Below are 254,373 nucleotides of genomic sequence, written 5' to 3'. Positions count from 1 at the left end.
TCACTGCGTTTCTCTCCATCCCCGACCTAGTAATGTCACTGGAAACCGTCTCCCACTTCCTTCTGCACACTGCTCCAGCAGACTTCTGGGAATCTTCCCGGTTTCTCCTTCTCTCTCGATAATCCATCCATCCCAGTCCTTCTAACTCCCACATCTCCCAGACCGGTCCTCCTCTGTTCTGTCTTCACCGGTTTACAAGTAGGATCCTTCCTGGTCCTTCTGTTTTCCTTGTTCTTAGAAGCCCAATTTCCCAACTGGCTGACAGGATAGTGTTTGTTTGTTTGACAGTTTATTTGTTTTGTTGTTGTTTAGACCGTCTTACTATAACACTAGTGGGCCTGGAACTCACAGAGATCCTCCTGTCCCCACCTGCTGAGTGCTGAAATTAAAGGTGTGTGTCACCACACCCAGCAACTGTGATCTTTTAAATTAAGGAAATCATGTCATTTCTCTGCTCAAAAGCCTTCGGTAGCTTCCCACCATGCTTGGAAATTATTAAAGGTTCCTCCGTGAGTGCTACCAAGACCCTGGATGATCTTGTCCCTGTATACCTTCCTTGTTCTTAGCACCAGCCAAACTACTGGGTATCCTCACAAGATACCTTCTTTGGGGGTCACTGTTACAGACTCCCTTTGTCTACCGGGCCTTGGCTTCCCTCACTTACACTCATCTCTAGAGATCTGATTTAAATGTTTCTGCTCTGAGAATAATCCTAAGGTATCCAGCATGAAGTCCTAGCTACACGCATAAAATATGTATACTGTTCTCTGAAACCACACACCAAAAATAGAACCTGTTAACTGGCCACGAGCCTGCTGGAGATGGCTCTCTCCTTTCCTGAACTGTAAGCCAGGTAGGAGCAGAGCCTGGGGCTGTCTCCTCACAGCTGTCCATACCATTGTTTGCTCGGAATCATAACAAACATTCTGATTCCCACACAATTTCAGTCTTACCATAGGCCACGGGGTGCATTGTTTTACTAAACTCACTTCACATAGCTTGAATCCAAAGCACCGAGGCCAGATATTGTCCACAGTCACACAGGTAGCAGAGAGGGGGGCCAGCCTAGCCTCACCATTCACATGGTAATCCTGTGACTGAGGAGAGAAGGGCCCTGGATTAATGGACCTGGAATACTGAGAGTAGAAGTAACCAGAGCATGCCCTGTTCCACTCAACAGTCTACCACAGTGTTCCCGAGAAAGACTGTGGCCCCACAGCTCTGCCTAACAGCACCTACCTTAGAAAAGTATCGCCCAAGAACATACTCTAAGACATGGCTAAAGTCAGCAATTTTTCCCTTTGTATTCTTTGCCCTCTCTACCTAGCTTCTACCTCACCCATGTCCTTCCTCCAACTTAAGGACAAGCAATAAATTAATGCTAATAGGAATATACGGAGATAACCACATCTTTTACACACTGTGCCAATCACCAGCTCAAGAGAGTTTGTGGTCTTACAGTTGATCCTAGAATTCATCTCAATGCATCTCTGTTTTTTGGAGACAGGTTTTCACTCGGTCCTGTGCTAGCCTAGAACTCACTGTGTAGATCAACCTGCCCTCAGAGGCATAGCAGTCCCCTGACTAGGCCTTCTGGGGGCTCATAGTACAGGTATGCATTCATCACAGTTTTTGAAGGTGTTTCCTATGGTTGCTATGACAAAAAGCAAGTACAACTCCCCAAATCAATGTGAAATAGAAGGCAAAGTGGCAGTGTCCAACATTTGAGAAGTTGCACAGTACCCAACAGGTATACCCACCCCATTGGTAAGTATGATAATTCAGGAAAGAAATACAAATGCTTTATCTTTACGTTTATAGCTGTGAATGGTCTCTAACTTACTAGTTCAGTAATAGTTACAGAATTGCTTGGCCAGAGTTCCTGTGTCAATGTGTGGCATATATATGTATGTGTATGTGTTCTTATGTGTGCACATACATGTCTGTGTGCATTTGTGTGGAGGCTAGTAATTTGGGACAAGGTTTGCCCATTAACCTGGGATTCATCTATTTGCCTACACTAGCTAGCCAGCGAACCCCAGAGACCCGGCCCTCTCACCTCTCTCTCTATCTCCACAGCACTGGGAGTAGAGACATGTACCACCACAGTAGCAGGGAAGGGAAGGGAAGGGAAGGGAAGGGAAGGGAAGGGAAGGAAAGGGAACAAGGCAAGAAACTGCTAAGTCTTTGAGCCTCTCTTGGCAATAGGCTTCCAGCACAAAAGTGCGTATCTAGCTTGTGCCATCATGGATGGCTGACAGCACCAGGCTCACTGAGCCCCAAGGTTTGAAGGACAGGTCTGTAATTGACAGTATCTCTGTTGCCCTCCTAGTGCAGTGCCTTGAGCCAGAGGTCTCTCCAAAACAGCAAAGCAAAGCCTCTTAGCTCCCTGATTCGCACGAGGTCGTGTGTTATCAGCCACAGATGTGAGCCTCGCAGCCTTCCACTCTTGAGCGCCGTGGAAATGGGTTTGGCAGATGGACAAAATGCATAAGACGACAAGCACTGTGAAGTTAGCCCACGGGTTGCTGGGACACGGGCTGTGGGCCCTGCTCCTTTAGAGCTGCCCCAGGCGTCTAGAGCAGGCTGTGAAGCAAGATGTCTTAGGATGCCAACCCTATCAGACAGTGCTGCCCAGGTGTCTCACCCCTCCCAAGGCCTCTGCAGAAGCAGACTTATTGTACGCTCTCCTAAACTGTCTTTTGTCCTCCCACAGAGACTGGGAGAGGCTTTGGGTCCACTGCAGACGTGTGCATCTCCCTCCACTCACTGTCTCCCGTGTGTGTGTGTGTGTGTGTGTGTGTGTGTGTGTGTGTGCGTGTGTGTGTGTGTGGCATGCCAGACATAGTCAGCTTTCTCACCGGTAACCAAGCTGTCAGAGGCTCAGTGGGGTATACTCAGGCTAGCCTACACATCCTCACAGGTAACAAGTGAAATGAGGGGTGTGTTCTCTGGCCTCCTGAAGGTGCAGAGAGCCACTGTACAGGTCAACCAGAGTAAAGTCTTTCTTACAGAAATTATCCCATCTAGAACATTCTCTGGCTCATTTTCCCATCCTTCCTTCTCTCCTCACCCCCTTTTGAAGCCTTCCAGTCTGTCTAGCAGATGAAGGCCTGTGCTGCCCGAGAGTCTACTGATTGGATCTGTGCCTTCCTTGGGGTACATCTCAGGAGAAGGGGAGGAAAAGGTGCCAGAGGCAGGCACCTCTCTACTAGGTGTACAACACCGCCCCCCTCCCCCCCCCCCCCCCCGCAGCCCTGCGCCATGTTAGGGAGGCTTGCAGCTTGGCAACCTCCTAGAGCAGACTTTACCTTGTACTCTCATCCAAGCCACAGATGTCTGCCACATCCTCATCCCCAGCTGTAGGACTTATAATTTCATATAGTTATGTAGGCAGATATTGAAAAGGCATCTGGGAAAATTGATAGCGTATCAAGGCAAAGATTTCAAAAAAGTCATTTTTTTTTTTAACAGTCCAGCCATTGGTACCTGCTCACAATCCTCTCAGATACACACTAGTTCCCCAAGGCCCTTTTCCTGATCTTAGAGCGCCCCCTGTGGAAAGGAGTCTCCTACTGCATCTGGGAGTGCCTACTTTTCTCTGGGCCTTTGAGGAGGAAAGCAGAGACAAGGAATGGAGAAAAAGGGAGACCTGAGAAGAATAAAAAGAGGAGAGAGGGCTGAACTTCAGGCAGCATCTGAGGCAATGTGTGAGGGGAGCTATACTTCACGTTCACACCTGTCCTCCCACTAAATCTTCACAAACCTTGGGCCCCAGTGCAAACACAGGGAGGAACCACTGTGCCCACAAAGATCTGGGGGTTCTGACTGGACACTTGTCACAATAATACTGAGGCATCTCTTAAGAGTCCCCCCCTCTCTGCATTTTCATCGGGCTTTGCTTCTTTTCTGTTTTGGTGACTGTGGCACCAGATGGCAGGACCAGAAAAGAAGCTACCTGGCAAGCAGAAGCATGAAGAGTTTGGCCTCAGTGGGGTCTCACCAGTGAAGGAAGAAACGGATGGGCGTCTGAGGCAGGGGCTTGGTGTAATAGAGTATTCCAAAGACATGGGACCCGTAAGGAACATTATATAGTAAGGACTCAGCTCACGCGGTAATGGATGCTGGGAATATGCACAGTAATGGATGCTGAGTTCTAAGCTGGAGTCCCAGGGAAGCTGGTGTTATAGTTCAACCTTAATCCCAAGGTCTAAGAACCATGGAGCCAAGGCTGTAAGTCTCATGCCCAGCAGGAGAAAACCCAAAGATCACCTGGAACAAGTTTTCCCTTCCTCTAACTTGCTTCATTCAGACTCTGATTAGATTAGATGACACTTTGATGAAGACAATTTATTCAGATGCTAATCTTACCCATAAATCTGGCCACAGGCATGCTCCAGAACTTTCTCAGGTAAACATCTGGGCACCCAATATGCCAGGCAAGCAGACCCACACAATGAGGTATCATCCTGGAGATTTCAATTTGAGTGGATAACTCAGTTTAAGGTGCTAAGGAAAACCTAGGATCCTGGGGAAAGAGCCCAATGGAGAGCCGGGAGGTGCACAGGTGTTGGAGATGAGACCACAGGAAGTAATTAGGACCACTCTGTAGAGGGGCCCTCGAAGGACATCTGTGTTGAGTCAAGGGCAAAGAGGAGCTCTTGACTGGACATATCTTCAAGACACAGCTGTGGGAGTGGGTCTGTGGCTGCAGAAACCTAGCAGAAGGGCTTTGGGTGCTCAGGATAGACCTAGGGTATACACAGTGTAAGCTTGACCAGGGAATCCAAGCCACTCTACAAGGAAATCGTTAATGGTGAAGGGAACAAGAACTGAAGCCATCCTGCGCTCAGGGAATTTTCTCAAGAAGCATGCTTATGGGGGGGGGGGGGCTATGTCCAGTGGAAACCTGGGCTCCCTTTCTTCTCTGGGATTAGGAATCTGAGGCTACCTCTCTACTTTCTCTGCACCCTCATTCCCTGCTATCTCCACCTATTCCTAATGGTATATTTTACTATGGAAGGTCTAGGAGAATGTGTCCATGCAGAGCCATCCAAATAAGACCCTACAGTGTCAGCTGAAGAGGGATTAAAAGCAAGCTCTAAGTGGATACAGCTGTGAGGAGGGGACGAGATTACACCGAGTTGATTCCTGAGTGTGTGCTGGGGCCATATCCATGCTCCTCAAAGGGCCAGGCCCTATGTCTAATGAGTGATGTTAGAGCCAACCACATCGGTAGACAGGCCAGAACAGGCCAGTGAGCGCCTATGGGAACCAAGTTTGTCCAGTCTGTGGCTTTCCTCTCCTTCCAGCTTGACCTCGATGAGCTAAGTTAGCCTGAGCACTGTCCTAATAAAGCTGTGGTCTCTCTTGAATCCCTGTATAGGCAAAGTAATCCTTCAAAAGTAGAAATATTAGCCGGGCAGTGGTGGCGCACACCTGTAATCCCAGCACTCTGGGAGGCAGAGGCAGGCGGATTTCTAATAGAAATAGTCTTCTCGTGCCCCAGATATCCAACATCTGGCCTATTATCTGAAGGCATATCACTGTATCACTGCCTATCACTGTAAGGCCTATCACTGTGTCACTGTCTAACACTGTAAGGCCTGTCACTGTATCACTGCCTCTCACTGTATCACTGCCTCTCACTGTATCACTGCCTCTCACTGTATCACTGCCTCTCACAGTAAGGCCTGTCACTGTAAAGCAGTGAGCCCAGTCAATCCTGTTGAAAACACTGCCCATCATGGAAGGTCTCTGATGCGAGCACCACTGGAGGGATTCCTTTCAGAATTTAGAGCCTGGATGTTCTTCCATCCCTTAAGTAAGAAAGTGAATTTTGGCCTTTTGAAATGATGACCGTGATGGTGACATGCTAGATTGCTCTTCTTGCCTTAACTACTGGGAAGCTCCAATCAGATTTTATGCAAATTAGAATAAATGTTTTCAACAGTATTTTTGTTATTAAGGTATCTGTTACCCTCTCTCTTTTTGCTGGACTTCTACTTTCCTTTGTATTACTCCTCATAAACATCCTGTGTTTAAGCTCTTTGGGTCACCTTTGGAAACAGATATTTCTAGAACAGACAGCCGACTACTTACTGTACGTTGTGGTCACAGCTGCGAAAGCCACATGAAGGGTACATTTTCCTGGCAGGGGCCCGCATGACGTCACCACTGCTTTTGGAGATAAAGGACAGTGTTCCTTGTTCCTCCTCAGCCTCTTCCCAAGCCACCACCCTCACAAGGACAAAGTGTCAGGGGCATTCTTTAATCTCCTCTGTTTTAATTGGTGAGAGAAAGTGGTGCCACTCGTCGGTGCTCTAAGTTGGATGGATTTAATTAGATCTAATGACCAGATAAATGGAGACTTCCGAGTGAGGACCTTTGGGGACTGAGTGGTGTGAAGAGGATTATGTTGTTATATTTCCCTGCATTTGTCCCCGTGGTGGGAAGAGAGGCAGAGCACTACCTAGAGCCAGACATGGATGCTGCTGCATGGGAGGGGTTGAAGAGAAGACCTGGGGTTATCCAGGAACAGAGGAGGAAGTAGACACTTGCTAGAACCTCGGGTTTGGAGTCAGTTGACCGAGTGACCCTTACTTCTGGTCAATCTTCCCTCCCGGTTCACTGGTTTTCCTGGCATTTATCTCCCTATGACCCTGGTCCCTTTGTCACATTTAAGGAGAGCCACAGGCTACTCCTAGAATGAGTAAAGAGTTGGCTCACTTGTCAGGCTTCCCTGGAGCTGATGCTGAAGACAGTCTGTCCCCCTTTGACAAGTCACCTTCATCGAGTATGAGCAAGATCGTTTTGAATATCCTTGGGCTGTCACTTTGGGCCAGGAGTGTCACGGAGTTCTCTCCCCTCAAAGATCGACTGTCAGAATTAGTGGGGTGTTCTCGTCCCAAAAGCCCTGAGGGAAAAGTGATATGGGCGGGGCGGAGGTTATGGGTAGAGAGGAATACAGGCAGTAAAGTCAGTTAGCAAGTTCTCCAGCTTCAACTCATTCCTAAAGTGAGCAAGGCAGAGTCAACCCTGGAGAAAGGTCAGTCAAAGGTTTAAGTCCTGGGAGGAGAAAGGAACCCGTAGTGGGCATCTACACCCGTCTAGTATACTTAGTAAGCATTAAGATACTGCTTAATTCTTCTAGTCTTAGATTTTGGTGCATGCTGGGTCTTCAGTGTGCATTTTTTAAAAAAATTGAATTATTCTGAGAAGTATCATGCTGCTCGTTGCACAGGAAAGAAACCAAGATTTAGGGAAAATAAACATTGTGCCAAAAGGAGCTTTGAACCAACTTAAAACAACCAACAACAACAGCTGTAAAACAATTGGATGTGATTCTTATCTCTGTAACCTTGAGCAAGTTGAAATGCTTTGTGCTGTATTGTTTGGGGCAGCAAAACAATATCTATCGGATGGTGTGACCAACCTTGAAAGACCTGCACAAGGGATTAAATGAGTTAACACAAGCAAACACATTATTATTCATCACCAAAATGGCAAAGCTGAAAAATACAGAAAAGCCAAGTGTGTAGCGGCAGAAAAGCAATGCAAATATTTCTATGATATGGGATTATGTAGGAGTCTAATAATATAGATGTGGCTGCTACAGGAAATGGGATGTCTTGGGACTTTGAAATCACCAGCTATGCTTCCAGGGAACAAATCTCTCCATATGGTTTAGAGGAGAAGGAAAAAAATATTTTCCAGCAACTTTCAGATATAATTCCTCCATGGATAGGAGAATAAAAAAAAAAATAAAACTTCTATCAGATCTCAGGGAAATCGGTCAGCTCACATGTGCCCATCACTGTGGTGTTTCTGCAGAACTTCACATGAGGCAACAGGGAAAAGAAAGAACCAAGTACACTGAATAGCTAACAGCTTAATGGTTTGTGCCTCCCTCGCCATGAGGATCCAAGGAAAAAGTCCCTGTGAGCCTGAGCAAGAAAGATGCCTTCAAGGGGGGGGGGTGGCACTACCTTAAAAGAAGGCTGAGGATGAGGAAGATGAGTGAAGGGGAAAGGGGGAGCAGATGGGGGAAAGGAAGATAACGAAAGGGAGAAAGAAGGGAGATGAGGAATCACACGCAGATTCAGAGAGAAGGACCCAATAGGCCCTTGCCTGGAAGGCTAGGAAGCTAAACGTCTGGATGAAGTCAAAGTAGGATCTCAGCTGAAGCACCTGGGTCTGATGCTTGTGTTAGTGGGTCAATAATAGGGCTGTGTCATGAAAGAAGGAAAACAATCTGACTGTTAATTGGAAGGAACTATGGGCAGGAAATGGTTTCGATCAGACCATACATCTAACTAACCTAAAGAAGGCATGGACACCAAGAACAACAGGAATATCGTTGAGAAAACTGTAAGACTTAGATATCAGGCATGAAGATTGAGGTCAGGAAGGGAAGAGGCCCATACAGGTCTCTACTAGGCTCAGAACATAGACATAAAAGGAGGCCTCAAAGGGGGAAGAGTTGAATATCAGAGAAGAGGAAGTTGTCTCTGTTGGAGGCAATGACAATTCCCTCAAATGGCAATGTCAGAGAAACAGCTGTTAGAGGGACAACGGAGGTGAATGCTGAAAGGCCCTGGAGGATTCTCACAAGTATGAGAGAAATGATACCTTGGAGATGAGGCAGTCTCAGAGGATAGTAGGAGAACCCCAAAAATTAGACACAGGAAGCTCAGAACTGGAGAGAATTCAAGGAGTGTTGGGCATGGCCCTCAGCGCCTCCCTGCAGAGATCAGGAACTACGAAATGGAGAACTAAAATGGCTACTCGTTTTTTCAAGAAGACACATCAGTATAATTGGGGAGCAAATGTCAGCTCCTGTGAAAACTGAGATGGGCATGTCGGGAAATGGAGACAAGACATCAGCAAAATGAAAGACGAAAAACAGGAACTTAGAAGGCTTAACAGAATCAAACACAGGATCTTTCTGAGACATGGAAACTAAAATACGTGGAGAGAAGAGGGCCAGAGACAGAGAAGAAGGAACTAGACACACATTGTGGGAACAAAATCCCAGAGGAGATAGGGGTCCAGAGTTCATGCGAAGCAGTTATCTTTAAATAAGAGGAAAGAAACCTCTTCCTTTGAAAATAAAGGCGGGGAATCCACTTCATAGGCATGGCACCTTAAGAGGTGAGAATGAGGGTACTTGAGATGCTCACAAAGATGGCTTTTATCTCCTACTGATCTGAAATGGACACATAGCACTAGTGGAGAGAAGCCTTTGATGGTTTAAGTTCCTGGGATTTTCAGATTGTCCCTGAAGCATAACCTAGCCCGTCCTGATGGAATACGAGGAGAAAGCCGCCTCCTGGCATTTGGACAGCAGGGATGGATCAGAGTTGAAGGAAAGAAAAGGACTGAAATAATAATACAGTATCCAAGCGGTTCAAAAGGCTTTATCCCAAGGCATATTTTGAAAGTTTGAAAGCTGCAGAAATACTGGAAGCCAGCATAATGACCACCAAGAGATGCTTCACACAGATTCATCACTTGCTGGCTTTTTATCACATTATCTCTCTATGTAATGTAGCAGGATGTGTGTGTGTGTGTGTGTGTGTGTGTGTGTGTGCAACACACTCCTGAAGCATACCTTTCTTCCTTTCCTGATTTTCTTCTTTTATTCAAAAGTACTTAAAAGCAAGTTGTAGAAAACACTCACTTCATAAACATGAACTGTCTCTTATAGAATTATAACCATGTTATTATAGACAGACAAATTAATAGTTTGGGTCATTTAAGATTGTACTGATCTAAGATATATGACACCGGTGTTTCCACACGTAGTGAAGTAACTACTACAGCCAAGCAAATTAACATAGCTGTGATCTCACATACCTTTTTGTGGAAAAAAATACTGAAATTTTGTTCATTAAATTCCCGGTATACAACACAATATTTTTAACTTGAGTTTCCATGATGTACATTAGATCTCTAGGCATATTCATCCTATGTACATGTAAACTTCCTACCCTGTAGGCTTAGATTGTCTCAAAACCTTCTTTATATAGGGTTCTTAAGCTCTTCAGCCGTCCTTCTAACACACCAGCCAGAGGTGAGAGAAAATGATGGTTAACAGGAAAAGGGTTTTGTGGACCTGTTTAGAAGTAGTTTCTTGGGGGCAATCCCACTCTTCAATGTCATGAGAATCCACCCAGTTCAATAGCAAACACCAAACATGAATCAGAGGAGGTTGCACCATCCAACAGAAACAGCAAAACTCCGCTGGATGGGCATGAGCGGGTGGGAGCGGCTAGAATCAGCCAGAGGACCACGAGAAGTTCGTTGGTCTGTTTCTCTCTATGAAGTGAAGACCTACAAAGATCACTGAAGACGAGCAAAGACCAGCGAAGTGTTGCATGCCATAGCAATGCAAAAGCATCCTCTCACTGTTTGCAGAGACCTATTTAGATTCTCTCTAAACATCATGCACTCTCTCACTTGTCTGTTTTCATCAAACCACCACATGCCCTCTCACAGACAGCATCCAGAAAAACATCCGGTGACACAACTGAGTTGTTAAAAAAAACCAGAAATGTCCACTCTAATACCCAAATTTAATATTAATGTTAACATTAATATCTAACACAAAGTCTACATGGTTCAATTTTTCCCAGTCATTCTTAAATTTACTTCATACTGTTCCCCTCCCCCTGCCCCACCCCCTCTGCTTATGAGACCAATTAAGAACTGAATACTGAGTTTTGAAGAAAAGCAGGAAGAAAAGGACAGGGAAGAAGAAAGGGAGGAGACAGAGAAAAGAGAGCAATTGATGTTAATTGATTAACTGGGAAGAAGTCGTATCCTCATTCTTTAATAAGCCAGACTTGCAATGTGGAGAAAGAGAATGATCATGTGGAACGTGACTGCTTGCTTCAAGAACATAGATAGACCTTTACCTGAGAGGAATGATAAGCTCTTCAGTAAAGGAGGAAGAGAAAGACAAAGAACAGAACAGAACATCAAAAGAAAATGGCAGTGTTCAGATAACTAGTGGCCCAAAAAAGAGAAATCGGAATTAGAATTTGGCAATGTAAAAATTAATACTAATTAGACTCTCTATACCCTCCCCCAAACATTTAATTAGCATGCATTAAGTAATCAATCATTAAATCTATGTGAAATTAATTTGTTCTGAGATCTTTACACATATATGCTCAATTTGCAAGTGGCATGGTGAACTCCTCCCAATTTTAATTAATTAGAGCTGGCATTGGAGATGGAATATTTATTTATGGACCAGGTGCAATTAAGGAAGAAGGGCTATGCTCACTTAGAGAATGCCAAGAACACCGCGGCATTCGTGCGAGTGCGGCTGACACTTAGAGTCTCGGAGCAGCTGTAAGCCCAAGAGTCTCTTCCTTCAGACTATCACAGGCGATCCAGAATAGCCACAACATTAAGAAGCTGTGTGCTTCTCTCAATATTTTTGAACAGCTAACAGAAACGCTAGATTTTGTCTTGATAAGACTGCACTGTCTAGATAAACTATCAGACTGTGGTTCTGCCTTCGGCTGGGATTATGTTCATTCTTTATGATAATGTTGGTTATCTTCTCCTGACCAGACGCCCCAATTATCAGTCAGCTCTGTCTTTCATGAAAAGCAGGAAATAATTTTATTTTAATCATCGAGTTTATTTGGTCCCAGAGATTTCTCTCGAAACAAAGGGAAAGGGTGGGGCACTGAGGGAATTGATAATGGGAATCCTTAAAGAGAAAAGATAGAAAAGCACTGTTCTTGCCCCAACCCTAACAAGGAGGAGATTGCCCAAGTGATAGCACTAAGTTCACAGCATGACTTATTAAAAGTAATTAACAGTAGTCTTTCTGGTTCATCAAAGGTTACTTGAGGAATAAATTTTGTGAGTTAAAAAAATGGAAGATCCCTGGAGACACTAAGTCTCAGTCAAGAAAGTCGCTCAGAGGCTGATGTGTGCTATCCAGGGAGGGTGATGGTGGGTGGCTAGGGTCTATCCCGGATGGACGCAGAGAGTCATAGGAGGCACACCATCACCAAGCCTCAGCGGTGGAGGGGTACTGGCTCGCTCACCCCTATGGTAGGCAAGGGAAGATCAGAAATGACCTTCAGGGGTTTGAGTGGCAATTGAAAGGTGCTGTTTGCTGAGGGAGAGAGCCAGAGAAGAGAAATAATGCCGACGCAAATATTAGGAAATTGCCTCAGGAGACCTTGGAAGACAGAGATTCGAAGATTTACTTCTGTCCCAAGGGTCTCTGGGATGTTTGTAATGCCAAGGACAGAAAAGGACAAGGGAGTTCTCCTCGCAGCCTGCCGCCGGGTACCAACCAGGCTTTGTGCCTGCGGTGGGAGGACTCTGCTCAAGGCAGACGCCAGGGGTCAGTGCAGGCCCAGCTTCCCCAGCTGGAGCGACGCCGAGGTCTCCCGCCTTCAGAGCGTGTTCATTACGGAAAGAATTTAAGAGAACTCTAAACGGCAGATTCGTTTATGATAGCGGCATTTACAGGCAGTTGTAATTATAGCGTATGGAAAACAATTATTCCCTCCTAAAATTGCTCTTTTAATTTTCTCTTATTTGTCCCACAGTGAATGTTAAATAAGCCTCATTGCTTTGCAGACTGTCTGGGATATGTTCACAGAGAGAAGCTCCGAAGGATCTGCTATGAATCACACACCACGCTAACCTGCCCAGGTGTGCACACACACGCGCACACGCGTCCCTTGTACACATGACAGGCAAGCTCTGAGGAGCACACTGGTCCTGCGGCTTCCCACCATAGCCCCATCCCTTGGGCAGTTCAGGGACGCCACGTGGAAAGCTCCTCCCCACCCATTAGACCAACCACTGGGCGGTCCTCAGGAGCCACCGCTCTCTGGACCATTCCTCTCCCTCCAGCGTCCCTGGACACGCCTGGCAACTCCAAACTGTATTGCACCGTGCTCCTGGGACAGACATTTTTGACCCGCAAACTTTCATCTACTCTGTTGTTTAAGATCCTTAGTTGCAAAGTCCTTTTGTAACTACCAGTCTCCAAAGCTTGGCCAGTGAGAAAGCAATTCCTGGTCCCTCTCTCTAGTTATGGCCCAGGATAGTGCTTTCCCAAGGATAATCGCAAATGGAATACCTTCCCCCCAAAAATGCTAGTTTGCAAAGGGCTGTGTTTCCATATTCCAACCCCTACCAAAGAAAGTGGAAAAATCCGGTCCCAGAGCCAAATGTATCTTTCTGGAGTCTTCTGCTACATTCTAGCAACTTGGCTGAAATGTGTTGCATTTCAAAGTGCCTTTGGACTTTAGTGGGGTTTCAAAGACAAGGGGCTCAATAGAGGTCTTCAACTGTCCTTGATGAGAGAATAAATGTCTCTAGACTCAGACTGTGGGACAGATAGCTGGGGATGGGAAACAGAACACATCTTCACAGTCAAGAACCAATGACCTTTAATAAAAAGATTAGGCGGTGATATTACATAGGTTCTCGGGCCATCTTGGAGTGATTAATGTTGGTGAATGGAGGCCAAGCTCTATTAGGAAGGGCCGTGGAAGGCTGTCACCCTGATTAACGTTTGTGTTAGAGAGGGGACTGTTTGCAGTTTTAGGGAAGTGTTACTTTTAATTGGTTGTCTTGGCCTGGAAATGGTCTTGATTGTTAAATAGCTCTCTCTGTTCACAGGAGGAAGGGATTTCATATGAGGGACAGGAAAAATGAAAATGGAAAGGATGCCGGTGCCAAGTGAGCCTTCTGTTGGTGCTGGATGTTGGCACACTGGACTCTTCTCTATTCGTCCATATTCTCTCTGCCTTGGCTTGAATGCTTACGGGACTTCTGGATCTCTTTCTTTCCTGTTTGTACCACAAATGTATGAAATAGTCTTGAGAATGCCTGCCACTTCTTATCGAAGTAGGTTTTTTTTTTTTTCTTTAACCTGTTAGGGCTGCTATAACAAGGCACCAGAGTCTGGGTAGCTTATACACAATAATAATAAGTTTATTTCTCACAGTTCTGGAGCCTGAGACATCTGAGATCAAGATGCTGCCACATTAATTGTCTAGCTCCTTATAGTCAGAGCTTTCTCTGTGTGTCCTCACAGGACAGGGAGACCAGCAAGCTTCCTGGCAGTCCCAGGCACAACGCCATTCTTTCCTGAGGGCACTAATCCCATTCTCAGGACACAGTCACCTCCAGATACTGTCAAATTGGTCTTCATGTTTCGACACAGGAGTGTGTAGACATGTAGCTGAGGGAAGCAGAATCATCCCCACTATAGTTCCCAGGGCTCTCGAGATTTGTAGAAGAGACAGCGGAGTTTTCCTTCTCCATGTGTCTTAAAAGATCTCCTGAAGAAAACCAATGGTGCTGCTAGAAAGTAGCTATAATGCTCTTAAAGCGTAGATCCCAAGACTTCCAAAAGCAGTGATTCCTAGAAAAAACATGCATGTTCATAAAATCTGAGAATTGAAAAAGAACTAAAATGTATAGAAAAATAGAAAATGTAGTCTAGTATATTCTTAAATCACTTATACACAACTATATAAACGACGCGTGTAAATCACTGTATGCCGTTTACATTTTACTAAATTATTTGATTATTTAGTGATTTGCATTACTTAGTAATTATTTAGGACCCCCTGCCATGACTTTAGAATGAACTATTCAAAGAAAGGCTCCAACCTGAGTTCTCTCTTCTAAATTTTGCTCAGATCCCTTTGGTCTCCTAATCCTATTGTTAAAGGAGAAGCAGAAGGACATCTGGGTGAAATCTGAGGCTGGGGTTCATTCTTCAAGTAGGAAGCTGAGCCAAACAATCCCAGTTTGTTCCGCAGCGTCGCTGCACTCACCTCTTGGTATGGTATGAATGTGGTTCACCCTCTCCAAAGCTCATGGAGAGACTCAGCAGCTGTTCTGGCCATCCCAGAGAGTGGGCCCTTTAATAGCTAAGGTCTATAAAATGGATTCAGGCATTCTCACCAGAGTGAGTTCACTATCACAAGAATAGGTTATCACAGAGCGAGTGTGTTGTGCTAATTTCCTTTTACTGTTGTGAGACAGCATGAAACACTCACGGACAACCAAGTGGATAGAGCAGCCATGCTCTTGTTGGAGTAGGCATGGCTTTGTTGGAGGAGGTGCATCACAGCAGGTGGAGGGTAGTCTTGGAGATCTCAGAAGCTCAAACCACACCTTGTGGCTCACATTTCTTTTCTCACTGCCTGCCAATCAAGATGTAGAACTCTTCTCAGCTCTTTCTCCTCCAGCACCAGGCCTGCCTTCAAACCACTAAGCATCCCACCATGATGACAATGGCCTAAACCTCTGAACCTGTAAGCCAGCCCCAATGGAATATTTTCCTGTTTAAGAGTTGCTGTAGTGTGTCTCATGGTGTCTCTTCACAACAGTACAACCTCACCAAGATACTTCTCTAGAATCTAGAAGGGTTGCCGAAACAGGACTTATTTATCTGACTCATTCAGCTGTAAATTCTGCAAGGGTCAGATTCATTGAGCTAGTTTCTGTCACATACCTAAAATGATTGTGCCTGACCAAGCATGGATCTTGGTAAGTTCAGTACATGCCTTACATGTGATGGCTGGTGGGAGCCCAGAGGCAGAGCCAGGGAGGCTGATTCCACAGAGCTACTCTCCCTAAGGGTAGTGGTAAAGATGCTAGTAAGCATCACAAGTGCTGTCTTACAGGCTTTAACAGTTTTGGATTGCTGAGCTCTTGGCACACACTACCACACTGAATTCCCCCATTACCCTGGAGTAGGTGCTTAGCCACTGTGCTGCTGGGAGACAGTGCTACTCTAGTGAAAGCCAACTAGGAAACAGGAGAAATGATGTAAAATAACTAAGACTGCCTCCAAACAATTCCAGTGACACTCAGAATCTGCTCATGAATAGTGCCATGTTTTCAGAGGTGAAAGGGACTTTCTACTCCAATGGGGAGTTTTTGTTGTTTGAGACCAGGTCTTACCCTAAAGTACAGACTGGGCTCAAAGTTACTTAGCTGAGGCTGACCTTGAACTTGTGATTCTCCTGCCTCAGCCTCCTGGAGGAAAAAACTTTTTAATAAGCAACGTTGTTTACCACTCAGGACAATCAAACAAAACTGCCCTCTGAGAATTTTACCACCATCATTGCTGGTGATTTTTAATCAAGAAAAACATCCTCATATCATTCCCCGAGTGAGTCCTGGCCTCCACCCACCCACATTAATCACTTTAAAACCGCCTGAGAATTCATTTAATGTCACTGCTTAATCACTTTATTAAATGTCACTGCTCCTCCGTGCGAATGTTTGTCTTAGCTCATCTCTGACATTCATTGGTACCCAAGAACTCCAGCCCCCTTTTAAAAGACTGCGAGTTTCCTGCCTTGCCTGCCCCTGGTATCTATTGCTAAGGAAACCAGCCAGCATAGTGTGAGAAGAGAAAGCCACCCTCTCCTACGACTTGAAATCCTCCGAGAGAAAGCCATTGCTGCAGTTCAGGGTAGCCTGCTCCTAGTACACCAGACTATGTTATTCTGTACACTTTCATTTTTAATTATTATTCTCAAGAGAAAGTGGTGTAAACATTTTAGAAACTTCAGGAGTGAGAGGTAATTGAGAGGGGAAGAAAGTTAACAAAGTGGGAAAAACTCTTGTCACCGACAGGAGGATTCCAAAAATGCATTTCGTTCCATTGACTAAAGCCAAGAGTTCAGCTGGGGAGGTTGGCACGTGCCTGCCATTTCAGCACTCCGGAGGGTGAGGCAGGGGAATCACAAGGTCAGGGCAGCCTGGGATAGATGCACAGTAAAATCTATCAAAAAGAAGAAAGTGCGGGAGAGGTAGCAAAAAAAAAAAAAAATAGACCAAGTTATTGTGACACTAATAAGGGGAAGAGCTGTCTTGCTTGTCCTTACCTGGAGAAGGTGTGGTAAGCGAGAACTGCAATGCAGTGATTGACAAGAAGAATCTTCTCTTGAGGGAGACCGTTTGCACATCAGCTGGTAGCATCTAGAACAATAAAAGTAAATCTAAGAGACATGGAGAGTTTCCTGCATGCTGTGAATAAATCCTCTAGGATGGATCTTCTTAATTATTTATTTTTATTATTTTTAATCATGTGTTTGTGTGTGATTCTGTGTATGAGTGTCTCTGCATGTGTGTGTGTCTCTGTGTGTCTGTGTATGTGTGTATGTGTGTCTATGTATGTGTGTGTGTATGAGTGTCTCTGCATGTGTGTCTCTATGTCTGTGTATGTGTGTGTGTATGAGTGTCTCTGCATGTGTGTGTGTCTGTGTCTGTGTATGTGTGTCTGTGTATGTGTGTGTGTATATGAGTGTCTCTGCATGTGTGTGTCTCTGTGTGTCTGTGTATGTGTGTGTGTGTATGTCTGTGTATGTGTGAGTATGTACTCTTGATTGCTGGGCCATCCCTTCAGCCCCAAGAGGAAATGTTCTTACCATAGTGATAAAAAGTAGGTTGTATTCACATGAAATCACAGAAGACCCATCATGGTTAGCCATAGCATGGGCTTAAGAATAATCCTGAGCCTTACCTGGAAGGCAAGCTGTGGGGAATTCAAGAAGTCTATTGTGGACAGAAAATGAGTTAGACATGAATGCTGTGTTAGTCACCATTCACTGCTGTGAAGAGACAGGATGAGCATGACAACTCCTATAAGAGAAAGCATTCAATTGGAAACTCTCTTACGGTTGCAGGCTTTAGTTCATTACCATTATGGCAGGGAGATTGCCACAGGCAAGCAGGCAGGACTAGAGCAATAGCTGAAAGGTATATCCTGCTCCATAGGCAGGTGGGTGGGGCAGGAGGGAGTCACACCTATTCCAACAAGACCACATCCCCTATCTTTCTCAAACAGTTCCACTCCCTGATGACTGAGCATTAAAATATATGAGCCTATAGAAGCCATTCTTATCAAACCACCACAGGTCCCCAACCTACTAACTCTGCACTGGCATCCTGGTTGGTCTACCAAAGGCTGCCACTGAGAACTGGAGAACAGGTCTTGTTTCCACATCATTTAAACCTTCAAAGTTCCTTCCTTGCAATAATTTGGAACTCATGTTATTGGTTGCATATGTTTAAAGGTGATCTTTATGCTCCCTGAACCCAACACTGTGGTTCACAGAGAAGGAAACTAAAAATAACAGGAGTGATTGACTTCTCCTTCATTTAAGGTCTAGAGTTTCAAAGGCACATTTCTGCAAATGGAGTTATAGCACCTCCTGTAGCAGGGCATACATCTGGGAAGGTCACAAGAAAATACAAATTTCAGGTTGTTATGATTTCCTGTGGCATTCATTACACTGTTAAAGATGGCTTTCCATTTGGGAAAAAAAAGTACTGGCTGATACCCCTGCGTATCAGTGTTTAGAAATATGGGGAGGTCACATTTTAGAGAGCCAAAACAATGACGCTTGGAATGAGGCAGAAACCTTTTGTTATGGGATGTCAATAAGACCTTTTAAAGACGAAGAATTTCAGTTTTTCTCTTAATTTGATTCCCCATAGCAACACTAATAAGATATATATGTAGGTTTGTCCCCATTTTAGAGCAATCCTGTCTCACTGAAGTTATCAGTTGTCAGGCCAGGCTCTATATCCAGGTCACCATGACAGAAGCGTGGACTCCTTTCAGAAAAACAGACAGGCTTATAGATAGAGATATAGGTAAACAAACATGGATAGGTAGGTAGGTAGGAAGGTAGGTAGGTAGATATGTTATTTAGGTGATAGATGAACAAATGGAAAATAGATGATAGACATATTGATTACAGATGACAAATTGTTAAATGATAGATGATAGGCAATAGATAAATAGATAATTGATAGATGGAATATTGATAGATGATAGAAAACATGACAGAGAAATGATAGACCAATAGGTAGATAACAAATAATAAATGATGATTGAGATAAATAGACATACAGACAGACAGAGAGATAGCAACAAAAGCATTTGGTTTTCCAGGCCATGGCTTAAGATACTAAAATGTTGGTCTTTTGGCAGAGAAAGGCACAGATATCCAGGATATATAGGCTACATGGTACTTAGTGATTTATCAAACAGAGTTTATACTAAAAATAGAGGAGGAAGAAGAGATATCCAGAAATGAATCAAGACATACCTATAGCAAGAGAAGAAAAATAATATTGTAAGGAATGTCTAGCAGATGACAGAGAGAGCAATGAGAGAAAATCTGGAAATATTGGGTCCTTATAGATCCTCACACAAGGCCGGGCTAAGGTGCAGGGCAGGCTCTCTGTAGGAGCTCTCTCACCTACAGGCGAAGTGCTGTTATCTCTCTTATTAAAAAATCCTCTTGGTCCCTATCTCTGTCCCCATGTTATCTCCCTGTCCTTCTGTTGATTAAAACCATTTGAGAAGCTCACAAGTTCTCCTCGAGGTTGCTCAGGGATCCATTCAGGAGCGCTCGCAGCACCATCGGCTCACCAGGACACCGACAGCCTCCATGCCACAAGGGTCTAAGCGTCAGATCTCAATGTGCTTGAATTTGGTATGGAGCAAGTATCCAGACACAAGCAATGCTACAGCCCCACTGCTTGTTTAAAAATTAAAATGTTTCTAAATGACTACATTTCTGAATCCTCTGAGAGCCCTCTCCCACCGTAGCCATTCCTTGACATCTGTTTCTTACCTCCACAGAATGTATAAATTAGAGGTGACCATGACCACTATAGGGTAGGGGGCAAGCACATTTCCTCTCAGAGGTAGGCCAGTTTTCATTCAGTGAGGTATGTGCCTGCCAATCCCCCATAAAGACACACTGGAATCCAGGCACCGTGTGTAATGATCCTTGGTGTATCTACTCTGGAGGCTCCTCTGGTGTCCTCAATGTTCTCAGAATGTCACCAGACCCTTTGTGGTTCCCTCGAGGCAGTCTTAGATTCTAGTTCTAGTAGACCTGTGTAGCCCATGTCCCTGTAGGTGCTGTTAGTCAAGTGAGCAACTCTCTCAAGTTCATTTGCCCTCCAAAGCTCTAACCTGGTGCTCCTTGGGCTGACCACAATGTCCATTTCAATGACCACTTCAGACTGTAGCTTCCTTGAGCTTCGCCTCTGGGAGGCAGAGAAATTGAATGGGCAACAGAACTCATGATGGGACCTTTAGAGGCAGTTTGAGATCAGAGATCATTTTGAGATCAGAGATTCATAGCATGCTGATGGCTGTCAAATGTCACTTCCATTTAACTGCATAGACTCATTAAAAGCCTCAAATATCCTCTTTTCACAAGAATGAAAGGACTTTTAATAATATGCATTTTGCGCCCTGTTTGATAAACACAGATTCATTCAAATAGTCTCCTCATCCTTACAGATATGACAATGGGGTCACAGTGATGAAAGTTAAGACTTGAGTGTCAGAAATGAGGCTAAAATTCAGCTGGGCTGGCACACAGCGGGTACTCCCGACTACCATGGTACCCCGCCCCTTGCTTGCCCTGAAGGTTTATATCTACCCATTAAACATGACATTCCGAACTGACTTTCCTGATTTAGCTGATAATAAAGATTTTTAATATACAAAATCTCAGTACTATCAGAGCTAAGAGATTGGGAACGATAGAACATTTTTAATGTAATTACTTTTCAAGGGAAGCTGAGAGACTTTGGCACCTTGATAAGTATTACTGATGTCAACTTGACACCCTGAGTCATCAAGCATTGGGAAGTTAGTGGGGAAGTTTGCACATTGGATTCTGCTCTCTTCATCATCATTGCTTAGCTTGGGTAGGGCCATCATTTGCACAAGGGGAAGCCCCTCAGATAAGCAATGTCTAAAGGTTAGCGAGTGATTTGACGATTACTCCAAAGATTTAAGGAATCATATGCACTAAAATGTCATATGACAGATTGATAGTATAGCCCGTTGAGTTTAATTAGAAGTTAAGAAGGAGCTTGGAGTGTAGCTCTGAGGTAGAGCATGTGCTTAGCATGCATGAGGCCCTAGTTTCAATCTTCATGGTGAGAGGGGGGAATCCCCTTATGTTATAGATTTTCCATTAATATTAATTAGCATTAATTAACATTAATATTTTACTATACTGATGGTTAGTATTTTGAATATCTCTTCACCTCTTTTTAAGGATTTATCTATTATTATATGTAAGTACACTGTAGCTGTCTTCAGATACCTCAGATCTCATTACAGATGGTTGTGAGCCACCATGTGGTTGCTGGGATTTGAACTCAGGACCTTCGGAAGAGCAGTCAGTGCTCTTAACCACTGAGCCATCTCACCAGCCCCCATCTCTTCACCTTTTACTAGCATTTGTCTCCACCTTAAAAATCTTTTCAGTTAATGGCAGCGTACCAGTCTCTTGTGCCCTTCCCTCTTCCTAGTTCACCTTCTCTTTTCCTTTGGTAATTATTCATCTTTTCCCTGGTCTCCAAAGCATGATGGGTACTGGGCTAAATGCTGGGACATCTTCTTTCCTTTATCTGATCTCCCTCGATCATCTCACCCAATGCCATGGCTTTACAGAACATGCACACATTGGATACTTGGAAATGTGTGTCTTTGGACTTATTTCTTTCTAGATACCAAACTAGTCTGTGTGAATGGTTCCTAACAGTCTCTATTTACTTACCTCAAACCTAATATTTAAAATTCAACTTTTTAAATTATGTGTGTGCCCAAGTCTATGTGCACCAGGTGAGTGCATGGGGCCTTTGAAGACTAGAAGAGGTGGCAGATGCCCTGGAACTGAAGCTATAGTGGTGGGCTATGGAACACGGGTTCTTGGAACAAGACCTATGTTCTCTGCAGGACCGATATGTTCTTTTAACTACCAAGCCATCTCGCTAGATTCTGGAACTAAATTTTTGCTCTTCTCCAACTCATACTGTCTTTCTCACCTTGGCAAAGGGTGTCCATCCGTCTGGCTACTACAGCTGCAAACCTTTGATCATTCTATATTCCTCTGACACACCGTGTGTACAATCTCTGAATGAATCTCGTGCAGTCTGTTTTCAGAACAGAGCCCAACCCCAGCCGCGTCTCACCATCTCATCACTTGCGGTGTCTGCTTCCTGTTCTGTTCTGCACCACTGGTTCTTAGCAGTAGCCACTTTAGAATATAAAGCACACCAAAATAACCTGCAAGGCTAGACACTGCAACGTCCACCATCAAACTCAGTAAAAGCCATCAGAGCGCCCTCAGGCCCCACACCTCCTGGCTTCGTCGCTCCTAGAAGGCTCTTCCTCCTTCCCTTGGCTTCAGCCATGCTGACAGCCTTTTGTCCCTTGTGTGTGGCAGACACACTGCTGTCTTGGGAGCTTTCATTGTATTTCATCTGACCAAATGATCCTCCTTCAGCTCAAATCTTTTTTTTTTTTAAATCAGATTCTACACTAATTACTGTTTCTGAGTTTGACTCTTGTTATCTAATGCCGCTACACAGGGCTCACCTGAATGACAGCTAATCCCTCCATCCCACAGACTTTACTCTGGTCACATGTTCAAAGGCTAGTTTTCTGTGTAAGGTAACGTAGTCACAGATTCTAGGCATAAAGCCGTGGACATTTTAGGGCATTAGCATTCACATACCACAGTGAACTTGTTAATAGGCTTTTCCAACTGAAATATTTACATTTATGAATCCCATTCTCTTGCTAGAATGTGTTGCTGCTTCTTTAATTTTCTCCTATGGCATTTATTACTATTTTACACATTATACATCTAGAATGTATCTGTTTAAGGTAAGGGGGCTTTTAAAACTTTACTACCCTATATAATCTGTAGCTTTTAGAAGACTGGCTAGAACATGATAGGTCCTCAATGAATGTCTGCTGGATAAATAGGGGAGATACTTTATAAATAACAATATATGGTAGATTGAGAGCCACAGCTGGAATCTGCTAATGAAATGTACATGCTACTTGCTAGAGCTTCCCCAAATCTTATCTCCGTTGTGGTACATGAAAGACTTCACAGTTAGGATCACAAAAGTGTTTCTGACCACTGTATTATGAGTTAAAAAAGGATTTATGTTAAGTATAATCTGAAGCAATAAAAAGACTTTTCTCTCTCATCCAGTCTCTGTCATATGCTGAAGCAATCAGGGATGGATAATTTCAGGTGACATGATTAGATTTATTTATTTTATTTTATGTGTGAGTGTTTTGCCTGAGTGTGTGTGTGTGTGTGTGTGTGTGTGTGTGTGTGCTTGGTGTCTATGGAAGCCAAAAGAGAATATCAGATCCCCTGGGACTAGAGTTATAGATGGCTAGAAGCTACCATATGGGTCCTGGGAATCAAACCCAGGTCATTACAAGAGCAAGAGCACTTAACTTAAGCACTGAGCCATCTCTCCAGGCAACATCTTTGATAGCCCAAGCCATTCAGAGCAGTGTCTGTACAAAGCAGAGCCTTCACTCCTTCCCTAGTACCAGGGCAAGACACAAAATGCAACCAACAAACCAACTTTTGTTGCAGTAAGATGCTGAAATTGGGATGGGGATGTAGCTCAGCCAGTAGAGTGCTTGCCTAAAGAACACAGTGCCCTGGACTGTCTCCAGACACTCAGGAGACAGAGTCAGGACAATGATGAATACAAGGTTGTCTTCAGTTACAGAGTACATTCGAGGCCAGAATAAACTACATGAGGCACTGTCTCAGAAACAAAACAAAACAAGCCAACAAACTGGCCAAATGAGAGTTGACAGGTCCTAGGCTGGACTCAAATGACCACATTTACAAGCTTCACCTTGGAAACTAAAAAGAAAATTAAAAGATAATTTAAAACAAACTCTGGATTGTTTGTTATCAGAATATAATTAGTCTATTCTGATTATGCAACTTCTGTTACTAAAAATTGGGTGCCCTTGCAAAAACACAACCTGAAATACAAGCTTGTCACTTTGCAGATGGCCATTGGCAAGGAAACATCTCAGACGCTAGAAAGTGATCCACGTGTCACCGCAACCCCATATTTAGTAAAACTGTCAGTCATGTAACTTAGGAAGTAGATTGTTGTGTGAGTGAAACAAAAGCTCAAGGGGAAAAACATAATGTTAGAGGATTTGCCTTGTGATATTTGTCATGTTTGCCTAGGTCTTGGAAGAAATACGCCCAGGGAAGAATCTCCCAATTTGAAAGCAGAAATAAAAGAAAGTAGAGAAAAGGACGGACTCTTTGCAGGACTGGAAAAAGCCAATTGCTTCTCTACCCCCCAAATAGTAAAATTTAAGACTGAAAGCAATTTTAAGGCAGATGCCAATAAAATCTCTCAGAAGATTATATCACCTAAGGGCAAGGATCAAATTAAGGATATATTGCACAGTAAATCTTTTTCAATTGTATGAAATTACTCATGGCAGATATTAAGGGCAAAAATTTGTCTGCAGAACTGTGGTATCCTAGAGAAAGAAACTGTGGAGTGAGATGCAAGGAAGCGTGCCAAACAGGGGGAACGGACCTCAGAAGGAACCGTCTCTCTTACTGTTCTTCCTTCCCCTTCCTGGAGAAGCTGCCCTTGTGCCATGAGGTAGGCAGAAGAAGGGGGACCTCCATACCTAGAACAGGAGTTGGGGATCCTCAGTCCTCATCTCCCACAGGAGGGAGATGGAATCTGACCAGCGTCAAGAGGGCTTCTCCATTAGACAACTGACTGCATCCATGTGGTAATGTGGTCAGGAGGAGGCCCACAGAAAGGATGCTGAGGAATCCCTGGGCAACTGATGTTAGATCCTGAGGACAGTGAGGAGAGAATCCTTATTGAGTGGATGCGCTGGTGGGTTGTCAGAGAAAATGCAGGTGGGGAGTATAACCCAGGATGGAGCCCATGAGTCAGCCCATGCTCTGAGAAGAGCATTTACGGTGAAGCGGGATAGGAGCGGGATAGGCACAGGGTGACAAGGGCTGAGCAGGCGGAGGAAGCTAGCTATGTACAGAGTACCTTATAGTGGAGCCTAAGAGTCTAAGCAGAGCAGAAAAAAAAGTGTTTCTGCAGAGGAGATGGGCTGCAGAGGAGGTAGAGACGTGGCAAGTTTTAGAATGGGGGATTGTGAGTGTGAAGAGAAGTTAAGCAACACAAGTGTAGACTGCATAGTTGTGTTAAAAATAGTGGGGAGGAGCTGGGAAGATGGCGCTGTTAGTAAAGTGCTTGCCTTGCAAGCGTGAGAACCTAAATTCAATCTCTCAGGAGCAAAAGCTAGGATGGTAGAGCACACCTATAATCCCAGAGGTAGGGAGGCAGAGGCCAGCCAATCGCTGGGGCTTCTGTTCCAGCCAGCTTAGCCTAATGGGCAGCCTCCTGGCCTTTGAGAGACTCTGTCTCAGAACTAACAAACAAAAATCAGGGTGGATTCCTGGGGAAGTATACCTAAGATTGACTTCTGGCCTCCACATGCACGCCCACTTATGAGTGCCTGCCCACAGATGCATGCACACACACACACACACACACACACACACACACACACAGTGCTGAGCAGGGTGTTCATGTAGGGTAGGCACAGCAGCACTGGAAGGAGGTTGATACATGCTACATCCATGTGAACCTTTATCATCTTGACATATGTACACTGCATATACGAACACACAGACACACACATACACATTGTTCTATGAGAGAGCCTGGGAACAGCAATATTCAAATAGTAGTTGACATACCAGGCACCTAGATCATAGCCCCTAAATACATAATGCTATTTATAGTATTTATATTACATATGTGCATCAGTATGTCGAGACTAGAGACCCACCTCAGGTATTATTCTTGGGTTGTTGGTTTGGTTTGGTTTTGGGTGTTTGTTTTTGTATGTTTTAAATTTTTTATTATTTTACTTTATGCGTATGAGTTTTTGCCTGCATTTATGGCTGTGCACTGCTGTGTGCCTGGTACCCCCAGATGCTATTAGAGGGTGTCAGATCACCTGGAACTGGAGTTACAGACAATCATGAGCTGCCCTGTAGGTCCTGAGAATTGAGTCCAGATCCTCTGGAAAAGCAGCCAGTACTCTTAACTGCTGAGCCATCTCTCCAGCCCCTGTTTGTTTTAATCAAAGGCTCTGGGCATCAAGCTCAGGCCTTGCTAACTGTACAGCAAGCACTTCATCAACAGAGCCATCTCTCCAGCCCTATCACCAACTTTTCATATCTAACTTGAGAGTTGTTCCTTTTCATAAAATCTAGAGATCAGAATTGACAGTCTTAGCTCATACTTAGGAAATGTAAAGACCTCCACACAGAGCTGTACAGGAAAAGAAGCCTGTCTTACATGGAGCTGCAGAATTAAAACTTAAAGACATTCTTAAACTTTACTTAATTTAATATACATAGAATAAATCTATAAATAATGCTGGTGATATTTTATTATTCTGCTTTAAATTCTTAGGAATATTTATTTATATAGAAAGGTTAGCTTTCTAAAATCTTCTAACACAATTTCTTTTCTTTTTATTAAAACTGCTCATTTTACTCATTTATTTTGCTATTTTAAACTTTTAAATTAATTTATGCATCAAATGAATAGCCTTCATAGTGATTGCTGTTCCCTTTTTTAATTACAATAATAAATATTCATTTGCATTTTCCCAGACTGAGGATATACATACATATATATTTATATTGTATATACATTTATATAATATTGCATATATTGTATATAATTATACATATATGTATATATACATATATTAATGCTTGTGTACACATATATATTGTACACATATAATGCATGTAGCAAGGTTTTGGAGCACATGAGTTTTAATCCTAACATTCAGGCTATGGCAGAAAGATCATAAGTTTGAGGCAGCTCGAGCTCTGTAGTGAGTTCTAAACCACCCTAAACTATACTGTGAGACTTTGTCTCAAAAGCAAAGCAAAGATACCAGAAAAAACAATCAAATATGCATATGCAGAGGGATCCAGGGACAAAGAGGAAGGTAGAACACAGACATAGAAATGGAGAGAGGGACCTCTTATCCTTGTTTTGGTAAACAAGATTCATACTTGTTGAATTGAAACTTTGTCTAAAATATTTGCCCACACAGCATACCTTTAAAACTAATGGACTAACTAACTAGATGAAGGGTTGGCATGGAGAACCTTCCTACCACTGGGACTTACCGATTTCCTCTGCCTCAATCAAGACACGCAATCTACCTGCCACTCAGCCATGAAAGTCAGCAACACTGTCTACATAAATAAATGTATAGAAGTTCATGGACATTTTGTAAAGTCTTCTGGGCTAACCTCTTCATTCCAAGACCTCAGGCTACTCTGATCATTTCCCTCCCCCCCCCCCCACCATTTGTCTGATGCTATCTTGACTACAATGAAACACAATATGATAACAATGAGTGTTAACAGGAACTGTTACAATCCCTGCTTCACCAGTCAGTACACCAGTACAAATACGCTGCTAAGAAAGGACTGGGCTTAGTTTCTATATCTAAATTAGCAGAATACACCTACTAATAAGATCCAATTAAAGGTTCTACAAAAGCGGTCAGATTAGAGGTCCTCTAGCCGTCCTTCCCTCTCCCTCAGAAATCATAGCATGCCCCACCCCACCCCACCCCACCCCTGCTTCCTGGGACAGAACACTGATAAACTAAGCAAGCTGAAGAGCAAGTAGGGTCTTCCTCCTCCCTGTCGAAGCTTCAGTCCAGCTTCCAAACCAAAGGTAGCCTTGGCTTAGCAATAGGCCACATGGTGCAGAACTGTCCCTCCCCCCTGGAAACAAGAAACTCCCATTTCCCCAGAATAAAAGGAACTGAAGAACTTCCTCTCCCTTCAGGGCACAACCATAGTCACCTACAGCTGTGATGCTGAATCCTCCTAGTAAATACATCACGGGACCAACAGGAAGAATATCTGTGTGTGGGATCTGCCCTACTGTAACACAAGACTGTAGAATGAGACCTTTTTACTGTCATCTTGACAGAGCAGCATCCAATAGATGGTTCCCTGCAGACAAAAGCATCTTTGCAGGAATTGGGGAAGGCCAGGCAAGACTTCCAGGACACTGTGCAAAGAATCTGGGAACCGACGCACTGAAGAAACCAAATGTGATTTTATGTCACCTGTCAGCTTTTCCCAAGACAGCACAGGCAGCTGGGTGAACATTTGGGACCCAGCTAGGGCCAAGAGGTCCACTTCCTCCTTACCTCGCTTTGAGTACTGAGGCGGAACAAGTATTTGAGAGTGAGTGGGAGCAAGGAGGACGGGATCGCTGAGATGGAAATCCACCTCTGTGGCAGCACCACATCACGTTCCCCAGATGATAATCTCTGCCCCAGGAAAAGGTGGTTTTGATCATGCGTTACTGAGTTAATTGACTATATCTACTTCTTTTTTTCCTCCCTCATCCAGAGAATGAGAGTAAGGGTGAAAACTGCTCGCCGGATTGTTTAGCGTTAAGACAGGAACCATGCACAGAAAAGTGTTCAGTAGAATGACTTGCCCTAACAAGGCTTTCTCTGTGGCCCTATGTATAGAAAAAGAACCCAGCTCTGGGAGCATCTTGGCAGAGTAGCAACCCTGAGGCCAGGGCCTTGGGAATATTTCCCTGAGGCACTGATAGAGAAGGAACACAGCTCCTTCTCAAAACCAGGTATATGCTTGGCAGAGCCAGGAGTGGCCTGGTGCCAGGGCCTTGAAGCATGGCTTCAGCGTCTGGGAATCTAACCCTTCTCACTATGGGGTTACGGTTATCAGTCCCAAGGCTACTGTGTGCTCAGTCTGTGTTCCCTCTGTACAACACTGTTTCATTAGCTTCCCCATGGTCTTGCCCCATCCTATGGTACTTCCAGGATATATGATGCTGTGCTTCTTAGTAAGCTTGCTTGGCATACGAGATGACTTATGCAAGATACCCATCCAAACTTACCAGTCTCCTTATCCTCTATCTCCTGGTCCCCTTTCACTCAGGACCTTGTCACTGAAAAACCACCCACTGATCCAGGCCATCCAAGAAATGTTGCCTAGAATATTTTCATTTTTTTTTCATTTTTTCTAGACAAGGTTTCTCTGTATAGCCCTGGATGTCCTGGGACTCACTCTGTAGACCAGGCTGGCCTCAAACTCAGAAATTCGCTTGCCTCTGCCTCCCAAGTGCTGGGATTAAAGGTGTGTGCCACCACTGACCAGCTATAAGTTGTATTCTTAAACTAACCTTAATGTCTTATGAAAGCCATTTGCCACAGAAATGTGTTGCCATATTTCCCTTCAGCTAATCCTTTCCTCATTAGTTCTGGTTAATGTCCCAAAGACATCTCTGCCCCACTCCCTATGAAGGGGATTTGAAGCATTAGTCAGTACTGAGGAGCATCGGAAGACGCCAGTGAAGGCTGAGGTGAGTTCAGGGTATTAGTGGATATTAGTGCTGAAGGAACTGGCTTGGAAGGAAAACAGTGCTAAAATTCAAGGGCAAAGATCGAAATTGGACTATTGTCAGAACATTGAAAATAAGAGAAATCCAATTGTATACAGGAAGAAACAAGTTTTACAACGTGTGTGTGTGTGTGTGGTGTGTGTGTGTATGTTCTAGAAAGAAGTGCAAAAGTCAGAGAAATCAATACCTTGCAAATTGCTAGCACTCAGAGGTTGGCAGGTTATCGCTGCCAGAGAAAAGAGGCTGTAAGCAGGTTTTTGAGCCTATCCAGCAGCACCACAGATTGGCCAGTGGTGTCCATGCAGGCTTGCTCAGCTAAAGTTCCAGCAGACAGAAACAGACGTGTTCCTAACACTCACCTAAGTTCCTCTTCTAGATGCCTTCCTCATATGTCTGCCACATCTTTTTCACTATGTTAGGCAAAGTCTTTGGCACATACATAACAGTGATGGTGAAAATGAGGATGGTGATAGTGGTGGTAGTGATAATGAAGAGGATGAAAATGGTGATGATGATGATGACTATGACTGACATCACTTACTATCTACTGATCTCTGTGCCAACCCAAACCCTGTGCAATTGTTACCTCATTCAGACTTGTGTTACCTCATTCAGCTATGGAGTGGATATAAGCTGAGCCTCAATACTTTGCCACAGAGGAACCCCTGCTCAGAGAGATGACGGCTTCATCTGCCCACATTCATATAGCAACTAAGTAGGGACTAGATATGTGAACTTAACTCACAGGAGAGGAGAAAAAGTGAATTGATAAGATATCAGAAAGTTTTCTGTAAAACCCCATTGGAAGGTGGAAAGCATTACTAAGGTGTGAGTTTGAGAAGGTCCCAGCCATGGAGAATAAAAAGACAAATCTTTGTGCTCTCAGAAATGCAGGTAGGATTTGAAGCACTTTCATAGAAGAATATTTTGAATGTGTTGAAAAAAACTAAAAACCCTACCCTGCATTCAGAAATGCTAAGCAAAGGTCCCAACAGCTACAAGAGGAGAGAGAGATCCAGGGTTACTAACAGCACCCTGTTAGGGACAGTTGTTTATCTGTCAAAGAGACACCACAGAGGTCACCAAACTTAGGGAATCTGCCAAATCATAAGGATGGACACAACACGGGACAGACATAAACAACTCCCTAAAAAAATTAGATGTTGAAATGAGTTCTCATTTTCAGCCACTGAACAGTTAAAAACACTTAAATTTTAATAGGCAAACAGTGTATGGGGAAAGTGAATTATTACCCACACCTAATATCAGCAAAAATCTCTGCTTCTCTGAACCATGAATGGCATTACCGCCCCCCAGCAGTATCTGAAAGGACCTTTGGAAGAGATTTAATATCCAAATCTTGAAACTTTGGTACTTGGAAATAAAATTTCAGAACATCGGTGTTGTGGATTCAGTTTCCAAGGTAGCACAAGATCTGCAAATAGAGGTTTATTCTGGAGTTTATTCTGGGATCTTCATGTGTAAAGGGTTGGAGGAGGAAGATGGGGCAGGAGGAGAGGCTAGCAGAGAGGGGATTGCATGGTGGCTTCTGGTGACTTTACGTAAAGCTCTGAAGCTGGTATAAGGCCCCTCAAAGACAGAATCACCGTTTACGAAAATTCTAAAGCACACAACTATGATATCAGAAAGCCTATTTTTATTGCTAGGCCAGAAACGGATTGATTGCCACTGGGATGAAGGTGCACAGATTATGGGAGTTGTCTCACATGAAGATTGGTAATGCATTTGTCAACATGCATTAAATCATGTAATTTCAAAGTTATTAGTATATATAAAATTGCATATAAAGAAAATTAGCATAAAAGAGGAACCCTGAAAAATACTAAAAGAAAAAACATTGAAGAATCAGTCTAAGAGACTCGGCCAGCTAACGAGTGTGTCCCAGAGTGAACGCATTTAGATGTGGCTGGCATAGAGCCATCCATGATTCCACATACTATTACAGTAAATAATACAAAGAGACACCATCATCTCCATATCCAGCTAGGGCTCTATATTTCACACACAGGATCCTGACAGTGAGACGATGTACCAATCTTAACTCCATATTTGTCCAATTTTACTTGTGCATGGTTATGTGTGTGCGTACGTGTATATTTTCAATTTCAAATAATTCTATGTGATTGTTTTTATATCTACTAAAACAATCTCTTGTCTGTTCTCCATTTTAATAAATTTGCCATCTTCGGAGTGAGTGTTACATAAATAAAACTATATCATAATGTAAGTTTTTAGATTGTCTCGGTTTTATTTTTTTCAATCTGTATGAGTCTCTGGAGTTTTCCATAAGTCTCTGTGAGTGGTGGCTTGTCTATTTTCATTACCGAGTTGCAGCCTCTGGTATGGAAGTATAACAGTGTTCTTATCTCTTCACCCACAGAGTAACAGCTACAATTCTTCTAGTTTGCGATTACTACCAATAAAGCCGATATGAGCTTTCATACGTAGGGTTCCGTGTGAATATAGTTTCACTTTTCTGAGATGAATACCCTACCATACAATTGCCAGTTCATGTGCTTAAATGAATATTTGGCTTTATAAGAGACCTCAAGGGGCTAGAGAGATACCTTAGTCAGCAGAGTGCTTGCCCCACAAACATTGAGGACCTGAATTTGGATTTCAAGAACCTCCACAAAAAAATAGGGCAGGCTGGTGTACCACTATAATGTCAGCACTAAGGAGGGCAAGGGGACACAAAGATAGATGGATTCTTGAAGCTCACTGACCAGCCTGTCTAGCCAACGAATGAGCTTCTTATTCAATGAGAGACTCTGTCTCAAAATAGATGGAGAGTGTCCAAGAGACGTAGCGGATAAATACAACACGCGGATTCTCTCTCTCTCTCTCTCTCTCTCTCTCTCTCTCTCTCTGTGTGTGTGTGTGTGTGTGTGTGTGTGTTTCAGGGCTGACCACTTTGTATCGAACAACCAGTCAGGGGGCTCTCATCCCTGGGAGAAGCTAATTTTCCCTCCCTCAGCAGTCAACAGTCATTAGTTGCCTGTAGTTCTTTTTCTAGGTGTGAGACTCCATGAGATTTTTCCACTTTAATATGTTTGCTGATGTTGCCCTTTTCTTATCTTGGTTTTGCAGCATTCCTAGGAGAGACTGTCTCACAGCAGACTTGCCAGTCCACTGGTTCTTACTATCTTTCTGCTTCCTCATTCTCAGTGTTCCCTGAGCCATGGATGCAGGGACTGTGGTGTAGATGTCTCTACTGGGGTTGAGCTCCCTGAGGTCTGTTGATCTCTGAGCTTCGTCCAGTTGTGCTTTTCTGTAATGGCTTCCATTTGTGGTAAAGAGAAGCTTTTGGTGTGGTAGCCATGGTTATCTGTGCCTAGGAGGATGAGATTCAGAATTTAGTTTGGGAATTTTCCTGAGAGTACCAGATTCTCTCCTAAGACCCATGACCTCGCCATCCCAAAAAGCTGGTTAAGATTCTAATAACCAGGTATAATAACCAGCCCTACTGTTCAGTGGGCTTTAAGTGCAATGGCAGAATAGAGATGATACAGACTTTTTTATTACAGAGATAAACTGATAAAAATCAATGAAACTGGTAAAAAGAGATCCAGATGAGGAATAGAGAGGAAAAGAGAGATGAAGGAAAATCATAAAGAACAGAGCCTACTAGGATGGCTGAGTGGTTAAGGGTGTGCGTTGCTCCCGCAGAGGACCACAGTCCAGGTCCTAACCCTCACGCCAGACATCTACTCAGCAACTTCCTGGAACCCCTGCTCCAGACGACCTGACACCCTGTGGTGGTGTCTGTGGGCCTATGTGGGCACCCCATGCACACACACCAACCCCCACACAGACACACATGCAGGCAGGCAGCTAAAAATAAAATAAAAGAACAAATATCCTAAAGCCGAGAAAGTCCTGTGTGTATAGAGTTTGGAGATTTTACAGCGCCTGGGGAAGGACACATTTTAAACAAAATGCCAGGGGAGGGGGGAGTGTGTTGGGTGGAGGGGCATGTACGTGGAGGCAGGGGCAGGGAGGAGGGGTTGGGGGTCTTTGGGGAGAGGGGAAAGGTTTTACCATGGCAATGTAAATGAAGATGATATTCAATAAAACACACACACACACACACACAAACAAAACATAAAAAACAAAGAAACAAAGTGCCGTTGCCGGTGATAACCCCACTGAAAAGGGAAATGCTGCTGGAGGCCGACAGAAAAGACAGATAAAGGATGTAGCAAGTGGGAAATGATGTAAACGCTGGCAGACTTCTGTACAGGAATGTGTGTGTGTGTGTGTGTGTGTGTGTGTGTGTGTGTGTGTGTGTGTGTGTGTGTGTGAGAGAGAGAGAGAGAGAGAGAGAGAGAGAGAGAGAGAGAGAGAGAGAGATGAGACATGGAAGAGCAATATCTGAGGATCTTTCAAAATGTTCTTTAAAAAATATCTATTTCTTTCCAAAGCTATCTGTGAACACAGTTCTATCCACAGCTAAAATGTCTGTCAATGAAGGTAAGGCGTTTTCAGATAAAATCAGGTAGAGACTTGCTGTCAGTGGGCCCACCTTGCTAGAAACACTTGGCTGTAATTTTTAGTGTTAGCTTCCTTCTGATCTGATTTTGAGGTCCCTCTATCCAGAGTGACCTTAACCCAAGATAGGAACTCATTTCTAAACCCTGTTTGGAGCTGGGCGGTGGTGGCACACGCCTGTAATCCCAGCACTCTGGGAGGCAGAGGCAGGCTGATTTCTGAGTTCGAGGCCAGCCTGGTCTACAGAATGAGTTCCAGAACAGTCAGGGCTATACAGAGAAACCCTGTCTTGAAAAAAATCAAATGTAAATCCTGTTTGGGCAGGAAGAGGTGCCTGTCAGTATTGGGTGAGACCCAAGGAGAAGTTGAATGAAGAATTCAAGCAGTTGACTTACAGGTCACAAAGGGGTCTCTGTGCTGGCAAGCGACTGTCAAAAAGCCAGAGGCAACAGGCACTCCACCAGACAGTGGTGGATGACAGACGAAGAAGGGAAGATTATGCCTGGGGTTATGGACTCACTTGGTTTGGGATTAGTAAGATAAGATACAAATGGGGAGATCATAACCCTGCTGAAGGTGATGGGGTAGGACTGAGGTTTACAACGTATGTCATGTCTGAAGATTGATTCTGGGTGGAAACTATATGACTTGTTAGCAAGCTCTTTATGTGATTATACAGCATGCTAAAGTTTAAAAGTCATGGTTTCCAATGGGAACTTAGTACCATAATCAAGGCTGATATAGACGATCTTTGCTGCTCATCCTTACTAAGTTTTGTGATTGCATGACTCATGCAGTAGGAAATCTGGCCAGATCTGAAAGACAGTTAGTGCACACCATATACTTCTGTGAGTCATGGGCTCAAGAAGCGTGCTGCTGAGTGAATATATTAATTAAAACAAAAAAATAGCAGAGAGCTGCAGAGGACCTCATACTCCTAGCATAAATTGAGCACCGTCATGGCATCCTGAGGGTCATTAGGTGTGAGAGCACCAGGAGGGATGGATTTCGGAATTACTCCAAGGTTGCCATAAAGCCGTGGAAGCCACCGCGGTCCTCCTCCCAACTGCTCTGCAACTACCACTTGTCAGTAGTCATTAACTAAAGGACAAGGGAGGAGACGCAGGGACATATGGCAAACAGCTGCCTTCACGGGCCTCCACTGGGGACAATCATAGGCAACTTTTGGTTAAGAGCAGGTGCAATGGAAGATGGGAAGTCCCTGTGTAACGCACTCAAGGCTGCTTAAAATATGGCAAAGGGAGGGGAAGAAAATATGTCTTCATTTGGTTTAGTCCACAGAGAGTAGGGTCTCTCTGTATGGCAAAGGATTGCTCACACGCTGGAGCCAAGAGGTAGTGAAAAGGTCATGAGAATGCAACAGTGTTGTGTTTGAAAACAGATATAGATAGCATGGGCCAGGGGCATGGCTTAGTGGGTACAGGGGCTTGCCCCTAAGCTGAAGAACCCAAGTTCAATCCCGGTCCCTGCATGGTGGAAAGAGAGCTGACTCCCATAAATGATACTCTGGCATCCATACATGTTCTATTGTGGCTATGAGCATTCGCAGAGGCACAAAATAAACACCTCATTTAAAATAAAATTTAAAAAGGACACTATCTTCAGTCTCTGTTCCACACCTTGTCTCCATATTTCTTCCTATGATATTCTGGTCCCCTTTCTAAGAAGCCCTGAAGCATCCACACTTTGGTCTTCCTTGTTCTTGAGTTTCATATGGTCTGTGAATTATATCTTGGGTATTCCAAACTTTTGGGCTAATATTCTCTTATCAGTGAGTGCATACCATGTGTGTTCTTTTGTAACTGGGTTGTCTCACTCAGGATGGTATTTTCAAGTTCCATCCATTTGCCTGCAAATTTCATGAAGTCATTATTTTTAATAGCTGAGTAGTATTCTATTGTGAAAACATACCACATTTTCTGTATCCATTCCTCTGTTGAGGGACATCTGGGTTGTTTCCAGCTGGGATCCATCCCATTTACAATCGCCAAACCCAGACACTATTGCGGATGCCCGGAAGTGCTTGCTGACAGGAGCCTGGTATGGCTGTCTCCTGAGAGGCCCTGTCTTTTCCTCCTTGCCCCTTCCCTCTGCCCTTTGCCTCCTCTCATTCCTTCCATTACCCCCTTCTCCACACCCCTTCCTTCTTTCTCTCTGCGATTTTTCAAGAAATGGCAAACTTTCATCAAGGCTGAGGGAAAGATCAGTCAAAAGCCCATGGACTGACACTCTAAGCAGGGACTTTTACTAAGAAAAAATAGCATCTCTCCCAAATTTAGCACCCAGTGGCACCCCTTGATTTGGGCTCTAATTGTGACTTATCTCCTGTCAAAGCAGGAAACCCAGGGATAAAAGAAGTGGAAAGGAATGGGGTTGGACAACAGTCGGATGCTGCAGGCAGCTTGACCACGTTTTCAATGTATTCATGAAGGCAACAGAGGAGGCAGTGATGGGGGTGGGGTTAACATGTTCAGAAAACAGTTCAGAAAACCAGGGGAATAAATTTCAATAAGCACATACTACATATTAGCAGAATAGCCTTCCCCAGAGCTCTCCAGGATAAGCTCAACCAAAATTGCCTGGCATGTACTACACATTACATTCCAAGGAAGCAGAAAAAAAAGGCATATCCCCATTCAGGACACACAGAGGAGAAATTCTGTTTTGGGCACAGAGAGGACAGATTCTTGGGTCTGTGTTCTCAGAGTCTTCCTTCATGAGACTTGGCGTATCCTTTCACCAGAATGGGCTCTGTACTATCTAATGACATCTAATCATTACTACGAATAGCACTAGAACATCAGCACACATGTACGTAAATACACATATATGTGAGATGACATTCTTTTGTCAGTTTTGAAACGGTATCTGCACCTTTCTATAGAGTATCTTGTAACTTTTCCCTCGCTTGCCATGCCCACCTGCACATTTTCTTTCTTTCTTTTTTTTTTCATTTTTCCATGACCATTTTAATCAGAATCTAAACAGAAAAGTTTTGTCAAAGAACTTCTAGTAGGTTCTCAAATTTGCCCTTGGTTTATCCATCTTTATGAAACTACAGATAATGTACAATATTCCCCACAATTTACATTGGTAGAAATCGACAGAACCAAGCATGGACTGTTTCTCTTTCCTTGGTAATTAAAGAAGACCTATTATTATTATAATTTAATCTAAGTCTGTTTGCTTCTTTTTTTAATTTATTGATATATTTATTTACATTTCAAATGATTTCCCCTTTTCTGGACCCCCACTCCCCGAAAGTCCCATCAGCCCGCTTTCCTCCCCCTGTTTTCCCACCCAACCCTTCCCACTTCCCTGTTCTGTTTTTGCCCTATACTGCTTCACCGAGTCTTTCCAGAACAAGGGGCCACTCCTCCATTCTTCTTGTACCTCGTTTGATGTGTGGATTATGTTTTGGGTATTCCAGTTTTCTAGGTTAACACCCACTTATTAGTGAGTGCATACCATGATTCAGCTTTTGAGTCTGGGTTACCTCACTTAGTATGATGTTCTCCAGCTCCGTCCATTTGCCTAAGAATTTCATGAATTCATTGTTTCTAATGGCTGAATAGTACTCCATTGTGTATATATACCACATTTTTTGCATCCACTCTTCTGTTGAGGGATACCTGGGTTCTTTCCAGCTTCTGGCAATTATAAATAGGGCTGCTATGAACATAGTGGAACATGTATCCTTATTACATGCTGGGGAATCTTCTGGGTATATGCCCAGGAGTGGTATAGCAGGATCTTCTGGAAGTGAGGTGCCCAGTTTTCAGAGGAACCGCCAGACTGATTTCCAGAGTGGTTGTACCAATTTGCAACCCCACCAGCAGTGGAGGAGTGTTCCTCTTTCTCCACATCCTCGCCAACATCTGCTGTCTCCTGAATTTTTAATCTTAGCCATTCTGACTGGTGTAAGGTGAAATCTCAGGGTTGTTTTGATTTGCATTTCCCTAATGACTAATGAAGTTGAGCATTTTTTAAGATGTTTCTCCGCCATCCGAAGTTCTTCAGGTGAAAATTCTTTGTTTAACTCTGTACTCCATTTTTTCATAGGGTTATTTGGTTTTCTGGAGTCTAACTTCTTGAGTTCTTTATATATATTGGATATTAGCCCTCTATCTGATGTCGGATTGGTGAAGATCTTTTCCCAATTTGTTGGTTGCCAATTTGCCCTTTTGATGGTGTCCTTTGCTTTTCTTAAGGCAGAGTTTTCAAGTTTTTTTTATCAAATAATGAATTTTTAAAAATCAGCATGTATTTTTCTATCACAAATAAAAGGACACCTCAGTGCCCTCAAAAACATCAGTAAGCTCGAGATGATAAAAACCAGTCTTTTGGGGATGGAGAGGTGACTCAGTGGTTAGGAGCACTGACTGCTCTTCTGGAGGTCCTGAGTTCAAATCCCAGCAACCACATGGTGGCTCAAAACCATTTGTAATGAGATCTGACACCCTCTTCTGATGTGTCTAAAGACAGCTACAGTGTACTTACATATAATAATAAATAAATCTTTTTAAAAATAGTCTTTTGCTAGATGGTCTTCACTTCCTCATCTTTCTGGAGATGCAGTGCATCACTCTGTCTTTCAAGCTGGGTGTGTACAGTATAGCAACCTGCCCTCAAACCTGCCACACTTACACTCCAAGACTCTCTGTGGCCTGTGCTTTCAATACCCTGAGACTTATTGTCACCTCTGACTCATATAATGTTGTCCTTGTTGGCTCTTAGTGAGACTCAAAGGTGGCCATAACCATCAGAGGTACAAAGGGCAGAGGAAGAGTTCAAAACAGGGCTCAGTGACGCCTCTGCCTCCCGGGACAAAGTGGAGAAAAAAAGACAAGTAGGCCGCGCTTCCCTGACTCCCAGAGATTCCTGGATGTTCTCCCCCACTGTTAGTACTCTTCCTCATCTCTTAGAAATTATATTAATTTATTCCTTGAGTATACTACTATTTCTCTCAGGCCATGAGGATAGTTCAGCAGATGAAGGCACTTCCTGCCAAGCCTGATGACCTGACTTCAAGCCCCAGAACTCACAAGTGGAGTTCCTGTAAGCTACCTGTTGACTCCTACAAGTGCACTGTGGCATATGACTGTCCTCGACATGTATGCAAATATAATAGAAATGCCATGTTTTGAGGCTGACAAGATGGCTCTGCAGTGAAGAACATCTATTGCTCTTCTAGAGAACCCAAATTGTATTCCCATCGTCCATGTCAAGTGGCCCACAACTCCCTGTAAATGCATCTCCAGGGGATCTGACACAATTTTCTGGACTCTATGGGAACCTGCACTCACTTTTGCACACACACACACACACACACACACACACACACATACTTTAAAACTACTACTCTTCTCAGGTTGGGTTAGGAAGGAGGTGGGAGAATGGAGTAGTGTTGGTGGCCATCATTTATCTTATACATTGGCTGTATATAAATATGTGATGATCCAACATGAAATGAAAGATCATGTCATCTAAAAATCATAAAAATAACAGAGGTCCAAAGGTGAAAATATAAGGGTGGATGTGACCATAAAAGAACAAAGTCGTATGACAGAGATTATTCATCCTTCCCAACAGTGACTGACTCCCTCCGGAGTCAGTATGATCAGTGAGAAGTTGGAGATATGGACTTGAATTTTTAATGGACTTAAACAGACATGAAATCTGGTGTGGTAGCTCAAGCCTATAATCCCAGCACCCAGGAGATGGAGGCAGGGGAATCATAACAAGTTCAAAGCCAGCCTGGGCCAGTGAGTTCAAGGCTGTCTCAGATTCCACAGTGAGACCCTGTCTCAAAAACACCAAAAATAAAAAGAAAACAGAAGTGGTTAATTCTTCAGAGGGAGTATACAGAAAAACATATTTTCTGCACACCATTGATGTATTTGACCTTATTTTCATTATGAGTAGATGTTGCTTATTTTATTTTAAAATAGAAATTAATATTTGTAACTTTCTAGTCAGATTCATGAAGCCTGAATGCAGTCAATCACCCTGCTAATTATACTTTCTTGTTATTGAGGTTCCATTGGGACTCTGCATCTGTTCACATCATTGGCTGGATGACGTCTCTCTGGTCTCTGATGGTAATTCTGTCAGGCTCTGCTCCCAGCACACTCTACAGGCAGGGCAAACTGTAGGTTTTATGGCTGGGTTGGTGTCCCATTCCCCCCACTTGAGGCCTTGCCTGGTTATAGAAGATGGTGGGTACAGGCTCCATGCACCCCCATTACAAGAAGTCTTTGCTGGGGTTGTTCTAGTAGATTCCATGGAGTTTCCATTGCACTAGGTTTCCACATCACTGTCCCCCAATTTCCAGTCATTTCTCCCAGTACTTTCTCTTTCCTCACACAGGTGTGACCCCCTCCTGCGCCCAACCCCAGTGCACATGTGAAATCTTTTCTATTTCCTTTTCCCAGGGAGATGCTTGAGTCCCCCACCCCGTAAGGTTTCTATGTTACTTAGCTTTTCTGGGTCTGTGGACTGTAGCATGATTTCTTTTACTTTATATCTAATACATACTTATAAGTGACATGTTTGTCTTTCTGGGTCTGGGTTACCTCACTCAGGATAATTTTTTTCTCATTCCATCCATTTGCCTGCAAATGTCATAATTTCCTTGTTTTTTAACAGCTGAGTAATACTCCATTGTGTAAATAAACCATTTTTTTTTATCTATTCATAGATTGAGGGGCATCTTGGTTGTTTCCAGTTTCTGGTTATTGTGAATAAAATTGCTATGACCATAGTTAGTGAGATTCCTTGTGGTATATATGTCCAGGAGTGGTATAGTTGAGTCTTGAGGTAGATCAATTTCCAATTTTCTGGAAAACTACCATATTGATTTTTGAAGTGGCTGTGCAAGTTTTCATACCTATTAGCAGTAGAGAAGTGCTCCCTTTGCACTCACCAGTGTGAGCTGTCACTTAAGTTTTTGATCTTAGCTGTTCTGGCAGGAGAAAGATGGAATCTTAAAGTCACTTTGATTGGCATTTCCCTAATGACTAAAGACGTTGAACATGCATATGTATCTATGTATGTATGCATGTAAGTACGTATGTAAGAACACATACATGCATGTTAGAGATGCAACCCAGTAGATTGTATGTGCCAGCTAGTTAATTACATAGAACTGATCTACACTTGCCACCCTGATTTGATAACTCATTTATAAAAGATGTATTTTTTAAATGGGTGGGTAGATGGATGATGGCATGCCCTGTTTTTGAGCAGCTCAATGTTGATTCTGGACACTAAAATCAAGCCCTGTGGAACCACAGTAAACATTCTTAACCATATCTCTCCAGCTCCAATGCTTTTTTGTAATTAACCTATTCTTAGATAATGTCCTACATGTATACAGTACATTCTGGCCCCACTCACTTCTCCACCTCTACTCATCCTGTTCCCACCTCCACTAATCCCTTCCCTCTTCCCCTCCCCTCCCCATCCACTTTCATGACCATTTTGCTTTATGACCCACTGGGTTTACCCAGGGCCACTCCCATGGGTGTGGGTGTGCATCTGCCCACTGGAGCATTAGTACTCACCAGTGGCTTCATCACTGAAGGTGATGACTTCCTCTTACACAGCAGCCTTAGCTGGCCGTCAGCTCCCCTAACTGGAATAGAGCCTCATGGGCTCCTCTGTATCCATGACTAAATGTTTATTGGCTTAATCTTGTGCAGCTGCCATGACAGAAACAACATCTGTTGTGAGTTCCTGAGTGCCCCAGACACATCACAGCCAAGACAACTCTCTCCTCCTTCACTCACCCCTTTTGTCTTCATGATGTTCTCAATGTCTTGGTGAGAGTGATATGGGTGTCCCAGCTACTGGTGAACAATTAATACTCACTCTCAGTACCTTAACCAGCCTGACCCTGTGCATCAACCACCATTTACTGCTGTTCTTAAGATTCGCAGGGAAGCTTCTTCTTGAAGTAGATGAGAATTAACACAAAAGGCCACAACTCAAGACTATGCAGGGAGTGAGAGACTTTGGGGCACTGAGTCCTAAGTGGGATATTTTCATCAATCCCCTCCCCTCAAGGATCCAGGATCTATGCAGAAGAGTAGACAGAAAGTTCATAGGAGCTTTGGAGGACACCAAAAAAACCAGTATCTTCCAGATACTGCAAGACTGACACACATATTGCATATATGAACTCAGAGACTGTGTGAAGCAGCACACACAAAACTCCATAGATTCAAGCAGACAGGGCTCCTGTAGCACAGAACCTTTGACTATGTGACTCACAAGCAAGGCAAATGTTCTGCTCACATGTCTCGAAGCTGAGCACTCCAGAGTCAAGGTCAGGTTCAGTGCCTGCTGAAAGCCTTCTTTCAGACTCATCCATGGCTCTCTTCCCATGAAGTTAAGTCTGCAGGCTATCAGATTCTGCTTCAAAGTTTTGGATGAAGGTGCACAGTGTAGAGATGGACCTGAGGACTACTCCTTTCATAAGGTTACAGATCTCATTCATGAGCCCTGATGTCATGACCAACCGTGTTTCCAAAGGAACCACTTCATAATAGTGTCACCTTCGGGTTAGGGTTCAACTGGCCAAGCTTGGAGGGGGGATTGCAAACACTCAGACCATGACATGCCATTCCTAGCTGCCTACAGTGATGAGTAACTTCATGGTGAAGGGGGGGGGGGGGGCTGCTGTTGCCCAGTGGCTTTCAGGACTCTCAATTTTACGGGAGTCTCTTGGGTCTTAACCCATAGTTTCCCTTCATAAAAGAGAATTAAGCATCACTCATAAAAGCACCCATAGCCTACTAGAAGCCTGAAAACAATCAGAACAGGGGCTAACTAAGTGCTGCCTTGCAGGGAGAAAAAGAAACGTTTATGATATTATGAGCAGGGCAAGAGAGAAAGACTGCAATAAATGTCAGCTAGACTCTGCAGGGTAGGGAGAGGATAAGCAAATCAAAAAGCAAGCCTAAAACAGCCTCAGGACCATTTTTACAGTGTGCACACAACTTAGGAGGGGTGGTTTATGCTGCATTTTGACATTTACAACTACTCTGTATACTCTTTAAAAGAAAAGGAAGAAAAAATGGACAAACTGAGGGTGAGACTGGAAGGATGGGAAGAGGATGAAGGAAAGAGAGAGGGGGGAGGAAGGAAGAAGAAAAGGAAGGAAGAAGGGAAGTAATAAAGGAAGGAAGGAAGGAAGAAAGGAAGGAAGGAAGGAAGGAAGGAAGGAAGGAAGGAAGGAAGGAAGGAAGGAAGGAAGGAAGGAAGGAAAGAAAGAAGGAAGGAAGGAAAGAAGGAAAGAAGGAAGGGAAGGGAGAAAGGAAGAAAGAAGGAAGAAGGAAGGGAAGAGAGGGGACAGGTTAAAAAAAGAAAAGGAGGACAGTGTCTGTGGTTCTTGTAAAACTCCCATATCTGATCACAGTTGCTATGACATCGCTGCATCCACTGCTGCTGTTTACCTCTGAGCCCCGGCTCAGAGATTCTTTGCCCATTTCCTAATTTCACGTTGACTCTAAATTCACTGGTTTTATGAAACGGCAGCCTTAGGTTTTATTTGTAATTTTTATTGATTCTTTCAAAAAGGGTTATGTGAGGAAACTACTAATTAAGGTTGAAGTCTACCATTGCTCAGATAGCCTGTGGGTCTCTGCAATATGGGAGGGCTCTCTTCATTGCAAGGGCTTCTTCTTCTCTTACCTTGTCTGGGGAATTCAAAACCCTCTACCTGCAGAATATCACAAAGCCTTAGTTACATTACAGGTTCAACTTCCTTTCTCCCTCCCTGTAAGAGCCCATTCAGCTAGTACCTGAAATTCCTGAAATGCTTCCCCATGCTAATGAGGCATTATTGGTACCCTAAGCCTTCAGCCAATGCCCATCCTGGGTGTTTCTACCCTGTCCCCATGCCCTGAAATTATATAAGCCTTGAATCACTCCAAGTAAAGTTCATCTGCCTCCCTGCAGCTGGTCCTGGTTGCAGACAGATATTGGCCAATGATCCCCAAGGGCAGGGAGAGCTAAAGGATTATTCTAGCAAAAATTTATATTCTCCAATGTTTTTCTAATAGAAAAAACAATTCTGTTGTGGACTGTTGTCCTCCAGCAATGATGTGGCTAAACCATCCTAAAGGTTATCTGTGGTTACAGGATGAGGCCTTCACAAGTTCATTCCTGTAGATAGTCTCTTTATAAAAAAATGTGGTGGGGGGGCGGGAAATAGGAAGAGCCATTAGACCCTCACCTGAGATCCCAACTACTCCCTCCCCCTTGCAACTTCTTCCAAGCTCAGTAGGTGTTTGAATATAAAACCTGTGAAAGTTAACTGAAGGAGGAATTGCACCAGCTGAAAGTGGTTATGAGGTAGAGGACACTCCAGGGGCAGGTCACTGGGATTTAGAATCTTCGTTTGCCACTATAATTCAGGTTGTGTTTGACTTCATTTCAGCCTTTGTTCCTTTAATATGCTGAGCACGAAAATGCAAATAAATAAATAAATAAAAATGTTTAACTCACTCTGAGTCTGATGATGGACTAGAGGCCAGGCTAGCCCAAACAGAGAGCTTTGGGCTCAGTGAGAGACTGTCTCCAAAAGTAAAGTGGAGAGAAACAGAATGATAAATGAAGTCAAAATGAAGTCAACCTTTGCCCTCCACACATTCACATTAACACACACACACACACACACACACACTGAGCTCCCCTAGGGACATGAGATCAGGGAAAGGCTACAGGCTAGGAAGCCTCAGTTTGTTCTGACACAGCCCTTGGTTGAGGAAAGGCCTGGAGAGGCTGTTGTGAAAATAGAAGATTAGACATAGATGGTCCAAAGAGGCACACAGTAGGATGCTCTGCTCAAGCTTGGTGTGTCCAGGGGAAGAAGTAGGAGCAGACCTCATCGGTGGAGAAACCCACTAGAATCTGATAGCTCTGAATCTGAGACAAACAAGTGGGTTAGCATCTGGGGCCACCTGTCTCCCTTTCACTATCTTAGAGCTTGAGAAAAGTTCAGGGATGAACCTGACCCCATGGCTGCACCCTTCTAGCAGGGTGATTAATTCTCAGGGGCTCTTGAAAGTACAAAATACACCTGTACTGAACCAAGATAATTCTATTCAGCAAAGCTATCTTTTGAATTTGATGGAAACACAAGGGCATTTTCAGACAAGCACAAACTCATGTAGCTCATATCATTTGATACCATAACTGTTTTCTCAGCATTAATTCTGCCGATTCATAAGCATGGGAGGCCTTCAGTCTTCTAGTATCTTCTTTAGAATTCTTCTTCCAGCATTCTAAAGCTTTCATTGTGAAAGTCTTTTTGCCTGCTTGGTTAGAGTTAATCCAAGGTATTATTTTTGCTATTGTGAACAGGATTCCCCCAACATATAGCAATTTCTTTCTCAGCAAGTTTGTTATTGGCATGGAGAAAAGGTGACACTTGTGTTAAGTGAAATAGGCCAGAATCACAAATATAGTCTGTTTTCTCCACCCCCCCCCCCAGAATAACTACATATAATTATACATGTTTCTGTTTACTTATTATTTGGAGTCGTGAAATTAGAAAAGAGGTCATGGGAGAGAAGAAACTATTAAGTGTGGGGAAGGAAAATGTAATGGAGCACATGATAAGAAAGCAGAAGTCTGGTACATCCTGGGGAAGTCAGAGAGTAAGCCAGAAGTAGCTGTGGGACCTGGGATAGCAATGGGGAAGAGTCATTAGAATGACCAACATTTATGAAAATGCAGTAATGAGTCTGTTACCCTGTATATTTGTCTTGGTTACTTTTCTATTGCTATGTCAAAACACCATGACCAAGGCAACTTATAGAAGAAACCACTTAACTTAAGAGCTTACAGTTCTAGAGGATTAGAGCCCATGATTATCACAGTGGAGAGAGAGGAAATGAAGTAGGAGAGAGCTTGCAACTGATCCGCAAGCATGTGACAAATACTAGAAGGCTAAATGGAAAAGGCCTGGGTCTTTGAAACCTCAAAGCCCAGTGATAATGTATCACCCCAGTAATACATCTTCTCCAGCAAGGTCACACCCCCTAATCCTTCCCAAACAGTTCCGTCATCTGGGCACCAAATATTCAAATAGATGCATCTTTGTAGGCATTCTCATCTAAACCACCACAATGTTCATCTACTAATTAACTAAAGAATAGAAAGAGTTCACTGTGCTACATCTGATGTTAAAGCAAGGCATCCCTTTGATATTACAACAGTACTTTTATGATGTTCCAAGATTCCTTGAAGTGATGATTATGTTAATGGACTACACTAAGACTGGGATACATGCTAGACATAATAGAACTTGGTATTAATGTTGACTTTAGTGATAAGAACAATGATAGCATGTATTGAAAAGTACTTGTCTCTGCCAGCTTATTTAACTAGGCAGTTAACTTTATCCTAGAGGAAGATGCTATCCATTTTTGCAGATCATGTAGAAGTTATAAAATTTTCTCAAGGATACTAAGTAGTTAAGAAACAAAGCTGGGATTCATCCCAGGATGTTCAAAGTCCATTTTCTCAATATTGTATTAACATAATGACAGATAAATATATGTGGTCCATTCATCCATTACTTACCAAATGGTTCTGATCAAAACAATTGAGCCTGGCATTTTACCAATTTTTTAAAGGTCACATTTATTTACTTTGTGTGTACGGATAGATGTCAGAGGATAATTTGGGGGAAATCAGTTCTCTCCTTTCTACCACGTGGGTTCTAAAGAATCAAACTGAGTTTGTCAGGCTTAGTGATAGGCTCATTTAACCACTGTACTATCTCACTGACCCTGAGCCAGGATTTTATATACAGAGAAAAAAAACCACAAAATGTATCCCTGAGAGTCTAATCTAATGAACCCTTGGTTCTCAATGGACAGACTTATCTTCAGAACAACCTATCTAATTTCTTCTTCTCCCAACCTTGCCTTGCCTGCAAATCCCTAGTCAACTTGCTCAGATCTGAAATTACTCCTGAGAGCAAATGCTTTTGTTGACTTTTACTCTGCACAACAGATCCAGGAGACAGTCTACTGAATATACCTGCAGTCCCAACTAATGCAAAGCAAGCTGTCCAGAAGACAGAGGAAGAGAATAAGAAGTCTCTTATCCAGACACTGACGTGTAATCAGTGAATAGAGTTCTAATCCAGCATGCATTAGACCTGGGTTTGTTCCCCAGAACCCTATAAACTAGATGTGGTAGCACACATCTGTAATGTGCTCAGGAGATAGAAGTGGGTGGAGGGGCAGATTTTTTTTTAATTTTAAGAACATCATCCACATAGTTGACATAGTAAGTTAAAGCCTAGCCTATGACACATGAAATAGATGATGATGATGATGATGATGAAGAGGTGATGAGGCAGGAAATATGGCACAGTGTTAAGCACTATTTTCTGCAGTAGACTCAAATTTAATTCCAAGCACCTAAATGGTGGTTTTACAACTGTCCGATACCCTCTTATGGGTTGGGGGAGGTACCAGGCAAGCATGTGGCTCATTGATATACATGCAAGCAAAACATGCATACACATTTAATCAATTAAAAGAAAAATAAAACTTTAAAAGAAAGTTTTCTCAGCAAGCACTGGGAGAATGCCAGGGCAGAGAAAGCAGGAACTCGCCTTTCCAGGGCCTACATGGTAAACAGACTTGTGCCTAGGTTTATTGTTTCCAAACCTTTTTATCTCAAAGGCAATGGCAAGTCACAAATGAGGAAGTAAATGTGTGGCTGCCGAGAGACTGGCTCCCAAGCTCACTGAGCAACAGATACTGGATTTCAGTTGAGGAAGGGTTAAGCAGCTGTGATAACACCATGCCAGATGCCTGAGAACTACTAACCAGAGGAAAGCTGTGCAGGAGCCGGCCGGCCTCAGATCTGATCAGATGCCATCTCTTCCTAAGTCCACAGCCATGATTTCACATTCAAATCAGCCACAAAGAGAGTTTCTGCAGAAATCAGCAGAAGCCAAAATAGGGGGGTTTGATGTCTCTAAAATTGGCCATGTAACATTTCCCAGGGAGATGAGGGCATCTGTGGCTGATCATAGTGAAGCCAAAAGGAGACAGAGAAGAGTCAGCCTCTGAAAGGGGAGAGCCAACCTGGTAGTAGCCAGATTCACCGGCCTCAAAGAATCCTAAACCAATACTCAGAAAGAGGGAACATCTTTTAGGTCTTACCAGTAACATCTTTTTCTTTGTTTCATTTTTTATGAAACTTTAAACAGGGTTTTAAAAAACTATTTTTGTCTCTGTCTTTGTAAGGGCACCTTGGCAGCCTAGATTTGACCTGTAGCCCTTAGTTATCTGACCCCTGGTATAAGCTAGCAAGCACCAAGGGCTGAGGAATGACAAGAGAAACTGTTGCTTCCACATTCTATTAGTGAAGGCACTCTGTTCTTTAATGGGTGAAACACTTCAGTCTCGTGCCTTAGCATATGCGAGATGGTGAATTATGATGTTGACTCGATTGGATTAAAATGCCCAGGGTGTAAATGAAAGTGTGTCGTGTGTGTGTGTGTGTGTGTGTGTGTGTGTGTGTGTGTGTGTGTGTTGTGTGTAAATGCTTTCAGGGCCTACAAGATGGCTCAGTAGATAAAGGCACTTGCTTATAAACTTAGAGAGCAGAGCACAAACCTCAGAATTAATGGAGTGGAAGGAGAGAGGAGGGAACAGAGACAACCCCTGCCCCAATTGTTAGGGAACCCGAGTGAAGACCAAGCTGCACATCTGCTGCAAATGTGGGGGGACCTAGATCCAGCCCTTGCATGTTCTTTGGTTGTTGGTTCAGCCTCTGTGAGTCCCCATGATCTCAAGTTAGTTGACTCTTCTTGTGGTGTCGTTAACCCCTCAAGCTCCCTCAATTCTATCCCCGACTCTTCCACAAGACTCCCTGAACTCACCTGATGTTTAGCTGTGGGTCTGTGCATCTGCCTCTATCTGCTGCTGGATGTAGCCTCTCAGAAGGCAGATATGCTAGGTTCCTGTCTGCACACATAGCAGAGCATCATTAATAGTGTCAGGGTTCGCTCTCTCTCTCATGGGGTGGGTCTCATGTTGAGCCAGTCAGTCACTGGTTGGCAGTTCTCTCAGTCTCTGGTCCACCTTTATCCCAGGCACATCTTATGGGTGGAACAAATTTGGGGGTGAAGGTTTTGTGGTGGATTGATGCCTCCCTCCGTCCTCTGGAAATCCTGCCTAGTTACAGGAGGGGGCCTCTACAGTCTCTATACCACCCCCACTGGTAGGAATCTCAGCTAGGATCACCCACATAGATTCCCCATGGCTTCTCCCTCTCCAGGTCTCCAACTAGTCCCAGAGATGCCCACCCCCATGGGCTTCCATTCTCACTCCCAGGCCTCTCCAGCCCTGTTCCCTCACACCTGATCCCCATCCCCCTACCCTTCCTCACCCCCTCTCCCACTCAATTCCCTCTCTTCATTCACCTCTGATGATTATTTTGTTTCCCCTTCTGAGTAAGATTCATACATCCTCCCTTGGGCCCTTCTAATTAACCAGTTTCTTTGGGCCTGAGGTAATCCTGTACTTTATGGCTAATGTCCAATTATAAGTGAGTATATACCATATGTGCCTTTCTGGGTTATATATATATATATATATATATATATATATATATATCCCACAATGTATAGTTCAATATAGTGCCAGATTTTCATTCCACTAAAACTTGGTAATGATATAAATTCATTCAAAAACTATGCTTTACACAGATACGTGTTTCTCAGTTAAAGATGGAACCTAAGCTATAGAATGACACAAAGCATGTTAAGACTATCCACCTTACAGAAACGTTGTAATTTTATGAGGTCCCATTTGTCAATTCTTGATCTTAGAGCATACACTATTGGTGTTCTGTTCAGAAACTTTCTCCCTGTACCGATGTCCTCAAGGGTCTTCCCCAGTTTCTTTTCTATTAGCTTCAGAGTGTCTGACTTTAAGTGGAGGTCCTTGATCCATTTGGATTTGAGCTTAGTACAAGGAGACAAGGATGTATCAATTCCCATTCTTCTGCATGCTGACCTCCAGTTGAACCAGCATCATTTGTTGAAAAGGCTATCTTTTTTCCATTGGATGTTTTCAGCCCCTTTGTCGAGGATCAAGTGGCCATAGGTGTGTGGGTTCATTTCTGGATCTTCAATCCTGTTCCATTGATCCTCCTGCCTGTCACTGTACCAATACCATGCAGTTTTTAACACTATTGCTCTGTAGTATTGCTTGAGGTCAGGGATACTAATTCCCCCAGACTTTCTTTTGTTGCTGAGAATAGTTTTAGCTATCCTGGGTTTTTTTTTTTTTTTTTGTTCCCGATGAATTTGATAATTGCTCTTTCTAACTCTGTGAAGAATTGAGTTGGGATTTTGATGGGTATTGCATTGAATCTGTATATTGCTTTTGGCAAAATGGCCATTTTAACTATATTGATTCTACCAATCCATGAGCATGGGAGGTTTTCCCATTTTTTGAGGTCTTCTTCCATTTCCTTCTTCAGAGTCTTGAAGTTCTTGTCATACAGATCTTTCACATGTTTGGTAAGAGTCACCCCAAGATACTTTATACTGTTTGTGGCTATTGTGAAAGGGGGCCTTTTCCCTAATTTCTTTCTCAGCCTGCTTATCCTTTGAGTATAGGAAGGCCACTGATTTGCTTGAGTTGATTTTATAACCTGCCACTTTGCTGAAGTTGTTTATCAGCTGTAGGAGCTCTCTAGTGGAGTTTTTTGGGTCACTTAGGTAGACTATCATGTCGTCTGCAAATAATGATAGTTTGACTTCTTCCTTTCCAATTTGTATCCCTTTGACCTCCTTATGTTGTCGAATTGCCCAAGCTAGTACCTCAAGTACAATATTGAAAAGATAAGGAGAAAGGGGGCAGCCTTGTCTGGTCCCTGATTTCAGTGGGATTGCTTCAAGTTTCTCTCCATTTAGTTTGATGCTGGCTACTGGTTTGCTGTATATTGCCTTTACTATGTTTAGGTATGGGCCTTGAATTCCTGTTCTCTCCAAGACTTTAAGCATGAAAGGATGCTGAATTTTGTCAAATGCTTTTTCAGCATCCAATGAAATGACCATGTGGTTTTTTTCTTTGAGTTTGTTTATGTAGTGGATTGCATTGATGGATTTCCGTATATTGAACCAACCCTGCACTCCCAGGATAAGGACACCATCAAGAGGACAAATCGGCAACCAACAAACTGGGAAAAGATCTTCACCAATCCTACATCAGATAGAAGGCTAATATCCAATATATATAAAGAACTCAAGAAGTTAGACTCCAGAAAACCAAACAACCCTATTAAAAAATGGAGTACAGAGTTAAACAAAGAATTCTCACCTGAAGTACTTCGGATGGCGGAGAAGCATCTTAAAAAATGCTCAACTTCATTAGTCATTAGGGAAATGCAAATCAAAACAACCCTGAGATTTCACCTTACACCAGTCAGAATGGCTAAGATTAAAAATTCAGGAGACAGCAGGTGTTGGAGAGGGTGTGGAGAAAGAGGAACACTCCTCTACTGCTGGTGGGGTTGCAAATTGGTACAACCACTCTGGAAATCAGTCTGGCGGTTCCTCCGAAAACTGGGCACCTCACTTCCAGAAGATCCTGCTATACCACTCCTGGGCATATACCCAGAGGATACCCCACCATGTAATAAGGATACATGCTCTGCTATGTTCATAGCAGCCCTATTTATAATTGCCAGATGCTGGAAAGAACCCAGGTATCCCTCAACAGAAGAGTGGATGCAAAAAATGTGGTATATCTACACAATGGAGTACTATTCAGCCATTAGAAACAATGAATTCATGAAATTCTTAGGCAAATGGATGGAGCTAGAGAACATCATACTAAGTGAGGTAACCCAGACTCAAAAGGTGAATCATGGTATGCACTCACTAATAAGTGGATATTAACCTAGAAAACTGGAATACCCAAAACATAATCCACACATCAAATGAGGTACAAGAAGAAAGGAGGAGTGGCCCCTGGTTCTGGAAAGACTCAGTGAAACAGTATTCGGCAAAACCAGAACGGGGAAGTGGGAAGGGGTGGGTGGGAGGACAGGGGAAGAGAAGGGGGCTTATGGGACTTTCAGGGAGTGGGGGGGGGGTAGAAAAGGGGAAATCATTTGAAATGTAAATAAATTATATCGAATAAAAAAACTAAAAAAAAAAAAAGACTATCCACCTGAATTTTCAATTTTTTTAAAGTTAGTTCTTAGTTTCCCAAATATAATCACCTGACACCTTTTTATAGATACAAATCAAGTACCCATTACTTTTTAAAAAGAATTGCAGGTTAAGAGCTATCTAATCAAGATGCTGTGCATATCAAACTTACAGCAAGCCCCGTTAAGAATTATTACTGAACATGTGGACGAGATGGACACTCGTCCTCACAGTAAACATTTTCTGATTGCCAGCTGATAAGTGTTGAAAATGTCATTCTCTTCTTTCTAATCTGTCAAACTGTGAACAAGCAGTTGCCTGCTGCCACAGAGGACAGAAGCTGGTCCTCCTGCCACACCCCCTCACCCACCACCACCACCACCACCACCACCATCACCACCACAATGGACTATATTCTCTGAATTATGAAACAAAGTAAGCATTTCCTCCCCACAGTTGCTTCTTGTTAGGTGTTTGGTCAAAACAATATCATAAAGTAGCTAACACACTGTGGAATAGTGAGACACCATCAGCATATACCTTAGGGCACATGGTCAAGAGGCAGGAAGGCCTGGCAGCAAACTGCCTTCTGATCAGGCAGGTGTTTTTTGACCACAGTGGCCCAGTGGGGGATGAATCCTGTAGAGAATCTTGTGAGTGTAATAAGAATGACACCATGCTGTGCTTACCTAGATTTCTTTGCATATTTCCAGCAAATACTTTCAAAGTGATACAAATGTTTCTTTACCCAGATGTCACCTTGCAAGAGTGCATGACAGGTCTTATTCCTAGGGTCTGGGTAATTAAGACAGAGATGAGGTAAGGATTCAGAAAACACACCTGCATGCCACCGTCATCACATCGCCCCTCTTCCTCAAGTAGCTTTTTCTATGAAATGTGATAGAAAGGATATGAAAACCTAGTTTAGATCCAAATTAGGGAGGGTGCAGACAGTGTAGTGGGTAGTCAGGCTGTTGACGAAGCTTCTGCAAAGGTTTTGAGCTCTCCATCTTGACTGGCACTTCTGTGCTCTTTCTGCAGCATGAGATGGTAAAGACTCAGGCAAGCAGGAGATTAAGATGAGTATAGAAACAATGAATTCATGAAATTCTTAGGCAAATGGATGGAGCTAGAAAACATCATACTAAGTGAGGTAACCCAGACTCAAAAGATGAATCATGGTATGCACTCACTAATAAGTGGATATTAAACTAGAAAACTGGAATACCCAAAACATAATCCACACATCAAATGAGGTACACAAAGAAAGGAGGAGTGGCCCCTTGTTCTGGAAAGACTCAGTGAAGAAGTATAGGGCAAAACCAGAATGGGGAAGTGGGAAGGGGTGGGTGGGAGGACAGGGGGAGAAAAGGGGGCTTATGGGACTTTCGGGGAGTGGGGGGCTAGAAAAGGGGAAATCATTTGAAATGTAAATAAAAAATATATCGAATAAAAAAAAAGATGAGTACGTGGAGGGGGGGAGGGGTTGGGTGGCTGGGGACAGAAGGGTGGGGCGAGTGGGCCTGAACAAGTTCACTATCGATCCTGAAGTTAAGAAGAAGGAAGATGTTTTAGATTGTGATTTCCAAATTGTTCTCATTGCAAATACAAGAGTGAAAAGTACAGATTCCTATGTACCATCCAGAAAAGCTAACTCGTTGCAAGTTTGGTCTAGGTATTTGTATGCCTATGTCTACGTCTACGCCTATGCCTACACCTACGCCTAGGTCTATGCCTATGTCTAGTTTATGTCTACATCTATGTGTATGTCTAGATCTAAATCTATCCTAACATCTTCTTGGCCAATTAACCATACATACTTAGAAAGACAAATATAATGTATTTTGTCATCTGCAGGATCATGTGTGCATGTGTGTGTGTGCTCATGAAAGTAGAGGGAATACACGTAGAGGTCCCTGGGGAAAGGAGGGATGAGAGTGGGGAGACCAAGAGTAGGGTACTATGCTATATATGTGTGAAAATGTCATAGTGAAATCCATTATGACTGCAAAATTAATTAAGATAATACTAGCTAATCAGATCTTTGAGCACTCTGGCACAAGAAGGAAGACAACCCTAGCAATGCCCTTCTGGGAAAAAGATAGAATTTGTCAAGTATGGCCTATGGTGGCTGAGCAGCTACTAGAGTTATTTGATAGTTCTCAAACAAGAACACTTAAACATTTTCTGTATGTTTAACCTGGACTTTAGTTATAATATTCCCTGGTTTTTCTATAGTCTCCATAAAATCATAAAATGTCTCCATAAACATTTTTATATGTTATGGTTTTTTTCCTGTGTAATGGTGATTATATAATTTTATAACTTCACCAATAAGCAAATAAAAAACTTAAGGGAAAGCTGTTGAATGTGAAAGCAGCTGGCAACACTAACTCAACCCTAACTTTTAAACGTAAAGACCCTCTTTATGAATCAATTGGAAGAGGAAGGTTTTGTGCAGCTAAGTAAAATGAAAGCCAACCACAAACCCCTGACAAATGGATCTTCTTGGGCACTTAATCTACCTGCCCCTTGGGTATTCTTTTGTAAAACTTCATCCAGTAGTTGTATCTAAGAAGGGAAATATTTCACATCTACATTCCTCCCTTTTCTCTGGAAATTAAATTAAATTTGGCCATAGGGTGTGTGTGCGGTCTAGGCTTGATAATCAAATTAATACAAACACACACACACACACACACACACACACACACAGCCAGTGGTCATTGGTTCCAACATGGACATGTGACCTGAACTGGGAAAATCAGTCTTCTTTCCCTGTGGATTTTTATCTATATTTAAGCACGACAAGAGAGTTCTGTCACTCTGGAATATCAAGCCACATAGTTCATGTAACCCTTCTTCTGCCACAAGCAATGAATCTTCTTGAAAAGAGAAAGCCAAGAGAAAACTCTGGCGCTAAGACACATGGCAGGAAGGAAGCCTGGCAATGACCATTGGCCATCGATACACAGCCTCCCTTAACTTCTCTGTGCCCTCACCAATGCACTAATGCAGGGCTTGCCAGCCCTTTTCGGCTGGTGGGAGGCAGATCTCTATTACTGTACAAGGTTCTTATCGCTCTTTACTGAGGCTCACCAACATAGTCTGCATTTGCACCAAGACTGTGAAGAAGGCAGCCCGGGTCATCATCGAGAAGTACCACATGTGCCTAGGTAATGACTTCCACACAACAAGCGTGTGTGTAAGGAGATCACCAGTAACCCTAGCAAGAGACTTTGGAGCAAGATAACTGGCTGTGTCACGCATCTGATGAAGTGGATTCAGAGAGGTCCTGTAAGAGGTATCTCTATCAAGTTGTAGGAAGAAGAAGAAGGAGGAGGAGGAGGAGGAGAAGAAGAAGGAGGAGGAGGAGAAGGAGGAGGAGGAGGAGGAGGAAAGAGGAAGAGAAGGAGGAGGAAGAAGAAGAAGAGGGAGAGAGAGGGGGGAGAGAGAGAGAGAGGGGGGGGAGAGAGAGAGAGAGAAAGAGAGAGAGAGAGAGGAAAACAGAGAGGGAGAGAGAGAGAGAGAGAATTATGTAATTATGTTCCTGAGGTCTCAGCCTACATCAGGAGCTCATTGAGATAGATCCTAACACCAAAGAAATGCTGAAGCTTCTGGACTTCGGCAGTATCTCTAACCTTCAGGTCACTTAGCCTGCAGTTGGGATGAAATTCAGAACACTACGTGGAGCTGTTTAATCTGTTATGCCATATTTTTAATAAACCTGAAAACAAACAAACAAAAAAATTCTTTTAATCTACAGAGGACTAAAACTATCAACAGTTGTTTTTTTTTACCATTGTTAGACAAAGCACAACATCTACTCCGCTAAAGCCTTTGCCCTTCTCCAGAGCAAGGACAAGATTTTGTGTCTTCCTGTACAAACAATGACTTTTACATATCAAGTAAAATTTTAAAAGCCTACAATTTCCCAAGTATCATTTGACCTTGAGTTTATGACAACGGAGAAAGATACAACTCAAACCACCAGCCCACAGAAAGCCAATGACACATGCCGTTAAAGGTACATCAAAGGAACTCCCATAAAATCCTGACACCAAGTGATACTGTTATACAAATATAACATCCATGGCATATAAAGTGAATGAAAGTGTGTGGACTATAACATATTCACTTCAATGCTGGGAATGATTGATATTCGATGCATGAAGGAATTCCTGACTCCTGCCCAGCCGTACAAGAGGTTGAAGTGCTTGGTAGATTTTTGTATTCAGCTGTCATTGAAAACTTCTACTGTACAAGAATTGTCATGTAAGTCGTTTGTGATCCATGGGATAGACTGAAAAGGGACACTGGGACTGCTTCTACTACTACAACAGCTACATGTCCAGCAAGGATCTGCACCTGAATGCCAATGCCTGCCTTCCTGTATCATCCGGGAGCTCCTCAGGTTAAATTACCCAAAACTAATGGGAATAAAAGTGTCAGGTTCACGAGTGGTCACTAAGCAATTAAAGCCACTTCATGTTAGTGGGTCAGAGAAAAAAACAACACACTTGATTTCCACATTTAGGTTCATGTACTACAAAGCATAGGGCATGTTTGAGACTAGTTCTTTATCATAATAAGAAATGCCTTAAGTGTTCCACGTTAACCATTGCTAACTGCAGTTCAGCAACATTAAGTATGTTCATGTTGTTGTAACAGTCTCTAGAACTTTCTCCTCTTATAGTGCTGAAGCTCTACACCCAGAGAATATTAATCTCCACTCACCCAGTAAAACATTCTTCCTACTTCCCGTGCCTATGATTTCGAATCCTATAGCTAGTTCATATGTGTGAAATCATACAATATGTATTCTTGTGTGTATTTGCTGAGCTGTGTACCCTCAGTGTTTATCCGTGTACATGTGGTCCGTTTTAGAGACTGTGTTGATATATAGATACAGAATAGACAGAACTCGTGGGTGGGCAAGGAGCTCCTCAAGTACTATTCTTAGTAGCTATCACCTTCTTCGTGTTTGGCAGCAGTGAACAGCAATGCTAGGCAGATGGGAGCAGTGTCACCCCCTTGTGTTTCCAGGACTGAGTAACAGGGCCCTAAGAGCTAATGGTGTAAAAGCTTCCATGTAGGTATAGGAAGTTAAGATTCTTTAGCCAGCATCACAGTATCCCAGTAACTCTAGGTAGCAGGGCTCCTCTCTCCTTGATGGTAGCCAAGGTTTTGGTCTTTGGCAAGTCTAGAACACAGGGATTCCTTAGCCCTTAACACTGGCCAGTGCCTGGGGGGTGGGGCAGGAGAGGGGTGAGAGAAGAATGAAGCCAAGACAAGGTTGTGATCAAGGCTCCAAGTTTAATATTTAGCACTGCATTTATACAGGGAAAGCCCACAGACCCATCCTTTGTTTCAGCTGGATTATGTTGCAAAGCAAGGTCAGGGGGCAGTCTATTCTTCTAAATCCCTGTAGGAAGTTGCATGTGCAACCTAGGCAGATGACTCCACCTAGTAGGTCATTACGATCCATTGTGGCAAGCACTCAAGGTCTGTTCAGCCTGCTCAAGACTGGAACAAACCTGCTCAAGGCTGGGAAGGGCACAGCTTTAGCTCAAAGTCTAAAACCCTTGGCCCTAAAGACTTGATGGCTTTCTAACACCTTCAAGTGGCCATGGCCCACTACTTCATCCCTCTGGCTACTTGCAGCTTCTTACTCATGGTCAGTCTCAGCTTTACGAGCACTCTCTACAGCCCTTCTTCCTGCTCTGGCCACTCCTGGATGACTCAACTGCTTCCTCTTCAGCTATCCAGCAGAGCTAACATCCTTGTTCCATCCACCACGAGTCTCTCTGCTAGCCTCTGGCGCTCAGCTGTCTCTGCCACTTCTTTCTGTCCACACTTACACTACGAAACTGAGCTAGGAAATATCGCTTGAGACAGCCATTTATTGAACCTAATGCAACACTAGCCAGGAAGGCAACACTGACTCCTTTAGAGCCCAAGCAGCCTGCTTATATCACAGACAAACCCCAATCACTTATATTAGACCAATCACAACTTTGTCTCTTAGAATCAGCCACAGTCATTGAGATTAATATTTCGACCAATCGCCACTTAGATCCACTCCCCTTTTAGGCAACCAGGGAAAGTGTTCCTCTCTGACCTAGTTGGAAATGGCTATAGATCATCAAGAGTTCAAGGGTCAGTGATATTAAAAACCTTTCTAACAGCCCTGGTTGAAAGTGTGCCTTCAGGAGCTGTGATTGTTAACTAGTTTTCTCAAGGCATCCTTAGTATTTCAGGTATCTGGTGCTGTCATGGTGGTAGTCCCACTATTTGACAATTCATTTGTTCAAGGCATCAAAGACAAGAAAAGAAAATCTAATTGCCTATCCTCCGATGTTCTTGTTATTACAGGAAAATAAGCATCAAAGGAGAGCTTGCAATAGAACTTATATAAGCCGGGCAGTGGTGGCACATGCCTTTAATCCCAGCACTTGGGAGGCAGAAGCAGGCAAATTTCTGAGGTCGAGGCCAGCCTGGTCTACAGAGCGAGTTCCAGAAAAGCCAGGGCTACCCAGAGAAATCCTGTCTTGAAAAAACAAAAAACAAAAAACAAAAACAAAACAAAACAAAAAGAACTTAAATAATTTATCATTAACACTAACAATGCATTCAATACCTTCCCAGTCAATCCCAGGGAAAAGTCAGTTCTCTATATCCATCTCACAAGCACCTCTTTAAGACCTTGCACTGAATTCTTCTGAATAGAAATGCAGAGTAAGATTACTAGATCATAAATTTTACTTTTAATTTTTAAGGGATCTCCATTTTCCATAATGGCTGCACTATTTTCCATTCCTACCAACAATGCCAAAGGACCCCAACATCACACCTCACCATCATCTGCTCTTTTCATAGTGATCATCTTGATGGGTGAGAGGGGACCACATCTCATTGTGGTGTTGACTTATGTTTCCCTGGTGATGGGCAATTTTAAGCATCTTTTCATGTGTTTATAGTCCATTGGTATGTCTTCTTTGGGCAGCAATCTATTCAATTCCCTTGGACATTATTTAAATCCAGTTGCTAGAGTTTGTGTCTAGAATATCCCCTAAAAGCCTGTTAAGTTCCATCTTGAAAATGTAGCCCCCAGCCTTAGCACTCCTGGGAGGTGGTAGAACTTCTTTCAAGAGTTGGGGCCTAATAAGAAGAAATTGAGTGATGGTGATGCTTTTGGGGATCTTGGGATCCCTTTTGCTCTCTGCGTCTCAGGCCCCAGGAGGGTTGCAGCTTTTTCTTCCTCCATCACGACTCCTTCTCACTAAAGGCCCAGAGAAAAGTGAATTCAAGCAACCACTGAATGAAACCTCTCAGGATCTCTATTCTGGCATCAAAGAAAGCCAGCACAATCACCCTATGTTAGAAACTCCACAAGAGCAGACAGGATGTCCTCACCATTCAAAAGCAAATGGGTGGCAAACCCGTCAATCTGGGAGAATTCGGAGATATCTGACAAGTCTTAGGTGAGACAAGCAAGCATGCAGTACCCAGCCCAAGCGGAGACATCTACAACTGAGCTCCTACACCTAAGATCAGGGACCTTGGGAGGAGGAGGAGGGCAGAGAAATCATAAGAGCCAGAGGACCTGGAAGTCTAATGGGACATTGTGTCTCCTAGACATGACAGAGAAGCTGCACTCATGACACTCAAACAATATATCCACCTAGCAAAGGCCTGAACAATGACAATGTTAGTAGGCATGCTAATAGGAAAGGGGGCAGTTTCACAGCTAATTCCTGTGGAACCACCCTTAAAAATAACTTTAATTTTATCAGTTCTGGTTGGTGTTTTTCAGAATGTTCAGGGTATATAAAACAAGGTCTTCTCTGACCAGTGGTAGTTTTGTTCTTTCCTTTTCCTGCCATCTTATCTTTCTTTTTTCCTTTCTTTTTTTCCTTTTTTTCTTGCTAAAATGTATAGCACTGTGTTGATACAAGAGTGTCTGTGAAACTGGACAAGTTCTGTCCTGTTCCTGCTTTTAGAGCCTTATGCTTTGAGTTGTCTCCAACTGAGCATGATGTTTGCTGTGACATTTTTAAACATGCCTCTTTGAGGTAGCTTCCCACTACTGAGAGCTGGGGTGTTTTTCTTGCAAAGGGGGTGTTGCCTTGTCAGATGCTTGCTTCCATCAATTGAAATGCATCCTGTTGATTTGTTCTCTATTCTGTCCCCATGGTGCCCCATGCCGACTGGTTTTTATATGGTGAGTCATCTTCCTCCCCAAGTATAATCCTCTCCCCATCTCCTGTATATAGTGTTGTCCTTCTTAATGTGTTGCTAAATTCAGTTTGCTAGGAAACACCTGAAGATATTTTAATAAATGTGCATTAGGGAAATGGCTGGAGTCCGCGTCTGGCATTGTATCTGGGTAAAGCTGACGTCCCATAGTGAGTTTGGGGTCGCATCCTCTTCTTGTTTAGAATTTGAGAAAGATCAATGTTCACTTTTTCAGTGCTTGGTGGCAATTCCTGTGGAACCAGCTACTCCTAACCTTTTATTTATTGGACAATCTCCCTGTCCTTCCAGTTACAAGGATGTGCTGGAAGTTTTCGTTTTTATTTCTTCATGATTTAACCTTAACAGGTTGTATATTTTCAGAAATTTCTCAACTTTTTCAGTTACAGAATTTGCTAGAATGTAATTTATTTTAAATAATCATTTTAAAAAATTTTTTATTTATTTATTTATTTTGTGTGAGTGTTTACCTATGTGTATGTATGTATATATGTATGTATGTATATTCATATATATGTATATCCATGTACCATGGATGTGTCTGATGCCTACAGAGGCCAGAAGAGAGCTTCAGATCTCCTGACCTGGAATTAAAGATAGTTGGGAACCACCATGTGGGTGCTTGGAATCAAACCTGGGTCCTCTGTGTGAGCTGCCAGTGCTCTTAACCACTGAGCCATCTCTCAACCTCAGAGCATAACTGTTTGTGATCATCCGTCATGTCCTTATTTCTGTGACATCAGTTCTAATGTATTCTTTAACACTTGTAATTTTAGCATTCTCTCTCTGTCTCACTCTGTCTCTGTCTCTCTGTCTCTCTCTCTATCTCTCTCTCTCCCTCCTCTCTCTCCTTTAAAATGTTTGTGTTTGTTTGTTTGTTTTACATTTTCAACAAAAGCAACTTAATTTTTTGAGTTGTCTGCTGTTTATTCCATACGTTTATTCTCACTGGTCTCTGTTCTAAACAATTTTCCCTTCCTTCTGCCAACTTGGGCTGAGTTTTCTCTTTGCCTCACTCTTTGGGGGCATGGAGTCACATGGCTGGCTGCCACATCTCCTGCCAGGAACCTCCCTTTCACAATCACTTTCATTCTGCTCCATACACTTTGAGATGCTGTGGCTGCATCTTCATCTGTCTCCAGATAGTTTTAAATCTTCCTCCTTGACCTGTTGGTTGTTTAAGAGAGCACTGTTTAACTTCTGCATATCATAGGATGTGTTTTCCTTCTGCTATTGATTTCTAGTTTTGTTTCACTCCATTGTGCAGAAATGGGTTTGCGGAAAAACACTTGATAATAACAGTAAAGAATGTCTCTATGAATTCAAATGGCTTGTGCAAGTCATTATGTGTTAACAGCATAGTCAATATCTACTATAACCTAAAGCTATCGCTTCAAGGGTAGAATACTAGGAACTATTTAGATCTCAGAATTTCTTTTAAAAGCTTAAAAAAGAAGTAAATTACTTAAAAGTCAGGAATAGTCCACCAACATCTGATAGAGTATTTTTTTATTCAGCATAAAAATGTTAAACTATTACTACATTGATTGATTGATTGATTGATTGATTGATTGATTGATTATGGGGTTTCTTATAGCCTAATCTGACCTCAAACTTGCTTTATAGCCCAGGACGACCTTAAACACCTGACCTTCCTGACCTTATCTCCTGAAAGCTGGGATTACATGTATGTGCCACCATGGCCAGCTTATGCGCTTGTATTAAACCAGGACCTCATGCCTGCTGGTCAAGCAACCTCCCAAATGACCCATTTCCCTGGGCCACACTAGAGTTGTTTTTGAAAAACACCCAAATATTCTAACAAAACATGAAAAGCACTGTCTAAAGAAAAATCTAAGCAAACGGTGCTATGGTACAGGGCCCCTTTGCATCTGTGGCTATTGATCCCTTGGAATGTGACCAGTCCACTGAAGAATAATAGAATTTTTAGTTATAACAAAGACATGTTGTATCTATCATGGGATACAGCTCAACTCTAGAGAAAGAGTAATAGCTATTCTGGGCTGACTTAAATTAGAGCATGCAGATTGTTAAGGTGAGAAATGGTATCTGTAGAAGATGCTGTGGGTGATTTAAGGATGTACCAGTGCATTTGAAGAAACAGTGTAAGGAGACTAGAAATCACCACACACCAAAATTCTAATGAAGGAAATTAAGGAGACCTTGCCATGAAGATTAAAACTCATTAACCAATCAATGGTGCAGTGTTTGGAAGCTAGGGTTTATACCGAACCCTACTATTGGAAGAATGAGAACCAATGAGGAGCTCAGACCAAGAGCAGATTTTGAGGGCCTGGGGAGAGCCTTTGTTAGTAAAGTGTTTGTGTGAAGGTCCAAGTTAGGCTCCCCAGAACGCCTTTGTCCCAATGGCATAGTGGTACATGCTTACAATTCAAATAATGAGGACATGGTAAAGTAGAGATCCGAAGCCCAACCATAGAGCAAACAAAAAAATGGAAGGTACCTGATGAATACCCAAGGTGCCCTTTGACCTAGACACACACACACAGAGAGAGAGAGAGAGAGAGAGAGAGAGAGAGAGAGAGAGAGAGAGAGAGACAGAGAGACAGAGAGACAGAGAGAGAGAGAGAAGGAGGAGGGAGGGAGGGAGGGAAGAGAGGGGAGGAGGAGGAGAGGAAAGGAGAAAGGAAAGGAAAGGAAAGGAAAGGAAAGGAAAGGAAAGGAAAGGAAAGGAAAGGAAAGGAAAAAGGACCCAGAGGATCTGAGTCCTAGCAGCTCACACCTGCCTGCAATTCCAGCTCCAGGGGATCTAACTAGCGCCCTCTTCTGATTTCCTTGGCACTTGTGTTCATATGTACACACCCACACCCACACCCACACCCATTCTCCCACACACACCCAATTAAACATAAAATAAATTTGAAGGAAAGAAAATTTGATTTTTATATTTTTATTGTGGGTTGTTTAGAGTCTAATCCAAATCTGTATGGCCTGACCATTGCGTTAATGTCATAACATAATTTTACTTTGTTTCACTCACAAACATGATCCAAACATGGGAACTATCGTTGATAAAAGTATATCAAATCTTGAGACATAGAAAATTATATTTTCTATCAAGAGAAAGATTCTAGAAAACTTATAAAGTTACCTGAGGCCGTTGGAGAGACTCCTGCATCACACTTCTTGGTTCTCCTAGAATCAGAACCTTAAAGTCTATATAGTCTCAAAATGTGAAGTTGATTGTACACAATGAGTTTGTGGACTTTGGACTGTGGCCCTAAATCATGGTGGAATCCATGCAACAATTGGTTATCAAATCTTAAGGAATTTTTCTAAGCAGGAACACTGCTATTGTGTCCTGTGAAGTTTTCTTCTAAGCATTAACTTTTGTCTGAGCAGATCATCAAAGCTATGTGTTTCTGGACTGCCTTTAAAGTAAGGACAGCAGTGGCTTGAGGGATGGCTGGATGGGTAAGAGCACTTGCCACACACTTCCAGAGGACCCAAGTTCAGTTCCCAGCAACCACATCATGCAAATCACAACCACCCATAACTCCAACTACAGAGGATCTGAAGCCCTCTTCTAGTCTCTGTGGACATCTTCAAACACACCTGACATTCACTGATAGACACTCACACATTTAAATTATTTATAATTTAAATAATTAATAATATTTAAAAAATAAGAAATGCATAATGATAATTTACTATTTAAACAGCAAGCTTAGAAGAGGAAACAAGCCTTTGAATGTCCAACCCTCTGAATCCACAGCCCTGTGATATACAATGCCCAAAAGGCAAAAACAAACTAAATGTTCATCAACAAATAAACCAAAAATCAAAGTACAGTACATACAGAGAAAGAAATTATATTCCCTCTTTGAAAAGGAAGACATTCTCACACATTTGACAAGGGTGAACCTTAAAGACAGTGTGCTAAGTGAAACAAGCCAGGCATGAGTTCAATGACTTTTATTATTTCATTTATATGAGGTGTTTAAAACAGTCAGATTTGTAGAGGTAGAAAGAATAGCTGTAGATGCTAAAGTCTGAGGTTCAGAGGAAGTGGTGAGTGGGTGTTTAATGGGTTTGATATTTCTATTTAGGATGAGTAAAACTGTTCAAAAAGTGGATTGTAATGATGGTAGTATGACATAGGACTTCACTTAGCACTGCTGAGTTGCAGGATCAAAAGTGATTTGAATGGCAAATGTTATGTTATGTACATTTAACTACAATTCTCAATATTCGCTCCTTCATGAGTTAGATTGTGTTGTGTATGCAAATACCTATGAGATCAGAGAGAACAGAAATGGGGGCGGGGCTAGAGTAGTTTTCTGCACCTTAAGATCCTCTAGCAAATGTAATTTAAGAACATGCCAATCTGACTTTCAATCACACTGTCAGGTGGATGGACATCCTCACTGCGATATGCAATTGTCATGTCCCAAGCATCAATGATACCCACATTGAGGTCCCTGAAAATGTCCCTTATAATAAGGTTCTGAATGCTTCCGTGGAAGTCACTGAATATCTCTACATTTTCATTTATTTCTCTGATGTTTTCCGTTTTAATTATCACCTTGGTCTCAGGGCTCCGTAAGAAGAGTCTCTCTATGGCCTTTTTCACGTTGATGGCCCTACGGATGAAAACATTGATGGGAAAGGGTCTGAAGTGTTGGCCAAAACTAATGACAATTGCTGTACCACTGTCTCCTGCCACCTGGTCAATTTCCCGAGGGATATAGTTGTCATCTTTCATGGAAAACAGCTTTTTAGTAACAAAGGGATGGCTGTGTTTTTTCCACTGAACCAAAATATGTCGTTCAGTATCCAGAAGAACGTGAGTTTTAAAGAGCCCGGCTCCATGATGATCAAAAAATGTTAAGGCTGATGGGAAACAAATCAATAAAACTTTTAACAAAAAGAAATAGCATCATTTTAAAGTACACACAATCTGTAAAACTCTCACCATGATGACTTCTAACTAAAGAACTGATACTTACACAAGACAGCAAATTTATATCAGCTGCCTTAGAACCTTTACAACTTTTTGAAAATTGTCTTAGAATACGTGAATAGGAAAGATAGTGCTAGTGCCTATGATTAAACACCTAAAATATAGCTTTTATTAAAACTTAAAGCCTAGGGCTAGAGAGATGGTTCAGCAGTTAAGAGCAGTGATTGGAACCAGAGGATCCAAGTTAGATTCCCAGCAACCACATGGTTATTTGGAACAAGGAATTTTAATTCCAGTTGAAAGGGATCTGATAACCTCTTCTGGCTTCTATGGGCACTGCATGCACATGGCACATACAGGCAAAACATCCATACACATAAAGAGAAAAAAACAATAAAATAAAGATAAGATGAGAGCAATTATTATTATTATATTATTAAAAACTCCTCAACACGAGTATAAATTCAAACTAAATCTGAAACATACTTTTTACAACTTTGTGTAAGTAGTAAATCCACTGGCGCAGTGTTGAATCACCCATGAGGTAGATCAGTTTTCTTGACAAGCAATTATTTATATCTTTTATCTCCCTGAACTCGTTCTGTTCACAATGTGCTGTAATCCACCTTCCTTTAAAAGTGTAGCCACCAGGGAAAGGAGTCTCCATTCCAATCTGACATTTCTTTTTCTTATTCTCGGTCTCTGACAACAACAACAACAAAAAATAAAAATAAAAATCCCAGAATCAGTAATTTTTTATGATCACAAAGTATCTTAAATACTTAAGCTAGTTCCCTCATCCTCTTCTTCTCCCTCTTTTATCATCCCTGTTTTCTTCTCTATGTCTGCCTCCCTTACTTCTACAAATATTTATTTAATTAATATTAATTGTGTTCAAGGGATGAATAAAATGTTACCTGCTAGCTCTTCTTAGAGCAGGGATCTGTTCTCTCTTGAGGCTTTGCAGTGTTTCCCTGGAATCTACCTTGTCCCCAGAGCCACTCAGGGGTGGAACAGTTAACTACATGGGGAAGAAACTGCAAACAGGACTCAGTGGTCCAGACGAATATTCCAACAGTTACATTGGCCTTAGTAAAATTTCAGCTCTCCTCATTCTCAAGATGTTAACTCATGGAAGAGCTTAAATGCACTTGGGAAGTGAGAGTCCTATAATCTTTGTGCTAAAATTGTGTTCCCTGGTTAATAATAATAATAATAATAATAATAAAACACTTTAAATGTTTTATTGTGTCTAAGACTGAACATGACATTCTCACTGTGTTCTGCCATCTACAGAAAAACAATGGGATTGTGATCTCCTTTCTTAACACTCCACTGTTCTATATCTCAAACTGTCTTCATCAACCCATACTGAGTGTTCCATCCAGGAAGGTGTCAACTTGACACAGAGTAAAGTCACCTGAGGAGGGCAGTCTCAACCGAGGAGCATCAGAGTCGTATTAGTCTGTGGGCATGTCCCTTGATTTTCAAGTGATGTAAGAGGAACCGGCCCACAGTGGGTGGTTCCATTCCCTTGAAATATGGGTTGTATAGGAAAGCTAGCTGAGCAGGAGCCTGTGAGCAAAGTAATGAGAAGATTTCTCCCTAGCTCCTGCTTTGGCTGAGAAATGAGTTCTTTGGCTGAGAAATGAGTTCTTTGGCTGAGAAATGAGTTCTTTGGCCAGAGGCAATTCTTTGTAGAATATTAAGCAGGCCTCATTCCAGGTTCCTACTTGAATTTCTGCCCTGGCTTCCCACTGTAATGGAACCTAGACGTATAAGCCAAATAAACCTTCCTCTCCTAAGTTGCTTTTTCTCGTGGTGTTTGTCAGAGCAACAAAGGAAACTAGGGTTGGCAGCATTATATATGTTACTTTAGAAAACACAATTTCATCTTTGGGGTTGAGGGAATTACGTTAATCCGTATTGAATTGCATATATATCAGATATGTTAGTGACTCTAATAATTATTACTGCAATGACAATGAGAATAGCAACAACAGCCTGGCATTATCTTATTAAAAACTTCCTGACTTTAATAGAAATCGGCAAGAGACGGTACTGTGATGACAACTCAAGTTGCTGCAAGAGATGATGGACTGTCTTTCTTATAAATATTGGCCATGGCTAGAGGTTTCCCAAGTGGAGAAGGGTCTGCTTTTCTTAGAGACTGTGAACTGCAAGACCCATGGCTTATTTCCACCTATGCCCTCCGCTCGGCTTAGCAGAATAGTTTTTATACAGTAAGTCTTCCCTTTATGAATTTGATGAATGCATAAAAAGAAAGGGTGATGAGTCCATGTGTACCTGTTGGCTGGCATAATAGTAGTGAACTTTTCTGAAATTCACTTGGATTCCAGGGCAGCAAAACCACTTTACAAACAGGCTAACTTTGTACTAGCCACTACAGTCCATGCGTTAAAAAGCTGAGCCACAGAATTGCCAGCTCATAGAATCTTAAGGTGTATAGTTTAGCTAAAAGGGAAATTATAATACAATGGAAAATTGTACATTTTTTTCTCAGCACTTTGGAGATATTTTAGCATAGTACCAGCACCCAACTGTTGATTTTGAAGAATAGCCCTAAAATGTTAATATATATAGCCTGAACATTTTGAGTAGGGGCAGCTGTAATTCCCTAGAATTTTGTTATCTTATTCATGATGAAAATTACTGTGAAAATACTTTCTGAGACTGCTTCTCCTGCAGAAGATCAGAGTTCAACTCCAGCAACCACACAATAGCTCACAACCATCTTCTAGTTCCAAGAGATCTGTTGCCCTCTTCTGATTTCTTCCAGCATTGCACACACATGATACACATACATATAGGCAGGCAAAACACACATAGAATAAAATAAATATATTTTTAAATTTTTTAAATATTTTCCAAGCAGAAAATCCCTTTAAAAAAAAAACCCAGGGTATCTCATTTGTCCCAGAAAATAAGAACTCAAAATGTTTAAAGTAGAATATATATGTCTCAAAGTAAGGCTCTTATCTCCATTAATAAGTTGGTAAGAACACACTGGACTTACTGTTGTTACACGGTGAAACCATGATGGACAAATTCTTCACCACTTCAACTGCTATGTTGAACCTTCAAGAAATGGGAAGATAAGTTATCCTAACATCTGTCCAGATCTTTAAGAATGAGTCTCTGGTTAAGATGAATTGAAGCACTCTGTGAATGTTGTTGTTATTATTATATTTGACACATGTTAGGCATTCTGATAAGAGAAATGGGTCACTATTTTAGAAAATGGTTTCCCTACTAATGGTGGGGAAATCTGGAAATCCGGGGTGTCATGTATCCTCTGTATGCAATCACCCAAATCTCTGTGTGCATCTATGTCTCTAGCTGGCTACCCATCCTTTCATTTTTAGCTCTCAGGCATATCCAACCTGACGCTTCATGAATCTCGAGTGAGAGACGTGGCCCAGCATATTTGTAGAGCACAGTTGTCATGTCAGTGTCCCAAGGTTGGACACTCCTGTGTGATTGTTGTATGCCTGCTAATCCCTTTACCTTTGCCACCTGCAGTAAATCAGGCCCTCACCAAGCTCTTTCTGGGAGAATGCTTCTCCTACTGAAGAGCCTCACTCTCAGAGTTTCTGATTCTGTGTTCCACCTCAAATTCAAAAACTTGGTTTTTTTCACTTCTTGGGTGAAGCTGAAGCTACAGGGACATTCATTACTCTGACAACACTAACCTAGGTTATTATTATATTACCTTTCTGGTCCTTTGCTTGAGCCCAACCTATTTCATTATCCCTCATATGACTTCTCGTCAATGGCCTACAGAATAAATACCAGGCCACACACCACCTCCTATGCATATCCACCTCTCCAGCTTCATCCTCACCAGTTTTTCCCAAGTCCTTTGGAAGTCTGCTTTCCATAGTTGAATATCTCCTTGAGAGTAGGAATGAAGTCACTCTTATGTGCTATTATATTTCCAAATGTCTAGCCTCGTAAGTACCACCTCCAGGCATCAGTTCTAAAAAATTCAATGGTGACTATATCATGTGAGATCAGACTTAATTTGCTTAAGAGTGAATTCTGGCTGGAGGAAGGTGGGACTCTGCAGAATTAGAGCTGAGGGAGAGGTAGGAACTGCAAAACCAGCTCTGCAGAGACATCTGACAAAGAAAAAGGAGATATATTGTCTAACACCGAAGAGGATTGGGGATCCCAAGAAAGGGGCTTTCAGGCTAAGTGAGAATAGTGTGTATTACAGTCTAAGATTTATTCTCTTTCATCCAACCCAGGTAAGCTGAATATTGTAAGCTATCAAGACCTGGCCATGTTGTCAATTTGGTTCCAAAAGCCAAATTTGACACTGTCTTACAATTAGGATTAAAGTATGTGCTGGTGGTTGTATAAGTGTACTTATTTTAATGTGTCTTTTTAATAATTATATGTGCATGCATTATTATAGAAAAGTACTGTAATATTAAATATAGAGTTTCCAGGCACTTGGGAACTTTGGATTTCCTGACACATAACCAGGGGACTATATCAGGATGGGTCTTCCAATCCAGGCTTGATGAAGTCTACCTTAAGAGAAAGGTTGAGATGTGGCCAGTGAGAAGGACAGAAATTAAACATAGATGACCCATTCTCTGAGGATAAGAGGTGGTTCTGAGATAGTCACTGAAAAAAAAATTCTTTCTATATCTCTAAGATCATCTTTTCTTTTTTAAATTTCTGTTTGTAACTTTAATTTTTATTTTATTTTATATGTGTGGGTGTTTTGTCTACATATATATCTGTGCCCATGGAGGCCAGAAAATATCATTGAATCCCATGGATCTACAATTCTAGATTACTGTAAGCTGCCATGTGGGTTCTGAGAATTGAACCCACGTCCTCTGAAGAGCACTAAATGCTCTTAACCACTGAGCCATCTCTCCAGCGGTCCCATTATCATCATTTTTCAAATTAAAAATAAACATTTGAAAAGGCCAGTGGCCTCTTTTAGCCAATCCCTAGGACAAAACTATAGATCTCTTCATGAGTTTTGGGAGGAAATCAAGAGAAGGGGGTTATGGGGGGAAGAACTGGAGTCTGATAGAGAAGGAGAGTCAGTTGTACCCTACTCTCTTATGTCTCCATGTTTGGACTGGAGTTGAACTTGAATTTCCAGGGTGATGTTCTGTCCAGTTGCTCTCCTGGACACATCATAAAAACAAGTCCTCCCAACAGCAGTAGTTCTTGGGATGTAGAGCCGAAGGCTCTTCAAAAGAGTGATCAGGAAACAACCCAAGGGATTGGAAAGGCAACTCGTGAAATAGGTGTTCAGCTTGATTGACAGAGAGGAGGACAAAACGGACATGAGACAAGAAGCCTGTAGACAGGTTAGAGTCTGAGTTCCACCCTCAGAACTGCGCAGCCATAGTAAGGGTTTTAAACAAAGAAAAGTTAATATATTATTAACAAACTTGCATTTTAGAGACATAAGCTTTGGTGTGGAGTAAAGATCAAGAGAACCATGGGTGAGGACAGAGTGAAGCATCTCAGATCACTGGTACCATCCAACTGAAGCCAGATGATAGCTCATCTATGAGAGACACCAGTGACAGACAGAAGTGAGTGAGTTCGGAAGGCCATAAAGAGGCACAATTTCTAAGAGTTGATGTTTAGTTGGATTGAATCACAGAGTAAACCGAGGAATGATCCTGCTTATTTAGTTACTAGTACATGGTACAGTATTTCATGAATACATTATAGGCAATACTAGCTCATAAAAAAAGAAGTATTGAATCTGGAATCACCATACATGGGGGGAAACTAGACATCTGTACTGTGTAGGGCATGTCACTGTGGCACACCCTTCAGCCAGCAGTCCCAGTGGTGACCCTGAATGCCAGATGAGCTACCTCTGGAGGATGGACCTAACTATAATTGACCTACCTAACAGCTTGATGAGTCAGTATTAATGGATTCAACAGCTCGGTGAGATTCAGTCTACCTTCCTGTAGTCCTTAATGAATTTGAAGCCATGTTTACCTCTGCAAAAGGAGCTTCTCCTTAAGGCTGAGGTAGGAGACATCACTATTCTTGCTTGTCATGTGGGTGAGGGCCTCACAGGGGACACCTGGAAGCTTCAAGCAGTAGAAGGCTTCGTGATCTCGGTCATCCAGATATTGACACAGTTCTGCACTTGTGTTTAAGGTAAGGCCACATTCGGTGAGGACAGGGGAGGTGCCATTAAGGAACTGGCCAGTGAAGATAATTCTGCCATAGCCTTGGTTTCTTGCTCTCCAGAGAGCTGACACCCCTTCACTGGGGTGCATGAGCAGGATAGACAGGGAGACTGGGCCCTCCCAGAACAGAGTGAAGCTGACGAGGTAGGTGCCATTGTTGAAGTCCGTCACCTTTCCAGAAGCGCCTGCCTTCAGGGCTGGGGAGGACATCCTGGCCCTCAGGAAATCCCCACCATATTCCTTCCTGTGACCCAAATAGTCCTTGGCCACCAGCAAGATGTCCAGCTTGTCTCCTATGCAGTATGTGTGCTGAGGGTTGTGGATGGTGGCCGTGCTCTGTTTGGCACTGGTGGTGCTGCTCTGGTTGAGGAAAGGTCTGGGTGGGATCTGCTGGTTTAGCTTCTCCAGTATTTCTGTGACTTCCAGCTCTGCCTCTACTGAGGCTGGTGTGTTCTGAAGCTCTTCCAAGTCTAAGAACTCCTTGAAGATGCGCCATCGTCTCAGAATGATGGGGTTGTTTACGTGAAACATAAACTGAGGTATTGAAAAGGACACATTTACTAACAGCAGTTAAGAGAGCATGCTTTCAATATAAGCTAGTATGGCCCATTTTATGCCTTTTAGTGGGATGAAATTACATTAGACACTAGTTCTCATTAGTTTTCTGTTAGGGAATGAGGAATTGATTTCCACATAGTGTGCCTACTACTGCTAGCAGATACTTTCTTTTGAAATCATTGCCTTAAAATTGTGTGTGTGTGTGTGTGTGTGTGTGTGTGTGTGTGTATCTGTGCCTGTGCATGTGCATGTGTATGTGTATATTATTTTATTATTGAATCTAAGTTTGTTCATCTTCCAATCCTTTCATCTATCTTCCTTTTTAAATGAAAATCATGTAAAGATATCATACAAAATCTGGAAAACAAAGCAAATATTTAAAATTATGATCTCACCTAAGTTCTGTTTTATAGTACTATATATTTTATGTTCCCTATTTTGCCTCTCATTTGTATTTTTTACTACATTGTAATTATAGCAACTATACTGTAGACTATAACTACTTAAAGCTTGATAAATAATTTTTGTGATCTTTATCTTAATTGAATTTGGCATATTCCATCAGACAAACACCATGGACCATGAGTCCTATGATTTAGACAGCCAGTTGATTGTATATACTAGTTATTTAATATAACACTTGGATATTTCTCAATTTTTTGTATATAGAATTACCTCTTTATGGTAGAGTCATGGTGATGAAATTACCCAATCATACATATTCATATTCATATTTCTTCCTCTGAAAATGATCTATTCCAGCCCTCTATGCATTTTCCTGTAGTGTGGTTCACTTTCTTGCGACTGAATTTTGAGTTCCTTTCACATATGGACCCTTTATCTAATGTACAGCTTGCAAATGTCTTCCCATGTGGTATGCTGCTGCTTTACTCTGTAGATTGTTTTCTTGGCCACATGGGTTTAGGATGCAGTCCCATTTGTCTTAGCTTTTCATATCCCTTTGGAGTTCTATTCAAAAAAATCTTTGCCAATAACAATGTCAAGAAACTACCCTTGTTTGCTTCTAGTGTTGTATAATTTCAAACCTTGCCTCTTTGCTTCCTCCTGCATGATGTTCTTAGGCTTAGATTTTCGATTTTCCCAATACAATTTCTTAGACTGTCCTTCTTCCACTGTACATCATTGGCATTTTTGTCACAAAACAACTGGCAATAAATGCATGGATTTGTTTCTGGGCTCTTTATGCTGTTTTGATGACTATATTTTATGGTAGATATGGAGAGCAGATGTGTAAATGCTTCCAGCTTTGTTATTTTGGAAGGTTCAGAGATTTTAATGATACTTTACAAATTTTATAATTTTTTTATATTTCTATTAAAAATAGCTTTGGAGTTCTGATCAATACTTCATTGACTCTGTCCATAGTTTGGGCTCATATGGAAGCTTTAACATTCATGGTTATTCATGAACACACTCTAGCTTTCTATTCAGTGTACCTTCTTCAGTTTCTTCCATTAATGTTTTACAATGTTCAGTGTACTGGTCTTTTATCTATGTGGTTTAATATATCCTTAAATATTGTTTCTCATGCATACATGAGTTTCTTGTCTTAAGTTCTTTACTGAGTAGTTTGTGGCTCATATACAGTCATGCTTCTGGTTGTTATATGTTGATTTGTATACCATTTGTTTCCAAAGATCGTAAGATGTATCTTTTTTTCATGCTCACCAATACATCTGACTCAATGTGACCAATCACTCTGTACATTTCCTTTACTGTTTGGTATTTCCTTCTATTATATCATTACCATATGATTTTAAATCTGTTCAACTATCTCTATTACATTTGTTTATTTTGGAGGGAGCATGTGCCACAGCACAGCACATACTTGGAGGTCAAAGAACAACTTCGGGAAATCAGTTCTCTCCTTCTACCATGTGGGTCTTGGGAGTAAGCTCACATCATCAGGTTTGGACCTTTCCTGACTGAGATGTCCCACTGGCCCTCGAGTGTCTTTAATGCTAAAGGAGGCAAGCCATTTGAATGCCTTCTTCTCCTTTAACTGTGATCCTGTTCTTTGGCCCATCCCACACTCCCACAAGTCAAGCATCTTGAGAGTTTGTCCCATTCCTGTTGGCATTCTCTCTGCCCCCACTCATGCATTATTTGACTTAGTGTTTACTTTTTTACCTCATTATTAATGATACTTTCTTCTCACTCGACAGCTCACTCATGGCAATGTCTCAGATTCCCAACTGTCTAATGCTTAATAAATCTATTATTTTAAAACTGAACATTTCTCAACAGCAGATTTCTATATTCAATCATGTGTCTAAGGAAGACCTCCACTTAAATGACCTTAAAAGGCCCTAAAGGTAAACACTCACATCTGAATGTATCCTTTGTGATTCAGTATTATTCCTCCTACTTTACTTCAATAGGTGGTACAAACCTCATACACAGCACCTGGTTAGCTCCAAGTCTTCACCTCCCACAGTCAGTCAGACTTGCCTTCAATTTGTTAATTACTAAATGAGCCGGCCTCTTTGAAGCTATGTCCCATTAAAAGATAATGGATGTCTATCTCTTCAAAGCCATCCTTCCTTTTCCTTATTCAATTAAACTGTAATGAAAAAACTTACAATGCACCAGCTAAAGTCACCAAGTCACTCTAATTCCTGATACCTGTGTGTGTGTATGTGCAAATATTCTGTACATATTCATGTATGCATACATATGTATGTGCAGATACATGTGAAGGCCAGAAGTTAATATCAGTTGTCTTCTTCAATTGCTCTTCGCCTTGTTTTTTGAAACAGGCTCTCTCTCTGAATCTGAAAAACACAGATTAAGCTAGTCTGTCTGGCCAGCAAGCCCCAGGCCTCATCCTGTCCTCTGTAGTTCTGGGATTACAAACGGATGCTACCACACCTTGCTTTGCCTTTTTCTTTAGATGAATGTTGAGGAACCAAATTCAGGTCTTTATGTTTACATAGCAAACACTTTACCAACTGAATCATCTCCCCAGCCCTCTGGCCTTTCGAGGAAGCCTTGAGCTAAGCATACCAATACATGTTTCTTCCTAGACTCGGTCTATGAGCGTACCCTGAACATACTCAGAAAAGTGTCCAGCCTTACCTGCCACTTTCCTATAAGAATGTGTTTACGGCTCCCATATAAAATCCTCATGCTTGCTTTATTTAGAGAGAACATTGCTTTGCAAACAGCTTGGTACTTTCCTTATCTGCTGCAAATAACTCTTCATTTGCTCTCTTTCTTTATGGCTTTGTACTCACAAACATGCAAATCCACTGCCTTTGACTACAAAATTGGTGGCCCAGCTAGGATCATTTGGTTGAAGGCCCCTGGGCTTTCACTACTCAGTTCCTGTTAGGAGAGGTCAGTGAACAATGGCACTTTATCCTAGGCAACCATTCCTCCTTGCTGGAAGCAGATCCTGAGCCTATAAGGAAGGAAAAACCCCTTCAGGAAGACTAAATCACCATCTTGGCAACTGCTACCAGGAAAATTCTTTAACCACTCTGACTCTTTTGTTCAGACGTTTCCTTGAATCAGAACGTAGTGTTGGAGCCATTAATGTACTCATGGAGAAGGACTGAGTGAATCAAAGTATGTGTGAGGGTTATTGGCAAATTTAGCAGATTGCATCCGACATTTAGGGATCTGTGGGAACTGGAGGAAAATGTCCTGACTGGTCTGCTCAGAGATGATACAAGAAACGTCAGAGCAGACCTGGAAAATCAAAAGGAATCTGTCTTTGTCACTGATGGTTTCAGTCTAGGGAGACTTTCCACCTTGAAGACCTAAACCGAAGTCAAGGAGATTATTGTGCTTTTGTTCTGTTTGAGTTTCAAATCTAAGGACAAGGGAGGCATAATACTACAGTTTACATAGTCTGAAATCCTTTGACAATGGATCAAATTCAAACTTCACACCCAGGTAAAGAAGTGTAAAACTTACATTCTGGGAGCGGCGGCGGCAGTGGTGGCAGTGCAGCAGTGGCTGGTCCAGCCGAAGGGCCATCAGCAGTGGAACCAAGGCGACACAGGGTCCAGTTAGGCCCTGCACCCACGACCACCGACCTTCGCTGGCCAGCCGGGCTGCAAGCACCTGCAGATTTACGGTGCCTTTCACCGCAGAGAAGCCACATCAGAACTCTGCCTCCCGCCAGTCACGAGAGACTCGCCTCCATCTTGGTTTCAGACTCCAGAGAGATCGGACAGACTGAGGTACACAAACATAACCCGAGGCCAACATTGCGGGGGTCTAAGCCCGACAGGCGTTGGCCTGCACCCAGGCCCTGGGCTGTTCGGGGGGCCATCGGGGTGCCAACCCAGCCAGGAGGTTTTTTTTTGCCTGCGTGCGCCACCATTTTGCCAACAGGACTCCAGAGAGCTCTAGCAGGCAAAGCCGGCTAACAGGCATAGCCGGAGGCTAACAAAGCAGGGGTCTAGGCCCCAACAGGCCCTGGACTGACCCCAAGAACTGGGTGGCTTGGTGGGCCATCTGTGTGTCAACCCGCCCAGGAGGTAGTTAGACCAGCAGACTCTCCCAGCACTTTCAGGGAGCGCGAGCGCACACGCCCGCCATCCTGGCCACTTGACAGACCTAATTAACAGTCATAGCCTGAGGGGAACTTTGCTCGGACCTTGGCCTCCCAGGCTTTTACCAGGGCCTGAGCAGCCAGGCTAGCCTTGTGTGCACCAACCCAGTTGGGAGATCGGCTGCCCAGCAGAGTGATTAGCAGGCAGAAAAAGTCCCGGCAGCATACACCATCAGCACTCCCTGAAGGTGCAAACGGGCTCCATCTGGTTCACAGACACAATCTGGGGCAAAGCACACTAGAGCTGCAAGGGAACCCAAGAGGAAGACAGCACATCAGCAATCAGCTACAGGGGAAACCCAGCCATATAGGGTTGCAGTAATAGCCCCAGAACCACTCAGGAGGCCCAAAAACCAGCCAGGGACAAGACCAACTAACTCCAGAGAACAAGATGGCAAAGGGCAAACGCAGGAACGCTACTAACAGAAATCTAGGCAATATGGCAGCATCTGAACCAAACTCTCCAACATCAGCAAGTCCTGGTTATGCCAACACACCAGAGAAACAAGATTTGGATTTAAAATCACTGATCATGATGCTGCTAGAAGAACACAAACAGGACATAAATGAATCTCTTAAAGAAATACAGGGGAACATGAATAAGCTAGAAACCCGTATAATGGAAACACAAAAATCACTTAAAGAAATGCAGGAGAATAAGGCTCAAGAGATAGAAGCCAATAAAGAAGAAACGCAAAAAAAAAAAAAAAAAAAAAAAAAAAAAACTTAAAGAAATGCAGGAGAACTTGAGTCAAGAGGCAGAAGTCATGAAAGAGGAAACACAAAAATCTCTTAAAGAATTATAGGAAAACACAAACAAACAAATGATGGAACTGAGCAAAACCATCCTGGATCTAAAAACAGAAGTAGAAACAACTAAGAAATCACAAAGGGAGACAACTTTGGAGATAGAGAACCTTGAGAAGAAATCAGGGGCCATAGATGCAAATATAAACAACAGAATACAAGAGATGGAAGAAAGAATTTCAGATGCCGAAGATACCATAGAAACCATTGACTCAACAGTCAAAGAAAATGTAAAATACAAAAAGCTTGTATCCCAGAATATCCAGGAAATCCAGGATACAATGAGAAGACCAAACCTAAGGATTATAGGTATAGATGAGAGTGAAGAGTTACAACTGAAAGCAAATATCTTTAACAAAATTATGGAAGAAAACTTTCCCAACTTAAAGAGAGAGATACTTATGAATATACAAGAAGCCTACAGAACTCCAAACAGACTGGATCTGAGCAGAAATACCTCTCGCCACATAATAATTAAAACCCCAAATGCACTAAACAAAGAAAGAATATTAAAGGCAGTAAGATAAAAAGGCCAAGTAACATATAAAGGAAGACCTATCAGAATCACACCAGACTTCTCACCAGAGACCATGAAAGCTAGAAGATCCTGGGAAGATCTCATGCAGACTCTAAGAGAACACAAATGTCAGCCAAGACTACGATACCCAGCAAAACTCTCAATCACAATAGATGGAGAAACCAAGACATCCATGACAAAACCAAATTTACACAATATCTTTCCACAAACCCAGCTCTACAAAGAATAATAGGAGGAAAACTCCAATACAAGGAGGGAAACTACACCCTGGAAAAAGTAAGATAGTAACCTTCCTTCATCAAACCCAAAAGAAGATAATCACTCAAATATAAAAATAACATCAAAAATGACATGAAGTAATAATCTCTATTCCTTAATATCTCTTAACATCAATGGACTCAATTCCCCAATAAAAAGACATAGACTAACAGACTGGATAAGGAAACAGGACCCTACATTTTGCTGCAGACAGGAAACACACCTAAATGTCAAAGGCAAAACAGAATAAAAGGCTGGAAGACAATTTTACAAGCCAATGGTCTCGGGAAACGAGCCGGAGTAGCCATTCTAATATCAGATAAAATTGACTTTCAACCTAAAGTCATCAAAAGAGACACTGAGGGACACTTCTTGCTGGTCAAAGGAAAAGTCCACCAAGAAGAACTTTCAATTCTGAACATCTATGCTCCAAATACAAGGGCACCCTCATTCGTAAAAGAAACTTTACTAAAGCTCAAAGCACACATTGCACCTAACACAATAATTGTGGGGGACTTCAACACTCCACTCTCCTCAATGGACTGATCAAGAAAACAGAAACTAAACAGGGACACAGTAAAACTAATTGAAGCTTTGGACCAATTGGATTTGACTGATATTTATAGAACATTTCACCCTAAAGCAAAAGAATATACCTTTTTCTCAGCACCTCATGGAACCTTCTCCAAAATCGACCATATAATTGGTCACAAGACCAACCTCAACAAATACAAGAAGATCGAACTAATCCCATGCCTCATATCAGATCACTATGGTGTAAGAGTGGTTTTCAATAGCAACAAAAACAACAGAAAGCCCACATACACATGGAGGCTGAACAATACTCTACTCAATGACACCTTGGCCAAAGAAGAAATAAAGAAAGAAATCAGAGACTTTTTAGAATTTAATGAAAATGAAGGCACAACATACCCAAATTTTTGGGACACAATGAAAGCAGTGCTAAGAGGAAAACTCATAGCCCTGAGTGCTTCCAAAAAGAAAATGGAGAGAGCATATACTAGCAGCTTAATGACACACCTGAAAGCCCTGGAACAAAAAGAAGCTATTTCACCCAGGAGGAGTAGAAGACAGGAAATCATCAAACTCAGGGCTGAAATCAATCAATTGGAAACAACGAGAACCATACAAAGAATCAACGAGTCCAGGAGCTGGTTCTTTGAGAAAATCAACAAGATAGATAAACCCTTAGCCAGACTGACCAAAGGGCAAAGAGAAAGTATCCAAATTAACAAAATTAGAAATGAAAGGGGAGGTTTTACAACAGAAACTGAGGAAATCCAAAAAATCACCAGATCCTACTACAAAAGCCTATACTCAACACAACTGGAGGATCTGGAGGAAATGGACAATTTCCTAGACAGATACCAAATACCAAAATTAAATCAGGACCAAATAGATGATCTAAACAGTCCCAGAACCCCTAAAGAAATAGAAGGGGTCATAGAAAGTCTTCCAACCAAAAAAAGCACAGGACCAGATGGTTTCAGTGCAGAATTCTATCAGACCTTCATAGAAGACCTAACACCAATACTCTTCAAACTATTCCACAAAATAGAAACAGAAGGAACCCTACCCAATTCCTTCTACGAAGCCACAATGACGCTGATACCAAAACCACACAAAGATCCAACAAAGAAAGAAAACTTCAGACCAATCTCCCTTATGAACATCGATGCAAAAATACTTAATAAAATTCTTGCCAACCAAATCCAAGAACACATCAAAACGATCATCCACCATGATCAAGTAGGCTTTATCCCAGGGATGCAGGGTTGGTTCAATATACAGAAATCCATCAATGCAATCCACTACATAAACAAACTCAAAGAAAAAAACCACATGGTCATTTCATTGGATGCTGAAAAAGCATTTGACAAAATTCAGCATCCTTTCATGCTTAAAGTCTTGGAAAGAACAGGAATTCAAGGCCCATACCTAAACATCGTTAAAGCAATATACAGCAAACTGGTAGCCAACATCAAACTAAATGGAGAGAAACTTGAAGCAATCCCACTAAAATCAGGGACTAGACAGGGCTGCCCCCTTTCTCCTTATCTTTTCAATATTGTAACATAAGGAGGTCAAAGGGATACAAATCGGAAAGGAAGAAGTCAAACTATCATTATTTGCAGATGACATGATAGTCTACCTAAGTGACCCAAAAAAAACTCCACTAGAGAACTCCTACAGCTGATAAACAACTTCAGCAAAGTGGCAAGTTATAAAATCAACTCAAGCAAATCAGTGGCCTTCCTATACTCAAAGGATAAGCAGGCTGAGAAAGAAATTAGGGAAATGACCCCCTTCACAATAGCCACAAACAGTATAAAGTATCTTGGGGTGACTCTTACCAAGCATGTGAAAGATCTGTATGACAAGAACTTCAAGATCCTGAAGAAGGAAATGGAAGACCTCAAAAAAGGGGAAAACCTCCCATGCTCATGGATCGGCAGGATCAATATAGTTAAAATGGCCATTTTGCCAAAAGCAATATACAGATTCAATGCAATACCCATCAAAATCCCAACTCAATTCTTCACAGAGTTAGAAAGAGCAATTATCAAATTCATCTGGAATAACAAAAAGCCCAGGATAGCTAAAACTATTCTCAGCAACAAAAGAAATTCTGGGGGAATCAGTATCCCTGACCTCAAGCAATACTACAGAGCAATAGTGTTAAAAACTGCATGGTATTGGTACAGTGACAGGCAGGCAGATCAATGGAGCAGGATTGAAGATCCAGAAATGAACGCATACACCTATGGCCATTTGATCCTCCACAAAGGGGCTGAAAACATCCAATGGAAAAAATATAGCCTTTTCAACAAATGGTGCTGGTTCAACTGGAGGTCAGCATGCAGAAGAATGCGAATTGATCCATCCTTGTCTCCTTGTACTAATCTCAAATCCAAATGGATCAAGGACCTCCACATAAAGCCAGACACTCTGAAGCTAATAGAAAAGAAACTGGGGAAGACCCTTGAGGACATCGGTACAGGGAGAAAGTTTCTGAACAGAACACCAATAGCGTATGCTCTAAGATCAAGAATTGACAAATGGGACCTCATAAAATTACAAAGTTTCTGTAAGGAAAATGACACCATCAAAAGGACAAATCGGCAACCAACAAATTGGGAAAAGATCTTCACCAATCCTACATCAGATAGAGGGCTAATATCCAATATATATAAAGAACTCAAGAAGTTAGACTCCAGAAAACCAAACAACCCTATTAAAAATGGGGTACAGAGTTAAACAAAGAATTCTTACCTGAAGAATTTCGGATGGCGGAGAAACATCTTTAAAAATGCTCAACTTCATTAGTCATTAGGGAAATGCAAATCAAAACAACCCTGAGATTTCACCTTACACCAATCAGAATGGCTAAGATTAAAAATTCAGGAGACAGCAGATGTTGGCAAGGATGTGGAGAAAGAGGAACACTCCTCCACTGCTGGTGGGGTTGCAAATTGGTACAAGCACTCTGGAAATCAGTCTGGCGGTTCCTCCGAAAACTGGGCACCTCACTTCCAGAAGATCCTGCTATACCACTCCTGGGCATATACCCAAAAGATTCCCCAGCATGTAATAAGGATACATGTTCTACTATGTTCATAGCAGCCCTATTTATAATTGCCAGAAGTTGGAAAGAACCCAGATATCCCTCAACAGAAGAGTGGATGCAAAAATGTGGTATATATACACAATGGAGTACTATTCAGCCATTAGAAACAATGAATTCATGAAATTCTTAGGCAAATGGATGGAGCTGGAGAACATCATACTAAGTGAGGTAACCCAGACTCAAAAGGTGAATCATGGTATGCACTCACTAATAAGTGGATATTAACCTAGAAAACTAGAATACTCAAAACATAATCCACACATCAAATGAGGTACAAGAAGAACGGAGGAGTGGCCCCTTGTTCTGGAAAGACTCAGTGAAGCAGTATAGAACAAAATCAGAACAGGGAAATGGGAAGGGTTGGGTGGGAAAACAGGGGGAGGGAAGGGGACTGATGGGACTTTCGGGGGGGGGGGGGGGTCCAGAAAAGGGGAAATCATTTGAAATGTAAATAAATATATCAATAAATTTTAAAAAAACTTACATTCTAACAAACTCATTTCAACCTTAATTTTGGGAGAACTCCCTCTTGAGAAGCTGATGCCCACACTTGGACATCTCCCCCCACCCCTCTCTCTCTAGTAGTTCCTGAAACTCCATTCTGCCTCATAATGACTCATTCCAAAATTCTTTTCTGCTGCAAAGTCAAGAATCCTGGCTTTTTTTCTGAATAGAGGTCTCTAAAAAGAATTCAGCCTGTAAGAGGCAGCAGGATGAGGATCCTGCTCAGGCCCCCGCCCCTGCCCCTGCCCCTGTACCCCCCCCCACCCCTGCCCCTCCACCCGCCACCCCCTACCCCGCTCTGCCCCTGCCCCTGCCCCTGCCATCACCACACACACACACACACACACACACACACATATACACACGTGCACGCGCGTGCGCGCGAGCCATCCCCCGACCCTGCTCCTGCTCCCAGTGTCTTTACAAGTTTACACTCCACACAAGCACCAACCCTAACACATGACTGTGATGTGCTTTGACCCCCTCTTAGCCACTCTGCCCTGCCCTACTCTGCTCTGCTGGGTTTGTATTTTATCTTGCTTACTTTGCTTTGCTTTTCTGAAGCTAGGACTCCTGTGAGCTCTGCTTGAGATCCTGTAGGGAACAGAGGAGGTGTGTATTGTGAGTGAAGTGTGTATTTTGACACAGGGTCAGCCTGGTCTGTAGAGGACTCTCAAACTGATTGACCTGTGCTAATTAGTAAAGCCATTACCTACATAGGCCAGGCTCAAGAGAGATGGCAAAGATTTCCTGGGGAGTTCAAGAATGAGTGTTCATGAAGGATTAGTGTACACAAAGACTAGCAACCACAGCTTCCTCCTCCTGGATGTTTGAAAGTTGAGAACTGGCCTACAGAGACATCCTTAGAAAGCCTAACCTACCCAGCTCCCTGCTGTACTTAGCAAGCATACTGAGCTTCCAGGTTGTGGTGGTAGGATTAGCTGTAGAAGCAGTAGTAATAGACGCAGTTAGAGAAACCCACCCGATCCCAGATTCATTGTTTGGTGTCTACATGTCTGTCCTTTCTTCATTTCCCATTGCCCCAGCCAGGACCTTGGGGTGTGGCAAGACCCACTCCTAACATCATAAACAACTCTGTTGCATGCATGATAGCTTCCAAGACTTTGTCAGAGTGACCAGCTCTGGAATGATACCCAGGTGAGTGGACCTCATTGGGCAGTTCATTCTAGAATTCAAAACACACTAGGAATGGCTGCTTTGTGTGCAGCACTCTTGACCCTCTCTCTTGACCTTGAGAGCTTCCTCTGTGTGCTCCTTGCTGGTCCTATCCTGTCTTCTTCCTGGAGACCAGGTTGTTTCCTCTCTACTTTTGGTGACATTGTGGCCACAAGTGAAGGGTCAATGCCCTTTTGTCAAGGCAGTTTCTAAGTGCTTGTTTTAGATGGGCTGCATTTCTTAACAAATAGGTCATCAAAATCTGTTCTCAAGAGAGAACAGAGCTTTCTCCAAGCCAGTACAGTGCTTTACTAGCCCTTAGCTATTTAAGATACAATGTTCCTGCCTTCTGCTTTAGCTTCCTGTGTTTTCATCAGAAAATAAAGTTATTTTATTAAAAAGTTTTCTCAGTTCTGGAACAAAAAAACAATGGTAAGAAGGACTAAAAGGAACCATAGAACTTAAAAAGATATATAAAAAAATTTATGAGCATAAAACACATTTTTGTTTAAAAATGGATTTAGATGAAAGAAGCGTTCAAGTGGTAAACTAGAATTGTCCTTAAGTAAAGGCTTACTTCAAAAGGAAACAGAAGAAATTAAGAACAAAACCAGAAATTCCAAGCATACTTCATAAAGTCCAAAACAGCAAAAAAGAAAAAAAAAGAAAAAAGAAAGCTAAAATATAAATTATAATTGTGTGTATGTGATTGAGTTGCTGTCAATAAATGTTATCTAAAACTTGCCAAGCTGGGTTTTACCCATACTTCTTGTTACATTTCATCAGTCAGTCCACCCCAAATTGAGAAAAAGATACAAAAGCACACAGTGAGATACACCACCCCACCCTAACTCCTCCCCTTCTCCCTCCGCACCCCAACCGCACACACACACACACAGAGAGAGAGGTAATCAACTTTTTATTTTGTCTTTTGGCATTTTCAACCTGCAGATTAAAATAATAACAGTCCAAAGGCCTGCAGCAAATGATTACAGGCAAGAAAAGGATCCCAGTTGACAGACTTAACCCTGGGGAAGAGCTAATGCCAGTAAGAACTTGTCTGGACAAAGAAAGCCTTCCAAAGCAGGAAAGGATTCTAAAAGGATTGATGTTTGCCACAGCTATGGGGAAAACAGAGATCTGGAAAGTAACTGTCCTCGGCCATGTCAGGGTGGAGGGTAGGAATGCCTTGAACCCTCGGTAGGGTGGAGGATGGGGGTGGAGGGAGCCTTGACCCCTCGGTGGGGTGGGGGTTGGGGTGGAGGGAGCCTGACCCCTCTGAAGGTGCAATGATGTAAACCAGTGTGAGGGAGGATGTCTCACCCTCCAAACACCAGCTCCCATTAAAGCCCAAAGTTTCCCAAGCTCTCCTAAGAAAAGCTCACTCAAGCAACTGGAGACCACCATGGAGGTTCCTCCAGTAACTCTTGATGTGGCAAATGAAAATGCTAATTTTCTTCTCACTAATGAATCTTTAGGATGATAAATATAGTTGTCTATAAGTCAAAACCAAAGGGAGTTATTATTGTTAGAATTGCTATGCATGGGATGGAAATCCCGGATGGACTTTAAAGCTAAGATGCTGATGGTGAGACAGTATTAGCTACAGGAGTGCTCTGTGGCCTCCAAAACAGTTTCAATAATAATACTTCCCCTAAATTCATTGTAAGCTCATCTTGCACATAAACCAAAGGAACAGATGACCCAGCAAGGATGTAGACTGACCCTGGAAGACACATGTCAACACGAGCTGTTTGGACCTTATGATTCATGGCACCCCAAATCACAGGTGTTTGCTGTTCTAGTCACTTGCATTTTAGGGAATTAAAATGAGCACAAAGTTCATAATCTACAAACTCATAGGACTTGTCCATTCTGTCACTCTAATAAGCCAGGAGGAAGAAGCAAGCCACTGCCTTTCCTTAACCTAGGACACCATGGGACAGGTTCATCCTGAGGAACAGAGAGACAATTAGAATTTACACTAACAATCACCATGGGATATATAAATACTGTCTGATGTTTGCTGATACTGTCTCAGGATGGATGGGGAGACTTGACAAGGCCATATTCTTATCTTTCTGGATTTGGGTTTGTTTTGGTTTTGGTTTTAGTTTGCTTGTTTTTTATCTTCTCTTTTTGTTAGGGGGGAGGCGTCATTTTGTTTTTAACACAAGGGATCTCATTCTTAAATTCAAAAACCAATGGCCACTTGGTATTCTGACAGTCTTATGAGGTAGATCTGAGTCATAATGAAAGTAGAAATGCTATGTATATAGACCTGACCCTAAACGTGACTAGTGTACACTACATAGTGCATCATACGGGAAGAGGGAGATGTTCTAATAACAGAGCTATCCACAAAGCCTCCTTCCTGCCTGACTCTCCAGTTTCTCAGGATCTCTTCTCCCACCCCCTGTGGCTCTGTTCTGCTTGGAGCAAACAGAAGAGAGAAGCTTGAGTGTTTCCTGGCTGAGGAAGATTGACAAACAGGTAAAAGTTCACTTTGCTAAAAGTGTTCCTGAGCAATTACTAAACATTCCCATAGTTCAATTCATTATGAAAAAAAGAAGCCCTATCGAAGCAGCTCTGGTTTAAAGAAGACCACACAGCTAACCTAACTGAGCACGTTGCTGATGACAGAACATTCTGATGGGGCCAACATCACTGCCCTTCACAGAGCAGAATTAGACAGAAGCTTGCTGTCTGGGGACATGGACTTCATAGTCATGCCACCAGCTTAGGCTGCATGAAAGATCCTTATATTCTGAGGTAAAGATTGAGCTCACAATAAAATACATAAGCAATCAAGAGCAGGTTACATCTTCTCAAAATAGTCTCCTGCAGAGGCAAGTCTCTACCCAGTGAGCTAAGAGGTTGGGTGTATGTTCAAATCTGAAGGGAGGAAGGTCCCGTCAGATTAATACAATTTGACAGTACCCTATTTGATTTTACTAATTACTTAATCCTAGAGTCAAAATGGAACAGAAACAAAAGGATTCAAGTGAGCCCACAAACATCTGCTTCTTTGGACTGGGGTCATGGCTCACATAGAAGTCATTAAGAAGTCATCCAGTGGAAAAAAAGATAGCCTTTTCAACAAATGGTGCTGGTTCAACTGGAGGTCAGCATGCAGAAGAATGCGAATTGATCCATCCTTATCTCCTTGTACTAAGCTCAACTCCAAATGGATCAAGGACCTCCACATAAAGCCAGACACACTGAAGCTAATAGAAAAGAAACTGGGGAAGACCCTTGAAGACATTGGTACAGGGGGAAAGTTCCTGAACAGAACACCAATAGTTTATGCTCTAAGATCAAGAATTGACAAATAGGACCTCATAAAATTACAAAGTTTCTGTAAGGCAAACGACATCATCAGAAGGACAAATCGGCAACCAACAAATTGGGAAAAGATCTTCACCAACCCTACATCAGATAGAGGGCTAATATCCAATATATACAAAGAACTCAAGAAGTTAGACCCCAGAAAACCAAATAACCCTATTAAAAATGGGACACAGAGCTAAACAAAGAATTTTCACCCGAAGAACTTCGGATGACTGAGAAGCATCTTAAAAAATGCTCAACATCATTAGTCATTAGGGAAATGCAAATCAAAACAACCCTGAGATTTCACCTTATACCAGTCAGAATGGCTAAGATCAAAAACTCAGGAAACTGCAGGTGTTAGCAAGGATGTGAAGAAAGAGGAACACTCCTCCACTGCTGGTGGGGTTGCAAATTGGTACAACCACTCTGGAAATCAGTCTGGCGGTTCCTCAGAAAATTGAGCACGTCACTTCCAGAGGACCCTGCTATACCACTCCTGGGCATATACCCAGAGGATTCCCCAGCATGTAATAAAGGATACATGCTCCACTATGTTCATAGCAGCCCTGTTTATAATAGCAAGAAGCTGGAAAGAACCAAGGTGTCCCTCAACGGAGGAATGGATACAAAAAAATGAGGTATATATACATAATGGAGTACTAGTCAGCCATTAGAAACAATGAATTCATGAAATTCTTAGACAAATGAATGGAGCTGGAGAACATCATACTAAGTGAGGTAACCCAGTCTCAAAAGATCAATCATGGTATATACTCACTGATAAGTGGATATTAGCCTAGAAACTTGGAATACCCAAGACAAAATCCATACATCAAAGGAGGTACAAGAAGAACGGAGGAGTGGCCCCTGGTTCTGGAAAGGCTCAGTGCAGCAGTATAGGGGAATACCAGAACAGGGAAGTAGGAAGGGGTGGATGGAGGAACAGGGGGAGGGAAGAGGGCTTATGTGACTTTCGGGGAGTGGGGAACCAGGAAAGGGGAAATCATTTGAAATGTAAATAAAAATATATTGAATAAAAAAATTTAAAAAAACAAAAAAACAACAAAAAAAGAAGTCATGTGGGTACAGCAGAGAAGACTTCCTCTGACCACATCATTGCTCTGCTTCCCCCCTTTGTGTGTGTGTGTGTGTGTCTGTGTGTACATATGCACACACATGTGACACATGTGGACATCACATTCAGCATGTGTACAGAGATAAAAAATCAATCTTGCCTGTCAGTTCTCCCTACACCTTGTTTTGAGACAGGGTCTCTTTTATTGTTCACCGCTCCGTACACTAGACTAACTGGACCGTGGGCTGCTAGGGTTCTCCTGTCTCTGTCTCCATCTCCCTGTAGGAGTGCTGGGATTGCAGACATGCACGACTACAATGCCAGCTTTATGTGGGTCCTGAATACTAGAACTCAGGTTCTCATGCTTACACAGCAAGCACTTCACCCACCGAACCATCGTCTCCTCAGCCCCTGTTAACATAGTTTTAACTTCCTACCTACTTATGTTCTTCCATGTCTTACTAGAAACATGACATATTCGGTGCAGTTGTGCTCTAACTAATAAGATTAACATGCTACTGTAAAGAAGATAAAACAGCAAACAGTTCTTTTGGTCTTGTTCGTTTCATTGGCGGTCTATGTCTTATCCCATTTATGATGGCTATTCTTGGTTGTCAACTCAGCTACATCTGAAATTGACTAAAACCCAATGGCTAGATACACCCGTGAAGGATTCTTTTCTTCTTAATTAAATCATTTGAAGTGGGAGGATCTCTTTCTAACACGGACCTTTGACCTTTTGACATGGGAAGAAACTCTTTTAATCTGGATATTTTGATCTGAGCCATACCTTCTGGTGGCAACTTACATTAAAGAAATGGAAGAAGGACGTTTGTTCCCTCCTTGCTTGCTCTTGCTCTGAATAGCAAATCTGTTCTTTCACTGGCATTAGAGACTATTTCTTTGTGATTCCAGTATATACTGAAGACCAGCTGAGACATGCAGCCTCATAGACTGAACAACTGGATTCTTGAACCATCCATTGGTAGATAGCCATTGTTGAACTGGCTGGACCATAGCCTATAAGCCATTATAGTGAATCCTCTTGATAGATGATAGATAGATAGATAGATAGATAGATAGATAGATAGATAGATAGATAGATAGATGATAAATTGATTCTATAAGTTCTGTTTTTCTATAGAACCCTAATACACCAGGTTACTATTTTTTATTTTGTTTTGAGATAGATTTGTCATGTACACCAATCTAGTATCAAATTCACTATGTAGCCAAGGCTGGTCAGATTTATTAAGTAGCCCAGACCTAGTCTTGAGTGCATGGTTTTCTTGCCTCAGCCTCCAGAGGGCTGGAATTACGGGTGTTTTCCACATCACTCAGTTACTACAAGGCAACACTAGGGGCAAACTCCTCTGTTCACAGAAGAGAGAGCTCCCATCTGCTCTAAAAGAGAACAGGCACCTTCAGAGTTGTTTGTTTCCTCAAAGACGATTCTGAGAAATCAGCTGGGGTCACCAACTCAGTCTGACTCTTTCTTCAAGGTAGTGTGGAGTAGACATGACCTATTACAATGTTAAACTGCACAAGCCCAGAGGTGGTCATGTCCACCATCTTTCCTTTTTGGGCACCTGACCTAGGACCTACATTGGGAATGCTCAGAAATGTTCATCTTAAACTGGGGAACTCCAAGACTGTGCTGGGTCTGCACAGACTTTTCTGTCTAAATACGGATAGGCTCCTCAAATAAGATCCTCGCATGCCCATGGTTCTGAGAGAGCAGTGCCTTGCAAGCAATGCCAGCATCTCCTTACTTGCAACAGGTATTTCTTTCTCCACTCTTTTATGACTTGATTGTACTTTTTGTCTCTGTAATTGCCAAGATGTAAGCCTGTGGCATTTGGTTACAAATCCTGCCTTAAATTGGTTGACTTTTCTACCTTCCTAAAGGAAGTTACTTGTCTAGCATCTGTTATGGGTCTGACCCAGGCTTATGGCACCAAGTAAGCACACAGCAAAATCCTTTGATGTCCTAGAGGTTGCCATAAGTTAGCAGACATAGACCAGCAATCAATGGTTGTAATGAGTTGTTAACTCCTACAGTACAGTAGTAGCAAGCAAAAGGTATTTAGGAAAAGAAGTCAAGTAAGAAAGAGAAATCCAGAGGTGGAGAGGGAGCTGCCACATCGGTGTCAAGAAGATAACATCTGAGCAATCAGGTGTCTGGGGAGAGGAGAAATGGAGAGTCCAGTCAAATCAGACTGCAGGAAGGAAAAAATCCAAGCAACACTAAGCAATACAAAGACTAACAAAACCTCCATGAAGGAGGAAGGGAACTGGAACAGATAGGGATGATTTATAGCCTTTGAGGCTATAGGAGGAGATAAGGTTGAGGCAGGTGGCAGTGCCAAGCAGTAAGGAGAGACACAAACCCACCGGCCACTAAAGAAATAAGAACTTCTGGGCAGACCTCATACAGACCCTAGGAGAACACAAATGCCAGCCCAGGCTACTATACCCAGCAAAACTCTCAATCATCATAGATGGAGAAACCAAGATATTCCATGATAAAACCAAATTTACACAATATCTGTCCACAAATTTATCCCTACAAAGGATAATTGATAGAAAATGCCAACACAAGGAGGGAAACTACACCTTAGAAAAAGCAAGAAAAGCTGGGCAGTGATGGCACATGCCTGTAATCCCAGCACTCTGGGAGGCAGAAGCAGGTGGATTTCAGAGTTCGAGGCCAGCCTGGTCTACAGAGTGAGCTCCAGGACAGACAGGGCTATATAGAAAAACCCTGTCTCGGAAAAAACCAAATCCAAAAAACCAAAAAAAAAAAAAAACCAAAAAAAAAAAAAAAGAAGAAGAAGAAGAAGAAAAGAAAAAGAAAAAGAAAAAAACAAGAAGGTAATCTTCTTCCAACAAACCCAAGATACCCACACAAACATAAAAATAATATCAAAAATAACAGGAAGTAACAATCACTATTCCTTAATATCTCTTAACAACAATGGACTCAACTCCCCAATAAAAAGACATAGACTAAGAAAATATTTCTCATGTAAATCTTCAATTTTATCAAAAAATGTTTGTAATTCCCTTTTAAATTAATTTAGTAATTTTTTTATGTCTACCATTTTATCTGCATTATTTTTCATGATAATCTTCAATTTCAATCTCTCTATATATACTTCCTCTACTTTATCTGAAATATTTTCCATGTAAATCTTTAATTTTATCACAAAGTGTTTTTACTTCCCGTTCCAATAAATAAGAAAAAAAGAAAAAAGAAAGGAGAACTGCATATGTATACTGTGCAAGGGAGCGGTGTCAAATAGAGACCCTTCTTACAGTGCCTCGCTAAGATGATCAAGCTGTTAAGATTTACTTTGTGAGTTTACAAAGAGTATCATTCTAGTGAAGCCTCTCTGACCCTCCTAGGGAGATTATGGAATAGGAGACAATTCTTACCTCTGTGTGGTCTTTTGAAGCCATGAAGATTACGAAGAAAACAAAGATAACTAACACCATCAGGAATAGCTTCCGAGCTGAGGCATTTGGAAGCGAAGAGAGCAGTATCCTAGGGGTGAAGATAGGAAACTTCATTGCAGGTTAAAGAAAAACAGCCTGGCTCCTCCTAGAGCCTCTTTCTCCTCTCTAATTTCAGAGTGGGATCCCTTGGGATTTTGCCAAGTCACTATTGAAAATCAGATAGAGAGCTTTTCCTTAAGGCAGGGAGCAAAACAGGTTGAGAGACTGAAGGTTTCTGACTCAGGAGAGATTTCCGGGCTCAGCCAGAACAGATCTAAGGGTTTCCTCATATTGAGGACTTTGTGTGGACAGTCAGATAAGTCAGCAATCATTTGCACGGAGGCCTCCCCTGAGCCTCTCCCATGGTCCTGCTCATCGGATGGGTGTCTCCCTGGCGCAGCAAGCAATCTCTGGGTTATTTATTTCATTTAAGAAGCAGCTTCCTCCCACCTCAGGCTATATCTTTTAATGTCACAATAGCTGATCAACAATTTCTCCCAAAAGAACAGCAGTTTCAGAAAAACTCAGCGTTGAGTAGCCAAAATTTGCATCTTACATTTTCTTTTTAAAATTCAGAATCTCAAAAACAAAACAAAACAAAACAAAAAGCAAAGAACTAAATTCCAACAGTGGTCCCCAAAAGTTTTTTTTCTTTTTTACTAGAGTCACAGTGGATGGAGGACCTCCATTCAACACGTCTCCACATACATACATACATGCATACATACATAGATTATTCTTATAGAGTTGGCATAAATCAACACTTATCCTCACTATACATGAAGCAGTAATTTTTCCCAGCTATTCTACATGGTCCCACACCATTCTTTACAACTTTCAAGTATTTTCAAGCCCATATCACATAACTTTGCAGTCCCCTTCAGCAAAGCCCCAGCTAGTCCGTAGTCCTCCCGCTGGCCCCCTGTAGCGAAGCTGATAGGGAAGATTAGAAAATACATACCTGTGGCTAAGCATCCTCCTCATGGTCTCATGCTCTCCTAGCAGATAGAGCTACCTAGAGAGGCTCCTCAGTGCACGGGCTCTTTACATTTCTTTCTGAGTTGGAGTTTCTATATAAAGCTTCAAAGATCAAAAGCTGACCTTCGATTTGTAGGCACAGTGCCACCTCAGAGATCGCCAACCTTACTAGCCTGTCCCCGTTCACCACGAATCGGGAGGAAGCTCTGGAGTTTGCTTTTAGAGAGGTCCTGATGGCACGGTATGGGGAGCCAGCTTTTCGTCACTTCAAGGCAGACTTAACATGCTCAAGATTGATAGTGCTCCTCCCACTCCCCCCTAAGCCACCGCTGCTTATGATAGGGCTCCCCCTACTCCACCCTTCCACTCTCTCCTCAGGTTTTGCCCAGCTGTCCAGTCAGTCTGTAGTTCCTACCTCAAGACAGTAAACGTATCTGAACCATTGGGAAGAAGACAAAGCAAGCCCCGGACCACAGGACTGCCTCAGAGTTGTGAGCCTCATTCCTGGCAGTATTTCAAGAACTTTCTTTGTAAAGTTCTTCGTTCTAAACTTTTATAGATGCCTCAAACGTCCCAACAATGTCAATAAAATCTGAGGTCACATGCAGAGCACTCACAGATCCCAATCCCACTGTAACTTGTGTGATGTGAGGACTGCAGACAGAGGTGACAGGACCCCGGGAATGCTAAGCACAGAGAGCTACCTGTCAGGGGACATCATACCACCACAGGACATGGGACCAAATGTGGATACACTCTCTGCTCCTCAAGAGGATGGTCCATATCTAAACCTCTTTGTATAAAGATATACATTTAGATACAGTTATGTACCTGCATGCCTGTATGGATATACACATATAGATATAAATGCATATAGCATCTGTTCACTTACAACTACGCCAGTTCTTCTAGACATGTGACCAGGTGACTGTATATTCATCAGTGGCTATGGTCACAGCACACTGAAACCATGCATAGAGCTTCAGAAGATAATTTGGGGAAATGAAGGAAAGCTGTCGATCCTGTCAGCCCTCCCCACCCATGTTCTCATCCACCGTCATGTGTGTGCTATATGAAGTATGAGAACCACGGCCATACACCACATTATGCCACCATTCCAGCCAACAATGGCTAGCTTCCAATGGTGGTATCCTAAGACTATATCATCTGGTGCGGTCGTACCCACCTTACTGTGTATAAGTACATACTATGATGTTCACACAGTCACCTATGTGATTTTCATAACTTACCTCTCTTGACTGCAGTGAACACGAGAAGACGAACATCTCCTAGGTGTAACACCTGTAATGTCTTTGCATATATATCAAGCAGCTGAATCGCTGGGTCATAAGGTAGTCGCTTCTCATTTTTTTGAGGAACTGCCACACTGCATTCCTATGAACTTTGTCCATTTCTTAACAACATCAGACGTGCTGACATACACCTATTCACAATAATATCTCCTATTGTGTTTCATTTTATCTGTTGAAATGTCTTTTTCTTTTAAGATTAAGTGAATAGAAGTCTCCTTCCTTCCTGTCCTTCTTACAAAAACCTTTGTGACACAGGGATAATCTTTAGCCATATCTCTTCATCAGTTGTTTGATATTATTTCTTTCCTAATCTTTGGCAGAATTCATCAATGAAGCAATTTAGTCCTAGGCTTATGTTGGCTGAGATTTTTTTTTAAGATGTTTTCTATGGGTATGAGTGTTTGCATATTATGTCTGTACTCCACATGTCTACAATGCCCACGGAGGACAGAAAAAGGGATCCGGTCCCTCGAACCAGAGTTACAAATGAATGAGTCATTGTGTGGGTCCTGGGAATCAAACCAGTCTCTGGAGGAGCATCAAGTCCTACTGACCCCTGAGCCATCTTTCCTGCCCTGCTGGGAGGCTTTTCTTTGCTATGTATGCTATGTAAACTCCTCACCTAGTAAGGCTCTAGTCAGACGTTCTGATTCATGATTTGATCTGGGTATTTTGTGTGTTTCTAGAACTTTGTCCATTTCTTAACAACATCAAATGTGCTGACATACTATTCACAATAATCTCTCCTATTGTGTTTCATTTTATCTGTTGAAATGTCTTTTTCTTTTACAATTAATTAGTTAATTTACAATTGTTGAATACACCTCCTTTCCTAACATCTCACTCTCACCTCTCTCTGTAACTGGTCTGTTGGGGATGGGTGGCCAAACTTAAGCTGTTAGAACTACCTGGGATTGGACCCTGAGGTCTTCAGTGGCATTAGTACGCTGACTCTCACAAGCAGGAGCATGAAACAGACTGACAAGAGAAATTCATTCCACCCCTTCAGTCTGAAGTCTCACTGTAATGCTCATAGGGGACAGATCCTAATGAAAAAAACAGATGAAGTCCATACAGTTCCTGCTCCAGAATCACAAAAGCAGATGGTAGCTTGGAGTGAAAGGGCAACAGCTTAATAACAGGCATGCTTCGACCTGGTTAGATTTACTCAGACTTATTTATTTATTTATTTATTTATTTATTTATTTATTTATTTATTTATTTATTATATGTGAAGTTCTGTGGGTTACACTTAGACCCTTGTGTGTACTGGGAAAGATTTTTATCACTAAGGTAGACCCCTCCCATACATTCTCATTTCTTCGAGGAAGAGGGTTGCATATGTAGGTAATGTGCATGCATGTGTATATGCATGTTTGAATGTATATGTGCATGAGTGTGTGTGCATGTGTGTGTGCTCATGCACATGGAGACCTGAGGTTGGCATTGCGTGTATTTCTCAGTTGTTCTCTACATTATTTATTGAGGGAGAATCTCTGAGTATAAATAGGAGCTTACCAATTTGTCTAGTCTATCTACCTAGCCTGTTCCATGAGTGCCAGGATTATAAGCAGTGGTCATACCTACCAGCTCTACATGGGTTTTGGGGATCAAATTTCAGTCCTCATGCTGTGTGGCAAGTGCTTTACCCTTCAGACTCTCTCCCCAGCCCTCATTGGTCATTTCTGAGAAAATTTCCATAGCTTGGCAGTGGTGGTGTACACCTTTAATCTCAGTCAGTACACAGGATAGGCAGGTGGATCTTTGTGAGTTGCAGGTCAGCCTGGTCTACAGAGCAAGTTCCAGGACAGCCAGAGCGGATACACAGAGAAACCCTGTCTCAAAAAACTTCAAAGTACAAACCACAACCAAAAACCAAACCAAACCAAAATAAAGCAAAAACCAACCAAAGGAAAAAGAGAAATTGTCCCAAATCCACCTACTGTCTGGTTCAGTCTGGGACTCTTTCGTTGCTTGCCCAGAGAACCTTTCTTATTTTCATCACATCTCCACAGGTTTTGCATCCATCAACTCATGTATATGTATTTCTAAAGCAATATCTGCATCTTTTAATTTTTATACCCTTTGTGTATCTAAGCTTGTGTAGTTCAGTAGTTTAGAACATTGTCTCGCAGTATGTGTGGTTGAGAATTAAGGATTGTCTTAACTGAATGCCTACCTATACCTCCCTCTCTTTCATGAGGTTCCTGTCAAGATGGGGGCTGCAAGGGGCTCCTCCCCTCAGCCCTCGGCTAGTGCAGGGTACCTGCTTTCAAGATGACACTCTCCTATGGCTGTCACAAGTCGGGCTTCTTGGCTGTATGTTAGTAAGAGGTGTCAGTCCCTCTTGATGATACAGACATCACCACAGGCTGCATGAACATCTTTACAATGGCACAACAGGCTTCTTCCAAAGCAAACAATCAAGGACAAAGTGAGGGGAAACTGTAATTCTTTTTAGGACTGACCCACACACATCAGCCCCATTAAACTGCCCTGGTTAGAAGCCGTACTCAAAAGAAGAGAGATTCAACTATAGAGATGTTCAAAGAATTTATGAACAGCTCTTTGTAGCATATTTTAATTAAGAATGGCTTCTAACTGAAAGGCTATTTGGAAGTATACTAAATCATAACTAAGCCTCAAATCATTGTTTTAGGATAAATGTATCCAGTTATTAATTATGACTACATTATAAAACTTTGTTTTATAGGTACTATGTTATTCTTGTTTGCTTTTTAACTTTTAAACTAAGGATATATTAGAAAAGTTCATAAAGACTTCTTTAGGCTCCTAAAAAACAAAAAACAAAGACAAAAACAAACAAAAATACCAGCAGGTGTTGGAGAGGGTGTGGAGAAAGAGGAACACTCCTCCACTGCTGGTGGGGTTGCAAATTGGTACAACCACTCTGGAAAGCAGTCTGGCGGTTCCTCCGAAAACTGGGCACCTCACTTCCAGAAGATCCTGCTATACCACTCCTGGGCATATACCCAGAAGACTCCCCACCATGTAATAAGGATACATGCTCTACTATGTTCATAGCAGCCCTATTTATAATTGCCAGATGCTGGAAAGAACCCAGGTATCCCTCAACAGAAGAGTGGATGCAAAAAATGTGGTATATCTACACAATGGAGTACTATTCAGCCATTAGAAACAATGAATTCATGAAATTCTTAGGCAAATGGATGGAGCTAGAGAATATCATACTAAGTGAGGTAACCCAGACTCAAAAGGTGAATCATGGTATGCACTCACTAATAAGTGGATATTAACCTAGAAAACTGGAATACCCAAAATATAATCCACACATCAAATGAGGTACAAGAAGAAAGGAGGGGTGGCCCCTGGTTCTGGAAAGACTCAGTGAAACAGTATTCGGCAAAACCAGAACGGGGAAGTGGGAAGGGGTGGGTGGGAGGACAGGGGAAGAGAAGGGGGCTTACGGGACTTTTGGGGAGTGGAGGGGGCTAGAAAAGGGAAATCATTTGAAATGTAAATAAATTATATCGAATAAAAAAAATAAAATTAAAAGTCATACCATGGGCGTGCAGGTGCGTCGCATAGGCAAATGTCTTAATACAAGCCAAGGTCAAATTGCATAGTGAGGGCTCAGTAAAGGGTAGTTTGGATCAGTTCCGGGCCCTGTGTTACAGAAAGTGCCCTTTCCAGGAAGAAACTTCTATCCTCCACAGTCCAACTCTTGGTCTGAGTTCCTGGAATCTGGCCTTTACTTCATCTCTGGACATTTGCCACCTACACAGTGTGTTTAAGTGACTCCAATTATAATTTCTTCTAATCTACCACCCCGTCTCCCACCTACGCTAACTCTCATACTCTGTCCTGGCTGGCTCTTCATGTCCTGTCCTCCTGATACTTGATGTCACCTACGTGGGCTTCAGAGAAGCTGCAGAAATCGTTCTTAAAGTCCAGGTCCCTCTCATGCATTCAGATCCTCAGTTTTTTATGAGGTTTTTTTTTTTTTTTTTTTTTTTTTAGTAGTTATTTTAACTTTTGTTCGTTTGGTTGGTTATCTTATATATGTGGATGTTTTGCTTGAATTTGTGTCTGTGTGCCAATATATGCCCAGTGCCTTTGGAGGCCAAGAGAGGACATTGGATACCCCGGAATTATTGGTGATTTCAAGCCACCATGTGGGTGCTGGGAAATAAACGCAAAGCCTCTGAGGGAGCAGCCAGTGCTCTTAGCCACCAAGCCATCTCTCCAGCCCTGTGCTTTTCATTCTTAACACCAAGACATCAAGTACTGTCTTAAGTACAGATTTGATGAGGTATGCCTTCTGGGAAGATAGAAACTATGGGCATTAGAACTTTGGGTAGTTTCTGGGTATACATCATTGTTAAATGACTCTGGATAGGCAATTGGAGACATTGTCAGGGGAAACTTGAATTTTATTTTTTGTGTTTTGTGTGGTTTTTAATTTTTAACAGTATATGTTTATTGTGTGTGCATTTGGAAGTGAGGGGATAATTTGTGGGAGCCAGTTCTCTCCTTCCATCATGTGGGTCTCAGGGATCAAACTCAGGCTGTCAGGCTTAGAAGCAAGCACCTTTACCATGGAACCATTTCTCTGATCCCATTTTGTTCTGGGATCTGGGATCTCACATAGCCCAGGCTGATCCAAACTTGCTATGTGCTGGAGGCTGGTCTCTGATCATCCTGCTTCTACCTGCTCAGTGCTGGGATTACAACTATGTACAACCATGCTTGGTGCAAACTGTTCATCATAAAATTGAATGATAATTTTAGTGATATGCAAAATAATATTTAAATTTTATCCCAAATAGACATTTTCTATATCTTCCAAGATGATGTCATGACCATACAACTTGAGAAATGATCTATGGTGAAACCCTTGTTTAAGTTTTGTGTGTCAGACAGGAAGAGAAGCTGATGGATGCTGTCATCGTCTGTCGTGCACACAAGGTGTGTGGCTATTACTTTGGGAACAGGTCCTTCCAGGGTCTCTTTCCTCGTTGTTTTCAGAATAGACTCACAGGAAACATGTGTGGAAAATGACACAGCCAAATTTCCTTAAGTCAATTTACCAAAGTGCAATTTATAGGATGTAAACTTTGACATTTTATTATAGTTTTGTGATGTTTGAAAAGAATGTAGCCACTGCCAGAGCAAAGCTATTGAGTAACATGTCTTCTAAAATATCTGTTCATTTGTGACAACACCCTGACCCCAGTCCCAGTCCCTAACAACCTGCCTCATTGGTTTTTCTATTTTCTATTTTAGTTTATGTTCTTTTTCTTAGCAGCTGTGATTGAGATCCTACTTAATTCATGTATATTCTTTTTACTGCTTAGTATTTCCTCCTATGGGTGTGTCCTGATTGTTCAGTTGGAGTAATTTGGAATTGTCTGCTGTTTGAAGCAATTGGTCATATAACTGCTCTAGCATTCATGTTCAGGATTTTAGCTGAAGCAAAATTTGTATTCAAGATTATGACGACTTGAGACAAGTCTATTTTAACACTCTTTATACTGCAAGAAACTCAAAATGTCTCTCATAGTCTCTGTACCTGTTTTCCTGTCGGCACCCTGCATTTTTTTTGACAATAACTCTACCACAGCACTTCCCCAGTTCTTGATTCTCTGAGACAGACTCTCCATAAGCAGAGCAGGCTGGCTTCACCCTTGCAATCCTCCTGCCTCTACCTCCTGGGAGCTGGGTTTAGAGAATTATGCCAGCATGAAGACTGGGAGCTGATATTCTGATAGGTGTATAATCTCACTGTGGCTCCTTACTCTGAGCGGCTACTGGAAATCTTTTGAAATTAATTATTTGTACAAAATAGTAGGTTCCATTGTTATATTTTACACATGTCTGTACACACATTAACCTTCAACTGCTTTTTCTTGTCCCCTCCTCCTCCTCCCACTGATCTCCTTCCATACCCAAATTGGTGTGTGTGTGTGTGTGTGTGTGTGTGCATGCATGCACACTCCACACATAAGATAAACATGTGATGATTTTCCTTCTCTTTCTTCTTTTATCCCCTCCCCTATCCCTTTAGATCTTTTTCTGTCCCTTCATACTCCTCCTGCCATCTTGATATTTTCATTATTATGTGTATCATATTACTATGTATATCTTCTTTGATGAGATATTTTAAAATATCTTCTTTTTATTAACTTGGGTCATTTCATTATTGTTGAGTGTTTGGTAGTATATACATCTTCAAGTCTTGGAGAAAATATCTGTTTATGGCAGTAATTCTAGGAGAGCAAATTATAATTGGTTTTTTATTTTTGAAACAGGCCCTTAAGTATCCCATGCTGGCCTTAAACGTTCTACGTAGTTCAAGATGGCCTTGAACTTCTTCTGATCCTTCTGTCTCCATCTTCCAAATACTGGGATGTACCATCACCACTTTATGCAGTGCTGGGGCTTGAACTCAGACCTGAACTCATACTAGGAAAGCCTTCTGCCAACTGAGTTACATTCCCATCCCCAAAGCTTTTATCTCTGCTAAAGTCAAATTATCAACTTTTTTTATACTAATAGTGTCATATCAAGGAAATCTTCACATAATCCAAAACCACAAAGAGTTTCTTCTAGATTTGCTACTAGATTGCGTTTGTGTTTTGCATTTAAGTTTATGATACATGTTGAGTTGATTCTTTTGTATGGAAACACAGGACAAGTTTAATGTTCTTTTTTTACATATAGATGCCCAAATATCCAGCATATTTTCTTGAAAAGACAAATTTTCTCCATTAAACTATGTGTCTGCTATTACCAAGAATCTGTTAATCATGCACACATACATGAGTATCTGGAACTTCTACTCCTCTTATTGAGTCATGTCTGTCTTCCCACCAACACCATGTTGTCCTAGTTATTACAGCTCTATGGGACATACTAAGATCAGGTGCTGTGAGCCTATACAGCAGGTCCTTCAAGAACCTCAGCCAATCCAAGCCATCTCTATCTTGCTCAATGCTAGAACAAACCACACACAGAATATCATGTCCTGAGTCAAGGAAAGATATGAACAACTCAAGATTATGTCTTTGTCTCTTCTGGAATCAACAGTTACACTCAATGACCCACTGTCTCTAAGAAGTAATACCCAGGGTGAAGTGCTTTGGAGGTTCTTCAGCTCTGGTGTGACAGGAATATGCTCAGTCAGACTCAGCTCAAATAGCTTCCCAGAGTATCAGGCAAGTGGCTTATTTCAGATGATGGGTTTCCATTGTCCTCACTTTGTCTGGGGGACAAAGTCACTTTGTCTAGCTCGGTGAAAATCTTTTGTCTCAGCACTCTGAGATCAAGGACCTTCACGGGGTCTGTGGGCATTGTTCTTCATCTCAAAACTAGGTATTCTACTTCCTTTGCCTTTCTACATGAGTCACAGATTCAGAATATTTATTTCTATAACAAAGCAGCCCGCAGGTTTCAAATTGGATTTTATTGAGTCTGTAGGCTAATCTGGGCAGAACTGATGTCATACTAACATCCAACCTCCCCACTCCTAAGCATGCCACAATTATTTATTCCTCCTGTGACATCTTTAGCCAGAGTTTGTGCATTACATGTGGCATACAGAGCTTGTGTGTTTTATTGGTTTTCACCCTACTATTTCATGTTTTTACTGCTATTCCAAATCATTCTGTGCTTTTAATTTTAATTTTAAACTGATAATTGGTAAAGTAAATACAACTTTATACTAACTTTGACCCCCCTATACTCTTGTTGAGATTAAATAGCTCTGGTAGTTTTTGGTTTTACTTTGTCTGTTTTTGTTTGTTTGTTTTTAATGAATTATTTGGATTTTTAAATGCAATTAATAATGTTGTCTATGAAGCAAAACAGTTTTGTTTCTCTTCTCCCCTTACTTTGCCTTTTATTTCATTCATTTCTTGATGAGATTCTGAATAAGATATTGGATAAAGGAAACCAAAGCAACATTGTTGACTTTGTCCTAGTGGGACAGGTTCAGTCTTCTTACCCAATAGGACAATATTTAAAACAGGCTCTCCTAATTCACTTAGCGAGCTAATGACACTCTTTTCTATTCCTAGTATATCTCGAGTTTTAACATTTAAAATACTAAATTCTGTCATTTTCTTTCTACTGAGCTCGCTATATAGAGTATGGAGATTGCACTAATTCATTTTCTAAAGCTGAACCCGACTTGATGCCAGGACAGGCCACACTCCAGCTACTAACTGTGTTGCTGTGACAAAACGCTGACAAAAAGCCATTTGTGGAAGGAGAGGTTTACATGGCTCTTAGTTCAGAAGCAACAGTCCATCAAAGCATGGAAGACATGGCGGCGGGGACACAAAGTCAGGAAGCAGAGAGCAACAAGTGCTCGCTCTGCCTGTTTTCTCTCCTTACCCAGCCCAGGGTCCTAGCCTGTAACATGGAGACCCTCACATTCAGAGAAAATCCTCCCTCTTCAGTTTAGCCTTTCTGAAAACACTACCATAGAGGTGTACTTCCATGGTGATTCTAAAGAGAGTCAACATGGCAGTGAAAAAAAAAACATAATGATTATCTGTTCCGTGTTCTGAATTCCATTCACTAATCTTTCCTTGAGGTGTGTGTGTGTGTGTGTGTGTGTGTGTGTGTGTGTGTGTGTTTTGTTAATATGACTAAATTCATGGTAGGAACAACTTGAGGGAATTCAGATTTATTTTAACTCATGGTTTCATCCAGTTCTGTCTGCAGTCACTTGGCTCCATGCAGTTGGCCTGTGGTAAGACAGACCTTCAAAGAAACAGGCGTGCTTGTGGATGAGGTTGTTTACCTCATAAATGATAAGAATTGGAGAGAGGGAATGGAACAAGGGCTCCAGGAAAGACACAGCTAATCATAGTGACCTCCCTTTGATTGGTTCCCTCTCCTGTCTCTCGCCAACTCTCAGTATCTATTATATCATCTATTCTATTAATCCACCAAAGGATTAGCCCATTGATTAGGTCAGAGTCCTCAGAATACAGTAAGTTTCCCCTCCTTATCTTATTTCTCCAAATCAGGAGGGGAAGGGGCACTTCCTCTCCAGACTCTCTCCTGGATACTGACAAATCATTGCCAACCACAGAAAACTCAAGCTTGTGAAGTTCTGGAATACTCCATCTGTATTTACAGTGAAGACCTGTATAATGGTCTTCACTGCTGGAGTACCATCAGCTTCAGAATTCTCAACACAGTGTCCAGGAAGCAACCAGGAATCAGATGACTGGCGTCTGACAGGTGCCATCAAGGTGATGCCTCACCCTCTCCCATTGTCCCTCCAGTCCTACCACAACTGTAAGGGGAAGCAGGGGACAGCAGAGCTACAATGCAAATGCAGCCCAAGACATGGTCACATGATTCATTATAGGGCTTGATTACCATAATGGGTGGAACTTGTTCTGTGTTTCCAACTGAACACCTCTCTCTCATCACTATCTCAGAGCTGAACCACTAAGAAACACCCACTGACCTTCCCCAGTGAGGTTCTCACTCCTGAGACTCCCAGTGTGCTGCTGCTCCAAAGCAGATACGTTTTCACTTCTAAGCAGAGGTTTGCTTTGCTGGCCTTCTTCAGCAGTTTATACAAAAGCCTCTGGTCTTTCCAGTGTCCGCTCCAAGAGAAACTCAGGACAGACAGCTGTGCTGCCTTATTAGCATAATACCAAAGCACTTGCTGCCCCTGCTGCTATACACACCCCTGCTGTCTTCTCAACCCTTCTCATCCTGCCCTCCACCCTAAACCTACCTGGTTCGTGGGCTTCTTGTCCCAAGCCTCTCATTCCTATAGAACTTCACCCTTTCTGCTAGGCATTCCTCTGGGCCTGCTCTCTTTAGTCCCTCCTCCCTTTCCTCCTCCTTCCCCTGCCTCTCCCTATCCTCCTTACCCTCCTCCTCCCTCTCCCCCTCCCTCTCCCTCCCCATCCTCCATTCCATCTCCCACCTCCTCCTCCCTCTTCCTCCCATCCTCTTCTCCCTCTCCACCTCCCTTTCCCCCCTCACTCTCTCCCTCCCCATCCTCCTCTCCCTCCCCATCCTCCTCTCCCTCTCCACCTCACTCTCCCCCTCCCTCTCCCTCCCCATCCTCCTCTCCCTTTCCCCCTCCCTCTCCCCTCCCCATCTCCCTCTCCCTCTCCACCTCCTTCCCCTCCCCCTTTTCTTTCCTCTCCCCCTCCCTCTCCCTCTCCCCATCCTCCTCTCCCTCTCCACCTCCCTCAAGGCCAAGGTCAGTCTACCACTGCCTTTTCCTGCTCTGGACTCTTACAGAGGTCCCCCCCTCCGGCAGTGCACCCCCTTATATCTACAATAAAAACCCTTCCCCTGGACCGTACCTTGGAGTAGCCATGCCCTCCGTTTATGTATCCCACAGGCCTCCAGTAGGTCACCAAGCACGGATTTTTGCATCTGTTTTCTTATGGACATTTGCAGGTAGAAAGATCTTTCTGGGTAAACTTAATATCACCTCCCTCCAAACTTCAGTTTCTATCCTATCTCAGCTCAAGCCAGTTTCCTGCCTCTCCCAAGCCCGGTTTCCTTCCAGTCCTGACAGCTAACTCTAGCCCCTCTGGGGCTCATTTCAAATGAAACAAAATGTGTTAGGAAGACAGGATCCCTGGGAAGAAAATAAGCTTTTATTTTTAATTAATTAATTAATTAATTAATTTTTAAATTCTCTCACACACCACATTCCTGGGGCTCCTTTCAAAGGGAAGAGCTCTTTTCCTGCTGTTGCCCCAGTCATGGAGGGTATTGTACAAGCTGGAAAATCACAATGTTTGCTGCCCCACCTCTAACTCCTAGCACAGGTCCTGGGAGGGTCTGACCCCTTCCCTCCCGGAGGCCCGACCACAGCAGGAGGATTTCTGGAGTCCAGTACATTCACAGGCTCTCCTGAGAGCTCACAGACACTGAAGGGGCTATCGGTAGGTATAGTATCTTTATGGGCAAAGTAAGTCTCAAAAGTTCCCATACTCTCAGTGAAGCCCACTTAACTTTTAAGGATTTCTTTAAAAATTGAGTTCCAACGAGAGGGGCTGCCAATAGGTAGGAACGCATGACGTGGAAGGCGTCAAATAATCTTTATCGATGTAACAATCTTCTGATTTGTAGATACATCCTGGAGGGCCGTGCTGAGAACTCTGAGAGTATTAACCTCTCGGCTCAGATCCCCTGATCTGCAACGTATGTTATTAAACATAAGCCATGACGAATATATGCAAGAAACCGTGGCCTGATTATCCTGACCCACTGTGCAGCCATTTTACTTGCTTCCTAGTCCCTTCAACCCTGAGTCGACTGTGTTCCAGCTGGCCTTACTGCTCGGGGTTTACAGTTACATAGTCTGGCTATAACCTTGGTTTCTGAGAGGTCAGACAAAACTAGCTTATCCAGACAGGTTCACATTACTTCAGGAACAGTAGTGCTTGAGACAGCCATCCGTAGCCCTTTGGGGCTCATTTCAAACTAAACAAAATGTGTTAGGAAGACAGGATCCCTGGGAAGAAAATAAAGCTTTTATTTTTAATTAATTGATTAATTTTTTAAATTCTCTCATATATTACATCCTGACAGCTGTTTTCCCTCCTCCCACTTAGCTCCTCACTCACCTCTCTCTCCCCAAGACCCACTAATTAGAGAGAGAGAGAGAGAGAGAGAGAGAGAGAGAGAGAGAGAGAGAGAGAGAGAGAGAGAAAGCCTCCCAGAAATATAAAATAAGTTACATAAAAAGTTACAATAAGACCAGGCACAGATCTGCATATCAAGGCTGGATGAGGCAATCCAGTAGGAAGAAAAGAATTCTAAGAACAAGATTCCAGAGATAGCCCTCACCTCCACTATTAAAATTCCCACCAGAAGGCCAAGCTACACCACCAAAACATGTATGCAGAGGACCTTAGCTCAGACCCATATAGCCTCCGTCCATGGCTGTCGGTTCGGTGTCTGTGAAGCCCTACTAAGCTGAGTTCTGCTAAGCTGATTCTGTCCGCCTTGGTCTCTCGGTGTCTTCAGCTCCTACAATCCCTTCTCTTCCTCCCCTTCTGCAGGGTTCGCTGGCTCCACCTAGTATTTGGCTATGATCTCTGAATCTGCTTCCATCTGTTGCTGAATGAAGCCTATTTGATGACAGTTGGGTTAAGTCCAATTGTCTAGAGTATGGCAGAATATCATTAGGAGTCATTTCATATACTTTTTAAAACCTGTCTTGTTTGATTCTTTTGTGAGTCTCTCAACTGGACTGTCCAGCCTCTGGTTCCTAGCCATCCAGGCCGAGTCAGGCATGGGCTCTCTCTCACAGTATGGGTCTCAAGTTGGAGACCTACCAGTCATTTGTTGGCCTCCCCACAAATTCTGTGCCACCATTACCCTGGAACACCTTGCAGGTAGGACAGAATGCAGGTCAAAAGTTTTGTGACTGGGTTAATGTCAGCCCTACTGCTGGGAGCTGGGCCTAGTTATGAAAGATGAGCAGTCTAGGTTTTATATCCCCCATTACAAAGAGACTTGCAGATTCCAGTAAAGTACCAGTATATAATTTTCTATATCATCCACCAAAAGCGCCCTAATCACAGTTGTCTCTCCCAGCACTCTCTCCCTCCATCCCCCTCCCCTCCCACGTGATCCCTCTTGTTCCCATCCACACCAGCCCCCAGGAATCTCAAATATCTACAAAACATTTGAAGAAATGTTCATCATCCTTGGCCATCAGGAAAATGTGAAAACAACTCTGAGATTCCATCTTAGCACCTGTCAGAATGTCTAAGATCGAAAACACAAGTGACAGCTCACGTTGGCAAAGATGTAGAGCAAGGAGAGCAGTCCTCCACTGTTGGTAGGTGTGCAACCCTGTACAGCAACTATGGAAATCAATATGGAGGATCCTCAGAAAATTGGGAATCTATCTCAATACCCAACTGCAGCACTCCTAGGTATGTATACCAAGAGGATGCTCCGTCCTACCCCACGGACACTTGCTCAATTATGTTCACTGTAGCCAGAAACTAGAAACAATCTAGATGTAAAAGGTAGTGCATTTTCACAACGGAGTATTACTCAGCTGTTTTAAAAGTGGCATCATGAAATTTTCAGGCAAATGGATGGAATTAGAAAAGTAAATCATCCTGAGTAAGGTAACCCAGACTCAGAAAGAAAAACACGATATGTATTCACTATAAGTGGATATTATCTGTTAAGTAAAGGATAATCATTGTACAATCCACAGACCCACAGAGGCTAAGAAACAAGGAGGGCTTAATGTGGATCTCCCTGGGAAGGGGAAATAGAATAGGTAATTTGTTTTGTTTTGTTTTGTTTTGGATTTGGTTTTTTTTTTTTTTTTTTTTTTTTTTTTTTTTTTTTTTTTTTTTTTTTTGAGACAGGGTTTCTCTGTATAGCCCTGGCTGTCCTGGAACTCACTCTGTAGACCAGACTGGCCTCGAACTCAGAAATCCATCTGCCTCTTCCTCCCAGAGTGCTGGGATTACAGGCGTGCGCCACCATGGCCCAGCAGGGAAATAGAATAGATTTTGCAGAAAATTAAGCTTTAAAGGATGTGCATGTAGGAGCTGGAAAGATGACTCTGAGGTGGAAAGTTCTTGCTGTTCTTGCAGAAGACCCCAGTTCAGTTTGACACACGTATAGCTCTTACAACTGTAACTCCAGTTCCAGAGAAACCAACACTCTCCACTGTCCTCTGTGGGAAGCAGGTACACACATGGTATACATGTGTATATACATATATACATACATATATATACATATATATGTATGTATATATATATACACATATATAGGCAAAACCTCATATATTTTTTAAAGCAATTTAAAAGGAAAAGAAAGCATGTGTTCTTGAAGGTAACCCATTCTGTAGAATAGTCTGCAGCTAAGACTGTCCTTATGGTCTGCTCTACTTTGGTCTGAGAACAAGATTTAAATGAGAAAGATATATTCTGGCTGTAAATTTGGGGACAGGGATTGGCTTGTAAATGGGAATCTTACACTTATTAAAGTTAACAGAATGGTATTATGGTGGATACAAAGGTCTTAAATGTTCTGTTATTTGGTACATGGAACTCTTTGGTGGCCTGTGGGTTCCACCCCTCCACACAGTGTTCTTAGAAGTATAGATTAAAATGTTACAAAATTGCATTGAAAAAGAATTTTCAAACTCTTTTACTTACAGGCGTAGAAGCAGTTGCCTTTGCTATCTAAAAGGCTACACAGTAATATTTAGTTGTTTTTCAAATAAATAATTATTGTTATTTCAAAGTAAATGGCTTTGGTGGGAAGAAATCAAGACAAGACCTCACTCTGAAGCCCATGCCAGTCTTGAACTCATGGAGATCCCCCCTACTCAGCCTCCCGAGTGTTAGGGTTACAAGCATTTCCTATCATACCCAGCTGTAATACCATTTGTGAAATCTGGAACAGTTGCAGCATGTCACGAAGTACTGTGGTTTCTGTTGAGCGGGGTGTGGGTGTGTGTGTGGGGGGGGGGGGGGGTCCCAAATATCTAGTGAGTGCTTTAAGCCATGGAGAATAACTACTCCCGTACAGCTCCTGATTCATGATTCATCCTCCTAGCTTTAGATTTTTTTGATGATGGGAAGCAATACACAGCCAGAGTAAAGCATTCTTTGAGTTTTGATTATGTCCTGAGCCACATGCAGTACAATACTCTCTTGTGAGGTGACTGCATTGCTGCAGCCACAAGGGAAACTGAATCAGTAAGATAGCTCTGTGGGTAAGAGCATTTGCTGAACAACCCTGGTGATCTGAGTTTGATCTGTGAAATCTACAGCACAAGGCAGCGAACAGGCTCCGGAAAATTGTCTCTGACCACCACACACATGCCATGGCACAGATGCACCTATTCACATGCACATGCACATGCCATGGCACAGATGCACCTATGCACATGCACATGCACATGCCATGGCACAGATGCACCTGTGCACATGCACAGAGTAATAATAATAAATAAAACTGATTTTTGGGTTTTTTTTTTTTTTTGGATTTGGTTTTTTCAAGACAGGGTTTCTCTGTGTAGTCCTGACTGTCCTGGAGCTCACTCTGTAGACCAGGCTGGCCTAGAACTCAGAAATCCACCTGCGCCTCTGCCTCCCAGAGTGCTGGGATTACAGGCGTGCACCACCACAGCCTGGCCAAAACTGATTTTTTAAAAAAGAGGCCCACCTGGTCCTGGAAAGGCTTGATCCAGCATTGTAGGAAAGTATCAGGACAGAGAAATGGGAGGGGGTTGATTGGGGAATGGGTAGAGAGAAGAGGGCTTATGGGACATATGGATGGGGAGGGGGGAACCAGGAAAGGGGAAAGCATTTGGAATGTAAACAGAGAATATAGAAAAAAGCACCAAAAATAAATAAATAAATAAATAAATAAATAAATAATAAAAAAGAGGCCCAGTACTTGGAAAGCACAGGCAGGTTGATCTGTATGTGTTCAAGGCCAGCCTCCTCTATAATGTAAGTTTCAGGCCAGCCAGGGAGACCCCATCTCAAACAAACAAACAAATAAACAAACAAAATGAACAAGGAAGGGGCTAGGGCATGGGGAAGTGCTTAGGGGTTAAAAGCATGTACAGCCCTTACAAAAGACCAGAGTTTGAATCCCAGCACCTACCTTAGGCATTTTACAATGTAACTCCTGTAACTCCATATCTAGGGGAATTTCATATCCACAGACATGCATATATCACTCTTGAACATACACAAACATAAGCCCGCCCTTAGGAGCAAAAGAAAAAGGAGAAACAGAGCCCATGCAATGCAATGCACTGTGCTGCTAATGTTGACCACGTGGTAAGATAGCTGTAATCAATGTATGTATGATTCCTGATATTCTCGGTTTTCAGTAAGACTTAGACCCACTGTAAGTTAGAGAACATGTATTATTTGTTTTCATATGCATGTATTCATACCCATATTAAAGCTTATTTTATAAACCAGATGCAGTAAGATACCAACCAAAACAGCTAATTATAAATTAGACACTGTGATCGAAGTTATGTCAATGTGACCTCTCTCTCACTACCTCAGTGTGTCTTACTGTATCATCCTTGTATTGATGTAGACGGCACAATTCTGCAGCTGGCTCTAGGACAGGAAGCAGATGCATGGATTTGGTGGGGGCATTCTATGGCAGAACAAGTATTTCAACTCAGGTATGTCTCCCCAGAGCTGGTGACTAGTGTGAACTGTATCTTTATCTGCATCAGAGGCAGGCACCTCGGTCTGGATAAAGAGCAGAGGAGAGTGGCCCTATACTGAGAGCCAGCACAGGTCTTCTGTCCAGCTTCAAATGCTGCCTTGGTGAACACACATGCTGGTGCCACCTTCACCAAGCCTAGCTTGGTCTTTGCAGCCTCTGCCCTTCAGACCTGCTCTGTCAAGGATGCTTATCTCTTTCCTTGTGTTCTCTGGAGCACACCCTTCAAGACTTACAGAAATTGCCTCTCTAACCTACAAATGCATGAACTATTCCTTGTTTAGGAAAGCTGGAGTCCTGAACTTTCCAGAAGCAGATAGAAAGAACAGACAAGAACACTGCCAACCATCAATCATGGAATTAGACTATGAACAGGAAAGACCTTTAAAATCTTTAAAGCTGCCCTGTGAAGGATACATAGAGCCGTTGTGTGGAGGAAATGCAAGTTTCTTATTGCCTATAAAACAAGACCATTGAGTTTACTTGGAAAATTAAAGTGTCATGTGTAGACACTGTCACCTCCAGGACAGTTTTTCCTAGGGGTTTGGCCCAGTAAATATGTTTATAGTATTTACTTAGGAGTCTTTCTCATCTTTAATCTTAAATTGTTAAATCAAGGATAAGAGAGATTTTACATTTAAAAAATCTCTTTCTCCAAACACTTTTATACATTTGAAAGTTGTAACTCCAGCCAGTGTGTCAATCTGTGAGTCTTAGAAACTCATTTCTCAAGAACTCTTGTTTCCAACCAGTAAAACAGTGCAGAATACTAGGTGTGGTGTTTTGAATACAAATGGCTCCTTAGACTAATATAGTTACGACCTAATATAGTTATGACCTTGTTGGAAAAAGTATGATACCAGGAAAGAATGGGCTTTGCGCTCCCTCCCTTCCCCCTCCTTCCCCCCCTCCCTCCCTCCTTCCCTCGCCCTTCTCCCCCCCCCCCATCAGGATGTAAAGCTCTTAGCTACTGCTTAGCACATGAGTGCTACCATGCTCCCCACCGTGATAATAATAGACCCTACCCTCTGAAACTGTAAGCAAGCCCCCAATTAAGTTCTTTCTTCTGTAAGACTCATGGTGTTTCTTTGAAGCAACAAAACAGTGACTGAGGCACTAGGGGACATCTAATCAGGAGGGCCACCACAAATGTCATCTTTCCCTCCCTGTCATCTTTCTTTGCTCAAGACATTCAAGAACATTAAAAATTCAGAGCCAAAAGTGCTGGATCAAACCTATAATCCCAGCACTCAGAGGCTGAGGCAGGGGAAATCCTCATGTGTCAGAGTCCAGCCTAGGCTACATAACAAGTTCCAGGTCATCCTGGACTACAAGAGTAAAATTCTGTCTTTTCATATATAGAAAAATCAAAAATATAGAAAAATCAAATATATATCAAAATATAGAAAAATCAAATTTTACATAACCATCTTGATCTCAGGCTTCCGCTGAAATGTGGATGCCTGGATTGGCACTGTCACAGAATGGGATAGGCTAAACAGACACTCTTTACTGACCAGAGTCAACTCTTTTGTCCCAAACCATCTGCTCTCTCTCCTCAGGGCAAAGCTAACTTCCAGAATGACTTCCTCTCAAAACTATGGCCACCTAAATAAGACCAGTTACATGCAGGTGTAGGTGGGGGAAATGTCACAAGGCTGAGTGCAGGTGAGGAGCTGCAGATGATTAATTAATAATTGCATTAGAAGGACTTGGTCTTCTCTAGGGAAGAGCCCCAGATAGGTTATATAGTTCCAAGTGGTCAATACGGGCACATAGGAGCAACACTAAATAGACTCAACAAGCTGTTGAGAGAGAGAGAGACAGAGACAGAGACAGAGAGAGACAGAGACAGAGAGAGACAGACAGAGACAGACAGAGACAGAGAGACAGAGAGTTAGTGTGTGAAAGACAGTGTGTGTGTATGTGTGAGAGTGAGTGTGTGTGAGTATGCATGTGTGTACATATATGAGTGTGTGAGTGCATGTGTGAGTGTGTAGGTGTGTGTATGTGTGTGTATGTGTGAGTATAGATATGAGTGATTGTGTGAGTATGTCTGTGCATGTCTGTGTGAGAGAGTGTGTGTATATGTGTACATGTGTGTGTATGTAGGTATGTGTGAATATATATGAGTATGTGTGACTGTGTATGTATGAGCGTGTATGTTGTGAGTGTGCGTGTGTGTGTGTGTGTTTGTGTTTGTGTGTGTTTGTGTGTGAAAAACAATAATCAAATAAGAGGGCATGAGTAGGCGAGAATACTGGGAGACATGGAGGAGTTGGAAGGGAAAAAAAGAAGAGGTGGAAATGTATAAAATTCTCAAAAAAAAAATCCTTATAAAACTTAACTAGGTACCGTGGAGGTGGCTCTGTGTTTAAGAGCGCTGGCTGCTCTCCCAGAGCACACAAGTTTGATTCCAGCACCCACCTGGCCGCTCACAGTCACCTTGACCTCCATTCACAGAGGTTCCCACACCCTTTCCACAGGGACTGCATGCACGTGCTATACTGACATACATGCAGGCAAAACACCCACATGTGAGACCCTATGTCAACAATGAGAGAAAAGAGAGGGTGTGGTAGGGGGGAAGGGTCCAGAACACAGACCATCCCAACCAGTCAGCAAGACATTTTTAAAACGTCAAAATGGAACAGAGTACAGGTTTTCTTCTGACACCAAATGTCCTTCACCCAGCAGCCTGCAGGCAGCTCAGGAACATTAAGTGGGTATGCTAAAGTACCATTGGACTGTGACTCTGACAATCAGCCCAGACACTCCACCCCGGCCTTGTCCCCAGGTAAAGATTCCATGTCACAAAGTGGCCAACACTTTTCACCACAGTTACAAATTCACACAGTCACCCCTTGTGGATTAACTGCTGGACACTGAGCTATCCAAACTCCCTCTCTTCATCTTTGTGTCAGCTGACGTTTCCAAGGAGGGGTGGGGGAGTCACATCTAAGTGTAAAGATTCTGCCAGGCTGATTGACTGATTAGAACTTCATTTTTATCACGGGTTGGAATGTTGCAGATCCAGAGCCAAAATGATCTTAGACCAGCTTTCCCTTTGCCCTGATCTGATTATCAGGTAAAGATTCTCTGGAATGGATTGACTTAGCAGATCACTGGCTTCCATCAGCTAAAACTGAGACTTTCTTATCAGGTAGCATCTGAAAATGCAAAAGGCATGTTTGAAGGTCTGCTGTTACCCTCCTTCCCAGCATTCCTATAGAGGACCTGAAAGTACTTTGATTTGTGCTTGCTCTTGTTCTGTAAATCTTAAAGACTTTATACAAACCTTTCCCACACTGGAACACATTATTCAGGACAACCTGACTCCGCCTCCCTGGGTCACCAGCATTCCTAATTGGCTCCGGCATAAACGGTCTCAGGTTCCCTTTGAAGTGAGAGTTGTGCTCTGCACTGCATGTGACAATCTCATTGGACAACTCACGGCACTCTGGGTAAGCGTCTGAGTTACTATTATTGGTGTACTATAAATGATGCAAGGACAAACAGGCAAATGCAGTCACACATGGGGAGGGATTAGGGGGAGGGTCACCCACACTGCCTCAGACTCTTCTAGAAATGCTATCTTTCCAGAACACAGGGACCTTAGCCAACCCATTCTCCCCCGAATTTCACTGTTGGAGAGTTTCTATCTCTTACTCTTTGTTTCTCTGCCCCTCTCTGGAATGTGACAGAACATTGTTATTTTCTAAACGTGTTTTTGGCAGCGCTGAGGCCCCATACTAGGTCAGTCTCTTGGTGGGAGTTTAAATATGACCAAACAGTTTCATATGAATAACAGGTGACACTTGTGTCTTACCCTTAAAAACGCTGTCTGCAGTCAGGGACAAAGACCAAATGTATGCTGTACATGGAGTAATGCTGAAATTAGGTTCATTGAAAACACTTGAAACATGATTCTTTTAAAGACTGGTTGAGAAAAAGAAAGGTGTGGGGATGGAAGAAGGCACAAGAGGGTATGTGGGAGGGAGAGAGGGAGCAGGGCATTATAAAACTTATTAACCAGCAAAGTTTAAACAAGTAGACAGGATGATTTTTCTGAAAAATAATAGAAAGTGCCACAATTCACTTAAGGAAAAATATACAGCCTTAAATAGAGCAGTAGACGTGAAAGAAATAGGAATGGTGAAAAGAAACACAAAAGAAAGAAAAGAGAAAAGAAAGCATAGAGCCCTGGGGGTCCTCTAAAAGACTGGGAACTTTAGGTAGCTTTGTCAGTGGTCAGGGAACAGAAACACAGCTGCACACTGTCCCACACTGAGGAGCTCCCCTAGATTTTCAGGGCCAACTCAGGCCAAAGTAGAATTCACAGCTTGGACACTGAAAAGAATCTCAGGACAAAAGGGATGGAGTGAGGCAGAAATTGAAATGCTATTGAAGAGATTTTAATATAGGCTTCAGCGCTGAGAGAAAGACCCATCCAAGTGGCAGTATGTGTTTCCTGGAAGAGAGTAGGGGAAAATAACACGGACTCAAGTGTGGGCACAGGCTTGTCTCCTGAGAAGAGTCATTTTGGTGACTTTCAAGGTACCTCTTAAGAGGTTGCTATGAAACCCTCTCTCCACCTCTCTCTATAAGAGACATACATGAGGTGGCTCCGGAGATGTCTTGGATAGGGTTAGTCTGACAAGGCAGAACCAGGAACCACTAGGTTTGCACAAGGAGTTTAGCAGAAGTCTTTTCCCTGCAGACAGGACTTCTGGGGAGAGTCCTGGAAAATTGCAGCTTTGTGGCTGCAAACCAAAAAAATGGTCTCAGGCAGTTGGGGGTGGCTCTGGGATTTATATTGCTCACTAGAGGTTTCAACCAGGTAAATGTTTAAGTTCAGCGCGACGAGTGAGCATTGACGTAAAACAGTGGGGCGTCCCTTTGAAATATGTTTCCATCACCTTGACAAGATGGCTGACAGACACTCCTTAAGGGAGAAAGGGCTTGTGTCTGCTCATCACTCACTGATTTTGACCCATCATGGAAGTGTGTGACAGAGAAGAACAGTTCACATTTTGACAGCCAGGAAGCAGAGAGGGGGAAAAGTTTCCTTCTCCATGGCACTTTGGTCAGGTATTTTACTTGGACTGTTCCTCGGAGGGATTTATCCAACGCTCCTGGCTTTGTAGGCTAAGAGAAAGAACACCAGAAAAGAGCCATTTTCCTTCCATTGTATTTGTTTGGGAGGCAAACAGCAGTGATTTAATCCTCTGGTGCTTGTCAGAGGCACCAGGAGCCACAGCTGAAGACACAGCCCAACATAGGTAGTCTCTTCAGAGACCTCAACTCAGTGATGACAGGATTCTTGACTATACTGCAGAAAAGAACGCTAGGGCCAATCAGTGTGCACCAGAGTTGGACTTTCAGGGGCTGGGGAGAAGGCTCTGTGGTGGAGAGCCCACATGACTCTTACAGAGGAACAGGGCAGGTGGCACATAACCATGTAACTCTAGATCCACATGGATCCAAAGCCTCTGTTCTCTGAGGGTGCTAACACAGGGTGTGCATAACTAAAAGTAAAATAACTCTTTCAGAAGAGCTTGACACAGACTCCAGCATGATTATTGACGGATGCATTTAGGTTAGTGTACACCTGGGTATGAGTGTGAGCTTCTCAGGACAACAACTGCTTAAATGTCTTAATAACAGCTGTATGTACTGCTTAGATATCTTAAAAGTAGCTGTATATACAGCTTAAATGTCTTAACAATAGCCGTATGTATGATTTCAGTGGCTGCTGAAGTCACCACTGCTCAAAGAACTTTAAGGGATGTCCCCTGGCCCCCCACACACACTTCCTTTTTTGCTCAGTGAGATCATAGGTTGGCTCCTTGGATATGATTATGGCAACAGGAAGTAATAAGAGCTGCACAAGAGGGCTGTAAACCAAGTCCTAACAAACAAACAAACAAACAAACAAATAAATAAATAAATAAATAAATGATTCTCAGAACATTGCAGCTTTGAATCTGGGAAAGGAGTAATGTGTCCTTGGAGGTCATCAGAACATACATTAAGTGCATTAAGTGCATGGTTTCCAGCTTTCTAAACATTCACTTTTGAAACATGGCTCTGCAAAAGGTGTCCTGTCTTGTATGATTCATAGGAGACTCTTTATCATGTTGTAATTCTTTTTTATTGATTTTTTTCTCACAAGGATATTCTGATTACAGTCTCACTTCTCTCTAATCCTCCCAGTTCCTCCTCTCCTCTCCTTTCATTCTGATCCTCATTAGAAAACAAGCCAGCTTCTAAGGGATAATAGTATACTATAATATGTTGCAGTATAATAATATGACATGATATTATATTACAAGAACTAATGCACTGGGAAGGACAAAGCGAACAGAAGAGGCCAAGAGAAGTCATAAGAAACAGATATAGACAGAGACCCATTCATTTGCACACTCAGGAATTCAATAAAAACACTTAACCAGAATCTATAATACGTATGCAGAGGATCTATAAGGAAAATAGAACAAAACATAATAATGTATGTGTAAATACAGTAAAGGTTAAAGATAAGTTATAAAAATTTTAAGGCCTTGACATATTCTGAAAGGAGACTTAATAGTTCCAGGAAGAGAGGCCCCTCCCCCTCCCATCCCCCTTCAGTCCCCCAGGGAGAGAGGCCCCTCCCCCTCCCATTCCCCTTCAGTCCCCATCTTTCTGCCCTCCCCACCCAGTCAGGGTTGATCACCTGGCTGCAGTAGAGCCCAGGTTTCCACACACTCCCTTCATGGCCACACTCTGGAGGGAGCTCACGGTGCACGGAATAATTACTGTTGTTGCTGTTGTTTTAATTTGGTCCTTTTATTTCTCCTCCAATCCATTTTGTAATAATGTGCCTCAAAAACCAGACCCCCCCATGTCAAACTATGCAAATTGCTGACATAAGGTTATTCCAATTTTCCCTCGTGATAAAAAACAGAACCTTCCAACATTGTGTTTGACAGGCATTTTTTAAACCCCCAATTAGTTGTATAATTATTTAATTCTCAACTTCACTTGAATTGCTCACTTTCCCCCCACGTTTTCGCTAAGAATCGGCCTGTATTGTGTTGATGACTTTTCCTGTTTCTTGCTGTCGTAACTGGTATTGGTATCTTGATATCTTCACGACCTCCTCACTTCCATTTTTCTCAAGCTCATTGTGTTGCTTTCTGCCCTTGGCTTGGTTTTATTTGGTCTTTCCTGGCACTGAGGTCATGCAAATCTTCCATCTCCTGCCCAGTTTAGTGCATGTGCTGCCAAAGTCAGAACCGTTTAGTCACATTGCTACTCTATAACTGCATTTACATATCCGTATTTCCTTCTTGACATAATCTGGTGGCATGTTCAAGGCTCAATATAAAGTGCTTTCATCATTATTCGCTGCCAAATACCTTACGTTTTCATTCTTATTTACATTTAAATGAGGAATTTGCAAGTTGTCTAGATTTCCTTTGTGACTCAGTCTGGTATTTGAGCGACTTTTTCATCCATGTGCACTTGAAGATAATGAATTGAGTTTTGTTTCTTTGAGGTCCCCCCCCCCTTACTTTGCTGGGATTTCCATTTGATATAGATATTGAGGGCTGGAGACTTGGCTCAACTATTAAAAGCTCTTGCAGAGGAGCTGGGTTCAATTCCCAGCATTTGCATGGTGATTCACTATAGTCAATAAGTCAGTAACCCCAGTTTCAGTTTCAGGAGGTCCAATGCCCTCTTCTGGCCTCCAAGGGAACCGCACTCACAGGGTACACAAACATGCAGGCAACCAGTTGTACACATAACATTTAAATACATAAATATTTTTAAAAGTATAGATTAGGTGCATACCGATGTTTTTATTCCTCTGTTCCATACATTTTAGCTGACCTTTCTTATTTTCTCAGCTCTACTCTCCTTGGGTTCTTGGAGAGCTCTTTAATCTGATCTTCTAACTCCCTAATTGACTTTCAGATTTAGATTCTTCCACTAGTTTTTTCCTCTGAACACCTGTTCCTCTTTACATTTTACATTGCACCCTGTAATGATGCTTAGGCTTGACGCTGCTCTGTATGGTCCATTACCTTCCCCCTTTCATATACAGTAATCTTCAGAGGTTATATCATACACACACACACACACACAGGTCACACACAGCTTTAGATTGTCTATCATTTAATGGTGATGTCACTGAAAGGGAATAGTACAATAGCTTGTGCCATTATTAGTGAATCTATGGATCTGAAAAGATTATTTAGTGCTCAGAACATCTGTTTTGACCTGCCATCTTCCATTCCCATCCCCTTATATGCATAATCACCTCAAGCAACTCTTCCACCCCCTCCACAGAAACCGTTTTATGAAAGGCTGTTTCCTCTTACAATGTCATTGTCTAGACTAGGTGAGATCTGGAAACCCTAGAGATTGCTGTAAAGACTATGGCTTCCTACAGGAGCTTGGGGCAAGAGGCAAAGAACAGACAACATCCTGGAATGCACCAGAATGTCCCATATAATAAAGTATCACCTCACACAAAATGGCAGTAGTGTCCTTCTGGATAGTGATAAGAAAATAAAGTTTAAATGTGCCTCATTCATTTGCACTGGTTGGGTTTCTTTTCTAATTTCAGAAGGTTCTCTGATGGTGACTCGTGCCACCAAAATCTCTCTTGTTTGTAATGAATGATTATGTGAATTTTGTCTACTTTTTTGTGGCAAAACAACAACTGATATTCTAATAACTCACTATTAGGGATCTCTCTATATATCTCTTTCTCTGTCTCTGTCTCTGTCTCTGTCTCTCTCTCTCTCTCTCTCTCTCTCTCTCTCTGTGTGTGTGTGTGTGTGTGTGTGTGTGTGTGTGTGTGAGTTTCCTTAAAGGGTGTTCCTCCCTCCCATGATCTACAGATCTACAAGGCCTCTTAAGATTTGAATATAAAACTCAAATATTAAATGCTTGCTGCCAGCCAGGCAGTGGTGGTGCACGACTGTAATCCCAGCACTCTGGGAGGCAGAGGCAGGCGGATTTCTGAGTTGGAGGCCAGCCTGGTCTACAGAGTGAGTTCCAGGACAGCCAGGGCTACACAGAGAAACCCTGTCTCTAAATTTGAAAGAAAGAAAGAAGAAAGAAAGAAAGAAAGAAAGAAAGAAAGAAAGAAAGAAAGAAAGAAAGAAAGAAAGAAAGAAAGAAAGAAAGAAAGAAAGAAAGAAAGAAAGAAAGAAAGAAAGAAAGAGAGGGGGGGAGGGAGGGAGGGAGGCAGGGAGGGAGGGAGGGAGGGAGGGAGGGAGGAAGACTGCCAGATGGTAAACTTTGGGGAGGTGATCAGATCACCTCTCCCTGTGGATTGATCCACTAATATTTATTATTTATAATAATAATATTATTATTAGAAGGTTGGGGAATGAGGAAGGAAAACCTAGGTAGCAAGTAGGTGAGTCATGGTCTTAAAGGGATAGCTTTCCCCTGCCCTCTTCTCTCTTTGTCTTTCTCTCTGATTCCTGGCCACTATGATATAAGCAGCTCTCCCTACTGTGCCATCTTGCCTTTATGATGCCCAGCCTCATCCACACTCCCAAGACAATGGAGTCAGCTGTCATGGTTTGTATATGCTCAGCCCAGGGAGTGGCATTATTAGAAGGTGTGGCCCTGTTGGAGTAGGTGTGTCACTGTGGGTGCGGGCTTTAAGACTCTCATCCTAGCTGCCTGGAAGCCTGTATTCTACTAGCAGCCTTTAGATGAAGATGTAGAGCTCTCAGCTCCTCCTGCACCATGCCTGCCTGGATGCTGCCATGCTCCCTCCTTAATGATACTGGACTGAATCTCTGAACTTGTAAGCCAGCCCCAACCAAATGTTATTTTTATAAAAGTTGCCTTGGTCATGGTGTCTGTTCACAGCAGTAAAACCCTAAGATACCAGCCAACCTTAGACTGAAACTATGAGCCAAAGTAAATATTTTAATTTTTATTCTTCCTTTTTTAATGCATGCATATAAGCGCATCTATGTGTGGGCACACATCCCAGGACCAGTGGTGATGTTTTTATGATTCCTCTATTGCTCTTCCAACTTATTCATTGAGATAAGGTCTCTCTATCAAACCCAGAGCTCACCGAGATGGCTAGTTTGGTAGCCAGCCTGCTCTAGCCATTTCCAGTATCTGCTTTTAGACCCTAAAAAAAATTACACATATGTGACCACATCCTCCCAGCATTGACATGGGGTCTGAGGTTTTTCAACTCTGATTTTCACACTTGCATGACACTTTGACCCTGAACCATTTCCCCAACCCAAAATATCATTTTAAAGTTAGATTTCTTGTCATGACCATAATAATCTAAGACTCCACCTCTCAAAGGCTTCATGAATTACTAGTCAAACCATCTTGGGGACCAAACCCTTAACAAACGTGCCCTAGAGGACAGGTCACCATCAAACAATTTTAGAATTATAGAAAAGTTGTAGAATTAGTGCACAGGGTGCTCACACATCCCTCATACAGTTTCAGACAGCACTGTTCAAATCATAAATACAATACTGATATGTCAGCAGCTATCAACCAAACTATACACTTAATTCTGACTTCATATGCTTTTTCACTAATATCCCTTTTCTGTCCCCACATCCAATCTGATTTATGCTGCACTTATGAACAGTTGTCACTTTTCCTTCCTCTCCTTCACTCCGACAGTCACTTGTCATGATCATTTTTCACGATCGTACATTTTGGAAGATGGCCCATAAGATGGGTCAGTGGGTAAAAGTGCTCCCTATGGTGACTTGAGTTTGATACCCAGGTCGCACATGGCGGCAGGAGAGAACCTAGTCCTGGAGGTTGTCCTCTGACCAACACAGGCATACCTTAGTGATCCCCCCCACCACCAATTAAATGTAAAACAAAACTTAAAGAGTGGAGCATATTCATCACAATTCATACATTTTGGAAGATGGTGCTAGATGTTTTGTAGAACATCTATCAAATTTCTTCTACCTCCGATCTCCCTGAGTACATTGACGTGGTTATTTTTCTCAGGAATACCACAGAATCAGCATGCCCTTCTCAACTCAGCAGACCCAAAGTAAGACACCCTAATGATGTTAACCTTCAATTATGAGGCATGGTGAGATCTAGCGATTTCCTCCACTGGAAAATGACATTTTTCCATTTTGAAAGTTGAAAATACGCTGGTAGAAAGACATCCTTGTTTCTTCTCAAACCTGGACCCACTGTTCTTAGGATTTATCGCAATCACTTTTTAAAAAGGGTTTATTATTTTCAAGCATATGCAGTTATGTGTGCCTGAGTGTGGGTATATATACTGAGGGTAAATGCTCATGGAATCCAGGAGAGGGAATTGGATCTCCTGAAGCTGGAGTCGCAGGCAGTTGGAAACCACCCAATATGGTTCTGGGAACTAAACCCAGCACCTTCTCAAGAATGGACCATGGTCTTCACTGCTGAGCCAGCCTCAGACGCAGCAGATCTTGACTACAGCAATTATTATTACCCAGACACGCTGTGTTCTCTTTACTCTGACTGTTGCTTAGAATCCTGCAGTAGACAGCTATTTCACCTGTGTCACATCACAATGCATTTGTTTATTTTTATCAGAAGAGACTGACAGGTTTTAAATTTATTTTAGCTGTATCTGCTCCCCCACTTTGTAACTTGCTCTTTAATAACTTGGAATTCTCACAGATTAGGTTTCTGTGTCATTTTGACCTGACCTCAGGTTTTTTTCTTTCTAAGTAATTCCTAAGCCTTATAAAGTGCTCCGGAATCTTCTCATGTCCCATGTCAAAGTTCCAGAGTGAACCAAATGCTTCTCCAAGGAATTCTGATTCTCTTTATTGGAGAGTTTTGAAATCACAATCTGGACACTGGCTGTTGTTATAGTAGAGTAACTCAGAGATCAGAGCTTGGGGATACATTTGTGTGCAAACCCTTGCATAGGTACAGGTGTAAGTCTGTGGGTATATTTTGAAGATACATGCCTAAATTGACAGCTCGAATTCAAATCCAACTCCACAAAGCTCTTTTGAATAGAAGCACCCATTTTCTTTCTTATAATTCATTCCTCCTAAAATATGTTCCATCCAGCTCTTTAAAGGACACGTTTGTCTTTCTTTAGATCAAATCATTCAGAACTCAGGTTGCTCTTCCTATTTTTGGAATAAAGTTTGAGATCTTGCAAGTCGCTTTCCAAGCTCCATTTCCTTCCCTTGGGTGCATCTTTTCTTTTTCCTTCTAGTAAGACAATTGGACATATCTGCTTTTATCATTTCATTTCATTTACCCTCCATAACACCTTGTTATCAATTCCTCTTTTAAAAAATGATGTTCAGTGGTCCCACTAAGGACCAACTAAGGAAATTAAGTGTTGTCGTGGTCTGAATGAGAATGTCCCCGTGGGCTCCAACATTTGAACCCTTGATCCCCGGTTGCTCGCACTGACTGGGGAGGTTGAGAAGCACAGCCTTCTTAGAGGAAGTACATCACTGGGGCTGGCCACACGCTTGGGTTGAGGATCTCTCCTCTTGGCGCTCTGCTGCCGGTGGTACACTGCTCTGCCTTCCTCCTCAGATGACCTCTCAGCCCTGACTTAACCCCTAACTGAAGTAAGCTTTCTTCCATCAGCTGCTTTTGGACATGGTGCTCTATCACAGCAACGGGAAAACCAGCTCAGCCGACCTACTGCATTCTTAGAGCACAAAATGTCTGCATAAGCAAACATATGGCACAGATAATTTTTTTTTGTTTCAAAACTTTTGATCATTGATTAGTTGAACGCACTGTGAGAGGGCCAATGGATATGGAGGGTTGGCTGTACTCACATTAACCCAGTCTCCTCTTTAGTTTACTTTATCTGGTTTATTTTTCCAAATTATTGAGTTTCTTCCTCCCTTCCTCTTTTCTTCCCTTCCTCCATTTCTCCATTCCTACATTCTTCCATTCTCTTTCCCTCCCTCCTTTCCTTCCTTCCTTTCTTTTTCTTTCTTTCTTTCTTTTTTAATCTTTTAATTTTATGGATATGGATATTTTGCCTATATGTCTATACACTGTATGAGTGCAATGTCCATGAAGGCCAATAGAGGGCATCAGATTCCCCCAGGGCAGGAGTTATTGACGGCTGTGAGCTGTCAAGTGGTGCTGGGAATTGAACCTGAGCCCTCTGGTAATATAGCCAGTGCTCTTAACCACTAAATTATCTCTCCAGTCCCTGAATTTGTTTTCTTATCCTGATGTTTGTAGTAAACTTAGAGTGTAATAATTTAGAAATATTTCTTGCCAAGCAAAACTTCCTCTTTAGGACCCACAATTGTATGTAACGTCTTGGTATAAGTTTATAAGCTGGATGACCCTCTTGAATTTGATCTGCAGAAACCACACTACATAATAATCCCTCTGTGGATATGACACTAATCTTGCAAGTTAGAATTCATGAATCTAGGAACAGGCTTGAGGTTTCTTTGGCTGGAGATAATTATCACTTGGACTGCAAAAGCCCAGTACTTTGCTTGCTCACAGATGGCTGATTGCAGATAAGAATTTTGGGGGAAGTTACATTCCTGAAGACATAAACAACTCAAACCACCTTTTAAGAAGTGTGAGTCTCTGCTCAGCTACAGTAAAAGGCTGAAAGTTTTGAATTCTACCATTATTTCAGCATTTCAAGAGAGTCGGGCTTCTTGGTGTAGGCCTATAATCCCAACTACTTGGGAGACTGAGGCAGACAGGAAGGAAGGCAGGGAGGGCAGACAGGGGAGAGGAGAGAGCAGGAAGAGAAGGCGGGGGAGAAGGGGCAAGCAGGGAGAGAGGCTTCGAGGAGGAGGAGGCAGACCAGGAGAGAGGGAGGCAGTGGAGAGGGACAGTCAAGGGAGGAGGGGGGAGGAGAAGAATTCTGTCTCCTGAACAACCTGATTTGTCCAAGGCGGCTGCATAGGCTTCCATTGATTAGGAAGAATTCATCCTTGTATATCCACCCCCGGGAGTATTGCTGATGCAACTGGTTCCAAACTCAAAAGTTCAGCTAGACACCAGCTGCCTTCAAGCTCAGAAAGGCGTCCTGAAGTCTATCAGAAGAGAGTAGAGAACTGCTAAGATCATCCACCTCTCAGTCCTCAACCTCCTTTGACATGAAGGGCATAAAGAAACATAGCAGATGAGCACAGACGTAACTGTAACAACATAAGGATTTCAAGACCGTTTTCCTGACTTCCCCCATTGCACTCTTCCAGCTTTCTTGCGAGTTTGACTTTAGCAGGCATTGAGCACACCAGCAGCACCTGTACTATTTTGTACAAAATGTATCATTATCAACCGCAAAATGAAACAATGTAGAAAGGCAGAGGAGAAAATGACACATTCCTATTGCATGGGGCAAATAACAGTTCCAGGTGTGCAGAGCCTTAGCAATATGACATTTAAAATGGAGTATAATTTTTTTTAAAAGCTGGTCAGTGGTGGCACACGCCCTCAATCCCAGTAGTTGGGAGGCAGAGGCAGGCGGATTTCTGAGTTTTAGGCCAGCCTGGTCTACAGAGTGAGTTCCAGGACAGCCAGGGCTACACAGAGAAACCCTGTCTCAAAAAACAAACACAAAAAATAAATAAAAGAAAAGAAAAGAAAGAAAGAATTTTTTAAGATAAGCAAGGACATAATTCTTTACCTGATGTTCTTTACCCTGAAGGAATATGAAGCCAGCAGTCAAGTTAGTTATGTACAAAGAAATATTATTGTGAAATTTTATAAAAGTGAAGTAGAATTGATTTTTCTGTACTCTCAATTCCTCTACAAAATAAATCATTTTACAAAGTGATTTTTTAACTTTCTACTAGAAAATTCCCATCTCTGTGATTTAACTGGATCTGGACCTGTTATTTGCCCCTATACTGTACGAAGAATGTGCCATTTTTTCCTCTACCTTTCTATATGTTTCATTTTTGGATTGAAATTAGTACATTTTGTACAAAATAGTACAGACTTGAGTAACTTATTATTATATGGTCATAGAACACCCCCCTCTCTTTTTTATGTCTCTTCCTTCCTCCTTCCTTTCCTCCTCCCCTCCCTCTTTCCCTTCCTTCTTTCTTCCCTCCCCCTCCCCTCCTTCCTTCCCTCCCTCCCTCCTGCTCTCACCATGCTGTCTTATAGTGTTTATCTTCTCGAGACTTTTTTCATCTACCTTTCTTAACAAAGTTTGTCTCCAGGTTTTATTTGTATTTGTTGTTACATTTAGTGTGTGTGTGTGTGTGTGTGTGTGTGTGTGTGTGTGTATGTGTGTATGTGTGTATGTGTGTGTGTGTACATGCACACCTGTGTGTACATATGTGCTACAGTGCATGTGTAGAGATCAGAGGGCAACTTTTATGACTTGGTTCTCTCCTTCAATCAGTATGGGTCCTGGGGAACCAAACTATGGTGGCAGCCTTGGTGACAGGCACCCTTAGTCCTAACCATAGTCACACCAAGCATCCTCTGGAAGTTGAAGAGAAGCCTTTGGGACCCTGTCACACTCTGATAAAATGTTCCTTCCTTTCTAATTTGAAATTCCACCTCAAGGCTCCATGGTTACGAGGCCCTCTCTCCTGACAAGCTCATTCCTGAAGGATAATCTTTGTCAGCTCTTTTCCTAAACCAGACAATTATGCTTTAAATGTGCATGTGCTTCCTAGTGTTAGGTTGTGTCAGTGTGGGGAGCTGTGTTAATTTATGCAGGAACTGGGCTGGACTAAAATTTACAACAACTGTGCTTGCCCTCCACATACCAAAGTCTTTGACTCCTTACCTATATACAATGTTTGAAACGGAGGCTACCTTGACCTAGAGGTTTTCTCCGTTTCACTCACACCTTTAGATCATTCTAATGCATTTTCTAAAAGGTAGTGCTATATCTTAGAAGAGGGTTATTGATTTTTCAATGCCAGAGAATCTCTGGGCACACAGATAAAGAGTATGTCCTCTCCAGCCTTCCGTCCATTCCACCCCTGTGAGCACTGAGACCTCTGTGCCTCCTACAGAGATGCATCAGCCAAACACTGCCACTGGAGCATGCCCAGCCTTTTACTTGACTGCCTTATTTTTTATTGAGGGTTTAATTGTTAATAAAAGTCTGCAACTATCAGTCCAGTGTTATCAAAAGGATACTATAAAGCATAATAATAATAATAATAATAATAATAATTTCATAGCTCTAGGATTCGTTACACTTGAAGACTCAGAGCCCAAACTGGGTTTTTACTGCATCTCCCTGGACAGAACTTGTCCTTTAACAAGAAGAGAATTTCAGAATCTTCCTCATCTTATACTCCAGTGCAAAGTGGAGCACAACATCCTACCTCTAAAACTCAGGGCCTTCTGACCTACTTAACTTTGTGAACTCGACATAGCCTAGAGTCATTTTAGAGAAAAGGCCCCAGTGAGGGACTGACCAGATCTGGTTACAGGCCTGCCTGTGGGGGATTGTGTTGCTAACTGATGGTGGAGGGCCTACTGTGGGGGAATTGTGTCGCTAACTGATGGTGGAGGGCCTACTGTGGGGGCCGCCATCCCTAGGCAGGTGGGCCTTGCAACATCAGAAAGCTGCTTAAGAAGGGAAGGAAGGAGCCAGAGAGTGAGACAGCAAGCAGTGGCTCCTGCCTGCAGGCTCCTGCCTTTAGTTCCTGTGTTGACTCCCCTCAGCGATGACTTACGCTACAGATGTGAGAGGAAACAGTACCCGCCCTCTCTGACAGTGCTTTTGGTCAGAACATCTTATCATCACAACAGTAGGAAACTGGAATGGTCCCCAAGCTCTTAGTTGTTGCCCAGGATGGAGGTCTTTCTAGAATAAATGGCAGCATTTATTTCCTTGAGATCAAGAGTACACTCTCGGGGCTGGAGAGATGGCTCTGCAGTTAAGAGCACTGACTGCTCTTCCAGAGGTCCTGAGTTCAAATCCCAGCAACCACATGGTGGCTCACAACCATCCGTAATGAGATCTGGCTCCCTCTTCTGGGGTCTGAAGACAGCTACAGTGTCCTTACATATAATAAATAAATAAATCTTTAAAAAAAAAAAAAAAAGAGTACACTCTCAAGTAGGGACCTGACTGCTCCTGGGCTTCTAAAAGGAAGTCACACAATCACCCATCTCCAGTACTTTCCAAGACAGTGTTTGCTCAGTTGCAAGTAATAAAAACCCCAGACTTCAGAAGCCCAGGCCCAGACCAGGCAGAAGAAACCTAATCCATTGGTCTCTGTAGTCTGCACCAGCCGGAACTGCCTGGACAATCAGGCCTGTATTTCTTCTTCCTGCCGGTCTAAATCTTCATTCTAATCAGCCATGAGCAGACAGCTAAATGAGAACAGAGACACCCCTTCAGGGTTCTCTGAAGGACAGCAGCAATAACTTTCACAAAAGGAGAGTTTCAATTCCACATGAAGAACCAGACAAAGTCATCCTGAAAGAAGAAATAAGTCCTGTGGAGAAACACTGCACTTTAAACTACGCATCTTTTTATATTCCAAAATGGGATGTATGTCGTTAACATCTGCATCCAAGTGATCCCACATTAGCCCATATTTTCTTCAAGAATAAAGGCATGCACTTATATTATAATTACATAACTAAAACAGCCTTAGTGGCAGAGACGTTCCAGGCACTCTTCAAGGACAAACAAGGCTTCTTAGAAATTCTAAAGTTAAAGCCCTCCTCTTTTATCTTGGGGATAACCAGGCAAACCTACGTGTAAAGTTTGATCCAAAGTTACACAGATGTCTAGGTGTTCATACTTGCCTCCTGAGGTGCTGAGTCCTTGAGAGTTGTTCAGGAAACCAACCACATCACAGTCTGAACAAGCAGATCTATCTACTACAAACTTAGAAGGTCAAGAGACCTTTCCAGAACAAGAGAAAACACAAGACGCATGCTGTTAATATTGAAGTTTTCTAAGGTTCACTGAGTTGAAGTAAAAGGATGTAGACTTGCTGCTTCATTTCTCAGCTTCCTGGGAAATCACAAGAAAACCATGATTACTTGTGTGTGGACTACATAGGGCTGGCTTTACGTAATTTTGAGCTTCACATGTTTGAGAATTCGAGAGCTAGCATTCTTCTCCCTGAAATTTCTATATTAGTTTCTCTGGGGTGTTGCTCCTATGACAAAATGCTTGACCCAAAGAACTTGAAGGAGGAAATGGTTCTTTTAGTTGATTGGTCCATGCTCATTTGGACCCGTATCTCTAGGCATGGGGCAGACCATGAAGGCAGAGAGGCTTCTTCACGGCTTCTAGGAATCAGAGAGGAGGAGGATGAATAAGGAGGTGCTAGGGTGAGATAGAGGCATAAGGATGCAGAGATGGAGACTTTTTTAAGTATAATGGCAGTTAATAAGCAGTCCCTCAGAGCCACCTGAACTTGTTCATGTCATGTACATTTGAGTGTAGAAAATGCTCTGAGCAGCAGAGACCATGAAAACAGGAACCTGGAATTCACCCTGTTTTGGACTTCACTGGATGACCTTGATAAGTGATTAAAACTCTCTCTTTACTCTTGATTCATAGAGCCAGGAAGACATAGCAAGCCTGTCTCGTAAAACTGATGTCAATTCACATTGCCAATGTCTATATGACTAAAGCCCATTAAATCTGTAATGAATCAGAGGGCCCGGGAGCTTGGGAAGTTGTTGACGCCTGCCTTCCCAGGAGCGACTGAACCAAAACCATTGCAAATACTTTCCCTTCTTATAAACTCCTGTAGAGCCCAATCGAGGGATCCAGACCCAGCAACATAAGGTTAAAAGGGTTTGTTCGAAAATCATCCTATGGAAATGAGGTATTGTTATACTTCATTTGCTAGAACATGGCTAACATGCTGAAAAGTCTGCATTTTCTTTCTGGAAAAAGTCTAGTTTATTGGATTTTATGTTGTTTTGTTTTGTTGTTGTTAAGATTAGGCGGGTAAAGAGACAAGAACTGGAGTCTGAGGCTGGCCAGGGCTACATGAGACTCTAAATCTAAAAAGAAAAACAAACAAACAAACAAACAAAACACAGCCAGATTGGTGACCTGTTCAAATGTACATAAGACCTTCTAAAGGGTCATGTAAACAAGACGTCTGAAAGGGGTCCTGACAGAGTGCAGGAATAGTCACACAGAGCATTCAGACACCAATCCCAGTCCAGTATCGGGATTCGGGATCCAAACACTGTCACCCAAGGCAGTCCTCAGGACCAGATTTTACGTGGGGAAAACAACGAAGAGGTGCGTTCGCAACATTTACAACACATAGGCTATCTAGACGAAGCAGCAGCACTGTCTGACCTTTAAGCTGATAGGCTGGGTCTAGAGGCAAGGAGGCTAGGGAATCTCTAAAGTCCATGAAGCTCCGTGACAAAGTTCAACAGCAGGAACAACAAAAAGTTCAACAGTCAGGGCAAGGAACAATAAATCAAGTAGGTTCTGAGCTACAAAGGTTGAGGGAATGTGACAGAGCTGTTGTCAAGTTTTAATATTTAACAGGCCCCACGAGACCAACCGCTGTTTCCTGTGGGCGTCGCATGTGTGTCTGAGGCACCTGCTCTTCCTGGGACTCTATCAGAACAAGAACAGAAATCCAATTGGATCAGAACATGTGACTCTGTCCTCTTCTTGACCTGAGGTATGATCACTGTTTTCTCTTTATCATATTCGAGGTGGTTCCCCTTCAATTCCTGTTTTTGCATAGTATGTACTGTTCACAGTATAATGTGCATTTTAACCTTGGTAACTGGGGCTGCACAGTGATGCTCAGGTAGAAAGAGGTTCCACTTCCCATGGGAGTATTTCCTGTCTGCTTGTCAGACTTAAACCCCTCATGTTTCAGTCCATTAAGACCATTCCATGTGCTGTGCAGAGAATTCTGTTCCCACTTGACTTAGTCACTGCAGTTTGTCAACCAGATTCCTGCTTAGGGTGACGGGCACGAATCCCACTGAAAAGTAGCTTGTCTCTGTGCTGTGTTTTGGTGCAGGAAGGCTGTACACTGGTACACTGTACTGGCCACAGAAGCAGGCTCTCCACCAAACTCACCCAGTTTCTTGAAATGAGACCAAAACGAGCCTTTATATTAAAGGTATGACAGTCGCTGGGGTTGAGAAGGGGCAATATTCGTTCCTGGGTGCTAAACCTTTTGGTGTATAAACTGGGATCCAGGACAGAGGGTGCCTCTAAGAAGAAACTTTTGAGAAGTAGCAAGTTTTGTAAGGATGGCGTCCAAGCAAAATGATACTTTTTTTCTTACAGTCCTGGGCTGACATCCACCATCTCTATGCTGACCAGTGCCCCTACCCAGGTTATCTAAGCTAAAGAAACAAACTTAGAGTTTCAGATCAAAGACAAATGTTCATCTACACAGGGGGAGGACTGCCTAAAGCTTCAAGATTTTTAAAAAGAAAGTAATACGTAGGAGTTTTAAAGTAATTCTTTTTGAGGTTGAGAGGTGCCAGAAAATCTGGCAATATGGGAAAGGGATCGTATGAAGTGGACTGGCTTCTACTAGAGGTTCATGCTGTTCTTAGAGTCAATATTTGTAAAGATTAACAATCCATAAAGGTACAGAGCCCAGGGAACCGACGTAGATGGCAGTGTCCTGCCTACTTACCGCTCTTGGTGTCTTGGCTGATGGTGGGCTCCAAGCTGACAGCTAAAGGAGAGACTGCAGCGAGAGGAGGGGGGAGCCTGGAGGGCCAAGATGTCACCTTGGGAATAACTTAGGCAAGCAACAAAATAGCCAGGGGCTGGGTGTGTTACACTTTTGTGTGATTTACTTCCTGTTTCATTTTTGTGATAAACTTCTGTAATTGTCTCGTAGGAGTTGAACCATGAAAACGATGGCCAATCGTAAATCACTGTGGGTGCTGCTCTTTATCGTGATCTTCTGGGTCTCCTTCACAGTTTTCAGAAACCCCATAAAGGTAGGAGTCGACCACTTTTTCTCTTTTTCTTGATATCATTTGCCTACGAACCAATGTAGTTCACAGTGGTTAACACAGCACTGTCTGAGGACAGCGCCTTACGAAGCTTCATGTGTAAGCTGGGACCCCGGGGCAGAGGGTGCTTCTCACAGATAGGAAATCATGAGGGATGGAAAGCTTTGTAAGATAGTCATTTGAGTGTGTCTGTGTATGTGTCTGTGTGTGTATGTGTGTGTGTATGTGTGTGTGTATATGTGTGTGTGTGTGTATGTCTGTGTCTGTGTGTCTGTGTGTGTGTCTGTGTGTCTGTGTGTGTATGTGTATGTCTCTGTGTGTGTCTGTGTCTGTATCTGTGTGTGTGTCTGCATATGTCTGTGTGAGTGTCTCTGTGTGTGTATGTGTGTGTGTGTGCTTGCACAGACCTATGCTGCTTACATGTGAGTGTGTTACTGTTACACATCATCCACATCTTATGTTTGCTCCTGCTTTAAGGAAGTGTCTGAAGAAGAGAATATATGTTCATTTCTGTGTACTGAAATGGGCCTGCCTTTTAAACGCTGTGGATAATTGCAAATGGCAAACATTGTCCCCCTTCCAGTACCAGGCTGTCTAAATATCTACTCAGATATCTGTGTGCTGTTTCCGATGGTGTGCTGTTTCCAACGGTGTGCTGTTTCTGATGGTGTGCTGTTTCTGATGGTGTGCCGTTTCTGACCTCGCAGCTGCTGTTTGTAAGGCTCATGTCTCAGTGTGCTGCTGTTGCTGCTGCTGCTCCTGTTGGGTTCCCCTCTTCCATTGGTTACTTCTCGGCTTTGGAGTTGAGGTTTTGGTGGTGGCTAGCTGCTTTTGCATGTGTTTGTTTGCAGGACTTTGTTTTGTTTTTTAATAGGCGGTTTCACTCTGTAGCACAGGTTTGCCCTTCTTTGGCTGTACAGCTCAAGCTGAGCTCACACTTCCCGCTGTCCAGCTTCAGGGCTCACTGCTCTTAGGGAACTGTCTTATTACAAATATTTTTGTTCATAGTTTATCATTATTATCTACACAAGAATTGGACTCATGCAAACTACTTTGACTTTACAAAAGATTCTAATTAGTGACTGATGACTACGATCCATTATCATTACTTCATTTGATATGTTTCAATGTTTTTAAATATCTTTTCAAACAATAGACAGTCCCAATAAGTATCTGCATTGTGCCCAATGCCTTATTTGCACATTTATTTTTTATTAGATATATTCTTTATTTACATTTCAAATGATTTCCCCATTATGGTTCCCCCCCCTCCCGAAAGTCCTATAAGCCATTCCCCCTCCCCCTGTTCCCTAATCAACCCCCTTCCTGCTTCCCTGTCCTGGTATTCCCCTACACTGCTGCATCAAGCATTTCCAGGACCAGGGGCCTCTCTCCTCCCATTGATGGCCAACAAGGCCATCCTCTGCTGCCTATGCATCTGGAGTCGTGGGTAACACCATGTGTACTCTCTAGTTGATGTTCTTGTCCCTGGGAGCTCTGGGAGTACTGGCTGGCTTATATCATTGTTCCTCCTATGGTGCTGCAAACCCCTTCAGCTCCTTGGGTCCTTTCTCTAGCTCCCCCATTGGGGACCCTGTGCTCAGTTCAATGGCTGACTGAGAGTGTCTGGGCATGATGCTACCAGAGGACCCTGTTATACCACTCCTGGGCATATCAGAGGATTCCCCAGAATGTAATAAGGACACATGCTCCATTATGTTCATAGCAGCCCTATTTATAATAGCCAGAAGCTGGAAAGAACCCAGATGTCCCTCAACAGAGGAATGGATACAGAAAATGTGGTACATTTGCACAGTGGAATACTACTCAGCTATTAAAAACAATGAATTCATGAAATTCTTAGGCAAATGGGTGGAACTGGAAAATATCATCCTAAGTGAGGTAGCCCAATCACAAAAGAACACACAAGGTATGCACTCACTGATAAGTGGATATTAGCCTAATGATTTTCTAATGTCCCTATATCTCCTAGTTAGGGTTTCTATTGCTGTGATGAAACACCATGACCAAAAGCAAGATAGGGGAGAAAGGGTTTATTGGGCTTACATTTCCACATCATAGTTCATCACTGAAGGGAATCAGGATGGGAACTCAAACATGGCAGGCACCTGGAGGCAGGAGCTGATGCGGAGATTATGGAGGGATGCTGCTTACTGGCTTGCTCCACATGACTTGCTTAGCTTCCTTTCTTATAGAACTCAGGATCACCAGCCTAAGGATGACCCCACCCGTCATGGGCTGAGCCCTCCCACATCAATCATTAATTAAGAAAATGCCCTACAGGCTTATGTTCTTATGGAACTGAGGCTCCCTCCTCTCTGATAACTATAGATCGTGTCAAGTTGACATAAAATTATCCAGCACACCGTGTTATTCCGTAATCCTCCCAACAACCGTTCAAGGCACCTGACAGTCTGTTAGTAAAACAGATTCTCAGTTATGTGAGTGAAGGGCCCACAGAGACTGGAGATGGTGTCAGATCTCCTGGAGCTGGAGTTATAATTGGTCGTTAGCCATGGGGAATTGAACTCAGGTTCTCTTTAGGAGCAGCAAGAACCCTTGACTGCAAGGAAATTTTGGCAGCCTCACATCACCACCATTTTGAAGATGATTCTAGCTATTTGGGGTTGAATGGGTTTTCCAAAATAAGTCATTTAAAAGCAGGGTGATACTGTTTTTAAACAAAGCTACCTGTGTATGAAATATATATGACCACAAAATATCAAGTAAATGATTTCTATACCTCTCATTGGTCTATAAAAGACAAAAGTTAGTTAACCTACCAAAGCTTGTTACATTAAATAGAGACTTTTTTCTGTGTTCCGTGTTCTATTTATTGCCCATCCAGCTATGGACTGTGTTCAAATTGCCCGTGTCTTTCAATCGCTGGAACTTGATCATGAAATCCTCATGCCCTGCAGTGCCTCCAAACCCACCAGTTTCACCAAAAGAGACAGAACTGAGAATCAGGGAGATCTTAGAGAAACTGGACAAAAAGATCCCACCCAGGCCTTTCACCCACCTCAACAACACCACAAGCGCCACACATAGCACAGCCACCATCCTCAACCCTCGAGATACATACTGTGTAGGGGACCAGCTGGACATCCTGGTAGAGGCTAGAGACCACCTGAGAAACAGGAAGGGGTATGGTGGGGACTTCCTGAGGGCCAGGATGTCCTCCCCAGCCCTGAAGGCAGGCGCTTCTGGAAAGGTGACAGACTTCAACAATGGCACCTACCTCGTCAGCTTCACTCTGTTCTGGGAGGGCCCGGTCTCCCTGTCTATCCTGCTCATGCACCCCAGTGAAGGGGTGTCAGCTCTCTGGAGAGCAAGGAAACAGGGCTACGACAGGATCGTCTTCTCAGGCCAGTTTGTCAGTGGTGCTTCTCAGGTCCATACGGAATGTGCCCTGGCTCTAAATTCAAGTGCCGAGCTGTGCCAGTATCTGGATGCCCAGGACCAAGAAGCTTTCTACTGTGTGAAACCTCCAAATGCGCCCTGTGCAGCCCTCACCCACATGCATTCGAAGAACAAGGAAGTTTCCTATCTTAGCCAACAAGAAAGGAGCCTCTTTGAAAGGTAAATAAGTATCATTTCACATTACCGAGGGGCAAGTGGTAATTTAGCCTGCAGGGAATGTATTCCAAGCACATTAACTTAGGACTCTATAAGAAGAGTTCACTTTAAGAAGAGAGCAAGGAATTCATATGGAGATAGTGTTCATTCTCCAAGAGTCCTCTGATAGGATATCCTTTTAGGATAGATAATCCTTATCAATGAACCCCAAAACATGGGTTGAGTAAAAACAAAAAGAATGAGAAATATTCATGTGTGTGTTCTAATACATTCTGTACCCATACACTGTCTTGCACACATACTCTGGGTCCCTGTCTCCTATGGACTAAGAAATGAATAAATGGAAACTTACTAAGTGGCCTGATATTATAGATGGGGAAAATTGGATTATCACTAAGAACTGACAGAAGGACTAGGAAGATCTAGGATCTGGGGCTTTGCCTGAGTTGAAGCCACTGTAGATTAATTTCTGTATTTGTCTCTTTAAGGTCAAATATAGGAGTGGAGATCATGGGAAAATCCAATATGATTAGTGTCTCCAAATGCAACAGTAAGTGGTTGTGTGCTGGTGGGGAATGATTAACACTGGATTAACCCATTTCAAGGTCCTTCTCTTTCTGTTGGACTTAGTCACTGTCTCAGGTCTTGTAAGGCAGGCCAAGGCACAAAGTCCATGAATGAACGCATGAGGTAATCACTAGAACCTTATGCAGATACCGTAGCAGCCACACATGTGGCAAACTACCCACTGGGTCTCAGGTCACCTGCCCATCTAACACTGGAACCTTCAGAGGGTAAAACTCTCTCCTAGGTCTTAACCGAGATCCTTATGCTCCCCTAGGGATATCACTTATGATGTCCCCAGTGTGACATCAACTGCCATCCTAATACCAACTTACGCCATTCTTCTCTCAGTTTTTGAAGGCTTTTTTTTTTTTTAACGAAGAAGAGCTTCCTTCTTTGCATTGTGTTTTTACTCTGAGCAGCTCACAAACCCCACCTAAAATGACTTCAGGCAGCAGTATCTTTGTCTCTCTGGGTTCACTATGAAAAGCTTGCTAATTGCTAAGACAGTTTTCCACTGAAAACCTTTCCACTGAAGCAAAGTGTGTTTCTGATTGCAAAAGTGACCTGTAGGGCTTACCCAGCATGCACAAAGCCCAAGGCTGGACCCCTCCCCCAGCACCACATAAGCACACACCTGGGATTGTCAGACTCTGGAAGTGGAGGCAGGAAGACAAGCAGTCAAGGACATCCTTGGCTACATAGCAAGTTGAAGGCAAGCCTCGGCTACATTAGACCCTGTCTCAAAGACACACAAGAGACAGACTTACAGAAGGAAAGAAAGAGAAGTTGTTAAAATATTAATTTAGCCTTTTGGAGTGGTGAATAAATGTAACCCCTATCTTCCTGATTCCTCGGCAGAAGCCGTTCCAGTGAAGGAGAAATGCAAGCTCGGGATGGTATCATCAATCCCTAGTGGGCATGTCTGGAAAAACACGTGGACTCCGGCCTCCTGCAGTCTGGCTCCGATCAAAATGAAAGAATGCCTGAGAGGAAAATTCATCCATCTCATGGGTGATTCCACAATCCGCCAGTGGATGGAGTACTTCAAAAGCAAAATCAACAGTATGTCTCAGTATAAGCTATTCTGGTCTCATTCAGAAATTTTTTCCATTTCAAAGGGGAAAAAAAAGTACAGAAAGTGCCTCTTTACCATAGTTGTCAACCACAAACCACCAGCATGATTCACAAAATGTTACTATCATCCTCTAGAACAATGTTCATCACCCCTAGCGTTTATTTTGAATGAAATAAAGTAATGGCTAGGAGAGTATTTAAGACATGCCTGACACACTAACACGTAGGAAGGAGCCAGAAAGCAGCAGCAACTGCATCTCTGAGTACATTAGTATAGAGTTGAGGCTAGACTCTTGCTGTAAGATCTGTAGTTTGAGTGCTGTGTTCACTAAGGCAAGATTTGCCAGAATGTCATATCCCACCTGAGCTAAACCATGTATTAAATCATCACCTTCTGCCCATCTATGTCTTTGGACTCTGGCTTGTGTCACTGAATGCAAGATTGAATCTATGTTTCCATACTGGCCTTGATATAAGACCCATCTTGTGGTCTCCATTATTTAAAACACTGATCCTCTCAATGGAAAGGTGAACTTGGTAGATCTTGGGTTCTAAATTACAAAAGTATTCCCAGCAGAGAGGACATGTTAGACCACGGACCAGGGGGGTAAACAATCAGCTCCTCATTACATTGTTTCTCTCAGCAACAAAATTGAGATTCTAGTGACAGCCTTTACCATCACATAGTTTGATATTGTAGGTGTTTTGTTTCCTTCTGAGATTGGAGTGGTCGTCCTTCTCGGCATATATGTTGTGGTGGGAAGACATGTCTTGTATATTTCATGCAACATTAAATTCTGTAGCCAAAGTGTGCTTTGGAAAAGAGAACTGAAGTTAGCGGGAAGCAATGATGCAAGTAGTTGTACCACTTGCCCCCTGCGAGTCTCGGGCACTTCTTTTTGGCAGCCTCAGCCATTGGCGGGAGATTTCCAGCCCAGCCCTTCCCTGCTATGGCAAAGCAAGGCACAAAGCACCATGATGGCACACTGAATGTTTTCTCAGAAACTGTGGCAGGAGAACAACTTACCTTGCTGTTCTGATGAAGCTCTGGTTGGCACAGTGAAACACAGTGGGACTCTGTCTTGTCCTGTTCACACTGTGCTTATTTTGTTATTTTCTGAGGTGTCTGAATTAGATTATTTTCCTCAAGAATTGAAGGGATTTTAAGTACTTGTTCAGCCACAAACTGTAATCTTGTCCAAACAAGGCTTTCCTACAACATCTCTCTCTCTCTCTCTCTCTCTCTCTCTCTCTCTCTCTCTCTCACACACACACACACACACACACACACACACACACGTTGAGGCAAATGACTGCATCAGTCTAAACAAATGCAGTTTGCTTAGATTCTTTTTGCACACAACATCAATAGCCTAGTACTACACAACACAGCAGGTATACAACTATTAACATCATCTTCCAGGGAAGCAGAATTAAATGCCAAAGCTATTCCCCATACAATTCAATCTGAATGGCCGAAGAAGGGCAAAGTACATCATCATAAGGCACTTTCAATCCTTAGAGTAATTTTCAAAACCACTCCTTAGTCAGATATGATACGTTTATAGGCTCAAACACCAGTTCTTTTCTCCTGTGTTTGTGGCAAATTGACCTCTGTAACTGTATTCTCCTTTTGTTCTGGGATTGCCTGTTTGCTGTCAGCGCTGAGGTCCGTGGACTTGCACGAGAGTGGGAAACTGCAACACCAACTTGCTGTGGACTTGGATGAGAAAATCAGCATCCAGTGGCAAAAACATGGTTACCCTCTTATCGGGTCATTGGTCTACTCAGTCAAAGAAATAGAGAACATTGCTCGGATAATTGACAGAACTGGAGGAGAGAAAAACACAGTCCTCGTCATTTCTCTGGGCCAGCATTTCAGACCTTTTCCCATTGACGTTTTTATCCGAAGAGCCCTCAATGTTCACAAAGCTCTTCAACGTCTTCTCCTGAGAAGCCCAGATACTCTGGTGGTCCTCAAAACAGAAAACATCAGGGAGTTGAACAGCGATGTGGAGAGGTTTAGTGATTTCCATGGTTACACCCAGTATCTTGCCTTAAAGGATATTTTCCAGGATCTCAATGTGGGTGTCATTGATGCCTGGGATATGACAATTGCATATGGCATAAACAATGTCCATCCACCAGAGGATGTAGTTAGAAGTCAAATTAATATATTCTTAAACTATATTTGCTAGCAAACACATAACTTTGAAAGTCACTCCTTGAACTTAAAAGATACAGTGAATCCTGCAGCTGTTCCAAGTGCCAGGATGTCCCAGTTAATCCAAGGACATAATCTGTATTGTGGTCCATATGGTCCACCTAGTTCATCCTAACAAGGCATTCATACACTGCCCTTCTGCTCAAAGTTGAAGATTCACGTGGCTCTTTGTCAATTTGAAGTTAGGATTCCTGTGCATAAGACCTTCTCTTTCTTGCCATGAGTTCAGAACAATGAAGTAGTTTTGATAAAATTCTTAAAAGGTATTTGATTCAACTTGTAAATATTTTGTTGATAATTTTTACATCCATGTTTACCAGGAAAATTGATCTGTACCTTTCTTGGTCATGTCTCAGAGTCTGACATCAGGCCAATACAGACTTCAAAACAATGACTTGGGTAGTGTTCTTCCTGGTTGTAGTTTGTGGAAGGTATTGAGAAATGTTTTGATTAGATTTTCTTTACAAATTTCGTGGTATTCAGCACTTAATCTGCCCAAGACTGGGCTCTATTTGGAGAGAAACTTTTTAATAACTACTTCAATCTCATTTCTTATTACAGATCTATTTAAATTGTTTCTATTTTCTAGATTTAACTTTGATAGGCCAAAAGCATTTGGAAATGTATCTTTCTTCTAGGTTTTCCAGCTTTTTTGGATATAAGATTTTGGATAAACAAAACTGAAATATGCCCCCCAAACACCATCATGAAACCTGATATTTTGTACACTAATTTTAGAACAAATAAAATAAAATTTTTAAATGAAAAACATATTAAAACAAGAATTAATAATGCAAAATATTTTAGTGACTTTACTTTTATATAAATTTAAATACAAAATTATAGTTTGTTTTTCATAAATATTATAAATTATATTCTTTATATTTCCTTTTTGTGTTTGTTGTTTGTTTTCCAAGACAGGGTTTCTCTGTGTAGACCTGACTGTCCCAGAACTCATTCTGTAGAAGCAGGCTGGCCTTGAATGCAGAGATCTGCCTGCCTCTGGCTCCCAAGTGCTGGGATTAAAGGCATGCACTTCCACTGCCTGACTATATATTTTGTGTTCCTATATTATCTTTATTTATTTGGAGATGAAATATATGCCACAGTGTACATGTAGGAGTCAGAAAACAATATTTAAGACTCAGTTCTCTCCTTCCACCATGTTGGTCCCAATAATTGAACTCTGGTTATCAGGTTCTCTGATCCTACGCTATACCTTTTAAAATGAAGAAAGGTGGTTAAAGAGATGACTCAGAGGTTACTCGTTGCTCTCCCAGAGGACCCAGGATTGTTTTCTGGCACACATACATAGTGGTTCAATTTCCAGGGGGTGTTGCAAGATATTTGATCACACTGTGGATCGCAAGAGTGTGTTAGTTACTGTGGGGAGCAGCATGGCGGCCAGTCTAAAATGGCGCCTGGGCTGGTGGCCAAGTCACATGACTCAGCAATGCTCCCCCACATTCCCCTTTGAGAGTCATGTACGCACCAGAGAAGTGCACATGCTCTTTGACGTCATATCAGGCCACTCCCGGGCCATCATCTCGATCCTATCACGAGCCTCCACTTGGCAGTCGCTGATTGGTGCAGGCTGGGATATATAACTGGGGCAATGGGCTAGGATCAGGGGCTTCCTGAAGTAAGGTTCCTGAATAAATTGCGTCGAGAAGAGTCTCCCATGTCGTCTCCCTTATTCGGCTGGACGGACAAGGTATTTGGTAGTGACAAGTGGTGGCCCTCAGAACTCGTCGCAGTCAGGGCAGCTAGCTGATAAGTTCCTGGGTAAGTGGGATAAGTGAAAGTTCTCGGGTTAAGAGACAATAAGGTTTCAGGTTTGGACTATAACTCATTATGGGTAACATATCTTCTAGTAGATCTTTGCTTGCAGTGCTTAAGAGCCTGTTAGAAGCGAAAGGGTTAGAATTGAAAGAATCTACATTGCAGAAATTTCTTTGGGCTATGGATGAAGTTGCTCCCTGGTTTGCTGTCTCAGGACATTTGACTCTCCCTAGCTGGGATAAGTTGGGAAAGGATATAGATTTTGCTAGGGAACAAGGAATTGTACGTCCATTTACACAATCGATATGGAAGCTCATTCGTTCTTGTCTTGTAGATCGAGAAGGAAGTGTGCAGCTGAGATTGAAAGAGGAAGTGTAGCTCTTGAGCAAGTGAAAGAGGAGCGTTCAGTAAAGTCAGAGAAGGGTGACAGCTCTGATAGTTCTGAGGATGATGAGCTGGAAAAGTTAGTGGAGGGAATGGAGTCCGTGAAGCTCAAAGTCCAGCTCTCGGCCCCAGGACCACCTTGTCCTCCCCCGTATGCTCCTCAGCCATCTATGGCACCTGGAGGACGTAGTTTGTGCCCAGAAGTTTGGAAAGAGCTGAGCACCCAGGGTTGTTTCTCTGTTTTTCAAGACCAGCAGGGAAACTGTCATCATGAGCCTTTAGATTGGAAGATCGTGCAGAGATTAGCAGAAAGGGTTTGTGCCTATGGCACTAGTGCTGCCTATGTTATTTCCATGCTTGAACACCTCCACCAATATTGCATGACCCCTCATGATTGGCAAAATTTGGCTTGTGCTTGCCTTTCCCCTGGGCAATATCTGGACTGGAAGGCAATCTTCATTGAACATTCGGCTGAGCAAGCGGCAGTAAATGCAGCCAATGGCCAGCCTGCTTGGGGACAGGACATGCTTCTAGGACAGGGCCGCTTTGCCAATGCTCAGACTGGATACCCCCTTCAAGTGTATGATCAATTAATCAAATTGCCACGAGAGCTTGGAAAGCGTTTCCGAACAGAGGGGAAGTGGCAGGAAATCTAACTAAAGTCATTCAAGGACCAACTGAGCCGTTTGCTGATTTTGTGGCACGAATGGTTGAAGTGGCAAGCAGAATTTTTGGGGACGCTGATCAGGCCATGCCATTAGTGAAACAATTGGTTTTTGAACAATGTACTAAAGAATGTAGACAAGCAATTAACCCGTATAAGGGCAAAGGCCTAGAGGTATGGATGAAAATATGCAGAGAGTTAGGAGGTCCCCTAACTAATGCTGGATTAGCTGCTGCTGTTATGCAAGCATCCCACAAACAATCTGGAGATAAGCAAGGGAGCTGCTTTAAATGCGGCCAACCTGGCCATCTAAAGCAGCAATGTCCCCAGATGCAAAATCAGGAAAGACCACAGCCTAGAATGCCTGGTCTGTGTCCCAGATGTCGTAAGGGTAATCATTGGGCCAATGATTGTAGATCAGTGAAGGATATTTCAGGACAACCCTTGACAGATGGATGTGGTGGAGCCAGGCCAAGAAACAGGGCACAGGGCCCTCGTCCTCAGGGCCGTCAAATATATGGGGCAATGTCGGAAACATGGCCCTATCTCCGGCCTCCAATGCAGTGGAAGCAGTTGGCCTGCCCAGGCAAGCAACCCCAGGAAGTGCAGGACTTGACCGCTGTTCCACCACCAGACTCATATTAACACCCAAAATGGGACCTCAATTAACTGGGACTGATTTTAAAGGGCCCTTACCACCAAATACTGTAGGCTTACTAATAGGAAGAAGCTCAGTTACCATGCAAGGTTTAGTTATTCATCCTGGAGTGATTGATTCAGATTTTACAAGTACAGTCAAAATCATGGCTTCTAGAGGAGTGTTTGCAGTTTCACCCGGTGATAGGATAGCTCAATTGTTAATTCTGCCCAGTTGCCATGGACTCATTCCTTCTCATAACAAACAAAGAGAAAATAAAGGGTTTGGCTCTTCAGGAGGTTCTGTAGTGTATTGCTCCTTGGAACTAGGGGCTTGACCTTTGCTTTCCTTAGAAATTAATGGTAAAATCATACTTGGGCTTCTGGATACTGGAGCTGATAAAAGTATAATCAGTAAAAAAGACTGGCCAAAGAATTGGCCTTTGCAAGTATCAGATCAAATGTTAAGAGGCTTAGGATATGCACAAGAACCAGAAAGGAGTACACAAATTTTGATGTGGAAAGATGAGGAAGGCCATGTTGGGGAGTTTCAACCATATGTTCTGGAAGTTCCTATTTCCCTGTGGGGAAGAGACCTCTTGACTGAAATGGGATATGTACTCTCCAATGAGGAGGTGTATAGCTCACAATCACAACAAATGATGCAGAAGATGGGACATAGGTCTGGACAAGGGTTGGGAAAATATTCCCAAGGCCGCACCTCCCCGATCCCTGTAACATCTAAAGAACCCACAAGAAAGGGATTGGGTTTTTCCTAGGGGCCACTGGGGAGGCTCTCCCCATTACATGGAAGTCTAAGGATCCAGTATGGGTTCCTCAGTGGCCTTTACCCTTAGAAAAATCGCGGGCCATCCATGAGTTAGTGCAGGAATAATTGAGCATGGGCCATATTCAAGCGTCTACCTCTCCTTGGAATACCCCAATTTTTGTTATTAAGAAGAAGTCAGGAAAATGGAGGCTCTTACATGATTTACGAGCAATTAATAAGCAAATGATGCCCATGGGCCCAGTGCAAAGAGGTCTGCCTCTTCCATCCACTCTGCCAAAGCAGTGGCCTTTGATAGTTATTGATATAAAAGATTGGTTTTTTTTTCTATTCCACTCTATGAGAAAGATACACAAAGGTTTGCTTTTATAGTTCCCTCAATAAATCATGCATCTCCAGATTTATGTTATGAATGGGTGGTTTTACCTCAAGAAATGGTGAATAGTCCCACCATATGTCAATTATATGTTAGTAAATCTTTAGAAAATGTGAGGCAGCACTTTCCTAAGCTTACATGTTTGCACTATATGGATGATATTCTGTTATCTGAGCCTACTGAAGAGATGGTGAAGGAAGCTTATCGAGTGATGATACAGGATCTTAAGAAAAGAAACTTATATATAGCACCTGAAAAGGTTCAAAAGGATCAGGTAGTTTATTATTTAGGAGCCAAAGTATATCCTGATAAAGTGCAACCTCAAAAGATTAGTTTAAGAACAGATCATTTGCATACCTTAAATGATTTCCAAAAATTATTAGGAGATATACAATGGGTTCATCCCTATCTAAAATTAACAAATAAAGAATTACAACCCCTGTATGATCCAGATTTGACTTCTCATCGTTCTTTAACAAAGGATGCTAGAAAGGCTTTGAGTCTTGTGAAATCACATATTGAACAGGCTGCTCTTGCCAGGCGAGAAGTGAATTTTCCTATTTTGTTATGTATCTTACCAACTGAAGTACAACCTACAGCAGTGCTATGGCAGCGTGCTCCCTTGTTGTGGGTACATCCTAGAATTTCTCCAGCTAAAACGTTGTCTCATTATCCTACTGCTGTTGCTCAGTTAGCGTTAATGGGAATCAACAATGTTTGCAGTATTTTGGATCAGAGCCTGCGAGTCTAATTATCCCCTATTCCTCTCAACAATTCAAAGTACTTACAGCCACAGTTGATGATTGGACTATAGTGCGCTGTATGTTTGGTGGCACTATTGATAATCATTATCCCAAGGATCCATTGTTACAATTGGTTAAAGAACATCCCATAATATTTCCAAAAAGGACTTCCCACCGTGCCTTTGAAAGATAGCCCTGGGGCTGGAGAGATTGCTCAGTGGTTAAGAACACCGACTGCCCTTCCAAAGGTCCTGAGTTCAATTCCCAGCAACCACATGGTGGCTCACAACCATCAGTAATGGGATCTGATGCCCTCTTCTGCTGCATCTGAAGACAGTAACAGTGTACTCACATAAAATAAATAAATCTTAAAAAAAAAAAAAAAAAGATAGCCCTGTAATATATACTGATGGCTCAAAGACAGGAGCAGGAGCTTATGTTCTTTCTGGCTCGCCGCCAGTAGTTGTTTCATTCCCACCTGCGTCGCCACAGGTAATTGAGCTGCAAATGTGTGTCTTTGAATGGTTTCTTGATTCCTTCAATTTGATTTCTGATTCTTTATATGTTGTCAATATTTTAAAACATTTGGAGATCACTGGACAAATAAATTTGAAAAGTACCATTGGTGATTTATTGGTTCAATTACAAGCCATGATTTGGCAAAGAGATCGTCCGTTTTCTGTACCGTTGTACACATTGTACATTGTACACATGTGCTCTAATCCAGTATTAGAGCACATACTGGATTGCCAGGACCACTGGCTGAAGGTAATGATTTGGCAGATAGAACCTCTCACTCTATTTTTACATTTTTTAATTCCACCCCCTTTGATTGTGCTCAAAAGTTTCATTCCAATTTTCATGTAAATTCAAAGACATTAATGGCTAAATGTAAGATCACTAGGGCAGAAGCCAGGGATATAGTAAAAAGTTGTACCTCCTGTGCCCTTTTACTTCCACAAGCCTCTTTGGGTGTCAATCCACAAGGCTTGCGCCCTTTGCATGTTTGGCAGATGGATGTGACTCATATACCAGAATTCGGAAGATTAAGATTTGTGCATGTTTCTATAGATACTGCCTCTGGTGTAATTTTTGCCTCCCTCCATAGTGGAGAGGCTACTAAACATGTTATTGCTCATTGCCTGGAGGCTTGGAGTGCATGGGGTATGCCCAGCTCTCTGAAAACCGATAACGGTCCAGCATATACTTCTTCATCCTTTGTTGCCTTCTGCCAAGTTATGGGAATTTCCTTAGTACATGGCTTACCCTATAATCCTCAGGGTCAGGGTATCATCGAATGTGCCCATCGCACGTTCAAAGAATGTCTTCTTAAACAAAAAAGGGGAATTGGCCAAGGCAGAACCCCTAAAGGGAAACCTCATTTCTGCAGAGGATAGTGGTTACTGCAAACAATCGCAGTGGTTACGACTGGTGACTGTTAATGTGCTCCAACACTCAGTCATCAAATGAAAAAATAATCAGAAATCTATGTCACCACCTCCAAGATCCAAGAAACATTGCAGGAGAGGAATGAGCTAGAGTCACTTGGGGCCTGAAGATCCTTCTACCAGCTGCTTATACCAGAACAACTCAGAAGATAGAGGTTGTTGGAGGAGATAGTTTTTTCCAGCTCGATTGGGCAATTGAAATAGAAATCATCTGCCTTGCAGAAAAGTGTTTGTTGAGAGCTTTTGGTGCCACTTCTAGAAATTTGTCATTTGTCACTGGGCTCAGACAAGGAAGTAGGCTCAGATAAGAATATTAGAAGCAGTGACCATGAGGCTTTGCTTACAGCTTTGCTGAATCTATCTATGCGATCTCTGCTTACTACTTATTACCCTGTGTGATCCTTTCTCACTACTCTGCTTGATGACTTTCTTGTGTTATCTCCTTGTTTACTACTTCACTTGATTACTTTGTCTTTGATCTAAGAACTGACCGTGTTTTTTCAGATATACCTTGAATGATATAAAAGCAGGCTGGAGAGAAATAAAGTTGCTTCAGCCTCAGTACGGGCTGGAGTCATGTTATAATTTTGTCTTTTTCCTTTTCAATCCTCACTCCCTCACTTGAGATCCTGTTGACTGACTGAGATGGCTTGGTCAAGGGTTCCCACTTTCTAGAAGGGATATCATCTTGAAGGATATCAACTAATAGATAAAGTTCTATTTATTTTTGAGATCATGATATAATTATATTATCACTCCCTTCCTTTCCTCCCTCTAGACCATCCCATACATTCTCCCTTTCTCTTTTTCAAATTCATGGCTTCTTCTTTTGGTTTTTTAATTAGGTGCTATTATTACATTTCTAATAGTACGACCTGTTTGGCCCACACAATGTTGCTCATACGTGATTTTCAGGGCTGACATTTGGTATTAGATAACCAACTGGAAGACTGTTTTCCCTAGTCCCAGCATTTCCGAGTTGCCTGTGCTTCTTTCTGTAGGGTTGGGGCCTCATGGGTGCATCCCTGTCCTCTGTGGCATGTCTCTTAGTGTCTTCTCATGGGTGCATCCCTGTCACCTGTGGCATGTCTCTTAGTGTTTTCTCATGGGTGCATCCCTGTCACCTGTGGCTTGTCTCTTAGTGTCTTCTCATGGGTGCATCCCTGTCCCCTGTGGCATGTCTCTTAGTATTTTCTCATGGGTGCATCCCTGTCCTCTTGTTGAGAGGGTTTTGAATCCAGTTGGAGAGCTGTTGGTTACTGCCAAGGTGTGTGTGCCACTACTGTACCATTAGGATTATTGTGCCATGTGGGTTGTCGTGGTGGTTCATAGACCTCAATGAGTAGGGCCATTGATTGCTTCCCTCCTTTGGAAGCTTACAGAGAGTCATCTGGCACTATAAAAGCTAGGTCACCTCCAGAAGGAAGCATTCAGGTCAGTTCCAGCGCAGCGGCCTCTGGGACCAGTGTCTAAAGTGCATGGTGTCTTCAGCAATAGGGATTTACCTTCCACCTCCAGGAGTAACCAGGAGCAGTGGCAATAGCAATAGGCTGTCTGCTTTGGGAGCCTCTTGGACATCCCTGATCAATAATTCAAAACTGAGCTTCTCACAGCTGGCATTGGGGCTTTTACTAGGTGGTCTTTGGCTCTTGGAGTGAGCATTGTGAGCCCAAATGAGAAAACTTTAGCTACAGATGTATATTTATATACATAGTCACGCACATTATATGGTTTTTAGATAATAATTAATGGTCTGATTTCTTACACCTTCCTCAGACACCTTTATTGTTATTTCACCGCCCTTTCTTCTCCTCCTGTGTCTACCTTTTGGAGACAGTCTGCAGTCCTCACTCAAGCACAAACTCTGACCCAGATGTGGCTCAGTGATTGCAAAAGACTGATGGCACTAGATAAAATCTAGGAGGAATGCCCTTGGGACAAAACAAAGCCATGCTGGCAGCAAAATGCAGAAGGAAGAACTCAGAAAAGGGGATTAAAGGCGTGGTTTCCTCAGCTCTGCTTGCAATGCTCTCTCTAGTAGCTAGCAAAGCAATATATACACAGCAATGGGGGAGAATAAAGGTTATTCACTCTTGAAGTGAGCCCAGAATTTTGTGTCTCTGTCTACATTACCCTGTTTCAAAGGTCTCAGTGATGCTCAAGATTGCACTGGCCTTGCCATCTTCCTCCTTCCAATCCCTAAAGACCACCCCCATTCCCACTTCCTGGATTCTCCCAGAAGTCTTTCCAAGGACTTACAAGGCCGAGACTAGCTCTATCCTTTTTGCTGAAATTCTCCTTCAGCCCAGACCTTGACTGTGTCCCCATGGTGGCTGAGATGATATTAGACCCTCACCAGGCTGTCAGGAGAACCGTACAGGCGGCACTGCTGAGGTGATGGCTTGCTGCTTGGTGATAATCAGTGGCTTCTTTTAGTCCACAGACAGAAGAATTAAAGGGGCTCAGAACAAACAAAAGTAAAATTCATTGGCAAGCATTACACCCACCCCATAACTGCTCAGGCAGAGGAGGGACTTCAGAGCTGGTAAGCATGGGCTCTCAGAGGCCAGAGTTTTTATTTTTATTTAGGTAACCTCCCACCCCTACCCTACCCCCACCTTCGTCCTCCCCATCCCCCACCCCCGCTTTTTGGTAACCTTTTCTACGGTCTTGCTGCATCTAAGGCACTCATGGGTCCCTTTTGATACAGATATTAGATCCCTTCCTTCTGTCCACAAACACGGACACAGCCACCAGTTGTTAAAATCTGCTACCAATCAAAGTAGGTCTCTCACCCCCTCCCACATTTTGGGTAATGACCTGAGAGAAAAAAATCTTAATAGTAAATCAAAACTTAATGCAGAGAAAACAAAATGGTAACTCTCTTCCCAAGCTTAGGGTCTGTCTTCTTCTGTGCTGTGGTCTTGCTCTGTGCCTGCTGTCTCCTTTCCTGCCCCTCCCTCTCCCCTCCCCCTTCCTCCTATCTACTCTTCGTCTTTCTCTCACTCTCCCTTGACCCGCCCTTGTTTTCCATATCCTGTTGTTAGATAAAATTTTCCTGCTGCCAAATACCAAGCTCTTGCTGTTAACTACATTAATTTTTGAAAGCTGAAATGTGGGCAATGGAGGAGACTGTATCACACACATCTCTAGGCCACTAGAGCACCAAGTGGGGGAAAAGGGCTGTCAAAGGCGAACAGGAAGGTGAGTTTGACAGAGCTTTCTTTGCTGTTCCCACCCCATGACTCATTCATACTTTGTTTTCTCTACAATATTTGTTGGGGGGGGGGGACTTTTTCTTTTTGTTTTTTGTTTTTTGTTTTTTGTTTTTTGAGTGAGGGGTTGTTTTGTTTTGTTTCCTGCTACAAAGTATCATGTATCTATTTTCTTCAAACTCCTATAAGAGGTTCCTAAAACTCAAGACCAGAATCTAAATCTGTTCTAGAGTCTCAGAAGCTGCAAGACTGCAAAGGTTAAAAAAAACCTCCTCCCAAAGGCTAGAAAAGCAATAAACAGTTGTCAATCTGGTGGAACTGCATGCAGGCTGGGACAGAGAGCTCCAGGGCCAGCTCAGCTTCTGCGAGTCAAGACTCGTGCTCCATGCTGCTGCGGGCTTCCTTGATACAGCTGCCTTTGAATCACGGGTGTTCCTTCCTGTAAGTAATCCCAGTAGGTTCAGTTCATTTAGACTTGGGAGGATTGCACCTCTGGATTGGTCTCCAAACTGGGGGCAACAGACAGACCTTTGTCACATTCACCTGGGGAGGTCCTCCCAACAAATATAAGCAATGTTTCTTTGTAGCTGATCATACTGCTTAGCTTTTCACATGTGGTGTTATCCTGGTGCGGATATATGAATATGCCACGGGCCCCTGGATCGTGAGAAAGATCAGTGTGCTCTAGGCTTACTCTGGAAGGCTTCCTAAAGGGAGGGAGTACTCCTGCTTTGAGGACTGAGTGCTTATCAAGTGTGGCTGGGCTGCTGTCCTTCTCTAGAAGGTTGTTTTCTTCAGTCAGAAAAGCAGAGTCGTCTTTCTCAAATTTGTCTTTGGATGTGTGCTTTGTGGGTGTGTTTAATATACTTGAAGAACTGTGTAGAGGAGGTGTACCTTCATTCTAGTGCTGCTTTTCGAAGTGCTTCTCCTTGACACAAGACTGGGGCGTTGCTTCTGAGTGCTAGGTTTTTCTTCCAGGAGATTTTCATAACTATTTTCTATGATACATAGTAAAGTCCATGTTACATACAGAATTACATAGTGTACTGAAATTTTGCCCTGGTTTTTTTTTTGTGTGTGTGTCTGTGTGTGTGTGTGTGTATGTGTGAGCCCGAGTGATAGATCTTTTATAAACTATACACAGTGTAGGACTAAGGACCAAACAGCTGGCAAGTAAGATAGCGCCATAAATTAACTGCCTTAATTTGTACTCTCACCAACAGTAGGGTCATACTGAAATTGAGATTTATGTCATAACCTGGCTGAATTTCAGCCAGCAGTGGTCATATGCTTTGACTTTAGAAAATATATTAATGTAATATGTCACACTTGAAAATGCATTTTAAAAAATTATGCAACTACCCTGATAAATCAGAAAAAGCCTTTCATGGTAGCTCAATTTCAATGTTAAAAACAGGAAACTTTTGTTGTTCTTATTTTTGGTTTTTTTTTTTTTTTTTTAGATGAGAACTTCCTCAAATAGAATTTCCTGAAAAAGAGCAAATACTATATGCTAGGCACCAGTTACAATTATCTCTGAGCTGAATGTGTGCTGCTGTAAAATCCTCTAAAACATAAATCACTAGAATTTCTATATATTAGCCAGGAGAATTTATTTTTAAAGAATATGTGTGTGTGTGTGTATGTGTGTATGTGTGTGTGTATGTACATATACACATACGTACGTACATACATACATACATACATACATAATTATGTAGCCAACCAATAACAGACAACACGAAAGTCTTACCATCCCATATCAGTGGTTAACACTAATGGTTTTACCAGAAAGGAGTCTGTGGTCCCACACCCGTGAGTGTGTGATCTATATTAGTTGGACTCAGCAGGTCATTTAAAAAAAAGCAAAAAGAAATTAAAAACAGGAAATGAAGTTAAAAGAGAAACTGGGAGGGGGGACTAGAATAGGAGGGCTGGATCGGGGAAGAGGTAGTTGAACTGAGGAAGGGGTCTGGACCTGGGAGGGGGACTGGACCTGGGAGGGGAAACTGGGCTGGGGTGGGGGGCTGGAAGGAATTAGAAGTTGTGGGAGTAACTATGATAAACATACATCATATGAGCTATGAAGTTCCCAAAGAATTAATTTAAACTATATATATATAGTTTAAATTATATATATAATTACCAGTCCATATCAGTGGTTAACACTCACGGTTTTATTAGAAAAGAATCTGTGGTCCCACACCCATGAGTGTGTGGGATATACATATATGGGATAGGCTGAGAAGTGGCTCACTGATTAAGAGCATTTGTTATTCTTCCACAGTCCTAGGGTTCAATTCCCCTCACCCACATCTGTAATCTTAGCTCTAAGGCACCAGGCATGCAAGCAGTACAAGCACACGTGCAGGCAAAACACTTATACACAGAAATTTAAAAATACAAATTAAATACATATACTGGATGCACATGTGTGTATAGTATATATCTACACATATAGAAGTTATATTTCCAAAGCTGTTAGACTAACTCATAACTTCCTTGTAGGAACAAATGAAAAAAACCAAAATAATTTTATTTTCAATCAGACTGAAGTATCTGCGAGCAATAAAGACAGCGGGGGCTCAAGATATCTATTTTCTAGAGAAAAAATAGGACAAGAGCAGAGGCATTAGTGACACAAAAAGAGAATGAAGCAACATTTTTAAAGATGTCAGAGACCCCGAAACACAGACTTATAGTCAGCAAAAACATCCCTCGGAATAAAAGTGAAATGAGAAGGAAAATATAATTTTGAGAATCTGTCACCAGAAGATTTAAACTTTCAGACTATTATTTCAGACTATTCAGAATATTATCGGTAGATGTTATTAAACAGAAGAAAATTCTCCCTAAATGATGGAAGAGAAATGCAAGGAAGAGTGAAAGATGAGAAACTAAATGAGGAAGTAGTCCATGAAAATGACAATGTATGACATATAAATAATATTTGTTTTTAATTAACATACCTGGCAATGCTAACAACATCAAAAGTGCGAAATAATTCAACATAAATGGAATATAATTTTATAAGCTCCTTCACTTCCTGGAAAATATTTGAGTGTAAATTTATTCTAGAAAGTAAAATAATACATAGAGAGCTAGAAAGATGGCTCGAGAAATAGTCACTTGCCACCGAGCCAGATAACCTGAGTTCATTTCTAGAACCTACATTAGGAGAGAACCGACTCCTTCAAACTGTCTTCTGACCTCCACAGGCACAGTGGCATACACACACACACACACACACATACACACTCATGGGATGTATAGAGAAAATGGAGTCTCATTCAATAATGAGAAGGAATGCAGAACTGACAAATGCCACAACAGGGTTGGGTCTACACAAGCATGCCACTGAAGAGATGTCAAAGGCTGGGTTTGTGAACACACACTCTTAATCCCAGCACTCAGGAGACAGAGGCAGATGGATCTCAGTGGATTTGAAGCCAGCCTGCGCTACACAGCAAGTCCCATGTTAACCAGATCTGTTTTGAAACTGTATCAAAATATAAACACAAAGGAAGCAGAGAGATGGATTAGCAGTTAAGAACACTGACAGCTCTTGGAGAACACACACAATGGCTATCTGTAACTCGATCTCCAGAGGATCCAGTGCCCTCCTCCTCCTCTGGGCTCTCTGGGCACTGCAAACACATGATAAACCAACCCACATGAAGGGACCCACACACATAAAATAAAAACAAATAAATTTCGAAAGAGAAAAACACACAAATGAATATGTGATGTACATTATTATAAGTATACATATAATTCCACCTATATAAAACCCAAGAAAAGTCAAATCTATGTTAAAAGCCAAAACTGAGATCCGTGTTTTTCCAGGACCAGACACACAGTAGGCAGAAGGGAGGGCTGTAGTTGCCTGGGAAACGGCATAAGTTTATGGGTAATAATAAAGACTTTCTATCATTAGGGGTAATGAAAACATGCCCAATACTGAGTGCAGTCACTACACAGAAGAAAGCATTTCTCAACATTCTAAGCACTGTGTATTTAAATGCACATGTGCTTATGATATGTAAATTACACTTTACTAAAATGTCACTTTTTTTTTAAACCAAGGCAATTTGTAAGCGACAAGTTGAAAATACCCTTTCCTGGGCAGCAGTAGAAATGACGGGAAAAGGAACATAAACAACTGGCTTCCCTTAGAGACAAACAGCCTGGTGTAGCATGAGGAAACTGGTAGTCAAAGAGCAGCAACTGAAACAAGAAAAGACAATGGTGGGACTTTATTTATGTTCTCCCCTCAAGAGTTTGTGAAGTGATACCTTCCCCTGAAATGGGCTAGTACTGACGTCCAGCAAGGTCTCCAATTGTGAATACCAGTAACAACCCTATTGTGCCAGAGATGACTGCTCAGACACTGACTTACTCAGAAAGAATGTCCTGATTAGCCGACCAGCAAGCACTACATTGGGTGTTTGGGATCCCAGTGTTGCACTAAGCCTTTCTCAGGATGAGTTTTTAAATATGAAAAACATGTTCTGAGTTGACATACTTCAGTTAACAAGAACAATCAGCCAAATGCACAAATACAGAAACCGAAAAGCAAGGTTAATACATTTAGAGACTTTCCCATAACTAAGGGCTTTGATGGGTTAGGTTTTTTTTGTTTTCGTTTTGGCAGGTGGTACCGTCTAAGTACTAAATTTTGTGGGCTGAACAGCACTTCCATCACGGAGTCAGTTGTGCTGCGGTCTGGGGCCCCTTTACATTCTTCACTGGTCTTCGTGAATTAGTCAAATCATGGACTCATCCTGTTTTAGTTTAAGATACAGGGCCCCATTTCTTAATCTAGTCAGAATGAGAATTAACCGCTCAGATAGTGTTGCTATTGCTAACAGACTAGCTAGCCAGGAAGACTAAGAGAACAGACTGGTACCAATTATCTGATTTATGTCTTTGTTTCTTTCTTTTTGAGGGTTTTTTTTTTCCCCTACTGTATTAGTTAGAGTTTTACTGCTATGAACAGACTCTATGACAAAGCAAGTCTTATAAAGTACAACGTATATTTGGGGCTGGCTTACAGAGGTTCAGTCCATTATTATCAAGATGGGAGCTTGGCAGCATCTAGGCAGGCATGGTGCAGGAGAAACTGAGAGTTCTATATCTTTATCTGAAAGCTGCTAGCAGAATACTGACTTCCAGGCAGCTAGGGTGAGGGTCTTATAGCCCACACCCATAGTGACACACCTACTCAAACAGGGCCATACCTCCAAATAGTGCCACTCCCTGGCCAATGTGACGGATATACAATCCATCACACCAACCATGGCAAAATTTTTCTTTTTATTATTGCTGATCAATTAGCATAGAAATAGCAGGTTTTTCCCAAAGCCATACATAGTTTCCTTTATCTTATGAGAAGTGAGTGTAAGCCTTTTCAATATTGTAGGTCATTTTTTTTAAGGAAATTTAATTTGTTTTCATTCATAAGCAGAAATTTTAATACCTTCAGGTCTCGATCTACTTAGTTTGGAAAGCATCTGAAGAGGTACATTTAGTCAAACTATCAGTACATGCCCTCCAAGTAGTCTCAGAGGCTCAGTTACACTGCTGTTATCCAGATTAATTGACCCATAAGGCAGAGTAGAAGGCATCAGAATACAGAGAACAGAGAACGGTGGAGGTCAAGTTCTCTAATACTAATTTGGGTGTCTCCCAGTCACAGTGAGTTGTGTTAGTCAATGTGCTGACTGTCTGGTCACTTCTTATCCCTGGGTAGTGTGGGAACCAAGTGTCTATGCTTACTAGCAATCCTGGTCCATTTCTGGCTGGGAATGATTAACTTTGTCCCCTGGGTCCCTTCCTGTGGCATAGAGACTTTTACCCCCCTTTTTTCCCCTGTTTTCAAAGGCCAGAATCTTTCCTAATAAATTTTTCAGAAAGCCTAAGTTTTACAAACCCAACATTTGCAATGAAAATTCCATTGTTCCTGCCAATTAGAGGGCCCAGTCACACAGGACTCATCATGGAGTCAGTTGTACTGAGGTCTAGATCTCTGTTACACAATCAAAGCAGGTTTTTTTTTTCAATAACTGTGGCTCCATACACAACTTAAAATCATGGTGCTTTCATGCCACAATGTGATTATTAATGGGACTTGAGGGACTGGAGAAGCAACTCAGCAGTTAAGAGCACTGACAACTCTTCCAGGGGCCACAAGTGTGATATCCAGCACTCACACGGTGTCTCACAACTGCCAGTAACCCAAACGTCTGAGGCCCTAATATCTTTTGCTGGTCTCCTTGGGTACTGCACACATGTGAACAGTGACACTGATATCCACACAGGCAAAACACCCATGCACATACAGATTAGAAAATAAGTTAAAATGGGACCTCATAAAACTTCAAAGCTTCAGCAAGGCAAGGGACATTGTCAATAGGACAAAACAGCAACCAACAAATTGGGAAAAGATCTACATCTGATAGAGGGCTAATATCCAATATATACAAAGAACTCAAGAAGTTAGACACCAGAGAACCAAATAACCCTATTTAAAAATTGGATTCAACATATCAAATGATGTCCAAGAAGAACGGAGGAATGGCTCCTGGTTCTGGAAAGGCTCAGTGCAGCAGTATAGGGCAATACCAGAACAGAGAAGTGGGAAGGGTGGATGGAGGAACAGGGGGAGGGAAGAGGGCTTATGGGACTTTCGGGGAGTGAGGAGCCAGGAAAGGAGAAATCATTTGAAATGTAAATAAAAAATATATCGAATAAAAAAATTGGATACAGAGCTAAACGAAGAATTCTCAACTGAGGAATACTGGATGGCTGAGAAATGCCTAAAGAAATATTCAACATCCTTAATCATCAGGGAAATACAAATCAAAACAACCCTGAGATTCCACCTCATACCAGTCAGAATGGCTAAGATCAAAAATTCAGGGGACAGCAGGTGCTGGAGAGGATGTGGAGAAAGAGGAACACTCCCCCATTGCTTGTGGGATTGCAAGCTAGTAAAACCACTCTGTAAATCAGTTTGGCGGTTCCTCAGAAAATTGGACTTGAGGACCCAGCTATACCACTCCTGGGCATATACCCAGAAGATGCTCCAACATGTAATAAGGATACAAGCTCCACTATGTTCATAGCAACTTTATTTACAATAGCCAGAAGCTTGAAAGAACCCAGATGTCCCTCAACAGAGGAATGGATACAGAAAATGTGGTACATTTACACAATGGAGTACTACTCTGCTATTAAAAATAATGAATTCATGAAATTCTTAGGCAAATGGATGGAACTGGGAAATATCATCCTGAGTGAGGTAACACACATGGTATGCACTCACTGATAAGTGGATATTAGCCCAGAAGCCCAGAATACCCACGATACAATTCACAGACCACATGAAGCTCAAGAAGAAGGAAGACCAAAGTGTGGGTGCTTTGGTCCTTCTTAGAATGGGAATCAAAATACCATGGCTCACAGTCAACCAATGGACTGAGCACAGGGTCCCCAATGGAGGAGCTACAGAAAGGACCCAAGGAGCTGAAGAGGTTTGCAGCCTCATAGGAAGAACAATAATATGTACCAACCAGTAACCCCAAAGCTCCCAGGGACTAAACCACCAACCAAAGAGTACACATGGAGGGACCCATGGCTCCAGCTTCAGATGCAGCAGAGGACGGCCTTTTCAGTCATCAATGAGAGGAGAAGCCATTGGTCCTGTGAAGTCTCAATGGCCCAGTGTAGGGGAATGTCAGGTCAGGAAAGTAGGAGGGAAGGGTTGGTAAGTAAGGGGAGGGTGGATGGAATAGGGTGTTTTCGTTGGGATAACGAGGAAAGGGGGATGACGTTTGAAATGTAAATAAAGTGAATATCTAATAAAATAAATAAATAAAAGACACTTGAAATGCCACCCATACTTGTAAATTTTTTTCAAATATAATACCTCCCTGTTTGTTATTTGGTGTGCTGATAAAAAACTTATATATGACTAAATAAGAAGTTAGGTTATCTAAAATGCTGGTTATTGTGCTTCAGTGTGATTGCGTTATCACTCTATATTTATGTTTGAAAATGTCATGGGGTGGGGAGTCTTCAGGCTGCATTAGATGGCCAATGATGGACCTGTTTCAGGACGAATAAGTCTTAGGACCTGGATATTCTGATCACACTGTATGATCAAAACAAGGCCGTTGATGAAGCTACTGTGCCACAGGTTAAAGAAAGAAAAAGAAAAAAGGAAAGAGACTAGAAGAGACAAGTCACTTAATTCATATAACCTGAATTATATTCACCGCAGAGAATGAACATTATGGCTGTGCCCAAATACCATAGAGGCCAGGAAGAGTAGTGTAACTGAGATGTCACATGCCCAGACGTAAGTTTATGTCGCTAGTGATGGTAGGGACAAGATCTACAGTCACTAGGTACTCCACGGGTACCTAGTGACTGAGGATTACCAGACTTTAGGAGCCAAGAGTCAAGAAGAAAAATCCACATTTCTGGTAGGGGACATGGTTCACAAGGACAGGGAGAAGAATCTGCAGTGATGACAAAGGAGAATTAAACAGGCTGACTTTGGAGATTCCATGAGCAGTGTAAACTCAGCTCCACTCTCCCTGAAGTTTTGCAGCCTTATCCTGTTTCTGTGATGTAAATGTATCCACAATGGCCAATTAGTTTCAGCCAGGAAGAAATGTGCACAACGTTGCTTATTGGCTATCATGAGGCAGGTTAGCACAACTCTACCCTTGAGTCTTTCCAGTGGAGACATCCTGAGGGCATTTGGAGAGATTGAGCTGTGTAGGCTCCAGAGAAACATCTCTGAGCTCTAAGCCTACAGAGAAGAACTGTGCCCTGCAGTGAAGGAATCTGCTCTAGAATGTCCATCAGCCCTACTTACGGAACAGCACAAAGGGAGATGGGGAGGATCATGGCAAAGTATGCATGTTAGACAGAGAGAGCTCAGAGGATAGAAAACCCAGTGTCCACTCTCAAGATTAAACAACAGAAGTCTTTCATATTTAGCAGAGACTGTGGTGAGAACTGGGAGGTGTCCATTCTGTGAGGGATATAGATGAGAGGGGAGAGGGGGGTCAAACAATGATGAGGAAATACAGGAACTTTTTAGGAAAGTTGGTATGCATGAGTATGACGCCACATTCATGGAACTTTTCTTTTCTACCCACTAAGATTTTATATTTTTCCAGTAATGTAGTAAGGCAACATGTCAGTCAAAGGCCTCCCCACCCTAAGTCTCACCCAGTCCTTCTAACTTTTAGGTGACATTCATAATGCATGATTTACCATACCTATTCCGACTCAGGCTCTTCTACCTAGAAAGCAATGTACACAGACAGAATTTTACCAATCTTGAAAAATCTTGAAAAAAAAACTCGCAGTTTTGACTCTTAGAGTTCCAAGTCGTGTTTCATTAAATGTGTATTTATTCTGTTTATTGATGAATATAAAAATATTGAATATTTATCCATATGTTTCCAGAAGATGAGGAAGGTCAACAGAGTGGGTAAAGGAACTATTCATGCCATATGATGAGGAAATACGGGAAAATAAGGCATATTCCAAGGTTAGCATGAATGTGGCATCATACTCCTGTATCCCAACCTTCCTAAACAGTTCCTTTACCACTCTGTTGACCTTCCTCATCTTCTGGAAACATATGGATAAATATTCAATATTTTCACATTCATCGATAAACAGACTAAATACACATTTAATGAAACATGACTTGGAAATGTAAGAGTCAAAACTGCAGGGGTTTTTTTTCTGAAATTGGTAAAATTCTGTCTGCGTACACTGCTTTCTAGGTAAAAGAGCCTGAGTTGGAGTAGGTATGATAAGTCATGCATTATAAATGTCACCTAAAAGTTAGAAGGACTGGGTGAGACTTAGGGCAGGGAGACCTTTGACTGACATGTTGCCTTACTACATTACTAGAAAAATATGAAATTTTGGTGGGTAGAAAAGAACATTGGTTTAGAAGCACAGATCATGCTTTTTTTTTTCTTATTTTGACAATTACTCATCCCACAGGCCTTGTGCTTATCAGTGACCGGGGGCACAAGAGATACAATGCGGAGACAGGCGTGATTCCAGCGCTTTCTGACGAAGCCTGCTCAACAGGTTCTCCAGCACAGGAGTGAGGATTGAAAAGAAAGAGACAATTAGACGAAACTGCAGTATGACCCCAGTCAATTCTGAGACTGAAAGCGGGTTTAATAATTCTCAATCCATTTTTATACTGACTTAATTACATGCAGGAATTAAGATCCATAGTAGTACAATGAGGAACAAGCAAGACAGTAAACACAAAATTGTCAAAGTCCCATATCACTTCAGTGACAGTTGTTTCCAAGGGTGTTTAAGGATGATCAAAATACCTGAGCCTACTTCCTTGTCCAAGCCCAGAATCTTGATTATGCCCTAATGTCAGATTCCTGCTTGAAGCCCTTGTCCTTAGTCAATGTCAGGCTACTGCCAGGCAGCATGGCACCCCAATAAGGCTCTCCACAGCTTTCATCATTGACAGGTTCTGATTCTCAGGAAGTCATTTAGTGTTGGATGCACAGTACAGTGAGTGACGCAGACCACACCAGACATGGTATCCTTTCTCCAGATGTCATTCATTTCATCTCTATGTCATCGGACATAGAATCCGGTTCTTCTAGAAGCTCCCTGAGCACCATGTTTCCATAATTGGAAAGTCACGGCTCAGTCATTAGACTGTGGTTTAGTATTAGCTGCAACCGGCCATGGTATCTCACTTAAAACAATTAACTGGCTCTAAGGTGACTCTGATACTGAAGTTGGGGGTAGAAGACTATATCCCACGAAGCCACGTTCAGGCACCCATCCTTGAGAAGTGCATTTGAAAAACCAAGTGAGTAGCACTAGGCATCCAAGGAGATGTATTTGATGTAAACATGCTGAAAAGAGGGGCAAAGACATTCAGCAACTGCACCGAGCCTACCTTCTGGTTCCAAAAGGAGACTAAAGTCTAAATAGCATCATGGAAATGCATACCTAAGCAGTCCCAACAAGGTGGGACAGTCCCCACTATTGACCCACCGCTCTCCCTATAAGGCCGTAAACCTCTTTCTTAGAGAGAACAGTATTCTGCTCATGCCGCCCCGGGCTTTTCTTCTTAGAGCATGAGATTCTTAGAGAAAGTCCAATTTTTTTAAGGTCTGTTGTTTTACTAGTCTGATAGCTAAAGTGTCTCTGTAGAATATATTCATTTTTTCCCAGTCAACTACATTCAGGTTTCTGCATGAGGGTTACTTGGTTTTGCTCTGTACCAATAAGATGCAAACAGAATCCTTTTAGAACCTATTAATTCACCCATGCAGAAGCTTTTCAGAAAGCCTAAAATTCACTGTAGTTTTAATTTAAAAAAAAATACAAAAACTGAAACAACAGAGTGGGTCTCTACACACTGCATGTGGCGAGCATAATTTCTGTCCTCCACCAATGCCTTGAAATGGGCATGACTCAGAGGAGCAAGAGATGGATGTCAGTCTCACTCCTCTGCTTCTGACCTCCTCTGCCCCACCCAACACCTCCTCCAGCCACTTCTCTTCCCCTTTTTCCCATAACCTTGCTATATTTGTCTTTTATGCAGAGTAATTTAGACTCCACCCACCAAGACTTGGTGTTCAGCAAAATAAGAGTCGCTCCGGGACCAGCTTTGTTTAAAGGTATTTTATAGATTATTTTAGTAACATAAGCATATGCTTAAGGTCCCATCGGTATCTTCTGTCTTCCCCCACCCCAAAAAGAAATCTTCTGGCTAATTCATCTTTCTGCTTCTCATTGGAATTGTGGTGAATGAAAGTGGGGTGTTTCTATAGGAATGAATATGGAGAGAGAACATGGCAGGGGAAAGGGGAGGCATCTGACTGCTGTTTTAGGGTTGAGGATAGGAAGAGAGTCTTCAGACCAAAGTCTGAGTAAGAAACGGTAAATAGGAAGACAAACGGGTTGTTCACTAATATAAGGCAAAAGAAGGCGGCTCACGGAAGATGCTCAAGTATCTAGGCAAATCACAAGTTCCCGTGAAAGAGTACGTGCCCAGCTTCTCCTCCCTTCTCACTTCGTGCCAATCACAAGTTCCCTTAAAGCAGTGTATGCCGAGGCTCTCCTTCCTGTCTCACCTGGTGCTTTCTCTTGTGCTCTTTCCTAGGACCCAGATCATGTTCCCAAATATAGTGTATCAGAAAATGCTGCTAACACTCGCATTGTTCTTAGCAATTACCTGGATAATAGTTGTAATTTTTCAAGATTCTGCAAAGGTAGGGACACGTTTCCCCGTGTTGACCAGGAGCTGTGCCTGTGTGAACTGTCTCCTCAGGGCCCTTCACTCAATCTCCCCTTCTCCCTTATCGACCTAGGGCTGGAACAGGGCATGCTGTCTCTACTGCCACATTTCTCATCCATCCACAGAGTCTTATAATCAAACTTCTACATCTCACAGGCACCCCAAATGCCCCTTGTTAAGGCCACCAACTGCCATCTCACTAAATACACGTTTGTCACCAAATCTGGATGCATATATCCTTGGCTGTCTAGATCAGGCCTGCCACTATCTTTGCCATGTAACTGTTCTTCTTAGTAACCAGTGTGCCTTACAGTTTCTGGATATTAAGCAATGATTAGAAAAGGCTTACCACTGGAAGTTTATATAGGAATTTGACCATGTTTTCTTGTGTTCTTCTTTGTGGCATTTCTGTATTTAAATATCAGGTTGTGAAATCCCATCACGCAGGAAACTGAAACTGCAGGATTGTGAGTTTGAGGCCCAATTACAAACAGATGAGTTAGAATACAAGAGGAGTTTTGTCTTTAATCCATTAAAATATATGCTATATTACAATATTTTTCTTTCTGAATCCATCTCTAATTATGTAAAGATATAACAAATACATACATGCATTCCTATATACATATATAAATTTCATTATTACATGCTTATATAAACATGCTTGTATAAAAACATATAATACCATTTTGGAGAGAAAGAATTTAAAAGCTATGTTCATGGGTAGGAAAAGTCATCAGCTTTATATCATAATAATCAAGTTTTAGAATAAAAAGTGTCATAAAACCAAATGAGTTTTCCTCATTTTTCACATTTATTTAACTGGACTAGCCATCACGAATGTTCAGCCAGTGGGAAACTAGCAAAAAGTAGTTACAGGCTGCAAAGGACATAGGATCAGGAAGAGCAAACACACTTCATAAACTTCATCAAGTTCTTATTTTAAAATGAATATAATTCTGTAAACTCTAACTCATTGTAAGTAAAATGGCTGGGAGCAGGCTCCTCTTAAAAGGGAACTATATTTCTTGTCATTCCAGTTCTGGACCACTCTAAACACATCGATATTTCTCTATCCCTGGAACATGAAGACCTCATGTCCTAAAATTCCAATGAACCAGTCAAAGTTACCAACAGAGACTAAAGTAAGAGAGGAGATCCCTAAAATGACAGGCCACCAAGACAAGTCACCAACAGAGACAGAGCTGAAAGTCAGGGAGATCCTGGAGAAGCTACATCAACAGATCCCTCCCAGACCCTTCACCCACCTCAACACCACCACAAGCGCCACACACAGCACAACCACCATCCTCAACCCTCAGCACACATACTGCGTAGGAGACCAGCTGGACGTCTTGCTGGTGGCCAAGGACTATTTTGGTCACAGGAAGGAATATGGTGGGGATTTCCTGAGGGCCAGGATGTCCTCCCCAGCCCTAAAGGCAGGCGCTTCTGGAAAGGTGACGGACTTCAACAATGGCACCTACCTCGTCAGCTTCACTCTGTTCTGGGAGGGCCCGGTCTCCCTATCTATCCTGCTCATGCACCCCAGTGAAGGGGTGTCAGCTCTCTGGAGAGCAAGGAACCAAGGCTACGGCAGAATTGCCTTCAAAGGTACTTTTGTTAATGGCACATCACAGGTCACAGCTGAATGTGGCCTGACCCTAAACTCAAGCAATGAGCTATGCAAATACCTGTACCGTGGTGGTGAGGAAGTTTTCTACTGCATGAAGCCACAAGACATGCCCTGTGAGGCCCTGACCTACGTGAGTACCAGGCAGCAAGATGTTTCTTATCTCACTGCCAAAGAAAAAGACCTTTTTCAGAAGTGAGTATACTTTCAGTACCATAAGAGGTCTCCCCAGCCTGAGCTTTGCTGCCTCTCCTAGTCAGGGTTTCTATTCCTGCACAAACATCATGACCAAGAAGCAAGTTGGGGGAGGAAAGGGTTTATTCAGCTTACACTTCTGCATTGCTGTTCATCACAAAAGGAAGTCAGGACTGGAACTCAAGCAGGGTTGGAAGCAGGAGCTGATACAGAGGCCATGGAGAGATGTTTCTTACTGGCTTGCTTCCCCTGGCTTGCTCACCCTACTTTCTTATAGAACCCAAGAACACAAGCCCAGAGGTGGTACCACCCACAATTGTCCCTCCCCCACTTGATCACTAATTGAGAAAATGCCTCACAATTGGGTCTCATGGAGGCACTTCCCCAACTGAAACTCCTTTCTCAGTGATAACTCCAGCCTGTGTCAAGTTGACACACAAAACCAGCCAGTACCCCGCCCATCTCAATACTGAGCAAGACCTGCAGGTACTTCCTCCACTCAAGATTCTGCTAAGACCTGTGCCATCTTTATTGGGCCCCTGTCCATGCCACCCTTTGCTTTTCTATTGACATACTCAATAAAAGGGGCTGCCCGTAAAGAGGAACCAAAGAAAGTGTCTGCCGCTGCTCCTCCTGACAACCAATGTTGACCGGCAGTCAGGTTATGTAATTTTACTATATATAGATCTAGGTCTTACAAAATATCTTCCAAAGGCATCTACCCTGCTGTGGTTCATAGATGTCTCACCCTCTCACTTAAAAAGATTTCATAGTGTCACGACCTCCCTCCCCACCCCATCATAGCTGGTACAGTTTGCCTTGTAACAATCTTTTGTTCATCCACTTACCACCAAGCCCCTACTACTGAGTTCGGAGTGTTAGGCTTCATTTCTCAAATCACTGTAATTACTGTGCTAGCTGGTGGGACTCCGTCTTGTTTGTCATACTCTACTCTGCTTCTTTCTTAGCTCCCCCACACACACTTTTTCTACTCCCTCTCCCCTCCCCCCTCATTTTCTCCTCCTCCCCCTCTCTTTCCTCCTCCCTCTCTCCCTCCTTTGCCTACCATAGCAGGTTTTATTTAGTTATTCAGCAAGCATAGTCAAAGCCTAGGCCGGAGCTTAGTACTCCAGCCACAAAGCTTGGCTTCTCTCTCTCTCTCTCTCTCTCTCTCTCTCTCTCTCTCTCTCTCTCTCCTGCAGCCTGAGCAATTCTGCTAAGAGGTCAGCTCCTACCAGTCAACAGCTCATCTCCTGAGCAGATTTGGCTCATGGACCCTTTTTGGGTAGAAGAGTCCTCCCTCCATCCTCTTCAAATTGTGGCCAATTCCCGAAAGCCCTCAGCTGCACAGCCTCCTCAAAACTAGTTATCAGCATGTCTCTTCCTGTCAATCATGGCTGCAGCCATGCCCCTGAGACACCTACCAGTTGGAATCCTTTTGGTTTTCATTCAACCAAAATCTATACTCTTCTCACTCAGTCCGTGCACATGCGCATACACATTCACACACTCACACACACATACACACTCATACATACTCACACACTCGCTCACATACATACATTCACACTCATACACTTACACTCACACACACATGCACACACTCACACACATTGACTCACATACACACTCACATACACACACTCACACACACTCACATACACACACTCACACACACTCACATACACATACTCACATACACACTCATGCACACTCACACACAGTCACAGACACACACACAGTCTCTCACACACACACACACATTTCATTTTCCTTACTTCATAACAAAAGAATTTGATGTTCTTAAATCAAGACAAGGAGGATCATCATAATTAAGGATAAGATTATATGACTTTGAGTAGATGATGTGGAAGCAGGTTTTTGCTTTTATAATTTTATGATTATTTAAAACTTGTATGCTTTATTTATTCATTTTATAGCCCACTCACTCTCACTGCCCCCCTCCTGGTCACCCCATCCTACAATTATCCCCCCCATTCCTCTTCCCCTTCTCCTCTGGGCAGATGGAGACCCTCCTGGTACCCCACCCCTACCCTGACACTTCAAGTCTCTACGAGGCTAGGGGCTTCCTCTCCCACTGAGGCCAGACAAGGCAGCCTAGCTAGGAGAACTAGACAGGCAACAGCTTTTGGGATAGCTCCAATTGTTCAGGACCCACATAAAGGTCAGGCTGCATATCAGCTTCATGTGTGTGGGAAGGCCAAGGTCCAACCCATGGTGGTTCAGTCTCTGAGAGCCCCAAGGGTCCAGGTTAGTTGACTCTGTTGATCTTCCTGTGGAGTTCCTATCCCCTTGAGGGCTGCAATCCTTCCTCCTATTCTTCCCTAAGAGTCCCCAAGTGCCACCTACTCTTTGGCTGTGGGTATATGCCTCTGTCTGAGTCAGTTGGTAGGGGAGGCCTCTCAGAGGACAGTCACACCAGACTCCTGTCTACAAGCACAACAGAGTACCACGACAGCATGTGCCAAATGCCTTGGACTCCAGAGACTCTCAGTAGGGTAGAAAATACTCCAAAACCGTACTTCATTTATAATACCTCAGTGACCTTTGAAATAATAGTTTCTAGTCATATTAGCAGAAATTTAAAATGAGCCCTTGCTTCCCTTACAAACAGGTGATTCGCCACTGCCTATGTTCTGTGGCACATGACAGGCTAATCTGTCATTTTGTCTCTTTTGAAGGTCCAACATAGGCGTTGAGATGATGAAGCACCTGAAGGACATTGCTGTCTCCCAGTGCAACAGTAGGTCCCTTCTGCCCTGCACGAGCTGCTGCTTTTCTTCTCTCGTCGCTTCTTTGTTTCCTGACAGGGTCTAACTGTGTACACCAGACTAGCCTCAAACTCGCAGAGATCCACCTGCCTCTTTCTCCTGGGTGCTGGGACTAAAGGTGTGCTCAACCCAGTGGTAGATACTTCTTGATTCTTGGAAGGCTTTTTCAGCATTAATTGCAATTTTCTCGACTATAACTCCCAATAAATACCACTGATACCAAACAAGCTGTATGTTAAAGAGAGAAACCAATTTAAAAATGTTTCATATTCTTGATAACAGACTCTATCTTGATTCAAAGGTGAAAATATCAATTTACCTAGGAATTCATACCCTAGTGCCCTAGCTACTATGCAGATGTCATTGACAGACACTGGTGGCTTCAGCCTTGTAGATGTAGTTTCGGAATGTCCCTTAGCATAACCTCAAACTCAGTTGTAGCACTTATCAACTTTATATGGTATTTCTATCTTACCAAGTGTTCAATGGTAAACACAAAGCAACATTACACCAGGAAGAATATTTATAGTGCCTTATCTCCAAAAGCTACTCTCACAAGCCTGCTTTAGCTTATCAATCACACTGATATGCTTGGCAACAGTAAGGATTTATTGCCAATATTCATTCATCTATTCAATAAATACTTATTAAGAGTCTGTCAGATAATGAGGCATTGTGGGAAAATAGAAAAAAATAAAGGTTTGGAAAGCTAGTGATGTAAAATCCATTCAATCTACTGTGTGTGAGGAAGCCCCACACAGAACTAACATTCCAGTTAATGTTCAACCAACCCTGGAAAGATGCCTGCGGTCAGAGAATGAGGGGTGGGGAAGACCCAGAAATCTCATGAAGGGCATCGGAGAGAAACCTGATATAAGCAAGAATCGTGCGTGGGATCAGTTAAATCGGAGTAAATTCCAATCGCCTCTGTAGGTGTGATGCAAGACAAAGGACTCATCTCCAGAGTCACTAGCAAAGGACTCACTCTTCTCCAGAGTCGCTGAGATGTAGAGTGCTACCCTGTGGTTTTTCATGAGTAACTTTTGATTAGATAAACTCTAGTAATGAGCAAAATTGTCATGAGCCATTTTTTAGTAGGCCAGTCAGGCAGACGTATTGTAGAAGGTAACCAAGGAAGAGGCTAGAAGCGTAGCAAAAGTCTAAATCACTGTCACTCTTAAATGTCACGATGAAGAGTTCAGTGGTTTGTTGGTTTGCTTGTTGGTTTTGGTTTTGGTTTTGGTTTAAAGCCACAATCCGAATGAGGAAGAAAGTGCTTTGAAGAGTAATTTTCTTTTTCTTTTTTTTTTTCTCTCTTTTTTAAAAGATTTATTTTATTTATATAAGCACACTGTAGCTGGCTTCAGACACACACTAGAAGAGAGCATCTGATCCCATTACAGATGGTTGTGTGCCACTATTTGTTTGCTGGGAATTGAACTCAGGACCTCTGGAAGCGCAGTTGGTGCTCTCAACCACTGAGCCATTTCTCCAGCCCTTGAGGAGTGATTTGTATCCACAACTAAATATCTAAGTGTAACCTAGAAAATCCTTATAGATGCTACCAAGGGAATTGGTGTATGTAGTACACTGCTTCTGGAGAGAATGACTTCACATTGAAAAGATACTCGTTTCTTTGCACTAGTTTCTTGCCACTATAATAAAATGACATAAGATGGGGGAAGGGGGGTGTCGTCTTAGTTTGCTATTTCCCATGCTTACCACCAGCCTCACTGATCACACTCCAGGTCCGTCTGGCTGTATGTCTTTCTGCCTCAAGAGAAGCATGTCCCTGTGCCTCCTACAGCTTCTAGAGGCTCCCACAACCCTTGTAGCCAACTCCCGGAACCATGACCATGTCAAATATTCATGCTATGTCTCCCTTGTCCATCTGCCTCCCTCTTCCACTGATGGAATGGAGTTGGCCTCCCACCTATATAATATAAATACCTTCTTCATCGCAAACTCATACACCCAGTTACAGCTACACAATTCTGTTTGCCATAGAAAACAACATAGTCACAAATTTGAGGAACTGGGGCCTGAAGATTTTCAGGGACAATACATTGCAACCATTTATTAAAACTTCAGCAATCTCTAAAGTAATTAAAAAATGTGATAAAATCACATTGGCCATGTATTGCTTAAGATATGAGCTAACCATGAAATAAGTAATGAGCTGATATAAGAAAACGATGTCCTGGCATACAAGTTTACACATGATATGCTTTATAGTAAATTGGCAGGGCTGCCCTGTTGGTAGTAGGTTATCATCCAAATAAAAGTCAGATCCTCTTCTCAGTGCATTATCAAAGCAGGGAATATTTAGTAATGGCAGGCCTGAAGTGCTACACTTGCAATGTTCAGCTGTTCAGGACGCAGTGCTGCCAAGCCCTCTAGGAGTCTAACTGTTTCACAACAAAATAGCTACATGATTAGTGGCATAAAAGGAAATCCCGTTTGGCAACTTAACTACTAAGATTTGAGAGTTTATTCTAGGTGTAGTTAATAACTCTGCCACCAGCACCATGCTGCCATTTTGCAGGTTACAAATAATAGCTGCCCCTGGGGGATTGGTTTCAGGACCCACCTTGGATACCTAAATATGTAGATGCCCAAACTCCTTGCATAAAATGGCCTATCATTTGTACATGACCTATGCGCATCTTATGGACTTTAATCAGCATTAGAGAACTTCTAATACTTCATATAATGTAAATGCTATGTAAATAGTCCCAATACAGTATTGCTGAGGGAAGACGGAGGAGGGAAAAAGAAGTATTACCTGCTTAGTGCAGATGGGTGTTTTTCCTGAATATCTTTCATGCATGATTGTTTCAGTCCGTGAATGCAGAGCCTATGGGTACAGCAGGCTAAGCAGGGACCAGTGAGATGGCTCAGCAGGGACAGACATTTGTCACCAAGCCTAGCAAGCAGAGTTTGACTCCCAGGACCAACATAGTAGAAGGAAAGAACTGACTCCTGCAAGTTGTCCACTGACCTCCATGGGTATGCCACACCATGGCATACACACACACACACACACACACACACACACACACACAATTTTTTAAATGCCACAGAGAGCTGACCTTAAAGCACACCATTTAATAATGGCTCTGTTTTGAGGACATGGCCAGGACCTGCATGGTCTTTAAAGGAAGGACTGTGTGAGGACAGTAAGCTGAGAGATGGCAAATCCCTAATATCTGCTCCTTGTTTGGTAAGAGAACCCGTTGTTCTAACTCAAGTCATGGTCAGCCATCTAACAGCTACTGATTTCTGTGGCTAACCTTTGTCTAGGAGCATGAATAGAATCGATGTGTGAAAATTCTAGGCCCCGTGTTCAAAAGCAACTTCCCTTTCTCTACTATTTCTCTCCTTCCCCCTGGCTGAACTGCAGCTAAAATGTGAGAAAGAAAAGGCCCCATCAGGCCTGGGAGGAATCTGTGTTAGAAACAACAGAACAACAAGATGAAAGGAACCTCGGGCCCCAACCCTGTACTACGTGTTAGCCCAGGCCTCTTCACTCGGAAACTATCCCCTGAGGAGGAAATCATTTCTGCAGGTAAACCATGCTTGCTGACTCTTCCTTTGGCACTCCGATATAACACACAAATTAGCATTAATACAGAGGTGATAATGTGACAATAGACTATGAGATAAAAATGTGCCTGGGTGCTAGAACACTTGGCTGCCATGCGTGATGCCCTAGGAGCCAGCTCTAGCACTACTCTTGGCTCAGGGATGGGTAGCATCATGGAAAGCATAACAAGAAAGTATGACATGAGCAGCCCTTGCCACACCATGACAGAACACCACGTGCCCTGACACCAGGATGTCTAGGAAGGTGGACAGTGACAGAGGTGTCATGACAGTGGGGCCTGAGAGAGCATCAGTCCATGTGAGGTACAGTTTTTCACTTTTAGCAAATTCCCACTAAAACATTGTTGAGCTGGGCATTTCACCCCAAAGTGTTTAAATGGACTCGCACTGTTAAGTGTTGAGTGCCATGCCTTTGTTAGTATTATTTCACGGATGAAATGGAGGCAAGGGGTTTACTGATAAGGACACCAACTGGCAGGCCACTGTAACATTACTCAGAGTAAAGACTTCAGTCACCAAAGAACCAATGGGAATGACAAGGAAAGGAAAAAAATATCACTTTGAGCTAATGATCATATTTGGAAGAAAGCAAACAGAGGGGAGTTGAGATGACCCAGAATCACTCAATAGACTGAGTAGGGGAATCAAATAATTTTTATACCACAGTATTTTTTTTCACTGTAAGAATAAATCATGTTTACAGTATTTTTATTATTACAGATAGAGGGGGAGCCCAGCGTGGTGGTAAACTACCTTTTCTTTTCATTAACTTATTTATTCACCTTACATCCCATTTGTAGCCCCCTCCCAGTTCCACCTTCACACAGCCCTTCTCCCTCTTCCCCCTTCCCTTCTCTACTAAGAAGGAGGAGCCCCCCTCATATCACCCCAAAGTGGCACATCAAGTTATTGCAGGACTAGTTGCATCCTCTCCACTGAGACCAGTCATGGTTCCCAGTTAGGGGAGCAGGATCCACAGGCAGGCAACAGAGTCAGGGACAGCCCCTGTACCAGTTGTTGGGGGACCCACATAAAGACCAACATCTGCTACAGATGTGCAGGGGACGTAGGTCCAGCTCATGCTTGATCTTCAGTTGGTGGGTCAGTCTCTGGGAGTCCCCAAGGGTCCAGGTTAGTTGACTCTGATGGGCCTTTTATGGAGTCCCTGTCTTCTTCAGGGCTCCTCAACACTCCAACTCTTCCACAAAACTTCCCAATCTCCCTCTAATGTTTGGCTGTGGGTCTCTGCATCTGTTTCCATCAGCTCCTAGGTGGACATAATGTCTTCTCAGAGGACATTATGCTAGGATCCTGTCTGCAGGCATAACAGAGTATCATTAATAGTGTCAGGGACTAGTTCTTGTCCAAGGGAAGGATGTCAATTTGGACCCATCACTGGTTGGCTATTCCCTCTGTCTCTGCTCTTTGTCCCTACGCATCTTGTAGGCTGGACACATTTTGTGTCAAAGGTTTTGTGGGTGGTTGCTGCCTTTATCCCTCTACTGGGAGTCCTGCCTGGCTGCAGGAAATGGCCACTTCAGGCTCCATATCCCCCACTGCTAGGAGTCTCAGCCAAATTTATCACCATATCCTCCTGGTGGCCACCCCTGTCCCAGGTCTCTGGCATGTCCTAGAGATGCCCCCTGCCCACAACCGATTTCCATTCTCTCCCCTGCTCTCTGTACACCTGATCCCCACCCCCTGCCCTGTTGTCCTTCCCATCCCTTCTCTCACCCAGTTCCCTCCCTCCATCTACCTCCAATGTCTATTTTATTTCACATTCTGAGAAAGATTCAAGCATCCTCCCTTGGGTCCTCCTTGTTATTTGGCCTCTTTGTGGACTGTAGCATGGTTATCCTATACTTTATGGCTAATATCCACTTATAAATGCGTACATGCCATGCATGTCCTTTTGGGTCTGGTTTACCACACTCAGGATGATATTTTCTATTTCTACCCATTTGTCTAGTCTAATACGCAGAAGCATTCCATTGTGTAAATCAACCACATTTTCTTTATCCACTCTTCAGCTGAGGAACATCTGGGTTGTTTTGAGTTTCCAGCTATTATGAATAAAGCTACCATGAACACAGTTGAGCAAGTGTCCCTGTGTGTGTAGTGGAACATCTTTTGTTCCACTATATGCCCAGGAGTGGTATAGCTGGGTCTTCAGATAGAACTATTACAAGTTTTCTGAAAAACCACCAAATTGATTTCCAGGATGCTTGTACAAGTTTGCAACCCACCAGCAATGGAGAAGTGTCCCCTTGCTCTACATTGTCACCAGCATTTGCTAATTCTTGAGGTTTTTATCTTAGCCGTTCTGATGAATATAAGGTGGAATCTCAGAGTTGTTTTGATGTGCATTTCCTTGGTGACTAAGGACACTGAACATTTCTTTAAGTGTTTCTTAGCCATTAGAGATTCCTCTGTTGAAAATTCTCTGTTTAGCTCTGAATTCCATTTTTTAATTGGGTTGTTTGGGGTGTTGTTGTCTGACTTCTTGAGTTCTTATATATTTTGGATATTAATCCTCTATCAGATGTAGGGTTGGTGAAGATCTTTTCCCATTCTGCCGGCTGCCATTTTGTCCTATTATTGACAGTGTCCTTTACCTTACAGAGCTTTTCAGTTTCTTGAGGTCCCATTTATTAAATGTTGATCTTAGTGCCTGAACTATAGGTGTTCTGTTCAGGAAGTTGTCTCCTATACCAATGAGTTCAAGGTTATTTCCCACTTTCTCTTCTATTAGATTTAGTGTCTCTGCTTTTAAGTTGAGGTCTTTGATCCACTTGGACTTGAGTTTTGTGCAGGGTGGTAAATATGGATCTACTAGCATTCTTCTACATACAGACATCAGTTAGACCAGCACCATTTGATGAAGATGCTCTCCCTTTTCCATTGTATGGTTTTGACTTCTTTGTCAAAAATCAAGTGCCATGGCTTCTCTGCCTTTTGGCTAAGATCAAGTGTAAAAATCAAGTGTCCATATGAGTGTGGGTTTACTCCTAGGTCTTTGATTATATTCCATTGATCAACCTGTCTGTTTCTATACCAACACCATGTAGCTTTTATTACTATTGCTCTGTAATACAGCTTGAAGTCAGGGATAGTGATACTTTCTGAAGTTCTTTTATTGTACAAGATTGTTTTAGCTATTCTGGGGTTTTGTTGTTGTTGTTATTTTGTTTTGTTTTTCCATGTGAAGTTGAGAATTGTTCTTTCGAGGTCTGTAAAGAATTGTGTTGAAATTTTGATGGGAATTGCACTGAATCTGTGGGTGGCACACCACTTTAATCTCAGCATTCAGGAGCAGAGGTGGGCAAACCTCTGCGTTCAAAGCTAGCTTGGTCTTCAGAATGAGTTCCAGACCAGCCAGGAGCCCTGTCTGAAAAAAAAAATGAGTTGGAGTGCCTAAACATAACTAGTTGTCAAAAATAAAGTAACAGGGAAAGGGGGGAGGGGAGCTAAGGGAGGAAGCTGTGTTCTTGGCTCATGCGGTTAGAACCATTTTCCACAAATATCTGTTACCAGAGAGTGAAAACGTGAGAAAGAAATGTGAGATCGGAACGGAGATTTCTATACCTAGCGGTTACACTTTACGAGGAAGGTGGGTAACAGCGCAATGCACCCAGCACCTGTTCAACTCAAGTCAGATAAATGACTGTTTGAAAGGAAAGCTCATTTACCTCCTGGGAGACTCCACGGTGCGCCAGTGGATTGAGTACCTTCCCAAGGTTGCAAAAAGTAAGTAGTTATCTTTATATTCTTCCAGAAACCCAAGCCAGCCCTATGGTGCCTTGATGTGGTTTCCCTCCTTGCCTAGGCTGCTGCTTTCTTTTTTTCTCCCCCGTCTGGGTTTGTCTTTATAGTTATATTTTAATCTCCTCCTCATAAATATTGTTCTTCCTTTTAACATATATTCATCATTAACTTCCAGTTAAAGATCTTTTCCATTTTCTTTCCAGCACTGAAGCCTTTTGACCTTCATGGGACTGGACGGTTTAAGAAACATTTGCTTTTGGATGCTGAAAGGCACACACTAGTTGAATGGAAGAAACACAGCCATCCTTTCATCACTATCAATCTCTACTCTGTGATAGATGATGGCTATATCCCTCAGGAAATTGACCGCTTACAGGGCGACAACGATACTGTCATAGTCATTACCTGGGGCCAGCACTTCAGACCCTTCCCCATGGAACTTTTCATTCATAGAGCCATCAGTATCCAAAAGGCTATTGAACGGCTCTTCCTCAGAAGCCCTGATACTAAAGTCATCATTAAGACAGAAAATGTTAGGGAAATGAACCTAGATACAGAGAACTTCGGAGACTTCCATGGATATATTCAGTATCTAACTACAAAGGAGATTTTCAAAGACCTTCATGTAGGTATTATTGATGCCTGGGACATGACCATTGCATTTGGTTCTAATATTATCCATCCACCTAATGAAGTGATTGGAAATCAGATTGACATGTTTTTAAACTACATTTGCTAAAGATACATCACTAGGAGCCAATGTCTCCAGCCAGACTCTGTGTTTCATCAGGGAAGTTTTTATTCAATTTAGAATTTTAAAAAAAATCAAATTTAAAAGAATCTGTTTGGAATAGAGATGCAGCTAAGCTGAGAGGGTATTTGTTCAGCATGCATGAAGCCTACAGTTCAACCTTCAGCATCACATAAGCAGGGCAGAGTGGCACATGCTTGTAATTCCAAGACTCAGGAAGATCAGGGGTGAAGGTAATCTTTGTTATACAGTTAGGCCAAGAAGAGCCTGGGCTATATGAGAACATTCCTTGATTAAAAATAATAGTCACAATTGTGACAGGAAACATACTTAAAAACTGTGACTCCAGAGAGGGACTACAAAGCCAAGAACACTAGGCGGGAAGGACAACCATAGAATATACTGTCTATCTCTGTATTGATAAGCAGCTTTATTCGTTAGTCAAACTTGAATCATGATTTCTGTTCCTCTTGGATAAGCCAAATGACAGGAAGTGTCAAAGAGAGCAGCGTGTCATTGTCATTATTCTCTAAGGGGTTTTTTTTATTATTATTTAAAAAAAACCTTTTTTCTGCAAAAGAACAGAAAGTAAGTTTTCTAGGTTTGGAGGACTATATCTTACCTCTGTCACCACTATTCCATTCTGCCACCAAGGTACAAGACAAGACAAAAATGTAAGCAAATAAAAATGTTTTTGTTTTAAAAAAAAACAGTAATAAACACTGAAAATTGAATCTTATTTAGTGTATATATGTCAGAAAATGTTATTATTCCTTTTATTTTCCCCTGAATTTTTAAAAAGCATAATCCATTCCTAGACCACAGTAACTAATAAATAAATGAATGAATGAATAAATAAATAAATAAATAAATAAGCACAGTTAAACACATGGACACTGACATGTTTGGCCTCCAGGCCATGATTGCAGACACCTTATTTGAAACAAATAACAACAACAACAAAATAGGAAAACTTGAACAAAAATCCCTCAAAAACTAATGAGGAAAATACTGTCAAACTAAAAGTGGGGGGGAAACTCTAGCCACTGAAAAAACAATCAATCAGAAAACCACAAGAAATGTTTCTCACTGAACAAAACACAACAGTTATTTCTTAGGATGTTGGTGGCATGTGGCTTTCCCTGAGGAGACAAGAGTGTGCACACTCTGAGCTCAGATAATGCACTGGCAGAAGAAACAGTCGACTCCCCCAAATCTAGCTGAGTGTACGGGACCTTTGGGGGAGTTGTTTAAAAGACATGGCTGTTCCTGTACAGTGCTGGATAGCCCAGGACCTCTAAGATGCATGGTATTACCCTCCTCTGACAAGCGACAGTTCTAATCCATCTCTTAGGTTGAAAAGTAGGAGACAGACTTTGGAATCAAGCTAGGGAACTCTGCCTGAGAGAAACAGATGTCAGCCAATACTCTTCCTGGATTACAACAGGTCAAGGCCAGCCAGGTCTACCAAGTGAGTTCCAGGCTCATGCAGACAGAGGAGGACAAACATTAGTCACAGTCGGAAGTTAGTTGGCCATTTCCTCTGAAAAATAAAAGATTAAGTAGAAAATTTGAGAAAGTGGCCAAACACAAATTCAATACACAAAATTTGATATTTTTATCACTGAAGAAACAGACATGACTTAAATTGTGTGGTATCTGCATAGATACTATACACACCTTTCATTCAGTATATCATATTATAAGCATTTTGTACTATTTATTTATTTATATATTCGCTCATATATTACCTCACAACTGCAGTGTCCCCTCCCTCCTCTCCTCCCAGACAGTCCCCCCTCCCACTTCCCCTCTCCACCATATCTACTTCTCCTATTTCCCTTCAGAAAATATCAGGCTTCACAGGAATATCAACCAAACTCAGACTAAGTTACAATTAGACTAGGCCCATACTAGTACCATATTAAGTCTCAACAAAGCAACCCAGGAGGGGGGAAAGGGTCTCAAAAGCAGGCAAAAGAGTCAGTCAACCCATGCTTCCACTGGTAGGAATCCCACAAGAACACCAAACTACGCAACCATAACATATATGCAGAGGAGCTAGGTCAGATTCCCTGATTGTCAGCTCAGTCTCTGTGAGTCCCTATGAGCCCTGCTTAGTTGATTCTGTAGGCTGCTTTCTGGTGGTGTCCTTGAATCACTCTGGCTCTTACAATCCTTCCTCTCCCTTTCCAAGGGATTCCTGAGCTCCCTCAAATGTTTTCCTGCAGGTGTCCACATCTGCTCCTTTCAGCTGCTGCCTTGAAGCCTCTCTGATGACAATTATGCTAGGCTCCAGTCTACGCGTATAGCAAAATATAGTTAGTAATCATTACACTGACTTTTTGCCAGTGGTGTTTGGGTCTATGTTAGGTCTCTTTGGGCCATCTACCTTCTGGTTTCTGGCCCCCCAGACAGTGTCAGGGGTGGGTTCCTGCCTTTAGCATAGGCTTTAAATTGAACCAGTCGTTGGTTAGCCATTCCCACAAGTTCTGTGCAACCTAGCGCAACTTGCAGGCAGAACAAATTGTAGGTCAGAAGTTTGTTGGATTTGTGAGCCAATCCCTCCACTAGGAAGCCTGCCTGGTTACAGAAGATGGCCAGTTAAGCCTCAGTACCCCAGATACTAGGAGTCCTCCCTAGGGTCACCCTCCTAGATCCCAAGGAGTTTCCCTGGTGCTAGTTCCATACTTCATCCCCCAAATGCTCCCTAATTCCAGTCATCTCTCCTACCTATGGCCCTCCCCCAATCTGGTCCCTCCTCTTCCTATCCCCACTTGCTCCCAGGAAACCCACAAGATCTTTTCTATTTCTCCTTCCCAGAGATGTCTTTGTGTACTCCCTTGAACCCTCTTTGCTACATAGCCTCTCTGGATCTGTAAATTGTAGCATGGTTTATCCTTTATACCTAAAAGCCACTTATAAGTGAGTACATACCATGTTTGTCTTTCTGTGTCTGGGTTACCTCACTCAGGATGATATTTTTTTCTAGTTCCATCCATTTGCCTACAAAGTTCATGTCATTGTTTTTAACAGCTAAGTAATAGCCCATTGTGTAAATGTACCACATTTTCTTTATCCATTTTTTGGTTGAGGGACATCTAAGTTGTTTCCAGTGTCTGGCTATTATGAATAAAGCTGCTATAGATATAATTGAGCAAGTGTCCTTGTTGTACGATGCAGCATTCTTTTGGTATAAACCCAGGAATGATATACCTGGATCTTGAGGTAGATTGATTTCCAGTTTTCCAAGAAGCCACCATATTGATTTCCAAAGTGGCTGTACAAGTCAACACTACCACCAACAATGAAGAAGTCTTCCCCTTACTCCACATCCCTACCAGCATGAGCTGTCACTTACGTTTTTTTACTTAGCCATTCTAACAGATGGAAAATGGAATCACAAAGTCATTTTGATTTGCCTTTCCATAGTGGCCAAGGATGTTGAACATTTACATGTTACTCAGCCACTTGAGATTCCTCTGTTGAGAGGTCTGTTTAGATCTGTGCCCTATTTTTAACTGGATTATTTAGTTTGTTTATGTCTACTTTGAGTTCTTTATATATCTTGGATGTTAACCCTCTGCAAGATGTGGGGTTGGTGAAAATCTTTTCCCATTCAGTAGGCTGCCATTTTCTCCTTTTGATGGTGTCCTTTGACTTACAAAAGCTTTTGATGAGGTCCCATTTATTAATTGTCAATCTTAGTGCATATGCTATAGGTGTTCTGTTCAGGAAGTCATCTTCTAATGCCAATGTGTTCAAAGTTATTCCCCACTTTTTCTTCTATTAGATTTGGTGTATGTGATTTTATGTTGAGCTCTTTGATCTACTTGGGCTTGAGTTTTGTGCAGGATGATCTATTTGCATTAATTTACATGCAGACACTCAGCTAGACCAGTATCATTTGTCAAAGATGCTTTTATTCCATTGTGTGTTTACAGCCTCTTTTTCAAAAATCATGTGTCCATAGTTGTGTGAATTTATATCTGGGTCTTCAATTAGATTCCATTGATCATTTTACCTATTTTTATGCCAAAACCATGTGGGGTTTGTTACTATAGCTTGAAATCAAGGATGGTGATACATCTGGAAGTTCTTTTGTTGTACAGGATTGTTTTAGCTATCCTGGGCTTTTTGGTTTTCCACATGAAAATGAGTATTGTCTTTTCAAGGTGTGTAGAACTTGTGTTGGAATTTTGATGGGGATTGCATTGAATCTGTAGACTGCTCTTTGGTTAGATGGCCATTTTTACTGTGTTGATCCTAATGATCCATGAGCATGGGCGATCTTTCCATCTTCTAATATCTTACAATTTCTTTCTTCAAATACTTACAACTATTGTCTTACAAGTCTTTCGCTTAATTTAAGTTAGCTCAAGATATTTTATATTATTTGTGCCTATTGTAAGGGATGTTAGTTCCCTGATTTTTGTCACAATCCCTTTGTCATTTGTATATGAGAGCTGTTGATTTTGTTTTATTTTTAGTTAATCTTGTATGCAGCCTCTTCACTGAAGGTATTTATCCGTTATAGGAGTTGCCTGATAGATTTTTTTTTGGGGGGGGGTCCCTTATGTATACTATCAGATCATCTTCAAAAGTAATGCTTTGATGTCTTTCTCTCTAATTTGTATCCCCTTGATCTCCTTTAGTTGTCTTATTGCTCTAGCTAGAACTTCAAGTACTGTATTGAATACATATGGAGAGTGTGGACAGCCTTCTCTTGTTTCTAATTTTAGTGGAATTCTTTGAGTTTCTCTCCATTTAATTTGATGTTGGCTATAGGATTTCTGTAAATCGAGTTTATTATGTTTAGGTATGTCCCTTGTATCCCTGATCTCTCCAAGAGTTTTATCATGAACATGTGTTCAAGTTTGTCAAATGCGTTTTCAGCATCTAATGAGATGATCATGCAGTTTTTCAGTTTTTTTTTAATTTGATATATTCTTTATTTATATTTCAAATGATTTTCCCTTTCCTGGATTTCCCCCTCCCCTTTCAGTTTGTTTACATAGTGTATTACATTGAAAATTTTTTATATGTTGAAACATCCCTATATCTCCAGGATAAAACCTACTTGATCATAGTGAATGATCTTTTTGATGTGTTCTAGATGTGTTTGTTTGAATCTTATTGAGTATTTTTGCATCAATATTTGTAAGAGAAATTGTTCTCAAATTCTCTTTATTTACTGAATATTTGCATGGTTTAGGTATCAGGATGACTATGTTCCCATAAAATGAATTTGGCAATGTTCCTTCTGTTTCTATTTGGGAGAATAATTTGAGGAGTATCAGCAGTAGCTCTTCTTTGAAAGTCTGGTAGAAGTCTAGGCTAAAACTGTCTGACCTTTAGAATATTTTTTTGTTTGATTGGTTGTTTTGTTTTTGTTTCTTTCTTTGAGAGACTTTTAATTTATTCTATATCCTTTGAGGCTATATGTCTATTTAAACTGTTTATCTGATCTTAATTTAACTTTGGTAAGTGGTAATTATCAATAAAATTGTTCGCTTCTTTTTAGATTTTCGACTTTTTGTGGAGTGAATGATTTTCAACTATGACCTAATGAGTCTTTGGGTTTCCTTGGTGTCTGTTGTTATGCCTACACTTCTGTTTCTGTTTTTAATTTGGAGAGTCGCTGTCTTTTAGTTAATTTAGATAAGGATTTGTCTACTTTGATTTTCTCAAAGAGCCAATGAATGCTTTGTTTCATTGATTCTTTGTATTGTTCAGTTTCTATTTTATTGATTTCAGCCACCGGTTTGATTATTTCTTATCTATTTCTCTTGTGTGTGTTTGTTTCCTTTTGTTCTAGAGCTTGCAGGTATGCAAGTCTACTTTTGATGTTGAGGTGTGTTTGTTATATGCAGCAAAAGGATGAATCCTGCTTTTATATCCACTCTGTTAGCCTGTGCCTTTTTATTGGGGGAACTGAGCCCATTGATATTGAGAAATATTAATGAGCAATGACTGTTAATTCTTGTTATTTTGTTGTTGCTAATAATGAAGGTGGTGGTGGTGGTGGTGTGTGTGTGTGTGTGCGTGTGCGCGCGTGTGTGTGTGTGTGTGTGTGTGTGTGTGTGTGTGTGTTTCAGAAATTAAAATGAGGGTTCTGGAGAAATGGCTCAGTGGTTAAGAGCACTGACTACTCTTCCAGAGGTCTTGAATTCAATTCCCAGCAACCACATGGTGGCTCGCAACCATCTGTAATGGGATCTGATGCCCTCTTCTAGTGTCTGAAGATAGCTACAGTATATTCATATACATAAAATAAATAAATAAATCTTTTTTTTAAAAAAAGACTGCGAGCTATTTTTTTATAAAGAAGAAATGAAAATGGCCTTTATGCACAGAAAAAAATACATTATTTTAAAGAAATGCACATTAAGACTGGGTGTGGTGGTATATGCCTTTAATCTCAGCACTTGGGAGGCAGACCAAGGCCATCATGGTCTACAAAGTTCCAGGACAGCCAGGGCTACACAGAGAAACCCTTTCTCAGTCCCTCCCCCTCCCCCTGTCAAAAAAAGAAAAAGAGAAGAAAAAGAAATGCATATTAAAGTTGGACTGAGAAATTTCTCATCTATCAGGCTGGCAAAATTCCAAGTTTGAATAAATACTATGCCGGTTGCCTGTGGAGAAGCTGGTGCTCTCAAGCACTGCTGATGGGAAGGCAGAGCGATGTGGTGGCTACAGGGGGAAATTTGGAAACGTTAAGAAAAATTACATATGTATTTATTTACCTTTTGGCCCAGCATTTGGAAAACTACTAGGAAAAAAAAAAAGCACACACACAAAATGACTATGTATAAGATTACCCATAGGAGTGTCATTAGTGGTCACAAAAATGAAAAAAAAAATAGGAAAACAAACCCAATGTGCGTCTGAGGGAGGACCAGTAAAATGAATTATGATGCATCTTTCAGAACAACCCAGTGCAATACAAAAAGAAAATAGGAAGCTCTATACACTGTAATGATGAAGCCTCCAGGACAAGCAGGGAAAAAACGAGTTGCAGTATCTGCTGTGCAACCTCTGGGGTAATAAAGATGGAAGGATACAAGTAAATGTATCTGTTTATACTAACAATAACAAACAGATAGAAAACAAGTCAGAAATGGATAAAATGTAGTTCCTAAAAGCTTGGGGGGGGGGGAGTGCTGAAGGGATGGTTCAGTGGTTAAGAGCACTGACTCCTCTTCCAGAGGCCCTGAGTTCAATTCCCAGCAACCACATGGTGGCTCACAACCATCTATACTAGGATCTGATGCTTCCTTCTGGTGTGTCTGGTGTGTCTGGTGTATCTACAGTATACTCATATAAATAATAAATAAAACTTTTTAAAAAAAGTTTGGGGAATTTGTAAATAGAAATAGAAGTTTGTTGTTTTTTTTTTAAATGCCTTGTTATGTAATTTTCATCCTAGAACCATGAGATTTACATCTTCAACAAATTAAATCAATACTTTTTTTAAAAGAAGGGGCTGGTGAGATGGCTTAGCCTGGTGGGTCTGAGTTCAGTATCTGACCCACATATGGAGAGAGAAAACCGGCTCCCTCAAGGTATGTTCTGACCCTCCACCAGGTTACCATGGTGCCCCCTACTCCATGTGCACAGAATCCATAAAAACGTAATAAATTATTATTAAAAAGAAGAGAAATAAATGCTGAAAAATGCAGGCCCATGCTATTTAGCAACAAGCTTATACTCTAAGAAATGTTTCCAGGGACATTGGTACTACACAAGCATCAGAGTGAGCTTATAGAAACTAGGCTGTATAGGTCAGCCAGTCAACATGGCCTCATTGTACAATTGGTAAACATGATACACCGGAGGCTGATGCCAGTTTAACACATGGTTGTTTTATGATAAACTGCAGTCATAAGTGCAAGGAAAGCACTATCAAATGATAGTATATTAACTACACAAGCCAGTAACATGCTCAGCACTATCATCACAAGTTATATACTGGGCTTTACAATAGACTTTTGTAGGACCAGCAGCATAGCATATATTCTTAAAGGCATCCACCTCCACAGATATCAATAGCATGTCATGCTAAAATTGTACAACAGCCCCAACATCGGTAGCAATAGGAGATTGTCAGCCTACTTAGGAACTGATGGGACCACTGTTGTACATTCAGCTGTTGATGGTGCCACATTATATGCCACAGAGTTAAAAATCCAATGCAAATTAGCGTAGTGACATAAAACATTTTGCTTTCTGTCTGGGATTAACACATTTAAGAATGGCATATTGACAATACTTCCTCCAGTGAATTTTTTCAGAATAAGTAGAAGTTGGTGCTGGAGATATGGCTCTGAGCGTGGCTAAGCATACACACTGCTCCATCAGAGGACCAGAATTCAGTTCCCAGCACCCATGTTGGGCAGTTTACAGCCACTTGTAACTATAGCTCCAGGGGATCTGACACACTCTTCTGGCTTCCTACAAACATATTGACATCTGTAATCATTTACACACACACACACACACATACACACACACATACACACTTTTTAAAATCTAAAAATAGAAGAAATAGAAGTGAGGAATGCCAACTTTACACAGTAATCTTATTATAAATAATATTACTGCTGCACAATGGTGGTGCACGCCTTTTCTCCCAGAACTTGGAAGGCAGAGGCAAGTGGATCTCTGAGTTGGTGGCCAGCCTGATCTACAAAGCAAGTTCCAGGACAGCCAGGACTATACAGAGAAACCCTGACTTGAGAAACCAAAATCAAAACCAAAACCAAAGCAAAATAAAGAAATAATATTACTATCATTTTGTAAGTATTTTTACATTTTTCCTGGATAAAACAAATGATTATCTTAATGACATTGAGAGAATTATATTTTCAGCATACAGGATTAAAGGGTTAAAGAGTTCCTAATTTATTTTTGAAATTAGAATATAATCACATTGCTTCTCTTCCTTCCATTTCTTCCTGCCCTTCCCGTGCACCCTCCCCCTTGTTCTCCCTCAAGTTCCTGGTCTGTTTAATTGTTGCTGTTGGGTATGCATGTGTTTGAGTATGTCATGTGTGTGTGTGTGTGTGTGTGTGTGTGTGTGTTTATAAATATATAACTACAACCTGTTCATTTGCATGTATATGATCTCAAAGCTGACAACTTGGTACTGGATAATATTGTCAGCGCCACCCACACTCTACAAGGATGAAACCTCCTGCTCTAGGGATAGAGTAAGCTTAGAGAGAATGCAGGTAGCCCAAGGATAGCCACAGCCACAGGCCCACGTCCTAGCTGAGGAGAGACTCCCGGTTTCCAAAGGGTTAAATCCAGCGTGGGAATGTGTTGGGAAAGGGGGAAGGGAGCTGTGAATATAAAAATCCATTTTCATAAAACAAACACTGAAGGACAAAGAGACAAATACAGTTAAGTAGTGAGCTAGCGCAATCTTGTATAGCACCTGCCATGGATGGATGCCATGGACCCAGGAGTCACCCGACCTGCAGTCAGGGAGGGATTCAGGGAATGTGTCCTAGAAAAAGTGATATCTCCAGGGCTCGGGAGGCAAATATAGAAAGAGGACCAGCCCAGAGAAGACAGTGTTCCTGGAGGAACTGTGTGTTCTCAAAGAGTCCTGTTTCCACATGAGCTGGTGTGCACACCCTGTCCTTGCATGTCATCTCCTTTTCAAATGGCTCATGCTCACTTGAATTTATTCATAGAATATTGCTGGTACATCTATGGAGCTAACTGTATCTTTCACATTTACAATTACTAGGCATTTGCAAAGGTTATAAGAAAAACCTTTACTTTTTCTTCATTTGTTTAGTAGAAGCCATCAGAATTTAATCTATCCAGGTCAGACTTATACTGCCTGGTGATATATTATATGTGGAAACATTTTTCTTTAAAATTACAAAAGATGTAATATTCTGATAATTTAACCACAACTTCATAACTTGAGATATGAATTTAAGTGCGATGTACAGAGTTTTTAAACTTTGTGCTTCCTGCACATTTTTTTAAACTCTGTGTGTGAGCATGCACGAGTGAATACTTGCATGTGTGGAGCACACTCTATGACTTGTGTGGAAGTCAGATGAATGAGTTCTTTTTCTACCATGTAGAATCCAAGGGTCAAATCTGGGTTGTCAGGCTTGGCTGCAAGCTCCCTTACCCATGGGGCCATCTCACCAGTCCTCCTACTGAATTTTACATGACTTAAGCTTGGGCCTTGAATGCCTTACTCCACCTACCGTATATAGACTCTAGGATATAGTCTATAGAATATAGACTCTGGAATGCCCACATAAGCTAGGCTCCCACATTAAACCTCCCATATAAGCTAGGTTCAACAGTAGCATATATGGCCCATTCTGTATGCAGCAATTTTCAAAAACATGAGCTATCTCCTCCTACCCTGGCTGGCATACAGAGAAGGCAGTTGGCTGATTGTGTCCTCATTCGTGTCCTTTACTGACTAGTGGCTCTCAGGACCTCACTGAACACCTGTGCTGTGTCAATGGCTATGCAAGGAGGAGTGGATGTGAATACAAAAAGAGGTCTCTTCTGTGTTTGTGTCTTCCTCTACCCACTCTCATGAGAGTACTCAACCCTGGTGTGTACATGACCCCTGTGCCACAAAGGCAGAGGTGAATACAGCAGTCCCTCAGTCCCTCAAAACCACTGCAATTGGCTGAAGTTAGGGCTCACACTCAAGACACCCACATTGGTAAAATTGTAGCTTACGGGCTGAGCCAAGTCACCACAGCTGTCTTTGAAATCTTGGTGTTGTTCAACACTCCAGAAGTAATTATCAAGATATGTGGGGAACGGATCTAGGGTTTTCCTTCAATCATGTTGGTCCTGAGGATCAAACTTGGGTCATGAGTTCCTTTACCTGCTAAGTCGTTCCACTGACTCCCTCAAGAAAGAACTTTGAAAATAATTCTAAGAAACTTAATCCCTTAAGCATAAGAATCAGTAACACACCCATTTGGGACTGACAACCTAGTCATCATTACATTAAGTATATTTGGAACATTTACAAATAGCCCCCTTTCCTTCCTGTCATCTTGCAAAACAGCAAAACTATGGTTTTGTAATCATCCTGCTTTGAAAGCTGGTGTAATACATTGTAATCCCTGATGTGTACATCCACCACCACCTGCATGATGTGCAGTTGCCTCACGCTGTCACATCTGATACGCTTGGACCTCTTGACATTGTATCCTGAATCTGGGTTCTCCATAAGTCTGCTCACTCACCACTTCCTCTATGTGTGTCATAAGAAGGGGTTTCTTTCTAGTGTGTGTGTGTGTGTGTGTGTGTGTGCCAATGTCCACGGAAGCTGGAAGAGTGCATTGGATCTTTTAGATCTGGAGTGGCAGGTGGTTATACGCCACCCAGTGTAGATATTGAGAATGGAACTCAGTGTTTAGCAAACGTTCTTATCCACTGAGAAATCTCTTCTGCTCCAGGAGCATTTTACCCATTTGGCTGGGTTTGAGGTTTGGTTTGGTTGGGTGAGTAGGTGGGTGGGGATTTTTATGTGTAGGTTTGTTTTGGTTGGTTGGTTAGCTGGTTAGAGAGGGTAACCTTAAAGTGGAAAAGTAAACAAAATATGCAATATTGAGGTAAAGTCCTATTCTTTAGCATGGACACAGATTTCTGAGATTTGCAAACAGTCTGAATTAAGTAACATCAGTGACTCTATGAAGGGAGCTTTTGCTTATTTACCTTGTAGAAAATTTATACTCTGCAGGGAGGATTTACTGCCACCCACAGCTGTTAAAAGTACCTTTCTCCTATTTTCATTATAAATTTTAAGTTCGGTTCTCTGAAAGTCATTAAATGTGATCTTCTATGTTGTCAGAGTTATTCATCTTTTGGACTTGTGTTTCATTATTATAGAATATTCACATACTATCACCAAAATACATTAAAAATATAAATCCTCCTCACATGCCCTCTGGACTCTCTACCATTGCAGTCTTAATCACTGAAAACCAGTGATCACTGCGACAATGCTCTAAATTGTCATACACTTCCATCTTTATTTATTTGAGGGTGGGCTGCTGGTGGGCACACCTATGGAGATCAGAAGACAAGTTCTGGGCATCCGTTCCCTCCTTCCACTAATTAGGTTCCAGGTTGGAACTTAAGTCATCATCAGGCTTGGCGGTCTTTACCCACGGAGCCGTCTTAACAGCTCATTATCCTCATTCTGAAATAAGGTTTTTAATCTGCACCAGGCTTCCTTCCAAATTCTTCAAACAAAATGGTGGAAATTTTAGAACACCAATAAACAGAGACAAGTCAGGTCTCTAGCATCTCTCTCTCTCTCTCCAGGAAATACTAGAACAACACAGAGCATAGCCCTGGAGCGTTCAGCCTTCTGTCTAAGTGAGACCATCATCCTGTTGTACACATGGTTTGGAGTCTGAAGAGCTTTCACTGGGAGTTCTGGGTTCTTTGTGGCCTGAAACAAAGACTCGGACCAGGGATTCATGGATAGAGGTAGAAATGGAGGCCGTCTGTTAAGGAGAAAAACACTTCTGAGATTGGACATGAGCCAGAAAGCTAAGTAGATAATCAGTGGTCATGGGGCAAAGAGGTCACTACTTTCAGTTCAGTGACTACTTCAGTCACTCTCCAGGTTTTGTTTTTTTTCAGTCTTTCACTGAACCTGGAACTAGCCATTTCAGCCGCACTGCTGGCCAACAAGCCAGAGGGTGTCCTCATCTCGCCTCCAGAGCTAAGGCTGCAGTGCTGTACAAGCAGCCTGGATGGTTCTGAGTTCTGAGGTTGTGCATTCTGGTTTACTCTCAAAGCTCTCTCTCCACTCTACTTCCCTACCACACTCCACCCCTGTCCCCACCACACTCCCACCCCTGTCCCCACCACACTCCCACCCCTGTCCCCGCCACACTCCCACCCCTGTACCAAGCCAGGAACACTGAGTCCTGCAACCTGAATTCTGAGGACACAAAACAGCACAGGGGATCTGATTCCTTTCCCTCCTATTCATCCCCAGTGCTGAAAATAAATTGGCCTTGGTGAATGTAATCATAATTCTAGTTACTAATCTTGTTTGAGGCAGGTCCCTCTCTGTCTTCTAATTGAAACATTAAAGCAGCGAGCAGCCGTCATTACAGAGAGAGATTTCCCAGAAGAACTCCACAGATCTTGCTTATTCTTTCCCTGTGTTGTAATAAACATAATTAGTTCCCCCTTACAGGGATATTGTTCATAAGTAACTTAAAATTTAAAAATTACAATTGGCAATTTTTTTTTTTTTTTTGGTCATAGCAAGTATAGAGGCTCAGGAATGAGTTTCAGACCCATTAAGGGTATCTAATAAAGGTTTTCAACCACAATAAAGTGAATGGATATTTAAGCCACTGAATCACTATGAGGAGTCTATCAGTTGTAGATAACAAATGCTTATGTAAGCCAGGTTGCCTAAGTCAGAATGGAATTGCAACCTGAACTCAAATGATATTTACATGAGCTGGGCATGTGGCCCAGTGATAGAGGGCTTGTCTACTATGTGTGAGTGTGTGAGGTTCCAGGGTCAGTTCCAAGCACCACAAATAGTTTATCTGGTCATTATACCTGTAACAACAGCATTAGGGAGCCTGGCACAGGGCGATCACAAGTTCTAGTCATTCCTTGACTATATCCCTAGACCAACTTAAAAAATCAAAACAACAGCTAGACTCCCTCAGCTGGCATCATCAGAAGTTTGGGTTAGAGTTGTGGCCCTGCTTCTTTCTGCTCCTTTTGGAAAAGTCATCATCCCACAGCAGGGAAGTAGATGTGCACCAGCCTAGAGGAGTGTATTAACCAAGGTTCTCTAGAGTGAATGAATACATTTATTTGAATGACTTGCAGGCTGTGGTCCAGCTAATCTAACAATGGCTGCCCATTTACCGGAATGTACAAGAACCCAATAAGCATTCAGTCCACAAGGCTGGATATCTCAGCTGGTCTTCAGTAAATGCTGAAATTCTGAAGAAGCAAGCTTTAAGGCTAGTGAAGGAATGGATTTGCTAGCAAGGGTGGGAGGCAGCAGGCAAAATGAGAGAGCTTCCCTCTTCTCCATGCATTATGCTTCCAGCAGGTGTGGCCCTGATTAGAGGTATGTCTTCCCACCTCAAAAACCTGCATTAGAAGTACACCTTTCCACTATGAATGATCCAGTTAAAAAAAATAAAAAATTTTTTAAAAAAAGCCCTCACAGGTGTGCCCAGCCATTTCTAGGTCTTAGTTCCAGATGTGGCCAAGTTGACAACCAAGAATAACAAGTGTTACAATAGGGACCCTCCTAGTCTCTGACAACATGGACTGGGACCACTTAACACCTGTCAGTCTGTCAGAACGTAGGCCTGTCCCGTTAAGACGCTGCTCACTCTGAGACCCTACCTCCCCCCTGCAGAGTTAAAAGGCTGTGCTGAGCTGTGGTTCTTGCCTCTCTTGATTTGTGAATTTATGATCTTCCCTGGTGTCTGGCTCCCCCACACTCCTTTGCTGTATGTACTATCCCAAACTAAATCACACAGTGGGAAACTTCCTGCCCTCACTGAAAACTAAACGAGGCAGGTATTCCCCTTTAGGGAAGTTCTCGAAAGGCTCCCTACCCCCAACTCCACCCTCCACCCAGCCCATGAAGGCTCTCTCCCTCCTACTTTAAACTGATGCCCCTAATGAAGCTCCTGTCCAGGTCTTAAAAGGAAGCCTCACCTTAATGTAACTGTATTGTTCTTGTCTAACTCTCGCTCCTCAAGGCCCTTTCTCCTGATAAAGCTAATTCCTGAAGGGGATGTATGTGTCAACTCCTTTCCAAAAATAGCTGCTACCATTTCATTCTTAAATTCAATACCATCCTATCACCCACTCTCCATCTAGGAAAGAATCTAGTTTGAGTTATAGGTCCATCCCTAAATCAGACCCTTGACTAGAAAAGCAGGACTGTGTGTACACCCCCCCCCACCCCTGTGGTGGCTCAGGGGTCATCAGACCTGATAAGATGACAACCTAAACGGAAGGAATGGGAAAGACTGAGCCCTGAGACTGAGTAGCTGCTCAGCCACTTCAGTGACTCTCTTTACTTTGCTTATTTGATTGATTGTAAAAGTTCTCTATGTGTACACTGAACGCCTGCATGTAGGCAGGTGTGCCACATGCATTCCTAGTACTAACGGAAGCCAGAAGAGGGTATTAACTTCCCCTAAACCCCTGGGGTTTAGAATGTCTCTAAGTCTTGGACACTTCCCTTTTAAAAAAAAAAAGTCCTATATACTTAGTTTTCCATCAGCACTTTACAAGATTATTTACAAACTTTAAACATCTACTTTAAAGATTATTACAAACTGGGTTGCTTTTCAAACCATGTACCTCACAATGTGAAGGAAGGGGTCGCTTCATCAGAGAAGATAGGACCTCCCACTCACCACGCTGATTCACTTGTCAATGAAAAATGGAAAGTCACCCTAAGAAACAGAGCCTGTAGGCAGGGAGCAGCTCTGTCACTCTGTCACTTTTTTCTCTCGAGGTTTTAGAGCACAGGAAGCAAAGGCTGTTAATCCCATTGAACAAGAATAAACCAGAAAATGGCCATTACCCGGATTCTTTGGTCAAATTAAACAAGCTTTAGTTTCTGCCAGACAGGGATGTCTCCCTAAAATGGGGTTTGAAAAAAGAGCATTGAGCATGGGGAAAAGTGGGGCTTATATATCCCAAAGAACTACAAGGCTAGAGGATTGTCAGGGGTGTGGGGGTGGGGGGAGAGTTAGTTATGTAGGAACTTGGCAGAACAGGGTACATTCAGGGTATGAATCAAATTCCAAAGGATGGGGAATATGTCAAATTCCACAAACAGGTTAAAGCACAGTCAAGCTCAAATTTTGCAGCAACAGAATGAACTTATTCTGACCTTTTTTTTCTTTTCTTTTTTTTTAAATGGCTTCATCCTTACGATGGAGTCAGGATGGTCCATCAAGGACACACACACACACACACACACACACACACACAGGCTCCTGGAAAGTGCAGACACCACAGTGGTTAACAGCCGTGACAGATGTGCAGTTGCACAGTTCTGGCAACTTTCATAGCCATACCTGTTTCCTCATCACAAAGAATATTTCCAAGCATCCCAAGGATAAGAATCACTAAGAACAGCCTCCAGAACACAAGGTTGGAAATGAGACAAGTCTCTTGATCATGACTTTCCTAAATTGTGCATATAGAAAATCACCAGGGGGCGCTCTCCACAGATATCCACAAATGTAACACACCCTCTTGAGCTTACTGTCCCCACCACCGCCCCACCTCATCCCCTACCTCAGGCTGATGCCCAGGGCTTTGAGCATGCTGGGTGAGCATTCTATCAACTCAGCTACAACGCAAGGCCTAGCCTTTTCTCTCCAGGATCCACTTTTGGCTCCTCTTTCTCTGCCTGTGAAAATATGCTCTGGTACACTCTCCTGGCTGTTCCCTCTCAGATCTACATCTCAGACCCCTAGATCTCTCTCCTGAGCATTAAATTCCTGTATGTCATTAACTACTAAACATCTCCACGTACCTTCTACCACTCAGCCTCAATAGCTCTTCCTCTGCTGCTTCTGTTGTTGCTGTTGTTGTATGTATATATGTATGTATGTATGTATGTATGTATGTATGTATGTATGTATGTAGAGATAATCTCTTTTGCTCGGTGTAAATAAAAGTATTCACCTGTCAATAAAATAGCTAATGGCCAATGAGCTGAGGCAGTAAACAGGAGGTGGGAGTTCTGACAGAGGGGGCGGGGGAAGAGGAGAGGAAAGAGTCTAGAAAAGAGTTAGATGCAGGGAGATTTACCAGGGAACTCTGAGGAGACATGGCACATTAACCTGAAAAGATGATAACCAGCCATGTGGCACACTTAGAGTGGAATAAACTGGATTATTAAGATATGAGTTAGTCTGGAAACAGAGTCAAGGCTATTGACCTAAGCATTTATTAATAAATAATTAGTCTCGGAGTTGTTATTTCTAGAAACAAAGTGGTTGAGAGGAAAGGCCAAGAGTTACTGTTGGTTGGTTGGCTTTGCTTTAATCTCTTGAGTAATCATCACACGATTACTCAAGTCTGAAACCTGGAGGTCATCCTTAATCCTTCTTCCTCTCATACACTGTCACTGCCAGCAGTCTCCAAATCCTATCTATTTTACTTCCCAAGTATTCGCCATGTATGTAACTACAACACTCTCTGCCCCTTAGTCTGAAGCCCACTTATCTAGGGAGTTCCATGATGGCCCTACCCTCTACTAACTCATCCAATTACACCAATCTGTGCATTTAACCTTTCAAAGGCCTTGTAGCTAAGGATGTCTCAACAGATGTGTTGAAACAAATTATATCAGAGACCTGCATAAGATACTAACAAAATGTTGGCTTCTAAGCACCACCAAAACCAAAGAACTAAAGTTCCAGAAGCAGACACAAGACATTGACTATTTAACTGTACAACACTGGCATCAACAGTCAAATGGACCATTAGTTCCCTGTCTGAGCATAAGCTCCAGGAGCGCTGCCTACATGCCTTCCTGGTTACTCTGTGTCTCCAGTACCCTGGACAGCGTAAAGGGTGCTTGTAGACCTGTCTGTAATTTGTGTTCCTATATAGCCCTTCCATCCTCTCTTGAAACCACCCCAGTGCTTCTGCCCACGCTCCGTCACCCAGAATGCCCTGTCAGTCACCAGGCACTGCCAACCAGCTTATCCACTGAGAGCTGTAATACGCGCTTGTAATAATAGGTGGCAGCACCATTTTTTTTTTAAAGTTTCACACCAGTTTCTTTTGCTTTATAGGGAAGTCCCTTCTCCCCAAGCTTTGCTATTTTCTTCTCTCCCTCTCCTTTTCAGTGACATCTAAATGTCAGAGTGGTCCTGTGCTGCAGTCCTTGAATCTTCTCTAACCACAGTCACTCCCTTGGTGACCACGCCCCATCTCAAGTTCAGATGCCATACAGGAACCCCAAAAGTTAACATCTCCCGTTCCCACCTTTTTCCTGAAATCCCAAGGTGGGTGTCCAACTGTCTAGTCTACAGCTCACCTTAGATGGCACTACAGTTTAGATGCTGAAGAGTTCCACAAAGACCCATGTGTGTAAGACTAGGTCCGGCCTACTGGGAGGTCTTTGAATCATCAGAGGCACACCCTAAGAAGGAATGGGACCCCGTGCTGCTTCTTCCTCTTTCTTTGCTTCCTGGTGATAAGTGGGCAGCTTTGCTCTGTCCTGCATTCCCATCTCCATATACTGCCGTGCCACAGCTCCAAACAAAGGCTCCATTCCATCATCATCATCATCATCATCATCATCATCATCATCGGTGGTTGCTTCTGGTCACAAGCCAGGATAAACCTCTGTAATGTGAAAATGACCTCAGGTTGCCAGGAGCCTCCTGGCCCAGATTGGGTAGTGGCATTAGGCACAGAGTAGGACTCTGGTGATGGCTTCAAAGTCTGAGGGTCTCGGGATGTTCTAGTTCTCTAGCTGTACTAAAATGCTGATGACAACTTCTAAAAAGTCCTAAGAAACATTCTTGCTCTTTCTGAGAGTAAAAGACTGCTGGCTTAGGTGATTGACAGCTGTAGCCTAACAGGGGAGGATTCAGCAATGTGGCCTTTGTTCTCTCTCAGCAGGAACTGCTGGGCTCTAACTTTCAGCCTGCTAGTTGGAAGTCACAGGAAGAAAAAGGGAAAGCTATCTAACAGGGGAAGCAGAAAGATCCTAATTGGGGGGGGGGGGGAAGGAAAAATTCTTCAAAGTAGGGAAAGGCAAAAAAATTATTCTCTCTCCTTTTGTCCTCAGTTCTTATACATCTTTTAGACTACATGATCACATGTTACAAAGTTCACAAAAAATCAAATCATAAATTGAGATAGAGGTTTACAACAGGGAATGTTTTACATGCATATCGATTAGGAGTAATTATCTGGCTAAACATCCATCACCTGTCTCTGCTCCACAGGTTTACGGAAGGTTTAAAACCATAACTAAATTATTAGTGAGGTTTTGTATAGATAAACCCACTCAGTATTTTATTGTCAGTCCTAGCACCTATAATAAATCATTAGTTCCCTTTTTATGATCTTTGGTTAGTTTGGAATGTGCTCTGAGCAGGAGAAAATCTGGTTACTAAGAGCAATTAACTGGTGACACCTGGGAGACTGGCAGAGTTCTCAATGCAGTTTTGACTATTAGAAAAGGATCTAATAGCAACCCATTATAAAAAGAGCTTAATAATCACAGATATAATCTTAGGAATTCTTGTAGGATCATTATTAAGACTTAAGTCATCTCTTTGTCTATATAGCATGACTGCAAGACAGTGCATCTTCATGGATCTGCAGAGATCTGCTCCAAAGGAGTATGCTATTACTTAGTAATTGTTATATATGCTTAATAATAGCAGGAAAAGCATATTAATAGCAAGAATCTTTCCTAAAATGAATCCCCCACAGCCTTCCTTAATAAGGGCGAACCTATTGCAGATTATATAATAATCTGAAGCAAGTCGTCTCAGGACAATCACATGCTAGTCATTAGCTTGTCCCATCACAGCTCCTGACATCAGGAATTCAATCACAGTGCAGACAGCTGACTAAAGAAGATGCTAACGTGTTGGCTGAAAGAAGTATAGTGCTGAAGGCTGTGTGTATATAGGTTTAAAAACATGTATATTTTAAAATGACTCAGATCATTTGGGATCTTCCCAACACAGAGACCTCATCAGCATTTGACATGATGTTATACTAATTGTCCTGACTTCATCATACATGTACCAAAATATCAGCGTGCCCTAGAAATATATATGATTATTGCAATAATGTAAAATTAATTTTAAATAGCTTTTGAAGAATGTACTGAAGTTATCTGAAAATAGTTTCAGAACAAGACCCACTGTAGCAGGATGACATCATGAGCCATGGGAAGAGGGAGTCTTTAATGGCTCTGACAGATGTCTGTCATTAGGGGGAATTCTAGAGTACAGAATTAGTGCTCTTAAGAGGTCCGTAGGCAGGGCTGGAGAGATGGCTCAGCAGTTAAGAGCACTGACTGCTCTTCCACAATCCTGAGTTCAATCCCCAGCTACCACATGGTGGCTTACAACCATCTGTAATGGGATCTGATGCCCTCTTCTGGTGTGTCGGAAGACAGCTACAGTGGGATCATATAAATAAAATAAAAATAACATTTTTTTTACAAAAAAAAAAAAATGAGGTCTGTGGGTGCTGATACACCCTTCACTACCTGGAAATACAGCAAAATGGCTTCTCTGCCACCTAGAATGTGACTCCTCTCGAGGCACCAAATCAGCCAGTACCTTGATTTGGAGTTTCCCAGCCTCTAGAAACTTAAGCAACAGAGCATGGAGAAATGGCTCCATCCCAGAGGAACCAGGTTGGATTCCCAGTTCCCACACAGTGGCTAAAGTCTTCTGAGATGCCGGGCGGTGGTAGCACACGCCTTTAATCCCAGCACTTGGGAGGCAGAGGCAGGTGGATTTCTGAGTTCGAGGCCAGCCTGGTCTCCAGAGTGAGTTCCAAGACAGCCTGGCCTACTCAGAGAAACCCTGTCTTGGAAAAAAAAAAGTCTTCTGTGACTCCAGTTCCATAAGATCTGACATCCTTTTCTGACCTCTGCAGACACTGGACACACCCGTGGTATAAATACATTCAGGCAAAACATTCATAAACATAAAATATAAATAAAACTAAAAAAATTTTAAAGAAATGTAAGTAATGCACAGGCCATGTAGTCTATACTATTTTGTGACAGAGCCCCAACAAATGAAAACCCGTCTCCAAGTACTGTTTAAAAATCTCTAGACAGGGGCTGGAGAGATGGCTCAGCAGGGAAGAGCACCGACTGCTCTTCCAAAGGTCATAAGTTCGGATCCCAGCACCCACATGGTGGCTCACAACCATCCCTAAAGAGATCTGACGCCCTCTTCTGGTGTCTGAAAACAGCTACAGTGTACTTACATATAATAAATAAATAAACCTTTTTAAAAAAAAATCTCTAGACAATAAAAAAATGAAGAGCCCTACCTTTGCTCAATAGTTTGCCTGCTTCAGGGGCCAATGGGAAGGTATGGGGTGGCAAGAGTGAGGCCATATCAGCACAGGGACAAGCTGCCCCTTGTCGCTTGCACTGCTGGGAGAAGCCACGGGGCTAGAAACTGAATGTCACTGTGCATATATGCATACTGGCAATCAAAGGCTGCTACGGTCTTGACCAGTTGCTCTCTTGGTGTCCTGAAGTGTCCAATGGTGGAGGTTAAGACCCAAAGGTAAGAACCAGGGGTCAAGAGTCAGGGCTCACCTATAATCTAATCCAGCCCCAGACAAGGGAGGCGGAAGTGGGAGAGGGGTGAGTTCGAGGCCAGTCTGGTCTACTAAGACCAGAAAGCAGGTGTTGGGAGAATCGGTGTGAGTTCGAGGCCAGTCTGGTCTACTAAGACCAGAAAGCAGGTGTTATCCCTGGTTTTAAATTTCCCAGATACCAAAAATGGAAGCAACAATTTGTGTTTACAGGGGCTGGGAAGATGGCTCAGTGGTTAAGGGTAAGTACTGCTCTGGCCGAAAAACTGAGGTTCGATTACCAGAATTCATACCAGGTGGCTCACAACGGCCTTCTCCGGGGGATCCAGTCTCCTGGTCCAGCTGCCATGGTCACTGCATTTACATACAAATGCCTACCCCACTCTCCAAATATACACATACATATAAATACAAATGAAAATATATCTTTTCTAAAATTGTGTTTTAGGTCAACTCAGTTTAAAGCATTTTGTTACAGCAGATGCAACAGATAAAACATGTCTCCAACCAATCTTCAAAAGAGTCCAAGAAAGGGAGAATGTACGGCGGGGGAAGGGGACTCATTTTTTTTCTGTGTTTTGTATCTGTGTTTCTCAGTTCCTAGGGAACACAGTGTCTTCAAGGTCATCAGGCCCTGGTGGTTTAGATGGGTTTTATGAACCAAAAAGTTCACGGAAGCTGCCACTGTTCACTATTTGGAGCCAAGCCTGAGCTCCGCACTTCAAAATCATTTAAAAGGCTGGATTAAGCACCGACTCCTAGAGGGGAGGCAGAGACAGAAGAACTGCACAGACTTTCCGGCCACACCGGCCGGGCAGAGACACAAGAGATCCAGCCTCACAAAGGCGGCAAGAGAACCACCTTCTGAAAGCTGTCCTCTGACTCTCGCCAGAGCGCGTGCGCGTGGCACATGCTGTGCCCCACACCCCAACACATAATCTTCAAAAAACAAAATGAAACCAGTAAGAACGAACCTGTGGCAGGTGCTCTGAGGTGTCACCTTGGTTAAACCGCAGTCTCCGTGTAGGCAGCCACTTGGGTGCTTTTGAGATATGATTAAAATCAAACAGGTTTTCAGTAAGGCAGGTTTTTCTGTAATGAGTGGGTTCATCCAGGGAGCTGCGGACCTCAAAAAGCGAGTCCCCCAAGGGAGAAGGAAAGAGCCCGTGCACCAGCTCCTGACCCAGCATGAACTGTGTCTCCAAGCACGTGTGGGCCTGCCAACCTCCGCCCACATGAGCCAGTTCCTTAAGTCAATGTCTGTCTCTCTGTCTGCCTTTCCATCTCTCTCTCTCTATGTGTGTCTCTCTCGGTCTATCTCTGTGTATCTTCATCTTTCTCTGTCTCTCTAAGGGTCTCTGTCTCTGTCTGCCTCTGTGAGGCTCTCTCTCTCAGATCTATCTCTGTCTCTCTCCATGTCTCTGTCTCTGTCTCGGCCTCTCTCTCTCTCTCTCTCTCTCTCTCTCTCTCTGTGTGTGTGTGTGTGTGTGTGTGTGTGTGTGTGTGTGTGCCGTCCTTTCTCCAGCTGCTTCTCTCTGGAGAACCTGGCTCACACAGAAGTCGTTTTCTTAAACAATCAGCTTGTTTGAGCACATAGCCTGGCTGTAGGCGGCAAGCAGGAACCTGGGAAGAGGCTCAGCCCCAGCTCCCATTTGCATCAGGGATGCACTGGTGGCAGCTGCAACGCAGTCGGTGGAGCGAGCAGCTGCTGTGCCAACAAAGCCAAAGGTAGGACGATCTTTCAGAGAAGACTGTCCACCGGGAATTGGAGGACTGAGGAGGAGGTTGGTGGAAGGATGGGTTATAAATAGTCATGAAAAACATGGCGGACATGTTCTCTGTCCTGACTGTGGCAATGTCTGTGTGGGTACAGACTTAGGAAAAGCTGCAGAATTTCACATCCCCTAAGCCACTGCCGTTTACTGTACGTAGGTGATACTTAAGGTCCTTCTTAAAATACTATACTTCAATTATTCATGCCACGTCTAATGGGTTGCACTTGGACATTAACCAGTGTCTAAAGCTCATCATGAACTACACCATCTATTGAAACAACCACCTTCTCTGAAAAATCCTTCCACCGCCAGTTTTGCAGACATGAGATCCCACCCCACCCCACCCCCACTGCGACCCCTCCCTGCAGTGACATCAGAGCTTCCCTCTGGCCTGTCCCCTCCACTGAGTGTGTGACATTCTGCAACTCATACTCGTCACCTGAAACAAGATGCTTTCAGCGCAGTTGCTATAGCGATTAAACAAGAGAAAGTCTGGTCAACATTTAAAACGAGGACTAGCAAGATGGCTCAGTGGGTAGAGGGGCTTGCTGCCAAGGTTTAATATCTGAGAACCACTTGGTGGAAGGAAAGAACCAACTCCCACAAGTTGTTCTCTGACCTCAATACATGTACTGTCTCATACACACACACACACACACACACACACACACACACTAAAATGTAATACATTTATAATTAAATATTAAATAAAACCAGGTCTCACTGTCCTAGCATTACTTATATTTGGGGATTAGTCTTTTTTTTTTTTTAAAGAACTGTCCTTTGCATTTTTGAACCTTTGACAGACATGTGGCCCATAACCAAGTACATGTCAGCTGTAGCCTCCTTCTTAGTCGTGCCAACCAAAACTGTCTCCAGACATGTCCAGTTATTCCCTAGAGGGCAAAATAATAAGGAACAATGACATTTGTTAACTCTCGGGCCTGTGGTCCAGAGACACTTTCTCCTCTGCAGCCATCAGTCGCCGCTGAACCACCCCAAAGCCATGTAAACAAACCACTTCCTTCCCTACAGAACACCACAGGTTTGGCTAGACTTGCTGTTGGGCTCAGGTCAGCCTCTCTCGGTGCCACCGCACCTCAGCGCTTCCTGATCCACTGTCACCTGGTTCTCAGGCCTCAAATGAACAGGCTGTCTCCACATCAGTAGGGTCTCCCCCACGTCCCCCAGAGCCACCATGTAAGCGGCATTGGCTCCACCTGTGTTCTGGTTTGGAGATGGCCTCTGGTGCTGTGCCCCACTCTAGGCCTTTGTCTCTGTTCTTGGGACTGAACAGTCAATTCCTTTGGGATCATATTCAGCAGTTAAAGAACTTGGAGAAGCCTGGGCTGACTGGAGCACTTCAAGGCACGGATTAGAATGGATTTCTTCAGTGACACAAAAAGAAAACATATAGTTTTGCTCAACAAAAGTGGGAATTTAAAAATAAAAAGATGAATGGACTTGATTTAGTTGAAAAATAATATGCTTAGAAACTTTGTAGAAACCAGGAGGGTTTTTTAATCCTAGAATTTTTTCTTTTTTTCTTTTTTCATTTTCTTTCTTTCTTTTTTTTTACACAATATAAAAATCCTAGCAGCCTGTATATCCACTGAAGGTCTGACCTTGACAAAAGTCAATGTAACCTTCTCACTTATAGACAAATGTTTACCCTGGAGTCTTTTGATAAGGCTTTGTGACATGTATAGAAGTTGCTTGAGGGGCTGGAGAGATGGCTCAGTGGCTAAGAGCACTGACTGCTCTTCCAGAAGTCCCAGCAACCACATGGTGGCTTACAACCATCTGTAATGGGATTCTATGCCCTCTTCTGATGTGTCTGAAGATAGCTACAGTGTACTCATATACATTAAATAAATAAATAAGTAAGTAAGTAAGTAAATAAGTCACTTGAGATCAAATTTACACAAGGAGTCAGAGGTTCTGTTTCCTTGATCTGTATGAACTTGGGGTCACCACTGCATCTTAAGAAAGACTCAGACTGGAGAGATGGCTGGTGGTTAAGAGCACTGGCTGTTGTTCTAAAAGACCTGGCTTCTAGTCTCAGCACCTACATCAAGGAGATCTGGTCCCTTCTTCTGGCCTCCTCTGATACCAGGAACATGTGTGGTGTATAGACATATACGCAAGCAAAACACCCACACACATAAACCAAAATAATTAAAATAATTTTTTTTAAAAAAAAAGAAAGACTTTATTCCAGAGTCACCTTGGATTCCAAAGTTGTCTGACCAGATGGGATGTCTGTGACTCACGGAACCAGCCAAGGCCAGAGCTCATACACTTCACGCCTCCAGGTCAATTCTACAAGGCACATCCAGCATCATGGCAAGATTGTCTTTGCCTTGTAATAAAAGAAGATTCTTCATGGAAGGAGAAAAGCAGGAGACGCTTGCTCTGGACAGTGAGACAGAGAGACAGATGGGAGGTAACAAGACCATAACGAAAAACCAAAAACACCAAAAACACCAGGGGCTTCTGCGCTGCTCGGCGGGAAGGCCCTTGCTGCTTTTCCAAAGGACCCGAGCTTGAGGCCCAGTTCCTGTCAGGCCACGCAAGTCACAACTCCTCGGGCACATGAACACACTGAGGCACACACACACTCACACAGACACATACATAGGACTGACAATCTCCAACGTGTAAAGAAAAAAATTAAGTCACAGTGAAAAGGCTGCATTGGGGGAGTATTTGCAAGAAGGGATGATGGAACCCTAAATATATCCACAGGTTTTTATATACTTTAAAAAGACACACTGTTTCTATAACAGAAAATAAATAAAGACAAAACATTCATGAAGAATGGCAATTATACACAGGAAGTATATTAAAAAAAAAAGCCAAACCTCATTTATAAGTGAAGAAATAGATATAATTGAAAAATACTGGATCTCCTCTTAAATTGCCAAAAAATATTTTTTGAGTATTTTCTAGTATTGTTCATGGAGGGACAAGGAAATGTACTCACTTGCACAACACTAGTGGTAGTCAAAATTAACACCAAATCACAGATATAAACACCAAGCCACAGTCTATAATCCCAGGGTGATTACAGTACCAGGGAGCTGGGGGCTTTCAAAGAGAGACACTAAAATCAAGACTATAACAGGAAAAGGGAGGAACAGAATCGAGTTTCAAATTGCAGTTTCAAAATTATTTTCACTGTGGGGATTTCAATAAAGGTACTTTTTATTCATCTGAGTACATTTTGTTGTTTTAAGCTACAAGTAACAAATTTATTCAATAACTGTCATAAAAAATTACCTGCATAAAGATTACGCGTGGGAAGTCTAATGTAGCTCTGTTATAAGTAAAAGAGAGAGGGAGAATAGATTTCGCAAACCTATATAGTGAACACCAAAATACAATCTACTAAATAACATTCATCTTAAGGGGAATTTTCAAGAGTTCAAACAAATAAAACACTACTGGAAAAATTTTTAGATTTGCGTGGTCACAAATATATGTGTGTGTGTGTGTGTGTGTGTGTGTGTGTGTGTGTGTGTGTGTGTATGATATGTTTGTATGTGTGATGTGTATGTGTGATTTATGCACATACATATGTGCAGGTGCACACACCCATGCACCCAAGTACACAGGTCAAAGAAGGATGCTGTCTTACATCCTGCTCTATCACTCTGTGCCTTATTCCCAGGAGTCAAAGTCTCTCACTGAACCTAGAGCTGCTAGACTGTCAGTAAGCAAGTCCCAATGAACATGTGTCTGCCCCAAAGAGTGCTGGACTTACAGTGTTTGCAGCCACGCCTGGCTTTTTTACATAGGTGCCGGGGATTCGAACTCAGGTCTTCTTGTTTGTGCAGTTCTCTTACCCATTGAGCTACCTGTACTTCACTGTCACGAGTATATTTTAAGTGAAATATTTTGACATTAATTTTAAAAATCATAAGCCACGCATGGTAGTATATAAATTTAATCCCAGCACTCAGGAGGCTGAGGCAGGTGCATCTCTGTGGTTTACATAAGAAGTTCCAGGTCAGCCAGGGCTAGTGAGACAGTCTCAAAGTCTTCCAGAGGACCTGAGTTTGATTCTTAGCAACATCAGGTGGCTCACAACTACCTATAACTCAAGCTCCAGGGGATCTGGCGCCCTCTTCTGCCCTCCTTATGCACCTGTACTCACATGACTCAAACACAGATGACACATAAATAAAAATAAAATGTCAAAAAATAATCATGAGGGACTAGAGAGATGGCTCGTGGTACAAGCACTGGCTGATCTTTTGGAGGACTCAAGTTTGAATTCGGCATCTATATGGTATCTTATGACTGCCTGGAACTCCATCTAATTCCTGGGGATCCTGACATCCCCTTCTGACCAGCAAAGCTCAAGGCACACACATGCCACTCAGATAAATACATACAGGCAAACTGCCCCTATGCATAAACTATTTTTTATTTTAAAAAATTATAATGAACACTTTTTTGGGGGATGATATTTTATATGTGTAAGTCATGCAATATTACATTTTCAATGTTAAAAAAAAATACTTGCAGGTGGCAAGAGAGATGGGTCAGCGGTTGAGAGTACAGGCTACTCTTCCAAAAGATCTAGGTTCAACTCCCACATGGCAGCTCATGACAATCTGTGACTGCAGCTTCTGGAGATCCAGTCCTCGCTTCTGGCCTTCACAGGCACCTGGTGCACACGTGGTGCACAGATAGACACTCAGGCAAGACATTCACATGTATGAAAAGTATTTTAAACTTTTAAATAAATAGCCTATCTTCTATAAATGAAAGACCAGGTCTAAAAAATTGAAACATGGGTAAATCCTAAAAACCTGACAATGCCAGCTCAATCCCCAAGACCCACAGGGCAGAAAGAAATCATTGCAAACTGTCCTCAAACCTTAACACTCACACCATGACATGTGTGTGTGTGTGTGTGTTGCCAGTCTGAATATTCATTCTTTTGCATGGATATTTTAATTTTTAAAAGTCAATCCTTTCCTTTACAGAAAACCAAATCTCCCCCCCCCCCCTGCCCTACCCCACCCCACTCCCTGCTGGTGCTTTCCTCCTTACCACCTTCCTCCAAAGACTTCTGGAGGACAGCTATAAAGAACCATTGTCCACCCTGGCACCACAGGTGTCCAGGCCCCACTTCCATTTTTTTGCTAATTAGCTTGAGGCTAGGTAATAAACTGGTAGTAAACTGGATTAAGCCCATAAACAACAGTGCATAAAAGCCAGCTTACTGGGCTAGAGAGATGGCTCAGCATGGTTAAGGGCACTGTCAGCTCTTCCAAAGAGCCTGGGTTCAAACCCCAGCACCCACGAGGCAGCTCACACCTGTTGGTAACTCCAAGCTCTGCCACCCTCACACAGACACAACATATGCAAACAAAACACAAATGCACATAAAATAAATAAATTGAAATTTTTTGATGAAAAGGCAGCTTAAAAATGCCTCACTCACCACACACCTCTAGCCGCTGCCCCCACAGCCCTCTCTGTCCCTTTATACTCTCCTGAAGGATCCCCCTCAAATCTGAGGGTTTTTTCCAATCTTCACTTTGTATTAACTCTTATGAGACTAATAGGGAAACAAATGACTCAGTATCAAAACATGTCTTCAGGGTCTGGAGATAGAATTCAGTCAGTAAAGCGCCTGACTTGTACACAGGAGGATGGGAGGGGAGCCATATTTTTTCAGTTTTTTAGCCACTGGTATCTTGTCTATGCTACAGTAAATCCCTGTGTACCCTCAGAGAGCAACCAAATTAAATTCAGTGGGTCACAAAAGAGCAACAAAGATAGGAAAGTAGGGGGGACTTACACACACACACACACACACACACACTCTATTGGTGTTCTGTCTAAGCTCCACCCCACACCTACCTGGCAATAACCAGGTATGCCCTGCCCCAGAGATCTGGCCCACTATAAGAGGGGCTACTTGCCCCTCCTCTCTCTCTTTGCTCTCTTCTCCCCCACATACTCCCACCTCTCTGCCCCTTGGGCTCCCTCTCCACGTGGTCATGGCCAGCCTCCACTCCACTTCTCTCTCTCTCTCTCTTTCTCTCTCTCTCTGCCTTTCTCTACCACTAACTCCCATCCCCTACTCTGAATAAACTCTATTCTATACCATGCCTGTGTGTGTGTGGTCCCTCAGGGAGAAGAGGTGCCTGGACAGGGGTCTGCCTGGGCACCCCCTTTCCCATGCCACCGTGCCACACTCCCTTGACCCCCCCATCCTCTCCTTTTTAAGCCCCCTCATACATACCATATACTTTTTAAAAAAGATACTCAACGTTATACATGCTTGTAAACAGATTGTTCCATATTTGTAAGCTACTCAAATGGAATTTATCTAGACTGTCTAGTACACACAGCTCAGAAATCAGAGGCCTCCCCTTCTCTACCTCGGTGGATAAAAGTGTAGGATACTCTTGAAGAACAGAGCTTGACTAACTGTCCCTCTTCCCATTAACAAAGCATCAGTTCCTTAGACCAGACACCTGTCGACACTGATAGAAAAGCAAGTGGCCCCATAACTTACCTGCTTCTTCCTGCTTCTTGTTCCTGATAAGAATCAAAGGCTGTAACTCTTTCTAAGGACACAGGTCAGGGTCCCCCACGTTTGATCCTGCAAGCTGCGTCTATTGCATACTGGCCCTAAGACAGGATCGTTCTAAAAATGGTTCCTAATGAATTGTGCATGTTTGACGTGGGTGAGTGTAATGAAATCTGCAGCAGTAAGAACATATCTCAAGTCGTGGAATGTGTTCTGGGTCCCATGAACCCTGTGGGCTACTCATGGGATGTTTGTCCAAGTGATGCTCAAGAACACTGTTCCTCCTCCACGCTCCCCCAATTCCCAGCATGTGTTCTCCTGAGATGCCCACATTTACTGTATCCTAAACTAACAAACCCATGTGCAAAACTAAACTCACTAAATAATCCAGACTGACTAAGCAATCTCTCACTTCTGACCTGCCCTGCTCAATCAACCTGCTCTCTAATGGAATGCAGACCAATCAACCTGCTCTCTAACCTCTGCAGAGCTCTGGAAGATGTCTTTGTTTGCATTTTTGCTGGGCTCTCTTTTGTTTTAAAGTGAAAGGTTTTGTTTAAATATCTACGACTCAATCCTCCTAACAGATGCACAGCATAGAGCAATAAATCCAGAACCTAATTGCTTTGGCCTTCATCAACAGATAGAGAATAAAATATCTTTCGCTGTCATCAATCCGCTGCATGTGGCTTATTGCAGCAACAAACAATTTCTCTGCTGTCTCTATGGCTTTTTAATTTTCGAAAACTGGAGGCTATCTGGATGCACCCAGGACACTCATGCACAGCCACCAGTGTGACCACAAGTGTGACCCGTACTTGGTGTGACTAGCTATTACCTTTTCCTTTACAGCACACACATATAAGACCAGTTTTGTTGGGCCTGGTAGTTGGCACACATCTTTAATCTCATCACTTGGGAGGGAGAGGAGGACAGATCTCTGTGAGTACAAGGCCAGCTTGGTTTACACGGTAAGTAAGTTCCATGACAGCCAGGGCCCTATAGTAAGACCCTGTCTTTAAAAAAAGAAAAAAAGTGGCCAAAGATCAGTTTCTCTCTGCATTTGTCATCTTTTTGTCTGGTTAGTCTTGGTTTTTGAACAGTCCTGTTTTGTAGATGAGACCACTCAGGTATCTTAACCTCTGTGAAATGCTATCGGGGGAAAGGCGGGTCTTTCTTGCCACACTTGCAAATGGCTTTGATGCTAAAACACACTATCTCTTGGTGTTGTTTCGGTCACCTCCTGAGCCATCTGTAGGAGAAGTATACCTAATGACCCCCGGAATACAGCTTGCAGGAGAATCACTGCATGAGAGGCCCCAAGAGTCACAGCCTCTGCGTAGCACACATGCTGAGGTCTTTGAAGTTGCAGTTTAAACCAATGTTCGTGTCACAGAGATTACTCTAGAGCTTCAGGGATCCCCTAAAAGACCCAAAATTCCGGCACAGTACAGAAAACTCCTCACTTCCTAAGCACAGTAAAAAGTAATGAGGGGCATCAAGCCTTCAGGCCTGTCTGCCGATTCACCTCAGGCCGAGTGCAAATCATTCCACTTATTTCAGGATGGTGAGTCTGTCAGACAAGATACAGAACAAAGGGCTAAGTCAGGAAGGTAGCCGTTTGTGTGGCTACCACAGCGCAGAGGACCAGAGTTTGGTTTCCAGCATCCTCTTAGAAGCTGAGACATCCTGGTTGGGTGGCTCACAAGCACCAGGTAATCCAGCACCAAGGGATCTGGTGCCCTCTTCTGGACTCTGAGGGTACTGCACCCAGAGACACGGGCAAAGTTTCACTGGGTCAGTTCTCAACCCTTTCACAGAGGCCGCCTATCAGATAGCCTGCATTACAAAATGGCAGTTATAGAGGAGCAACGAAAATAATTTGATGGTTGGGACTCACAATGACAAGAGGAACTGTATTAAAGGGTGGCAGAGTTGGGAAGGTTGAGGACCACAGGACTAGATGAAAACTGAAGTCCACAGCTGTATAGTGACCACATGGCTTATGCCAACATCCATGTTTTAGAAGACCAGATGTGGAAGTACAGTTAGGACCAGGGCTTGCATCTCAAACACTCGCTCTGAAATCAGGCTCCTCCTGTACTGGCAAGTTCTCTTCCCTGAACTTTAATTTTCAGTATCTGTAAAATGAAGTTAATGTTACCCAACTCAGAGAATTGTTAGAATGAACTTGAATGCTGTGATTAGAGCATCAAGCTCTGTGCCTGAAACACAGTAAGTACCAGCAATGACAGCTACCTAGTTACCTAGTGCTGCCAAGGGACGCTTCGTGTTTCCGCCAAAAATCTGGGAAGATGGTCTTCCCTGGTACTTGAATCCTCAGGAATGCTACAGATTCTAATGCAAGAGTGAGTGCCAAGACACTGGCATCCAGATACTGCTACTAATGCCACACAGATTGTCCATCTACAGTGACCGTCTGGTTTGCTCATCAGTTTGAACTATTTGAACCACGCCATTAAGTAAAAAGCAGTGGCTCTCAACCTTGCTAATGCTGTGACCTTTAATACAGTTCATGTCATGGCGAGCCCCAGCCATAAATAAATTTTCTTTGCTACTTTATAACTGTATTTTTTGCTATTGTTACAAATTGTAATATCGAACATGCGGGATTATCTGGTATTTGACCTCTGCGGAAGGTCGGGAAAACGCTGATCTAGTCAAACTTTGCATGTGTGTCTCTGTGCAGTGCCTTCAGAGTCCAGAAGAGGGCACCAGAGCCCTTGGAGATTAGTTGTGAAATACCCAGCAATGGTGCTGGAGAGCAAACTCAGTCCTCTGCAAGAGCAGTATACAGTTCAGTGTTGAGCCATTTCTCTACCCCTTTATCTACTCAAACTTTTTTAGATTTATTTTTATGTGTATGAGTGTTTGCCTGAATCCATGTCTATTCACTACACACATGCATCAGCTACCGAGGCCAGAAGATATCGCATTCCCTGAGACTGGAGTTTGCCACATGGTTGTGAGGCACCATTATGGGTGCTGGGAATTGAGTCCAAGTAGTTTGGAAGAGGAGCCAGTGCTCTGAACCTCTGAGCCATCTCTCTAGCTCCACAGACTTTTATAAGTTATGTATGTAGCAGGATTTTCCCTGTCCAATTATATTTGTGCAGGGGAGGTCTGTTATTAGACAGGGGAAAGGGGGCGGAGCTAAGAGTGGCGGGGGGGGGGGGGGGGGGGGGAGGGGGCGGGGGTGCCAGAGGGTAAGGAAGAACCAAGATGGCTTCAGACCCGTACCTGTGTGGCACTTACCAGCCACAAATAGCTAAGATTTTCACAAGGTTAGAAATATTGGGATAAAGCTTTTATTATCAATTGGCTCTGAAATTACTGTATTGGCATCTTGTAAATGGTGGTTTTATTGTTATATAAATTTCATCAGATAACTAAGCTTTAAGAGTTGTGATTTTACCCAGTAATTAGGTGTTGAGGTGGCAGATCGTGGGGTGGGGGGGCGTTGTGTGGAAGCAAGAGGTACTTGGAACCTCCGCCAGAGGATGGCCCTGCGGGGGGTAGAGAGTTGACAGGCCAGCAGGACCACCAGAGAGCAGGACCCCGTCGGGACATAGTGTTATGGCCCGCCAGCACCAATACTAGAGCGGGACTGTGGTCCAGCGTGGCCAGAGGGTTGGCAGTTTGATTAGTTTGAGATTTTCTGCAACATATGTGAGCCTGAAGGTGACTTTGTTCACTTGGCACAAGTTCCACCAAAACCTCCACTTCTCTCTCTCTAAAGATGTCTAGGAAATACAGCTCAGCCCACTCATGTGCATCACTGGATAGCTCAAGTCCACTCCCTAGTGCTCCCCGCATGGGTAACTAGCACACATTAGGACCATTCTATCCTAAGTATGCAAGAACTTTTTACCTGAATGAGGATATAACTTGAGACCATCTTAAAGTTCTCTTTCTGGTGGTTCTCGATGACGGTTAGGGCACCTTTTACCAATTCTAAATAACCTTCAGGAAATGTCTGTCAGAATGGGGTGCCCATCCAGTGGTCTTGACTAGCTAGATTGGGGAGTTAACATATGCATGCTGAAACCCCTTCTTGGCTACTTACCTAAGGGAACAGGCTAGTTTGGGTCTATAAACACCACACGGAGCCTGCCTGGCACATAGTCTCCAGGCAAAGAGAGGCTGGGGACCACTTACAGACCCCTGTGTACTTACCTGAACTTCCCGGGCGTGGTGGAGAGTAGTCTATCCCAGAGCTGTTAACTGGGTAGTAATGAGCCCAGATCTTTCGAGCTAGCTCCTCACTCCTCTCTCATGCGTAAAGCAAAAGAAAGTAAGTTTACTTCCTGTTTTAGTTCATCAACTGCACTTTGAGAAATTTAAGCCTTATAATCACATTACTTAAGAAACACCTGTCCCCAACAACTGAATGAGTAAGGAGCAGATGGCACTAAAAGGGTTGCATTTCAATAGAACTAGCTTTATTTATTATTCAAACAAAAGGAATGGTCTAGAAGCAAGTGCAGATATGGACTGAGGGGTGGGCGTGGCCTGAAGCTTACAAAGGAGCCCCTGTGTCAGGTACAGAAACAGCGGATTAGAAGAAATGGAATAGTCATGTCTTGTCTGCTTGAGGAGTCTGAAGATGCAAAGTTAACTGGAAAAAAGAATTTTTTTTTTCCTTTAGAAAAGGTGCTGTGCTGAGTGATCAGCAGGAGAGAGAGAGACGCTATGGTGGCTTCTGAGAGCCGGGCTCCGCGGCTTGACAACTGCCATCAACTCACGGGCTTCTCAGTTTCTCCATTTTCTATAATTTTCCTCTTCTTTTCGTCTGTCTTTTTCTTGAAGATATTATTTCGGTAAAACTGAAGCTCTTTGATGCTTTCGCTAATGTCATCCAGTGCCCTACAAGCAAACACATCACACTGAAAAAAAAAATGTCCCAAACCCCAGAGATGAAAATTGTGACTTGTTACCATTCACCCAGGAGCCAGGCAGTGGCCACAGGCTGGTGTGGAGAGGAGCAGACGCTGTTTATTTTACCTTTTAAAAATAGATCAGAAATCCCTGCACCAGTTTGGAGGACTGTGGTGCGTCTCGGGTAGAAGGGATCTGTCTGTTAACCACTTCCTTTCTAATGTTCTCTGCAAAGCATTTACTAACTTAACACGTACCACGCATTCCTAAAAAGAACCTGTATGATGCATGCACTATTTCTGTAATGCAACCAATCACATTCACCGAATACTTACCAGCAGCAGCCCAAGACCAAAAGTCTGGGAACCACTACGCAATCGTTAGGGACACCCCCAAGCAGAATACACCTACATACCCACCGCACCTCCTGACTCAGCCGTCCTAATGAACGCCAATTATCCAGATCATACGGTACCTAGCCGGAGAGGAGGCTCTGCCTCCTCCCTTGCGTTAATTTGTGCTAGGACCAGCGGCAGCCTGCCTCCACCTAACAGCCTTTCTTCTGCGGCATGTTGTTTCTCAGCCATTGAAGCCTGAGAAATCAGGTAACCATGACTATTAAAACGCTGTGCAAGTAAAGTCAATACCCACTGGTGGGCTAAGGGCCTCTTCTAGAGAATTCACTGCACAAACATCAGTGCCAGAGTTTTATGGCACTCATTTCTGTGACTAAGGCAATATGCCACTTTCTTCCTAAATCGTTCATATGTGTGTGTGTGTGTGTGTGTGTGTGTGTGTGTGTGTCTGTCTGTCTGGCAGAGGACTGAAACTCAAAAATATAGCTTCCTATCCCTAGCTGAAAAGTTACTGGCAAGTGATGGCTACCAGAGCTAGGGGTCAATTTTCTTCATATCAGGGACACCCATATTCTGGTAGATGAGCCATTATACAACAACAACAACAACAACAACGAAAGAAAGTTAGGTGTGGTGGTGTGCACCTTCAATCCCAGTACTCCAGAGTCTGAGACAAGCAGAGCTCTTGAGTTTGAGGGCAGCCTGGTCTAAATAGTATATTCTAAAACAACCAGGACTACACAGACCTTGTCTCAATCCAACCACACCCTCACAAAAAACGAAAAGAAATGAAAGAGACGTAAGGTAGGAGGGAAACATCTAAAGAATGTCTGAAGGGAAGGGGGTGTAATGATGGGAAAGGGGGGAGCTGGGGTAGATACGATAAAGATACATTGGACATATGTGTAATTACTGTCAAAGAATAAATTTGAAATACTATTTGGAGATATACGTAATCATCTTTTTTTCACACATATATGCATGTATGCACGTGTAGGGCAGAGGACAGCCAAGGGCACCACCCTCAGGAATGCCATCCAATTCTTGAGACAAGGGTCTGTCATTAGCCGGGAGCTCCCCAACTAGGCTAGAGTGACAGACCATGGGACCCTAGGGGCCCTCTCTGGCCCTCAGCGCTGAGAACAGAGCATACGCAACCTCTCCCAGAACTGTGACATGGGTTCTGGGGACTGAGCCTAGGTCTAAGTGCTTATGACCGAGAGGCAGGTGCTTCCCTAACAACGCACCTCTTATCACCACACTGAACTCTGAAACAAACCAGACATCTCAAGGTACTTTTAGAACCCACTGGGCAAAGCCTGGCCTAATCCTGGCATAAGTTTACGTAGTTATGAGCTATGCCATCTTGTGTGAGTGACCACATTTCTTCGTAGAAATGTCTGCCTATTGTATCACAGAGGCCAGTCTTCTTCAAATCTACTTAGGCACATAATGAAGGGGCAATGTAGATGACTATCAGCTTCCTAAACTGAAAAGAAGCTGGCGAGATGGGTCAGTAGGTAAAGATACCTCTGCCAAGCCTGATGACCTGAGTTCAACTCCCAGGCCTGATTCCTGCAAGCTGTCCTCTGTATCTTCATACATGCACCACATACACATAAACACACACACACACACACACACACACAAATAATAAGAAAATCAATAAAATCTAAAAAAGTCAAAACTCCAAACCTTTTTCTTTCTGATGAAGTGTCTTAGAGATGGATTGGCATGCTATTGTTTGGGTACACACCCCTGTAAACACAGAAGGCCCATTCTAGCTCGGGGACTGCTCTTTCTGCGATGTCTCAAACTGTATGCTACAGAGTATCAACTAAGCAGATCAGTATTCAGGGTTATCAGCTCGGTAAATCAGGAAACCAAATGCTTCCTTCAGACTGTCCTTGCCAGTCAGCTGTTCTTTCTAAATGGCTACAAGTTTTCAAAGAAATGATATATGCCTGGGGTTGCAAGCACAGACACACCAAAAAAGCAAAAGTCTCCAGGGAGGAGAAGAGTTTACAGTGTGAAGGGGACCAACGGGGCCAGTTTCCGCAAAGGTCACAAATTGTCTCATCTTACTTCCAAACCAAGTTTTAAGAACGTACCAGACTATATGACTAAAAATAAAACAACAAAAACCAAAAAGTCAAAGCCTGAGAGGAGGATCAAGGAGCCCGAAGAGCAAGCTCGGGATGCACGCAGTGTTAAGAACGTTTTCCTTCTCCCGTTAGTCACTTATCCTTGGCCCAGCAAGGAAGAATGGAGAAGAGAGGTTATTGTTAGAAGTCAGAGCTGGGGTTGAGTGTGTATGTGACACTGGCAGATTCCTGGCAGGTCCCAATCTTACCTGTGAGAAGCAGCCTTCTTCGGTGCAAATTCATAATCTTCTGGATACCAGCGTCTATACACAGTAAAAATTATAAACTCTCAAAGGGGGCCATCTCAAGCACACTAAACAATCACCTTCAAGTCATTTATCTACTGGCTTCTGTTTGAGACAGGGTCTCAGGTAGCTCAGGCTAGCCTCCTGATCCTCAAGCTCCAGAGTACTAGAGCAGGCATCTCGCCTGGTTGATGAGAGGCAGGGAATCAGCCACATACTAAGCAAGCACTCAGCCGACTGAGCTACATTCCCCAGCCTCTTCCAAGTGATTGACAACAGAGGAAGGCTTTTCCTCTCTTCACCCTAGACTCTCTTTAAACAAGCCTGCCAATATGGAGGATTCCTAAGACTCTAACACTAACCCAGCCCTCACCACAATTTCTGTCCTACATATCTAACTCCTGGGCATCTAGGACCACACATCCTCCACTCCCACCCACGGGCGTGGCTCTTATTCTCGATCTCTCCTTTTCTTTGGGTCAGTCAGTCCCATCATCCACCTGAACTGCTTCTGCTGGCATACTAACCCGTCTACCGCTTCGCTTTCATCCCTCATGCAAGCGTCAGCAGAGCCTCCTGCATGCCTGGCGCACGTACCGACTGCTCTGAGCCAGCATCCCTGTGCCTGTTTTGCCTTAGCTTTCAATTCCCTCACAGCCTCTCATCTCTGCTTGCACTCAGGAATGCTCGCTCCTCATTCAAACCTCTAGATTTCACTCAAAAGACTGTGTGCCAGATAAAGCTTTCTGACTCCCCGCCTCTGCCCCAGCCCACCAAGCTCCTCCGGGCCCCCTCATATTCTGCATGAGCACTCCCATTACACGAGTCCTCGGACAGTTTCTTTTTAAGGTGTCTTTTACACCTCTGTCAACTCACTAGACCCTGAGCTACTCAGAGAGTTCTTCCCCTCTGTGTTCGCAGTGGGCAGGCCAACATACACACGCTCTGCTTTAATGAAGCCTGTGTGGAAGGCTTGTGACGTTTCTCCCAAGCCTCACCTCTCAGAATACATACAGACTCGTGGGAAAGAGGCTGGAATGGGGAAGACAGACGCCCACTCAGCGCCCTCTAGATTAGCCGATTATTTTCTACAGTTTCTCGATTAAGACACTGCTACACGAGGCAACGCGACGGATCCTAAATATAGCCCTTACCTGCATAGCTCTTTAACAGTGCTCACATCGATTATTCTATAGTGAAGATGTTTCATGAACTGGGGCATGTGTTTGTCAAGAAACTTCTTATCTGCATGAACTGAGTTCCCTAGAAAAACATGAAGCATACCGCGTCTGCACATTTCTAACAGCGTCCAGAACGACATAGACATTCATACATTATACTTGAAATGGAGGTCAATTGTTTTTTTCAAACAGTTCCTAAAAAGCATCTCTGGATGTCTCCATCAAGTCTGAGTACTTCAGGGTAGTTACAAATACAGATTCCCCAGCAGGTCCTCCGTCTGGTTCACAATAAACTCTAAGTAGCCTCTCGTGGGCAGGATGAGTGTCTACCGCTCCATGCACTTAAAGAGTTTAAGTCTGTTACTTTACAAGTTCTTACCAGATGTGCAAACTTGTTCCCAGTGTCACAAAATCCACACTACTAACACTAAAAATTTAACCGAATCATATAGTAGATAAACCTTTATTTTATATTCCAATATTTTTGACAAGTCATATCTACATTCATGCTTTCATACAGTAATTTATATTATTAACACTGGATTTTTAAATGAGAACTTTAAAATACACATCAGCTACATCAGCCAAGCAAAAAACTTTTATACAATATATGCTCTTATGTGTAATGCCAAAACTTTTCTTTGTATTCAAAATATTAGTTACCACATTAATTTACATACAGAAATGCAACACCCCCCCCCCAATAGAACGTTACCTTCCCTCTGACAATGTCAACCCGTTAAAATTCCTACTATAGTAGATCTGGTCTCTTTAAAAACTCAATGTTAACAGAGAGGAGCAAAAAAGATAGGTGAATGACTTTAGACTAACCAACCAGAGACAAAATAACTGTATGAAATATATATGGGCAACGATTAACTTTGGGTTTAAAAACAGACACTTTACAGTGCTACAGTTGTGGGCTGGGAATCACAGATATTCTTAAATGGGATTAAATTTCCAACGCAGTAACAATACTGTGTTATGTAAGAAAATGTCCTTACTCTTAGGAGCTGCATGAGGCAGGGACTTTAGGAAGGAGTACGCCAAAGTCAGTTTGTTTTCAAATGTCCAAAAACAGAAAGAAGAATACAAGGGGGAACCAACGCCAGGGATTAACAATGACCAAATTCAACCTTTCTGTGCCTCTAGCACCCCCCCCCCATAATAAAACCATGGGGGTGGGGGGGCTGTTGAGGTCATGTGTGTTTCTCAGATGGAGTTCTAAGCCATTTCACCAAGATACAAAAGTTGACGAGAACTCCCAAATCAGCTGAGTGGAAGGATGGTCTCAGCTGGTCTCTCTGGACTTCTGTCTCTTGAACCACTACTACAGAAGACTATCTATGAGATAGACATAGGATTGGATTTTACCTGCAAGTGGACAGAGCCCCGGAGGAGTCTGCTGTCGTACAAAGGACAGAAATTCATACTCTGCCTGCTGCAGTGTAACTGTGCTCTCCTTCACTGCCTTGGTAAGGCCAGACTGCAAGAGAGAATCCCCAGCCCCCACCAGAGACACATGAAGTCAGTTTCCAAAGGTATCCAGAAAATGAAACTTCACTTCTAAAACAGGTAAATGGTTAACCCCACAGCTGGATCGCTCTTGGGGGCTCGAGAACTGAAACTACCATCTTTTACACCAGTTTTGAGCCTTAAGGAAGCCAAACTGAATTAGGTTATGTCCACGAATTGTTAATATCACTTCCACAGTCAAAAAAGATGGCGGTCAGAGTCCGAGAATGGAACCTCTGGGAAGAAACAGCTCCCAACAGGAGAGCGGCAGTCCCTCTCCTCTGTGGGTCGAGGTCTAACCTTATCCAAAAGACTGACTTGAATTAACACTCGAAACTCCATAAGGCATTTGCGACAGACTGAATGTAGAAGAGAGAATAAAAAGAGGGCATTCAGGAGAAGGTGATCTGGAGAGGTCCCAGAGTAAACAGGGAACAAGCGAGCAGCTGCCCAGGCTTGCCTAAGCCACCGTCCTCTAACCCTTTTATTACACCATCCACCAGGGGCACGGAAGTCAGACGTGGGAAGCAACAAGCTTGTGACCAATCCCCAAAGTAGCAGTCCTGTTATTTGGTAATGTTACCTTCCCATGATGCTCCTTGCACCAATCTGACATGCTGTCCAGCAACTCATCCGGCTGTTTGATAATCAGGTTGGGACCCTGTGGGTGGGAAAAGCCTTTAGTCACCAAGAACCAACAGCAGCTCGCGCACTACACCAGAGGCCGAGTCGAGTTGGATACGGATCGCTTTGAATTTGAGGCTGGTCTGGTCTACATAGCAAGCTCCAAGCCAGCCAGAGCTCCAAAGGGATGCCCTGTCTCAAAAGAATCAACAGAAAGAACCCTACTTTCAGATTGTGTTCATTCAAGAGTGTCCTGGGAGAGGGGCATCTGTGCGCATGCCTGTGAGCTCAGAGGACAACCTCCCTCTGTGATGTTCTTCCTCGGGAACCATCCACCTGGAAACTCGGACTTGCCAGCTGGCTAGCAAGCCGGGAGAGAGTCACCTATTTCCACTTCCCTGGGACTGGGATTGCAGATGCACACTGCGAGGCTGGCTTCTTATGTAGGTGTGATGATCTATAAGCTATTACCTAGACAGGTTGTTTTTAATACCTGTTTCTATTTGCACACATAGCATGAAGAAAACACAGACGCTTTGAAGATAAGGCTGAGAAGGATCGATCAAATAAACAACAGATGCTATATGTGCACTGTGAATAAACTTACACTGTTATTTTTAGTAGTTTCAGATTTTAAAAGGAAGTGTTTTTACAGAAATAACTAGTAATAGCTAAAGAAAAATGGCCCTCAAATTTTCCGTTCAATTTACTTATTTTGTTAAATTAAAAAAAAAAAAACTTTTTTATTTTTAGTTATGAATATTCTTCTGTGCCTCTGTACATGCGTGCTGGTATCCTTGAAGGCCACAGAAGATGGATGGATGGAATTATAGACAGCCATGGAGCTGCCCAACCTGGGTGCTGGGAACTGAACTCTGGTCCTTTTTAAGAACAGTATACTACTTTAACTACTGAGCCATCTCTCTAACCCTTACATTTTACCTGTGAATGTTCTCTCTCCCTTTCCCTCTCCCTCCCTCTCTTTAAAACACAGCATGCGAGTGGAAGTAAGAGAACAACTGTGGGCATCACCTCTTCCTTCTACCAGGCAGATTCTGATACCAATCTCAGGCCCCACCCAGCCAGCTGGCAGCCCTCTGGCCCAGGTGAGAAAATTTCGAGTCCATTAGGGAGCCTAGCAACCGGAATTAAGCAAATGATTTTTGTTTCATCTTAAAAGGCAAAGGTCGCAACAAAGTCTAACTTTCCTTAAGTCATAAAGAATGCAAGAAATTACAGTTCCTGAACTCTCTGCAAAGAGCATCTGCGACTTACTGCAAGGAGTTAAGGTGCTAAACACTGGTAAGGTGGTAAACACACACTCCAATCACTGAAATGAATGCAAGCGTGTATAACCAACAAATTTATATTCTTTTCCTAAAATGTACTGTTCTTATTATTTATATGCAATAATGTTAACTGTAGGGCTGGAGAGATGGCTCAGTGGTTAAGAGCACTGACTGCTCTTCCAAGGTTCCAAGTTCAAGTCCCAGCAACCACATGGTGGCTCACAACCATCCATAATGAGATCTGATGCCCCCTTCTGCTGTGTCTGAAGACAGCTGCAGTGTACTCGCATATAATAATAAATAAGTCCTTTAAAAAAAAATGTTAAGTGTAACACATTCCTCTGTGTGTGTTCACGTGCACGTGGGTGTGCAGGTCAGAGAACTTTCGGGAGTTGGTCCTCTCCTTCCGCCACGTGGTTCCCTAGGATCAAATTCAAGTTGTCAGGCTTGGCAGTGAGCATCTTTGCCCTTCCTGCAGAGCCACTAGAGCGTAAACGCTACAGCCTGTCTAGAACTGTATTAAAGCAGGCCAGTTGTCTAAAACGGAATTGTCGCCAAATACAAAAACAGATGTCAACAATCTTGGTGGAGAAAGGAAAGCCATGTTTATAAAAAAAAAAAAAAAATGAAGAACAGAAATACATACTATAAATCAACTGACCTTTTCTAGACTGCCCTTTGGCAAACTAAGACTCCAAATTAAGTCTGCAGAACAGGATGCTTCTACCCGGCAAACAACTCTCTCCTCAGACTCTTCCATGAGAATAAAATATACTTCCCGTGCAACTGACATCCCTTAAGTATTTTTCTTAACACCCTTATCCTCATCTGACTTAAGTCTCTGAACAAACACCCCATTCATGAGCATCTGCATGGATACACACCAAAGTTCCCCGGGTACCTATCAGTCAACTGATCCATTAAATCAAATCTCAGGTCATCCACAGTCTAAAAGAAAAACACTGCTTTGGCCAAGAGTAAGTAGGGCTGATAAAATAAAGACACTTGACCGTTCATCACCAAAAAAATCCCCAGTCAGAAAAATAAGTGTGCAAACTGAAAGCTTGGGGCTTGATTTACACAGGAAACTGTTAAGAAATAGTCTCATGGGTCTCAACAAGCTGATAACCCTGATGCCAAGACAGGATGGGAGCTCACCTCCAAAGGTTTTTTTTTGTTTGTTTGTTTTGGAGTTTTGGTTTTTTTGGTTTTTTGGGGGCTTTTTTTTTTAAGGTCTTGCTGTTGTTGTTTCGAGACAGAGTCTCACTGTATAGCCCAAGATGACCTGGAACGTACTCTGTCAACCAGCCTGGACTCAAACTCACATTGATCACCCTCCTTCTGCCTTCTGAAGTGCTGAGATTAGAAGTATGTGACATCATGTCCAACTAAGAATGCCTTATCCAGGGAAAAAAAAGTCCTTTTGCTTACCCAGGGAATAAACAGGAAATGTCTACGGCCCCAGTGCCCACCAATTAGCTTCTGAGAACCTAATTTATTAACTAGATTCTTCTTTCCATAGGCACACCTGCTCCGTCTTTTATTGTTGTTTCATTTGATTTCTATGTGTGTGCATGTGTCTGGTATGGCCAGAGTGGGCCATCAAGTCCTTTAGAGGCAGAGGCTCGGGTGCTTGTGGGACCTAGGTACTAGGATACAAACTTTTAAAGTATCTTTAAAAAAAAAAAAAAGATTTATTTATTTATTATATAAGTACACTGTAGCTGTCTTCAGACACACCAGAAGAGGGCATCAGATCTCATTACAGATGGTTATGAGCCACCATGTAGTTGCTGGGATTTGAACTCAGGACCTCTGGAAGAGCAGTCAGTGCTCTTAACCACTGAGCCACCTCTCCAGCCCCGATTGAGTAGTATATGCTTTAACTGCTGAGCCATCTCTCCACCCCTACTGGCCAGGAACTAGCCATATAGATGGAGCTGGTCTCAGACTCACAGACATCCACTCCCTCCCCAGTGCTGGGGTTAAAGACGTGCACCATTTTGTCCGGCCTATTTTGTATTTTTAATGACTTTGAATATTGAGGGTGGCATCAAAGTCAGGAATGTCAATGCCAACAGGTCTATTCTATTTGTCCTGCTAAACGTTTCAGTTAAAAGCAGCATATACAGAGTGTTACCACAGCTGATAAAATCACCACGAGAACACATTCTAAAAGTGCATGTCTACAGACGTTCTAAAACCCTAACAAAGATGTGCAGGAACCACACAGTCTTGCTAAAAAGGCAATCAGCCACCTGGAACAATGGGCGTCATCTGTGAGGAGTCAACCAGCTCGGACAGAACTGTAAGGAACACATGTGAACATTTTTTGTCTTAACATTCCCTAAGTAACCTGATGTAAACACTACTGACACGCACCAACATCGTATCAGGTATTCTACTGGAGGCACACGAATGACAACAGGTAATCTAGAGATGATTCAAAGTACATGAGAAATACTGCATCTCCTTCAAGAATACAGGTGAATGAGATTTTGGTCCCTACCGAGGAATTCTGGAACTAATCCCCTATGGAGTGGTAAAAGGGGGACTATATATGGAATTAAAGCTGAAGGCAGGACATAAAGATGGGAAACTCTGGCAGGGGATAGTGGACACAGCTGGATGGATACTGGTGGGAGGCACCTGAGCTTAGAGAGTAGTTTAACCAGCTTCCCCAATACCTAGCCAAAGGCTCTTGAGCAAGTCCCCTGAATCCCTTATAACTCAACAGCTTCAGGTATAAAATGAACATCATCAACAGAGCCTATCTCTTCATCGTGAGGACTCAAAATACACATGCAAACCCTTCTGAACTGTTGCTGCCTTGGAAGAAGGGGGATTCTGTAAACTTCAGCTGAAAACTTAATCCGTTTATGAAGTGTATTATGTTGGTCCCAATACCCACTCTAACAAATTATATTACATTGTCGTAGCATATTGTGCTGGGCTTTAACCTACATGGACCTCACTCTGCTAAGTTTTTCAGTAAGTTCAGAAGAAGGCACCTTTAGATCCCAAATGCTCTTAAAGTGGTCTGAACGTATTTACATGGTGTCACCTACTTCAGCCAAAATGTTAAGATCAGAGTCAGTTATCAGACAGGCCATCTCAATAATCTGATCCTTCTCAATGTCCAATCCTGTCATCTGCAAAACATAAATAAAGAAGCATTTAACACAAAACCACCTTTTTTTTTAAACCTCTTCTGCCCAAGTTTATTTAACAGAGACTCCTTTGTGTACAGCCAGCTTACATTCTATGATCAGTAATGGTGTTTCTGGACAGTACTCAGGGCCCAGAGTACTCGGCTTCTGAGTGATCAGAGACTGTTAAAGGCACTTAGAAACACATCTGTCCTGGGAGAAGATGCAAAGCAGGCAGGATGGATACAGCACTTGATAAACTCGCTAACATTACCTCTCTGGGGTTTACAAAGGTTTCTGAAGTCTTCCCAACAAAAAAGTTAACTAAACTCAGTTCGTAAGGAGAAAACTGTTGTTCAAGAGAGGCCTAGGTATGAATCCGTTAAAACTAAAAAGGGTTCTGCTCCCGGTGAACTTTGAGTAACTTGAATCTTCCAGTGGGGCCTCAATTTTCTCTTTTATGGAATGAGGGGTAAGGCTGAGTCATCTCCTGAGTCCTAGCTTAAGCAACCTAGTCTTTTAAGGCTAGGAGGTGGGGACGGCGCAGGGCTCAGACTCGCTGCCCTGACTCTCAACCAACTCAGAGAAACTAAAGCGTAACGCAAATTCACTTCTGGGTGGAGGTCGAGGCTAGGAGAGGGAAGACACATGGATGGCTCCACCCAGATGGAAAGAAATCCCACAGTCCAGCACAGTCCCAGAATCCCGCAAACTCCTGGCTCGGGGCTCCTGGGCCAGTGCTCACCTGTCGCACCCTGACACCCAGATCCCTGCTGCTTTCCGGGACAGGGGAGTCCCTCGGTCCCACGCGTGAATCTGCGCTCGCCTCCCCGCACCCTCCCCGCCCCGGCCGCACTCTCACCTCCAGGTCCACCCAGACCATTCGCTGAGCCATGCTCTCCCCTGCCGCCATAGCTGCGCTACCTTCGCTGACACCTCGCGCCCCGAACTGCCCGCGCCTGCCACCCACGCCCCGCAACAGTCTGGCGCCCAGGGATACGCCTAGCATCACCCGGCACGAGCCGCCACGGCCCCAGCCCCGCCGGCCCAGCGCGCGCAGGCGCCACAGTCGCTAAACGTCGCAAACCCACGGGGAGGTGCCGGAAGAAGACTACAAGCCCCGGCATGCTAGGCATCGGCTCGCCCTCCACCACTACGCTCGACTGCCGAAAGTACTGATGGGAGTGGGAGTCCTTGGTCCAGCCTCCAGCTCCCCCTCCCCCGCCACGTGTTTTCGGATGTTAAGGGACTTGCTAGTATTTCACGACTAAAGTTTGTTTCCAGGAGATATCATTCCTGAGTTTTTATTAGTTCTAAGCCGCGAAGTTGAAGATGTTTCACGTTGAAAAAATATAGTTACACGTTTAAGAATTTTTTAATGTACTTTTTCTTCTTACTACCTCCCTCCGTTTTTTTTTTTACCTGCCCCTCCCTTCCACGTATTGAGTATATTTCTTATTTACTCGGAATCGGAGTAACGTGCTATTTTGAGCTACAAGGCCAATTCCGCCATCATCGTTTAGGAGTCCTTAAATGGTCTCTTGTCGGAAAGATGACTTCGCACATATCAGGTGTTCCATAAATGTTCCTTTCCCATTATTGGCAGAAGCCTTGTCTCATTTCCTAGGATGCCAGGACGTGTAGGCTGTGTTTCGGTTGTTAGATTCTATACTATTTTACCTTTTGCAGCCCACTAAAGCGAATTGGAATAGCTCTGCCTGTTCTGTCCTCCACTCTGCTTTTGTCAACCTCTCGGGTTTAATAGATGGGCCCTTAATCTCCCACACTAGATACGGTTTTCATCACCTACTCTCAAAGGGGACTCTGCGGGGATCTTATATTTTAGCTCACTAGCAAACACCTCTGCAAAGGGCAGTTTTGTCACAAACGTGCTCAGTCTTGAATCACATACTGTGTCTCTTTTTCTGAAAGCTGTGTTGCCAGTAATTACAGAGCTTGTGGTTGGTAGCATAGTCATTCCTACCCGGTGAGCTGGTTTTGTGAGACAAGCATTGTTGCCTAATCAGAGCTTTAGGGATGCTGCAACCCACAAGTGGATTTCTGCTACTCCACCAGCGACCTGCCACGCTTGACCAGAGAAACGGAAAAATCATGGAAATGTGGGTCAAATTTTAACTACAATTTTACTGCAGAAGGGATATGTGTATTATAACGGCATTACTTAACGGATCATGCTGTGTTTGGTTTGTAATCATTTGTGGCCATAGGAAAGAGAACTCTATTACAGTATAGTAACTTTAAAAAAAAAAAAAAAAAAAAAAGACAGAGACTTGCTAAAGAACCCAAGCTGGCTTGGAATTCTGCCTCCCAAGTGCTGGGTTTAAAAGCATGCAACACCTCACCTGGCTATATAGGAATTTCAATCAGCTGGGCTTACTCTCAATCTAAAGTACTATTTCTTTACATTTTGAAAGAATAACATCTTTAGGCTGGAGGGATGGCTCAAAGATTAAGAGTACTTGCTGTTCTTGCAGGGGATTGAACTCCAGCTCCAGGGGATGTGTTGCCCTTTTCAAACCTTAGTGGGCACCAGTAAACACACATACACACACACACACACACACACACACTGCACAAATATAGATCTTTTTTTTTAATTACACCTTTGATGGTGGTATTTAACACCTTATATCCTGAAAAGCTATGCCCATGATTTTTTTTTAACAATGAATGGTTACATTTAACAATGAAAAATAATTATAGCTATGTAAATAGCCACAGGAAACCCCGTCTCAAAAATAAACAGAAATTATGTGTGGGAGTTTTAGAAATGTTCACATTTATTCAGCTAAGGTAACCTGTTCCTGTTACAACGACAAGTACAGATTTAGTGTTATCATAAATAAAACAGTTATTTTTCCTAAATGCTAAAGAAATCATAAAACCGAAAATGGTAAAGGAAAATGGATGTAGATTTATGGACAGTTTTGCCAAAACAGAGAGCGTGGGTAAATGTGCTAATGTCTTCCCCACTATATCTATGACCATTTTAGACTTATAGAAAGCCACCATGTGACAATGGTTAGAATATTGTGATTTTAGCTGGGGGTCATGACCCATAAGTTGCACCACTGTCTCTGTTTTCTGCTACAGAAACAGTTTTGATTTCTGTTTGGTTTATTTTTAGTTGTTTGAAACAGGATTTCACACATTATGCAGTGCAGGCTGGCCTCAAAACTCATAACAGTCTTCCTGCCTCCCAAGTTCAGGGATTAGTTATAACATGTTTGGCTCCAGAAATACTTTTTCTTAATTTATATCTCCCCCACATTTATTATTAAAAATAAGCCTTTTAAAAATAAAAAGTATTTTCAGAACATACCTTGTATACATGGCCACTCAGGGTTTTTTTGTTTTGGTTTGTTTTTGTTTGGTTTTTTGTTTTTAATGAAATCTGAACTGCATTTATGTTGACTCGGCTTAACAAACACATACCAAGTTCTTAGCTTGTATGGAGCTTTGGGATTTGGATCTGGAAGTCCTTCAAAGGCCAGAGTGGCCTGGTCCCAGCATCCTGTTGACAGCTTGTAAAAACTGTGAAAGGTGGGATCTCATGACAGAGCTCTCAGTCATTAGATGCATCTTGAAGGGGACTAGTGATCCTCCACTCCCTGCTCCTGCTGTCACATCTCAGTCAGGAGTCTGTGGTGCTTGGCCCCACTGCACAGTCCCTGCCAACATGCACCACCCTACCACAGGCCCAGCAGCAGTGACTCCACCTGACCACTGTCTTAAACCTCTAAAACCCGAGCGCCCAAAACAAGCCATTCTTCATCACCAGTTGATTGTCTTGGATGATTTGTTACTTTAACGGAAAACCAACACAAATGCTAAAAAACCAACTTACCAAGTTAGTTGATGCCCATTATGTGGGACACAGTAAATACTCATCATCTTAAAGGAGGGGGCTGTGTGTTTGTTTGCTTTTAAGGGTTTTGGAGAGGTTGTTGGGGAGCCAGGCTATGTCAACTCACAGTTCAGTAAATAATACAGCCCTTCAATGGCAGGGAGATCCTGGGATCAGGAGCTTGAGGCTCAAGTCGTTTCCAAACTCGGGAAGCAGGGACTGGTGAATCTAAGGTAGTTTTAAGTTCTAAAATTGGGGCGCTTTATATTGTATTTGGAGCTGTTTCTATGATAGGGAAGGAAGTGACTACTTTCCCATTTGAGAAATGTGTTAGTACCGTGATAATGGAACAAACGGGGAAAAAAGCCTTTGTCTTTGTCACCAGGAGTTGGCTCACCCCGCTCCATTTCTGAGGCAAAGAACATTATGATTGTTTGGTTTTCTAAAGGATAGTGTAATGTACCCTGATGTCAAAATAAAGCAAGGTGATAAGGCATGTAAAGATTTTTAATTATGCAAATTTGCTGAAGGGAATTTTTTTGCCAGATACACAAAAATTGCATTCAAAGAATAACAACTCAAGACATCTTGATCGTACTGTTAAGCACAAAATACCATATATGCAAGAAAGAGAGGAGCGATGAGAAGAAAGATTGGAATGCCACGCAACTAGGAACGTGATGATGTGCTGGAAAATGGTAAGGAGCAGGCTAGAAGGACCCAAATGACAAGAGTTGCCTAAACAGCTGGAACCCAGTGACCTTTTCTATTTTCATGTAGAGAGGAAAAATACTGAAACTACAAAACCAAACCCCTTTTTTTATTATCTTTGTTGTCCTGTATTTATCTATGGCATATAGGGGCAGGTACAACTGTAAACCATGGCCTCTGAAGATCAGAGGACAGTGTTCAGAGGTCGGGTTTCTTCTACCTTGTTTAGCTATACCACCATCTCTCTTACTGTTTCTGCCTTGCTATAGACTCCAGACATGTTGACCTTTGATCTTTCAGACAGTTCTCCAGTCTCTGCCTATATCTCACTGAAGAAGGGATGCTGGGATTTGGATGTGTGCCACCGCATCAGCTTTCTTATGGGGATTCCAGGGAATCGAACTGAGGTCATTAGACTTATGCTGCAAGTGTTTTAATTCACTCAACCATCCTGCTGCCCCACAATTTCTTATTTTACAAAAATAAGCCAGGAGAGGTGGCTGTCAGTTGTAATCTCAGCTCTTGGGGAATGGAGACAGAAGAATCTTGTGTCCAAGGCCACCCATGGACATATAGGGGATTCAAGGCCAGTCTAGAGTCTGTAAGACTCTATTTCAAGGGGGGGAAAGTTTCAAACAAGCCATAATATCAAAATCAATTACATCTCCCCTTATGCTGTCACACCTAATCAAAGTAAGCATGGAAGCGAAGAGCCTGATTTCTAGCATTAGACTGATTAGATATGAATTAGGCTCCACTCATTCTATCTTTGGGACGGTACCAAATTTCTCTTCTAGAAAGGGTTTGAAGTAGCTTAGCATGCAGTACCAGTTTGATAAATGCTAGTTTCTAAAAAAGGAAATCACATTTACATATTAATATACTAGAACTCAAGCTAAACATGGCAGCGTGATTTTATATTTACCAACCTCAGTAATATAAAAACTTTTAAAGTATAACTATATAATGTTCTTAAAGGTATAGTATGATAAAACTTGCTTTGGTTTTAACATCATAAGCTGAAGACAAAATTGACATATTATATTACATTATAGACAAAGGATATAAAGAGCTTTGAATTATGCAAACAGCAAAACCCAGATCATAATGAAACCTCGATTGTGTAAATGTCCAGACATTTATTAAAAAAAAATAACTCATAAGAGAAGAAAATATGTTGTAGGATAATCTAATAGGAGATAACTAACAAATCCATAACCTTCCCCACAAATATTTCTTTGTGACAAAACCTTTGAATAACACATTAATATTATGGTACTCATCACACTAGGCAAGAGATCAGTTAACTTATTTCTCTAACTGAACCTTTCTGCTCTGCGATTGTTAGTAAACGGACTCCAGCCGGCCCAGGTATGTGAGCATGGCTCTGGCAGGCCTTGTCCTTCTTCCTGATTCCCTCTGCCTTGCTAGAAAACTGATAGATTATATTCTTAAAATTAGCCCCTAACTCCTCCTTCTGAGACTGAACACCAAGGTCTAGCTATCAAAGTATTAAAGTCCAGCAATCAAGAGCTCCCTTTGGCTCTCCTAATTAACATGCCCAATTAAAATTAAGCACCTCATCCAAACACGAAGCTTCCCCGTTTACCTTTATAATCCATCATTTTCCTACAGGCCACATGTGTCTCCTCTCTATCTAGAAGCAGTCCTTTATCCCTCTTCTGGATAAAAACCCCCTTCTTCCCTCCCTCCCCTGCCTTCCCTTCTCTCTTTTCCTCAATCTCCTTTGTCTCTTTGTGATGGGATGAATAAGTTTGGCCCCCACAGTTTGAATGCTTAGCCCATTGGGCTTGGCACTATTAGGTGTGTCAGTGTGGGGGAGGGCTTTGAAGTCTCCAAAGCTCAAGCTATGCCAAGTGAGACAGTCTCCTTCTGCTGTCCACAGATCAAGGATTCAGCTCCTCTACCACAATGTCTGCCGGCATGTTGCCACGCTTCCCGCCATCCCAATGGATTGAACCTCTAAAACTTTAAGCCAGCCCCAATTAAATGTTTGCCTTTATAAAAGTTGCCTTGGTCACCTCCCTTCACAGCAATGAAACCCTAAGGCATTCTTATTCCCTGCCCTTTGTCCCTCTGGCAAATAAATCTTTGTACTGAGAACTTGATCTTGAGGGATCCTGAGCAGATACTGTACCCTTACAGTTACAGGGTTGTTTTTAAGATTTATTTACTGGTATGTATGTTTGTGTGTGCCAAATGTATGTGGGTACCCACTGATACCAAGAGCTGCAATTACAGATGGTTGTGAGCTGCCCAATATAGCAGTTGAGAACCAAAACTCTTATCCTCTGAAAGGGCAGCATGTGTTCTTTAACAACTGAGCCATCTCTCTAGCACCACTGTTTAGTTTTGTCAACCTGACACAATCTAGAATCACCTCAGAAGGAAATCTCAGTGAAGGACTGTCTAGATCAGGGTGGGCATGGATATGTTTTTGATGGATTATATTGATTACATTAAATGGGAAGACCTGTCCACTACAGATGGAACAAGTCCTTAGGCAAGAAATTGTGGTTTACGAGCAGAGAAGTATCCTTGACTGTGAATATAACATGACTGTTTCAAGTTCCTTCCACCTTGACCTCCTTACAATGACAGACTATAACCTGAAATTGTGAGATAAAACATTTCTGCCTACTTTTGTCCAATTATCACAGCAATGGGGATCAAAACTACATGGTGTCCTCTAAGCAGGATCTCCCATTTCTGTCAACTCCCTATCCAAGGTGCTTGCTGAGCCCACTTCTCTTTTTGAAGAGAGAATGTTGTAAATTATAGTACTCCAAAACTTAAGGCCAAGAGAAAGATAAAAGCACCAGAAGTGTTCTGTGTGTTAGTGGTGGGAGAGAAACGAGAAGTGAGAATGCTGCGTGGCAGTATTTTCTTGACAGGGCATTCTATGGTGCCACAGTAGCTTTGGGCTATCTCAGCTTAGCTAAGGTAGAATGATGGTTTCCAGAAGTTTCCTCCTATAGTATTCGGGTCTCTGTTCCTAACTCTGAGGAAAAGCTTAAATTGTAGGAATTCCTCAAGTTGTATCTTCATTATTATCTTCAAATGGTAAACCCTGAAAACTACTAAGGTGACTGGATGGGACCAGGCCAGAATGCAAAGGTCAACCACATGATTACACGGTTGGGACATTGAGATGCTCATTAGTGTAAACCTCTGGGGAGAGAAGGGGCCTGGAGACTGAGTTCAGTCACACAGTCAAAAATTCAATTGATGATGACTACCTTAATGGAACTTTAATACAAGCACAGAGCCTGAACATGTGGCACATCTGGGTATAGAAAGCAGACAAAGGGACTAATTAATGTTCACAGGGCTCTATAGCATAATCTATGTTGAGAGCAGTCTAGCCATGCATCGAAGCAAATCTACACAAGATACTCTAAGATGGGCAACCTTACCAAAATGCACTGCTAACTCAGATGCTCTTGATGTCAGTGATACCAAAATAAAGGGACACATTCTCGTTTTGTGTATTTAATATATTAAAAGGAGCATGGTATAAATGCTGTGGTATAAAGGGATACACATTTTTCATGGAATGAATTCTTAAAAACGGTTCTGCAGTGAAAGAGCAACAGGAGCTTGAAACATGGAAGCTTTGTTAAACAAAATTTCAAAATTACAATCCTTGCAGTGAAACCCTTTGCCATTTTCTCTATGTATTAACATCATTCTAAAAAGAATTTTCATCAATACTGTCATTTTATGTAAAAATATACATTGTAGATATTTAACTTCCTGAGTGACTAGTCATACATCAAATATAATGAAAGAATTTTAAAGTTCTTAGAATGAACTAGTAAAGATTTATAATGTATATTCAATTGTGATAAAATTCAAGAGCATACCACAGAATTTGTACTTAAATTCTGAGTTAGGAAATATGATTTATCTCCAAACAAAGCCAATAAACTGTTTTAAGTAAACTATTAATAAACAGATGACTGAGAAGTTCTATTTTCTCATTTATTAACAAAATGCCGACAGCCATTTCAGACTACTAACTTAGATGTTTCCTATTATATACACCAAATTGATTCATTACCAAGAAATTTCCTGCAACACAAAAGGTGAGATAATTAAAATATTTGCTTTATAATACAATCAATCTATACAGTTCATCTTTCTGAGACTGTCTGAAATGACCAGAATGGTGACATTCTTTTGCATGAACCTTCCTCTTCAGAACCCCTGAGGTTAGGTAATTAAAGTAGCACACGAGGAGCCGCAGTTCTCAGTTCTCTATCAAACTGTTACTAGGTTTAAAAAAATTTTTTTTCAAAGACAGGTGGAAAATTGTGGGATTACTCTGTACAGTTTTTAGAAATAGTTCTGCAACAACTTAATTAAAAGGACCTAAAATGGCCCGGTAAACAGTGTCCTTGGAATGCCTGTTAGTGTCGGGATGAGGGCCACTTCCCACCTCTACTACTGTCCCTTCTGTTATCATAGTCATGGCTCCAACCATCATGATTCCTGTCGTCATAGTAGAAATCCTCTCGGCCTCCTCTGTAATGATAATCAGATCCATGATCAGAATAGCGCTGCTCACGGCTATAGTGTCTATCTGCTAGGTAGGGGTGAGAATTCTGTCTTTTACGCTGTGATGACAGTGCATCTTGGCGCCACTGGGAGCTGGAAGACTGGTTAAAGGTATGACCATGTGGTTGACCTGATGGTGAAAATCCCAACTGATCTGCATGTGGAGAACCAAATTTCCCAACATATGACATCTGTCTGAAAACATTGTTCATCTGAGGGAAGAGAAAAAGTGAAATATTAACTCTAAGTACCTCTTGATTACAAAGCCAATATATACATATTTAGTCAACGATATATAGAATAAAAGAAAATCAAAATCACCCTTGGCTAGATGCATCCCAAGCTGAACATAATTAAATGTGACACAATACCATAGTTTTGTCTACCTTTAGTGTCTACTTACAGATACTTAGACATTAATACTGCTTTCTTCCAAGAATACAATTAAAGATATCACTCAAGATGACTATCCTATGAATCACTGTAACAAACACACAAAGAACTAGATCTTCACTAGCACTAGGAAGTTCTGTGAAGATGGCATATGATCTCTGAGTGCTAAGACAATGTCTTTAACAAAAAAACTATTTTATGGGCGAAGCATATAGCAAATGCAGACTGGGTTCTGAGAGAGTCACAGCAGCAGACATAGGCTGTGCATCTTAGAAGCTGCTAAAGGTTGATAAATGCTGAGGCAAAGGTAAGCAGATCTCTGTGAGTTCAAGGGTAGCCTGGTCTATACAGAGCTGCAGGACAGCCAGAGTTACATAATGAAACCCTGCCTTAAAAAAGAAAAAAGATAGCTAAATTGAGTTCTAGGCTAGGTCTTAGACTAAACAAAAAGCACTTTATGGAAGTTAGTCTAGAAGATGCATATTAAATTAGTAAAACTATAAAGATCACACTACTCTAACTATTCGACAAAGTATTAAGAATTTAAAAAAAGTTAATTCGTGCCTAAAGGATGTAAGTAATAAAACTGACTGAGAGGTGAAAAATTATCTGATACAATTGGAGCACTTTAACCCAAGTATGAATTTTTCTTAAATACTAAATTGGGGGGGAAGGGGGAGACCTGCCTACCACTGCTTGACGCTGATAATCTTCTGGAGAAGAAAAGGACCTCTGGACCATCTGTGCTGGTGGAGTCACGTTACCCACTGTCCTTTCATAGCTGCAAAGAAAGACAAAGCAAGAATGCTCATGATCTAGCAACCACCACCAGCCAGGTGCTTCTTGCTGGTGAAAATGACTAGGATAAGCACGGCTTCTGTGTTACATGACGGGGAAAGCTGGAGGAAAGGCAAGACATTCCATTTAAGCTGGCTGATCAGGGACAGTCTTTCTGAAAAGGAGCCATTTAAAGTTAAAAGTAAAGATTATGATTCCCTGGAGGCAAACAGCCCCAACTGTGGGAAAGGCTAGTGCAGGGCAAGCCAGCTAGGAGCCAAACACAGTTCAGTCACAGGATGCTTTCTGGGAAGCCAGCACAGCTTTCCTCTCATCACTACAACGGCAGACACAAAAACAACACGGCCAGCACACATCTAAAACTGACTTTACTTCACCTGACTTTATTGAAAAAAGATGCATTGGTCCTCAAGCTAATTAGTGCAATCATTCAGACTGAGATTTTATTACCTAGCTATAAACAAAGTAAAGAAACTATACATTTTCTATTTTTAAACTGGAGTAATTAAGTAGGTATCTCTGAGTTAATAAAGTGTAAAAGTCTGGACAAATAACCATTTATTTCATTGTCTTGGTGCTGTTAGACTACTCAAGGTAAGGAAAAGAAGGGTTCTCTTTTAGTTTCTGTGGAGAGGAATGTCTCAGAGCAGATTATGTGTCCAGATGCTAAGAAGGGCAAAAGTACAATTTACTTTATGCCAGAGTATCAAAATGATCTACTCTAGACTATGATTAAAGCTAAAAGTGTAGCTAGCTAGCTAGCATACCTCCTCAATCCTCCCTAGAAACGCTAAGGGAAACTCTTTGTTCCATTTAGGATACCTTTGACTATGTTATGTGAAAATGGCTGAAGATACCTTTATGTTCCAATTAAGTAAGTGTTTTAACACCACTAATTAATTTCAGCTGACAAAAAGGACAATATTTTTGTACTATTGCTTTTGATTATTCCTCCTTCCAAGGACCCAGTAACTCTAAACCTGGAACTTCTCATCATTATCTTATTTAATGCTTTCTTCCTCTTTAGGACAAATCTTTATTGTAGCCCTAGCCACCACTTACTCAGCCTTTGTGCACTTCCTCAAACTTCCCCACTGCCCTCACTGTACTGGCTTCTTTTAGTTCCGCATCCTCTCCAGCTGTTAAAATTCTTTCAAAACACTTTCTCCTCTACCTCTTGAGAACTAATTTAGTAATTAATGAGGTAGTCACAAGGTATGCGTCTTCACCTAGATCTGAAGCTCCACTGGGCAGTATATTATATCGTGGCTTGATCATACCTCCTAGGTTTGTCTCCATACACTACTTACAAGCAGTTCAAATTTGGGCAAGTTAACCTCCATTCCATACTTTCTGCACCAAATAGTAGAAGTAAGTAAACCCTACTTCATACAATTGCTTCAAAAGCAATTGAGATCATACATAGAAAGGATCTGATGAGGTAATAACTACATGACAGGTATGTGTTCAATTTTTCTTAAGTGAAAGCTATTTATGAATGGGCATATTATATCTCTACAGAATTTACAAATGAAACAAAAAAAAAAACTCTATGTATATTTCAGCACCATAAGCAAACAAATTGAGTTAGGTAAAATACGGTACTATCTCTAACCTTCAATAGCTACAGGGATTTCAGAGATTTTATTCATCTTTCTTTCCCTGCAAAGGACAGGACCAAAGAAACTAAGCTAAAGACGCAAGAGGCAAAGTCAGATCTACACCCCAGTCCTATTAAGGCAGCCCAGTAGTCACTTGGTAATCTTAAAAAGCAGGAGAGAAACAATTAGCAGTGATAAAGTGACTATAGAGGCAATTGGAAACTTTAGAACTTTGGGGAATGGGGTACAGTATAGTACCACTGTGATAAAATTTTTTGTTTCAAGTCCATCCATGTGCATATAGGTAGGACATGACTATACATATTACAAATGTATACATAAAAGTTTTACTTAATTCAGTGCAAAAGAACTACATAATCTGTTTCCAGTCTAATTAGAAAACAAGCATTCCATTAATCTAGCACAGGCAGCAGCCAAAGAGCAGAACCATTATGAAGGAAGCTATTCACTGGTGCATTCTAAGGTCTTTACCTCAGAAATTTTTTGATCAATGACTTTGATAGTGAATGAGAAACAGTACCTGTTAGGAGATGTGGAGGTAGGGCTTAAATTTCCAACATGATGCTGGGGATATGACATACTGGCATCCTGAGAGGCGTGACTACTTCCTAAAATGAAGTAATTTCAAAAATTCTAATTGAAAACCAAAAGGCCCAACAATAATTTGAAATGTTTTCTCCAATCTAAACTACTCCAAACGAGATAAACAGCTTAAAAGCAACACCAATTCCTCCCAAACTAAACTCAAATTACTATGGACTGCCTCACAGTTTAAGTACATAATACCAGAAATGCAAAAGAAAGCATTTCAAACACGATACTACTCAATGAAGAAACGGCCAACCTGGTCATGGGAAATAGCAAAATTTAAAGTATTTTCATCATAACTCCCCACTCCCAATATTTAAAATAGAAGTCTGTTATGGAGTTGACACCTAGAAATCCAGCACTTGGGAGGTATACCGGAGGATCAAGAGTTCAAAGCCATATATGCCTTACACAGTGAGTCTGAAGCTAGCCTAGAATACCTGAAACCCTGATTCAAAAAAAAAAAAAAAAAAAAAAAAAAAAAAAAAAAAACCTGGAATAGTAAACTTAAAGCAAAAGAAACCAAAAACCCTTTTCCCATTACCTAGACATCTAAGCCATTACCTGATCTAAACTGAATTTTGATAGGCCTCCCGAAAAGCTTGATTCCATTGAGAAGATTCATGGCGTAGGGAACAGACACTTCGTGCTTGAAATTCACAAATGCAAACTGCTTCAGTTTGCCATCTTTATCTTTTGGGATTTTCACCTTTATTACTGGCCCAGCCTGCAAAGAAAAATATTCAGGACTTAAACAAGGCAATTTCAGGAAAACATTTAAATTTCAGAAATAAAGGAGAATGCAAGCCTGTTATGGTGGCACATGCCTGTATTGTCAGATGTCAAGAGATGCAGGCAGGAGGACCAGCTCAAAGTCAGCCTCGGAGTTCCAGGGCTACCAAGGCTATAGAGACTGCCTCTCTGTCTCAAATACTATAAAGAAGAGAACACAAGTTTTAAACAAAGGGTACATAATCAAGACCTCATCAAAAACAAAATGTTTTGACAAGGGCTGGGCATCATCTACTTCCCTTAGTAAAAATAATTCTAGTTACGACTGAAAGTGAGATTATTTGGGGGAAGGTTTTTTACAATATTTATAATATTGACAAAAAATATAAAGTACAATATAAAATCTCCATCTCACATGACGGTGTGATGTCTTAACATATCAACCAACAGCTACATTTTCCCACTACATGGAAACGAACAAGTGGATTTCTTCGATTACAAAAAACAAAACCCTTCCGCCCCTATTAATCAACTCTAACTAGCTAAAGAGTCATAAAGCAAGAACAAAGAGGATAGGTGGAATTATTCGCACTTTTTAGATAAACATGCCAATCCTGCTCTACGTTATGTTTGTTTTTAAAACACTTCAACTTCTGTAATTTCACACGGAAGTTAAGAGGAAATAGACTCGGAAACACAACCTGTGCGACGAAGCAAAGGTCAATTAACTCAAAAGGGAAGGCGAGGTACACAGAAAAAAGGAAAGCAACACTGAGGTTCCACCTCGGATCCCTGGACTTCACCGGGGTAGAGACGCAGGTGTCCCCATCATCAGACGTCACTTTTGGCCCGAACGCCCCGGAATTCCGGCCTGGCGCGCTCCGCTCCTTGGCCGGGCCCGTGAATGCCAGAGTCGCCCTAGGTCCGCGCCCGCCCCTTACCTGGTGAAATAGCTCGAAAAGGAGCTCCTCCGTCACCTTCGTCTCCAGGTTACCCACGAACAGAGTGCGGTCGGCCTCTGCGGCCGCCGCCCCCATCTCCACGCCCTTCCAGTCTCCGGCCTAGGCTGCCTGCTCGCGGCCGACCGACCCTACTGCGCACTCTCAGAAACACCCACGTCCTCTCGTTCAGACGTCACGACGTAAACGCCCGTCGTGCGCGAGCGCAGACGAGCCACGCATGCGCGCGGGACAAGCGCCCGTTTCCGGCGGCTGCTCCTTCCGCCGTTGCACGAAAAATGGCGGCTGGGGTTGGTAACGGTTGCGTCCGACGCGGGCTGGAGTGATCAGTGGCGCTGCCGAGGGCCCAGTTTGATCGACGTACGTCTAGCAAACACTGCAGGCGGTGTTTGAAGATGGCCCAGAACTCGGTGTCGCTGTCCGCCGGCGATCAAGCCAACAGGATAGCCCACCGAGCCTCCCAAGGAGATCTCAACCCATCGGCCATGGCATGGGCGATGGTCTCCGGAGATAGCTTCCTGGTTACTAGGCTTGATCCGAATCAGCCAGGACCTCGGCCACCAGCGCGACCCAGCGTTCGGACCGATAGACGTCGAGTGCCTGTCGGTGGCCGCAGCCGTAGCCGAAGCCGCCAAGGCAGATTCTCGCCTTACCCGATCCCAGGCGTCAAGCTCGACCTCTTAAGAAGTGTGCTGCAGCAGCGTCTGGTTGCGTTAGGAACTGCTCTAGCAACCCGAATCTCAGCGTAGAGCGAATGCCTCCCTTCACTTAGCTTGCAAACAAGGCCTTTCCAAAATCATGTCTTGGTGTAACGGCAGTTTTATTTTTACTGACGTATTTTCACCGATGTGGGCGGTTAATATAGGCTACCAACGAAAAGTTTAACTGGGCGTAGTGACACATTTTTAATCTCAGGATTTAAGAAGCAGGCTCTGAGTTGCAGACTACCCGGTGTTACATAGTTGAGGGGCTTAATATCCAATCATATGCGGCCAAGAAGAGGGCAGGAGGGGTTTTCTTAGATAGTCACAAAGCTACGTGTGACTAGTTGAGAATGATGTAGTCTCTTGTAGTTATGACTTGCCATGTATTAATGATGGTCTTGAACTCCTCCTCCTGCCTGGGCCTCCCAGGTGCTGGGATTTACAGGCCTGAGCCATATACCAGGCTTGAGTAAATTAATATGGAATCCAGCTGTATCTGAGTTCTACAACCCTCTCTGAGTACTTTGAGGCTTCTAATTCAAACTTTTGTAACTGCCTCTATAACCCTGACTACTCTTGAATTCATGTTGAGAACAAATGTTCTTTATTACATTGCTTTATCTTTATACCTTTTCTTACCACCTAATTACACCCCCGTTCTGTTTTGGTTTTTTTATACAGTATAAACTCCCAATCTTTGGCGGAGGTGGGGTGGGGGTGGGGGGTGTCTCATCTCATTTTGTAGCTCTGGCTATCCTGAAGCTGACAGACATGACTGCCTCTTCCTCCCAAGTACTGGAATTAAAGGCATGCTCCACCAGACCTAGTCAGACTCCAATCTTAAACATACTAAAAGCAAGTACTCTTCCAAGTTAAGCCAAATGTACAGCATACTTTTCCAAAGACTTCGTGTGCCATATCATTTAATCAACTCCAACTTCATTAGTGTGAGTCTACTGTCACAAAATACGCTGGTGGGACCTAAGTCTAATCACTGTCACTTGTCATTTGTTTTCTGTTCACTGTGATCCACTTGGCATCTTTTGTCTTTACTCTTTCAATCTTAGCATGGTTTTATAAAATTACTGAAATGACCTTGCTGTGTTGCCCAGGTTGGTCTAGAACTGGAAATCCTCCCTAAGGGTCCCCAGTGATTGGTGTGTACCCAGCAGCAGGTGAACCTCACACATCAGGAGCCAGACGTGCATTCTGGACGGAGAAGCTAATCCGTAACGGCCACACTAGACCTTATATTAAGTAGAGTAATGCCCTTCTCTATTAACCAATAAAGATGGCTTCCCATGAGAACTGTTAATGGTTTGATAAGTGGCTGACCATTCCTCTGCTACTGTTTTTCTCTTAACAATGTATTCCCCAAAGTGGTATTGGGAGAAAGTCTGGGATTTTTGTTTTGTTTTCAGACTTAAGCAAATTACCACATGCTGCACTGTGATTGTTAGGACGATATCTGCAGATGAAAATTGATGTAGTGGATATATAGTGAGAAGACTGGAAATTGTGACAAGGGGAAGCAATATAGCTACTTTTGATTGAGTATGGCATTGCACTAGAGGCTGATGCTCAGTAGGTTGAGCTGGTTGAATCATTTTGTGCTGTTGCCTGCATCAGGCACTTAGAATTAGGTAGTGAACAGGTGGATAGGGTGGCCTTGCTCACACGAAGCATCATAGCATGCTACTTGACTATCACACGAGCCTGAAGAAGGATGTTGTACTTTAATTTCTTGGCTGGGGTAGTCAGAAAGTGAAGTGGATTCTCCAAGGTCTTTCAGCTGAGGTTCTTTGAACCTTGCAAAACAGACACCCACTTAACAGTAGTTACTATCCCAGATACCTAAAAGGAAGTTAGTAGAGCTTTAATCAAATGAGTGAGGAAAGCAGTCCACATATATACTGTGGGTTTTAGACTGGGGAGGGTTAGTGAAGTGAAGCTGGAAAAACCGCAGTCCTGGAACTTAGATGTCTTAGAAACGCCACCGCAAAAGGCACTAAGTTAGCTGCCAGAGGATTCAGAAGAGGCTGAGGCCTTTTGATTTTATCAAATGCTAGAAGTATAAATAGGGCTCAAAGACTTCCTGTCTTGCCATTTAACCTCCCAATTCTGTACTAAAAAGTTTTTTCCTTCAAGTTGGACATTGGAAAGTAAGGATTAAAAAGTCTTAGATAAAAAAGGTTAGTACCTCAGCAAATGAGGACACTGGCTTGAAGGAAGGTGCTAATTAAAGGCACCGGGGCTCAAGTACTCAGCACCCCAAAACCTAAAATAGTACATTTGTGCAAGGGAGGACCCCGAGGGAGTGGGCTACATTTCTGTTCTGGTGTATATATGGTCATCAGGGGGCAGGCTCTGGTTGAGTGATCATGTAGCAAGGTTGAGTTTCCTGCGGATGGAAGGAAGCCTCTCACTTTAAGGGAGAGTCAATGGATCCCCAAATGGATACCAGATTGTTCTTAGTATGTGTAGAAGTGTCAGAGTTAGAGTGTGTCACAAAGACTGTACTAGGGCCATAGGAACTAGCATAAGCCTTTGAAGTTACCCCAAATGGACAAGTAAAAGTTCTCAAGAACAGACTATATTGGGTTGGGGCACAAAGTGGCCTTGCAGTGTTGGTAATGCTGATCCCAAAATGGGTTCCAAAAGTAGCCTGGAAAGTTAGCAACTGAGGGTAAGCAGCTGGATAGCTTATATTGAAGTGGGCTCCTATTAGCATGATTTCTGTAAAGAATTAAAATTCTAAGAAAACATTTAGGGTATTAAAAGGAGACCAGTGGAGCCATTGAAAGAGCTTGCAGAAAGCCCAGATGACCTACCTTAGTGCCATCCCTGACTCCCACAGTGCAAAGAGAGCCTGTTCCCAGGGGTTGACCTCTGATCGCTACTTAACAGCATGTGCATGTGAACACACACATAGTAATAAACAGAGACTAATTGACTTTCCTTAGAACTAGATGGTGTTTACAAACACAACTGAAGAAGGAAAAGAGGGGAAGGAAGAAGGGAGAGAAATCCAAGAAGCGTGGTCATCCAAAGAACCCCTTCTTTCCAGTCAATCTCATTCAGTTCATTTATCCAGATCCCGTTAAGCTACATCTTTGGTCTTCTCAGTTTCTGTAAAAACTATGCCTGTGTCTTAGCCAACCAAATGCATAATTTTGAATCTGACTGTTCCACCGATGCGCTGACTTTGCCTGCCTGCTTTCACGTGCACGGTCTTCCTCAGCTGATCTACATTATGTATGTTTGTTGTGTTCCTCGGATGGCTTCCTTCACCTGACATGAGCTGGATTCATGGTGTCACTCTTCTTGCCTCCACACACTCCTTTCCCTTCCTTGTCTCTTCACAGCCACTCAGTGTTTCTCAAGGTCTGTTTTCAAGTCCACTAGAAATGCTACTACCATACATTTAATTTTTGCATACTTCATTCCCAGAGAGATACACTTCTACAATAACAACTGAAGACACTGCTAAAGATTGTGAACCCCACTTTCTCATATATTAAAAATCAATGTATAGAGTAGGGCAGATTTTATTAAGTTTCCAGAGTGTTCTTGAGCAAATAGTTTGGTCATCAAGGTACAGAAACCTAAGCTGTTCTGTAGAGGATTGACCTGTAGCTGTCAATGTCCTGTTAGATGGGAGGGAGTGGACAACAAGCAGGCAGCTCCAGACCCACCGACACAGGATCAGGACTGGTTTTACTAATGACATGCCACTTCATATAGAGAGGGAAGTACAGCAGTTCCTTGAGAATACTGTAATTTTTATAATAACTAAAGAGTTGGATTCTTTCCCTGGAATATCTGAGGATAGCACTCCTTTAATAGGCAGAAAACCATTTGCCTTTGGGTTCCCAAATACCTGAGAGTTTTTGAAACACTGTGATTAAGAGCTTTCACAATCCAAGATACATACATAGAATAGAGGCATTCTATGATCTCACAAATCTGTATTGCCAGGTCTTATAGTTCCCATGGGTGGTGTGGGTCATGTCTGCCTTTATCCAAATTTGTAGCCCCCTAACTAGATCACCCTTTTCCTCCCAAGCAAACTTAAGATTCTTTACATCTTTAAAACAACTTTTAAATAAAGTATATGGATTTTCAGGGCTGGAAAGGTGTGATAATTTGATACTGTGCCTACCAAGCACCTATTTACCCACCATCTTTGTTTTTTCTTTGTGTTAGAGCCCACCCTTCATTCAGTTATTTGTTATAATCCTTCATACCCAACTGCAGGAACAAATATATTGTTCTATTCCATCTAATGTAAATTTTCTGGGGATATTTGACGTGATATATATCAAGAGAAGATAGTGATGCTAATGAATGAATAATTTCACAGACAGGCTATTTCTCCTTGGAATAAAAATTGAAAAAGGAACATTCCAAGAAGGCAAGGGCAGTATTTTTTTTCTTTTCATTTAGCTTGTGTACTGGAGGAACACTTGAGTCCTATGGCAGCTGTGTGGAGATCAAAGGACAACTATCCAAGTCAATTCTATCATCCAAATGGGTTCTAGAGTTGGCATTCAGGTCACTGGGCCTGCTGGCAAGCACCATTTACCTACCAAGCCATCTTCTGAGCCATCAGGACAGGACTTGTTAGCACTTTGTTCTAAGATGATCTTACTGGAGTCGATGTATATAACAGTCAGGCAGATTGTGCTTTAAAGTTTGCTTCAATTTTTCAATCACCTTGGGACTATAATATAAAGTTAGATCCTAATCCAAGATTTCACCACTTATGTGTGTGAATATTTGATTCATTTAACATTTTCCCTATTTAATAATTAAAGACTATGGTGGCATGTAGAGCATGCCTAGATTAGATGGTTGGTACAGGCTATAGTCACCCCCTTGCATTCTGTGTTTTTGCTAGCTACTTCACAGAGGTTGCTGTATTCAGTCATCACAATTGTCCTGTGATGAGTTGGCGAATTTTCTTTTGTAAAGATCCAGTTAGGATACATGTCAGATATTATCAGCTAAGAAGCAGAGTTAAGGCCCGGGTAGGTGTAGAAACAAAAAGACTAAACATATAGCAAATCATCCCAGTCTTTACCAGTTAGACTCTAGTGCTTAGAACCAACCCCGGTGATTTGCAAAGCTTTATACACATATCCAGATCCTGACTCCCTATGGTCATATGCAGGAAGGACAGATGGTGTTGTAAATTTCTCTACTTAACAAGATAATGAGGTGCCCACCTCTTTTTTGTCTGGATAGTATCCACAAGACTAGGCCAAGCAACTGTTAGAAAAGGATTCCCAGTTTTGTTCAAGATGTTCCCCTGCCCCTCTCTCTTAGAATTTGCTTACTGTTTCAGTCTCTTCCATGGTATATTTTTTATTATCCTATCATTTCTGATCTGATGAGTTTTCAGACCCCCACAATTTAAGCTTATTTTTCCCAGTAGGACAACGAGGACTTACCGTTTGTGCTTGCTGCCCCTCCTTTGCCATCCCAAGTAGACACTCAAAATGTTTCTGAATGTTTGGTCCTGGGAATGTCCTCAGTGTTGCAAGCACATTTTTGATATATACAAATTTTCAAATTTTTATTCTGATGAAGTTCAAAACATGAGAGTAATTGAGGGACTGGAAAGATGGCTCAGTGGTTTGAAGAGGCCTTGCTATGGAAGCATGAGGACCTGATTTCAAATCCCCAACACCCACATGAGCATGGCTACGTGAGCCCCGTAAACCCAGCGCCAGTGAGCAAGGACAGGCAGCTCACAGGATCCTGCTGACTAGCTGGCCTAGCTGAAAGCCAGCCTCAGGGTCAGTGAGAGGCTCTGTCTCCAGGGAACAGTGCCCAGAGCAATGCAGGAAAACACCAGACTTCTTCCTGTGGCCTCCACAGGCACAAATAGGAGGAATTGAATCCAGCTCATTGTAATTCTAAAGAGAAGATGGAATTCTTGATGGGGACAGTGGATAACATTTCATGTAACAAGTCAAAGTTGCGTTCCTTAGATCATCAAATCAGCAGCAAACGTTCATCTGTTAACACAGAATTTTAATGAGGTTTTATGTTTTTCATCTTTGAAAATGTCTTCTCATACAGATAGATACTGCCAAATACTGATAAGAATCTCCGAGCATATGGTTTTAATTGAGTATATTCATTGCTTGGAAGGCACTTAGACAATACTATTAAACTCCCCTCTTGATATTTGCCTTTCAGCTGTCATTACATTGCAAATTAATTGCTTTCAATTGACATTTAGGTGGAAGCTCCTCAATTGCACAGTTAAATGACTTTTGAAATATGGGAGTAAAAAAAAAGCACTTTCATCCTGGTCCATAGGATGCTGTTAGATTCTGGTTGGAACCGAGAAAATAAGTCTACTGAAAATGTGTGTGACTCTTTGGGGGAGGGGGGAGTGTGGCTTGCTCTGACAACACATGAAGTGTGGAACAGTTTGAGGAGGTAGGCTGTTAGCTGCTGGCTTTGTTTTACTTTTGATGGTTATATATGTGTGTCAGTGTGCAGGTATGCACACCATGTGCTTTTGGAAGCAACACATGCCAGAAGAGGTGGTAGGATTCCCTGGAACTGGAGTTAGAGGCTGTTGTGAGCAGCTCTATGTGGATGCTGGGAATTAAACCTGGATCCTATGAGCCATCTCTCCAGCCCTAAGACTGATAGTTACTGTTGAAATAACTAGGTCATCTCCTCAGTTAGGTGTGTAAGTGCAGCTTCACTGATTAGCTTTACTTTAGAGACCCGCTGGGTTCTTTCTAAAGCCAGTCATAGCTCCGAGGTAGTATTTGAGCATAGTCCTTCCCATCACTTAAATTATACAAACCATTCTTAGCTTGGAGGACTGTTAAAACTGGCAGAGGGCTGTATTTAGCCTTTGGTAGTTCTCTGCTACACTGCCCAAAGGCACAAAACAATTTAGTGTAGAGCAGAAGTTGAAATTTGATCAGGCATCCTGGCCTCAAAGCTAATTCCCTTGGTGACGGTGTGATACAACTTATCATCCCAAAGAAGCCAGTAAGTAGCCAAATCTTCACCAGTTTCTCTCCTAACATTCTCTTCTCTTTAAAAGATGAATCACTCAGTATTCACTACATGCAAAAGAGGATGAGTAAAGTGCAACCAAAGGCCATGCAGTTATTTATCCTTCGGTGTAAATAATACCCTGCGATTGAAATCCCCTCTCTTTAACTTGCTGTGATAACCAGCCCACATCTCCTCCAGATACACATCACCACTGTGTGAAATTGTTTCTCATTCCCTTCCTTATTTTAAACTCACTTTCGCTCTATGCATATCTCTGAGTGCAATATAAAGTGTTTCACCTGCTTTAGAACAATATAAGTAATGCTATTCTGCAGATATTCTGTGATTTGTTTATTTTCTTGATTCCATCTTGCCAGCACATGTTTAAACTAAATCTATACCTGAATGCCTTTTGACAGGACATGAATTTTCCATCACCTCTCCTTACTGCTATCACGCGTTTCAGTTACCTGCCGTTTGTGCTTGCTGCCCCTCCTTTGCCATCCCGAGTAGACACTCAAAATGTTTCTGAATGTTTGGTCCTGGGAATGTCCTCAGTGTTGCAAGCACATTTTTGATATATACAATTTAAAACTGGATATGACACCTGGGTGTGGTGGTGCACGCCTGTAATCCCAGTACTTGGGAGGCAGAGGCAGGTGGATTTCTGAGTTTGAGGCCAGCCTGGTTTACAGAGTGAGTTCCAGGACAGCCAGGACCACACAGAGAAACCCTGTCTCAAAAACCAAAACAAAAAACAAAAAAACAAAAAAACAAAAAAATAAACTGGATATGAAATTTTATTATACAATTTTATCTACATTCTGTCTTGGCAAAAGTCAATCTGCGATTGCTTGAGGATGGAGTTTGAGTGGGAAAAAAATAAAATTGTATGAAGAATGAAAACATCCTACATGAATGGTGACGATTATTACATGAGCATATACCACAGTCAAAACCCATCAAACAATACAATTTTAATAAATGCACTTATTATAAATAAATTACATTTTAATAAAATCAGAAGATAGACATCAGTTAGTCTGAGGGGATGAAGTCTTAGCTACATAGGACGAACAAATGAGGTCCCTCAGCTTTTCAAGCCCTTGTTCCAAGCTGACCAAAAAATATCTATATAGTATATCATATAGCATACAGCACATAATATATAACATGTCTGTACTCGGGGCTCCTCTCAAATTGCCAGCATTCTGCTTTTTGTACCAGCTTCTTGTTTGGTATGAAAATGCTCCAAAGATCATATTTATAAGTTCTTGGAAACAATTTCTTAACCCATGAAGCCCAAGAATTACATCCTGGAATGTAGTGTCCAGAGTAATGACCTGTGCCATAAACTCATATTAGGTTATTCCCACCTCAGCATCTCTCAGGACACGCCTCCTTCCATTAACCGGTCCTCTGCAGCCAAAGTCAAGAGTTGGCAACGAAAGGCAACAATTTAAGTATTTTGTAGTAAACTCTTATTTTCCTCTCTGGTAACTATGTAACAAAGGACAATGAAATTCTTTTTGTGAGTTATCTAGTCTTGTCTGTTCTCTAACTGTATTTCACATATAAATTAGTATTCACTGGCCACTCCACTCTCGGCAGCCACCTCACAGAGACTTTTGAGATTGTTTTTTGTATGGTTTATTCTGGAAAATCTGCCAAATTAGAACATACCAGCAATTTTGAAAAGAATCCAGTATGTTGATGTGGGAAGACTGTGCATATAAATTCTTTAATTATCTCTCCTTTGGCTTAATTTTAGCTTTGTGGAGTGAGAACAGATCGGCACTTGCCCCGCTGCCATAATATCGGATGGCAACTCCAACTTGGCTCTCTTCTCAGACTGAGCTCTGAGCAATGCAACAGCACTGTGATGTGGACACAGTTTCCCTGCTAAAGCCATCCATTTTAATAAAGCAAAGGTCTAACCCATCGAGCCTGGTTGAATACAGCTGTTGCATTGATCTCTTCTGGCGCTACAGTTTCTGAGTTCATTTCCTTAATCACATTTTCCATACGGGTAAAAGCATGAAGCTGCTTGGTATCTTCCAGCCTGCATGCATTCTAATTTCAGAATTTAATCAAATGGAACTGGCTTCCTGACAGAGTAAACAGAGCAAAATACTGTATCCAGACCAGATGCCAAGCTAGCAGCCTGAATTTATTTTTCCTTGCTTTGCTAAATGCATCTTGAGTTTTCAAAAACATAGTCCAGGTTTCAAAAAATTTAGCATTTTTGGATCAAGACAAATCACCTCTAATATCCCACCACAAATACATCCATTAAATTGCAAAAGTCAGGTAGCCAAGCTAATCCTTTCTCACATGCCCGTGGCCACAGAAGAAAACAGACTCCATTTTCCCCTATTGATCACAGCAGTTGTGTACATAAGACCCTTGCTATTGGGCTAATCTAATCCCCAGAAGGGCAAATATTAAACAAGCAAGCAAACCAAGAGGGAATAGATAAAATTTCTAGGGGAAAATGTACATAATCTTATGAACACAAAATTTGGTGGATAATTTCAGGGAACCTGGTCAGCACACACACACACACACACACACACACACACACACACACAAATGCTATTCCAAATACAGAAGTCCCTCCTTTAGTGCAAAATTCAAACACTTGTTCACAATAAACTGAAGGGATCATGACTGTTTGTCCTTGTTTTATAGGCAATTTCATAAAACTTGGTATTTCCGTAAGTATTTTGAAAAAGTTGTTTTTTTTTGGTTGTTGCTACTGCTGCTGTTTTTGAGACTTTAGTCTATGGTGGCTTTAATAAGAAATGCCCCTCACAGGCTTGGGTACTTGAACCCTTGGTTCCAAGTTGGTGGCTCTCTTTGGGGAGTTTAGGAGGTATGGAATTGCTAGAGGAAGTACGTCACTGGGGTGGGCTTTGTGAATATACAGCCCCACTGTAGTTCCAGTTGGCCCTCTGTGCTTCATGTCTGGGGTTGAAGACCTTGTCTCTTAGCTTCCTGGTCCTGCTGTCTGCCTGCTGCTTGCTGCCTTCCTGCCCCACCATGGTAGACTCTTATCCCCCTGGAACCATATGTCAAAATAAACTCATTCTTCCATAAGTTGCTTTGGGTCATGGCATTTTATCACAGAAAAAAAAATAACTGACACAGGGGCTTGGGTACCCTTGCTGACTTCAAACTCCTTATATAGCCAAGGATAGCACTGAACTACATTTTTAAAAATTTTCTTTTGGTTTTACGAGACAGGGTTTCTCTGTGTAGCTCTGACTGTCCTGGAACTCACTCTGTAGACCAGGCTGACCTCAAACTCAGAAATCTGCCTGCCTCTGCCTCCCAGAGTGCTGGGATTAAAGGTATGTGCCACCACTGCCAAGCAGCACTGAACTTCTGATCTTGCTTCCACCTCTGATGTGCTTGGTATTACGGGTGTGTAGCACCACACCCCATATGATGTAGTGCTAGGGATCAAACCCAGGACACTTTGTGTTTAACAAGGATGTTGTGTCTAACTTTTTTGTTAGACAAGCACTACACTGACCTACATCAGCAGCATATCTGCAGCCATTAAGAGTGTCTAGTTCAAAGACTGACACATGATAGTTCTCTTATATGGTGCCCCTTCTTTAGACATGGACATCTTCTTTGGTCAAATGAAACATAGCTAATACATTCAAATCAGTGTCAAATATTGGCCTGTCTGAAAACACATAGTTTATCTTAAAGCTAAGACCTGACTACAAGCCCAAGAGCATTCTGATTAGTTCAGATATGCTTACTCAGACCTTTTAGCATATGCTCTGATTTTCCTAGAGGCAGCAAATACCTACTCCTGAGTTTTGAGTTTTGTGTGTGTGTGTGTGTGTATGTGTGTGTGTGTATGTGTGTGTGTGTGTGTGTACCAATACACATGACCTTCTTCCACTGTGGTTGAACTCAAGTTGTTAGGTTTGTGTGGCAAATACTTTCTTCTTTTTAATTAATTAATTAATTGATTGATTGATTAATTAATTTGGATTTGGTTTTTTCAAGACAGGGTTTCTCTGTATAGCCCTGGCTGTCCTGGAACTCACTCTGTAGACCAGGCTGGCCTCGAACTCAGAAATCCACCTGCCTCTGCGTCCCAGAGTGCTGGGATTACAGGCGTGTGCCACCACTGCCCAACTTTCTTTTTTTTTTTTTTAAAGGTTTATTTATTTATTATATGCAAGTATACCATAGCTGTCTTTAGACATCCAATCTCTTTACGGATGGTTGTGAGCCACCATGTGGGTGCTGGGACCTGAACTCATTACCTTTGGAAGAACAGTCGGTGCTCTTACCCACTGAGCCATCTCTCCAGCCCCCCAACTTTCTTTTTAATTTAAAAAGGAAGCCAGTAAATCACCCTGTTCTATTCTGCACCCTGACATTTTGTCCTTTCATTTTTTTCCCTTTTAGACAGCCACAGGTGTAACGTGTGATTGCATCATTTGTAATGGATTGAGAACAGGCTCTCACTGTCTCTTCATTAAAAGAGATCCCTTCAAGAGTCCAGGATCTCAGCACATGGGAGCCAGGAATGGAGAACAGCATCAACCTCTTCGAGGATGCTCTTTTTAAAAGACTAATTTATTTATGTGGGTCTCTCTGTGCGTGTTACAGGCATGTGTTCACAGAAGTCACATGACTGTCTGATCCCTTGGTGGTGGCTGGACATCTGGTTTGTTACATAAGTGATAGGATCCAAACTCTGGTCTTCAAGATTGCTGGCCAGCATTCTTAACCACTGAGCTTTCTCTTTAACACCCATGATGACTCCTATACTGAGCCATGGAAGCTCGTGGACCATTGCTCTGACAATTAAAACAGAAGGAGAAAGACTAACAGCAAACATTTTAATTGAACCTGGCCACCCCTTCATTCAAGGGGTTCTGGATCTGAAAACTGGTTCAAGTCTGGAATTGATTCACTGGCCAAGACTGCATTTTGCCACAATCCAGTGTAGCCTTTCATTTGTTTGAGAATTTTTCTGCTTATACAGATCAAACAGATATGCAGTAGGCTTCCTATCTATCTCACGTCTGGAAACACCATAATTGATTAGTCCGTACCAAAGGTCCAAATGAGTCATGCCATTATAAATTTCACCTCTCCTGTGCTGACCATTACAGAATATATCATTATAAACATTGTTTGGTCTACACTGTCCATTATAATAACTATGATCACCTTGTCTCTGGCAATTCAATGCTGCCACCTGGCCCTTGTTTCCTTGGGACCCAATTAAACCCATTGAATTTAATTCATTTAATTGAGCAGCACAAGGAAAAGGGCAAGAACAAAACTCTTCAAATGTGCTGGTGCCCCTCTCACCAGTTTGTATCTTATCAGACTGGTGAAGGGCATATCTTCTGGACATTCCCATTGTGGAGGATTAGGTTTACACAACATATCCACTCTAGCATTGCAATTTCCCTAAGCCTTAAAATCCCTTCATCAACACTAAGCCAAGGGATTTCAGGCATCTCCAACTCCTTTTCAGTTGGCCATCTTTTGACAAACACTTCATCCAATCATTCAAACAAACGTCTGACACCTGTTTTAACTGTGTGGAGGTTCCATAGTAAACCTAGAATCTCTACTCAGAGGGCCTATGTCAATGATTTCAGCCTGACCTAGTTTTATGTTCCTTCCACCATTATCCCACACTCTTAAAATCCATTCCCGCACATATTCTCCAGACTTCTGATTGAATGAATGAGCAAACTCATTAAGCTCCTAAGTAGTATAGTGTATTTCCTCATGGACTATACTTTCTACCTCCCCTTTATAGGCCTGTTTTGCCTTGAGTCTGGTTATAGGTCTAGAAGAAACTATGGTGGGTCTTGAGAAACATCAGTATTTTCTTGTCTGACATTTTCTTCAGCGAAAGTCACTGCTGGTTTATCAGGCTATGAGGGATTAATTTCCTCATGTGAGGAAGGCATTATTTCAGGGGTGGGGCTGAGGGTACTACTTCCTCAGGTGGGGCAAACCTTTTAGAATCTGAAGATTCCAAGTTCTCATCTTCAACAGGGTCTTCCCACACATCCCCATCCCAAGTTACAGGACCCCATACTTTGCCAATTAATGCCTCTACTTTAACTGTTGACACTCTTCTGAGGCCGAGACCTGAATTTTTTGCTGTTACTCAGCCAACCTTATAATGAGGGCTTCAGTTTGATTTTCTACAGCTTGAGCTCTACGGCTGCTGGAGAGAAGATTCTCTTCAAGGACACACTTAGCAACTTTTAGATTGTTTAGTTGTGTCTAGTGCCATTTGATTTTATTATACAACTCCTTCCTTTCCTTTATTGTTTTTCCTGAGATACTAAGAGCAACCAGCCAACAAAATCATTTTTTCAATTTTTTCCCCTAACTTGTAGAAAGCTTTGTATACTGGATCGCCTAATTCATCAAGATAATCAAAGGCATTAAGCTTCTTTAAGCTTGAAGTATAGTTTCAACCAGAGTCTTCAGCTCCCAGAAGGGAGAGAATCTCGAGAAGTTTCAGTAGTTGAAGGTGCTGGTGAATTATCAAACAAACTCCAGATTTTTAAAAGATTCATCTTTATACTTTTGCTCCTCTAGAACCAATTCCAGCACTAACTTCTGTCTTAGGGTTTTACTGCTGTGAACAGACACCATGACCAATGCAAGTCTTATAAAAGACAACATTTAATTGGGGCTGGCTTACAGGTTCAGAGGCTCAGTCCATTGTCACCAAGGCAGAAGCATGGCAGCATCCAGGCAGGTATGGTACAGGAGGAGGTGAGGGTTCTACATCTTCAACTGAAGGAAGCCAGGAACAGACAAGGCATGCTCAGGCATCTAGGAGGAAGATCTCCAAGCCCATCCCCACAGTGGCACACTTCCTCCAACAAGGCCACACCCTCTAATAGTGCCACTCCCTGGGACTAGCATATACATACCATCACAATGGCCTAGGACTGAAGGGGTCATGCAAAGGAGTTGAGGCTTGGGCACCATGAACAGAGCCTATGATAGGCTATTGGTGAAGCCTAGTTGCAGCAGAAGACAGCAGTGTTTTATAGATGCCAGTACCATGAGATGACCTCCAAGAACAGCAGCAGCAGTGGAGTACAGGCAGCTGGAGCCTAGAAGACAAGGTGTGTGCTATAAGGGGCAGAGCTGGAGAAGTGGCCCAAGCCCTTGGAGGAGCCCAGAAGATTGTGAGTGGATCCCAGACATTGAACAGGTCGAGTTTCCTTTTGCTTTTGCTTGTGACACTGTCCTGATATTTTTCCCTCTTGAAATAAGAAGGTATTTTGGTGGAGCCCACAATTAAGAGACTTTGCATCATGACACATAGGAAGTCACAAATCCCACACTTCTCTTCTCTCCAAATTGCAGCAACAGATGAATGTGAGAGTTTAGTTCCCAGCACTTGAACTTTAGGGTGTGTGTGTATCACAGGGTTTGTATCTCCATCTGATACAACAGAAAACTAAGTCATGAAGTCTTCAGCTTGGTTCCCGGTTGGTGCTGTTGTTTGAGGAGGCCATGGGTAGGTGCAGCCTGGCTGGAGGAGGTACATCATGAGGTACCATGCAAGCCCCCATAGCCACACCCTCTTCCTGCAGGCTTCATGTCAGGCTCCGCCCCCGTGACTACCTGGTCCTTCCCTATATTCTTGTCTCGATTTTGAACAAGCAGGAAGCAGGAACCAGAACTGCAGCCGATCTCTTCCTCTCTTGGGGCCAGCAAGATGGCGAAGATACCAATGCATTTCCAAACCTGGCTAACTTGATTTGATCCCAGGTTCCCCACATGGTAGAAGGAGAGAATCAACTCCTCTTCACACGTTATCCATACACCCACAAAATAAGTAAATACACATAAAAAATTTTAAAGATCTTCCTTTCCCTTCTTAAGAGAAATAGAGGTTGCTCACTTCAAAGACAGGTCAAGCAGTCATAAGTAGGGGGGTTTGCATTGGTTACTTTTCTGTGATAAAGTAGCATGATCATGGCAACCTAGAGGAGTTTATTTTGACTTACAGTTCCAGAGGATTGCGAGTCCATCATGGCAGGGAGGCGTGGCAATAAACTGCAGATATGGCTGAAGGAGCAGAGAGCTGAGAGATCAAGTCTAAATCGAAAGCATAAAGCGAAGAGAGTCAACTGGAAGTAAGACAAGATTTAGTTCTCAAAGATGACCCCTCATGACCTGAGCCTCCAGCCAGGCTGTACCTACCCATGGCCCCCTCAAACAACATCACCAGCTAGGGACCAAAGGTTCAAATGCCTGAGCCTCCAGAGTACATCATCATTCAAAACACCACAGGGGGAGAAGCTGGTCTCTAGAAAAATGAGAGCCTACTGCTGGGGAGAATTTAAAGAAAGACCAAAACCTGGCACACGGATAGCACATAGAAAGTTGAAGAGATAGTGGCCCTCATAGGAGCACACATGCATTGTCTCAGCTACTTGGAAGTTGGAGGCAGGAAGCTCACTTGACTTCAGAGTCAACCTGGACAATTCAACAAGACCTATCTCAGGAAAGCAAAAATGAGGGAAAAGGTAAAGAGCTCTATTTCTAAAACTGCTTAGAGACTGGGTCTTGCTTTGTGTCTAAGCCCTATAAGCTATATGTGAATCAGAGGAAGTCTCTGTCCCCTACTTGGTTGGTAGGGCACAGCAGTGGCACAGAGTTCTGCCTTTGCTGTTAGGTAGAAGATAGACAGAAATGGTGAAACTAGAAGAAGGATGTCCTGCAGACAGCCCACGTCCTGTTTCCAGTCTGTGCTGCCATCTGGTATGTTGTCAAATTCTGGCTTTCATATTTAAAGTCTCTGTTTTTCTAAGCCACAGACAGCCAGGAGTGCTTGTACATCTCACAAAAGAGATAGCTGGCTAGGAGCAGACTGCATCCACACTCCCTGTCTTACTTAGGGTTTCTGTTGCTGAGATAAAACACATGATGAAATCCAAGTTGGGTAGGAAAGGAGTTTTTTTTATTTGACTCACAGTTCCACATCGCTGTTGGTCATTGAAGGAAGTCAGGGCAAGACCTCAACAAAGCAGGAACCTGGAGGCAGGAGCTGATGCAGCAGCCACGGAGGGGTGCTGCTTACTGGCTTGCTCCTTGTGCCTTGCTCAGCCTGGTTTCTTACAACACTCAGGACCCAAGGGTGGCGACACCCACAATGGGCTGAGCCTTCCTCCATCAATCAGGAATTTAAAAAGTGCCCTACAAGCTTGGCTGTAGGTCAATCTTACGAAGGCATTTTCTTAATTGAGGCTCCCTGCTCTCAAAGAACTCTAGCTTGTGTCAAGGTGACACAAAATGACCGAGTACATTCTCCTTATGAGTTCTTTCAGAGGATTGTGGGAACCAATATCCTAAAAGTTTTGGAAGTGAAAAAGGGCCGCTTTAGCTCATGAATATTCCAATAACCTCATGAATATTCATAAAAGTAACCTTACCATCTACAACACAAAATCCACTGGGCTGCTTTCCCCTTCCCTCTGAGACAGTTACTCTACTCTCTCTTTGGGTGTGTGCATTTCTTTGTTAAATAAACCTCTGTTTCATCTTTGTCTCTTGACTGAATCCTTTCCCTCAAGAAGATGAGAACCTAGAGACTCTAGCAGTAATGGCATCGAGGTTGCATATCTAGGACTTGTCAAGTCCTTTTGCAGCCTCAGGTTGCAGAAGCAGTTGGAAAAGATATTGTCTTTTGCCCTGCTCAGTGATTAACAGGAAATTCTGATAAAGCAATAAAATGAGAACAGAGGAGAAGCAAAACTCTAAAGCTAAAATATGTTTCTTAGGTGAAGTTGCAGCCCACCGAGGGAGGTGGCTCCAGATGCTCTCGGCTATGTTCCTCCCCAGCTCTGGGACAAAGTGCAGTAAAATGGAAGGAGCCTACTTAGACTCCACTTGGGGAAAGCATGAATCCTAATCCCATGCTACCATTTTAGTGCCGTGCTCTGTGTGAGCCCACCGGGAAAGGAGAGCACCCATCATGATTGATCAGCTTAGGTAATCATGAAAACTGAGTGAGGCTTCGCTTCCAAGACTCCGTGAAGCTTAAGAAAGAGCATTCTTGGGGCTGGAGAACATTTGAACATTTGCTGCTCTGGCAGACACTGTAATTCAGTCTCTAGTACCCATGTCAGGCAGCTCACGACAGCCTGTAACTCCAGTTCTGGGGAATCATAGTCCCGCTTTGAGTGTGTGAGCACACACATACTGACACTCACACTCACTCACACACACACACACACACACACACACACACGAGATAAAAGCCAAAATATCGGTACACAACTTGAATCCCAGAACCTGGGAGACAGAGGCGGGCAGAGCCCTGTGAATTCAAAGCCAGTCTAGTCTTCTCTACAAATTGAGTCCCAGGCCAGCCAGGGCTACATAGTGAGACCCTGTCTCAAAAAGCCAAAAAAATTTTTTTTAAAATAAATTTTATAAAAAAGGAAAGCATTCCTAAGAAATAAAAGGGAACAGACTTTAAAACTCCAAGAGTTAAATGCCAAAGTCTTGGCTGTCCAGGGGCAAAGTAGACTCTATTGACAGTGGTCTTAGCAGCCCCAGGGTCAGAAGCAGGTGCCCACACTCTGTCCCTCTGTGCTCTGTGAGCTGGCTAATTCTTTCTCAGTCGTCTGCTTGCTGTCAAGTTAGGAGCTACCCCTGCTTTTCACAGCCTTGGTTGTTGGGAGGAACTTAGACAGGCTGTAATGAGGGAACCTGGGAGAGTCTCTGGACTGCTACTGTTTAATTGCTTGAATTGTGTCTGAGTAAGCTCAGGTGACTGCCTGGGGCACTGTCAAGGTTCCTGCTCTGAAGCAAAGGGCGGGCCCCAGGCACAGTCCGGTCCTCCTCTGCTGCTCCACCATGCATTCGGTGTAAGTACTGACTGTCCTCTCATTAGTCCGGCTGCAGGATAAGCGAAGCACCCAAGTGTGGCCACACAGGTTTTGTGGCCATTATTTCCCAAGACTCCCCAAAGAGAAGAAGAGCTGTTAATAGGAAATCAGGCTTGATATCAAACACCCAGAGGGCAGTGAGTGTTTGCTCTTACAGAATTGAAGCACAGTAGACAGTAGTGAAGTGAACCAGGTAACCTCACTGGATAGCAGGCTAGATTTTTTTTTCTCTTTTCTTTCTCTTCCACAGCTGTTGCTTCCGTTGTGACTCTCAATTATTTAGCAGCCACAATGTATTTGTAAAATTACAAATTTACAGATTCTAAGAAGCACATACTTTTCCTTAGCTTCTGACATTTCTGCGAGCTACTCTCAAGTAGGAAAAGGTAAACATTCCAAGACCCCAAAACATAATAGTTCAAGCAAAATATTTTATTTTTATTTGTTGATGAGCTGGCAAGCCTTGCAAACTTCTTCTCACTTCAATTAGCTCAGGAATTTTGAGTTCCTTCCTTCCTTCCTTCCTTCCTTCCTTCCTTCCTTCCTTCCTTCCTTCCTTCCTTCCTTCCTTCCTTTCTCCCTCCCTTTCTTCTTCTCCTTCTTCTTCTTCTTCCTCTTCTTTCTTCTCCTCCTCCTCCTCCTTATTCTCTATTTCTATGTCTCTTTTTGTCATTCTCTATGTCTGCCTCTCTCTCTCTCTCTCTCTCTCTCTCTCTCTCTCTCTCTCTCTCTCTCTCTTGCTCTCACCTCATTCATCCATGTATCCAAGATCAAAAGATCTTGATACAAGATCTTTTGTATCAAGGCTGGTCTGGAATTTACCCATTGTAGTTCAAGGTGTTGGTGGGAGTCTCAGTCTCCCAACTGTTGGGTTTACAGATCACCATGCCCAATTTTTGAGGTGCTAAATATCATCTTAAGTGAGGTAACCCAATCACAAAAGAACACACATGGAATACAGTCACTGATAAGTGGATATTAGCTCAGAAACTCTGAATACCCAAGACACAATTCACATATCAAATGACTCCAAAGAAAGAGGAAAGAGAGGTCCCTGGTCCTGAAAATGCTTGTTCCAGCATTGTAGGGGAGTACCAGGACAGAGAAGTAGGAGGGGGTGGATAGGAGAATGGGCAGAGGGAAGAGGGCTGAGGGAACTTAGGGGGAGGGGGAAACCGGGAAAGAGAAAATCATTTTTGAATGTAAACAAAGAATATTGAAAATAAAAATAGAAAAAATAAAAAAATGAAACCCAGGCCCTGAGCGACATCCCCAGCAGCATGGTCTGATTTCAAGTGAGTGCCTCGTGTAGACTGTAACCAGCATGTTAAGGTTTGGATCTTAAGTGGCCTCTCAGAAAACATGTACTAAAACTTTGTCACCATCTGGTGATGCTACTAGGAGGTGAGGTCCAGTGAATGGAGTGGATGTGGAGAGCACCTTCTGCAAAAGTATAATGGGTACACTTCTTTCCTCCCTCTCTGTTTCCTGGCAGTCATAAGGTTAGTAGTTTTGTTTTGCCATATACTTTCTGCCATGAAACTCTATCTCATCATCAGCTCAGCGACAATGGACAAAGGACAAGGTCACCTTAGGCATTTTGTCAAGCAAGAAAAAGGTGAATAGTATACATTAAAAAGGGAAGAACATATGGCTTCTTTTGTTCTGGACTCAAGATGCTGAAACAGCAATACAATACATTGCCACTACCATACTATGTGGGGAAGACAGAGGGGATCAGGGTGACATAGGATAAAGTCTTCTCTGGGTCGTCTTTCTCTGTCAAATCATTTCCTCTGTGACCATCCTACTACCTCCATGGCTTCTAATTGTAATTCTTTATGTTCATCACTGCTTCCCCATCATGATCAGGCTACAGAGAATAAGCATTCAATGAACTTAGAAGAAACCCAAATTGAAGCAATTGTATTTGAGTCTCTTGCATTAGCACACACAACTGCTGTCTTAGGGTTTCCATTGCTGTGAAGAGACACCATGGCCAAGAGCAACATTTAATTGGGGCTAGATTTACAGGTTCAGAGATTCAGTCTGTTATCATCTAGGTGGGAACATGTCAGCATCCAGGTAGGCATGGTGCAGGAGGAGCTGAGAGTCCTACATCTTGATCTGAAGCCTCTAGGAGAAGACTAACTTCCAGGTAGCTAGAAGAAGGGGCTCAAAGCCCACAACCACAGTGATACACTTCCTCCAACAAGGCCATAGCTCCTAATAGTGCCACTACCTGGGCCAAGCATATTCAAACCACCACCACTCCCTCCTACTGGAACTCCTTCAAGAAATCTGTGATTCCACGTGATGAGACTTAGATGTTTCCAAGCATCCTCAGACTGTGGACTCAAGCACCGGGTGGGGTGGGGGGATGCTTAAGGTGCCAATTTAAATGTTCACTCTTGCCTAATATTTCATGAGACTATTGCAGTTCTTTATAAAACTCCAAGCTTTAGCCAGGCAGTGGTGGTACATGCCTTTAATCCCAGTACTTGGGAGGCAGAGGCAAGCAGATTTCTGAGTTTGAGGCCAGCCTGGTCTACAGAGTGAGTTTGAAGCCAGCCAGGAGAGCAGGGGCTATACAGAGAAATCCTGTCTCAAAACAAAACAAAACAAACCAAAACAAACAGCTCCAAACCTTTCTGTGATGGGCATGGGGCAGTTGTCTAAGGTGCGATTGTATTCCAGGGCAGATGCTGCTCTACCAGAACTCCCTTGGAGCTCCCATTCTCCCCATATTTATTCCAAGATCTGAGTCCTTTCCATTTTATTTCTTTTCTTAATTTTGAGTAGGTGCCTTATGGTGGGCTGTAACCAGTGTTTTATGGTTTGGATCTTAAATCCCACCCATCCCA

General features: G+C 42.6%; 6 protein-coding genes and 1 pseudogene across 8 annotated transcripts; 4 read left to right on the top strand and 3 right to left on the bottom strand.

Moving 5' to 3' along the window:
• The first annotated feature begins 11,239 nt into the window (after nucleotides 1-11,239).
• Nucleotides 11,240-55,806, top strand: LOC127689735 (40S ribosomal protein S17-like; annotated as a pseudogene).
• An 8,497-nt stretch (nucleotides 55,807-64,303) lies between these two features.
• Nxpe2 (neurexophilin and PC-esterase domain family member 2) lies at nucleotides 64,304-162,386 on the bottom strand. The gene is made up of 6 exons (XM_052188412.1): nucleotides 162,249-162,386; nucleotides 91,437-91,545; nucleotides 71,319-72,049; nucleotides 68,344-68,405; nucleotides 65,793-66,008; nucleotides 64,304-65,236 (listed from the first exon to the last, which is right to left on the bottom strand). Exons 1-6 carry the CDS (start codon nucleotides 162,302-162,304, stop codon nucleotides 64,701-64,703), a joined length of 1,710 nt encoding a protein of 569 aa, XP_052044372.1. The 5' UTR covers nucleotides 162,305-162,386; the 3' UTR covers nucleotides 64,304-64,700.
• Nucleotides 129,234-139,251, top strand: Nxpe4 (neurexophilin and PC-esterase domain family member 4). Its single transcript, XM_052188413.1, has 7 exons — nucleotides 129,234-129,630; nucleotides 129,982-130,083; nucleotides 130,822-130,924; nucleotides 133,809-134,542; nucleotides 135,028-135,089; nucleotides 135,965-136,168; nucleotides 137,843-139,251. Exons 3-7 carry the CDS (start codon nucleotides 130,832-130,834, stop codon nucleotides 138,376-138,378), a joined length of 1,629 nt encoding a protein of 542 aa, XP_052044373.1. The 5' UTR covers nucleotides 129,234-129,630; nucleotides 129,982-130,083; nucleotides 130,822-130,831; the 3' UTR covers nucleotides 138,379-139,251.
• Nucleotides 162,387-162,457: 71 nt separating the features above from the next.
• On the top strand, nucleotides 162,458-174,242 carry LOC127689117 (NXPE family member 1-like). 2 transcript variants are annotated; one of them, XM_052188415.1, is made up of 4 exons: nucleotides 162,458-162,527; nucleotides 165,292-165,353; nucleotides 172,522-172,734; nucleotides 172,956-174,242. In XM_052188415.1, exons 2-4 carry the CDS (start codon nucleotides 165,311-165,313, stop codon nucleotides 173,489-173,491), a joined length of 792 nt encoding a protein of 263 aa, XP_052044375.1. In that variant the 5' UTR covers nucleotides 162,458-162,527; nucleotides 165,292-165,310; the 3' UTR covers nucleotides 173,492-174,242. The 2 variants fall into 2 exon arrangements, with proteins under 2 accessions (XP_052044375.1, XP_052044374.1); XM_052188414.1 differs by lacking the exon at nucleotides 162,458-162,527 and adding an exon at nucleotides 168,785-168,949.
• A 33,390-nt stretch (nucleotides 174,243-207,632) lies between these two features.
• Rexo2 (RNA exonuclease 2) lies at nucleotides 207,633-219,687 on the bottom strand. Its single transcript, XM_052188416.1, has 7 exons — nucleotides 219,456-219,687; nucleotides 218,513-218,596; nucleotides 214,115-214,192; nucleotides 213,391-213,502; nucleotides 211,990-212,098; nucleotides 210,800-210,853; nucleotides 207,633-208,078 (listed from the first exon to the last, which is right to left on the bottom strand). The coding sequence occupies exons 1-7, from the start codon at nucleotides 219,600-219,602 to the stop codon at nucleotides 207,949-207,951; spliced, it is 714 nt and encodes a 237-aa protein (XP_052044376.1). The 5' UTR covers nucleotides 219,603-219,687; the 3' UTR covers nucleotides 207,633-207,948.
• Nucleotides 219,688-226,669: 6,982 nt separating this feature from the next.
• Rbm7 (RNA binding motif protein 7) lies at nucleotides 226,670-233,011 on the bottom strand. Of its 2 annotated transcripts, none has more exons than XM_052188409.1 (5): nucleotides 232,828-233,011; nucleotides 231,719-231,881; nucleotides 231,087-231,174; nucleotides 228,837-228,927; nucleotides 226,670-227,965 (listed from the first exon to the last, which is right to left on the bottom strand). In XM_052188409.1, exons 1-5 carry the CDS (start codon nucleotides 232,921-232,923, stop codon nucleotides 227,606-227,608), a joined length of 798 nt encoding a protein of 265 aa, XP_052044369.1. In that variant the 5' UTR covers nucleotides 232,924-233,011; the 3' UTR covers nucleotides 226,670-227,605. The 2 variants fall into 2 exon arrangements, with proteins under 2 accessions (XP_052044369.1, XP_052044370.1); XM_052188410.1 differs by having other exon boundaries at nucleotides 227,767-227,965; nucleotides 228,833-228,927.
• Nucleotides 233,012-233,088: 77 nt separating this feature from the next.
• On the top strand, nucleotides 233,089-233,644 carry C7H11orf71 (chromosome 7 C11orf71 homolog). The gene has a single exon (XM_052188411.1). The coding sequence runs from the start codon at nucleotides 233,241-233,243 to the stop codon at nucleotides 233,592-233,594; it is 354 nt and encodes a 117-aa protein (XP_052044371.1). The 5' UTR covers nucleotides 233,089-233,240; the 3' UTR covers nucleotides 233,595-233,644.
• Nucleotides 233,645-254,373: the final 20,729 nt, after the last annotated feature.

Source organism: Apodemus sylvaticus, chromosome 7 (assembly GCF_947179515.1).
Source record: "Apodemus sylvaticus chromosome 7, mApoSyl1.1, whole genome shotgun sequence".
NCBI classification, from domain to species: domain Eukaryota; kingdom Metazoa; phylum Chordata; class Mammalia; order Rodentia; family Muridae; genus Apodemus; species Apodemus sylvaticus.
This window is presented reverse-complemented; position numbering and strand designations above follow the sequence as displayed.

Bases quoted from the DNA above. Each gene is read 5' to 3' on its own strand.
- LOC127689117 (XM_052188414.1), top strand. From the start codon at position 168,856: ATGAAAGGAACCTCGGGCCCCAACCCTGTACTACGTGTTAGCCCAGGC. The intron at 168,950-172,521 runs GTAAACCATGCT...ATCTGTTACCAG, and splicing joins GGAGGAAATCATTTCTGCAG to AGAGTGAAAACGTGAGAAAG. The intron at 172,735-172,955 runs GTAAGTAGTTAT...TTTTCTTTCCAG, and splicing joins CCTTCCCAAGGTTGCAAAAA to CACTGAAGCCTTTTGACCTT.
- Nxpe2 (XM_052188412.1), bottom strand. From the start codon at position 162,304: ATGAGCAGGATAGATAGGGAGACCGGGCCCTCCCAGAACAGAGTGAAG. The intron at 72,050-91,436 runs GTAAGAATTGTC...TCAATACCTCAG, and splicing joins CTTCAAAAGACCACACAGAG to TTTATGTTTCACGTAAACAA. The intron at 65,237-65,792 runs GTATGTTTCAGA...GTTTCCCATCAG, and splicing joins CTTACACAAAGTTGTAAAAA to CCTTAACATTTTTTGATCAT.
- Nxpe4 (XM_052188413.1), top strand. From the start codon at position 130,832: ATGAAAACGATGGCCAATCGTAAATCACTGTGGGTGCTGCTCTTTATC. The intron at 130,925-133,808 runs GTAGGAGTCGAC...TTGCCCATCCAG, and splicing joins TTTTCAGAAACCCCATAAAG to CTATGGACTGTGTTCAAATT. The intron at 134,543-135,027 runs GTAAATAAGTAT...TGTCTCTTTAAG, and splicing joins GAAAGGAGCCTCTTTGAAAG to GTCAAATATAGGAGTGGAGA.
- Rexo2 (XM_052188416.1), bottom strand. From the start codon at position 219,602: ATGCTAGGCGTATCCCTGGGCGCCAGACTGTTGCGGGGCGTGGGTGGC. The intron at 214,193-218,512 runs GTAGGTGACACC...TCCCACCCACAG, and splicing joins ATCTTAACATTTTGGCTGAA to GGTCCCAACCTGATTATCAA. The intron at 212,099-213,390 runs GTAAAATCCAAT...ATGTTTTTCTAG, and splicing joins GGGGCTCTGTCCACTTGCAG to GGAACTCAGTTCATGCAGAT.
- Rbm7 (XM_052188409.1), bottom strand. From the start codon at position 232,923: ATGGGGGCGGCGGCCGCAGAGGCCGACCGCACTCTGTTCGTGGGTAAC. The intron at 231,175-231,718 runs GTAATGGCTTAG...ACTTCATTTTAG, and splicing joins CAAAATTCAGTTTAGATCAG to GAAGTAGTCACGCCTCTCAG. The intron at 228,928-231,086 runs GTACTGTTTCTC...CTTTCTTTGCAG, and splicing joins ACCTCCACATCTCCTAACAG to CTATGAAAGGACAGTGGGTA.
- C7H11orf71 (XM_052188411.1), top strand. From the start codon at position 233,241: ATGGCCCAGAACTCGGTGTCGCTGTCCGCCGGCGATCAAGCCAACAGG.